Source organism: Mytilus trossulus, chromosome 10 (assembly GCF_036588685.1).
Source record: "Mytilus trossulus isolate FHL-02 chromosome 10, PNRI_Mtr1.1.1.hap1, whole genome shotgun sequence".
NCBI classification, from domain to species: domain Eukaryota; kingdom Metazoa; phylum Mollusca; class Bivalvia; order Mytilida; family Mytilidae; genus Mytilus; species Mytilus trossulus.
The window spans coordinates 36973955-37262312 of record NC_086382.1 but is presented as its reverse complement, the minus strand read 5'-3'; the positions used below and the strand labels follow the sequence as shown (position 1 = coordinate 37262312).

At 31.4% G+C, this 288358-nt stretch overlaps 5 protein-coding genes across 28 annotated transcripts; 4 read left to right on the top strand and 1 right to left on the bottom strand.

Annotated features, from left to right (window-relative positions):
* Nucleotides 1-12598: 12598 nt before the first annotated feature.
* Nucleotides 12599-63398, bottom strand: LOC134686213 (G-protein coupled receptor 22-like). Of its 3 annotated transcripts, none has more exons than XM_063545891.1 (2): nucleotides 63178-63398; nucleotides 12599-14502 (listed from the first exon to the last, which is right to left on the bottom strand). In XM_063545891.1, exon 2 carries the CDS (start codon nucleotides 14319-14321, stop codon nucleotides 13266-13268), a length of 1056 nt encoding a protein of 351 aa, XP_063401961.1. In that variant the 5' UTR covers nucleotides 14322-14502; nucleotides 63178-63398; the 3' UTR covers nucleotides 12599-13265. The 3 variants fall into 3 exon arrangements, with proteins under 3 accessions (XP_063401961.1, XP_063401962.1, XP_063401963.1); XM_063545892.1 differs by lacking the exon at nucleotides 63178-63398 and adding an exon at nucleotides 30270-30376; XM_063545893.1 differs by lacking the exon at nucleotides 63178-63398 and adding an exon at nucleotides 26010-26114.
* A 28632-nt stretch (nucleotides 63399-92030) lies between these two features.
* On the top strand, nucleotides 92031-123950 carry LOC134687302 (protein Son-like). 7 transcript variants are annotated; one of them, XM_063547475.1, is made up of 15 exons: nucleotides 92031-92182; nucleotides 98895-100032; nucleotides 101094-101367; nucleotides 101852-102064; nucleotides 103142-103357; nucleotides 104068-104165; nucleotides 106261-106427; nucleotides 108231-108548; nucleotides 110663-110776; nucleotides 112079-112201; nucleotides 115026-115127; nucleotides 116518-116665; nucleotides 117538-117612; nucleotides 120103-120218; nucleotides 121450-123950. In XM_063547475.1, the coding sequence occupies exons 2-15, from the start codon at nucleotides 98931-98933 to the stop codon at nucleotides 121567-121569; spliced, it is 3186 nt and encodes a 1061-aa protein (XP_063403545.1). In that variant the 5' UTR covers nucleotides 92031-92182; nucleotides 98895-98930; the 3' UTR covers nucleotides 121570-123950. The 7 variants fall into 7 exon arrangements, with proteins under 7 accessions (XP_063403545.1, XP_063403547.1, XP_063403551.1 ...); XM_063547476.1 differs by having other exon boundaries at nucleotides 92032-92174; XM_063547477.1 differs by lacking the exon at nucleotides 115026-115127.
* Nucleotides 123951-128982: 5032 nt separating this feature from the next.
* On the top strand, nucleotides 128983-235633 carry LOC134687300 (dynein axonemal heavy chain 1-like). 8 transcript variants are annotated; one of them, XM_063547468.1, is made up of 77 exons: nucleotides 128983-129088; nucleotides 134573-134743; nucleotides 135168-135240; nucleotides 136800-136885; nucleotides 137296-137384; nucleotides 139557-139840; nucleotides 140971-141132; nucleotides 141933-142185; nucleotides 143078-143235; nucleotides 143645-143859; nucleotides 145946-146113; nucleotides 148094-148224; nucleotides 148618-148768; nucleotides 150439-150632; nucleotides 151523-151748; nucleotides 152453-152572; nucleotides 153733-153815; nucleotides 154061-154202; nucleotides 154644-154799; nucleotides 158115-158313; nucleotides 159049-159161; nucleotides 160203-160343; nucleotides 160919-161131; nucleotides 162037-162201; nucleotides 162860-163087; nucleotides 163833-164012; nucleotides 164640-165055; nucleotides 166123-166213; nucleotides 166434-166531; nucleotides 167963-168068; nucleotides 169298-169411; nucleotides 169727-169876; nucleotides 170678-170764; nucleotides 171093-171199; nucleotides 171813-171892; nucleotides 172164-172255; nucleotides 172619-172773; nucleotides 173187-173364; nucleotides 174359-174553; nucleotides 175167-175286; nucleotides 177877-177933; nucleotides 178912-179070; nucleotides 179403-179519; nucleotides 183607-183747; nucleotides 184256-184416; nucleotides 185265-185422; nucleotides 186501-186674; nucleotides 187065-187094; nucleotides 188811-188983; nucleotides 189418-190365; nucleotides 190841-191032; nucleotides 191494-191613; nucleotides 192147-192272; nucleotides 192966-193115; nucleotides 193564-193737; nucleotides 195209-195487; nucleotides 195905-196036; nucleotides 197549-197794; nucleotides 198307-198456; nucleotides 199021-199181; nucleotides 199679-199904; nucleotides 200419-200614; nucleotides 201500-201651; nucleotides 202373-202572; nucleotides 203027-203330; nucleotides 203954-204085; nucleotides 204652-204825; nucleotides 205654-205833; nucleotides 206473-206649; nucleotides 209394-209564; nucleotides 210383-210513; nucleotides 212801-212945; nucleotides 214451-214546; nucleotides 216237-216347; nucleotides 218241-218252; nucleotides 230401-230635; nucleotides 235380-235633. In XM_063547468.1, the coding sequence occupies exons 2-77, from the start codon at nucleotides 134579-134581 to the stop codon at nucleotides 235499-235501; spliced, it is 12696 nt and encodes a 4231-aa protein (XP_063403538.1). In that variant the 5' UTR covers nucleotides 128983-129088; nucleotides 134573-134578; the 3' UTR covers nucleotides 235502-235633. The 8 variants fall into 8 exon arrangements, with proteins under 8 accessions (XP_063403538.1, XP_063403537.1, XP_063403541.1 ...); XM_063547467.1 differs by lacking the exon at nucleotides 167963-168068 and adding an exon at nucleotides 167088-167193; XM_063547471.1 differs by lacking the exons at nucleotides 167963-168068; nucleotides 177877-177933 and adding exons at nucleotides 167088-167193; nucleotides 176446-176463.
* Nucleotides 235634-244660: 9027 nt separating this feature from the next.
* On the top strand, nucleotides 244661-268429 carry LOC134687299 (cyclic AMP-responsive element-binding protein 3-like protein 2). Of its 6 annotated transcripts, none has more exons than XM_063547462.1 (8): nucleotides 244661-245065; nucleotides 256652-256823; nucleotides 258597-258923; nucleotides 261486-261676; nucleotides 262452-262595; nucleotides 263000-263215; nucleotides 264560-264755; nucleotides 265959-268429. In XM_063547462.1, exons 1-8 carry the CDS (start codon nucleotides 244967-244969, stop codon nucleotides 266294-266296), a joined length of 1683 nt encoding a protein of 560 aa, XP_063403532.1. In that variant the 5' UTR covers nucleotides 244661-244966; the 3' UTR covers nucleotides 266297-268429. The 6 variants fall into 6 exon arrangements, with proteins under 6 accessions (XP_063403532.1, XP_063403531.1, XP_063403533.1 ...); XM_063547461.1 differs by lacking the exon at nucleotides 244661-245065 and adding an exon at nucleotides 250512-250571; XM_063547463.1 differs by lacking the exon at nucleotides 244661-245065 and adding an exon at nucleotides 252705-252818.
* Nucleotides 268430-274107: 5678 nt separating this feature from the next.
* On the top strand, nucleotides 274108-283813 carry LOC134687298 (proton-transporting V-type ATPase complex assembly regulator TMEM9-like). 4 transcript variants are annotated; one of them, XM_063547456.1, is made up of 6 exons: nucleotides 274108-274249; nucleotides 275538-275662; nucleotides 276323-276417; nucleotides 277194-277321; nucleotides 279613-279651; nucleotides 282125-283813. In XM_063547456.1, exons 1-6 carry the CDS (start codon nucleotides 274175-274177, stop codon nucleotides 282284-282286), a joined length of 624 nt encoding a protein of 207 aa, XP_063403526.1. In that variant the 5' UTR covers nucleotides 274108-274174; the 3' UTR covers nucleotides 282287-283813. The 4 variants fall into 4 exon arrangements, with proteins under 4 accessions (XP_063403526.1, XP_063403527.1, XP_063403530.1 ...); XM_063547457.1 differs by having other exon boundaries at nucleotides 274118-274249; nucleotides 277194-277312; XM_063547460.1 differs by lacking the exon at nucleotides 279613-279651 and having other exon boundaries at nucleotides 274118-274249; nucleotides 277194-277312.
* The last annotated feature ends 4545 nt before the right edge of the window (nucleotides 283814-288358 follow it).

Below are 288358 nucleotides of genomic sequence, written 5' to 3'. Positions count from 1 at the left end.
ATTGTAGATTGAAAATACTATAATAGTGAGAATGATATTGAACAAAACTTACTGTTTGTCTGCTATTCTTTAGACTATTACAATTTATTTAAGCTGATTTTTTTAAATCAAAATGTATTTAAAACAAATTGTTTTTTTTATTTCTTTAATATTTTGAACGATGTTTTGACATATTTTGATTGCTAAAACTTTCAGTTTCTCCAATTTTCCATCATGTATATCAATCAAAGATCAATTGAAATTAATCTTATCTATTTTTTTTTGATGAGTTAATCCCCTTTCCACTTTAATAAACAATGTGTTCTGATGCTGTACTGTTACACCACTATTCAAAGTATTGGGAGTGTTCAACAACCTAGTTCAATCCATTCAGTATGTGCCAATCCCGAGTCACGAACTTGTTATTCAATGGTTTTCGGTTGATGGTGTAAATCAAATTTGTTTTTCAGTTTCTGGTTTAATTTTTATTTAATTTTTGGTTTTTTCATAAAACTTCTTAATTTTTAGGTTCTTTAGGGGATCTTGCGTTGAAGATGTTCTAGGAATAGTTAAATTAGTTATTCAGTACTTTTGTTCTCAGCTTGTTCTCATCTTTTTGATTGGGAGTAGATGGTGTTCTTTCCTTGACTGCATTCTTTTTAATTTCAGAATTAAGAAAAAAATATATCTGATTGTATAGACGAAGTACCTAGTTTCGTTTCTCCAAGTTTAGATGTTTGTCCTTTAAGTTGTCGTTTATCCTTTTCTTTTCATCTTTTTAAGCTTTTTTTACTTAAGCTGGCTGGTGACATTTTTCTGTTCATTGGCATATGTTGTGTTTGTTTATGTTTGTTTTTCTTCTGTTAGTTGACATTGTTCATCTCGATTATACGTTTTGTCGTTTTATGAAAGAGATTGAATTTGTTGGGTTTTTTTTATCGGCATAATGTGTAGATATAGGAAGATGTGGTATATAAAGGTACAGTAGTATACCGCTGTTCAAAACTCATAAATCCATGGACAAAAAACAAAATCGGGGTAACAAACTAAAACCGAGGGAAACGCATTAAATATAAGAGGAGAACAACGACACAACACCGAAACGCTACACACACAGAAAAGGACCAAGCATCAGACAAAACACCACGAGAATAACAAACATAACATGAAAACCAAATACATGAATTTGGGAAAGACAAGCACCGTGCCACGTCTTATCTCAATATCTCAAAAATAAGAGAAAACACAAACAACGCAACGTTAAAATGCAACACACACAGAAACGAACAATAATATAACAATGGCCATCTTCCTGACTTGGTATAGGATACTTTTAAAGGGGAATAAAACATGTAAAAGTGGTGGGTTGAACCTGATTTTGTGGCATGCCAAACCTCGCACTTTAATGGAAAAGTTAAATATAACATTGAAATGACAACATAATATTACTGGACTACAATACAAATAAATAGGAGAACATATTAGACAAAATAAAACATGATTAAAAGATAACAAAAAACATCAGGTTTAAAATTCAATGCGTCAAAAACGCGCCTTGTCCACACAAGACTCACCAGTGACGCCCAGATATAAAAGATCGAAAGTGAAAAAAGTACAAAGTTGTACAGCACTGAAGATCAAGTGTTAAAAAAGTTTCGCCAAATACGGCATTTTTTACGGTTTTTATGCCCGGGATAAGAACATTCTTATTATATAGAACACTTAATGCTATTGCAAACAGTAAATTTTAACAAATGAATATGAAAAAGATATACATAATGAAACTGAAGTATTAACTAATTACTAGTGTTGTCAAATCGTACACTTTTGCGTAACCGGTTACTCGGATAATCGTTCGACCGATTAACCGGTTAACCGGTCGTTTTTAAAAGTTGTCGTTTGAAAGCCTTATCAATAGTACCCTTCATGTACACATAGTTATAAGATGTGCTACGAGTGTCAATTTGACAACCTTTCATCCAGTTATAATATTACGATTAAAGAATTGAAGTTTGTCCTTTGGCATTATAAGGCTTGTCTGTGAGGATTTCTGGAGAAATTTGACTTTTAATAAACAAATACACCGTATCAACTATAGCATTTGTACCAACTTCAGATATAAAAAAAAAAACATCTTGATCTCGTAGAATTGAATTTGTCTGAAACTGACCATTGTTTAATTTTCTGTTTCTTTACTTTGTTTGCTTGTTTCTTTTACGCATGTTACTCATACTATCAAAACTAAACCCGCATACATAATGCTAAGTTTATCACAGAATAGACACACCCGAATCAGTCCAGGCGTCAACGTAATTAAAAAAAATGTGACGTAACATACGATGGCGAAAAGGCATAAACGTTATGCACTGGTATGAGTGCCAATGAGGCAACTCTACATCCAAATAACAATTTATAAAAATAAACCATTATATGTCATTGTACGGCCTTCAACACGAAACCCTGGCTCACACCAAACAACAAGCTATAACGTGCTCCAAAATTACTAGTGTGAAACCATTCAAACGGGAAAATTAAAGGTCTAATCTATATAAAATAACTAGAAACGAGAAACACGTATAAATTACATAAACAAGCGACAACAACTGTACATCAGATTCCTGACTGAGGACAGGTGCAAACATTTGCAGCGGGATTGAACGTTTTAATGGCACCAAACCTTCTCCCTTTTTCTGAGACAATAGTATAACATAGCACAACATGGAAAAACACACGATAAAAATATCAATTGGAAGGCTTAACTCAATCAAAATCGTAAATGTTTATAAGACATTTATTAAATTGAAAACAACCTCCTTAGTTGTACTTTAGATGTGGCCTGAATATCATTTGTTTGTAAACTGATAATTACATAAAAGAACATTAACTTTCGAATTCAAATGAAAACATGCTTTAACACCAAACGAATTTTTGCAGTTAAAACACAATTTGAAAAATCCATTTGATATGTAACTATTGAATTTAAATAAGAAGATGGTGTATGGGTGCCAATGAGACAACTCTCCAACTAAGTCACAATGTTTTAAAAATAATAGTTAATGTACAGTCTTCAACACGGAGCCGTTGCTCATACCAAACCGTAAGCTATAAAAGGGCCCAAATGACTAGTGCAAAACAATTTAAACAGGAAAATTACTGGTCTAATCTCCATAAAATACAAGAAATGAGAAACACATTTGAACCACATCAACAAACAACTACTGAACAACAGGCTCTTACCTAAGGACAGGTACATAAAAATGAGGCAAGTTTACACGTTTTTTCAAGCGCGAACCTCCCCTAACATAAGACAGTAGTTTATCAATTAGAAAAGCTTCTAAAAAAAAAAATTAAAACAAGTAAACACACACTGAACAAATAAATTTGATATATGGCACAATATAAAAATGTAGGTGCCAATATAACAAAGCCGATTCAGGAAGTAGTGCAAAAAGATGTACGAAGAGTGTTTATAAGACTTATATTTATTTTTTTCTGATAAATTTTGATTTACTTATGATATTTCTAAATATTTATGGTATAGTTTGCTGATTTTTCTTAGCCAATGGACACATTGCTTTTGTTTTTATTATCTCGTTTACGTACCAAATCTTTGTCTTTCGAGTAATAGATATTAAATTAAGAGGGTACATTTTCTTGAAATATTTGACTTCATTGGAATGATAAGAAAATCAAAACCTATCCGCTTTTTGTCTTATTATAATCAATCAAAAGATGAAATATGTGCATATACAAACATTAAAACGAACTTTCCTTTTACTATTTTTATCCGTCGCCTTTATTTATCTTGGGACTTTTCAAGACTGACGTTCGCTATGAAAATAATTGACAATAATTTCAACGTACTGTAATACAGTATTTGTCCTAAAACAAAGTTATGTAACAGATATATATATTATCCTAACGACTTTACACTTAGTACCGATAAGTATTTACATTTTTGGTAAGATGATTTGACATATACACGTATTTTATATATTCAGTGTTACAACGCAGGTTTCGTCTACATAAGACTCATCAGTGACGCTCAAATCTAAATATTTATAAAGCCAAATAACTGCCGTTAAAAAGCATTGAGGATTAAACATTCCAAAATGTTGTGCCATATACGGATAATGTAATATATGCCTGGGATAAGAAAATTCTTAGTTTTTCGAAAATTCAAAGTTTTGTAAACAGGAAATTTATAATAATGACCACATTATTGATATTCATTTCGACTACTGGGCTGGTGATAACCCATATAAAGACGTATATTTATTTATATGTATGTTGCATTGTCGTTTGTTTCATGTTGCTATTCAGTGAACTGTTGTTTCGTTGTTTTCCTCTTAAGATTGATGTGTATGCCTCGGTTCCCGTTTGTAACCTGATTTTCTTTTCTCTCAATCGATTATTGTCTTTAGAAAAATGGTATACTACTGTTGCAGTCGAAGTCCACGCTGATAAACGGTTATATATCATATAGATATAGTTTTTTCGTTACACTTTCCTCGTTGACATCTTCAATAATTGGTAACATAGTTTTACATAAATATTTTCTTACAACGTTATATCCCTTCGGTAAAAATATCAACGTTATTAAAGTACTCGCTATGTATAAGTTTAAGGAGGAGGTTATAGCAAGCTGTTATAAATCATGCGTCATGTATATAACGTGCCTTGCATTGTTTGAAGTCATAGACAAGTTGTCATATTAAATGTTTGACACTTCTACAAAGGCGTGTTATTTCTTAAACATTGTTTTATTTTGTTTTCCGTTCGTATATTTGATAGCAATATTTTATGCAGAATGTCACTCTGTTCATACAGTCTAAGACTACGTGTTTTAACAGCACGATTGGGGACGTTAAGTCCGATGCCTCGTGTAAAGAGATTGCCTCGTTCTTTGCACGTTACGAACCCTTGCAACAACTCTTTGAGGGGTCCTGTTGCAAGGCAAAATTTCTGTCCTTATCCAATATACCTTCATTTTCCAGTGGCAGTCCAAATTTCCCCGACCATCATCCCAGATGGCCTTTATTATTTCAAGACCTACCTATAGTATTTATTTTGAACTTTTTCTCGTCCTGAATATGCATGAAATATTTGCCACTGGACGGTAAGCAACCAACAATCAATCAATCAATTTAACAGCACGACGGGTATCCCATGTAGAGCAGGATCTACATACCCTTTTCCAGAGCAACTGCAATCTCTACTGATTTGCATAGGTTCGTATTTCTCTATCGCCCTTCTTGATTCTTTGGGTTTTTTTTCGGTATTGTATTGTATTTTTACATATTAAGAGTGCAAGCGATCACATCTCCCTATAGTTAACGTTGTCCTACGATATCAACTTCAAACACAACCGTAGATATTACAATTAAGGATTTCAAGATTTTATGTAAGCGAATTGAGTTTTTTAATGTAGCTTTCGATAATGTCTTTCTTGTTTGATACGAAATTTTGAATTAATGATTGAACTTGTTTAAACCTTTTGAACTTGATTTACGTTATAATTATCTACAAGACTTTTCTTTTGTGTATAAAACAGAGGAGAGAAGGGTTAATCAACCGGAATCAAAATTGATGATAAAACCATAAACAAAATGTTTGTACAAAAATGCATATTATAAGAAAGACTACGAACACGATTAAGGACGATAAAATTGAAAATGGAAAGGGGAAATATGTCAAAGAGACAACACCCCGACCAAGGAGCAGAAAACAGCCGAAGGTCACCACTGGGTATTCAATGCAGCGAGAAACTCCCGCACCCGGAGTCGTGCTTCGGATGGCCCCTAAATAAAAATATACCAGTTCAGTGATAATGTCATAATAAACTCCGAAATATACATAGGAAACTAAAGTAAAAATCATACAAGAGGCCTGAGGCTCCTGAATTGCTGCAGTATTTGATTTTTTTTGTGTTGCACAACTTTCTTAAACACTTTTATTACATATGTTTGTGTTGAGAGTAAAGAAGACTAATATGCAAATGCAAATTAGTCATTTGCTGGATATCTATATGTAATGCGTGCCACATGGGAAGCTGAAATCACTTCCGGTTTTGTTTGGGCTCTTGTTGCTCAGTTTTTTTTATTTTCTAAATTGTGTTGTGTGTCCGATTGTTTGTTTTACGCCTTAGTCTATAACCTTCCGATATAGTAGCAGACAACATAAAACGTCAATGGCTGTTTCTGTTTAATTTACCTTTGTTGAATTAATTCATAACTACTCATTCCGAGTAAGAAAAAAACCAGAGCAAAAGCTCTCGATAAAACGAATTGGTAGCAATGTCCTATTTGATATTATATAGCACAATGATAAAATTCAATGTAGGTCAAATTTGGCTAAAATCAAACCAAAATAGGTTAGCGATAATTGTCGCAAATTTATACACTATGTTATGCTATATCAAAGATGAAGTTGAATGTTGAAGTCTGCTATTTCTAGGGGAGAATGAAATTGTAATAAATAAAGACACTGAAAGATGCTGATATTGGATAATCAGGAAAACCATAAGCCTTCATAAGAAAGTGTAAACCAACTTATTTTAGCGGCTATTTAATTTCGCGATTTTCTTATTTACTTGATGAAGATCCAAGGTTTACATATTCGCGACGATTCATATTCGCGTTATTTTTCTACTCGCGAAAGTCGCGAAAATAAATCGCTCGCGAAAATAAGTTGGTTCACAGTAACTGAAACGTCGTTAAGCTATCTATCTAATTTGAAAAACATTTAATGCACGTTGACTTAACCCATTTTTGCTATCACACACCATTGCGTTGTTTCAATAAGAGATATGTGTCTTTCAGTATATGCGCTGAATTATGTGCGTGTGTTAAGAATGGCACATGAAGTGTTCCCGCTACCGCTATCTAGGAACACGACGTCATCGTTGTTGTGACGTTATCTATTCAGAGTTCCAATACAAGTATCATTGCAAGTAGACGTTCTTATTTCTAAGCCTTAATTTGTGTCCGATACAACCACTCTACGATATTGGTACCGAGACCAGGATGAATCTGAAGCTACGTTCGATACGAGCTGGACATAGAAGTGCAGTTTCCAGACTAATAAAGAAATTTGAAGACGTTCAACAGGAAGAAGATGGAACCATAGACACAGAGAATTTATCAAACATATTGGATAGTCTGAAACGGAAGCAAGAAATTACGCAAGTTAGATGAGGACATAGTACAGAAACTGGACGACGGAGATATTGAAACAGAGATCGTTGAAGCAGATGAGTATGCATTTAACTTAGAAGGTAAAATTCGTCAAGTCAACAAATTTATCTTAGTCAAAACTACATCGTTGAATACACACGCAGAAAGTTTTACTTCACGCATAGAAACTGCTCAACCCATTCATACTATAAACTCTTCACATACAGAACACCAGAACAACTCAAATTACCGTTTGTCAGATTTTCGCCCATCCTTCAGCTCAACTAGTGAATACAACAAACTACCCAAGTTGAATCTCCCTACTTTCGATGGAGATATACTTCAATGGCAGTCATTTTGGGACTCATTTAAGACAGCCGTGCATACGAACCCAACCTTAAGCAATGTCCAAAAAATCAATTATTTGAAATCGTTACTTGACGATGAAGCTCAAAAATCAGTGACAGGTTTTGCGCTCACTAATGCAAACTATGAAAAGGCAATTTCCCTATTACAAGAAAGATATGGTCAGCAACATAAAATTACACAGAGGTATATGCAGGAACTTATTGATATTACGTCGCCTAGGTACACACTTTTCAACCTCCGACAATTTTATGACAACATTGAAATTTACATAAGAGATTTAGAATCACTAGGACAAACTGATGATTCATACGGAGCGCTGTTAGTGCCAATAATATTGAACAAACTACCAGGGGAAATTCGAAAAAAACTTGCAAGAGAATTTGAGTCCACTAACATACGCTTGGCAGACCTACGAAAAGGCATATTTAATGAAATAAATATCATGGAAGCCGGTAACTCAACAGACAGTCTTGACAATCCTACCGCTACTGCAGCATTTCACACCAATGTAAAGGTACATACAAAACAAACAAACAGACAAATTCACGTAAAGTCATGTGTGTTTTGTAAACAACCACACGCATCGGTAAACTGTTCCAAAGTTACTGAATATGAAGACCGCATGTCAATAGTAAAAAGAGACCGCTTATGCTTCAACTGTTAAGGACATCACAATTTGGTTGATTGTAAGTCAATCAAATCATGCAGAAAGTGAGACAAGCGTCATCACACGAGTTTATGTAAAGAGAATACACATAATGATTATCTAGACAGTGTAAACGTAAGTACCATACAACACAACGCGAAGGAACCGGACACAATTCCACAATCACAGGCAACCACAAATGTTTTGCTCAAAACTGCAATTAACCCTGTAAGATCGGGACGACACTGTTCAGATGCCAACATTCTTTCTGATGAAGGAGCACAGAGATCGTTCATCACAGAAGACCTATCCGTTAAATTACAGTTATCAATTACTGGCACAGAAACTTTAAACCTATGCGGATTTGGGGACAGTGCAGAAAGTACAAGAATTAGACACTTAAAAACTAGTACTATTTATTTGCTAACAGTTGAAGGACAATTGCTGATCAGAGAATTGATCTTACCGGAAATCGCCGCACCGCTCAAAACGTACACCCGTACAGCTGCAAAATTGCCCTATATATCAGGAATAGAACTCGCTAATCCAGTTACCGCGAACGACAATTTTTACATCTCAGTACTTGTAGGAGCCGACTACTATTGGTCAATTGTAGAAAACCATATAATTTGAGGCAAGGGACCTACTGCCGTGAAATCCAAAATTGGTTATTTATTATCAGGACCACTTCACGGTACACCAAGCTACAATAATCAGAAAACATTTACATGAAAGTAAGAGCACCACAAAAGACAGAAGAATGCAACTCGGAGAAGCTACAGAAGACAGAATCATTTGGTATTGAACATATTGACGAGAGGACAGGAAGAAAGAAAGTATTAGATTCATATCAGAAAACATTTATAAGTAACCTTGACAACAGACATTTCGATGCTTTATCCCAGAAAGAAGATCACACACCTTCACCAGTGAACAAAGAGATTTCAAAATGGAGAAAAGAAAATGTTATTAAAAGACTTGAAAAGGAACCGCAATTATTATATCCGCTAGAACTGACCACTGAAGAATATGTAGAACCGTGATGAAATACTGCCCGCAGGACGACCGAAGGCCGATGAAAAAGCAAAGATAAAAATGTGGACCAAATGAGACTATCGTAAAATTTTATGATCGTGCTTTATTACAGACTGTAAAATAGTTTTATTTTCATTCGTGCCCATTATCAAAGACAGTGAAATATATTCAAAGTTTTATATTTATCAGAAACAGTAATTCAAAGTGAAATTTTCATAATTTATTTTCATTTTATTGTAATTAAATTCATTCGCGGGCCCCCAGAATGTTAAGAATTGCACATGAAGTGTTCCCGCTACCGCTATCTAGGTACATGACGTCACCGTTGTTGTGACGTTATCTATTCAGAGTTCCAATACAAGTATCATTGCAAGTAGACGTTCTTATTTCTAAGCCTTAATTTGTGTCCGATACAACCACTTTACGATAGCGTGTTAGTCTATCTCGTAAACATTCAACGCAAATTAGATTGAAGTTAGAAATAATGTTTTACAAAATTACACACAATTAAAGATGATACCAATTACCAATCCGCTTTAATGGAATACATTATTAATTGATGCTGCAAAGATCTATAAACAATGTCCGATTACGTTACAGTTTAACGCAACAATGACATTTGCTTAATAGCAACATTTTATCAATGCTGATACAGATTTTTCAGTCTAATACCTTAGTTTATAGAATTGAAATATCATGTTCAAATCATGGAATAAACTGTCAAATGATAACACTTTATTAGAACCAGGTTTAATCTACCATTTTCTACATTTGAAAATGCCTGTACCAAGTCAGGAATATGACAGTTCTTGTCCATTCGTTTTTGATGCGTTTTGTTATTTGATTTTGCCATGTGATTATGGACTTTCCGAAGTGATTTTCATAAGTTCAGTATTTTTTTTATTTTACTTTTTATCAAATTGATGGTAATAAGTAACCTGACGTCTGGCTGCAACTTGTGAACAATATTAGAATTACATTTACGTTCTTCTATACATTTAATAGAGTGGAGAACGATACCAATGAGATATTCAAACTCATTCGTTAAAAGCAAACTGACAATGCAATGACAAAAAACGAAAAACTATCAAAATATAAACAACAGTATACAAAACCGAAGACTTGGCAACACAAACATCACAGAAAACTAGGAATCTTTTCAATTGCTCAAAAAGGGCTGCAAATAGTGTTCAACATGTGGTACACGTAGCTAATTCACCATTCAACTTAGCATGCTAAAACCTCATTCACCATTCTTTAACTAAATACTTGCCTCTAACTTGTACCATGATTAACAACCCCTTTTTGGGGGTTGAGATCGTGTTATAAAATAGAATATGTGGTATGATTATCAATGAAACAACTCTCCACAAGAGACTAAATGACTCATAAATTAACAATTTGTTTTCAATATTTTATTGATTTGTGGTTTTTGATTGTCGTTTCTGTATCTCCTGTTTCTTCTTTAATAAATATATTGTAACTTTTTTATTTCATTTCTGTGTTGTTTCTGTTTGTTTCGTTCTAGTATATAGCTTGGTTTGAAAATATGATATTGATAAATTCTAACTTTTACCTGCAGTGAGGTTTTCGTGCAACATATTTTGAGATTTACTGTGTTTTAATAATTAAGGTTATGACATGCCAATGAATACACGAAGTGCAACACATATCGGACAGGAAGAAAAACGGGAAAACCACAGTTCATTCAATAAAACTTCAGTTCCCCCAATGGCCTTAGTTTTGCAAATATTAAAGTTATGTAAATTGTTTGAAGAATGTTGTATGACATTTAGTCTTTTTTCTTTAGATTAAGGTGTTTGTCGACTGTACACTTATTATTTATCCTACTGTCCCCATGGTTTTTTTTCTAATTTCAAATGACTTTCAAATATGTATGACATATGTAATTAAACTTTATTTATTATTATCATGCATGTCTGTTTATTTTTTTTAGTTAACTTGTGTTTTTCCATACACATCAAGTGCAAGTTATACTTTCATCTTATTACAAGGCTAATCAATTAACCAAGGAGTGAACGCTTTGGTATACTTAACCATGTTCTACATTATCATAGTTATATCACAGCAACACATAGGAATCACAAGGTTTTCAAAATGAAAGCAATACTCTATAAATTTCATGTGTTCGAAGCTGTTTAGACTATTCAAAACACAACATCAGTTAAATACTTATAGTGATCAAAAACATATTTTCCATGCAGATATCTTAAATTGCCATCTTTGCCTCAGAGGCGCTAGTGATACATATATTCTTTATGAAAAATATACAATTGAAAACAGTGATATAAATTCCAGGTCATATGATAAGGTTAAACCTATTGATCGACTACGCCTACGGGTGCGGGAGTTTCTCGCTACATTGTAGACCCATTGGTGGCCTTCGGCTCTTGTCTGTTCTATGGTCGGGTTGTTGTCACTTTCCCCATTTCCTTTCTCAATCTTACATTAACATTACTTAAATTCATAGGCCGAAAACATCTGAGAATAGACCAGTTTCATGTCACCGACCATTGAGTCAGTTTTTTTACATTTTTTCAACAGGTTTGCCCACTCTGTGGTAGGACATCCTCGTACCCGGTCAATCACGAGCAACCAATAGAAGTAAAATTTAATATATTATTGGTGCAATTTGGGAGGAAAGTTTACTGTTTACCGATGTTTTAGTTATTTAAAGAACGCATTTAACAGATAACTTTCTCTCAAAATTGATAAAAATCTTGAATTTACTTATTTAAACTGCTCTTGATTGACCGAGTACTAAGATGTTGTACGACAAACAGACAGACAGACAGACAGACAGACAGTCAGACAGACAGACAGACAGACAGACAGACGTACAGTCGTTCACAAAACAACATAGAAAACTTAACATTAAGCAACACCAACTCCACCAAAAACTTTGAATTATGTCAGGTAATATGGAAATTTTATGTAACAATATGAAGTTTGAACGTTGAACGTTTGTAAATTTCAAGCAAATGTGATCATACTTAGGATTAGTGGGAACATTTGTATTTGTAAATGATTCAATTCAAGAAATTCACATATTGACATAAGTAGATCAAGTTTCTTATAGAGTTGAGAATGGGAAACTTGGAATGTAATTTTAGAGACCAAAGAGTGGAAAACAAATCAAGGCTACCAATGAGTCTTCAACCGAGCGAGAAAATCCCGCACCTGATAAGTGTATCGGCTGGTCATGAGACTTACAAAGGTCAAAGGCTCTTGACTTTTGACAGGCGCAAATATGATGCGTGATTAAACATGTTTTCTGACAGACCCAAACTCTCCCTGTACATCTAACCAAAGAAATATAAACAAACACACTGTTATAATGTATTTTTCATTTTATTTTAAGGTAGCTGTCCCATTGACGACTACCTCACGTCTCATTTTATTCATATTTGACTTTGATATCGATTCAATAAGCACATAAATCATTCAGTATAAAACAGTATCACAAATTTCAATTTGTAATGTGTAAAACGAAAGTACTAGTACCTCAATATTAAATAAATCAAAAACAAAACTTTGTATAGTTAATTATTTCTAAATACATAAGTGCATATATAAGTATTTCATTATTTCAATATCTGTATTTATTATTTTTAGTGAGGAAACAGGAAGTCGTATTGAACTTATATTTTCTTTAATATTATTCCTGATTCAAAGTATTTACTTAGTGATTGGGAAATTGAATGTGTAGATTTTTTTCCTTCTTTTCAGTGTTTTATTTGAAAGAGTAAATTTGATACATCCCTTAGTTAAAATGAATTATTTCTCTTTAAATAGTTCACCGACCTATAAAATGTGTTTTTAAAACAAAACAACGCATCAGCTGGTAAATTCCATGATACTGTAAATAAAATCATTTACCAAAGACGGTCATAAAGCTGTAGAATTTTATAAAGAATATTACATTGAAATTATCACAGTTTAAATTATGCTGAGCTGATAAATATTGAGTCTTTTTCACCAATATTGGTTATTTGTGACCGCAATGACGGAATGTGTTCTGTTGGTACTTGCAAATTGTTTTAGATTGTTCGTGGCTTATCTGTGTGATAAGTTGTCGTCGGATTACTTATCATAGAATCAGGTTCTATAGATTCAACCATAGTCTTTTGTGTTGTAGTAGTTGGACCCACAGCATTGCTTTTAGTAAATGATAGTGAATTTTCTGTAGTATCTCCCCTCCTTTTAAACATGCGTTTGATATCTCCATGAATAAACCTATAAAGTATAGGATGAATCACGGTGGATAAAAACACAACTGTGAGTGAGACGAGGTGCGTACCATTCACTGCTGTACTGGGCGGGACAACCATCTCTACCAAACTGACTGTTACAAATAACGACCAACAGAACAAAAAACATCCAACGATGGATACGGTCACCTTGAACGCTCTTTTTTCTTGGTTCTGTTTTGAAACTGATTGCAGCTTTGAAGTCCCTCCATTGTCTTCCTTTAATTTTAAACGTTTTTTAGCAATTTTATAAATGCCAACATAGCAAAAAACAATACCTGTAAATGATAAACCGAATATACCAAGTGCATAAATTTCGTAAATGTTATATTCATTATATGATGTTATTAAGTGTTCACAGTCAATGAGACTTTTGTTTTCTTCCGCTTTTATAACTGCTGCAATATCTGTAGTTTTAAAAGCAAGATTGATCCACGGTAGAACAAATCCAACAGTGGCCACAATCCAAATGATCGTGACAAATACTTTCGGATTTTTTCCTGGTTGAAACATTAATGATGCTACCGAGCCATATCTTTCTAAACTGATAAATAGTACATTCACACACAATCCACTAGCAGAGAAAGCAATAAGTGATTCATGGAAAAAACACAATATTTCATTGACGTGAGGCGAATGCATTAATACAGCGAACGTTATCGGGATTAAAAATACACAAATTGACAAATCAAAAATATGTAGATTTCTGATTAAGTTGTTGCCGGTTGTCATGTTTTTCGACCATTTCGGAGCCGGCAGTAGAAGAACAGCTATGTTGAAAAAGACTCCTGTGAGGAACTCAATCACAAGGACCAATCCTACAATTATTTTGAATTCCATCAACATTTTATTGATAACATATTATGCCAATGAAAATTGAATTCAAAATCAGTATACATTGACTATGTTGTGGTGTTTTTAAACGTCACGTGATTTGTACTTTGGAAAAGTTCTGTGAATTATCCACTGCTTTGAATTTTCTCGGAAATGTGTATCCTAGCAGGTATGATGTTTAACAGTGGACTACCTAAAAAAAAATAAAAGAAATAGTTATTTTAATATATTTTATTTAAAAGAGGGGCGAAAAATACCAGAGGGACAGTCAAACTAACAAATAAAAAACAACCTAGCACTGCCATGGCTAAAAATCAAAAGGAAAACAATAGTACACATCACACAACATCGAAAACCAAATAAAAAAGCAATAATAATCCCACCAAAAACTGGGGGTGATCACAGGTGCTCCAGAAGGGTAAGCAGATCCTGTTTGACATGAAGCACCCGTCGTGTTACTCATGTTATAAAACATCTGATAAATAGTAAATGTAAATGATTATCTATATCAATTACTAATGGTATACAACTTTAGTGGGGTTTAACAAATAATTGTCGATGATTTCGTTATTGTGCTTGTACTACGTTTAAAGCAAAATTATATGCATGAATTCTCAAAATTATATAAAGTTGTACAATTGTAATGATATCACTTTGTCTAACAAATTACATATTTGCTGGAAATTTTTTATGTGTGACATCATAATTGTATTAGTCGCATTTCATTTTAATGTGTATGACATTGTTCAAATGAAATAACTTATTTGAATATTTTATTGCTTCTTACATTATATTGCAAGTTCATAAAGTTCAAAAAGGTTTTTTGATAATGTTTTTGATAAATTTCATTAAAAAATCAACTACAAATTGTCGCAGCGATACTCTCTAGCCTATCATTTGAACAAACTCAATATGGAAATGTCCCGAAGATCTGTGTGATTCCCAATCAGATTGCGTCTGGCAAAACTAAATGGAGCGTAGCGTAGAGATTACTGATGTTAACTTGTAAAACGAATAAGAATGCAAACTTCTATAATTGTTTATTAATTTATTGCATAATCTTCGCAATGAATGACATTCGAAACCCGTAACTAAAACATTTATGTTATAAATAATGCATATTTAAGGTTTTTCTTGTCGTAGAACACACCGAGGGGTGACAGGATTGATCAAATGAAAGACCGACCGGAGGGAGGTCTTTCTTTGAACAATCCTGACACCCCGAGGTGTGTTCTACGACAAGAAAAACCTTAAAATATGCATTATCTGACTTATATACCGTCAAAAAATATTAATTTTATAAAGATTTGTAAAATTAAGTATCCTTTTTTACCGACAACACTAAAGTGGGATTTTCCTTTCTAATGCGTTCAGGTTTAATACGCCCTGCGGCTCATTTAAAATGTGAAATAAAACTCACTAAATAATTTAGATATAAACCTTTTAAAAATTGTTATCCATACACAATAAAAATATTACTGTAACTGCATGAAGTAAGACACAAATGTATTGTTACCATCTGATAACGGTGTATGACAAATACAAGACACATTGTAAGTTATTCATTGTATCACTTAGCTTATGGAAAAGGGGGAGGGGTATGTGGTTTTTTTCTCGTTTTCTTATGTTATTTCTATCGCGGAAGAGTTGTTATTTATTTAACAATTTTACCGTAATCGAATGAAAAATTCAGAAAGATTGTCTTTCGAACAGCATACATTTTATTAAAAGATAATCAGGATAAAATAATATACCCTCCGCACCGACCCTTTCGTGTTATTCAATAGAATATAAGATTATTTTATTAGTTGATCCTTTGATAGAGTAAAAGGTATACATAAATTTTAAAAAGTTACGAACTGACACGAAGACGAATATAAATACATGTAGGTCACAGTATGATTTCCTATTCAGTGTGTATCGTTCTGAACATGCATGAAATATTTGCCACTGGACGTTAAGCAATCAACCTATTCAGTTTGACTCAATAAGAATTTCAAAATCTTACACACGAATATGTTAAATCTGGATTTATTTTATGAAAGTCTACATTAAAATTCATCTGACCTATATAATAATGTTTCTTTATAATTATTATAGCGATAAATCAACAAAACTTCACGTTATTTGTTTCTAAAACTAAATTGCGGGTCTACAATGACGGTTTCTTTTACATCTATCATCGGTTGAACTTTAGAAAATAAATATCCAAATCGGCACCAAAAATCTATTAGACTAATAAAATTTTTAAGTAAAACATAGATTGCATTTTAATCAAGGAAAATAATTACCTTACACAGGTCATTATTTTATGCCTAGGAGCATATACCATTGAAACATGGTATCGTCCGGGTTGATTCTGAAAAAGATTGACCTGACGTTCTGAAAGAAAATAACTCCATATAGGTATATAAGAAGATGTTTACTTCCAACAAATTACAAATCAAATAAATTAAAAATATCAGATCCAGGAAAATCAAATTTTGTTTTAAACTCTCTTGATTTTTATTATATTTTTTCGGTTATTCTTTTGTACATAATTCACGCCGTTTGTTTTCTCGTCTGTCATTTTTGATTCCGCCAGCTTTTATAATCTGCCATGCGGTTTGTGTTTTGCTCATTGTTTGGAAGCAATACAGCGACCTACAATTGCTAACCTTTTACGTCAATTGGTTTCCAAAGGAGGATTATCTAATAGGTAATCATATCATATCATTATGTTTTTATATTTATACAAATACCATTGCCTCTAACAAGTCTTTGAAACTTGATAGAGAAACAATGTATAAAGAACATGTATTTGTTAACATATTAAATTCCTATATAAAGTTATCAAAGGTACCAGGATTATAATTTAATACGCCAGACTCATCAGTGACGCTCATATCAAAGTAGTTAAAACAACAAACAAATATAATTATTTGACGTTGATCATGTATCAAATTGATATTTAGACACTAAGATTGAATATGATGCAGTCTTTCAAAAAAAAATTACGTATAAAGGACAATGACATTTTCGTATACAAACACCTTTTTATTAACTACAAGATAAAATAATCAGGTAGTTCATGCTATTATTGGTAAATATCACTTAAATCCTTCAAACGAAAGATTTTTGCATGAGATAAATGCATCCGTTGTGGATAAAAATGACAAAATAATGAATATTAATACGTAAACAGTAGAATAAGTACAATACGGAAACGGGAGATATTATCATTATTGTCAAGGCAAATGGTAAATCTAAGAGCAGAAGAAACCGATTAACTCGTAAATTGAATGTTCGCAGCAACATGTCTATATTGTTGATATTTGTAATAATCCTATTGTAGTTTATATTTATCAGAACGTCAACAAAATATATCAAATAATAATATAGTATATGAATTGATCAAACGGAGCTTCAAATTGTAAAATAACCAAAAATAATAACAAACTCAGAGGACACTTCAAAATTGAAAGTCTATTTTCAAATGACAAACTCTAAGGCTCAAACCAAATCGAAACCTCTCACTTGTATGACAGTTGCATAAAACTCCATTCCATGACAACAGGGTTTGAACGAAAAAAAGGACATAACAGGTATATAAAACAACAGTAGTATACCGCTGTTCAAAACTCGTAAATCTAAGGACAAAAAACAAAATTGTTGTAACAAACTAAAATGGAGGGAAACGCATTAAATATAAGAGGAGAACAACGACATAACATTAAAATGTAACACATACAGAACGGACTAAGCATTAGAAAAATTCCGATGAGAATAACACATATAACATCAAAGGTAACAGTGTCAAAAATAGGATCACAGAAGTCAGTAACCACTTTAAAAGAAATGAATATGTCAATAAAGAAAATTAAAAAGGCAGATAGACAAAGCACATCAGCCAAAAAAAAGTCAAAAATAAAATAAAATAGTTAGTGAAGTCATCAATTTGAAAAAAATATGTTTTTCAAACGGTTGTTCACGCCTTGCTGTACCATTATGCGGTATTATTATGAATGTTGATGAATGTTGTGTGTGCCTAGTATGATACATAATTCTATTTGAAGCTTGTGAATCTTCGGCATAACATTCACCAATATTCATTCAAATTACCAATTCCAATAGCATCAAATGTGGGTGCTTATTTTGTTTTGTAGAAAAATACATTTTGAAAAAACTTACATCTGATTATAATTTTCAGTATCCTCACGTAAAAGCACTCATACACACGTACACGTGTAGCATAAAATTGTAAAAGTCGTTTATAAAAAGTTAACATCTGATCAGCGGTCAGTATCCAATAAAGTTCAACATGCACAAGGAACAAGTTTTAAAAGACAAATACACTAAAATTCACCATATCAAAGGTTCATGCTGTTTGTTATAGCTCTGTACTGTTGTGATAGTGTATCGAGATTTGAAACTCTTACGAACGGAACTATACCCAATACATCATCTATCGAGCAAATACACTTTTGTTGTATTATAAAACATGTATGTGACATAGAAGCCAATGATATGACGTCATGCATCACATTTTAAAACATTTCACATATTCTTTTTCATAATAAGTGATTAAACGGGTAGGAGTGTTAAACATAATACATTTTACACATTACACACGCTCTCAAATTAAACCCGTCAACTACTGATACCGTACACAAGGTGATTATAATTATTTCGTGATACAATTACGTCCATTTGAGAACTGTTAATGACCTACATTTACGTCATTTATGTCTACATTAATCAGAGTAATTGATAGTTTCTTGCAAAGAAAAATAATTATAATCTGGTAAAATCATATCTCGGCACAGACTTTTGCAACCTACAGTTTATAAGCATCCATTATGGTGTAACATCATACACATATCCGTTTAAACATAATGAGGATATAATCAGAAAAAAAATTGTCATTTGTGGAATGGTTACCTTTCTCTCTCTTTTTTTAGCAATACGTATGAAAGTTATATAGCTCAACTCATGCTTTATAAGATTATAGCGAAACTTATAAGACGGGTATGTTGTGTTTTACATTCCTTTATTATAAAATCCTTTATTTTAAATAAATGGAATCCGACAAATCTTGGAAAATAATGAACATGATTGCTGTTATAACCTAAGCCGTATTTGGCACAACTTTTTGGAATTTTGCTCAATGCTCTTCAACTGTGTACTTGTTTGGCTATATAACTATTGTGATCTGAGCGTCAATGATGAGTGTCATGTAGACGAAACGCGCGTCTGGCGTATTAAATAATAATCCTGGTACCTTTGATAACTATAAATATTGGTAAAGATCGAATTCACTGCGATCACTCATATTAATTACTAATACGGGGTTTCAGAATCTATTCAGTATTCAATATTGACAAATAGTTATCGTGGCTGATTTAAGAGTGGCTCATATATAATTTCATATAACAACACATATTAAGTCAGAATTGTATCATTATTAGAAAACGATTTTATAAACTGGCTGTATCTGCATTTACAATGGTGTCTTGCCCTTTTAATTCTAGAGTCATCGGGCCTATAAGTCTAATATCGGATACATACCAGGACCAATACAAAAACATCTGGATAATTACAATGGAATAATTGTATTTTTTTTCTGATGTAATTCTGTATAATAAATGAACATGTTTATACTAAATCCGTTTTAAAGCTGCTGATCATGTGCAAGTACCTGTTCATTGGCTCAGGACAAACATTGACAGATACATTGATAAATCTGATCACATGTTTATTTAAGAATTTTTATGAGAATATTTTTAGCTGCTGTCTCATTCTTAAAAACATTCAGTGTTCATATTTTTTATGTTCTTTGAATTATCGTATCATATTCTGTTACATTCACCACCTAAAATCAGTAATCGTTAGAAATTTATAATTTTAGGGATTTATAACGTGCATTTAGATAAAAGTCAATCGTAACTTCGTTTTGTTTATATTCCTTAATCCTTCAACTAAACAAAACGGTTACTGCTTATCTCACCTTAATGTGACATAGCACCGTTGTTACCAGATATTATAATAAAGGAACGTTTTTGATTTATAGTTTTATAATTTACATCAAACACACCAAATATTGTTCATCAACCTATTGGCCCTCATTAAAGATACACTGAAACAAAACAATTATCGTTCATGCAGAGGGCATTGCTATTAGTGCAATGTAACGGTTTCCGATATCGTGACTTTATGATATTTAATTATCAACTTGTAATTTTAGTCACGAGTGTACCTGATGCATGTTAAAAAAAACACATGTGAACAAATATATTATATAACATGTTAAAACTACTTTGGTGGTCTTGCAGAAGTTATATTAAAAATTCTCATAAAAATAACCATCCTAGTAAAGCGAGTGTTTCAGTTTTGTCCTTGTATCCATTTTTGCCGCAAATGATTTAAATATTTTATTTCCCGTACGTGTCCGGACACGAAAGTCGTTGACACTGAACATAATATTAATCTTTATGTTGATAAAATGTATATTGTTTTCAAAACTCATTCATGAATCTAGTTTATTATTTTTCCGTACAATAACCTAAGAAAAAAACAAATAGTAGAGCTAGATTCCAGACAAACATTATATAAAGATTTCCATTATAGTTTGTCATACGTTTATTTTAACTACCTGTCTATATAAATGAATTCCTCAAAAGCTTACGTTTAAGTACTCTGTATTTGTAATCGTCATCAATTAACCTTTTCGGAGGAATCTAAATGCATTGTAAAATATTTTATTAAAGCGTTAACAAAATCGTTTTGATTAAGTAAAAGCGTCCTTAAGATAGGAAATGTATCTAATGACGTTATCCTAGTTGTAAGTTGGAGTAAATGTATGAACAATTGAATAACAATATAAATAGAAAAAATTCAAATCACAAAAATACTGAACTCCGAGGAAATTTTAATCGGAAAGTCCCTAATCACATGGCAAAATCAAATGACAAATCACATCAAACGAATGCACAACAAATCTCATATTCTTGACTTAGTACAGGCATTTTCAAATGTAGAAAATGGTAGATTGAACAACTTTTTGGAAATTTTTTATCCTAAATGCTCTTCAACTTTGTACTTGTTTGGCTTTATAAATATTTCGATTTGAGCGTCACTAATGAGTCTTATGTAGACGAAACGCGCGTCTGACGTACTAAATTATAATCCTGGTACTATTGATAACTATTTACATTAGCTGTCATTGCATACACTTTTAAAACATTACATGATTACAAATTGCTATAAGTTATTCCAAATTTACATATCTTTAACTACGGATCTTTATGTTTTTCGGTCACGACACAATCAATTTGGACAATCTTTATTATAAATTCTTAGTTTTTGTATAGGAAATGAAACCCAACAAAAAGAAAAACATCTTACAAAAAAAGATGTTGTAAAATTTGTTTTTATGGAAAATTTATTGTTTCAAATCAGATTAAATATTAAGTGTACTACTTGAAATGTTAATTGCCTTGTTGATAATTTGTCTCAATTGTCATTAAAGAAATAAATAAGCACAAATATTAAGATACTATCATCTTTTTATCTGCTTGTGATAACAGTCACGAATGCAATGTAGTTCCTTTAATAATCCAGTTAATATAAATTAGAAGTTTTACTCAATTTACGCAAACTGAAGCGATAGCGTCAATTTGATGCACCACATCTGCACAAAAAGGTTTTAAACATATTGTATATACCAGGCTATCAAGTTATATAAATCATAAAAAATCAATTATGTATAGTTTGTTTATCCTCTAAAAACCTAGAGACCTAGATTTTTTTTTATTCAAGTTGCATTTATCATGTTTGTTTATTATCTTAATTGTGAGAAGTTGACTTTACAATTACAGATAAAATGTTAGTATGTGTTGAAAAGCCGATATTGCTATACATTATGCATCTGTATGAACAAGACTATTGTAAACGAACAAATAAGATAAGGTATTTATCACGGCTTATGGAAATCAAAAGCAATAAAAGTATTACAAATCTATTTTAATAACATCGTCAAGTTTAGTCTAACGGGAATAGAAAATAATGTGTTTGAAATTGTGTCCTACTCATTAACTAAATTTTGATTTTGCATTTTAGAAACATACTAAAAAAAACAAAGAAAAGATTTGATGAGAACACCATAAATTAAAACGATATTCTTGCACAAAATAAATATATCAAAACTATTGATGTTCGTCATTATCTTAAATTTTTGCTCTGGCTCACAAAAAGTAGTCAACATTTCGGTGTTGACATGAATATCAATGATGTGGTAATTTTTACAAATTTCTTGTTAACAAAACTTTTTTTGGCATAACTCTTTGGAATTTTGAATCCTCAATGCTCTTCACCTTCATACTTGCTTGACTTTATAAATACTTTGATATGAGCGTCACTGATGAGTCTAATGTAGACGAAACGTGCGTATGGCGTACTAAATTATAATCCTGGTACCTTTGATAACTAATCACAAATAAATTGGCAAATCAAAATTACTCAAAATATTTAAAGAGAGGAAAAAAGATACCAGAGGGACATTCAAGTTTATAAATCGAAAATAAACAAACAGCGCCATGGCTAAAAAATTAAAAAAAAAGCAGACAAATAATAGTACACAAGACACAATATAGAAAACTAAAGACTCAGCAACACGAACCCTACCAAAAACATTGTGTTATGTAAGTTATATAATAAATCGTTAGTGACAATTTGAACAAGATTTCTGACCAAAAAATATCATACTATTACGTTTTACTTGTTCATACATTTGAAATATCATTTTGAATGAGTTGAATAACTAAACTAACATAACCGTTTGAAATGCTTAGGGATGACTTTCAACACATTTTCTCCATTATAGAAGAGGGGTGAAAGATACGAGAGGGATATTTCAAATCAAAGATTAGTATAAGGGTTTGAAGAAGTCTCTAAATTCAGGTAAATCTTCATTTTTATCTATTTTTACTAATTTTTGAAATTTTTATCGATTTTTTCATATTTTCTTAATTCTTTTTTTTTAGTCCCTCTTATTTAGCATCAATCATTCATTATCTATTCTGCAAACCTTATTCAATCCTGTTTTTTATTTCACAAGATAGATAGTTTTTTTGTACAATTATCACTTGCATCACTTTTACATCATCTATTCATGTTTAACGTTCCCCATGACAATTTAACTAAGTGTTTTCTATATCCGTGTCATCGATATTAAACACAGTAGTATTTCCGTTTGTTACAGATTCAAAATCCTTGCTGATACTTTACGCATAACAAGTTTGCAGAAGTGCACTAAGGTTAACAGCCTAGATTCATCTCGATGTTTTTTGTTATGTAATTCATGTTCCTTTTGTCATTATAATTTACCTAAATTTCCATTTTAATGCCCTTCATGTGTGTTTACTACCATTACACGAAACATATATATCAGGTTACATTCAATAGTATAATTCATCAAAAGTGCGTTAGCATATAAATATAAATGATATCACCAATTTTACAAATCACGGACTTTTATCAATGGTGTACTTATCCTTCTGTTTATAAACTCAAGAGACTAAAACTTATAAATTCAGTAATCACTCCATATCACCCAATCCTCTATAACATTAGTAGATATCAATAACCATTTTAAGTGTCTTATTCATGTTATGTTTTGCAAAATCACTTAACGACTTGAAATCACGATCTAGAAAAAAGAGTCGTAAGATACAAAGAGTATTTACACGCAAGACACTAACAAGCCAAATCGAAAAGCCATACAAGTTCTAAAACCAGTGAAGATAAGAAAAAAATGACCAAAACGAATTCCTTAACAAAACTGGAGTTATCTATGGAGCTGCGGACGAATGTATGTGATGAGGTTTCACTAATGCTGTAAGTGTTTCTTTTTCATCGTCCATTGCATAACGAGATCAGGATGGTAAAAAAAATATAAAGTTACAGTTAGGCAACAGTAGTTACCTTAAGCTCATATTTCTTAAATCAACTAAGATGGTACAAAATTTGAAAACAAGCTAAACTGAAGGATTCACATTAACCTCAAAATGAGCGAGATATCATGCGCCAACAAGATAAGTGTCTCAACAGCCATGAGAATCCACACTAAGTGAAAAAGACAGAGATCGGTAAAATAACTGTTTTATACGATTGCTGTTGCATCTTAACATTTAAGACAGCAAAAACAAGTGACAAATGAATTGAGACACCAAAATATGTTATAGGTCAACAATTTGTAACAATGACCTTTATATATGTACCAATTGACAATGGTGCACATTGAGCATATACATGCGTCATCTGTAAACTGTTACTCTACCTAACATTATTTTTTAACATTAAATTCATGATTATTTCTTAAAAAAAATATTCTCGCCTTTTTTTGTCGTTTTGTTGAAAGTAATCTTGATAGATAATTTCATTAATGACTCTCGATATCAGTTTTTAAAGTTATCTTGACGGCATGCAGAAGTTTTATGGTTCAAATTACTCTCCAACCCAACGTGTTGATTCATATATACATGTCTCTAGATATTGGCTATATTTATTGCATGAAACGCCTGTATTAATTTCCATCATAAATTTTTTCACGTTTTCTTATTTTATAAGAACAACGAAACCATTTGGTTTTCGAATGTATACTTTGGCCCTGTCGTTCCTTTTGAAAATTCTTAAATGAATAAAAGAATTAAGAACGTATCAATTGTATATTAGTTTGCAACCAACACATAACAATGAGATGACCGATGCGATGAATTAGGCAAACTATTTATAAACACAAGTATAAGTTGGCAAAGTCTGATCTACCATAAAAAAAGAAAAAGAAAAAGAAATATTTTAAGTAAAATGACTGTAATTAATATTTGCAAAACTCCTGATATTTTGTGGTACTTTCTGTTAAAAAAAATTCTCAAATTTAAGAATATTTATATAAGGCTGCTTTTATCCCTTTAATTGAGGAATAGTTTAGTTTTAATCAGATACACGAAACATCTTCTCGATATTTGTCATATTTTAGTGAAACTTTGTCTTATAAACTTCTCTTAAATTTTTTTTACCAAAAGATCTCTTATATGTAGTAGACAATGTCAAGATTTTTTTTTTTTTTTTTTTTTTTTTTGAGGGGGGGGGGGTTTCATTTTGCCTAGAGAGCAACCATTTAACTTCAACGGGAGTATATAGTTTTAGTCTGAGGCAGAACATATTTCAAGGTTTTCAACGCTATCAATCAAACTATTTTTTTTAAATGTAACACTATAAAAGACTCACTTTAGGATTTAGAGGGTCGTTCCCTTCGATATATTTGTACAAATGGTCATCTTCATACATAAAATCATCATAGATACCAGGATTGAAATTTATGTTTGCGTAAGATGCTCGTTTGTTTACAAAAAAACAAACATTGTGTTTTCTATATTTTTATAACATCATATTAACGTTATGATACGAACATTTCTGCTGTGATATGTCAAGATAAACAATCCTAATTACTTTTCAATAACATTTCTTATATTATCTAGTTATTTCTCCTTCAAAAGTCCTCGTTTCTCTACATAACGACTTTTGTATAAAAAAAAATTTATTCGGTAAAAACATTAAAAAAAAATAATAATGTGCGTTAAACTTACCAGATTCAACATGAAATTAAATGTTACTAAATTTGATTTTTCTATTTAAAAAAGACAAATTATAAGATATACTTACTTTAATTGGTAGAGTTTTTCCCAAATAAACAATTAAACTAGTTGAACCGAAATGTATTTGAAGTGTCGATGTAAACGGAGACAGTGGTATGATGTTAGTTCAAATTGAAGTACCAAAACATTTACTGAATGTAAAATTTGATTTATTTAAATATAATTATAAAAACTATTTTTAAATCTTTACGTCAAGATAACCTGAATAGTCATATTAATTTCAAGATTTTTCATGACTGATTTAAGCACACATTTTGAAAACACTTTTGTCAAAACAGGATCCAGGATTACTTTGCTTTTTTTATTTTTATAAAGTCACTTCATCAGGTTCTAAAATGATGTCCTCTACTCAAACACACTTGTGCTATTAATTGTCTGCGTGTTCTGTGTCATGTTTTTTTTTTTAGATATGTGAGTTTGAATGTCCCTCTTGTATCTTTCGTCCCTCTTTTGTATTACACAAGCATTAATTTCATATATTTCAAAAACAAATTCTCATTAATAATGTTTAAATCAAATACCTGATATACGACATCATCTATCTACCAATAGTTCAAAAATATCAAATATGACAAATAAATTTCCTGAGAATCACTGTAACAACTGCACAATAAACTAGATCTTTCTTCTTTTTCCGAAAGGAAAATACTTATTGATTTTTATGGGGGAGGGCTAGTATGAAAACTTTTGTCATGTTATTTTTTGAGTTGTTATCCTGCCCTTTGTTCATGTCAAGTTGCTCATCTTTCCTCTTTTTTTAAAACAATAATCCTGTTTTGGTTTTTTTTCAAAATCCCCCCCTCTAAGAATCAGATGTTAGCTCCTTTATAGTATACAATATAGTATATAATGTCATTACATAAAGCTCACCGTATCACATAAGCAACACGACGGGTGCCACATGTGGAGCCGGATCTGCTTACCCTTCCGGAGCACCTGAGATCAACCCTAGTTTTTGGTGGGGTTCGTGTTGTTTATTCTTTAGTTTTCTATTTTGTGTCATGTGTACTATTTTTTGTCTGTTTGTCTTTTACATTTTTAGCCATGGCGTTGTCGGTTTATTTTCGATTTATGAGTTTGACTGTTCCTTTGGTATTTTTCGTACCTCTTTTCTAGTACAATTGAATGTAAATATTTTTATCTACATTCAATCATCTATAAAGACATACAAATGAATAGGATAATTAAAAGTTTTAACGTTCAATAGAGTGCATCAGTTTTATTTTGCTTTGTTTCAAATGAACTTCCAGATTCGTATTTATCAATTGTTTGCTAAATCCAATTGATATTTGCTTTGTTTTATACATTATACGAATAGACGATTTCCGTCGAATTCTTTAAATGTGTTTCAAAATTGATTATCTATTAACCTATATTAAGAATTGTAAATATGACATGACAACTGAGTTCACAGATACCTACTTATCATTGTTTCATCAATGACAAGCTTTAATGAAAGTCGAGATGCATTTCTAGAAATAAAGGGATATATGCATTGATTTCCGTTTTCCAACGTCATGTACATTTAGTTAAATGTGTTTTAGAAAGTCTGACCTATAAACATGTTTATTGGTATATTAAAACTATTTAAACATTTTAGCGTTTCATATTCTTGATTGGTTCAACTCTTGAATTATGCTCTTATGATAAACAATATACCAGCATTTTCATTCTGGAAGAGAAAATCAATCACCCATTTATCGGTTCGCATACTCAACATCTTGTTATAATTGCATTTTTCACAAATGGATTCATAGTATTTGTCCAAAAAGAAATACTTTTAGATTTTAAAATACTCAGATTTTGGGAAACATTGATTTTTGGTTTACATCTTTTACTGAGCAGCTTGAATATTAATGATTTCTGCTTTTGCATCTCGTTTTTAGAAATAAGGATTATTGAAATAGTAAGTACCCACAAGCTGGTCAATTCCAAAATAAAATAATCTTATCAAACGAGTAAATGTATAATTTAGGATGGCGAGCCACTCATTTTACTCTTTTTTAAAGCTTTCATCCAATTGTTTGATGTATTTGAGCTTTTGATTTTGCCATTTAATTACGGCCTTTCCGTTTTGAATTCTCCTCGGAGTTCTGTATTTTTGTCATTATACTTTTTCTCACGGTTACAAGAAATATAATTATGGATAAGATTAGAGGGGTATCGAATGGAAAGCAATTTTTATCTATTTTGGGGGGAAATCGTGACTCCTTACTTTAATGTTTTGAATCTGATTTACAGCAATATGATTCCTATTAATAAAAAGAAATATATTTTGATTCTAGACGTAAATATTTATTTAAACGAATTCGGTTGAAAAATTAAAGTACAAAACAGTAATGAAAGCCGTACTTGGGTGACAACTCTCCAACCAAATAACAATTTAAAAAAAAGGTAAACCATTATAGGTCAATGTACGGCCTTCAACACGGAGCCTTGGCTCACACCCAACAACAAGCTATAAAGGGCCTATTCTTGATTTTCTTTCTTTTGATTTGAGACCCAAATTATACCAATGCCTTATGTAAAGTAAAAGTCCGAGTCAGCCTTTTCCCGTCATATTTTAAAATCAAATATCCCGAAGAGCAGCTCCGTGACCTATCAATATGTTTAGTTTATTTTTAAATAATGCTCTTCCAATTTATAGTATCAATTTAAAATCTTAATATATTCAATTTCAAGTGCATCCTTAAAGCGCTTCGGACGCAAGAAATTATAAAACGTGTTGTTTTCAATTTTTTAAGGAGAAACAAAGTTTTACCGATGTGTAATCTGATTATTGCATTTAAAAAGAAATAAATCAAAATAAAAAAAAAATAGGGAACTTGAATTAAAGAATGAGACCACGTTTTCAACCAAACACTGAAGTTGAACACTGTGGCCATAAATTTTACTATTGACAAGTAGAAAACCGGTTATGAAATAAAAGTGCAATCACTTAGTTATTTTACTATTTGTTGATAGCCATATGATAATTGTAAGTGTCTTGACGTATTTTTAGGACAGTTAAAATACTCGTCAGCTAAAAGAAATTAAAAGTGGATTTTTTGCTTAAACAATTTTTTTTTATAGTCAAATCATCATGTTTAGCGTATTAGTTTTGTACTATACCGAATTTTAGGTATTCATTTTAATTCTGTCGTTAACTGTCATATGAACTTTATATTATTTATTTATGAATTTCTCTGTCCTGAGTGTTCTTAGTTTGTACTGTATTCCTGTCATGTAATGTTGTAATTTTAGCGGTATATTTAACATTGTCATATGTCGCGAAGTTTGGCTAACCAAAAAACAAGACTCAACCGACATTTTTTTCTTAAAATGTAATGTATCAAGTCAGGAATATATAAAGGCGACGGTAGTATACCGCTGTTCAAAACTCATAAATCCATGGACACAAAACAAAATCGGGGCAACAAACCAAAACTGAGGGAAACGCATTAAATATAAGAGGGGAACAACGACACAACATTAAAATGTAACACACACAGAAACGGACTAAGCGTTAGACAAAATCCTATGATAATAACAAATATAACATCAAAACCAAAGACGTGAATATGGGATAGAAACGTATCGTGACACGTCTTATTGTAATGTGAATATGGCAGTTGTTATCTACTACTAGTTCGATTTATGACTTTCATAAATAAACAACAATTAATTGATACAGAGGTTAACCAAAATAATGATTTCCAAACAATAAAGATACGTCTATACGACGACCTTAATAATTTGAAAATGAATACCAAATACTTCGAATAACAAAACTGCAATGCAATTTACTATTTACGTTTATATATGACGTAAGGCAACCACTTACGACGTCGGCTACTTTTAAATTATATTACATATGGTTTTATTTTTTCTAGCTTCTCATTGGTTTATTATGTCACATGTTTTGTAGTACATATTTTGTATTTTTCACTATCCCGACATGTTGACTCGACGATACTATTTTTGAAAATAGTAACATCGAGTCAGTGACATTTCCAAAAATGGTAATATTGAGTCACTGTCATTTTGCAAAATTTACAATTACATATAAGGACTTTCATTCGGTCAATATGTCATGCATGAAACTCAGACTTCAACCTCGATCAATATAATACAAACAGGTTATATATAACGGATTGGCCTCCTCAAAAGTCCAAAATTGATAAATATATATAAATCTATATAGATATTAAAAAACAATTTTAAAATGTATGTGAAATAATTTCAAAAACCTTTCTATATTAATACGAGATAATGAAAATGTACTTACTTTATTACAGCGAACTTTTTTTCCTTGTGCAGTTAACCATTATTTTAAAATATGAGGTTGCACATAATTTATCACCTGAATTTGTATATTTAATTTTTACTTTGATCAGCTAAAAATAGCATACTTGCATCCTGTATAATTAAAACAGTATTGGACGTCATACGATTAAATATGATAATCCTGTATTAGTAATTGAATGTAAACAAAAGAGATACAATTAGCATCTACGATGAGTCTATTTTCTACTTTATGATGATGTGGTAGGTTTTTTTTAAAGATCAATTGATTTTTTTTAACTTCTTCTGTTCGATCGCAACATAAATTGTTTTGAGATAAAAAAGATAAAGCATAAATCGTTGTTAATTTGTGGACATAGTTTTAAATCAGAGGGTTGTCTTTCATACTTCAAAGAGGAAAAACTCTTAGTGAATTTTGTACATCAGACGCGGTTTTTTGGATTAAAGAGCTAATCTTAGAAACGAGTTTCAAGTAATGATATTTTTGGTCGTTTTGTTTATCAAAATATCTTCTTCTTCTTCGTTGTTATCATTGATTATGATCTTTCTATAAAAAGTATATAAAGTTTTATTTTACTTTGCTGTACTAATGAAAAGATATTGACTACGTAATTATCAGTCAGAATAGAAATCGTAACCTAATGACGATTAACATTTTTAAACATTTTTTTTTAATTTTCATTGACGGTTGCAAATCACCAAGACCGAGGCATTTATTTTGCGAGTAAGACTGTATAATTGTATATGCAGTTATATTTGATTTAATTGGTGACTTGTGTTCTCATATTTTGTGCCTTTTTTGCATGAAACAATCTTTGTTAACAATTCTGAACAGTCGTTGATGTATAAAAACATACACCCATTATACATAGGTTTGGTGTGACGTTTCTCAACAATGTACATTCACAAAGTCAGTGAAATAATACCGTAGTTTTCTTTTTGATTCCATTTGGAATATTTTTTTGTCAAAATCATTATTATTCAATACATTTTAATATTTTTTTAATAAATATCAGCAACCTTCGAATAAAGTGTTTAGTGTTAATCTATAAAATCGAAAAACTTGTCTATAAAAAATATACCCTATCTTTCAACATTTTGGCTAACATACATAACACTACTAAAGTTAAGATTTGTTCCGAACAGAAGGATTTTTTAATGTCCTTCGAAAATTAAAAATTCGATTGCATATTTCAACCTCAGAGGGTTTATGTACATTAGCCCTGACCTCACAAGCATCTTATGCATAACTGATCAACAAGCAGGAAAACAGCTTTCAGTGAAGCGGTACAAGGTATTAAACAATGTCAACGTAACCGGAAATATTAATCCACTTTTCCAATGACTTAATAAGTAGATAAAGGAAATGATGGCTTAGATCGCATTATGGTCATTATTTACGAGAAATGTTATGAATATTGGGGTTTTTTTTCTTAAATTGTTTTTCTAATTTTTCATATCTGAAGGGTTGGTGGTTTTATATCAAAAAGTGTGCCCACTTTCGACTATATCAACTTCCCAATATGAAAACAAAGATATGGTATGATTGCCAATCCGACAACTCTCCACGAGAGACCAAATGACATAGAAATTATCAACTATAGGTCACCATACGGCCTCCAACAATAAGAAAACTCCATACCGCTCTCTTGCACATTTTACCTTTAGATTCTACGATAAAGGGTAAATTTGTTATATGGGATTATTTATAACTTGCATTTTGTTAAAGGCGTACAGTTGCAGTTATTTTGAGGAAGTGAACGGGTTTGACAGGAGAGAAAGGAATGGGCAAAAAATATAAAGAACAAAGAAAATTGACCCCCACCCAAAAAAAATAGAATATTATGTGGTGCTTAAATATAAAAAGTAGTATAATTAGCAAACAGTATAAAGAAAGAAAAAAAGTGGCCAAAAAAGAAAGAATACAGAAATGACAGACCTCCATCCTTATCCTTATGTGTGGTCTTTGGTTTATAGTGGATAAATGAACAATTGAAAACAACTGCTACTTTTAGTTTCAAATATCTGTCAACATGCAAATTCATTATTATAAATGATGTATGATTTATATATATTTTTTTTTCCCTTTTCTATAAAAAAAAAAAGGTAACATGGACTACAACAGCGAAAAAACAATAAAGATTGAATTCTTAGTTCACTTATAGTGTGATGTATTTTCTATGAGATTCTGAAAGACGAGGACCAAACACATCTACTTCCGCCGTATAAGTTTATGACGCAACATAATCAATTTCTCTTTGACAGGTTACAAGGAGTAATATATATATAGGAGTACATTTTTTTCTGAATTAAAAAATGTGCAAACACGGCAAGAAAATCTTAAACAGAATGAATGTACAAATAATACTGGGAAGCAGACGATCATAAATTCAAAATATTAATGTCTTACTCTTACTAATTCAAATCACATCATAAAATAAATTAGATTATACACGATTTTATAGAACTATATTCTAAAGTATACCAGTTTCATATTTGTTCGTGAAACTGAGATATTCATGACTTTCAGAAAAAATTTGTGGTTGACACTAGGTTTTATAGCTAAATATACCTCCCGCCTGTCTGACAGGTTTTTATATTTTAAAGTGTTACTAGTTTATGACACTCTATGTCAAATATGCATCATTCTTAATATCACTTTAACTATCCACGCTATTTATACACACTCTATTCCAGAAAATGCAAAATTTAAATTTGACTTCCCAAACTTTCAAAATATGAATCTTAATATAAAAAGATTACTCGCGTAAACGTAAACGTTCCCTATCAGGTTAACTTAGTGGAATTAATCTTAAAAAAACATGTTATAACTGTATTTTATCAAGCAGCGTGTAGTACTTGAAAACCCTTTTTTAATGTAATTAAGGAGAAATGCCTTGAACTTACAATTAATCATTGGCCTTTATAAATAGATCATTTCAATGAAAATTTTGATTTTTTTTCAAATCATAGAAGACGTCATGCTGTTAATCGAATCGATACGAACGATTACTAACTTTCTTCACAGCGACTTAAAAAACAGTGTTTCATTCAAAGGTTTGGTTTATAAATAGTTAATCAAGAAGCAAATTCACATCAGATTCTTGTATATTTCTTATTTCTAGTAAGTAAAAATCGTATTGTTTTCTATCCATTCAAATTGAATTCTAAGATGCATGTCTTCACATTCATTTGACGCAAACGTGACATGGTATTGGTGAGCAAAGTATTATATTTATAACAAAGATATTTATTATAACAATAAGTGCGTCATAGATAATCGTGGATCGCAAATAAAAATATTTAAATACATAGATATTTTATCACTAATGAATTGAAAGTGCAGATGTTGATGGTTTAGTTATTAAAAATGACATTTAATAAAGAGCTTTGTTTCTTCCTTTTAGTCTAAAGGGGTATATTATCAATTTTTAATAACAATCAAGCTAAAAAATTAAATTGAAACTCAGATGATCAAGATCGTAGTAATGACAAGCTTAAATTCTTTTGTTTATTATTTGAGACTGATTAATTTTAGAATCTTGCGTATTGTCCAGAGGTAAATGTTTACTGTTGTTTCAGGATAATATCTAACACTGGAGAAAATGATCAGTATATTAAAGCGGAATGGAGTATAAGCATTTCATCAAATGAAAGAAATATACGACAATCATGATTAATTTTATGATTTGTTTTTCTTTCCTGGAGATTACTTTTTCAAAAATGATTTCAATTCAGGTAGACACTTATATTGATATAACTTCATCATTTTAAATAATCCAATCGTTTGCTATTTATAATGTAGTAGCTGTAATACAGCTTCTAATTAATGTGCAAAAAACATTTTTAATTTGAAAATGAGTGTGTCGCAAAAAGATTTGAATCTATATAACATATTATATAAAACTCTTAAATCGTGTACCTCCTAATTGTGACCCGCTGTTTTTCATTAAATATTTAGATGTACATACCTGTTCCCTTCTATTAGAAAATATTAAGAATAAATTTTAATTTTTATCCTCCTTCAATCACTGTTCAATTTGAATTTTCCACATCGTTTTTTTTTCAATGTGTACAAAAAGTCTTTTGTGTTTTTATTAAATGGTTGATATCTACAGGTGTGTCGTATCGTTTGACACTATAACATTTTCTTGAGAATTAAATTGGTAAAGATAAGTTACATGCTTATCTAAGACACATCACGATTTTTTTCTCTATATTCAATATTCAGGATTTGTGCTTGAAAATTTGCCGATAACACGTTTTTAATGAAAAACGATCTCACGCGTTAAATTGAAAATGCAATAAAACTTGCATCTGTGATGTGCAGACAGTTATGCGCAATGCATCAAGATAATTGTGCCTATTTGTTGAAATTTATTAATTTTATCTAAAACCTTTGATTAATGATATTCTAATCATTTACTCCTTATTTATTTACATATAAATAATGTCTTCAATAAAATTTAACGATTGTGCAATGTTAGTTCCTATGTTTTCGAATATTTTACGACTTATATAATTAACTTCAGATGATTTATTTAAATTGTCGAATTCTTTGAATTATTACGTCATGTTTCTCTATGAATAAAACAGAAGATGCAAAAAAAAGACAATGAAAAAAAATGAAGATCCGGCTTTACAAGTTTTACCGTCGTGGCCGATAGTTCTTAAATCTGCTATTTTTGGTACACTGGTTAAACAGATTGCAATGTTGTAAGAGTAAGAATCATGTGATATTTAAAAAAAATCTCGAAATCCTTATACCTCTATGTGTTCTCTGCATATTTTTTTTAGGATTTTTACAAAACCTTGAGAATACTATTGACAAATCATTGGGTGATATAAAAATGTACACAGAACCAAAAATGTCTTAAATTTAAACTTTCTACACGTCAAAGAAAAAGAACCCACTCAGCAATAGAAAACCCTAATATAACATAGAGGTTAAAATCAGGGCTTCAATGTGCGAAAAATCTTTAGATCAAATATTACTGAGTTTCTTAGAATTTTCATCAACTCCAATGTCACTAAAATTAAGATATAACAAAAGAAAACAGTAAAAAATAGAGTCATGAAGAATACCAGGCTTACATTTTAGTACATAAGTCGAGCATTTCGTTTACAAAGGCTTGCATAGAAGAGATTAAATAACCAAAAAAAGTACGAATTTGAAAGTATTTAGGACCTGTGCTTTGATTTTGGAAATGCTAAAATTGAGAATGGAAATGGGGAATGTGTCAAAGAGACAACAACCTGACCATAGAAAAAACAACAGCAGAAGGTCACTAACAGGTCTTCAACGTAGCGAGAAATTGCCGCACCCGGACGCGTCTTTCAGCTGGCCCCTAAACAAATATGTAGTTCAGTGCGCAAAATGCTGCGGGGTTAAACATGTTTATGAAATCACTGCCTTTTTAATGACAAAACTGTATCGTGCGTTTAAGAATGAGAGCGTGGTACTTTACGTGTTTCCTGCTTTGTTCTAATGGTGCTTTATATATGTATAATATAGTAAATAAAGCCATTATTCCCAATGTGTTAATATTACAGTAGATTAAATGTGATTATAAGTGTTAATAGAACCGATGTTTTGATTGTAATCAACGTTTATTCATTATTACAGAGCTGTAATGTCCTTAATACAAACAAATGGTTAGTATTGTCCTTTTTATCAACTTTGACCTACAAAAGGTTCGACCTTATGGAATGGTTTTAAGATATCTCTTTGTTTATCATAACGTGTAAAAGTAATAAATTCCTCGGAAAATTGTTGTATTTTATTATAAACTTGTCTTTAACATGAAAATTCAGAAATAAGGTTTTTTATTATTATTTTTTATGAGAATTTTTTATAAAATATAGGAAGCTTATAATTGTGTACGTAACATGCGTGTTTTATGCACAAAACACTCACCAATGACGATCGAAAAAAATGTTAAAACACTAAATGAAATACAAATCGGAAGAGCATTGAAAATTTGTGCCTAGAGAGTACAGGCACCGTTTTAAAAGAAAATTATGGTAGCGTTCACTTAAGAAAGATGCAATGACATTTTGCTTGTTCATATGCAGATTCAAGGGTTGTTTGTATAGGCAATAACTGACGCATGACTGAATCATACAATTCTCCATTTAGGGCAGTCAGTGACCCTTTTTGGGAAAATTTCTGGATCACCAACGGCAGTATGTATGTACTTTCACTTGTTACCGTTTTTTAATTTATCACATAACCACGTAACCAATACAACAATTATTCTCAATGTGTTAATATAACAGTAGAATAAATGTGATTATAAGTGTTCATAGAATCGATGTTTATGTGGTTATCAACATTTATTTATTATTACACAACTTTCATGACCTTAATACAAACAAAACAACATACAATCAATTATGGGATGATTCAATATGCATATATATATATATTCTTTCAGCATGCAAACAAATAGTGTCAGATAATAAGTTACTGGATTTTTCAGGTTGGTCTTTTATGAAATAGGTCTAAAATATCTCCCGTTTTATCGTAACGTGTACAAGTATTAAATTTCTCGTTGAAAACTGTTGCATTTTATTACAAACTTATCTTGAATTTAAAAGGACGATTTTTTTTTGATTTTTTTTATTATTCCTTTTGATGGGAACTATTTTTATCAAATATACTATATCATGAAAGTGTCGCTACACGTATCTTTTGTCTACAAAAATCTCATCAGTGACGCTCGAATAAATGTTAAAACGCATAAGGTACGAAACTGAAGAGCATTGAGGACCTGTGCTTGGAATTGCAGATTCCGCGTTTCTAAAGAAAAGAATAGTACTGTCCATTTTAGAAAGAGGGAATTGCATTTTTCTGTATCTATACGCTTTCTTATTATCGTTTATCACGTAGCCAATAACATAATTATTCCTAATTTGTTTTATTACAGTCAGATTAAATATGATTGTAAGTGTTAATAGAACCGATGTTATGGTTGTAATCACCATTAATTCATTATTGCATAACTTCAATATTCTTGTTGCAAACAAATGGATGGCATTGTCCTTTTCATCAACTTCTTACTACAATCAATTACATTACGTGACGACCTCAATATACAATATATTCTTAAATGTCCGTATTACAAAGAAATGGTTGATATTGTATTTTTCATCAACTTTTAACTACATTCGATTACATCGCGTTCTCCATATACATATCTATTGTTATGGGTACTTTTTTACTACTGTAGAAAAAAATAGCGTCAGATAAAACATTTCAGAAAAATGCCCAGAGTGTGGAGGTAAAGGTAAGATGTTTGTTAAGTTAGCTTGCTAGTTGAATCGTGATATCACTATTAGATTAGGGATATACTACCCTGTTTTCGAAGTATTCTAGTCCTACAGACAGATAGTTTGGATATCTGTCGGACTATGCTTAACTTATTAATGACTACACGGTTCAGCTAGCAAGAAATTTACCAACATATTACTTTTATTATCGAAGATTATCGCCCCTGTAATGGATGCGCCCATGATATTTTTATAAGAGTTAGTTTTTGAGGCATTTATACTGTTGAGAGGGGCAGAGACACATATGTATGTGTTAGATATGTTTATGTGCAGTTAATGCAGTGCGTGTAAAAACAATACAGTACAAAAAACGATATAATTTACGATTTTCAATGATATTCCCAATCGCTATGATGCCAATGTTACATGTACACTATCCATGCTATCGTGACTATTGAAAGTGTTTTTGTAATTTTTGTAATTTACGCTTGACTTTTTTGACTACTTGATATGAATTATAGAATTCACATAACTTTGAGAAACGAACCATATATATCTAGACTAAACTCCGGTGTCGTACATAGATGAACAATACTGTATACATGTAGTAGCAACTGTTTACATGTAGTTTCAAGTGTGTGAAAATATTTGAAAGTAAGCAACCTAATATAGCATCTTTTCATACAATTTAAAGAATATCCAAATTACATATTAATATTAATATGGCATCAGCTGACTTTAAAGAGCTCAAAAGCCTCATAATGGGAGTTGATAAAAAAGTAAGTGACTTTTCACAGCAACTTAAAAAAGTTGAACATAATTTAACAGGCATGATCAATGAAGTGAAAACTGACGTTAATGTACTGAAAACAAAATACGATGAATCTCAGGTAGAAATAACCACTTTGAGACGAGACTTCACAGAGTTGGAACAGGGTGTTGCAGGTATGGATCTGCAAATACAAGCAATTGAAGGTGAAAAATTACAAAAACAAAAATATGAGCTTCAAACCCAGATGAATGAGTTAAAGGATCAGGTTACAATGCTTGAAAAGCACGAAAGAAAATATAATGTTATGATTTATGGTATTGATGACAGTAATGCAGACGAGAATATCTATTCTGTTACTCGTCAGTTGTTTAGCGAAAATTTAAAAATTGAACAGAGAAAAGCAAATGCCATTCCAATTGCTAATGCTCACCGCGTACCAACAAGGGGTAGTGGACCCAAACCAATTATTGTTCGATTAATCCACTATGGAGATAAACAACTCATTATGTCCAGTGCCCACAATTTAAAAGGTAGTCAAATTCGTATTCTAGATGATCTACCCGTATCCATGAAAGAGGAAAGATTCCTTCTGTCTCACGTAGCCTACAAAATACGCAAAAAAGAAAAATTGCAAACACGTATTCGAGATGTCGGGGCACATATGACACTTGAAACCCGTAAAAATAGAGGGGAACCATGGAGCACAAGAGAATGATCAGCGATACAAAACAATATACCTTTTTCTAATAATTTACATGTCTTTATACAAAATTTTACTTGTAAAACAATAAGCCATTGCCATAGTTATTTGTTTAAATACATACATGTACATGTATAACCTTTTTCTTCATCATATTTTCACAGATACCATTAATAAATTGATACCAAATTGTAAGTATAGATCAGGGAATTTCATTCCAGCTTTATAATCTATTTATGCAAATACTTAATTTTTGGTTTGTGTTTTTTTTTTAATTTATTTTTTATTTGTTATTTGCTTTTTATTACTTTAGTTTTGCTTGTTCTCTATGCTTTCTTGCATGATTATCTGCAATATATTGGCAGACACATATCAATGTAAATGCTAATTCTGATTTATATATACATATACTCATTTTCCAATTTGCTGAGTTAAAATTTTTGCCTTTATTATTCATTTATATGTTTATTCTCTGCTGCTTATACATGCATAGTTATTTATAATTTTGCTATTGCTAGTTATTTACTTTTATTCTGAACTACTATAATGTGCTTAATGCTGTGGTTGCTATATGCTTTACTTTATTTTATCAAATACAGACTGACACAAATGAGTTGAAGTTAGAATATGTAAAGTACAGACCACTTTTAAAGTGATGTTTATTTCATATTTAAGAATGAGACGCTTGTTTAAAATTATCTTTCCTTGGTTGTGTTTATGGTACATGTACATTATAATGAAATGACTTTACTGTAGTAAGTTTTACACAATCTTTGCTGAAACTTACTCATTAATAAGATATGCATACACACACTCAGAATGTGTAGTCTGTGTTTGACTGTTAGATAGTTTTGTTAGTTTTCAAGATATATTGATCATGCGTTAATTTGATTTACACTGTGATACAAAAGTTTTGCTACATATATATAGTGACACCACATTTGAAGTCAGTCAGAGTTTTTAAGTTTTTGAAATCATCTCTCAACTACGCACTGTTCTTTTAAGCAAGAAATATTGATATTTAGATAAATCTTATATATTTACAACTGCACCTCATAATATCATAAAGAATATTGATCTTTAATGGTACAAATGTATCAGCGATATATTGAGTATAAAACATCTCTGCCTTCTTAAATAGACATAGGATTATATAAATCTGTGTATTTGACTTGGGAGTTTTAATACATAAATACAAAGGACAAACATAGAAATTCCAATATCTACATGTAGTCAATTGAACAACTCTGACAGTCTTGAAATATTGTACATAATAGGCTTATTTAGAATGCATCTAATAGTTCATTTAACTAAAACTGTTTTTCAAAATGAATGAACGCGTTATAAAGACAACATCTTATGATAAAAATATTGACAAATCTGACTGGATCAGATTTGAAGGCAGAACAATGGACATTTGTATACTTGTGCTTCTTGTGTGATCTTTTCTTTTTTGCCATAACCACATATAATGGAAAAGTATCTGTGTGTGTTCGAAAGAATGACAGTAAGAAAATTAAATGTAATATGAAATTATAGGAATGAAATAATCTTTCAAAATATGTACATAACATGAACTATACAGATATTCACTGTTGGGTGCTCAAATTAAATTTCCATCTGAATCCAATGTATTTATTGAAATTTCTTCTGAGTTATCTCCCATAGACCATTTAGAGTGACTATCCTATACAACAACAGTGAATGTCTCAGAGTGCAAATTTAGTATTTGATTTTAATGTTGGACTTTGTCTTGCTATTGTATTTTATGTTTTCTTATATATGTATTTATTGTAAATTACAAATATGTCTTAAGGTTTCACAGATCTGGAAAAACTATACAGTTTTAAAGGAAAAGAACTTTAAAAGTCCCTTGATTTCACAAATTTCATTGTATATTTATGTATACTCACTAATCATTAGAGTTATAAATATTGATAAAGCTAAACGCATGCATGAAGGGTGATATTCTTAAAATAATTTCTTATAATTGTCAAGGTCTGTATACAAAGGAGAAACGGAGAGATGTTTTGAACTATTTAAAGTCGAAGAATTTTAATGTATATTGTCTTCAGGACACACATTTTACAGAACAAGATGAACTAAATATTAAAAATCAGTGGAAGGGAGAATGCCTTTTCAATTCATTTACATCCAATCAGAGAGGGGTGGCTTTTTTAATGAAAACTTTGATCTTCAAATTCACAAAGTTAAAAAAGATGAGGGTGGAAATCTTCTTGGATTGGACATTACAATTGAAGAACAAAGAATTACTTTAGTAAATATTTATGGGCCAAATGTAGACACTCCTTGCTTTTATCAAAAGGTGGCTGACATTATTGAGGAATTTGATAACCAATCTTGTATTCTTTGTGGAGATTTTAACCTCATTCAAAGTTTTAATCTTGATACCCATAATTATGTTAATATCAACAACCCAAAGTCTAGAGAAAAAGTATTACAGCTAATGGAAGACTTTAATCTAGTTGATCCATTTAGAGAATTATACCCCAATCTGAAAAGATTTACTTGGAGGAAAAAAAAACCCTTTAAACAATCTCGTTTAGATTTTTTTCTGATTTCTGATAATATTTTTCACTTTGTTAATGATGTTAAAATTGATAATAGTTACAGGTCTGATCATTCACCTGTGGTCTTTTCTTTCAAGATTAATGAATTTATAAAAGGCAGAGGCCTTTGGAAGTTTAATAATTCTCTTCTTCATGATACTGACTATGTTAAAGAGATAAAAAAACCTCATAAATATAGTAAAAGAACAATATGCCGTCAAGATATATAGAGATGAAAATTTACAAAATATTGACAACTCTGAAATTGAATTTACTGTTGATGACCTGTTATTTTTAGAAACTTTACTCACAGAAATACGTGGCAAAACTATTTCATATGCCTCTTATAAAAAAAAGGCGGGTATAAAAATTGAAAATGAAATTATTTCAAAATTAAAACAATTAGAAGAAAATGCTCTAACAGTAGAAAATCTGGAAGAGATTGATCAGAAAAAAGCAGAACTTAAAATGTATAGACAAAAGAAGGTTCAGGGACAATATGTTAGGTCAAGAAGTCAGTGGATTGAAGAAGGAGAAAAACCTACTAATTTTTTTTTAAATCTAGAGACTAGAAATTATATTAATAAGACTATTCAAAAACTTACTTTAGAAAATGGTGTTATAGTGGAGGAACAAAAAGAAATCTTAAATCAGACAAAGGTGTTTTATGAAAAACTTTATAGTAAACAAGATTGTTTAAAAAAGGTTGATTTAACACGGGAATGTTGTTATGACGAGATACCAAAGCTTAGCGAGGATGAAAAGCAATTATTGGAGGGAAATATTAATTTTTCTGAATTAACTGCAGCATTAAAGAGGATGAAAAATAACAAAAGTCCTGGATCTGATGGTTACACTGCAGAATTTTTTAAATTTTTTTGGATTGATATTGGTAAATTTGTCCTTAGATCTATAAATTTTGGGTATGGGAAGGGCCAAATGTCTGTCACCCAGAGGCAGGGAGTGATTACATGTATTCCAAAAGATGGTAAACCAAAACAATTTCTTAAAAATTGGAGACCTATTACTTTACTTAATTCTACATATAAATTGGCATCAAGCTGTATAGCAGAGAGAATAAAATCTGTTTTGTCAAAATTAATAAGCTCGGATCAAACTGGTTTTGTTCCAGGTAGATATATAGGCGAAAATTGTCGATTGATATATGATATTCTACATTTTACTGAAGAAAATAATATTCCAGGAATTCTCCTGCTGATTGATTTTGAGAAGGCATTTGATTCCATATCTTGGTCATTTCTTTATGATACATTAAGATATTTTAATTTTGGTGAATCTGTTATATCCTGGGTTAAAACCTTCTATAACAATATAACAGCTGCGGTGACACAAAACTGCTGTCTGTCAGAATTCTTCACTATAGAGAGAGGCTGTAGACAGGGAGATCCTTTATCCCCTTATATTTTCTTGCTATGTGCAGAAATATTAGGCATTTTGGTAAGAAATAGTAGGGAGATAAAGGGTATTACTATAGATGATACAGAGTTTGTACTTTCTCAATATGCAGATGATACATCCTTGATATTAGATGGCTCGCCAGAATCGCTCGATGCATCTCTTCGTGTTCTCCAATTGTATGCTGAAATCTCGGGACTTAAGATAAATATAGAAAAAACAAGTGTTATTTGGATAGGTAGCAAAAAACATAGTCAGGATCAAATTTGTGTAAAGTGGGGATTGAAATGGGGCTCCAGTACATTTAAACTACTTGGAATTACTTTTTCAGTCGACCTAGATAGAATGATTAATTTAAATTATAGGCCAGTTTTAGATAATATAGACAACACTTTGAAAAAAATGGTCAAAACAGTATCTCACCCCCTTTGGAAAGATTACCATTTTAAAAACTTTGGTCATAGCTAAATTAAATCATCTGTTTCTATCTATCCCTAGTCCAGATGAGAATATGTTACTTAATTTAACAAATAAAATGTATGCTTTTATCTGGGATAATAAACCAGATAAGGTCAAGCGAGATCTTTTATGTCAAGATTATTATAAGGGTGGTTTAAAAATGCTAAATTTAAAAGCATTTATACAGGGACTAAAACTTACATGGGTGAGACGTTTGTATAATTCGAATTCAAAGTGGGTGAGATTAGTCTCTATTGTGGAGCAAATAAATTTTACTGAAATAAGTTATATTGGGCCTATTAAAAGGTCATCAAATAAATTTTGGCAAGAAGTTTTTGATGCTTGGAAAACCCTTAATCAAATTAGAAAACCAAGATGTATTGATGAAATTCTATCTTATTCTTTATGGGAGGTAGAAAACTTTAAAATTGGTGGTTCAAGAGTCTACTATAAAAACTGGGCAAATGCGGGAATTTGGACAGTGCAAGATTTGTTAGATGACCAGGGCAAAGTTATGTCATTTCAAAATTTCCAACAATTATATCAATTTAGGCCAAATATTTTACATTATTATGGAATAGCACACTCGCTTAATGAGTGGTTAAACACGATAAATATTGAAGTAAACGAGAGAAAAACTCATGCAATAATACCTTTTAACATAAGTATCTTTTTTAAATCAAAAAAAGGTTCAAAAGACATGTACAACATATTGAATGAAAAATATATTACATTTGCTGCAAAGGAAAAATGGGAGAACCATCTTAATATGACTGGTATTAACTGGAAAAAAATACACACTTCGTGTACAAAATATAGTAAAAGCACTAAGCTTAGCTGGTTCCAATATAGAATTATCCATAGAATTTTGGGAACTAATTCACTACTTTACAAGATGAAAATAAATAGTAACAACATGTGTACATTTTGTAAAGAAGGGCCAGAGACCATAGAACATTTATTTTGGAGCTGTCCGATGGTCGCCAGTCTCTGGCATGCACTAAACATTTGGATTTTTGAAATGACAAATATTGAACTGCCTTTGAATATTATGATTATTTTATTTGGTATCTTAGAAAATGTTAAATTGAATTTTGTTAAAAATAAGATTATTCTTTTTTCAAAATACTACATCTACCGAACAAAACTACAAGAAGTTTTGCCAAATTTAAATGCTTTAAAAAACTATTTAAAGGAACACTTGAATTTAGAAAAATACATTTCATTTAAAAACCTCTCTGTAGAGGAATATAACAAATACTGGAGTCCCTGGGCCCCTATCATAGAATAAATAATAAATGTTAAAATTTGATTGAAACACCACTTATGCATATCGCAAGAACAAGTAAGACTTCAATGTTATAAGATATTTATTTATTTTCAAGCTACTATTGCACCACCATATATATTCAATTGTTGTTTTATTATATAATACTTCTTTTGTGTTAAAATGCCATTCTGTACACCTTTGTTCATACATGTTGTGCTAGTCTATTTGTTACAATAAAGAAAATTCATTATAAAAAAAAAAAAAAAAAAAAAAAAAAAAAAAAAAAAAAAAAAAAAAAACATATTACTTTTACCTACACACTCGAGGCGTTTTGCTGTAATATCTCAAGGCAGATTTCATCGTTGAGACTAGTGTTTTTCCTGAGAACCTAATTGTTGCATTTTGTTACAAGCTTATCTTGAACATGTATTACGGAAATCATTTTTTTTTATTCTTCCATTTTGTCGGACTTTTTACCAAATATCCAAGGCTGATGATTTTGTACTGCAGACACCTTCTATTATACAGAAGCAGTACTTAAATACTTTGATAAAAGTATCAGTATTATCCGGGAGATTATATCTTTTGCTTGAACGAAGTAAGGAATATGACAGTTGTCCATTCGTTTGATGTGTTTAAGCATTTGATTTAGCCATTTTATTAAGGACTTTCCGTTTTGAATTTTCCCCGGCGTTCAATATTTTTTTTTATTTTGCCTTTTATAATATAGAATTTTATCGAGAACGAACTTGATGTATTTTTACCTGCTTATCTGAAACATATACTTATAGAAATTACTTTTTTCATATGCATGTGGGATAACATCAAATATACCAGGTTGATAATTGTGAGTACGACATATTCACCATTGACACTTGAATAAAAGGCCAAATAATATTTGAACTTACAGCCGATTACATTGAGTCTGTAGGGAGAGGTAGAATCCTTGGTTAGCTTGCTTGTTAGCTGAACCGTAAAAACATTATAAGTTAGGTAAACTACCCTCCTTTAAGAGTAGACTAGTCCGACAGATCACAAATGAATCTAATAATGACACAGTTCAGCTAGCAAGCAAGCTAAACAAAGATATTACCTTTATCTACACACTCAATGCAATGGACTGTAGTGATTTTGGGAAAGGTAATAAGAATAATATGTATACTTTACTTCCTCCGTACCAATAAGAATTGCGTCTGCGCAAAATTTTCAAGATATTTATTTCAGCATGCAAATCATTTAAAATCTTTCACCCCATATATCATGTTTGTTATATCAGGTCTAGTTAAAAATTTAAAAAAATAATCAAGTTTAAATATTTCTCATTAATTAATAAAGGCAACAGTAGTATACCGCTGTTCAAAACTCATAAATCCATGGACAAAAAACAAAATCGGGGTAACAAACTAAAACCGAGGGAAACGCATTAAATATAAGAGGAGAACAACGACACAACACCGAAACGGACCAAGCAACAGACAAAACACCACGAGAATAACAAATATAACATCAAAACCAAATATATGAATTAGGGATAGACAAGTCCCGTGACACGTCTTATCTCAAAAATAAGAGAAAACAGAAACGACTCAACGTTAAAATACAACACAAACACAGAAACGAATAATATTATAACAATGGCCATCTTCCTGACTTGGTACAGGACACTTTTAAAGGGGAATAAAAGTGGTGGGTTGAATAAGTTTATTATAGATCCAGCTCTTATTCCGTTATACGACATGATAAAAGAAATATGATACTCAGTTTGAAGCTTTATCCGGGCATATTAATCGAACATAAATCCGCTTGCTTGCTGCAAAGGTGAAAGTGTTAATAAACAAAATAGGAAGTTTTAATTAAAAATATTCAAATTTTCTCAAACATATATTTTCTCAAGACATTAATACAAGGATATTTGTAATAATGTAATTCCGATGGGAACTAAATCGATTGGAACTATATACTATATCCTTGAAATTTCATTCCTTTTTTTGCGATTACTTCTAAAATGTCATAAAGTATGTAATAATAAGATTTCTCATAAATGTATACCTGATTAAACAAAAAAGGAGTATAATATTTCCCAACCAATTGCATATCTGTTTACCGAAAAGTATGATTTACAAAATATCGTCTCTTTGAAATTTTGAAATATACGGTTTTTAATTATAATAAATGTCAGGAAATCTGCACTCGTCTGACTTATATTAAATCATTTCATTTGTGTCTGAGATGTTGTAATTATACCATAGACAAATCAATCAAAAGTCATTTAAACATGAATATGAGAATATTTTAATAATGCACTCCCACAATAGCATAAATCGATTGGGCCAATATACTAAGGCCTTGGACTTTTTTTTAATTCCGTTTCATAGCGATTGTTTTATTAAAAGTCACAAATGATGATACGATTTCCAATAAATCTTCTTAAACAAAAAATTGGTTTACGATGAACCAAGCAGTAGTGCATCTGATTACGAAAAGGATGACAAGTAAAACAAACTTGCATAATCCACTTGTTATAACAAAATGTATATCCTATATATGTTTTAGTCTTGAGCTGTTTGTCTTCTTTTTTTTAGCCATGACGTTGTCAGATTATTTAAGTTTAATGTCCCTCTAGTATGTTTCTCCCCCTCTTTTGTAGGCATATCGTTGGTTGGTTTTAAAAATAAGGTTGAAAACTATTTGTAATATTAAGTTTTTATTTGTATAACCCCGTCCCAAGCCATGAGACACTGACATTTGTTAGTCTTGTGTAAATTTTGATTTTAGTTTCTAGTGTATAATTCGGTGTGTAGTACGTTGTCCATTATCACTGAACTAGTATACATATTTGTTTTGGAGCCAGCTGAAGGACGCCTCAGTGTGCGGCGATTTCATGCTAAATTGAAGACCCATTGAAGGCCTTCGGCTGTTGTCTGCTCTATGGTCAGGCTGTTGTCGCTTTTTCACATTCCCCATTTCCATTCTCAATTTTATTTCGCTTGGGTTTTTTTTCGTTATGATTATGTAATAACTTTCTCATGAGTCTCGTTATTTTTCTTTTATATATTTATAACATAGAAGTTGCGCTGTCAAATATTTATAGAAATAACAAGTCCTTTTGAAGATGTAACTAAACTGTATGGAATTAAATTCAATTATGAAAAGAAGAGAAGAGATAGGATAGCTTATCAAAATTATCTTATACATTTAAACTTTAATAGAAGATCATATAATTTCAAAATAATTCGAGCAAACCATGGTTAACAGGACTATCAAACATTTGTAAATTGTTCCACAAACGAAACTTGTGAATCGTCATTGATTTTTAACCTATATATACACTAAGAAATATAGTTTTTTGTGTAATCTTTTTTAGATGTGAATGTCTCTTTATTGAATTATAAACCTTTCAACTTTTGGTTAGGGTCATTTCTAAAACTTGAAATCCGGATGTTTTATACAAAAATAAACCTATAAAATCGTTATGTTCCATTGGCATTCGATATTTGAATTAATAATATTATGATAAATCAATTAACGTGTAAAAGTTCACCTTAATTGGTTGATTTGAGACATAGACTAGACTAATGGCACTTCAAATTTTGTAACAGGAAAGTTTTATAGTGTCATGTTTCAATTATCTCTACATTAATTACGTACTAAACCATATCAAGGACAGCATTTTTCTGAGTTCGTATCACGAGACTTGAATTACTATCAAACGAAAACGACGAAAAACATTATTTTATTTATCGAGCAAGGTACAAGATGACATCTTATTTAAATAAAAGAGGATAGCGATTTTTAATGTGCCCAAATGAAATTAGTTATCAAAGGTACAAGGATTATAATTTAATACGTCAAACGCGCGTTTCGTCTCCAAAGACTCAACAGTGACGCTCAGTTATTAAGGGCATACGATACAGTTACAGGGGGAGGTAATGACGTTGCTAACGTAAAATATTATTTTTGCGACGTCAAACTGTGACATATCGGGAAAAGATGCATTTTTCGACTGATTTTTATCATTTAAACTGATTTAATTTGAAAACGAGTTCATGAACCCCTAATTTTCAAAACAGCAATTTCTTTCATTTTGCAGGGAGATTATGTGACCCAAATTTTATAAAACTGTAAATAGAGGATTTCTTTTAAATTTTGATAAACATGCAGCAAAAAATGACGTATTTTCCTCAATTCATGAACATTTGATAAATATGAGTTATTTCTGAATAAAAAATTCATAATTTTTTAGGATACTTATTAAATACAGAAATTACCGATTATTTAACAAAAAACATTTTGTGCTTATCTTTTATAACAAAAAAGTTATGTCTTTCTTTCGAAAAAGAAATTACGGCCACAAATCTGAATTTTGAGCAATTATACAAAATTTCGACCTTATTTTACTCAAAAAGTAGCACATGAAGGTATATTTTTTATTACATATTTGATTTAATCGGGTAAAAATTAGCCTATATACAATTTTTCACGAACTTGTAAATACAGGATCAAAACTGTATCGTATGCCCTTAAGCCAAACAAGTACAAAGTTGAAAAGCATTGAGGACAGAGCATCCTTTGAAACTAACACATTTTGTATATATGCAAACCCATCAAAGATACCCGGGAAATGATTTCGTTCGACACATGCGTTAAGTCTTCTTAGCGTTTAAATCAATTTAGATTTAAGGTCAAATAGTTTAGTAGAGGATATGCTTTGTCAAACTTTTATTCCAAAGTAAAAGTTTGTCTCGAAAAACTAAATTTTAAATACAACAGTTAAAGTAGTTACCCCATTCTATTTGTCCACGATTGTATTACTTAAAGACGAGAATTCGTTATTTTCAGAATGTTCTGGAAGCGCTCAAATCAAATTAGGCTGAAGGTCAAATAGTACGATAGAAGGTCTGATTTGTCAAAATTGTATTCCAAAGTACAAGTTTGTCACGAAATTCAAATGTTCAATACACTGAGTTCAACAGTTGAAGTAGTTACCCCATTCTATTTGATCACGAGTGTATTGCTTAAAGTCGAGAATTCATTATTTTCAGAATGGTCTGTTACATTTACGTTTTATTGCAGTTTCTTTAATAATTGAATGATACATATAATAATGTATTGATATTATGACAGTCCTGCTTTTTGAATCGAGTTTTCCTTTTTTGGTTAGCTTATATTATTCAAGTTCTTGTAAATAGACTTTGTTTTGTTTTGTTTTCCGACAAAAAAACTTATCAGGCAAAGGGGAACAGTTGTGCGCATATACAACTACTTTAATCCAACCACATCTTGTTGCTTTCTTTTTTTAGCGGATGAATCAATTTTACCATTTTTACTATTAAGTTTCAAAAAGAATTATATATATCCTAGAACGAAAAGCTGATTTCCACTACTACTATTTGTTTCAAAGGTCATATTATAGGGATGTGCGGCATATTTTCAACATCAATATACCCCAAATATTTAAGAGTTTAATTAACTATACTAAAATTCTGTAATATCCCTACCTTCATTTTGTAATCTCCCTAAGAAATCAGGCAACCGTTAGTTGTGTTTATGTAAACATTCCTACGTTATGCCTCTCTGAGTTAAAACTTATACATCATATCTGGGAATCCAGCGCGTTAACAAAAACAAATGTCTTAGTATGAATATCATATATCTCCCTAAAAGAGGCGTGGTTTGTGAAACAGTGGTACTAACAAAGTGCAACCTATTGCTATGAAAAATAAATATGTCAGTGTGTCATATTCATAGGTCAATGTATCAAAATATTGGTATCTAAGGTGATTAAAACAATTTCTCTGGATTTGAAGTACTATAACTTTTCATTATCGTGTATTATTTTTTTAAATTGCTAAATCATGATCATGCGATGGTTTAGTCTGTCAATCTTAGAATAACGTCTTCTACTTGTCCACTCTTCAAAGTTCTACTTGAAATTCATTACCCATTCATATTTTCAAAAAATCACATTTTTTTTATTTTTAAGTACTCGACTTCATTGAAAGTCACCGATCAACTTATTCTTATTATAAGCTGCATGTTTATAAAACACTTTAGATATTACAAAATATATAAATAGTTCTATACGAAACCAATATTATATAACATAAAACCAATATAACTTAAGCTTTACATAATCATCAATGAACATTTATATATAAAATACTTCAACTTATTTCTAAACACAAGGCATTAAATAACTCAAAACGCTATCTTATATAATTTTGAAAATATGCTATTTCAGTGTGAAATGATAGAGAGGTCAAACTCAAAACGAGGCATGAGAAACGAATAAGATAACAAGTTTTAGGATAAATATGAACAAAATTTGATTTCTATTTTTTTTTTTTTTGTGAAACAGTGGCATCATTTAAGTACAATCTATAGTTATAAAGAAAAATGTATTGAGTGTGTCACAATCTTCCATGTATCAAAATATTTGAACTTAATGTAGTTAAATTTTGCCTCTGGATTTGAAGTGCTAGAACTTTCTTTTTCGGGTTTTATTTTATAATAGTCAAAAAATGATAATCAAGTTGATAGCTAACTTATGTTCAAGATAGATTAAAAGTTGACAGAAATGAAAAAACCAAAAAATATCTGCTATTATATTGCTAATTTTTCATAAACTACAATGCTATTATATTACATTCGTTTAACTTTACTTTTTGTTAATTTAATTTCAGTTTGATTTTGTTTATAGGGTTTTATGGACTTCAGTCTTCTTAAATGAACCTTGGAGTTCGGTAATTTTGAAACTTTTTTTATAGAATAAAGTTATGATTGTATGCAAAGAACAATAGCAATATATATGGGACTTAAATATATTGCAGGTTCCAAATCTATAGCAGATTCCGAATGTATGGCAAATGTGACGTTATATACGCCAAACAACTCAAATCTATGGCAGATTTTTTTTCTCCAAATCTATGGCAGATCTTTAAATTGCGTCACAATAGTATAACGAAATATTACATCGTCGCCGCCGCAAACGATTGCGCAGCTCATAGATTTGAACACGTTTCCAGAAGAAGGTATTTTACTCGACTACAATTTGCGGATGGTTTAAAGAAAGATATGACCTATTATCCGAAAGAGGGATAAAATGTGTTGTACCGGCCGAAACCCGCGATGAACAATGACACCTCTTTTTTCAGTACTGAATATTCTAGAAAAGAAGTTGTAGTAAATAATTTAACACGATTTGGTTGACCATTATGAAATGTTTATTTGACAAAGCTTCATAGACATGCTCCCGTGGTACATGTCCACTTGTTTACGACAAGTCGGTGGTCGTATATGTACTGTAAATTTGGAAACAACAAAAACTGCCATAGATTAGGAAATTACAAAACTTGCTATAGATAAGGATTGTAAGAAAAATCTGCCATCGATTTGGGACATCATGACGTCACATTTACCATAGATTAGGAATCTGCCATAGATTAGGAATCTGCCATAGATTAGGAATCTGCCATAGATTAGGAATCTGTCATAGATTAGGAACCCACCATAGAATTGAGTCTTACATATTTACTCGTTTGCAATGTGAATCATAATTTATATTTCCTGGTTATCTGGATTTTGAAAGAATAGCAATCCCATCATAGGACAAGTTATTAAAGGACGACTTAAAATCATATTTGATCAGTTTGCTTTAATATTAGAATACAATACAGTTAATGGGAAAGTAATAGTTAATTCAGAAAAACAAACATACTTGAAGATTTAAACAAGGATTACAAATGTCAAAAGTTCAGCAATATATACTTTATAATCAATGATTAGTATTGCTTGTCCAGAGATATGCACTGGAAATCAAATATGTAAACAATCTATATAGATATTAAAAGATGTGGTATGAGTGCCAATGAGACAATTATCCATCAAAGTCACAATTTATAAGAGTAACTATTATAAGTAAAAGTACGGGCTTCAACACGAAGCCTATGCACACACAAACAGCAAGATGTAAAGGGCCCCCAAAAATTACTAGTCTAAATCCATTCAAACGAGAAAATCAACGGTCTATATATCAAAACGAGAAACACTTATGAACCACATCAACAAACGACAACTACTGAACATCAGATTCCTGACTTAGCACAGGTGCAAACAATTGCAGCGGGTTTAGACGTTTTAATAGGTACCAACCTTAACCTTAATCTGAAACAATAGTGTAACATAACAACATAGAAAGACACACTAAAAAATTTCATTTGAAATGGCTTAATTAACTCAATCAAAAGACACATTAACACAAATGCACATTAATACCAGTATGCTTTTTTTTCATAAAATCTGCTTGCGAACATCCGGACATTCATAAAATGTGTTTTATCAAATTGCAGCGATGCTGTAATTATAAGATGTTAGCATAACTTTAATTTCCCTATGTTAAAACTGTTGCAATACTTGCAATATCTATCATAAAACTTATTAATGTTTTCACGTTAAATAAGTTCTGGAAATTGAATTCAGTTATCTTTTTTGGGTTCGAGATTCACTGATGAGTCTTTTGTTGACGAAACGCGCGTCTGGCGTAAATACTAAATTTAGTCCTGGTATCTATGAAGAGTTTATTTACAACCAGTGGGTCGATGCCACTGCTGGTGGAGATTTATTTCCCCGAGGGTATCACAAGCCCAGTAGTCAGCATTTTTTGGGCTAACATGAATTCCATTGATATGGTTATATTTATAAATTTACTGTTAACAATCTTTTGATTTTTTTGAAATACTAATGCTTTTCTACCTCAGGCATAGATTACCTTAGCTGTATTTGGCAAAACTTTTAGGAAATTTGGTCCTCATTGCTCTTTAACTTCGTACTTTATTTGGCCTTTTTAACTTTTTTGGATTCGAGCGTCACTGATGAGTCTTTTGTAGACGAAACGCGCGTCTGGTGTAAATACTAAATTTAGTCCTGGTATCTATGATGAGTTTATTTATAAGATTAAGTGTGAGTCATTTTTTTTTTTAATTTTAAGACTGCTTCTGCTACTTATATATGCCTCTGTTCGTCATCTAAAGATGGTGGCCTTCGGCTCATGTCTGCTCTATGGTCGGGTTGCTGTCGCTTTGACACATTCCCCAATTCCTTTCTCAATTTTATCCCTTAATGCATCATTTACTATTTATCAACTCTCTATATAATAATCAGATACGTTATCAACAATACTTTATTTTAAGAGGGTTACACAGTTAGCTATATAACTAATCTTCTCTCAGGCCCTCATCATAGAAAAAGCATAAACAAAATGCAAACATTTATATGGCATACATTTATATAAATATCAAGTATCAGATGGAAAAAAAATGAACTGGCTATAGTTGCAAAGTGTTAAATTCTTCTGTCTCTGATAGAAAGTTGTCTCATTGGTAATCATACCAAATCTTTTTGTTTTTATATTGAGTATAAAAGTGCTTGGGAAGGATAAGATTACTGATAGAACTGGGAAGAAGCAGTTTTTTTTATAGTGATTAAGACTATAACACAATGTTGACTGCTGTATCGCTATTTTGACATTTTTACCTTTTATGTCTGGTTTTTTTTGTTCACACATCGTTGTCAACACAATGGAATTTTATGCCACAGTCATACAAGTGAGAAGTTTAGCTAGCTATAAAACCAGGTTTAATACATCACTTTCTACATAAGCTAACTTCTGTACAAATACCGAAACATGACAGTTGTTATCCATTCGTTTGATGTGCTTGAGCTTTTGGACTTCCCATTTGATTAAGGACTTTCCGTTTTGAATTTTCCTAGGCGTTCTGGTTTGGGTTGGGTTTTTTTTGTATCTGATTACCTTGTATTAAGCCATTGTGGCCATCTACGTAATTGTCATTCATTATTCTTTTTGTGATCATTGGAAACGCCAATCCAGAATAGCGCTTAGAACGCACGAATTTTAAAAACTTTAATTTACAATCTTTCATATTATATGTGAAATTGAAATTTAAATGACGTATTCTAATTTGAAGAGTTCTTGTAAAAAATATGATTAAGGAGGTTTGCAATAACGATTAGGACACAATCAATTTATCATCAAAAGTAAAATATATTCAATTTGCAATTTTTACAACAAACAATCAAATTGAATGCAAAACTAATAACTATATTTATTAAATATTTAGTGAGATAATAACAGGTGAATAAATGACAATACCCTTTTATTGAAGTACACAATTATAAGTCAATTTAAAGGAAAATTAAATTTAAATGACGTATTTTAAAAGGACACCTTTATAAAAATTCAAATTCAAATTTGGAATTTTTTCATAAGAATTTTAATTAAGGAAGTTTGCAATTACGGTTAAGAAACATGCAAAATCAATTCATTATCAAATAGAAAGTATATTGCAATTTGTGTCTTACAAACCAATTGAATGCAATACAAATAACTATTGGTTAATATATTTATAGCATGATCATGCGATGGTATAGTCTGTCAATCTTAGAATAACGTCTTCTACTTGTCCACTCTTCAAAGTTCTACTTGAAATTCATTACCAATTCATATTTTCAAAAAATCACATTTTTTTTTATTTTTAAGTACTCGACTTCATTGAAAGTCACCGATCAACTTATTCTTATTATTAGCTGCATGTTTATAAAACACTTTAGATATTACAAAATATATAAATAGTTCTATACGAAACCAATATTATATAACATAAAACCAATATAACTTAAGCTTTACATAATCATCAATGAACATTTATATATAAAATACTTCAACTTATTTCTAAACACAAGGCATTAAATAACTCAAAACGCTATCTTATATAATTTTGAAAATATGCTATTTCAGTGTGAAATGATAGAGAGGTCAAACTCAAAACGAGGCATGAGAAACGAATAAGATAACAAGTTTTATGATAAATATGAACAAAATTTGATTTCTATTTTTTTTTTTGTGAAACAGTGGCATCATTTAAGTACAACCTATAGTTATAAAGAAAAATGTATTGAGTGTGTCACAATCTTCCATGTATCAAAATATTTGAACTTAATGTAGTTAAATTTTGCCTCTGGATTTGAAGTGCTAGAACTTTCTTTTTCGGGTTTTATTTTATAATAGTCAAAAAATGATAATCAAGTTGATAGCTAATTTATGTTCAAGATAGATTAAAAGTTGACAGAAATGAAAAAAACAAAAAATATCTGCTTTTTATATTGCTAATTTTTCATAAACTACAATGCTATTATATTACATTCGTTTAACTTTACTTTTTGTTAATTTAATTTCAGTTTGATTTTGTTTGTAGGGTTTTATGGACTTCAGTCTTCTTGAATGAACCTTGGAGTTCGGTAATTTTGAAACTTTTTTTTATAGAATAAAGTTTTGATTGTATGCAAAGAACAATAGCAATATATATGGGACTTAAATATATTGCAGGTTCCAAATCTATAGCAGATTCCGAAAGTGTATGGCAAATGTGACGTTATATACGCCAAACAACTCAAATCTATGGCAGATTTTTTTTCTCCAAATCTATGGCAGATCTTTAAATTGCGTCCCAATAGTATAACGAAATATTACATCGTCGCCGCCGCAAACGATTGCGCAGCTCATAGATTTGAACACGTTTCCAGAAGAAGGTATTTTAACCGACTAAAATTTGCGGATGGTTTAAAGAAAGATATGACCTATTATCCGAAAGAGGGATAAAATGTGTTGTACCGGCCGAAACCCGCGATGAACAATGACACCTCTTTTTTCAGTACTGAATATTCTAGAAAAGAAGTTGTAGTAAATAATTTAACACGATTTGGTTGACCATTATGAAATGTTTATTTGACAAAGCTTCATAGACATGCTCCCGTGGTACATGTCCACTTGTTTACGACAAGTCGTTGGTCGTATATGTACTGTAAATTTGGAAACAACAAAAACTGCCATAGATTAGGAAATTTCAAAACTTGCCATAGATAAGGATTGTAAGAAAAATCTGCCATCGATTTGGGACATCATGACGTCACATTTACCATAGATTAGGAATCTGCCATAGATTAGGAATCTGCCATAGATTAGGAATCTGCCATAGATTAGGAATCTGTCATAGATTAGGAACCCACCATAGAATTGAGTCTTACATATTTACTCGTTTGCAATGTGAATCATAATTTATATTTCCTGGTTATCTGGATTTTGAAAGAATAGCAATCCCATCATAGGACAAGTTATTAAAGGACGACTTAAAATCATATTTGATCAGTTTGCTTTAATATTAGAATACAATACAGTTAATGGGAAAGTAATAGTTAATTCAGAAAAACAAACATACTTGAAGATTTAAACAAGGATTACAAATGTCAAAAGTTCAGCAATATATACTTTATAATCAATGATTAGTATTGCTTGTCCAGAGATATGCACTGGAAATCAAATATGTAAACAATCTATATAGATATTAAAAGATGTGGTATGAGTGCCAATGAGACAATTATCCATCAAAGTCACAATTTATAAGAGTAACTATTATAAGTAAAAGTACGGGCTTCAACACGAAGCCTATGCACACACAAACAGCAAGATGTAAAGGGCCCCCAAAAATTACTAGTCTAAATCCATTCAAACGAGAAAATCAACGGTCTATATATCAAAACGAGAAACACTTATGAACCACATCAACAAACGACAACTACTGAACATCAGATTCCTGACTTAGCACAGGTGCAAACAATTGCAGCGGGTTTAGACGTTTTAATAGGTACCAACCTTAACCTTAATCTGAAACAATAGTGTAACATAACAACATAGAAAGACACACTAAAAAATTTCATTTGAAATGGCTTAATTAACTCAATCAAAAGACACATTAACACAAATGCACATTAATACCAGTATGCTTTTTTTTCATAAAATCTGCTTGCGAACATCCGGACATTCATAAAATGTGTTTTATCAAATTGCAGCGATGCTGTAATTATAAGATGTTAGCATAACTTTAATTTCCCTATGTTAAAACTGTTGCAATACTTGCAATATCTATCATAAAACTTATTAATGTTTTCACGTTAAATAAGTTCTGGAAATTGAATTCAGTTATCTTTTTTGGGTTCGAGATTCACTGATGAGTCTTTTGTTGACGAAACGCGCGTCTGGCGTAAATACTAAATTTAGTCCTGGTATCTATGAAGAGTTTATTTACAACCACTGGGTCGATGCCACTGCTGGTGGAGATTTATTTCCCCGAGGGTATCACAAGCCCAGTAGTCAGCATTTTTTGGGCTAACATGAATTCCATTGATATGGTTATATTTATAAATTTACTGTTAACAATCTTTTGATTTTTTTGAAATACTAAGGCTTTTCTACCTCAGGCATAGATTACCTTAGCTGTATTTGGCAAAACTTTTAGGAAATTTGGTCCTCATTGCTCTTTAACTTCGTACTTTATTTGGCCTTTTTAACTTTTTTGGATTCGAGCGTCACTGATGAGTCTTTTGTAGACGAAACGCGCGTCTGGTGTAAATACTAAATTTAGTCCTGGTATCTATGATGAGTTTATTTATAAGATTAAGTGTGAGTCATTTTTTTTTTTAATTTTAAGACTGCTTCTGCTACTTATATATGCCTCTGTTCGTCATCTAAAGATGGTGGCCTTCGGCTCATGTCTGCTCTATGGTCGGGTTGCTGTCGCTTTGACACATTCCCCAATTCCTTTCTCAATTTTATCCCTTAATGCATCATTTACTATTTATCAACTCTCTATATAATAATCAGATACGTTATCAACAATACTTTATTTTAAGAGGGTTACACAGTTAGCTATATAACTAATCTTCTCTCAGGCCCTCATCATAGAAAAAGCATAAACAAAATGCAAACATTTATATGGCATACATTTATATAAATATCAAGTATCAGATGGAAAAAAAATGAACTGGCTATAGTTGCAAAGTGTTAAATTCTTCTGTCTCTGATAGAAAGTTGTCTCATTGGTAATCATACCAAATCTTTTTGTTTTTATATTGAGTATAAAAGTGCTTGGGAAGGATAAGATTACTGATAGAACTGGGAAGAAGCAGTTTTTTTTATAGTGATTAAGACTATAACACAATGTTGACTGCTGTATCGCTATTTTGACATTTTTACCTTTTATGTCTGGTTTTTTTTGTTCACACATCGTTGTCAACACAATGGAATTTTATGCCACAGTCATACAAGTGAGAAGTTTAGCTAGCTATAAAACCAGGTTTAATACATCACTTTCTACATAAGCTAACTTCTGTACAAATACCGAAACATGACAGTTGTTATCCATTCGTTTGATGTGCTTGAGCTTTTGGACTTCCCATTTGATTAAGGACTTTCCGTTTTGAATTTTCCTAGGCGTTCTGGTTTGGGTTGTTTTTTTTTGTATCTGATTACCTTGTATTAAGCCATTGTGGCCATCTACGTAATTGTCATTCATTATTCTTTTTGTGATCATTGGAAACGCCAATCCAGAATAGCGCTTAGAACGCACGAATTTTAAAAACTTTAATTTACAATCTTTCATATTATATGTGAAATTGAAATTTAAATGACGTATTCTAATTTGAAGAGTTCTTGTAAAAAATATGATTAAGGAGGTTTGCAATAACGATTAGGACACAATCAATTTATCATCAAAAGTAAAATATATTCAATTTGCAATTTTTACAACAAACAATCAAATTGAATGCAAAACTAATAACTATATTTATTAAATATTTAGTGAGATAATAACAGGTGAATAAATGACAATACCCTTTTATTGAAGTACACAATTATAAGTCAATTTAAAGGAAAATTAAATTTAAATGACGTATTTTAAAAGGACACCTTTATAAAAATTCAAATTCAAATTTGGAATTTTTTAATAAGAATTTTAATTAAGGAAGTTTGCAATTACGGTTAAGAAACATGCAAAATCAATTCATTATCAAATAGAAAGTATATTGCAATTTGTGTCTTACAAACCAATTGAATGCAATACAAATAACTATTGGTTAATATTTATTAAGTATTTAGTGATATAATAACAGGTGAATAAAAGACAATATCCATTTATTATAGTATAAAATTAATAGTCAATATTGCCTTCAAAACCTAGACATGTACTTCTACTGTTTCCTTTCATTTTGTATGATATATTTTCAATGCTTGACATAATTGGCTCAATATCAACTTAATGAATGTTTTACAAGAAAGAAACGGGTAAACACAACAAACTGAGTGTGATAACATTCCTGGAAGTAAACAAATATATCACAATGGTTAAAAGCGTCCAATATCTATTTAGCATTATTTTCATAGATTATCTTAAATGTGTGATAACAATTCTGTTGTTTTATTGAAACAGCATTCCACTATCTTAGTTACTTAGTATATATTTTCTAAAAAACAATTTATCTAGCTTTAAAACCAGGTTCACTCCACCATTTTCTACATAAGAAAATCCCTGTACCAAGTCAAAAATAAGACAGTAGTTATCCATTAGTTTTGATTTTTCTATTTAATTAGGGACTTTCCTTTTTTAATTTTCCTCGAAGTTCTGTACTTTTGGTATTTTACTTTTGTCTATAACTTGGGACAGATCTATCGAGTGTACTTTTATTTTTTATTATATTTTTCAATAAAAAAAAAAATATTTCCAATCAAATGAAATAGTTCACGGACATCAAGTTTCCGCTAGATTATACGGTTATTTTCCGCATGTTTTCCAATCAAGTACCTTATTGTGAATTCAATGTTCCGCAATTATTTTTTATTTTCGATCAACAGTCGGGGGAACCCCTGTTAATTCTTTTTTTCAAATCCCCTTTAATGGTATCAAGTCAGGAGGATTACAAGTATTATCCATTCGTTTGATGTGTTTGAGCTTTTGATTTTGTCATTAGATTAGAGACTTTTCGTTTTGAATTTTCCTCGGAGTTCAGTATTTCTGTGGTTTTACTTTTTTCTGTTTATAAGGAAAAGAAAAGTGTTTATGATTTTCTAGCAATATATTCGTTAAAAAAAGAAAACAACAAGCACTTAAGTTAATGCCTCCGAAGATCTTAACTGGATATACCTTCATCAGGAATGCGCAAAGCCAAATATGTGAAAAGCAATGATGTTTCCGAATCGAAACAGTTTAATATCGACATGACCAAAAGAATTAAAAATAACCTCTCCTTGAGGTAGTATGGGAGTTTGTCTTTTGTAAGGGGGTTATCAACGTAAGGTTCGTGGAACATAGATTGACCCCGCGAATTTTCTGTTTAGTTCCCTACGTTTTCTGAAGTTGAATTTTGGTATGATTGCGATTGAGACTATTCTGTGGTTCAATGACTTCGTTGTCAATTATAGATCATCGTTAGGCATTCAGCAGAACTAAACGGTCAGATATGAAAAGATGCGGTACGACAAAATGTAATACAAACTGCATTATTAATGACAAAACAATTAATGAAAATAATACAGCCGTCAACAAATAAAAAGCAAAGCATTCCAGACTTCTGACTAAGTATGTCGTGCATATTAAACATTCGGAAGGGTTCAAAATATTTGTAAGTGCTCAAATCTTCTTGAAGATGAGACATTATACAACAGAGGGGGATAACTCTGAAAAAGCACCTGAACGTTTTAATCACGTTTATCTTTTTAAAAAAAAATATATAAAGCTTTGTGGATTTTTAGTTCTTAATGCAATGTAAATTTGCAATCAAGCAAAGTTGAAATATAACGAATTTAGGTATTTCATTTGTTCTTTCATCTTCAATACTGAATGCTCGAAGCCAAACATGTGAAAAACAATGATGTTTCAAAACCGGAACAGTTTAATATCGACATGACCAAAAGAACTTAAAAATAACCTTTGCTTGATTTAGTATGGGAGACATTTGCAGTGCGCCTGGTTAGATATTCTTAATTTCTAAGTATTGTCTATTGTTTCAATGTTTAATAATGATAATAAATTGACCTTGGCAAATTTAGATATTTCATTTGTTCGTTTGGTTTCAACACTCTCTAATGTGTTTCAGGAAACGTATTCCAGTAACATTTGCAGTGCGCCTGGTTAGATATTCTTAATTTCTAAGTATTGTCTATTGTTTCAATGTTTAATAATGATAATAAATTGACCTTTGGCAAATTTAGATATTTCATTTGTTCGTTTGGTTTCAACACTCTCTAATGTGTTTCAGGAAACGTATTCCAGTAACATTTGCAATGGGCCGGGTTAAATATCCTTCATTTCTACTTATGGTCTATTATTTCAATGTTTAATAATGATAATAAATACTAGTACTTGAAGGCGTACAATTTGATTAAGATCAGTTTTTATATAGAGCGAACACTTAGAAGTGACATTGAATATGATTGAAGAAAATTTTCTAAACATGGTAAATGCATACATTTATAAAAATTTAGTTTCATCCTCAAATTAAGCTCTTTATATTTTTTTTTTTCTAGTTTTGCATTTTTAAACGTATTGGTTTAAGCGTTACTGGTGAGTTTTTAGTAAACGGAACACGCGGCTGGAGCTAAAAATTAATTTTAATCAAAGTACCTATGCTGCGTTTATATAGAAGAAACTTGCATGATTTTTAATAAAGTTAACAGCTTATAAATGAACTCGAAAGAAAAAAATCAATCGCTTATTTTCTTAAAAGGAAAGTAGTTGCAATAATTTTAAATTTAGCGATATAATAACAGGTTGATTAAGGGCAATATCCTTTTGACTTAGTATAAAATTAATAATTCATATTGCCCGCAATATGTAATCATGTTTCATTCGTTTGATTTGATATGTTTAATAGTCTGCATGATACAGCATACGTGCTAAATAATGCTTCATGAATGATATTCGAGTAACAATGCGGACAGAGACAGACGAGATATAGCCTTTAGGCATTCAAACTCAAAATCGAAAATTAACTGACAACGCCATAGCAAAAAAATAAGACAAACCAAACCTACTAAAAACTGGACTACTCCACACGAACCCGCCAAAAATCGGGGTTGATATAGTGTGCTCCGGAAGGTAAACTGACGAATGGAGAATGGAAAATGAATGGAAAATGAATGGAAAAATTAACATACTGACAATAATGATATGAAGCGTTCAATATCAAAGGCTGATAGTTTTTTTATATATCCAAACTGAATTCAAAATCTTTAACAGTTTGATTCAAAATTACATCAAATCATTGCATTATTTTTGTTATGCTAAATGAGAATTAACTCTTGTTTGGCACAGGGTCTACTTCGTTGTTGTTTGTCTTAAAATTATAATCTCATTGTGAACAGATAGTATTAAAAAAAAGAAACAATATTCAAAGAAACACCATAGTTTGTGCATGTCGTGCGATGTACTTTTTGTTTAGTACTTCTAATTAAAAAATAAATTTTTGACTTATATATTTTCATATATATCATTAAAAAATCATAAAATGTCGTAAAGTAAATTTGCCTACCTGTTAATCAGAACTATTCCCGCTAAATATTCTTGAAATCAGTTCGTAGCAGACGACATAACACCATTAATGAGATATACCTGTAAAAAATCAATAACAAACCCAGAAAGTGTCATCTCTATCATTGAATAGAGGCGTTATCAATGCAACCCATGGAATAATGTTTTTATCAAATAAACTCTCTTTATATGTATGTATATGTATATCACCAAAAAATCATGGATTTCCGAGCTGTAATATTATTGGACGTGACTATGTACATAGTTAAGCTAAGTTGTGACACTATAGCATTACCATGGACGTTATCAATTTTCAAGGATTTTAATAAATTAAGGATGTTGCCTATTAATTACTATTCATTGTTTCTGAAAATTGCTCACATTAAATTTTTATAACTTGTTTTCAACATCAAAACATTTTTTTTAATTATAAAACCCATTGCTTGAGCATAATTGCAGTTTTCAATATAGTCAAAATTCGCCGGAAAATTGATCAATGTTAAATATCTAAACTTAAAAATATCTAATTGTTTGCCATGAAAAAGTTATTTATAATATACAAAAAGAGCATTTGAATGGTTTGTATCGGGGTTCTTAGAAAACAAACTTATGTGTATTTAATGATTTTAGTGATCTTAATTAAAAAAAAAAATAACAAACCCTAAATTTGGTGAAATAGTTAAAAAAAAAAAAAAAAAAAAAAAACAACAACAAACAAACACGAAAAAACACACACACGACAAGAATACTGACCTTAGGTACAAACGCAAGATTTGACTTGTAACACAGATATTATTTAATAATCAACCGTGACTTTAATGTAGTTGAATTTGTATTTCGGTGCTCCTCTTTTCTTTTTTTTTTAGAAATATGTGTTCTTGTCCCATTACTGGTGAACTATCATTATACACACAAAACAACTGCGCAAGTGCTACATAAAATGTCTTTTGCAAAGATATGCATCGAAAGCGAAATAAACTGGATAACAGAAGAAAATTAGATAACAGAAGAAAATTGGAATAATGCATAGCATCTACGTTATCTCGTCTCTGGTGAATATTAACCTCTTTGACAATCATACCACATCTTCTTATTTTTATAAAAAGTCATTACTGAAATTTTCCTAATGATACATCATAAGATACAGAAACAAACAAAAGCACAATGAAAAGCATCAAGAAAACATTTCCTATTCATAATAATGCATAGAATCTGAATAACGATGATGACTTTATCGATATTTCTACTATCTTAGCTTCGTTTGATGTGTTCTGTATATTTTCAAGGTATTAAGGATGTACGTAAGGTTTTGGAATTTGCGTCAAATGTTCGGACTCCTTGATGTTTTTCCATACAATACAATGTAAAATATTTTGCCCCATAACACCCATTTATTTTTTCATATAAGACTTAATAGCTCATGAAAGGTCATTTACCAAAATTTTAGAAGATTCTTGATTTTCTTTCTTTTGTTTTGAGACCCAAATATTATCAATGCAAATATAAGGTAAAAGTCAGAGTCAGCCTTTCCCGCCATATTTCAAATCTCAAATATATCGAAAAGGAGGTCCATGACCTATCAATATTTTAGCTTATCTTTATCTTTAATTAATGCTCTACCAGCTTATAGTATCAATTTTAAATTCTTAATTTCTTAATTTTTACCTATCCTCACCTAAGTATATCCTTAAATACTGTATTTGTATATTATTGCAAAACAATGTTAAATCTGGAAAATTCGTCAACAATCTTTTTTTACAAGGGGTCTGAATCGTTACGAGTAACGATACATGGATAAATAGTATTTATAAAAACGCCTAAAAGTGTACAAACAACACCAATATTAAAAAGAAGGAAACAATTAATGTGATTATCTATAAATATATTGGATAACAGATAGAGTTCAGATCAGATATTATGATACATATGCGGCTGCCTTAGACAAATTGACTTAAAATCAACGTTTTAAAAGTGACAAATGATATTGTACAGGGAACGAATGATGAAAAATGAGATGAAATTGAGGGATTGATAAAGCGATAACCAATTAATTCTGGGATTGATTTCAAGTGCTCAGAAAAACAGCATACTGTTAGTCTGTAGCGGTATGTCAAGGTCGGCAATGTAGAATATTTCAATATTCCTTCGTTCATCATCTACGGACACTTTTATCTTGGTGATAGTGGTCTGTGATCTTTTTCTGAAATTTTGGTCTACAGATACAAAACATCTTGATAACCACGTACATGAATGGGTCTTTGTCAAAACTTACATCGAGTTGAATTGGATTGCGACTCTGATAACAATGTTTTACTTTAAAGCCATGACACATAGCATAAATTGTTATCCATTTTTTATAACCATAAAATAATTTATCAGCACAGCCGGCTACCAAAAATACTTCAGAACAGAGTAGAAAACACGACAGGTTTCGAATCGTAAAGAATTGATGTGAAGAAAAGAAAGAAAAACTTATTCAATTTTTTTTTCAAGCTTCAATTTTCTAACAGGTTTCAAATTATTGAGAGTTAATGGGAAGAAAACAAAGAAAAAGTTGTTAAGATTTGTTTTCAAACTTCAGATTATTAACAGTTATAACCTTACAAGTACGTTTAAGATTGAATTATCAAAATGGCATAATAATTATTGGTTCCATAGAGATATAATAGAGAATAGAGCATTGATTTTCCCATTTTCGCTGAATCCGAAACTATCAATTATTGTAATGACGTGCGATTATTTTCTAGCATATTAAACACTTTCACCGCCGGGTGGTGTTTTCACTCATTAAGTTGATGATATTTACATTATAGGTAATGTTACCGATTATATGTATTCAAATGCCCAGATAGCTCTTGTATAATTGTTTAATTTAGTCTAACTAAAGGATTATATGAAATAATTGTTCAATAAACATTTTATAATAATTATTTGCATTTCATTTTAAAGATTATTTGTATTTCAAAAACAATTAACAAGTATGTTCAACACAACCTAATTGGAAAAATATTTTTCTGTTTTACCTTACAAATTCATTAATACATTATGCAAATAAAGATGTGGTAGTCACCACTTGCCGATTGAGTCTGGAAGGTGGCAGGGTTTACCGAGAGAAGACAGAATCTGCCGTCTCTGTGACTCAAACAACATTGGGGACGAGAACCATTACATTATGAATTGCGGATCTTTTATATTTGAAAGAAATATTTTTTTACCTACATACTGCTGGTCAAACCCTAATATCTATAAATTTTATCAACTGTTTAATTCATGTAATATTGTAATATTAGAAAAAAACTATGTAAATTTATCAAAGTTATAAATATGAAAGTCAGTCCTCCAAGTTAATTTCATTGTATTGTTCACACATGCTTGTAAAAATTGTACCTTATAGTTACATTTATATATGTTCTCTATAACTATGTAAAATATTGAAAACAGCACGTTATTAATTTCTTGCGTCCGAAGCGCTTTTCTGGATTTACCTTCATCAGGAACGCTCAAAGCCAAACATTTGAAATCCGAAGATGTATAAGTACCGAAACCGTTAAAAAGAGCTGTATGTCAAAAAATACCTAAAATAAATAGCCAAATTCATCTAAAGCCAACTTTGCCTGAGGGAGTTGAAACCTTAATTGTAGTTTTATGAGTATTTTTACTTTTATAAAGTATTCGTATTCGTTATGGGCAATAGTTTGGCCAATAAAAATAGCTTTAGATTGATCTATCTGTAACTTATATATATTAAACATAGTGCTGTACAATAAGCAGTTGATATCGATTTTCAAAATTTTAATTGCATCGAAGAAGAGAGTAACCCTTTTAGTCTTGCAATAGTTTTGCATGACCGGAAAAAACATTTTCTTAAGAATTGGTATTTGAATTTTGAAAATAATAGTGGAAAAATAAGAATCTCTGACAACACGGATCTTGAGAAACATGCTTCTAGAAGATACGGGTTTTTAAATGAAGTATTTGATTTTCTATGTTGTGTTTATGTACTGTTTCTCTTTTTTTTGCAACTATGTTTTCAGTTTGTTACGACTTGTATGAGTTTAAAAATTACTTGACTATTTGTACTATCTTGCGCCTCTCTTTTACAGGCAGTGATTAATTTGATTTCTTTCAGAAAATGATTTTACTAGATAGATGACGAAAATGTGATTCATTTTCGCTTCAGATGTGTGAAATCTGTCATTACTGTGCTACCGGGTGACTATATTTATGAGTTAGATCAAACCTTTTGCAACAACAAAAAATCGTAAAGCTGTTTATTATAAGAAAAAAATGACATCTTGTATGTTTCCATTTATCTTCAAGTTGCCGACATCTTAGTATATTATGACAAAAAATACAAAAAAGCAATTTTGTGTTTTTATTTTTTATCTGCGTAGCCGTCATTCGTTTTGCAAATGCACATGGACTGATTGTACATTACTTTGATGAATTCTCACTTGGCTTAGACAAGAGACATTTGTCAGGTTGCATGAAGAACATAAGTGTTGTAGGCCGCACTGCTGAGATATCGCTTTTTTTAGGTAACCTGGCCTGGAAGTCCAAGTGAGCTTTTCTTATCACTTGCCGTCTGTTGTCCGTCGTCCATCATCGTTTGTTAACTTTTACAAAAATCGTCTCTTCTGAAACGCTGGGCCAAATTTAACAAAACTTGTAATTGTAGGAACTCAGTTTTGCAGTCTTTCATAATTATCTTATTGTAGATAATGATAAACTGTAAACAGAAATCATGTTCAACAAAATAAGATCTACAAATAAGTCATCTGGACGAAAATTGTTAACTGACCCCTAAAGGAGGTATTGCCCTTAAACGTCATTTTTTCGTAAATTTTTGTAAATCTTCTCTGAAACTTTTGAGACGAATTTAACCAAACTTGGCCACAATCATCATTAGAGTATTTAGTTTTAAAAAACAAATGCCGGATGACCCCGCCTGTCAACCCACATTGCCGACATGGATAAAAATGCAGTTTACAAAAAATATTAGGTGAGCGACACATGCACCTTGGAGCGTTTAGTTTACTTTTTTGGAGTACCAGGATTTTTTTTTACTGATAACAGAAACTGTTCTCCTTTGAGTTGTAATTGCATTTGCTTTTATGATGTTTTGTTGTTTGTTATTTTGGTTATTTTGTGTTTATGTGTGTATTTTTTTGCATCTGTAGGTTTCCGTCAACAGCAATGCAATTTTCCTTTTTTAAGTCTTCGATAAAGGAAATATTCGCTTAGAGCATTTAGAACACCTTGACAATATAGACTCGTTTGTGCCTCTTATTTAAAAACATATCTTAATTTTTCATTTTGTGACGTGATTGTATGCTTCCACTTGAGATAATGTCTCGCAAAAGTTAATTGTTAACAAGAGTGCAAATATTTATTATTCAATATTTACAATACAATGAATTTCTAAACAACATCTGTAATAATGCTTTCTTTATTTTGACAATTTTGACAATGCCTTTAATCTTCCAAAAGTATGTGTACAATTCATAATTCGCAACAAAAGTATATCGTAAGATGTCAATCTCAAAATTGATTTCAAATGAAATTACATTTTTTTTACATGTTAAGTACGAGAAATGCGTTGGTACCTACGTCACATCTTTATAAAAGACAGCTTTTATTTAATTAGAATATCTTGACTATATTGTCCGGTCTGTGTCCAAAGGAACAGTTAAGATCGATCTCCAAATATTAATGTCGATTTCGATAAACCATCTGTACTCGTCTTATAACAGTTTGAAGAGAAAATTATTCAGTTTGTAATATTGATACATGATAATTTCAATTAAATGAAATAATTAATGTTATCATATACTTAGACTAAATAACATATGATTTTTACTTTATGATAGTAACATTAAATTAAACGTTCCATATTTTTCGAATTGGTGTTTATCGGGCTGATATGAAAGTTTATCACATGCTTCGATTGTTATCACATGCCTTTCCGTAATGTTATCGCATGGCATTCCGGTGAACCTGATACTCGGCAAATTCCGGAAAACACACCTTAATGTTACGTTTTTAGTGAAAAACATTACAAAGTTACGGAAGCCGATAAGGGCCATTAAAAAAAAGAAATTTAACATCGCTATATCGTAATTTCAACAAAACATGTCGTTAAACGACATCGCTATGTCGTAATTTCAACAAAACATGTCGTTATAACGACATCGCTATGTCGTAATTTCGACTTAACATGTCGTAATGACGACATCGATTTATTTATAAAAGAATATGTACTAGGATTGCCAAGCGACTAAATGACAAAGAAATTATCAACTATAGGTCATCATAATGCCCCCAATAATTAGAAAAGCCCGACCATGGCTTTCGACTCAACTCGACCGATTCCATATCCTCAAGGAGAGTAGCGGAGTCTACCGAGGATTGCCGAATGCCGACCATGGGTAGGAAAACTAATCGTTTAAGATCGGTGTCTAAACTTACCACGTGCAAGGTTCAAAATAGCAACATCATGCTAGTAACATACTAGGTGAACTACTTACACACTTAGGAGACCAAGGCCACTATTTTAATTTATAGAGACAACGTTGTTTTTTTTTTTATTTTGTAATTAGCAAAATTTGACATGTATTGTTTGGTATAGATAAGGGAAAGGACTTATCTTCAAAATCATATTTGAAGTGAAGAACTCATTTTTATTTATAGGATATTTATGGGTTTTGTTTGGCTTTCTAATTTGATTATTTTTTTTATTTTTATTTTGCAATTTTATATTAAATCTATACTTGTATAGTCAATTTCATGGATAAGAGTGTTTTCTTATATATATAAGTGGCAATTAATCGCTAGAAGAAAAAAAAGAATAATTCTTTTGAACTTTGGTCTAGTGTGTGAATCAACTGTCCAATTGTATTTCCTAAAACAAATATAAAAAAAAACAATTATATATGAAACCATTTGTGACCTATGTTTAACAGGACAGCGTGAAGTCAAATAAGTCGGTGTAGTTTATTCTGTTTATCGATGTACAAAGATTCATACCAAAGTCAAGGAACGATATGTGTTCTAGTTTTTTTATGACTACTTTTAAGAAAGATCTTTTGAATAAAACATGTAGGTTGCAGGGGCGGATCCAGCCATTTTAAAAGGGGGATGTCCCAACCCAGGACAAAAGGGGGGTCCAACTATGTGTCCCTATTCAAATGCATCGATCGGCCAAAAAAATGGGGTTCCAACCCCGGACCCCCCCCCCCCTTTGGATCCGCAAATGGGTTGAACGTCAATCAGACAGCACACCAACAATACAACAACTACCGAACAGTTAGATTGTTGGTTGCATATTTCATGTTTGTTCAGAACGAGAACAAATTAACTATAAATACGATAGTTAGGTCCTGTTATAGAGGTCGTCCTGAATGAAAGTTGGGGAAAGGACTGCTACTGAAAAATAACGGTTTATTGGTAAGGGACAGAAATTTTGCCTTGCAACCATACACATACGGAACATAAGTTAAGGTGGTATGGGAGTCTAAAATAAAAATGATAGAATTTGTTCATACTTTGCCAAAATGTAGTATCTATTGATACATGTTCAAAAATATTATAAAAATGATAGGTCACCGTGCATTTTTTCAAGCTACGGGTCGTGACAAAATGACACATTTTGTATGGATAATAAAGGAAAAAACACCATTTTGTGAATAGAAGCTAAACGAAATGATAGAATTGTAAAAAAAATTAGGAAAATATAGCTTTCAAACAATGCTTTGATAATATCAAAAGAAAAGATAGGGTCACCGTGCGTTTTTTCCGGCTAAAGTACAAAGTAGGAAAATTCCATGAACAATCCAACAGAAAATGCACTGTTTTAGAGTTACCTCCCCTTAAAATGACAATTTCGAAATATTTAAAAACAACCAAAAATAATCTACACTTGTACATATATTTATATCTATAAGTTATATTCTTATAAATTGGATCTTTTAAATGTAAAAATACATGAAATATCTGCATTCTTGCATCAAATTTTGCTAATTTGATAGAAAATATGGACCTTAGATTCTCTGTTTTTTACAATCCAAGATGGCGAAAGACACCCATACCACCTTAAAAGGTTAATAACGTGCAGAGAGCGTGTTACTCTCATGTTCGCGTCGACATTTTGACCGGACGTGGCTGCGACCTTGTACATTCAGGAAAGTCAAACAAACGTACCATTTTGGCAATGGTTTTACTTCCGGTTAGAAAAAGACCAAGAGTACCCACATTTATTTTTATCCATTCACGCTTGGGGTGATAAAGAAGGTTATAAACTATAGAGTATTGTCAATTTAAATAATTCAACCTATAAAAAATCACTCTTGAGGGGAACGACACCTTTTTGAATGTGGACAACGGGGGTTAAAATAAATACGGTATGTGGGATATATTGCTTTAAAATAAGAAAAGCAAAAGAGGTAAGAATTGACCAAAAATACAAAAAATTGGGATTTGGCAATAAAACCACTTCCATGTCAACCTCGTCATTATTAACATGACAAAATAAAAACAGTCACACATACAATTAGCAATCCCTAAAAATCACTACACGGAATACTAAAGATTGAGAACGAAACGCGAATCCAAAGAAAAGGGTGATGTTCCTGAATGTACATTCGATTAATTTGTACTATAGACTCTAAAAGAAATCACAGCATTGCCAACTACTTATTTAATTCTACATACAGTTATGTTACGCAAAACCGATTTAGATTTAGTTGATCTTCTGAAGACCAAATTATGTTTAATCATACTGATCAGAGTAATTCTAATGATGATGGTTTTTTTTTCTTATTTGTTTTCTCTTTCATTTAATTAATTGTGCAGTTAATATTTAGTATTACTTATAAAAAAGTAATTAGGGATCCAAAATTAGTTAAATTCAAACTGAATTTACTTTGCCCATAAACGGTATTTGTTCTATAATGATTACATTTCAAAGTGGTATTAAGTCAAAACCCACCTTAAACTAACTAGCTTACGATCGTAATAGGAAATATTTTCTTTATAAATTATTTTTTAAAGATCAAGAAATTGAACATCGCACACCGACAACTGTGTTTATTAATTTGCTACTGCTATCAACAGTAACTGATAAATCATAGCAATTATATGACCGGATGTGGCCATTTCGACTGCATTTCGCGTTTTCGCGTTTTCTCCATTCACTTTCACGCGATATCGAGAAATCGGAATATCGAGAATCAGAAAATCGAGAAAGCAAGAAATCAAGAAAATCATGAAGGATCGAGAAATCGAAAGGGCAAGAAAGCTAAAACGCAAAAACGAGAAATCGGGAAATCGATAAATCGATAAAGCAAACACGCGAAAACGAGAAAAAAAATCGGAAAAATCAAGAAATCTGGAAGGCGAATCCGCGTTTTCACGTTTTGGCTTTATTGATTTCTCGATCTCTCGATTTCCCGATTTCTCGAATTTTCATTTTCGCGTTTTTGCTTTCTCGATTTTCCGATTTCTCGATTTCTCGTTTTTGCGTTTTTGCTTTCTTGTTTTATCGATTTTTCGATTTCCTGATTTCTCGATTTTCCGATGTCCCTATTTCTCGATTTCGCGATTTCGCGTTAGCAAAGTCTTCAAATATGTTTTCAATTTAGCAAGTCGACGGGTCCCTTACTTTGGCAGACACTGCATGCATATACCATTCCAAAGGAGCAGATTTCACTAAAAAGTTTTTGGCGGGGTTCAAGTTGCCCAATCATAAGCTTTTTATGTATTTTTGGAGATTGCTTGTTATTTTTATTCTTTTGTTCATTGTATTGTGTTTTCTTCGACTTTTGAGCTGTTATTCCCCCATTTGTCCATTCTTTCGAACATTGTTCTTTGATTTCTCCCAATATAAATGATAGTAAAAGTTAACTATTTAAGCCTTTTTATACTTCCTAGATGTGTTTGAAGTTGATCCTTTTTTAATATGTTTGTTTATTACATATTGATAAAACTTTAGTAGGTTTATCTATATGAATAGGATTATGAATAAATAAGCATATTCACCTCCGGTGTATAAGAACGATTCAATGTTTGACATTTAGTTGCTTTTGGTAGATCACTGTTATTTTATACATTATATGTTTCTCTGCCTGAACATGGAATAAAACAATTACTTTCTTTTGTTTCGGTAAATATGTCGTTTAGATAACTTTTGAAAAACCTAGTGACATTCACTTCGGCCGCGTTGGCCTCGGTGAATATCAGGTTTTTCAAAAGTCAATAAAACCACACATTGACCTAATTGTATGATATACCTTACCAAAAGACAGATTCATCCATCATGTACTAGTAATTGCAACATGTATGTTCAAGCAAGGCGATTACTATATCTGTAATCCCATTATAACTAACTTGGATAAGCATATTGATATGATTAAAATCGATTTACGTCCGTTTGATACATTTAAGAAACAATATACTATCTTATTCCCCAGATGCAGGTTAGCAGCTTTGTAATTAACGGATAGATTATGTATTCTTAAGCCACACAATCTTCAAAACAAATAGGTCATGTAGAATGCAATGTTTTGTTTTATTATTAAAGTCTCATCTCTCAACACTAAAGTACAATCACTATTTATACATTGTAAAATAACTCTAAATAAATTGAGTGCCACTCTACACAGAATAACAAGAAACTATTATTATAAACTGCTTAGATATAATGCATACACTTAACAATATAAAATAAAATATTATTTACAATATATAATATTGTTACACCTTTTTAAAATCAAATGCTATATTAGCTTTTCGGTAATTCGTCATATCATGATCGAGTATATATACAAAGTCTGCATTTTGTTCTGTAATATTTGTAACTGGTAAAATGTTTACTTTTCTGTGAATGTTCATTTCAAATGAATTTCATTTTTCTTATATTCCATGACTTTTACTTTCTTCTTTATATATTTCTTTACTTGAAACTGAGGTTAATGTACAGAGATATATTTTTTCTGAGACAATTTCGTGCGTGGATGATGAATAAATGACAGGAAATTCACTGACTTCACCGTAATAACTTGAACTGTTATACTGTAGACTAGTTATACGAATCAGTATATACATGATTCCAAAACAAAAATATTCTTTGAAGAGATGTATTTATATCAGACGACAAGGAATGTTATTTTGCACTCGTTTATGTGCGCGTATTTATCATGTTTATAGATCGTTTACAAACCCAAAACTAATTTACATAATGGAAATCTAGGCGATAGCAAGTACATTGAAATGACATCAAGGTCATCGCGATGTAAAAATAAGTCACATTTGTGGAGACTGATAATCGGCATCTGTTTGTTGGTCAAAGGCATAACGACGGGTGTCTGGTAATTATATTGTTCAGGAACGTTTTTTCGATGCATAACTTTTTCACTTATTTATCTGCACAGGTTTTATCCATTAATTACGAATGCATACAGTAAAAGTTAATTCTTTGACTGTGGAGCGAAAACTCTACATGCACGCTAACTTCCGGGTTTCGGTGTCAAGTTAACCAATGATACAATCAACACAGAATCGCTGAACACGTGAAGAAATAGTGAGATGATTGAGCGATTTTTTTGTTTTCTTTTATGTTTTGTGCACACTTCTCGTTGCTATTCAATGTTAATGTGACAAACTTTACTGCAATTTGACAATAAAGTATTTGAACTGAGTTGAACTCAAATGCTTTGATAACAAATCAATTAAAAAACAATTGGTTGCAAGTGATGTAAAGACATGTTGGATATACAATTGGTAATGCCGCCATTATGCTTTGATATTAGAGGTGACCCATGGTTAACTTATATGCGTCATCAATTATTGTGTTGAGGAAATCTCCAGCTAACAGCAATTGAATTTACAATTTATACATGAAAGAATGTCTGTAACATTTATAAGGACCGTGGGTTCAAGTTATTTTATAGAGAGTTTAGCAGTTATTATAAAAAGAAGGGAAAAGATCACATTGCATGGAAGCAACAACCTCCCTTGTCTGGCTTATGACTTCAGCAAATGCTTCTCATAATTGTCTGTTTGAGGGTCAAATGCAAAACACGAGTCGACGGGTTATTAATATAATGGTAAGAAAATTGTTCGGCTGGCCCACTGCATCTCATCTTTGGGTGTGTTTCCTTTTTCTCTTATCGCGGTTTCCCCTCGCACTTGTGCTGTATGGTTGTCATCTCTTTAAGAAAGATGTCATGAGTAATAAAGTCACTGCATACGAAAAAGCTGCCGGCGAAGTAGAGAACGGAAAGACAATAAAGCAATAGCCGTACATTTCTGAAGGTTTTGATAAATTACAGCTTATTTCATTGGGTGTGTTGCTAAAGGTTATATCTTTGGTTAGCTTGCTTTCTAGCTGAACTGTGTAGTCATTATTAGGTCAGGTATACAACCCTCCTTTAATAATAGACTAGTCTGACTGATAATCAATCTATCTGTCTATAGGACTAGCTTACTTCGAAAGGAGGGTAGTATACCTTACCTTATACTGACCGTGCTGACTTAATGTGTTGATACCAATTTTGCCTTTCCTACAAGAATAATTGGTTTAACATTATGGTTAAAAGTGAGGCTTCCAAAATCGGTATCATTGTTGAAAATGCCCATCAGTTTGCTTTTGAATTGGGTAAAAAAGAGTCACATGAAGTAATTTTCCTCAATAATTATGGATCTGATAGTGAAATTATTTGAAAATTGTAAAAAAAACCAGCTCAATTGAAAATTATGTTATAAACAAACGTTCAAGAATCTTTAAAAAAGAGAAAGTCCCAGAAAAAGAGACACATTTTGAAACGGTATCACCAAATGGAACGACGGTCAATCGGCAATCCTCGGGTGACTCCGCTACTCTACGGAATCGACCGAGTTATGACGAATGGAACGACGGTAAAACAACTGTTTTGTTACTGACTTGGTCCTCAATTAAAATACAACAGCACGGGGACAAAGGAAACCAAGATCAAAGAATTTGCATGATTTAAACTTTTTAAAATAGCAAATAATTTATAGGTCAAGAGATCATATATGTAAGAATTGATATCTATTATATATTGATGACGTAAATGTATGTTACCATCGGGGATGTTCACATGATTAAGTATTTGTCAACACAAAATCCAAATATTAATATTCAAAATAAAATATTTGCTTGAATTTTGTTTTAATTGAGAATTACCGGGCTATGTAAATTTTCAACAATACCACCGATATGATGGTATACTTTATTTATATTATATCAGATATAATTATACCAATTACCAATATAAATCATACTATTTTACAATAATAGATTGAAAATAATTATGTCTATGACCATTTAATTTGCTCGTGAGGATTTGATGAAATATATTAATAAACATTTGAATAGATTCATATAATTGTCCTTTTTTGGTGCCATCAGAAATTGGATTGACAGATCGATAATTTTATTGTTCTTCTCATCTTTTTTCTAAAAGTAAATATTCAACGTAAACCACGTAACATTTTACAATATACTCTTGTTTTATCAGATGTTGCTCGACATATAGGTCCCAGTTAATTACGGAAGATATATAATTGTACTTTTAAATCGGTCAATTGAATTTATAGAATTTACACTTGTGTGGTATAAATGCTATTCGCCATAGCAAGATAATGGGATTGGTGGATTTTTGTTTGATGAATGTCCAGTAGCAAATGTTCCAAGAATGTTCAATACGAGAATTTGGGATCCCGAAAATGAAATACCTATGAATTACACTGAGAACCGTCAAGGGTTATACTTCAGTAGCACCTGATATAACTTTGAAGATTTTGTGGATTTCTCGTTGCACAATCTTTAGTTTCTCTGCAGACTTTATTAAGAATTGAATGCTTCTTTTTGTAACTTCATTTTGGTGTAAAAGCGTTGACCGAAGTACGTTTTCCACGCTTCATTCTAAAAATGTGCGCACGGTCAACGCTTTTACAACCCTCCGCGTATGAAGTTACAAAAAGAAGTATTCAATACTTATAACTAATACATTTTTAGCTAGGATCATTAAAACACGATTCTTATTAAGTTTTTATTTAATTGACCGGTGCACTTTATTGTGGAACCTGTGTCATCATAAATGATAAATTTTATTGTGTAACTGCAATTGATTAAGGAATAACGCGAGATTGCAGTATAGACAATCAGAATACCGTATTATAATGAAACATACATTTAATGTAATAATTTACTGGTCACACTATTCTAGCTTATAAAAAGATAACTTGGGTCTCGTTCAAAAGATGTATAAAGGTGAGGTACATATTATTACAAAAAAACAGTTTTCGAAGCGCCAAAAAACTGCTGTTTGTTCTTTTTGTTCTGTTTACAGTTCCTATGAGGAAATTCATTAAAGTTGCTTATCATCTGTGTTTTAAATAAAATTAAGAATTGAATGCTTCTTTTTGTAAACTATTGGGATGTAAAAGCGTTGTTTGCCGAGTTCATTTTGTATGAAGCGCAAGGTCAACGCTTTTACAGACCTTTAAAATTACTAAAAGAAGCATTTAATACTTATAACTACTTTTTGTTTGCTAGGATCTTAAAAACACCATTTCTATAAAGTTTTTCATTTTTTTATCTATGCACTTTATTGTGGAAGCTCGTGTCATCATGAATGTTACATTTTGAAATTAAGGTTAATTTCAGTATTATTATGAAACATACATGTAATTTAATTATTTCAACTTGAACGAATATCATAACATATTATTATCATAACCGTTCAAAGTCTATAAATATTTGGTACTTACATATATTTTCCATTTATCAATTCAAAATACGAGCATTTCTAAAGTTAGACACTCTCGTGCTTATAGTTCAAATGTTCTAATTGCCCTTCGTCGATTAGTTGATTAAAATTATTATAATTACCATATTATCCATGTGATTAGCCAAGTACAAAAAAATGAGCAATCGAGATTTTCTATGAACATGGATTCAAGTTATTGGGTACATACATGCGTTTGCCATTTATAAATCGAACAACAGTAACTTGTTATTTCAAGCGTTCAATTAGATTCTATAATCTCTGGTATTTAAAGAATTTTCAATTATTCTGCATCTGAACTTGTAAAAGATAATAAACTAAGCATTTGAAAGGTTGGTTACAAACTTTCATCCGTCCAATCGGAAACTTTTAAACATCGTTTTCTTCTCTTAAACAACAGTATAACTAGTTAAATAAAAATGTTAAACCTCTTTCCGTAGTCAATTTATAATTACCATAATTGTTTTGTCCTTGTTGATCAGTTCAGAGAAATTATGCGCAGACGACATCTTCTGTAACTATAGAATATTCAGTGCATACATTGCATTTGACATTTATCTATCGAACAACGATATATCGTGTTATTTTAGCATTCAAGCAAAATATGTAAATCATGGTGTCTTTTGATTATTCAGCATACAGTAATAAAAAAAGATCAAACAGATTAAATATTTATCTATCGACCATATTAGACCTAGTCGCTAAATATATTTTAAGATTGCAACGTTAACTACGTCAGGTAGTTACATAAAAAAGAAGATGTGGTTTGATTGGCGATGCGTCCCTCTCCTCGAGGGACCAAATGACGTGGAACTTACCAACTACATAGCAACTAAATATAAAAATACATTTAGTTGACATTAGACGAGTTTGGATTTTTTTGTTTTAAATCACTTGGTTTTAGTGCTCTGATTTTTTTTATCATTTTTTTTTTTTTTATTTGGCATCTTGACGTTTAGTCAATTTATGAATACGAAAGTCTAATTATACGTTTTTAGGAATCTGAGTCGATACGAAAAAAGGAGGTACATTTTGTTTCTTAGTTATTCAGTGCTCGTTCGTGTAATATCAGAACTCATATGATACTCAAGTACTTTGTATATGACGTGAAGCATGACCTGCTTACCCTTTCGGAGCATCTGAGATCACTCACGGTTTTGGGAGGGTTCGTATTGCTCAGTCTTGTTTTCTATATAAGTTTATTTGTCTATTGGTAGTTTTTAGTTTTTTAAACTTGACACCCTACCAGTATACTGTTAAAAGTTAATGTGCCGATCCGAGACAGCTTATATCGTCAAAATCTATTTTTTTGAATTAATAGTATGCGCACAACACATGATAATCAGAAACGCGATTGTCTTATGGTTTGTAATGCAAACATGTGTTGTCTTCAGATCGACTTTGCCTTCACTTTATTAGTAAAATTCCAAGATTTCGTAAAAACAGACTCGATCAGTTTGAAATACTTCTAGGTAAAACTGGAACTATCTCTCTCTCTTAGAGAAATCCAAAGAAAAAAAACTAATAAATGATGATTTCCTCCAGTCCTGGTGGGTTGACTGAGGCGTAGTAATCAGAATCATTAATCTGGTAAAAACCCAAAACAAGAGAGACGATCGTTTGGTTATGTGGAATGTTTTTTTTATGTTACCATATACATGTATAATACACTTTAAAGGATGTTTGCATTTCTTGTTTCCAGGCATGCTATTCAACATAACCCCATTTTTTAAATGGCAGTCTGAATTTCCAATCCTTAATTCTTTTGACCCACGTTGCAGCATATGCCTTTTGTGTAGTTTTGTTTTTAATTTGTCTAGTCCTGAATAGGCATGAATTGTTTTCCACTGGACATTAGACCGACACCAATCAATAACTAATAAAACCAAAACATTAATTTAGATAAAAAAAAATTGTCATGAATACCACACCCAGTTACTGAAAATATTCCTAAATTCGAATATTACGTCCTTATTGTGCTTTGTAAACAAAGCCGTGTTCTAATGAGCATAAAAACTATGTTTGACACATGCGCACGAACTTACTGTGTATATTAACGTTATTTCCATCGTTATTCTCTTAAATCGATAAATTTAAGCAGCTAACATAAACTTTTATTATATGTTTTTGTAAAACAACATATCATCGTGTAATGTGTTTTCGTACTAATAACAATTTTCACTGCTTAAGGTTTTTACTGTTGAGTTTTTATTTAGGTGTTTACTCAAATTTAAAAAGCATGTCCTGTAGATTGATTTTAGGTATCTAGTTTTTTTGTCAATAATTTCTACGATTTTTTACTGTTTCCGATTACTTTGCGATTTTTGTATGTCAAAAAAACGGCGTCATATGTTTTCGTATGAAATAAAAACTGGATCAGTACACGGACAGGAAATGACTACAAAATCCGGAAATAAATTTTTTCTAAAGTCGTGGTTCAGGTGATCGGTTGAATCATAAAAAAAGTTATTAAATACTTTTCAGTACTAAAAATTACTAGTAAATAGTGTAAGGTTGGTGTTTCGTGTGATGAAATTTTTAGATTTTGATTAATTTCAGATTGGCACCTGGTTTGTACAAAATACATTAGTTTTTTCTAAAATAAAATGCAGTTTTCAAAATTTATGATTAAATATAAAAAGTTAAGACTGTTTTCATCTTCATGTATCAAGGATGTATAAAAAAAAATTGTCAATGAAATTTTGAATAGTTAGATTTTGAACAACCATTTTATATAAAAACCCTGCTAATTTTAACTCGATGGTTTGTAATTAAAACGGCCAAAAAAACACATGACAGTCATACGTCTTGTAGATTTGGTGTCTGACTTGCAAAAAACATATCTGGACTTTATTTTAACCCTTCAGAATTTTTTTCCACAACTATTCTAGTGATGCGTATTTTTGACATTAAATAAAAATGGCTAAATAGGTCAGTTTTATTTAATTTGTTCTAACGTCTTTAAAAAGCGACGTTGAATATGTTTTAAATATATCAAGTTGTAGTGGTGTTGTTGTTCTAAATATAGAAACAGAAAAACATGCCAAAATGTACGCGTATGCAGTCGAAACCGACGAAACGTGGATGATACGAAAACATATGACATACGAAAACATATGACACGACGATACATTCACCCTGCTCGTAGTTTTTAAACTTATCAAATATAAAATGTAATGCACAGACTCCACGGGGAGGAAACGTGAAAAGCCCAACAATTTTACGGTATTTTCATACGCTTCGACTTATAAAAATACTGTATTTGTCCTATTAGAATCGAAATAATTCCTTCGTGTCATGCTCTATGCTCATTTTAACATGGGTAGGCATTATATTTGACCACATTTTACACCTCGCTAACGCTCAGTGTAAAATATCGACAAATATAATGCCTATCCCATGTTAACATGAGCATAGAGCATGACACGAAGGAATTATTTCTTAAGTACTCATTTGTAATTGATTGATTGGTTGATGGTTGGTTGCTTAAATATAAAAAAAGAATATGTGGTATGATTGCCAATGAGACAACTGTCCACAAGAGACCAAAATGACAGACATTAACAACTATAGGTCACCATACGGCCTTCGACAATTAGCAAAGCCCATACCGCATAGCCAGCTATAAAAGGCCCCATTAAGACAATATAAAACAAATCAAACGAGAAAACTGACGGCCTTATCTATATAAAACAAATAAACGTAAAACAAATATGTAACACACAAACAAACGACAACCACTGAATTACAGGCTCCTGACTTGGGACATGTTCAGGACGAAAGTACTCATTTGACGTAAGTATGTGATGATAATTGTATATGGACCATGAATTGATTTAAAGGACGTAGAAAACACAAATTAACCGATTTGTATATAGAAGCCTCGTTGGGAACCCTTTTGTACTATAACTTACAGACATTGTTTTCATACTCGTTTAAGAAACTAATCTGTAAGAAGAAAAAAACATGAATTGAAAGAAAGTTTGTTGTAAATATAATTTACATTCTAATTCACCGTTGATGAAAACTAATCTTTCAAAGAAAAAAGATTAAGAATTGATTTAAAGAATATTTTTCATTCATTTTTTCCTAACCAAACTGAGATACGTGACTTTTCTAGTATAGAGATTAATTTCTAGCAAAACACTTTCGGAATAGCAGTCATTCGGTTTATCGAGTACATAATGTTTTTATCTCGTTGATATAAGGTTACATTGACATTGAGTCCGTTGAAAGTATTTGTTTTAACATATATTACGTTTGGTCTGAAAACCAAATGCGTTTATTTTGACAAAATTGCGATTATCGAAATTGCGTTGTAACGAACGTTGGTCTTTTACTGTAGAATGTATACTAAACAAAAATCATCAGCATAAGAATACCACAAATATTATCGATGGTTCAACTTCATGACTTTATAGTGATTTTGCAAAAACAAAGTACAAATACAAAGTCAAACCAGAATAGCAGAAAAAGCAAAAGTAACGGACAAAATGAAAATGTGTCGGATTAAAAGCAAAACGGACCGAAAGCACCGAAAAACTAGAGGCTATAAAAGCCGGTGTCGTTCACCTTGGTCTATGTGCATATTTACTGTGACAATGTACACAGATGGAACCTTAGTGATGGTGATGTGTTTGTAGATCTTACTTAACTGAACATTCTTGCTACTTACAAATATCTCTCTCTCTATAATGAACTTGGCCAATAAGTTACAGAGGAAAACACAATTTATGAAAATAGTTAAAAATTGGCTAATACAGTTTATCTCTATCTATAATAATATTCAAGATAATAATCAAAACCGGCAAAATTTCCATAAAAATTACCAATTCAGTGACAGCAACCCAACAACCAGATGTCTGATTCATCCGAAAAAGTTCAGGGCAGATAGATCTTGTCTTGATTAACAATTCTATCCCATGTCAGATTGCTCTGAATGCTTTGGTTTCAGAGTTTTAAGCCAAAATCTACATTTACCCCCTACGTTCTATGTTTAGCCATGGCGGCCATCTTGGTTTGTTGGCCGGATCACTAAACACATTTTTTTAAATAGATACGCCAGTGATGATTGTGGCCAAGTTGGGTTAAATTTGGCCAGAAGTTTCAGAGGAGAAGATTTACAAAAATTTACCAAAAAAATGGTAAAAAGGAGTATAAAAGGCAATAACAGGTTGTCCGATTCATCTGAAAATTTATGGACGGATAGATTTTGACTTGATAAGCAACGGACAAAGAGCAAAAGAGTAGAACAAAAAGCATTGTAAATAGAATGTGACTGTCTTGTTGTTGTTGTTGTTGTTTGTTGTTGTTGTTGTTGTTGTTGTTGTTGTTGTTGTTGTTGATGATGAGAACCAATTCGCAATAATCTCATGGGTTTTTTTTTATTTTTCTAAATGTCTTTGTGCTTTATCATGCATTTTATTATAATATTATTTTAATTAATTTCTTCATTTCGTCATACGTTGTTTGCTCTCAAAACAATAAGCTTCGTGAAAATCTTAAAAATTCTTAATTACAAATAATCGGATAAATCCGATTTGTAAACGTTTGTTAGAAATATTGATTTTAATTAAGATCCAGTTAATTGGTATAGGGAAATTATATTTTAAATACGATGAGAACTTTGAAATCTCATGGTTTTATTGTTTATATATAGCTGACAAAAACATTTTAATTAGGATCTAAAATGATATATAATTTAAGAGGGGAACCGAGTGCTTTCGATTGAAACAAGTTTGAATTTATTTAAAATGAACGAAAACTTCATTAGCAATAATAATCCCTTCCAATTTTTCATTTAAGTGTTATCCGGAAAAATACAGATTCTAGTTATTTAACAATACGTGTAATTACGTTTCTGGAGATTCAATATTGATAGACAGAATAAAATATTAAAATAATACCTTTTGTAAATTCTTTTTGTATCAAAGTGCTATTTCGGATTATCAGGAAGTTTAACAACATTCGTTTATAATTGCATTGCAATTTTTTAAATAATTTAAAGTTGTGTGCACTTGAACAAAAAAAATCAATCTTTTTTGGAAAAAAACGTCAGTTGCAACCTAGGCTTTCAATCATACAGCTTTACTCAGGACTTGGAATTCAAATTCGAGTCCGAGTATACTGTAATCTTGTTCGAAATTTGTATGACTACATGGCCAGATCTACTGCACAATTAAACAATGTCATAAACTTATTATAAGTTGGTTCAAGCCAATTAATAACTATACTGGCTTCTTAACGGGTGTTCTATGACCATCTTAAACTGATACTAGTAGGGTACAAGCTATGGTATATAATATCGTGTGGCGTGTCTAACCAGTGATTTAAAAAAAACTTATGATAGGCTTTAAATCGAGCATTATTATACACCTACTTTCTAAAGCAGATGGTATCTAATAATGAAGGAGTCCTTCGTCCCTTTGTTTGTTCGTCCGTTCTTCAGATAGTCCATCCGTCTCTCTTTTCACATAATCGTAATGAATAAGAAAATGTGGTATTTTAACCAATGAGACAACTCTTCAACAAAATGAGACCAAATGAAATAGAAACTAACAGCTATAGGTCACCGAGCGACCTTTAAAACGAACAAAACAATGGTGGCCGGTTAAGGTCATTTCGCCTTTTCGTCTTATTTATCACATAGGTCAAAAACGCGATAACGCGTTAATGACGTCTTTACACTAAATGCATTGAATGTCGGATATGTATTGATTGATCTTTTTGTCTTAGCTGCATGATTTTTTTTGGGTATTATTTGATATTGGCTTTGCACTGGTTGTCAGTAGCTGCGAGTACTCTCAGATCTGTACTTTGTTGTTGTGGTATTATATAATTACCCTGTCACGTCCACATTGTCTTTCTGTTAAATGTATTCCTGCTTTGTTTCGATCTGATGAGTTAAGCCCTTTTCATTTGATTTTTAATATTTTCATTTGATTTTTAATATTTTGTACTTATATTGTACTTTAACACCACTATCTCAGGTAAGAGGAGGGTTGGTGCGCCTTCAAACATGCTAACCCCGCCACATTCTATATTTGACTGTTTCAGGTCAAGTGCCTGGAGCGGTTGTCGTTTCTTGCTGTATATCATACTACGTGTATTTATTTTTGGTTCATTACTAGTAATTACATAAATCATTACTTTTTCTATTTGAGTCATACCACATCTTCTGATTTCTTTATTCATAGATTGTAGATACTATATTGTCTCTTAAAATGCAAGTCAGTTTAGATTATAATAATAGTAATAATTTGTGGATAAATTTATTGCTTAGTTTTCAAGAGCTTAATTGACAGCGCGCCACTCATTTTCACAGTATAAAATGAGTTGCGTAAAGGGAAGATAATTTTGACCAAGTCGATTCTTGCTGTCTCTTTCTAATAGGTTTACGAGCTCTGAAAATCGCTAAACTACTGCAGCATGTGTAATCATAATTTTCTTCCAAGTCCCCGTTGACGCGTTAACCTATTTTTAAGCCACATAATAATTAGTAAAACAGATCTTCACAAAGAGTTAAATTAAAACTATTAACGGAAGAATCTTTGGAGAATAATTAAACATGATGAATTTGCAGGAAGCAATTACGATATAGGTCATTTGAATTACCCGTAGAACAATTACCATAAATACTGCATGTTATAAATAAAACAAAAGTTTAAACACAAGTCAGATACGATACAGCATATATCAATATGAAGTTAAACTTTATGATATGTTAATTAGTTAAAGTTAATCGGTTTAAAAAAATGTTTTCTTATTATGAAATATAGTTTTCAACAAGTGTATTACGATATATCTCCACTCGAGACAGTAAAATTTTAATATTTAAAGCGCGAGGCTTGCCGAACTTTTAAAATAATTAAAATTTAACTGTTGCGAGTGGAGAATTCAATTTCTATCAACATCAATATCGTTTCAAACGCTGACGGCTTTCCAGTTTGAAAGATTATGTACTTAAGAATATTTTTTTAAAACCCATCGTTCATTTTTTTAAACCTGTAAAATGGTTACAAACATTATCACGCCCCTCAAAAATAGACAGCCAAGAGCCTATGATACACTATGCCCATATAACTAAAAATTGATGAAAATAATGATACCCACAATTGAATGGAAGTGAATAAAGGAAAACTAATTTGTTTCTTCTTATGGTTATCATTCGTGTTTTCATGAGAAGTTAACAAAAAGTTGAAATTGTTATCTGATTCTGCACACAATGGGGGAAAAGCTTCGTGATCATATCTTTGCTACATTTCGTCTTTTTTTTTATACTTTTGGTTGATATTTTTGTGGGTTTTTTTTTGGGAGGGGGGGGGATTATAATGATTGGTTTCATGATATTTGATTTTGTCTTTCAACTTGTTTGCTTTGAGTGCCATTTATAAGTCCAATGATGTAGACGTCTTGTTTACTAAATTTAATAAGCCTTTTAACAACCACTGCATGGTGGATGACGATGCCACTGCTAGTGGACGATTCCTATCGGAGGGTAATACCAGCCCAGAAGTCATCACTTTTGTTTTCCTATAAAACATCATTAAAATGTTCATTTTCTGTAACTTGACTGTTATATGTGCTGTTAAATTGTATGATGTAGACGAAGCGCTCGTATAGAATACAAACTGATCGAATCCAGGCATCAATGGTAAGTTTTTTCCTTTTCGAAATACTGTTTTTAATCTGTTTTACATGCCGGTGTTATTAGTGTTCTTCATCAACATTCTTTTTTATTACATCCGCTTGGTGTCTGCTTACTTTTTCTTAACAAAACAATAATTTATGATTAATACACATCATCTTTAAATACAACAAACTTCTGTTAACCTCGACATGCAGATCGCCACATCGCTATGGTCCTGTTCCACACCCGGAACTTCGTCCGTGGTTCTCTTGATTATGTCATTTAAGTTTTGCTATTTGAAAAATAATGCTGATGGCAGATATTGTCTAACTCTATCTTAAATCTATTTCATCTCGGTATAATAAGAGCTTGGAAGATCGTAAAGGCACAGATATATAATTGAAGACTTAATTCTTCTCTCTATATCTATTTGTGTTTTTTTTCGTGTCAAAATTGTTTTCTCATTGGCGTATTGATATTAATATCTTTTAAAACATAAAAATAAACTAGACTGAGTAATAACCTTTGTTGTCAGGAACAATTGAGATTAGTTTTATTGTCCATCTTATTCATTTTATGTTCCTTTTGTGGTGTTAACCTATTTCTTACACGTGTATTAATTAAAATAACTCAACTAGGAACAATCTGTACTGACTTTAAAGTTAACTTATCTATGTCGAGTGAACAATCTTAGGAGAATAATAAAACTATATATGAGATCAATGGCTAATGCATTGAAGTCCCTGCAGTCTTAACATGGCTTGGTTTCTATATAATCTTCAATATAAACAAGATAAACACACTTTTAAATATAGAAAATAGAATACTACGAATTATAGAAATAATGATTCAAATCATAAGCCATTATTTTATGTTTCTTAACAATATATCTGTGGTTATAAAAGGTCATCCAAATAAACACATGTTCCGTATGTCAAACAAAAGGTCCCTAGCAAGTCTGATTTTTAACACCCAAGCTTTAAAAGAAGTGTATTCTTTTACATGCTTTGGAAGCGTATATATTTATATAGTGGACAATCTTGGCGGCTCAGATAAAAGATGTAAAAATCAGAATTAATTGGCAAAGCTAATGGGATCAATTCGTAACGCAAGACCAATCACTTTAAAGACCAAAAAATGCTTGTTCACATCAATGTAAAAACCATACTCTTATATGGAGCTGAGACTTCGGAAAAAAAACCTGCTTCAAAAATGTCAAGTCTTCATCATGCGTTTCCTTAGCATCAGATTGCTTGAGAATATATCGAAACAAGATCTGTGGGGAAGAGAACATCCAATGCCCAGTTAATGAAAAATGGAAAAAGATAAAGGGGTGATGGTTTTACACTAGTAATTTTCGGGCCGTTTAGAGCTTGTTGTTCGGTGTGAGCCAAAGCTCCGTGTTGAAGGCCGTACATTGACCTATGGTTTACTTTTTTAAATTGTTATTTGGATGGAGAGTTGTCTCATTGGCACTCACACCACATCTTTCTATATCTATGGATAAGGCACAATCTGTGAGAGCCAAAGAACAGTTGTATAAGGCAAGCCTTATAGTGGAAGACTAAGATACACCTGGAGAAGGAAGTTGCAGCCGATATGGAAAGGAAGAGTACAAGTGGCATGATCTGGAGGGGCTAGCAAAAACAGAACAAGGTGGAGAAAAATCTTTTGTGGCTTATGCTCCACCAAGGGGCAACAGAATTAAACAAGTAAGACTGTGAAATAACCTTTTTTGACAGAAACATTTGAGATCAATTTATTTCCCATTTTGTTCATGTTATGGCCCTTCTGTGGTGTTAACCTATTTCTTACGTGTGTATTGATTAGAATAACACAACGATGAAATATATATCCAAAGAGTTGACTTATCTATTTCCAGTGATCAATCTAAAGAGAATAATAAAAACAAATATAGAATAATTGCATAGATGTCCCTGCAGTCTTAAAACAGCTTAATTTCTATATAATCCTCAATATAGAAAAGATAAATACCCTCTTAAATGAAGAAAGTTGCATACTACGGCTATTGTGGAAAGAATGATTCAAATCATATGTATTTTTTTTTTATGTTTCTTGATGTATATGTCTGTGGTGATAAAGGGTCATCCAAACACACTTTTCCGTATGGCTATCTGCATAAAGGTGGTGGACCACAAATCACCTACTACAAATTAGAACATACTCACCTCTTCTCGTCCAATGAAATGTCAGCTTTTTGCCCTCTAATTTTCATAGTACATGGTTTTCCATGCACTATGAAATGCTATACATGAATGACTTTTCATTGTCAGTTAATTATGAAAGTGAACTCTTAATAACTGCACTAATGAAGTGTACAACCACCTGAGGCATTTTCCCTTGGAAAACAGCCTACTGATTAAAGATGAAAGAGCAAACATTAAAACAAATTATTTTGAATTTTGCAAATTTTCACAAATTTTCTAATGGTAAACATAATAAAGAATAAACAAAAACAATTGGAGTATGGATGTAGGTAAAATATTAATCATTTGTTATAAACCGGGCATTTGAGGGATTTTTTTTCTTTCAAGAAAACAATTTCAGACTGCTGATATATAAAGCAAAGGATTTTTTTTTATGGAGAAACACAATACATATTAAGTTATCAATAAAAAAGTAAGCATTTAACGTTGAATTGTCTGAATTTAAATGCTTATACAGAGTTTATATTTATAAAAAAAAATCAAATTTTTAAAAAGGGGATTTGTATAACATTGTGTTGCTTGTTCAAAATAAAAAAAAATCTCAAACTTTATTAGTATTAAATTTTACCTGAAGCAGAAGAAAAACAAATTATCCATTCGGTCCTCACAAACTATATGTCAGTGCTATTTCATTCCATCCATTGAAATGATTACCTATGTTTTACATTTGGTTCATTATAAAATGTGAACTCTTTTAAAGGTTTGAATATCACAATGGAAAAGGCTAATTTTGTAAGGTCACTCGAAAGTGTGAATATGTTCTAAATTGGTCAGACAATACTTGGTCATGGTTTATGAAGATTTAAGCCCTCGGCTTCGCCTTGGGCTTAAATCTTCATAAAACATGACCAAGTATTGTTTAACCTATAATTAGAACATACTTAGTATGTAAAAGTAGTCCTACTTTGAAAAAACCCCAGTGCATTTGATGTCAGTGTTGTTTACGTAAACAAGCAAATGAATTCTTTATGAACCCAAATTTACTCGTACATATACATGTACTTGCAAAACGATTTTAGATAGTTTAGCGCAATGATATTCGTATGAACGTTTTTGTGTAGGGAGCCTTCTCGAACATCATGTGTCACTATAAGACTTTAAAAATTGGTCGCAAATTGGCATCCCGCTTTTTTTTATTATTAACATTGCATTTATATTGTGTCATATATCAAATTTATTCATTCGATATATGTTTACTTGTTTTGTTAATATGTGTTTTTGATTGAGTTAAGCCATTCCAAGTGATATTTCAGAGCGTGTCTTTCTATATTGTTATGTTACACCACTACATCATGTAAGAGTGAAGGTTGGTACAGAAATTAACAAATATAGGTCACCTTACGGCCTTCAGCAATGAGCCTACAAAGCCCATACCGCATATATATAACCAAATATTTGCGAAAGCAAATTTACAGATCTAACATTGTTGGGTTGATGTTTAGACGAGTTGTATATATATATAGTATAGTCAGCTATTAAAGGCTACGAAATGACAAAATGGTTGTCGTTTGTTGATGTGGTGCAAAAGTGTTTCTCGTTTTTTTTTATATAGATTAGACCTTTGGTTTTTCTGTTTGAAGTGTTTTGCTCTAGTCAGTCATTTTGTTGGGTTTCTACATAGATTGCTCTTCGTTGTGATACAAGGCTCTGTGTTTGAGACCTTACTTAATTGTTTACTTTCAAATAATTGTGACTTGGATGGAGAGTTGTCTCATTCGCTCTCATACCACATATTCTTATATCTGCCTAGAAAGGTGATACTAGTACTTGAATAATTCAGGATATACATGTATTTTATGAAGTAAAAAAAATATTTCGGTAGATGTGAAATGCTTTTGTTAGGCTTTTCCGTGTTACTTGATTATTGGTTAACTTTGTAGGTTTTTTTTAATTGTTTTTGTTAAATGTTGTTTCTCATTTCGTCATTTCTGTCGGATTTTTTTTTATATTGATTTTCTTGTACGATCTTCAGAAACAGGAGAATGAGTGAGTCTTTGTTGAGCTCGGTTTCGTATCGAGTAACGGGAAATATACTTTTTTTCCGACATTGTTCGTATACTGCTTTTCATTTTAATATTTATTGTTTTTAATGAATTGTATTATATTGATTAGCGCGGACCACGGTGGTATCATCTCAAAATGTACCGGTTCCGGAACGTGTCACCGTGAACGCATACATGTAGGGTTGTGTTCAATGTCGTAGCGGCTACGTAGTGCTACGTAGATTTATGACTATTGAACGTGTAGCGAGTAGCCTAGCTGCTATCAATATCTATGTAGCAACTAGGCTATCTATTTATTTGGAAATTTTGCATTACCTAGGCAGATTTTCATCTTACAACTTCAGTTTCAAAAGATAAATGACATTGTTTGCTGTTATCTCCCAATAGTTTGACCAATTTGAAATGATGTATTTTTCATAAACTATGAAATAAAGCAATTGTTTTGAGAAAATAATTCCTTCCTGTGACCAAGTCTGTCTTGTTACTCAAGATTCTTTCAGTGTTACCGACATTTCACACTATATTTTACGGTATATTTCTTAACCTTTTGTATTGAAAATGTTAAACTAAAAATAGACATTTGAAAAACTATTGCAGATATATACTTGCAAACCACAAATAGTTTTTTTTAAACTTATTCTTTATTCCCATTAGAAACTTTTTAGAATTGGAAAGAACTGGAATTTTTGGTAACATTTTTGATTTCATTTTTAAAATTGCCATTACCACTACATTTAACAATTGTTTTAATTACAGACAACAGTTCCTAGATCACAAGCGGATACAGAGGGGTCTGGAGGCCCAGGTCCCCTCCTCTCGTGGGGAAAATTTGGTTATATAGGGAATCACTGAAAGCGTGACTGGAGCGGGGACCCCTTAGGTCAGTCAGCCTCTTATTTTTTTTTCTATTGCAAAAAATTAGACATCCTCAGATATTGTCTCCGATGTCTTAAAATTTTTAATTCGTCACCAATATTTCAAACTGATTGTTGCTAGAAACAACTGCGTGATTTTTTTATGTGTTGTGATATGAAATCTTTTGTTAAATTTCCGAGGCGGGAAAGCGTTTTGACCTGGGACTATTATACTACAGTACTAGTGTTATAATTTCGGTTTTGACCTTTCACCGTAATATTTAAAGGTACGTTGTGTTATCTAATTAAATAGATCAAAGAGCGGTAGTAAGATATATCGCTTTTCATTATCTCCCCTTAGCATATCTGCCATGCAAAAAAACGAAAACAAAAAAACATTATATTTTCAGACTTTTTAACTGTTAAAATGATATTAAGGATAACATTGATCACATTATTCCTTAACATATAACCCAGGTAAAGATGTAAGTATCTATAAACGAATCCATGATATCTCGGCCTATAACAAAATCGGACTATAACAAACTCGGCCTCCCAAAATCGGACTATAACAAACTCGGACTATACCAAACTCGGACTACTAGAAGAATATAAGTATAATGTTGGTTGTTGTTAATGGAAATTAATTAATTGGAATGTCTAAGCACAACACAAGACGAGAACAGGCAGACGGATCCGGTATTAATGATTATGAGAATTACGATTTTTGCTTCAAGTCTTAATTACAATGAGTCTATGATTTTGCTTTGAGATCAGAATATTGTCAAAAAAAAAGCTAAAAATTAATTGTGTTTCAATGTCAGAAAGAGTCCGATAAACGAACGATTTTGCGTTATTTTTCTCAGAGCCTCTGTGGGCCTTGAGCGGCCCCCAGACCCCTCGCCAATTATTTTTCGCCTCGCTCCGCTCAGCAAATACATTTTTGCCTCACTATTACAAGAGGCTAGTTACGGCCCTGAATTTACCACTGATTTGTCTTTGTAGTATTAATTGTAAAAATCTCCCTCTCAGAATAAATTGTTATTATATGCATATCTTAATAGGGCTCTTCACGGTTAGTTCGGCCATATTGGATAGGGGGCAGATTTTCAGAATAGAGGTAAAAATGGTGTTAAAAATACGGGAAAACATCATTAAAACAGAGCAGTTGCTTGGAAACACACATAGGATTTCCCACACTTTCATACTATTTCCACCTCTTTCTAAAAAATCTGCCCCCTATCCAATATGGCCGAACTAACCGTGAAGAGCCCTATTGATTATGACATCATGCCACGTGTATAGTTGACACCTTTTTAATCACCATAGGTTAAACAAACAACTGGCACATGTACCTTTGACACCTATCTAATCACCCAAGTACCTGTTATTTCACGGAATTAAGAACTAAATATCCAATTAAATGTGTCTTGTCTTGTATTGGGTATAACTGGACTTCAGTTTTTTTGTTTTTTTTTATTATTACAAATATTGTGTTAATTATTGTAAGACAATTCAGTGAATTGTAGCATTTCTGGTTTCTGATCATATTTTGTATGGTGGTCTCTTGGTGTGATTTATCTGTACAATGTAATACTATTTTTAAGAATAAAGAAAACATAGAGTTTACAAATTTTATTTCAGTAGCAGGAATCACACTGTAAGGCATGTTGCTTTGTTGTAACTTTTCTAGAACACTCGACGCAGTGGTCGGTACCCATGTTGAAAATGATAATGGATTTTTTTTTCATGTTATTTTATAGAAGAATTTGGTAAAATCAAAGAAATCTCTGTTGTTTTTTCAATTTTATTTCAAATCTATTTTTGGATACGTGTATAATAAATGTTTGCCTCGGCTTGCCTTTCTAAAAACATTGTATCTGTTTGATGTGACCATTTGAATATAATTACTTTTCAAATGCTGAATCCATTACAGATAAGTAAAATTGTTAAGAAGCCATTCACTGTCAATCAAATTTGTCTTTGTTTATTTACTAATCATAAACACCAAGGATTAAACACAATAAAAACACGAACACACGCCAATCATTAAAATTTCTTTTGTCAATAAACATCATAAATCACAATAATATTTCAAGTATAAGTTAATTACCCTCATTTAAACATATCTAATTCAACTGATGTAACAAATATTAATCCTTTCTATATACGATCTTTTTTTTTCAAAAATATTCATTACAATCTCATAAATTCGTATATAATTTTAATATATAAGAATTTTTTTTATTACAGTATTATCGTAGTTCGAGTTGGTTCAATATATTTCTGCATATGAATAATGGTAGGCCGAGTTTGTTATAGTCCGAGTTTGTTATAGTCCGAGTTTGTTATAGTCCGAGTTTGTTTTAGTCCGAGTTATCCAGCAGCGCTATAAACATAGTGAAGCCGAAAAGCAACATTTGAGCGAAGCTTATAAACGACAAAACACGAGTGTAACCTTATTTTTCTCTAAACAAAGCTTGTTTAATACTTTTGCAACCGTATCAACAGTAATTTCGTACTTTTTGCAAGTCTTAATTCGTTCATTTTTCATTTATCTCGTCATTTATCATGTTTATGTAAGTTTCATCAAATCCATGACAAATCGCCCCAATGGCAAATTGCCCCACTTTTTCACAAACTCGCCTCACTATATAAAAAACGCCACACTCTTGTTTGCCAACTCGCCCCTAAAAAAAAAGAAGGGTGAAATCCTATTGCAAAAAGGTCGAACAACATACCCCACTTATGAAAATGGTTGAAATCCCGAGAAATAAGGTTTGCCATCAAGCCTCACTCGGGACAAATAGATGAATCACAAAGTATTTATTAGTGTCAACTAGCCCCACTTATGAAAAAAGATGCAATCCCATTGTATATCTATTTCCCTGCCCCTTTTTAATACCTATGAAAACCTTACTGAAGTGCAGGTGCTATAACATCAAATTGCTATTAATTAAAAGGCAGTGTCTGCGCGTACCCGCATGCGGGTACGAATAGTCAAATTGTCGTTCTAGGCTGCGCATACCCACATCCGGTTTTCTAATAAAATGCCATTGGATCGGGTATAAAACGTGAAATATCTACGGAAATTATCGATATTAAAATGGGGATATCGTGTAGAACGAGTGAAAAGTATGAAAAATAATATTTTCAAATTGTATTTATTAAATAATGATACATAATAATCATTGCAAAATTAAATGCACAATATGTAAGATGCTATGATGCTAGGGTTAGTACTTCGCTTTTGTAGGCAATAAAAAGACGTTGTGTTGCTTTCAATTCTATAATTCAGATCCCATCCAAGTTTGCGTTACAATAACGTTACGTCAACAATAGTAACGTTGGGTACGTTTGAACAAGGTCGTGAATCTTTGACACACAATGATGGAAAATGAACCTGTACAGTCCCTGTAAAAGAAAAACATGATAGAAATTAATACTATTATAAAATTTTAATGCAAATTTAAAGAATATTTTTTTTATAAATTAAAAATATACCCATATGATATTTTAAAATAATCTTTAAGTAAAATGTTAAACAGAAACTAAAATTTTAAAATATATAAAACTAATAAAATTAAAGCATGAGTTTATAAAAATTAAAATTTAAAGAAGCAAGTAATAATGATTAATGAAACGTGAACGGAGGCTGGCAACATTTGAAATGTGCAGCCGGGTTGAAATCCGTGCCAAAACAATCATATTTGATATGTAAAATGTGTTCCAAATCTTAATTAGTTACATGAATCTTTTGTAATTGGTTTAAATTGATATTATAACTTGCTTCTTTAATTTTTTATAAACTCCAGCTTTAATTTTAGTAGTTTTATTTTACAATAATTAAATATTATATTCCTTATTTTCAAGATTAATTTATAACAAAGTGTAAGTATGAAAAGCAGTGAAATCATTTTAATATGACAAATCTTTAGGTGAACATTAATCTTGAGTAAAAATGTTCTCATACTTTTTTTCTTTTCAGGGACTGTACAGTTTCATTTTCCATCATTGTGCATTTAATTTTAATTAATAAATACAATTTGAAAATATATTATTTTTTCATATTCTTCACTCGTTCTACACGAAATCCCTATACTATCGATAATTTTCTTACATATTTCACGTTTCATTCCCGATTCGATACTAGCCTTTTATTAGAAAACCGGATGTGGGTACGCGCAGCCTAGAACGGCAATTTGACTATTCGTACCCGCATGCGGGTACGCGCAGACACTGCCTAATTAAAATCCTTCAATTGTATGATTATGATACAATTTTAAAACAGGTCTCTTGTCAATTGTTATACAACCAAGCTTACAATTATAAAGTTATTCTCCAATGAATGATACGAAAATGTATTTGCAATTACATTTTAAGAATATTAAACATCATTCAAGTTAAAAGATAATGGTTTAATAAATTTCGTTAGTTTTCATTTAGATACATAAGTTACATAATTTTAACACTTCAATGCATTCAAGATTTCCCTTTATCCTTGACTAGTTTTTGATTAATACCTTGTGTATTAAAAAAGTAACAAGGGGTATGATGAACATATTTTTTATGGCCACCATTTATAAGATAAAGTCACAGGTAGTACTGTATGTGGGGAAGAGACATATATACATATGTATGTCTCTGAGTGGGGCTAGTTAAACTTGACCTGAAAATTATATATTGAGGTAGATTTTACCTTTTTACCATTATTGGGGCGAGATGACCGGGGAAAAATTAACGGGATTTTACCCTTTTCACAAGTGAGGCTTTTTTTTAAAAAGTGGGGCAATTTCTTTTAATAGTGGGGCAAGTTGGTGAAAAAGTGGGGCTATTTTGTGTGGGGCGTTTTGCCAGTGGGGCGATTTGTCCTGCTTCTGTTTCATCATTCTGCCACCCTTTGCAGCCTCGAGACTGACAAAATGACTGAGGTATGCCAGATTATATGCTAATTATACAGATCATTATAAATGCTTATTTCAGTATTTAACACATAGTAGCCAACCATGACAACAATCATATTGAGTGGCTGGCGCTATCCCCTTCCCCCTTATGAAGCCTAAAGGTAAGAAAAATGGTAGGTTAAATAGGGAATCACTGACCCCCCTCTTAAAAGTTCTGGATACATCACTGAGATCACACTCAGCTATTCTTATTTGCATCATAAATTAACAAGGTGTTGGACTAAGTATACACCTTGTACCTTATTCCGACTAACCCAGCCGCTTGAAATTTTGACGTCAACAACAATCACCTTTCCATAGTGGAACAGATATTTTGTTTTATGACGTCAAAATTTTACGGGAACCTGTGTGATATCCAATAATGGCGGATAAATAGTGTTAAGGTGTATTCACATTGACCAGGAACATATATATTGATGGGACTTACCACTACCTAATTTTAGCCTAATGCCCTATTTCATCATTGGTTCTTAGTTATTAAAGATAGGATTCCAAAACACACATGTGTTAAAATGTATTCACTATTATTCTTTTAATTTCTGATAGTATCAAAAATGTCATTTTAACTAAGTTTTAAAGTTATGGCAGCGTAAAAAATGATATATCAAACTTGTAATTTGCCACTCCAAAGTTTTGATATTGGAATTCATTTCATCACAGAAGATTACAGAATGTATATTGGGTAATAAAAAAACTGAACCTATGGCATTCCCTAATTCCCAAACCATTATGAAACTCCTCACATCAGATATTTTGTTTATATTACAAAATATGTCTCTGACTGTCAGTTTCAATGACAATGTACAACATGTACAAATGTACATGTATGGCAATATATCTGTACTTATACTTTTTTTCAAGGGTATTTTGAGAATTGTTTATTTCAAACATGTCTGTAGGTATTTATTTTCACGATTTTATAATTATTGCCATTCAGTTGAAATGTTTGATTTAGATTCGCGTGTATTTATTTTCGCGATTATAAACCAACCGCAAAATTCGTGAAAATAAATACACCGCAAAAATAAGTACAATTATTACAATATTCTACTTATTCTAAGAGCATCATCAGGAGTTAGCATGTATAAATGGAAGACATTTAACACAAATTTAGTGTTTGAATTTACCTTCATATATCCCCGGCCTGGCAGTGACCAAACTTTTTATCAAAAAGTTAACCTTCCCAATAACATTTGAATAAACACAATGCAATAAAACATACAAAAAAACCCACTAACTTGATTTGCTCATCCTCAAAATTTATACATTTCTAAGAAAAGACATTACTTATTTTACGACAAAATCCTGCAATCTGGTTAGTTGATTAATTACTCCATTGTTAATAACGCCAAAGCCTTGTTCACCCTGGTAGAAATGAAATTTGGCCCAAAGTTCTAAAAGATAAAATATTGCCTAAATCTAGAAAAAAATAAAGAGTGAATGAATAAATTTGACGACAATATTTTTTAGTAAATTGAAAAAATTAAAAACATTTAAAACATTTCCAAAATGTATCAAAGAACAGAAAAAAGTTTGGACTCTTTGAAAAATGATAAAATGGCCATCTTCAAAATAAGACAATTTTATATCTATGTAAAATGAAGACAAGTCTGACCATATTTTAAGACTATACCTTGATAAGGCTTACTTTGTACAGCTAGTTAGTCCAGTTCTAAATTATACAATTTTTTCATGATGTCTCAAAGCGTTTCAAATGTTTTTCGAAGAAACATGTTTAAAATTTCTTAAAAACAAGGAATTATTCAATTCTGGAAAACTGGTAAGAAAATTTATGATGGAACACATATGTCTTAGCCAATTTAGGGACAACATGAAAAGATCAATGTAGGAGAAATAATCAAAAAGTTTAGGGGGGTGGGGGTGGGAGTTTAACATTGCTGCAAGCTTTGTTAATTAAAAATTAATTTTACATATATCCATATTGGTCAATTAATTTTTCTGAGATTAGTCTGAAAAAACTAGGTGAATGAAGGATTTTTATCCTAAATTAAAATTTTGATGTCGTCTTTTAGAGAGGTTGGGGGTTAGTTATAATGTAGTTGATACTGAAATATCAAGAAAAGTATATTAGGTTAGTCTTGAGTATACATTTGTCATCAATTTTCCAAAATTCAGTTTTGATTTATGCAGTATTCAATTGACTATTTGTTCCTTTTCTGACTTTGATTTGTCTTTTGAAAATTGTAACTTAAGCTATCAATTTCATTTTCAGATTGGAATGTGCCTGTGATATATTTCAGTATAAAAAATGGACAATTTGAACTCTATTCCTTTACCACCTACTAGTAACATTCCCCTACCTTTAGATAGTGAACCAAAGCTAGTCATTACATCATCTACAAGTGGGGAGAGGTCTGTCAGTGCTGTTTCTGCTGATGTTGAAGCTGTTTCTGGTGACCATGGTGACGCAGAAGAAAATGGTGGCAAAAGTTCACACAAAGAGAAGAAAAAACACAAGAAAGAGAAGCATAAACACAAACATAAACACAAAGAAAAATCAAAAGATAGAAAGAAAAGCCATCAATTGATAACTCCTGAAGTTCTCTCCCAGCATGCATCTGCCATAAAGGCAGCCATGTTGAAAGAAGTTCAGAGTGATTCTAAAGATGGTGACTTGTCACAGACCATTGTTGATGATTTATTTAAAGATTTCTTAGCGACAAAAATGAACGAAATTGAATCTGCATATAAACAAGCAGCAGAGAAAAAAGACGGTGAAAATGAAGTTGCAAATTCAGTTGATGAAATGAATAGACTGTTAGATGATGAATTATACAGTATTAACCAAAATACTCCATCGCCTGTGAAAAAAAGTGCTCATTCTAAAAGATCTCATGATAAAAAGTCTAGCAAATCAGACAGTCTTGCTTGTGAAGTAAAGTCATCTATGACATCAGTTCAGGCAAATTTGCCTGACAAATTGCCTTATACAGAATTGAGTAAAACATTGGACCAAACAATCTCCCACCAAAAGAAATTGTCAATTTTAGAATCAAGTGAACCTTCCGATGATTCACTGTCATCTGCCATCAAACAAGTTAAATCTGTGGATGTTACTATAACCGAGATTCAAATCAAGGGAAAAGTTCAGGATCATGTTATACTACTACCTGCTAAAGATTTATCGCAGGAAAAGAATTCAGTTTTTGATCAGGTAGAATGTTCTGTTATGAAAGAGACTTCGGAAAGAAAAGAAGAGGGTCCTTCGTTGGAACCTGGTAAAGTTGTTCCAAAGCCAGGCAAATTTCAGCTTGCATTTAAAATTAGCCAAACAAGTGCTGATTTGATATCTTCAGGAGCTAAAAAAGACGAAACACAGCTGGATATACTGAAGAAAAATCTGGAGGAAGGTAAATTCAAAATATTTCTATGATAAAAATAGAATTTCCTATTTAAATAAATTTGAACAGGCTGGATTAATATTGATGAACCAAAAAATGATTAAATTGTTGTGTGTGTAGCCTTGTTTATGCTCCCATCTTGAAATTGAATATTCTTTATTCAACTATTACTAATGACTAACGTACATGTAAGGGATATTTCAAGTTATAATACCATGATAACTGTATGTATTTAATTAAGAAATAATTCTTTCATGCCATGCTCTATGCTCATTTTAACATGGGTAGGCATTATATTTGTTAATATCTTAATACCGAGCGTTAGCAAGGTATTAAATGTTTACAAATATAATGCCTACCCATGTTAAAATGAGCATAGAGCATGGCATGATAGAATTATTTCGATTCTAATAGGAATATTTTGAACTTTGTTCTTCGAAGCGGACCTATAGTAGACGCTCGAAACGTCGCAATTTTGATTGATGAACAAAAACGTTATAGAAAAATCAACAGTTTATTAATAAAAAAAGAACAGAAAAATTGTAACTTACTTTAGAATGTTTTTATTTAATTTTACATTACACCAACAAAAATGTCCATCTGTATCTCTGATGTTGTTTAAAAATTCATCTGACGTTGCAATTTCAATTGTGACGTCAATCACGTGCAGCCCATGTTCTATTCGAATTAGAACATGGCTTTGTACCCAAAGCTAAAGAAGCACGTCATATTAGAATGCTGATTAGAATACTTTTCAATGGACTATTAATCATGATATTTTAAACATGTATAATATTCTTGCTAATTAATTTAAAGGAAAAATAGGAATATGGTGTATCAATGTATGACAAGAAATTCCAAAATGAATAAAAATGTGGTATGAACTCTCCAAGTTGCAATAAACTTAATTTTTGCAAGTCCATTGGTATACATAGAAATCTTGCATTTCAACTTTTGTTTAAACTATAAAATGCAAATATATATTTATTATGTCATTAATTATGATATTGTTGCAGTGGAGGTAAAATATATTTATCAAAACATTTTTTTAATTTATGAAATTGTTACAGGGGAGGTAATATCCTCTGGTCATGGTTCTTCATCCGATTCAGACAGTGACGAAAAGGAAGATGTAGAAGATCAAGAAGATGATGATGCTGATATTTCTGAAACCGGATCGCTCAGTGATTCAGATAAAGAAACAAAAGACAAATCTAAGAAGAAGAAAAAGAAAAAAAAACACAAAAAGAAGAAGAAGAAACACAAAATTGCAAAAGAGAAAGACAAAGATCTCATTGAAAATAAAAGTAAACGGAAACATTCCTCTCAAAGATCTACATCAAGGTATGCTTTTGTTAATGAATTCAACAGAGGCCACTTATCGTACCAATAACGAAAGGCTTGATATAGTAGCTCATGAAGATTTTTTCCTGCCTAGCAAATTTTCAACCAACCCCTAATATGAATTTGTTTTGGCAAACATTTGAATAACAACAATAGAACTATAAATCTCCTGACCTTGTGGTCTTAAAACTGATTAATTCTATTATATTTCCTCAATCAGAAATTAGGCAATTAAAATACTGGATTTTTAGTTTAGCAGATAATTTTGTACTCCCTGTTCTGAGCAAACATTTATGACTGAAAGCCCTGGTCTGAAAAATATTTGTCAGAAAAGACTAGCTTGCTGCAGATTAAGAAATGACATATTTTACCCTCCCTTTCTTACAATCAACATGCATGTAGGAAGACTGATGAATATCAGTGAAAAATATTTATAATTTGCATTTAAAAATGCTTATAATTTTTTTTTCTTTTCTTTAATAAGATCAAAGTCACCAAAAAAGCACAAAAGGTCACAAAGTCCATCAAAGGACACAGGGAAAAGATCAAGAAGCAGGTCCTTCTCACCAAGACATGGAGTTTGGCGAGATAGGAGTCGATCTAAAGACAGGAAAAAGAAAGAAAGAAGCAGATCATTTTCTCCAAGTCATGGAGTATGGCGAATCAATAAACATAGACATGAAAGGGATAGATCAAGGTAAAGTTGAATCATTTTACAGAAAAAGATCAGCCTTCATGTAATGACTGAAAAAAATAAGGGGGGGGGGGAGAAAGTTTGGACTTCACATTGTATTTTTTTATGTGGATAAAAGAGACGGTAAAGGATATATAATTAAAATGATTAAAGTATATCTTGGTAAGAGATAAATATTACTCTCATAGATCTGGTTAAAAAATAAACTTTACCCTTATAGAACTTGGTAAAAGATAAACATAACACTCATAGATCTGGTTAAAAAATAAACTCTTGGTATAAGATCAAAATAACCATTATAAGTGTCGAACCACCAATAACTCCCTCCAATTTAGAATGATGTGAAAGTATGACTACTCGGACAGAAAACAGTGCTTTTGATGTCGTTGCTTACTTAAACTAACCAACAAATTGGCAGAAATGAAACTTTTGGTGAAAGAGACAGTAAGACCATTTTGAACCAAAATTTACTTGTCTATGAGTTTGCATTCAACATTTTGGATTAATGCACTCCATAGTATACTAATTTAAGATTTCCAGAAATCAGGGGTTATTTTTAGTGGTACCTCTATTCGGGAGACCACTTCTTTCTTATATGATTTTAAAGGTATGTTGAAAATTGGCATGTAGAAAACTGATACAAGTACAATTCAGAATATACCTGATGAAGTTAGATTTAAGGTAAAATATTTTGAAAGCTGTGTTTTTATTTGGTTGAACAGAGAGGGACTTTTAATTGGTGGTCTGACACCTTAATATATCTTAGGGCTATTCCAGAAAAAAATGTAGGGGGGGAGGGGGGGTTGGAAGGCACTTTGTAGTAATAATACATGGGTGATGGGTATCAGAGCAACTTTTCACACTATAATGCACTATAATTCTCAATTACAATTGTCTGGGTGGCGGGTGCTGACAAAAACTGCCTGTGAACATGAATCATTGTACATTATAGGTAAAGATAAACATCACACTCAGAGGTCTTTGAAAGATCAACATGCTCCTGATTTTTAGCCTATTGAAATATTTATTTCTTTATTGAAAATTTACAAAATTCAAATGGTTATTTTCATCGTTTTGTAGGGAACGAGAAACCGATAGAAAAAATGATCGTCATCATGACAGGGATAGAGAACGGCACAGAAGTCGAGATCGAGAAAATGAGAAACGAGATTCTGAAAGGCGATATGGAAAATGGAGATCCAGAAGTCGTTCGAAAGAAAGAAAGGGAGACAAATCCAAAAATAATGATGATCTACGGTTGAAGATTGATAAAGCCAAACTTAGGGAAATTGCAATGTAAGTCAATAAACAATGATATTGTTGTCTTTTTTTCAAAACTACCTCTACCCCGTTTTTTGGTGGGAAAAATGCATCGTTTTTTGAGGAAATTGGGAAATTTTGAGACATATTTAACTGGAAAGGAACATTTTGGGGAAGGGAAAGAAACAGATACAATGACGGTATTTAATACATTGAAAACTGCGTGTGTTACAAACACTACGATGATTCGAATCAGAATCCCTGATCTCAAAAACACTTTCATTCTATCAAAATAATAACATGAATACGAAATTTACGTATCATTACTACCGATGACATCACTGTTTGGGAAAAACGTACAACTTATTGGGAGGAATTTTAAGCCATTTTATTTTGTAATTCGGAATTTTCTGTAGGTGAAATCAAATATCGGGGGTAATTTGAGGCTAACAATATCACTGATGTAAAATCTTTGGCGATCTCATGCTATAAGTTTGTTTCAAACAATATGGATATTTAGAGCTATTTTGATATTCCATGTACTTGTAAATTATGAATAGATTTTTATGTTCTTTAAAATATATCCATAAAATTTAGAATGGAAAAGAGACAACAACCCTACCAAAGAGCTGAAGACAACCAAAGGCCACAAGTTTACTTTTATAATACAGCAAGCTGAGAGTATCAATTACGTTTTTACAAGACTGTTTATTTTTATGTGTAATTTTTTTTTTTGGCTTTTCCAGGAAAAATGCCTTAGCAATGGCTAAAGCTGGGTCAACTGTAGCTGGTGTAGATTTTGCTTCAATTAAGGCAGGTGGCAAATCTATTGATGAGCTGACAGGTTAGATTTATACCATTAGATGAGGCCCCAATTATTCTAGGTTATTTTATACTAAACTGACAAGCTAAATATTATGATATTTAATGATTAGGGTCATAATTTCTGGTTGCATATATCAAGTGGTTAAGAAATTAATGTATTATAGTGTACCCCCACTCAAGAAGTAAGGGCTATATTGTTATCCCTTTTTCTGTCAATTGTCTTTTTATTCAACAAAAAGATATTTTCATTACACGCTTCCATTAAACCAATGAATAGAAATACTGCATATTTGGTTATCAGCTATATATCAGTTTTTATGTCCCATTTATGGGCATTATGTTTTCTGGTTTGTGCATCCATTCCTTCTATTGTCCGCCTGTCCTGCTTTTGGTCGAGATAGTTTTTGATGAAGTTGAAGTCCAATTAACTTGAAACTTAGCACGAATGTTCCATTTGATATGATCTTTCTAATTTGAATGCCAAATTAGAGATTTTTCTCTATTTTCAAGGTCCATTGAACATAGAAAATGATAGTGTGGATGGGGCATCCCAGTACTAGGGACACATTCTTGTTTAAATTGCCCTAGTCATTGATTTATTTTACTATCCTAAATTGTTTTGAAAGGACAAGTTAGCAGTCTACAGAGCAGATATTTGTAAATGTAATATTGTTGACTGCAATATTAAAAGAAATAATGGGTATTCCTATTTCCAAGCTTTTGCTAAATCAATTGTTTTTATGAATTAAATAAAAATAATTTTGGTCACTTATGGAGGTTCTTAGCATTTAGGTTTTACATTCCTATGAATAGTGTAAATTACACAAATAAGAAAAGGAATTTAAGTTTCACTGTGATTTTATTTTTTTACAAAAATTAATCATCCAATATCATTAAAATTTTCTACATATTATCTTTGGTATATTCATCAAATTAAATGTGAATATTTGAGTCAATAGCATGTGTAAAAACCTCTCTTCCAGTACAGTTCAATAACACGACGTCTCATACTCGGTACAAGCCTTCAAAACTTTAGTTGAGGAAATCTTTTCCTTCATTAACAATTGCTATTATTATTTAATCGACAAGATTTTGTGAAGATGGGTGTCTATGTTGAGATATCTGCCAATGGCATCCTAGATATGTTCGATAGGGTTTATGTATAGAGACTTGGGAGGCCAAAAGAGAGTGTAAATGGCTTTTTGCTTTTTGGACTCAGTTAAAAGTCTCGCCCTGTGTGGTCTAGCGTTGTCGTCCATTTACTAAGGTCTTGACAATATTGAGGCAAGAGGATTATCAAAATAAGGAACTGAAATATTTTTAGGCACCATTTCTCTGTACAAAATGTATGTCTTTCAGTTTATGTTACCTTTCTGAATATGCATACCCAGCTTACAACTGTATAAGAAGCAACCCCGTACTGTAATATCACCAGCGCCGAATGCAGCCATTGGGCAAATGTTGTTTTGGTTATAGGCCGTTTTATTTTCCCCGTGAAATTTGTATTATGTCGTCTACTGGTAGTTACAGAAATGGACTTTAATCTGATCAATGAGTGTTTTACCTCCTTCTCATGTTCAAGCATCAATATTCATTATCACATTGAATACTGACTGTAAATTGCCTGTCTGTTAGGGTAGGTCTCTTGGCAGCAAGACTTGCTGTTCGGTTGCCTGAATGAAGTCGACTGACCAATGTTTGAACACTAACACAACAACCTGGAGAAACAGTGGATTTGTAAATGCGCAGATGCCCTTTAATAAAAAGTTGTTTGACTGGTTTATTGGAGTTCAATCTTTTCGGTCATAATGAATTTCCTTAGTGTATGTTAAGAACAATTCATAACACCAAACATAAATATTTTTTTCGCAATAGTTATGTTGGTGCTTAACATTTGGCAAACTGTATAGAATAGAATAGAATAGAATTAATTATATTAATGAGAGTTGTAAAAGTGATTCCGGATGGAATCAAATGGAATATATAGGTTGCATGTATTGTCCAACTGCAGCAATCTTCATTCAACAGCTACCAATTCTTCAAGTAATTAAATTTGTGTTCTGTATTTAATTTTGTACCATTAAAGCATTGATATGATATGTTTTTATTTACAGAGTTTTGTGCAAGAATTGCTTCTAAGGAAAAATTGAAACACCGACCAGCTGGGTTGACTAGTTCTTCATCATCTGATGAGGGAGGGAAGAAAAGTGATGATGATGAGGACTCACTGATTCATCATCCATTTAAAGTCAATGAAAAATCTATTACATTGAATATCAGGGTAACTATTAAAGTTATGAGAAAAACACATACTGTATAGTCCATGAGAAAAACACATATTGTATAGTCCATGAGAAAATCACATACTGTATAGTCCATGAGAAAAACACACACTGTATAGTCCATGAAAAACACATACTGTATAGTTCATGAGAAAAAAACATACTGTATAGTCCATGAGAAAAACACAAACTGTATGGTCAATGAGAAAAACACATACTGTTTAGCATGAGAAAAATCACAAACTGTATAGTTCATGAGATAAACACGTATTGTATAGTTCATGAGAAAAAAACACAAACTGTTTAGTCCATGAGAAAAACACAAACTATTTAGTCCATGAGAAAAATCAAAAACTGTATAGTTCATGAGATAAACACATACTGTTAAGTCCATGAGAAAAACACAAACTGTTTAGTCTATGAGAAAAACACATATTGTATAGTCCATGAGAAAAATCACAAACTGTATAGTTCATGAGATAAACACATACTGTTTAGTCCATGAGAAAAACACAAACTGTTTAGTCTATGAGAAAAACACATATTGTATAGTCCATGAGAAAAACACATATTGTATAGTTCATGAAAAACACATACTGCATAGTCCATGAGAAAAATACAAACTGTCTAGTCCATGAGAAAAACACATACTGTATAGTCCATGAAAAATAAACCATATTGTATAGTCCATGAGAAAAATCACAAACTGTATAGTTCATGAGATAAACACTTATTGTATAGTCCATGAGAAAAACACTTCCTGTATAATCCATGAGAAAAACACATACTGTATAGTTCATGAGAAAAACACAAACTGTATAGTTCATGAGAAAAACACAAACTGTATAGTCCATGAGAAAAACACAAACTGTTTAGTCTATGAGAAAAACACAAACTGTATAGTTCATGAGAAAAACACAAACTGTATAGTCCATGAGAAAAACACAAACTGTATAGTCAACTATAAAAGGCCTCAACATGCAAAATGTGAAACAATTAAAACCAGAAAACAATTCACAAAAAAACTTAAATGACAAACATAAATCAACAGTAATCACTGAATCACAGGCTCCCTAATAATAACAAGCACATAAAGAATGTTGCTGGGTTAAGCATGTGTGTGACTAGCTGCGGAACCGTAGCTCTTAGGTCTTTATGTTATTTTTGACTATTTTGGGACCATAAAGCTACAGATTTTTCCTTTTTCAAAACATTTGGAATTTGCGAACCAGGTTCAGGTCGCACTTATATCTCAAAAAAATATTGTTTATAATCCATGCAAAACTTGTCAATATATATAGTTCGTTTTGTTAGATATTTTGCTAGGATATGACGTACCTATTTATGTTTGAATATTCATTTCCTTAACACTATTATCTATTTATTTCCATTTGTATATATTCTCCACCTATTTTATTCGGCCATATTGAATCTCGTCGTGATGTCACGAGAATCAAGAAAAGATAACTCAAATATCCTTGATCTCCTATGTTGGAGGCGAGGAACGCCTATGAGAAATAAGTGCGACCTGAACATGGGTTGCAATTCCATAGCTCTATGGTCCGCAAATAGTCAAAAACTAACATAAGGACCTAAGAGCTACGGTATGGCAGCTAGTGTGTGAGCACTCATTTCTCCAATTTCACCCGGGACAGTGTTGAAACAGCACAACATCAGAGTAGCATTGTTTATAAAAAGATAATAAAAACACCACATTAAAATAAATTATCAGGATATTCCAAAACTATTTATTCATTTACTTAAAAAATGTTAACATGTATATTTTCTACGTTTCTTTCCAGAATGCTGTTCCTTTACCAATCCTTAATGCTCAAGAAAAGATAACTCAGCAAGCAACACTACGCCTGCAGTTCCCTGTTGATAGTGGTAATGTGCACAGAACAAAGGAGTTAGAGTGGGTACCAGTTCAGAAAACAGAAACAGTGAAAACCTCTGTGGTTGCTGTTACTACAAATGCTGTTGCCTTACCATCAACAACTCCTTCAGGGGGGACAACTACCACAACAGTCACGGCTGTGGTGCCAACAGTGTCAACAGAGGTCAAGTTGATGCCTGTGAAAGACGAGGATAGAGTTTTTGTTGAAACACAAATACAAGAGGTGATTTTTAACATATAGTCATGTATAGAGAAGGCGATGTGGTACGATTGCCAATTGGACAACTGTTAATTTTATGTTTGATTTTCTTTAATGCTGGTTAATCAAACTTGAATTTCTTAGGTCTGCAGAAGCAGTATAGATACTATTCACATTTTTTGGAATAATCACACCCTGTTTATCCTTTAATTTTAGTAGCAGGCAAAATTGAGCTTTGCTAGCACTTGAATTCTGTCTTTTGAGAAAAATTTCAGGACTCTTGACAAGTTAGAACTAAATTTAGTTTTGAATCAACTCAAAATTGCGTCTGAAGGTGTAACTAAAAAATTGGCCATGAATATTGTATCTATCCATTAAATTTATACAGGTAGAATTTCAGGTGTGTTCTTCTCTACACAAAATCAAGATCCATTTGAACTAAAGCATATTTTTTTGTCAACATTTACTTTATAAACCTTGGATAATCAAGATTTAATTGGTTTCTTAATTTGTTAAATTTTTATAGCTCCATTTTGATATATATTCAAACGTAAATTCAGAAATTATTGCATGCATATATTATTGCGATTTTTAAAGATTGGAAAAAATGTGTGGTTCATTATTGCGATTTCATCAAAATCTGCATACAGATATTTGTATTATATATAAAAATGTGAGTTCTAATTACAGTAGACTCCACCTAATCGGATATCGGTTAAACGAATATATTGGCTATTGTAATATAATTTCAAAACACCGAAACCATTCCCTATACATTTCAGTCAAAATACATCGGATAATCAAATATCGGTTGTTAGAATATATTGGCTAATTGGATAGGAATATTCATGAAAAATGTGTGAAGAATTTCATATTTTTCTTGACAGGAAATGAAGCCAGAAGTTGCGCCATTACGAAGTTTTCTTAAACTTCAGTACAGAAATGTTTCATTTTATTAATAAAACGATCTTTTATAGTCAAATAAAACATGTTTTTTCTTGTTGTCTTGTTTATTTTATGAATCTGATATTATATTTTGCCTAAGATGTGTTTGTTATGTGTTTATCCAAATGTGATCGTTATCATTTACTTCACAAACAAGGACACGTCAGAAATAATAAACTGTGCGTGATGTTCATCAATATTTATTAAATATGAATGAAAAGTACCTCTTTCTCAACAATTTATTAAAATATATATAAAAGTCCCGTGTAAAAATAAGGAATCGTGTGTCAATAGCATATCCCAGGTGAAATAGAATTATGTAACTTGTACACACGTATGCCATTTTCCTAATTTACATAATATTCAGCCTTTTATTTTGAACCTAAACAGATAAGATAGAAAAGCAAATTAATTTTACTCATCTTGATGTCCAATTTTATAATCATAAAAGTAGTTGTATTACTTGAAATTGGAAATGTGTTTCATAAATAAAAAACTGGAAAGCTAGATCCCAGTTCGATCAACTTCTTGAGCTATTAATAGATTTACCTGTGGCCTACTTCCGAGAATTCATAGTTATTTTTAGCTTTTACCTGTTTTAACACACAAATGAAACAAATCACACAAAAACAACAAGTCTCATTATTTAAGAGGTACATATTTTATTCAGATAATCAACAGACTGACAGATAAACAAAATACATTATAATCAACTGATCGGTCTATTACTCAATCAACCGAATTATACAAACTTGTACCTGAAAAAAACATTGAGATTAGTTACAAATTTCCATTAATAAAGCAGCTATAATAGCTATTGGTATCTAGGGTTGTGTCTGTCAATTTTGAAAAAAAAATTGGAGGAATATACGTTCATCGTCTAATTGAATATATCGGACAATCAGATATTTTTAGCTGTTTTGGGTATCTGATTGGCCGGAGTCTACTGTATTGAGATACTCGCTAAATAGCATTATTTGCATTAATAAAAACCTTGCAATAATTTTCGAAATTAACAGTAAATTGTATATAGGCATTAGCTAAAAAAAAAAAAAAAAGAGGTTAAAAATAAAATATTGTTTTATTTCAGACAACTTTGCTCTTGCTTTATCAAAATTCACATGTAATTTGTTTCTGTATGTTTCTTTACACACAATTCATGGTTATTAATTTTTTTTTCTTTTTTTTTTCAGAAACCTGTTGACATACGATCCATTATATCAGAAAGAATCAAGGCTGCCAGACAGTTAGCAGAAAATCCAAAAGATTCAGCTGCAATGTCAGCAATGCAGAAAGCACAACATAATGTATGTCATTATTTAGTCTGAAATATGGTCATTCAGAATACTGGGGATTCATTTATTTTTTGTGGGTACCAATTTTCGTGGATTATGGCAAACTTGCATATTTATGGATATTTAATTTCATGGTTTTGGCAAAGTTTGCATATATTCTTTGCAATAAATAATAATTGTTGAATATTTGAATTCGTGGTTCTTTGTACCCACAAAATCAATGAAAATTGGTATCCAACAAATTTTATTGAACCCACAGTACTTTAATAAACCTAAGACTGTGGATTCATTTATTTTCGTGAGTACCAATTTTCGTGGATTATAGCAAATATTTGGATATTTAATTTCATGGTTTTGGCAAAGTTTGCATATATTCTTTACAAATAATAATAATTGTTGAATATTTGAATTCATGGTTCCATTGTACCCAAGAAATCCATGAAATTTGGTAACCAACAAATATTATTGAATCCACAGTACTTTAATAAACCTAAGACTGTGGATTCATTATTATTCGTTCCAATGATTCATGGTTTTATTAAGACACAGGTGAACCATGATTTGAAATTTTTTAATATGTTGTATGCAAACTTTTGCAAAACTGCAAATGACATATCCATGAAAAGACAATTTTTTTCTGCAATCCACGAAATTGGTACCCATGAGAATAAATAAATCCGCAGTATAGTGCCCAGGGAGCTTTAAAATGTCTTCTTGTGATAATTTTAAAGTTTGAATAACCAAATTTTCATTCAGCATTATAATGTTTTGATTGATGGCATAGACACGATAGAAGGTGTCATACATTTTGAAGAAGGTCTAGACATATCTTTTCTTGTTTTTTTTTGCGGGGGAAACAAGAAAACATCTGAAAATATTAAGAGTTTATTGTAGTAATTCCAATGTATGATGGAGACTTGTCTCATTGGCACTCGTACAACATCTTCTTATATCTATATCTAAATGTTTACCAAATTTTGAAATTATAAAAAAGAAGATGTGGTATGATTGCCAATGAGACAACTATCCACAAAAGACCAAAATGACACAGACATTAACAACTATAGGTAACCGTACGGCTATCAACAATGAGCAAAGCCCATACCACATAGTCAGCTATAAAAGGCCCCGATAAGACAATGTAAAACAATTCAAACGAGAAAACTAAAGGCCTTTATTTGAAAGTTGATATACCAATTGCTATATTCATAATTTCTCCAAAAGAAAACAACTTCTTCATTTTATTGCATTGATGTATACAAGATCTATAAAAAGATATGGACAGTTCTTATCAGTAACATTCTTTGATTTTAGGCAAGTTTATGGGCAAGTTCAAAGAATTTACCTGGAAAATTTATCGGCAGTACTGGTGCACAGATTCTATCTCAGGAAGAATTAATGGGTCCTGATAAAAAACGTCAGGCTTGGGCCAAAAAGGTAGGTTTTATCATTAATTGTTCACAACATACAAGTGTTCAGATATGGTTGTTTTATTCTCATAAATGTCATCATAAAATTTTGAAGTAGTAATTCTGTTCAAATTTTATTGGGTAGATATGTTTAAAGTCTGGTATTTTAATGGCCTTTCCCTAGAAATCTAAAGATTTTTCCAACTTAGTAATTGCTTATTTTTTTCTTCATATTTTAATAAATTTACTCCAAAACGGTAAGTAATTTTACATGTTTCCAAGGAATTGAATAACTTCAGTATTTGATATAAAGGAATAAAAGGTGTGAAGAACACAGAAATGGTTAAAAGATAAAAATATGCAAAAGTTATAAAACGTGTAATCTTTTCTTAATTGTTATAAATTTGTCATATTTTTCATTTGTGTGAAAAAAATAAAAATAACAATCATAAATTTTGGTTGACTTGCTAGCTTTGTTTGTATAAATGTTTGCTCATGCATTGTAATCAAGATTGACATCTAAAAACAACATGGAAAGGCGGATTTAAACTTGAAAACGTTATGATTAAATTTGATTGGACATTATAAAACATTCAAATTTACACAGATTAACTATGCATACTTATATTGTTTGCAGATTTCAATCTTTTAATTACAATGCTTGAGCAAACATTTATACAAACAAAGTAAGCAAGTTGACCAAACCTTTGTCTTGCTAGCATTATGAAAAAATCTGTAAATGTAATAGTATAATTTTCTATTTATTATTAACTTTGGATAAGTTAAGGATATGATAATTCAACTTTCATGAAAACTTTGGAATTTACAGCTAAATAAAAAAAATCACATTGAAAAGTAAATTGAAATTGAGTAAATTTGCTAAAAATATATATGTTGAATGTTAAAAATCCCTTTTACATCTATGACAGATGCAGAATTGTAAACTTTTAAAGAGTAGGTAAAAGTGAGAGAAAAAAAAAGACATTTGAGAAAAACAACCATTCCTGAATTCTAATTGTTAGTCTATTTGCAGGTACTAGAAATGCAGCTATTATTGGGTATGGCCAATCTAGTGCTTTACAGCATACCAAAGCTGGTAGATCAACAACTAAGCACTTTTTTGGCCATACCTCATCAAACTAAAAAACCTTACCTTGTTATATGTTCTTTGTTTCCTTCAACAAAGTTTTCCATAATTTTGCTCAATTTTATTCCAATTTTTGAACATATCTCAAGGTTTGAAGCAATATAAGTCTAAACTGACTCAGCTGAATTTTAATACATTGATGCAATTTAGACTTAGAGCTTTTATGCAAAAAAAAAAGCAAATGAAACAGTTATACAGCTTTATATCTTGGTTTCAAGTAAATAAAATATTTGCTTAGTTTTATTGTTTTGAAATTTTATCAGCCTCATCCTAATAAGGGCTCTCGCCATACTTACTATGTCTTGCTTAAGGAAACTTGTATCAATGGTATATTCCTTGCAATATATACATTTGAAAAAGAAAGTATTCATAGCAGGAATTGGCTTTCTTTTTATTATTTTAAGGGACCAGAAATCACTAGAGTCAATCCTTCTCTTGGTTTTTAGTTAGTTGGAAGTGACAAGCTTTTTATTCAAGTTTGCACATTTTCAAAGCCGAGTTATCAGTCTTTGATAGTTACCATATGGGGTTTTTTGCTTGACAATATATAAAAACCATGATGAAAGAACTTGAAATCAAGAAAAAGCTGTGCTTCTGTTTCATTACACGTGTCACTATAGATAAATTTTACAACAGCTACTGTTTACTTGTGGTGTAACCATGGAAACCAGATTGATGACACATGAGCCTTGATCAGTTGTTGACATGTGTCAACTAAATGTTGGTGAGTATAAAAAATATGGATGCAGAATGAAGATTACAAGTGTATGGTGGTAATAAAGTGTATGACATTTTAGAATTTAATGTATAACAAAACAAAAAACAAGAACAAACAAACAAACAAATGAAACAATAGATATTTATATACTAAAGGTAATCAGTAATAATTTTCAGATTTATGTATTCTGAAAAAAACATAATACTGTGGATTCGTTAATATTCCTCAGATACCAATTTTCGTGGATTTTGTGGGTACAGGAGAACAATGAATTTAAGTATTCAATGAATTACACATTTTGAATTTCTAAAGAAAGAGTGCAGACTTTACCCACAATATTAATGAATCTACAGTAGTTTGTTTTTATTTGTATTTTCCAAATGTTGCCAAATTCATTTTGAATTTTTTTTTGTAATTATTTATAATTACAAATCAGTTCAGGTAAGAGGTTGAATTTTTTACAAGTGTTGAATAATTTAATGTAATATTACATGCTCATTGTTTTCTTCAGCCATTTTACATTGAGGTAAATACACCTCTTTAGCTCCCCTTAGCCATAGGGTCAAGTAGGCAAGTCTCATCACTTGGCATAAATAGTTATTTAAAGTTAACTTTTTACAAAAATCTTCTCCTCTGAAATTACTGGGCCAGTCAGAACCAAGTTTGACATACTTATCATTGGGGTATTGAGTTTTAAAAACAGGCCTAATGTTCTAACCAACATGGCTGATATTACTTAACATAGAACATTGTGGTAAATGCAAGTTTTTCTAAGATGTTGAAAACTACTATTATAGACAACAAACAGACATTAATACAATCAAAACGGTACAAACAGTATTTTTTTTGGATGAACACTGAAATGAAACAACATACCTTGGCAAGCAACTTTTATGTAGTAGTAACATCTTAAAAATAAAGGTGTTTTACTAAAAAGGAAGATTTGCCAGAGTTTGGCAAAAATGTCAGAAACGAGATTTATTACAGGCCATAGCAGATGTAACAAGATATAGGAGGTACCGAAAGAAATTTGCAACCCATGTTGTCAAAAAGCTGATCTTAAAGAGTTTATCTTTTATAGAGATGAAGGTATGAAGTCAAGCACAACTAAGGAATTCTAATGGCTTTCTAAAAGTTTTTTACTTATTGGAATTAGTGAAAGATTTAAACATGTTTTCTTGAAAATTTCAAGAGATTGATTTGGAGGAAAATACTGATGCCTTTACAATGACAATAAAATTTTAACCAGTTTGACTCTAAATGAGAAATATTCAAACATGATAGTTTTAGAAGAAAATATGACACTTTAACTAGTCAACAAATTTTTCACAGTGTCCTAATTTACCAGTTTTATTTTCACGTGGTGTTATTTTATTAAAAGGTTCCAATAACATTTTATAAAGAAAATGAAAAAGCCATTGTAATTCCTTCAGTGCTTGATATTCATTCCTTGAGCAATATTGTGGTTTATTTTCAGGTTCAAAGATTGCTGACTTGAGATTTTCCTTTTGATTTGTGTCTGTGAATGTCTATTACATGTATTAATAATGTATATATCAATATGTTTTCAATGCTTAAACTAGAAATACTGACTATAGATAAAACAAGTTAGACATGTTTGTAAAAGTTTATATTGAAATTGCTATTTAAAAAACTCAGAATAAAGATATAGTAGAACAAACACCTCACTCCTCCTACAAAAACAAGTCTAAAATATTCTTTCAGACCAACTCTAAAGTAAAAAAAAAAATGATGACCCAGTCAGAGTCATCATGTATTGTAAATTCAGAAATTATTGCATGCAATTATTAATGTGATTTTTGATGAATGGACAAAAATGCGAGATTAATTATTGCTATTTCATGAAAAGCTTCATACAGATATGTATATCAGATAACCAAATGCAAGTTCTCATTATTACTAAACTGACCAAGTCGCATTATTCACATTAATAAAAACCTCACAATGATTTCTGAATTGACAGTACTATAGAATAAAAAAGAAATGTGTGATGTTTTTATTATTGCAATAATTGTGGCAGGATAGGTTTTGCTAAAACAAAAAGCTGCTATATTTATTGTAATAGCAGTACACATAAGCAACATTTTCTAAAAAATGCAATTTTTTAAACTCACATTTTTGTAAATTGTTCAACATTCACACGATTATTTCTGATTTTACAGTATATAAGCAAAAATTAAATGTAATGGTTTTGAATGTAGAGTCAAAACTAAACTTTAGATTTTAAAACTGAAAAGGACACCCAACTTGTAGTTGGATGGACTTTTAGTCAAGTATCAAAGGGATTTGATGAAAAAAATATTGGAGGTTCATTGACTTTCCCAAATTAGACAATATTCTGACCTATTTTTAGGATGAATAAGTTATATATCAATATTTAGTGTTTAAGAATATTCACACCCTTGCTGTCAATACCTCTATAGTTGATATATGGTAGTAAACTGTTATGTTCTTGCAGGACCAGTTCCACAGGGCTGCTCCAGTAAAAGGAGGTATTGGCATGGCTCTACTTCAAAAGATGGGATGGCAACAAGGCACAGGACTGGGCAAAAATAATGAGGGCGGTCTGGAACCTCTAGCTCTGGATTTTAAGATGGATCGTAAAGGTAAGAAATCAACCTGTATTCAGAGAGAGCTGTGGTGTAGTGGTTAGCGCATCAGACCACTAACACAAAGATTCCTGGTTTGATCTCCGTTCGGTGAAAAAATTTAAGAGACTTAATTTTCTGCTCACCCTTGATACCATTTTCGAGTATGGTCTAGAGAAGCGATGATAGTTCGTTGGAAGGGGACAATAAATGGCTGACCTGTGTTAAGAGAGAGCAATATCTCTTGCACATATAAGACACCCTTGTAGATTTCGGAAAAAGAGCAGGCTAATGCCACTACAAGGCAGCGTCCGCTCCGGCAAAGTGGAAAGGGATTGATATGAGTTGTAATAAGTTGTTTCCCAATCGACTATAGAAATAAATATGTTTAAACTAAACTAACCTGTAGTCAAATCATTGTTTAACGGCACAAAAAGTGGGATGAAAGATACCAAAGAGACATTCAAATCATATGTCGAAAAATTAACAGACAACACCATGGCTAAAAAAGAAAATGACCATAGAAAAATAATAGTGCACAAAATTCCACATTGAAAGCTGAGTAACAAGAACCCAACCAAAAACTGGGGATGACAGCTGAAATTCAACTAACTACTGATACACATCCTTCTATAGAGAATGGTTGTTTTTTTGTAAATTGACTTATTTGATTCACATATTAGAACCCTTTCAAAAATTAGAAAAATAATTTTTTTACTTACATATCATGCATTGAAGTAATCATGACGGAAGCAGATACAATCCAGTACATAAACTTACTGCTTTAATTTGAAGGAAACTTCATTTCTAAGAAGAACAACTCCTGAATTTAATAATTTTGTAATATATTTTGTGCTTTACATCAAAACTTTATCATGTTTTTGTTTTAGGTTTGCAATCGCAAGATGAATATCGCCCAAGTAAAAAAGTTTATCTGAATGCTCCTGTCAAGAAGGACTTATCAGGTAAGTCATGGAAAAACAGAAAATAAATGATTTAATAGATTACGGTATATAGATTATCACTGTATACTACAAATTTTGTTTTGGATCTTACTGACTAATAATTTCCTTTCTCAGTACATAAGAGTGATATGAAAATTATCACTAGAAACTTAGGGTGCATTTTGCCATTGTCAATGAAATTAATGTCGTCATAGGTAAAATAGCGATAAACTGATTATCATTGATCTTTGCAACTCGATTGTTTTTCTCATTTACGCCATCCGACTCAAGGCAGAAAATCAATCTTGTTTAAATAGATGACCAATGATAATCTAAAGTTATAACACTGCATCAAGTGTGATACGAAATTTCTGTATATAATGAGTCAGTTAATATAAAAGGAAATATTGGTAAAAGATCTTGACAAATTAACGGTAACAGTAATTATGTGAGACAACTGATGAATCATATTAAGGATACCTTCACAAATCATAATAAAATTTAAACCAGTTCAGTAGCGGAAAATTACTGTTTGAAGCCTGACAGTAAAGGGCATTCCTTCCATCAATCTTATCCATGTCTTATTTGCATTTAAATGTTTTCTAGAGCTGTTTAGAAATATTGTGGCACTATGAAACTAATATTGCTCATGTGTCTTAACTTGAGATTTACTTTAATTTCTAGTTTCTGCAACTACTTTAAAAAATTGTTGCCAGAAAAAAATTAGTGTTATTTTTCTAACAATAAATTAGCATTAGTGTTGGAAATAAGCAATGATTATAACAGATAAATGCCTACAATCTGCCATGGTTAAATTGTGTAAATAAATAGTTATTTTAGATAAGGCCACACCAATTTGATTCCTTGTTTGACTTTTATATTCCCGCTTCCCGCATCAGGAAATGTAATCATGTCCATTTCCCGCACCGTTTTTTTGTAAATTTTATAAAAATACATCAACATTTGTTTTTAAAATCACAGTCTAACCTATATATAATGATTTTAAACATAAAAGCACACCACCACACTTCCTAAATATCTGTGAGAATATTTGTTTCAGCATGAAACCTATTTATCCAAAGAAGGAGTGCTCCAACATAAACTTATAAAAGCGGAAATATATACCGGTAAAGAACAAAAAATTGGTTTCTTTCCCCCTTACTTATATTCCCTATCAAATTATGTTCGTTGTTAGAATAAAGTACAAAGAACTTCTGAAGGATTTGCCTTCAATGGCAATTATATTGTATGCTGGCGAAACAAAACTATCCATAGCCGCTGCATGTTTATGCACCTGTCCTGATTGATTCAGGGGCCTGTCTTCAGCAGTTATCGTTTACTGATGTTGTTCATTGGTATTTTCCCGTTTGGATACATAATTAGATCGGTGGTTTTCCTGTTTGAATTGTGTACGCTAATAATTTTGGGGCCCTGTATAGCTTGTTGTTTGGTCTGTTTCAAAGCCCCGTGTAAAAGGTCGTACTTTTACCTGTGTTTGTTATTATCAGGTTAAGAACAACCCTCCCTCAGACAAGGGGTCATTTTACTGATGTAGAAAAGAAAATAGAAATACCAATGATTTGTATAGTTCTTCTATTCAAAACCTTTGAAAACTTAGAATTTTGTACTCAAAAAGAGGAGAGTTACATCATATTTTAAACAGCTTTTTTCTAAAAGGGGGGTCCACTTATTTTGAATAATATTAAACTGTTAAAGTAAATGTGTTAACATGGTATAAGTCCAGGAATATTACAAAATTCTTGGACATGTTTTGACCATTTAATATGAGATAGATAGATGTATTGTTCTTTGAGAAGATATGAGCCCTTTTGTACAAACAAATATATTATAACTTATATTGATCACTCATAAATCATGAAAAAAGGGATATTTATAACATTAGGGGGGACCCCCAAACTGAATATGACTAAGATGGAGAATTGTCTCATTGTCAGTCACACATACATAGACCAGATTTAATTATTTCTTGGTGAACAGGGAAAAAATACTTCAGAAATTAAAGAAATGTCAAAGTACAAGTGATAAATCAAGTTTTAATATTGTCGAAACCTACTATTTTATGTTTACAAAAATAAATTATAATTGCTCGCCTTTACTTTTCAAGCTTTGCCTCAAGAATTTGCAAAATTAATAATTTTTTATTTATATAAATTTTCAAATCGCTCGCTCGCCCCAAATTTTGGAGTCCAAAAATCCGTAGAACAAGAAATTAAATTGGTGTGGCCTAATTGTTCAATATTGGTCCTTGTTGAATACCAATTTTCGTGGTTTTTATGGGTACAGGTTAACCACAAATTCAAATGTTCAACGAATTACATATTTTCTATAGGCTTTGTATGCAGATGTTGGCAAAACCATGAAATCAAATATCCATGAAAATGCTAGTTTTCGTCAATCCACGAAAATTGCTACCCACGAAAATAAATGAATCCACAGTAGTGAAACACAATAGTTATTTCATGTAATAGTGCAATTAAATTATTATTACAGGTAAGCATCCAGTATCAGCCCTTGTAGAGTTGTGTAACAAGAGAAGATGGGGATCACCAGACTTCCAAATGGTACACGAAGGGGGACCTGATCATAAAAAGAACTTTTTATTTAAGGTAAGCCCCAGAAAGTATACCAGGCCTAAAATAAAATATTGTTTGTTTCCCCAATCCTGATCGACCCTGCAAAAATGGTGCGACTTATAATATTTAATTGTCAAAACTAATTTAAATTTTATTCAATTCAATTCCAATTTTCAGGTTTGCCAGATCGACCAATATTGAAACAGCTTTTTGAAAAAAATTAAATTATCCTTACCTTCCTACCCACACCTGGATTGGTAGTGTCCAGATTGGGGAAACAAACAATATATTAATTTAGGTCCCATTAAAAAGTTTATGTATAATCTGTATTAAACATCATCAAACGCCCTTTTTCGCCACAGGAATTCAGGGATAAAATCTATTTGTCATTCAGTTATACTTGTGAAATTTCAAGTCATATTTTATTGTTTGTGATATTTCGTGGAAAATATCTGTAAATGATTCTAGAATACTTCAATAGTGTTGCAATAAGCAAAAATGATAAAAAAAAAATTTTAAAAAACAAAAAAAAACCCTGAAAACACAGGTGAAATTTGAAATAATTCATTGTGTACATGTATTTAAGTTGGATCCAGTAAATGATAAATTTAAAAGGAAATAAAGGCACCTTGTACAATGTCAAGAAAGAACAAAGCTGAATATAAACAATTTTTTTTGAACCAAACTCAGTAAAATTGGACAGACCTGAATTTCCAGATTATGTAAAACAAAGGTTCCGGAAATTCAGGTCTGTCAAATTATACTGATTTAGGTGCAAAAATTATTCTATAACTCCTAAAAAGAAATCAGATAAATGTGTTAAAAAAAGCAGTCGACATGTTCCTGCCTCGGATGGAATTGTAACTTATTTTATTATTACTGTATGGATTAATTGGAAATATTTTGCACAAATAAACACATAAAAGGTTAAAACTTTTATATATGCAAATTTTTTTAGCCTTCTATGAAAATTTTATGGCTAAATTGGGTCTCAAAGTTGAGAGCATATTAATTCCAACAGAAAATGGTGGCTTCTGCATTATGACGTCAATGTAAGGCATCAAAGAAAAAAAATATAATAGCTTTTCAAGACGTCAAAATTATTTGGACTATACTGTGTCCAAAACTCAGTACAATTTGGACTATACTGTGTCCTCTGTTTAGCAATTTGAATTTTGAAGTGAAAAACCCAACACAGATAATGAATGGCAAAGTAACAGTACAAGTAATATCAATTTTTTATAGTCTTCATTCTTCATTTCAGGTTATTGTGAATGGAACCGAATATCAGCCGTCTGTTGCCAGTCAAAATAAAAAGTTTGCCAAAGCTGCAGCTGCTACAGCTGTTCTACAGGAAATGGGACTGGTACCCAGGGACTCATAATTCATATTTTGGTTACCAGTTCAAAGAAATACCAAGCTGCAGCTGCTACATGAAACATGACTGGTACCCAGGGACTCATAATTCATATTGGTTACCAGTTCAAAGAAATACCAAGCTGCAGCTGCTACAGGAAACATGACTGGTACCCAGGGACTCATAATTCATATTGGTTACCAGTTCAAAGAAATACCAAGCTGCAGCTGCTACAGGAAACATGACTGGTACCCAGGGACTCATAATTTATATTATTTACCAGTTCAAAGTTTGCCAAAGCTGCAGCTGCAATAGCTGTTCTACAGGAAATGGGACTGGTCCCAGGGACTCGTAATTAATATTGATTACCAGTTCAAAGAATGCCAAGCTGCAGCTGCTACAGGAAACAGGACTGGTACCAATGGACACATTATTCATATCATTCACCAGTTTATATATATACTCCATCCATTTGTTTGGATTTATATCATTATGAAATGGAAAATAGGGCATTTTGTTATTTGAATATGTACAACAATTTTCTTTAATTATGTGCTGCTTGATAATGTGAATGTAAAAAACTTGGTTAAGTTTACCACGTAAAGTAAAACAACATGTTGTAATTTTTAAAAAAAATGAGGTTTATTTTTACCATGTAAAGTAAAATAATGGTTTATTTTAACCATTTAGTTGGTAAAAAAAAACATGGTTTATTTTTTTAATGTGTAAGAAACAACTGCAGTTATTGAAAGTTCTTGACAAAGTCTTTGAATAATTCTGACCTGTTATATATAAACTGATATTACTGTTGATAGTTTTTTAACTTTTGGCCTTCGGTTTCTATGTAAATTCTCACTGGTTACTCTTTTCAATCAAGAAAATTGTACTGCTATTTGTTGGTGTAACATTCACTTTAGCATTGTTATCTGTTATGTAATTGGATACTAGTTAAAGACTACTTATTTACAAAATTCAGAGATTTTCTTTCCCAAAATAGATAATAATCAATTTTTGTTTTTAAGAAAAGTTTTGAACCCCAAAAATATCCCAACTCAATAAAAATTAATTTAGTTGGAACTTGGAATCCATCATAATTGGTAATTTATAGTTTAAAATTATTTCTGATGATTTTTTAGAAAGCAGCTGTAAATATTGCTTACAGAAATCAATTAATTTTAAACCCAATTTGACCTTTTTGAACAGTTATCAGTGAGGCAAAAGGGAAGCTATGTATGACCATCAAAATGGTGCATTAATTGATAGTGTAGTATGTTTTTATTAATTCAATTAAGATATTAAAATTCTCATGTTTTGATATGTAACAACATTTAAGTCTACATAAACCTAGTCTATTATTGAACATTTATTGAGAATTCTGTAGTTTATTTTTATGATATAGATGATTTAGGTATACTTTTGTCTGAATATCAAGGATATTTTACACTATTTAAAGTTACCTTTTCAGTTGAATATTTTTCACTTCCACCATTATTGATCTAATTCCATATTTTGTCCTAAAAAAAAGTTTCTCAAATGTTTTATACCATGTAAGGATATCATAAGTGATCGTTAGCACCATTTGACTGTTTAGTTTTCTTGTTTGTTGATTCTATTAAATGTGAAACTTTGTCTAAAAGGTAAACACTTTATGACCCCAAATTTTTTTTATGTTGTGTTCAGCGTCTGCAGTTGTGCCTGCTTCTGTAGTGGTATCAGGCTGTGCTCGGCCAAGCATTTTATTTAGATTTTTCTTCATTTTCTTGAATGTTTGTACAGTATAATGTGAATTCATTTATTTTCCTGTGTACCAATTTTTGTGGATTAAGGAAAAATTGTTTATTACTAACCACAAAATCAAATATCCATGAATAGAGTCTATTCATGGATATTTGATTTTGCGGTTTTACAAAAGTGTACATACATCAAGCCTATATAAAACGTGTACTTAGTTGGACATTTAAATTCATGGTTCACCTCGACCCATAAAAGCCACGAAAATTGGTATCCAACAAATAATAATGAATCTTGCGTATATATTCAGAAATTATCTTTCTATAAAGATTTGATAAAAAGAAGATTTTCTTGAAATGAAAATGTTTGTTTCACAGTTTTGCAGAAAAAAATGTTTCAGTCTCATGCAGTAGCTGTTTTTTTGATATTTTTTAAATTGATTTATTTTTTTACATCGTTAAATATCACTGCCATTATGTTTTTTTTATAGAAAAATACTATAATGTTAAAGATTAATTGTTTGTTTGTTTTAAGCAATCAAATAAAAATTAAGTATTAGAAATGTATGGATTGTGGAATATTTTTTTTCTACATGTGTCTTTGATGTTTGTTCATTTTTATTGAGAGCTTGTAAAGTACTTTGATAAAAACTTCAGACAATAAAAATGTTAAATATATGTATTTTTAGTGAATTTACATTGACAGGTTCTTAGATGATGTTGGTAAGATGATGTTAGTAGTTGTGTTTATGAACTGAACACTTTGGTTCTTTGACTGTCCAAGCAACCTTTGTTATATAATAGCTGCCAATGTTTGGGTAAGAAGACTGGTAGAATCTTTTGAAGGAAAACTCTTTTGTGTGGTGTTTTTTGTAGACAGTTGGTCCTTTTCTCACTTGGCGTCCATTGTCCGTCTTTGTCTGTTAACTTTTACAAAACTTTTTCCTGAACCAAATGGCCCAAAATTAGCAAAACTTGGCCACAATCACTACTAGGGTATCTAGTTTTAAAAATGTGTCCTATGACCCCATCTGCCAACCAACATGGCCGACATGGCTAAAAAAAAGAACATGGGGGTAAAATCTCTGAAACTTAAGCATTACCGGTAAGAGAAAATCTTACATGGGGTAAAAATGTTCATCAGGTTAAGATCTATTTCCGCCCTTAGATTTCAGACGAATACCGACATCCGATTGTTGGGTTGCTGCCCCCAAGTTAGTAGTTTTACTGAAATTTTGCAGTGTTTATACAACTTCACAAAAATTTTGCGGTCATATATTGGTATCATGTTGTCGTTGTCCGAAGACAGTTGGTTTCCGAACAATAACTTTAGTATCAGAAGTTAGAAATCTATGAGATTTAAACACGAGGTTTATAACCACAAAAGGTAGGTTGGGATTGATTTTTTGAGTTATGAACAGTTTAGAAATAAGGGGCGAAAAGGGGCCCAAATAAGCATTTTTGTAGTTTTCAGACAATAACTTGTGTTAAAGTGTATGAATCTCTTTGAAATCAATTGAGTATGGAAATGGTGAATTTGTCAAATAGACAACAACCTGACCAAAGAGCAGATAACAGTCTAAGGCCAGCAATGGGTCTTCAACACAGCAAGAAAATCCCACTACCAGATGTAGGCCTTGGCTGCCCCCTAAATAAAAAAATGTACATGCCTATTGAGAAGTCAGGACAAAGGACAATTCATTAATAAACAAAAGAAAATAGGTTTTGAAAAAAGATGGTCGAGTGGGATGAAGGCTTGGTAATTTGGAATAAAAAAAACCCACATAAATGAGGATATGTTGGATAAGTGGATAAGTGGATCAATATTGGCCAGCAGCAATTTAACTATGCACTTCTCATTGGTCAATGTTTCAATTATTTTTTTAATGCTGAGAAAGTGTGAGAGACTCCTTAAACTTGACATGAAGAGTGAAATGTTGCAAATACAAAAAGCAGGTATTATAATCATAAGAACATAAAACACCATAACCAAAAGAAAAAAGATGGGAAACAGTTTACCAACTACATGTATCCAACAAAAAGCTCAAAAAGATTGTTCACCAAATCAAACACCCCCAAAAAAACCTAAGGCTAGAGCAGATCCTGATATTGGGATGGTATGTAGTTTCCATTCAACTAGAGTAACCCATCTAACTCGAGGTAGTAATAAAATTAAGATCTGCTACACAATATTTTCCCCAGTAACTAAACTGCAAAAAAATGCTTTTATTCTACTGCAAAAAAAAAGTTTGCGTCATATAATGGTATCATGTTGTCTGAAGACATATTTAGTTTCCAGACAATAACTTGGGATTTTGTGAATGGATCTCTATAAATTTTTACCAGAAGGTTCAATACCATTAAAGGAAAGTTGGGGTTGATTTTGGGGGTTATGGTCCCAAAAAGGGGCCCAATATAAGCATTTTGTACTTTTCAAACAACAACTTGTGTTTAAGTGTATGAATCTCTCTGAAATTATGCCACAAGTTTCCATACCATGAATGGATGATCAGTAAGGACTTGGGGAGGGGGGTCAAAATGTTTTGGAATAAGGGGGAAAAACTAGGTTGTTCTGGTCAATGGACATTTAAGACAATTTAAAAGCAGTGTAAGGAAGGCAATTCATATGTTGGGTATGTTTGGATTTACCTCCCTTACACTAATTGTAAATTATGTATAAAGAAATGTCAGGTTTTGGACTTTTTGCATAAAAAGGGTGGTGGTAGTTTTTGTTTTTTCCCAAATTTCTCAAATTCCAAATTTTTGAAATATTGCATAATAGATTTATAAGATCTTGACATTTGTTTTGTGTCAATAACTCATATTATGTCAAGAATTTAATCACAATCCAAATTCAGAGCTGTATCAAGTTTGAATGTTGTGTCCATACTTGCCCCAACTGTTCAGGGTTCAACTTCTGCAGTCGTATAAAGCTGTGCCCTGCTGAGCACCTGGTTTCTCTTTTGTACACATTGTTTCCTGGATTTAGTGTTGCAAAATATAATCAATTGTTGTCATCCTGTATTGTGCAAAGTTTAAAATATCAGTTCTTTTCAGATCACGTTATTTAGTTCCCAATCCCCCCCCCCCCCCCCCCAAACCCTGCTTTTATGTTGGGTTAAAAGCACAAAGCAATGAGCTATTTCTTAAGATAATATAAGATCTTTTTTTTAACCATGATGGTGACCAAAATTTGAGCAATACAATCAAACGAATTTATTACACAATAAAGCACAGTAAATTATTGGAGTAGTTAAAGTCAGTGGCGGATCTAGAATTTTCATAAGTGGGGCCCACTGACTGCCTAAGAGGGGACCCACTCCCGTCATGCCTCAGTGATTCCCTTTATAAACAACCAAATTTTTTTCTCAAAAGGGATGGCCCGGTCAACCTGCACCCTCCCCCCCCCCCTAAATCAGCCTCTGAAAGTACATTAAAACAAAAACATGTTTCTCGCTACATTGAAGACCTGTTGGTGACCTACTGCTGTTGTTGTCTCTTTGACACATTCCCCATTTCCATTCTCAACTTTATTACACATAATAAAACAAAGAAAGATATAAACAATGACAATGTCATTGACAAAACATTAAAGTCTTTTGGAAGCCACTGTGACCTGGAGAAAATATGTTTTCTTGACATAAGTTGGAAATACAAATATATAACATGATTTTAACATGGTATATAACCCAAAATTTATTATTTAGGTGTAAAACACATAGCTTGTCTTAATGTTTTGTCAATGACATTGTTTATATCAATTTATCAAATTTGGCCAATGGGAGACAACTCCTGATTGATTTTTTTTTTTTTTTTTTTAAGATAACATTGACATCTTCTGGAAGTCTCTTCTGTTCTTCAAAAAGGTGTGCAAAAAATTAGCAAAGCTTGAAGTCACATGAAGGAATCCAAACAAATTTCATCTCATCAGATAACTTTGAAAAATTTGTCAATGATAGAATTCTAATTAGACACATGTGTGTTGACGGCCTCACCCCCTATGGATTTTACTAACACTCTATGGATCCGTATGGGGTCAGTAGTGAACCATATAACTTATAATATGCCTCTGGCTCAGTATATTTTAATATTGTTATGCCGTCCTGACTTTTATAAAACGGAATACAATACAATTTTAATCTCAAAGTGATTTTTTAATAAAAATTTGCAAACAAATTATTTTTCACCTAGTTAATACAAATATGAAATAAATATGTAATTTAAAAAATGCCTTCAAGTAATACTTTAGGAATAAATGGGGGCAAAATTTATATATTTATTCAAATTTTTTAATTCTTTTTTTAAACATTTCTACCCTCTTGATAGACATACCAAACTTTTTTGTTTCAAAAGGTAAATAAAAGTGAAATTTGAAAAAAAAAAAAAAAAAAAAAAAAAAAAAAAAAGCAGGACAAGAGTTTCGAGTTAAAAAAAAAGCAGGATGAGACACTTTAAAAAAAAGGCAGGGTGTCAGTAATTGAGTTTATGTAAAAAATGGTCAGGATTAACTAATAAAAAAAAGCAGGTTGCTGATTAGATAAAAAAAATAAAAAGGCAGGATAGTGATTATATACAAATAAATAAAAATGCAAGACAAATTTTTTCATCCATCAAATCAGTCGAAATATTTGTCTTTTCCCCGATATGTAGCAACCATAGGCATACGATAGGCAGCAACCATTTGATTTTCTGGGGGGGGGGGGGCCTTTTGTTTTTTTTTCTGGGCAATTTTTTTTTAGCGACAAGTCGAAAACCAATCTTTTTCTTTCAATTTTAGCATGACATTTAGTGGCAGCTGAGGGTGAAACAAATTTTTTTTTTCTCAGAATAAAAAAACAAATTATTTTTTTCTCCAAAAACTGGAGACAAACATCAAATGGTTGCTGCCTAACAATTTCACATCTTGAACGTAAATGTAAAATCATTACCTCCCCTGTTACTGTATAGCATGCCCTTTATTACAAGAACCGTTAGACTCTTTAGAAACAAATTCTTTAATAGTGTGAACTGGCAGAGCCAGATTTAGAGGGGATAGACACCCACCCCCCCTTTTTCAGGGAAAATTTTTGTTAGTTATATATAGTGTTTCACTGAATCATAAAAGGAGAGGGCCAACTTTCCCCTCTTAGGAAAGCTCTGGAACCACCACAGACTGCAATCAACTGTCATTTCAAAATAATTAATTTACAGTATTAAACTCAAATATTTTATTGACACAATTTTTGATGTGTGGATAAAAAAAACTACATTATAATTTCATCAAATAAAAGTATTCTCCAGTGGTGACAGTGGTGGATCCAGAATTTTCATAAATGGGGGCCCATTAACTGACCTAAGAGGGGGCCCGCTCTGGTCACGCTTCAGTGATTCCTTATATGAGTAACCAATTTTTTCCCAAAAAGGGGGGACCCGGGCCCCCTGTCCCCCACCCCTAAATCCGCATCTATTCTCACGTTTTGTATGGGTATTATATTTTTATAAAGTTATTGAATTTCCCGCGCTTTTGGGACTATTTTGAATTGAAAAGGCTAAAACCATGACACATAAATAGATATCCTTAAATGTTTATAGCATTTATTAAACAATATCAACACGACTTAAATTATGCTGAATAGATAGAAAATAATATGAGAACAAATGAAAACAAATTTCATATTCACATTAGTATGAAAAAGTAAGTCTGTATTAACATTTACTATCGGGGCGTTATTTTTCTTTTAGCTGTTTCTGTTGCCAAGAACAAACACGCCATTTGTAAACGAAAAAGAACCTGTCATTTCTGAAACAATATTTTTACTGGATGTATTTCTAAGAAGGTAATAATTTCAAACAGTTTTATCCCAATAAACATTTTGTTGTTTTTGGAATCCACTCTTGCGGAATTGAAGCAAACACATTTCAACGGAAATAACTTGAAACTGAATTGTTCAGTTTTGTTTTCAATAAACAAAAAAACAATAGTCAGTGTGCCCGTAAAACATTGCACATTGCAATGGACCGTGCAATAGCAATAAAAACCATTGTTTGCCATAGCCAGTTAGCTTTGTACTCCCAAATGCCGTGAGATAAGCACATGGTGACATAAGGCTCAGCGGATTAGGAATAACTGAAGTTGTTTTCAAATTTTATCTCGTCTTTTTCAAATATTGTTGTACAAGTTATATTTGTTTGAACATAAAATTTGATTTTCTAATTGCATGAAATGAATGTTTAAGAATGAGTTATACAGGTTTATCCTTATTAAAGTGTGTATATCATATGATGTCTTTGATTTATAGTATATAGATCGATTCTCACTATGATTAGATATAGTAAGATGTGGTGTGAGTGCCAATGAGACAACTCTCCATCCAAATAACAATTTAAAGAGTAAACCATTATGATTCTGACATACAGTTATAATACATGTGTAACCGGAGAGCACGTATCTACTCTACAAATTCATATCGTCACCACCGGGATTCAAACCCCGGTCGTCTGGGTGACAGTCAGTGCGTTAACCCACTGAGCCAAAGAATCGATTCCCTAGCTCAGTTGATTAAAACTGGCTTTACATGTATATGTTCTACCTATATTGAGGGGAAGCAACCCCGCTACACATGTATGTAACCGGAGAGCATGAATTTCATTACAAAATTGCTTGTCTCCACGTACGCGCACATGGAATCAAACCCAGGACCTCTGTGTTATATAAGGCAGCACATTTACTGACTGAGCTAAAGAAGTACTTCCTTAGCTCAACCGCTTCCCGCTGACAAAAATCTTCCACATGTTCAAAGGAAGCAATCTCCAAGGTCACCTTATAGCTTCAGCTAGTTGGGTCTGATTTTAATAAAAAATAATACTAATAGTTATTTGATGGTCTTTAAAAAACTATATTTCACACATAAACAATATCCAGATTAGCTTTGAATAAGTCCTGATCTACTTTTTGATCAAATGTGGGATGCACAGGAAATTAAGAGTACCGACATGAAACATTGAAAATAAATAAGGACAAACACAAGGTACACACATCGAACCAAACAAGAAAAATAATATGTCAAAACATAAAAATTAGTGAAATAAAAAAGAAAACATTGAACAAAAATAACCCTTGTATACCACCCTCTTGATTCTTTTGATGATTTCTTAACCCTTTCGGTGCCGAATTCAAATTCACGACGTTAGAAACGTCACCATAAAGGTTTCACCGAGTGACGTTCTACAGCCAAATAAAAATAAAATATCGCCGCCGTCGTTGTGAAAACGTCAAAAGTTTATACAAAAACTCGTGTTTTCAAAAGATCAAAATGAAGTCGTTCGTTGACAGAACTTTATGAAATGAGGACCAACAAACACAGATATGTTTTAAAATGTTTCTTCGCTTTGAAATAATCATAAATCGTTTTTGTTTTTCTTTTAACTTTTAGAGAACACAAAAGAATTTTCAGCGAAAAAAAAAATGGAAAAATAAATTGACTTTTTTTTAACTCATTTGTTTAAAACAACATGAAATCTTTTTAAAAGATCCTTTATTATTGCACTGTATTTTACATGAATAATATTTCAAAATTCAACTGTTTACTCTTCCTGTCCATATAAATGAAACTCTCTGAAACATCGACCAACACAAAGACCCACGCCACATACAGAACACCATGTTGCAATTGATATAAGGGATTTCCTGTACTTGTTACAACCTGAACACACAATACATTTTCGCCTCTTGTCATCAGGAATAAAATCAAGAAAATGCATCCTTATTGCATTTGCAATAGAAATATTGTCTGGTCTTCTCCCCCTCCATCTGTTGCCTCTTCTTGAATCCCCGATCAAACCACGAACTACTGCGTTTTGAAATTTCACATGGTCTAATTTCCTCTGGACAAGAAAACAGTTTCTCTAACATATATATGCATTTACTGAAAAAATATTAAGTGCAAGTTTATTAGTTTAAGTCCGTGCGAATCTATTATATTATATACATATATATAAATAAGAAGATGTGGTAAAAGTGCCAAAGAGACAACTCAATCCAAGTCACAGTGTATAAAAAGTTAACAATTATAGGTCAAAGTACGGCCTTCAACACGGAGCATTAGCTCACACCGAACAGTAAGCTATATACTTATATTTCGTTTCCCTTTGTACACATTTATCTGATGGGTATAACCTGTTCTGGATTCAGCTAAGACGAACAACTTTGCTCCCCATCTGTGTGCCTTCTTGTTTGAAATGTATTTTTTTAAAAAATTCATTAAAAAATAATATGTAAGATTTTAGAATTTCACAATGAACAACATAACTGGATTGTACAATTTTGTTTACATTGATTTTTTTTTACTCTTATCTTTCCTGAAACAAGAGGTACCAGTGTTAAATCAATGACAGTTAGTATGCAGTGGAAAAAATGATTAGGACAAAATTCGTCTCAGTTCAAGCAATGAATTTCTGTTTATTTTTAACATGGGAAAATGGCTTGTGTATATTTCTATATTTGAGTTGACATTTACCTATAATTAAGTTCGAACACTTCATTGAAGAATTCAACAACTGGATTTATCTTGTGGAGGGGGTCGTATCCTGGCTGACCTCTTTGAACTGCTGTTGTATTGTTGCTGCAATGCAGATATCTCAGTATTGCCTAAAATCTATTTCTGGACATCACATCTCTGAAATTTAGGGTTTCAGATATACCAGACGCTTCCCAATAGCTTTCAATGGAGGTTTTCTTTACGATACCCATCGCGAGAACAAGACCAATTAAGGCTCTCATCTGAGCATAGCTAACTGGTGACCATTCGTTTGATCTGGCATGTCTTGTTGGATTCTTTGTAGTTTGGCACTGGTTGTAATATGTTAACATGTTAAGGAGGCTCGCGGGTATAAGATTTTCAGAAAAAAAATAAACATTTATTTTTCAATACAAATTTTATAAATTACCTTTCGTAGTTTTTACTTTAACACTTGGTACCAAAATCATTTCAAAAAATCGATTCGTGTTGGCCCTAGGTGACTTTTAAAATGTAGATATCATTGAAAAAGCTCCAAATTATCTCCCTTTGGTGTAAAAATGCCGTTTTTTGGCATTAAAATTGAAATTACTTTTTTAACTCATCGGTGACCTATACTTTTTATTGTCGTTTTCGAATAAGCTGTACAAAAACTAAATAATTGTACAATTTAAGCGATTTCTGTAATTTAATTCTTTTTTAATTTCGATATTACTGCTTTTTCTCCTATTAGTTCAACAGAAAAAAAGGACATTAACAAAAATGTATGTTTCTTTCAAAGGCACATTGTGAGCGTAAATGAACGGTGACCCCATTTTTTTATTTCATTTTTCTACTAAGCATAAGATAAAGTTAATTTATAGAAAAATATAGCAAAATCTTATATTAAATAAAAAAAAATATTTAGACCCGGGAGCCCCCTTAAGTGCTTTTAAAGCTGCTGTCAATTGTTGTTTTATTTAAGAATGTATTTACTGTTAACAGTTATTGACTAGGTAGCTGTTATTTGTTATCTCAAAATGGACATAACTAATATTGTGAAAAAATGTCTCTGCTATTTATTGGAGCGTTATTTACATCTGAATTACTTTTGAGCACCAAAACAGTAATGTTAGTCATCAATAGAAAATACAGTTTACTAATTATTAGAATACTTTAGAAATCGATATTCAAAGAAAATTAAGAACGTTGTAATTTAAAACCATATAAAACCAATAATGTACCTATTTGTTTCATCTACAATGCGATCAATCAAGTCATCATCATCTTCTGTTTTCAAAAATTTTATCAAAGTAATCCACCGGTGAAAAAATGGCTTCAAATCCACACGGCCCAATCCGTTCCTCGAAATCACGATTAACTTCAAGCTCAAACGTTTCTTTGTCTACCACAGAAAACCAAGGGTTAGGCAGTCTTGCAGCATTGTCTGGCAATTCACCATCAGCATCGTCAGAATCTTCGTCGCCCGAAGTTACTATGTCTGTTATGTCACCGTCACTGTCTTCCATAGCTATATCGGGAAAAGTACAGACGATCTTTTGACATTTATGACGTCATATATACTTAACGTATTACGTCATAATGAATTCAAAACAACAATGTATATATTATATAAGAATATCAAAAGCATAAAAGACAAAAAGAAATAAAATATGATTGTTTTATTAAAACCAATTAAACGACATATATGTCGCATCGGCAGTCAACCCCCAAACGACATATTTGTCGCTTCGGCAGTCAACCCCCAAACGACAGATATGTCCCTTTGGCACCGAAAGGGTTAAAATAAACATTGCTTGCATCCCTATTTTTTTTATTTCATCTCACAAGAACAAAAACTACTGATTGAAAACAAGTTACTAAAATTTTAACAACTGGTATATGAAAATCATCATTTTTTGGGCCTGAGGACACTAACAGACCGTTTTGTTTAGTCAAAATAACAAAAAAGAGTAGGGAAATGACAAAAGTTAAGATTATTTTTAAACTTTTAGGATAAAATGTTTTTGTGCTCAGTTGAGCCAACATTTAACATTTTGCATTCTTGATGCATCTTTGGAATCATCAGTTTTGAAAATGAGTGCATGTGGCAGATTTCATGGGTGACCACCTGTGCAATGATAATCAATGAATTTCTCACTTCAGCTTTCAAAAATTTCAATGTTGATTCTAAAAAAAAAATAATGCACAACTACATGTATGTCTAAGGTAATTTGTCATGTTTGTAAAGAACTAAATTTAAAATAGTTTTTGTTTTTCATATTTTTCCCTTTTAATGTTGCGATATAATCATACCAAACAATAGAAATATTTGTTATTCTATTTTAATCTAGCTGTGGAAAAAGTACATGCACATAATTGCAGTCAAGATCTATAGGTGTTTTTGTATGACTTCCAACTTGTTTCAGGATATATAATTTCATGACAGTGTTCTTCATTTCTTTGTAAAATCCTTCATTCATAAATCCAATGTCAAATAAACACATTTTTTTTATTTATCAAATTATTTTGTAAAATGTACAAAGTAAAATGTATTTTGTAACCAGTAAAATGTATTTTGTAACCATTGCTTAAAATAAAATATATATATACATGTATATCCATTTAATTAATAATCCCAATTCTGATGAAAATTTGGCAAGATTTGATATCCGCAGTGTGTTTGACACATGCATTGTTTATCTGAAATTGTGCCAACTAAAGATCAAAAGGCTGAGGTGATTGTTAAAAAAACAAATATTGAAGGATAGTCGATAGATTTATGTTTCAAACAAACTAACTTTTAGTAATTTCATGTAATTACAGGACATAATGTCATCCAGAGCGAGTAGAAGTGGTGGAAAGCCATTTTCTGCAAATCGTACACGTGTTGATAGCGCTAATAAAACATCTGGTGGACAGGCTTACCCAGAAATCAAACAGAGAGGATATTACTCTGATATTATAGGAACTGACGGGAGTGATGGACAATTAGATGTAAGTTACATTTATTTTTTAAATGTATTTGTTGGTTTATCTTAAAAAATCTTGGAAAAGTAAATGCAGTACTGGTATAAATGTGGAATCATTTATTTTCGTGGGTACCCATTTTCGTGGAATGAGGAAATCTTGCATATTTATGGATATTTAAATTTGTGGTTTTGGCAAAGTCTGCATACATTTCTCTAGATATATGTATTTCATATAACAGTTAAATTTGTGATTCCCTTTGCAACAACGAAATCCAGGAAAATTGGTATCAAATGAATATTAATGAATCCACAGTATATACCATATCTTTCGTTTAAAATTGTTAGACATATTTGATTATTTTATAACAAAAAAGCAAATGTTTTTTTTACAATATTTAATTTTCTTTGGCACCAAAACAAATAAGATTATAAAATGTTTTAATTTGCAGTATGTATTAAATGGACCAACAACTGCACAAGACACACTGTGGAATGTTGCCAAAGAAAAACACACACCAAAAGGTAATTAAATTATTATATTGATTATTGACACGTTTCAATGTATAAGGGGGTTCCCCTTATCTTTCTAAATAGGGATTCGAAACTATTATTTCATATGTTCTTACTGTTATAAGCTTTATTTTGGATTTATTTATTTCTTGTTTTCAGATTTGGCATTCGTGCAAATCGCATTACAAAATACATGTACCCAAAAATGTTGATTCTAGTATTCAAACGTGTGAGGAGTTTATTAAATAAAATAGAAAATCATTAAAAATTATATTTTTCTCATTGTAATTACAAACTAATAATTACATTAGATGTATGTTTCATTATAATACGTTATTCTGATTGGCTACACTGCAATCTCGCGTTATTCCTTAAACAATTGCATTACACAATAAAATTTATCATTCAGGATGATACGAGGTCCCACAATTAAGTGCACAGGTAAATTAAATAAAAACTTGATAAAAATCATGTTTTCATGATCATAGCTAAAAAATGTAATTATAAGTATTAAATGCTTCTATTTGTAACTTCATAGGTTTGTAAAAGCGTTGACCGTGCACACACTTCCGCGCTTCATACAAAATGTACTTAGATCAATGCTTTCACATCCCAATAACGTAACAAAAAGAAGCATTACATTCTTAAATGTTACTTCTGAGAAGATATAAGTTAAGTAAAGTGGAATCATGGTAGTAGAATTGCAAATTGTATTCTTTGTATTCTATATCTATATACATGTATGTTTAGGGTAATTAATGAAAGCGGTTTGTTTATGGCAATTTTCTTTCCATCAGTTTCATCAGAGACAGATAATACAATATATGTCTCTGGTTTCTTCCATTAATCTGCAAATTAAGTTACCTTGACCAAACTGTTTGTAATAGGAAATTATTTTAGAACCATTTAAGCCAATTCAACCTTGACTTATTTTATATGATTGTCATTCCCTAGTTAGACCACACTTGAAAATATTTTAATTTGCCCAAACCCTACCCAAAGGTTGAGACAGTGGGTAGGTCATTGTAGGTAGGTAGGCATTTTATTTTATTTTTCCACAAAAAAGAAATTTAAGTATCAGATATTTATTAGTCTTCATGCCTATCTGAATAAAATAAACCTTCAAATTAGGACAATAAAAGATTTTGAGTAGGCCGCTTTTTTCTGGGTAGGTAGGGTTGGGGCAAACAACCCTATTATTTTTTTTATGGCCTTATGCTTCTGGATTATTTTGGGAAATGTCAAATTTGAGGTTTCTATTTTCACAAATTCATTTGAAAATCAGAAATTTTAATATGTCATATAGAGTTTATCACACATATCCTTCTTACATTGGATATAACCTCTTGATGACAAAGGCAGAAAAGGAGTGTCTACATATGAGCCATATTTTTTTCATTAAAAGTTTTTTTTTACTGAACCTAGTTATCTATTTGGAGGCCAATGCATCTGTATCACAAAGAGACATTTTTCTTTTATCACATGGGTAATCTTTCATCACTCTTTTAAATGTTAAAATATTGTATTTATTTATACTATTGTATAATAATATCCTGAAATTTTAATTACAGTCACAGCATTTGAAGAAAAAGGAAATGTTATTGAACAGATCAAAGGCCAGTCACATGGACCCTCAACAGAAATTACAGCAATATCAGTATGTTATCAAGTTATCATAGGATTTTTATGACAAATATTCTTGTTGGTTTTTTTTCAATGGAACATCTTTTTTTTTTAATTTGACCCAAAGTGGAGTGTATCAATGTCTTTAATGATAATTTTTACAAAAATATAAGGCCTGTACATTATAAGTTTAATGATTTTGATAGCATATGTACTGGACCCTTTAATATTCATGGAATATCCTTTGTCATGTCCATAGATTTCATTGGAAGGGTGTATACTTTGATGGGAGTAAAGGGAAGACCCATAAAACAGGAATATGTTCTCCAACTCAAACATAAATATCTGCTTAAACTTGGAGTATCTTAATTAACTTTTTGTCTGTTCTCACTATAGTAAAACTTTCAGATATTTTGAAGTTACATCTTTTTATATTTCTTTTAGGATTTTTCAAAAAGTTCAAGTGAACCAAAGGTCCAGTTGCCATTTTACACAAAACCTGGAGATTGTCCAAGGAAAATTGAAGTAGAAAGGTTTGTTAGTTTGTGTCCATTTCAAAACACTGGAACTCTTATGACTCTGATGCTTAATATTATGATTTAAAGCTTGGATTAAGCATTTTGAAAAAATGAGCAGGTGCAAAGAGAAACTAAAATATTGTGTAACCTGAGCCCTAGAATAAGTTTTTCCAACTTTATATATATCTTCTGTTAAAATTTTAATAATACTATTTTTTTTAAATATATGTTATGGGGTTAAGAATAATCTTAACTATTATCAGTCATTTTCCTATTAGAATACTATTTGCTTTAATTTTACATTGATATTTAAACATTTATTTCTCTTTTGAAGGAGTTTTTTTTTCTTGAATGAATATCATCATTTTTATACGACCGCAAAATTTTGAAAAAATTTTCGTCGTATATTGCTATCACGTTGGCGTCGTCGTCGTCCGAATACTTTTAGTTTTCGCACTCTAACTTTAGTAAAAGTGAATAGAAATCTATGAAATTTTAACACAAGGTTTATGACCATAAAAGGAAGGCTGGTATTGATTTTGGGAGTTTTGGTCCCAACATTTTAGGAATTAGGGGCCAAAAAGGGCCCAAATAAGCATTTTCTTGGTTTTCGCACTATAACTTTAGTTTAAGTTAATAGAAATCTATGAAAATTTGACACAAGGTTTATAACCACAAAATAAAGGTTGGGATTGATTTTGGGAGTTTCGGTCCCAACAGTTTAGGAATAAGGGGCCAAAAAGGGACCCAAATAAGCATTTTTCTTGGTTTTCGCACCATAGCGTTAGTATAAGTAAATAGAAATCTATGAAATTTAAACACAAGGTTTATGACAATAAAAGGAAGGTTGGTATTGATTTTGGAAGTTTTGGTCCCAACAGTTAAGGAAAAAGGGGCCCCATAGGGTCCAAAATTAAACTTTGTTTGATTTCATCAAAATTGAATAATTGGGGTTCTTTAATATGCCGAATCTAACTGTGTATGTAGATTCTTAATTTTTGGTCCCGTTTTCAAATTGGTCTACATTAAGGTCCAAAGGGTCCAAAATTAAACTTGGTTTGATTTTAACAAAAATTGAAACCTTGGGGTTCTTTGATATGCTGAATCTAAAAATGTACTTAGATTTTTGATTATTGGCCCAGTTTTCAAGTTGGCCCAAATCGGGGTCCAAAATTAAACATTGTTTGATTTCATCAAAAATTGAATAATTGGGGTTCTTTGATATGCCAAATCTAACTGTGTATGTAGATTCTTAATTTTTGGTCCAGTTTTAAAATTGGTCTAAATTAAAGTGCAAAGGGTCCAAAATTAAACTAAGTTTGATTTTAACAAAAATTAAATTCTTGGGCCTCTTTGATATGCTGAATCTAAACATGTACTTAGATTTTTGATTATGGGCCCAGTTTTCAAGTTGGTCCAAATCAGGATCTAAAATTATTATATTAAGTATTGTGCAATAGCAAGTCTTTTCAATTGCACAGTATTGTGCAATGGCAAGAAATATCTAATTTCACAATATTGTGAAATAGCAAATTTTTTTTTAATTAAGAGTTATCTTTCTTTGTCCAGTATAGTAAGCAAGAAATATCTGCAAGATTTTTTTTTAATTGGAGTTATCTTTCTTTGTCCAGAATCAACTTAAATCTTTGTTATATACAATATACAATGTATATTCACTTTTTACTACCAACTGATAAATTTAAATAATCTTTACCATTCAGTGATAACAAGCAGTTTTTTTACATCATGTATTTAAATGAGTAGTAATTGTTGCAAACTCCATTAGAATATTTTAATTGAAATTAGTTTTGGAATAAGGGAAAGGGGGATGTGAATAAAAAATTGGGTTAAATTTTTCTCATTTGAAATTTCATAAATAAAAAGAAAATTTCTTCAAACATTTTTTTGAGAGGATTAATATTCAACAGCATAGTGAATTGCTCTAAGAGAAAACAAAAATTTTAAGTTCATTTGAATACATTCATTCTGTGTCAGAAACCTATGCTGTGTCAACTATTTAATCACAATCCAAATTTAGAGCGGAATCCAGCTTGAATGTTGTGTCCATACTTGCCCCAACCGTTCAGGGTTCAACCTCTGCGGTCGTATAAAGCTACGCCCTGCGGAGCATCTGGTTTTCTTTATTATTATTTTGAATTTTAAACAATTATGTATTTCTTTTTGTAGGAGAAGAAGATTATATTCTACACTTGAATTGAAGAATCTCTTGAAAGATCAGGGAATAAAAACTGATCAGTTGATGCCAAAACAGACCAGTATGCCAGTCCAAATCAACATGGATCCCAATGATCCCGCCCCATTCCCTGCATACCTGCCTTTACATTTATTTGACAATGAGGAACATGACTGTCGTCTGCCAACTGAGTGGCTTAAGATGGGACAAGATAATGGAACCAGGAAACCAGTTCCTGCTCTTGCTCTGTTACCCAGTAAAGATACTGACAAAGAATGTAAATATTCGTTAGATCTCTGTCCAAAACATTGAGAAGCTTAATATATATTTCCTTTAAAATACAATGCATTTAAAATGTTCAGCTGATTTTACAGAGTTATCTCCCAATAGTGTTATGTACCACCTTAAAATATATGTAGACGTAATTATATTGTTTAATTAGTAGTTTGATAACACAAATATTTGCTAGGTTTTGATTAAAAACAAAAGCTTTTTAAAAGTTTAAAATGAAAAGATCTAAAATTTAGATCAAGAAGTTGTGTGGATTCATTCTACCATAAATTTTCATGATATTATCTTGGGGAATTCTTTAGAAGAATTCAGTAGTTGTTTTGATTACTGTGGATTCAGTAATATTCGTTGGATACCAATTTCGTGGATTTCGTTGGTTCAGTGGAATACTTGTAAACGGTCCAGATCCCCACCCCTAAATCATATATATTCTTGAATTGGACGATAAAACAAATCAGTTAAAATTAAAGGGAAGTCCCTGGTGGTCACCCCAACCCTTTCAATTTGAGAATGTGCTATTTGAACGAAATACAAATGTTCTAAAGAAATGTAAGCAGACTTTGCCAAAACCATGAATTGAAATATCAATGAATATGCAAGATCTCCTGAATCCATGAAAATACACCTTATCGTTTTAGCCTTATCAGCCTGCTGACCCGGCCTCTTGAACTTTTGACGCATACAACAATCACTTTTCCATAATGGCGTCAGATATTTTGTTTTATGACGTCAAAATTTTACGGGAACCTGTGTGATATCCAGTAATGGCGGACAAATATCGATAAGGTGTATTGGTACCCACGAAAATAAATGAATCCACAGTAACAAGAAAGTATCCCTTTCCTCCATAATGACGCCTTTTGACGCCACCCCCTTTACTCCATGATACGCCTTTTGACGCCTGTGTAGTGCCTCAGTTGAAACGTATTGCCTACGAAAAAACTTTATCATACTAAAAAAAATTGTATCTAATATAAAAAGGATATTCATGAGAATATGTGACTGGAATGTCATTGATGAAATATTTGTTTTTGCAATGCATTAATACTTTTTTTTTTATTGAAAATAAGATCAGAATGTAAACATAGTTCATTTTATATTTATTTTCATTTACAGTGGATCGAACTGACCCAAAGATCAAATATGAATGGACTGATGTAGGTATCCTAGATTATGACCCTAAACAGCAGTTATTCTTTGTACAGAAGTGTAATTCCTCAGGCAGGATTGTAGATGAGTCTGGTAAAGCTGTAGTAAATGGAGGATTCCAATCAGATGGTTAGTTAATATTGAACTACAGTGAAACCTGGCTTAATCAAATCCTTTTTAAACCGAAAACCTGTATATAGCACCGTCATATCAATTTTAATGCGCTGTGAACTTGATAAAACTGAACATAGCCAATACTGAACAAAATATTTAGTCCCGAAGAGGTTTGGTTTAAACAGGTTTCACAGTATAATAGAGCAAACATAATATATATAGCAAAACTTTTATCTACTGTGGATTCATTTATTTTCATGGGTACCAATTTTTCGTGGAAATTTAATTTCATGGTATTGATAAAGTCTGCATACATTCCTTTAGAAAACTTGTAATTCATTGAGCATTTACATTCCTGGCTCCCCTGTACTCATGAAATTCATGAATATTGGTATCCAACAAATATTAATAAATCCAGGGTATTCACACTTCAAATGATTAGTTGAAATGTTTTTTTTTCAATTCAATTTCATCAATAATGTGTATTTATTCATGAAGATTAACACTTTTTGACTCAACTGAAAATACCAGTGTATATTTGTTGTTAACAACATTTCATGGTTAAAAAGAATTGACTTACCCACAAGAACTGGTACCTGAGATCAATAACACTTTCAAAGCAAATCAGTAATGAGCAGGGGCGAATCCAGCCATTTAAAAAAAAAAAGAGGGGGGAGGGGGTGTCCCAACCCAGGAAAAAGGGGGGTTCCAACTATATGTCCCCATTCAAATGCATTGATCGGCCAAAAAAAAAGGGGGGTTCCAACCCCTGGATCCGCCACTGATAAGTAATAGAATAAAAATTGTTTTTATAGGCTCTAGAATGGACTTAAAGAACCAGTTTTGGGTACACAGAGTTAGATTAATGTTAAAAGCTGAAGATCCAAGGATCTTTGCCCAGCGAGTAGCCGAGGCATTTAGACTACGTAAAGAAACGGAAGCTATTCTGAGATATAACCTGTATGTTGACTGTATGCCTATGGATGGTGTTGGAGAATTAGATCAAGCTTCACTCAGACGGATGGTTGAATGTGCTAAAAATAGTCCTGGATTAGGAAGAGATAAAAAGTAAGAGTTCCTCGAAACATTTTTTAAAACAGTGATAAAATGCCAAATAAGAAATTTTTAGAGCGTTCTGAAATTTATAATATGCTCAATAATAATTAAAAAAAAAAGATCTGTAGAATGTGCTAAAAATAGTCCTGGAATAGGAAGAGACAAAAAGTAAGAGTTCTTCTAACATTTTTAAAACAATGATAAAACTAAATTGACAAAATTAGTCCTGGCATAGGTAGCGACAAAAAGTAAGAGTTCTTCTTACAGTTTTTAAACTATGTCAAATAAGAAAATGTATAGAGTGTTGGACCAATTAATCAATTATCATAGAAAGAAAAAAAGGGTATTTCTAACCGTTTTTTAAACTATGTCAAATGATAAATAAGAAAATTAATAGAGTGTTCTGAAATTAATAACATATATATCATAAAATGAAGACCTGTGAAATAGAAAATTTTGAGAAACTATTGCCATGTTTTTATATAAAGTGCAAAAAAATGAGAAAAGACAGTTATTGACTAACATTTTGATTTACAATCATAGTAGTGCTCAATTACATCATTGTGATTTATTTCATTGATTAATCTTACCTTTTAGGATGTTCTTTAAGTAAAATAATGTTTGTTTATGATATGCCCAATAAAAAAATAAATCTTTAGAATTTAGATCAGAAAATTTGTTTGTCTAGAATTTTAAAATTTTCAAGCCAGTGAAAAAGTTATTCATGATACTGAAAATTTGTTTCTGGAATTGCTATAGTGTTGTGGTGTTGTCATATTGGCATTTACCTCTTATTTTCTCCTTTACTGGCATAGTAATCTCTAATGTTACCATAAACCTTCAAGTTTAGAAATAATTCAAAATGATGTATTAACAATTTCCATCTTTTATTATTATTTTACAGTTTGGAAGATTATATTCAAGTTTTGGAGAAGGAAGTGAATATTGACTTTTGTTGGTCTATGAACAGAATTATATTTGACAAAACAGTGGATGAAGATCCTGTCACTTTTGCCTTTGTCACCAAACCTGAAAAGAAGGAAGAACTTGTACCCGTTAAAGGTAAAAAAAATAAATTAAATCTGGTTCCTTTCATCCCTTCCAAAAAAAAACCAATAAAAAACATTCATGTTTGAATATGCAGAAATTACTTATTTGTTTATAACAATTACATATGGATTGACAATTTTACATTTTTCTTTCCTATTTTTACATATAGCACCATGAGATTGAAGATAAAACTGTTTGCCTGAATATATACAACATGAAATGATACAAGTTAAAAATTGCATTGAAAAGTATTCATCTTATTTAGCAAAACATTTGTGTTTTTTTTGTGTTTTTTTTTTGGGGGGGGGGGGATAGGTTTGTTAATGCCACACACAAAAAAAAAACAACATGCAAATAAAGCTCCTTTTAAGTGAAAAGAATCAAACCCAACATTGATAATCCAATACAACTTTTATTCCAGGCTGTGTTCTTGATGTACCAGAATACCCTTATGATCAGAACTATGATCAGTTTGCCTTCCATTCTCTGTTAACACGTAAAGAGAGTATTGAGGCTACTGGGAAAGTCAGAACAGAGTGTAACAAAGTCTGTGGAATGTCACTCTTTCACATCCCCACCACTAAACCAATGAGATTAGAAGAATTTGAACAGACACAATCACAAGCTACCTCACAAGTGAGAATATTATATTTCATTACAGCTCTTTTCATAATGCTAGCAAGTTAAAGGTTTGGATTGCTTGTTTGTTTTGTTTGCTCAATCATTGTAATTAAGATTGACATCCGCAAACAATATAAGAAGGCGGAGTTAAACCTGATAATGTCCAAACAAATTTAAATATAATGTATAAGATGCAGGGATCTCCATGGCCTGTTTAATGATGGCACCACGCCATCTTTAAAATATCTTGCGCCATCGTCAAATGACCCGCGCCATCATTAAATTGTCTTCCGCCATCGTTCAAAACTGCTATCGTTTTTTCATAGCCCGACGCCATTTTTTTTAGCAATCATAATCAAAAGTATGTAATTGCATAACCCTTAGGCTTTTTATATTATAATCCAATACAGTTCTAACGCCTGAGGGTTATCCGGATTAAGATCATTAATCACTTGTACCTGAGCTTGTACAGAAAGATCAACAAAACAGACAGGAGAATACTATCTGACGATTCATTTATTGAATTATTCAACGAAGTTTCAGCAAATGTTTATGATAATTTAGATAAAATAAATAAATTAATAATCCAGTTACAAAGAAAACAGTTTAACAAGTCGAACACGTGCTTTTATTTTGACTTACGCAATCAGCATCCCCCTTTTTTAAGAAGTACAAAATAAGACTTAAAACATTATTATAATTTCATCGCAAATAACTCGAGTACTGCTGTAACGATAATATAGAATTACTTTAAAATTTAAAAAGTAAAGACTTTAATATTTACTGTGATGACAATCGTATCGTAATTCGGTCCGAAATTCATTTCGTAGTTTACAATCAAATTGCTACATCCGTGTTTCCGGTTTATATTCAGACTTGAATGATGCATGTTGCATAGCATCAAATTGCTAGATAAAGTCATTAAAAACCTTTTCATTTGTCAACGTTTGAATTACAAATTTCTTCAACCTTATACCTAACCCGTATGAATCGTTTTGTTGTTGCTGCAAATTAGCCATACTGGTAATGGGTTCATGACTTCTGCATTTGACAGTGTCCGTGAAAAATAAGTTCCACCTGAGTTTAACCCCCATAACAATTACCAAAAATAGCAAGAAAAGTACATAGGGACCTTCATGACACCTTTTGTCATTCTCGACTAAGGGGGGAGCATGAAGGCTTAATTGGCATTTGAATGGTTACAAACGGCAATCAATGAAAATATTGATACTTCTATAATGAAAATTCAAAAAAATATAATTTAAATAAGCAATGAATTTGCTTTTTCACTATTCCTTACATGGAGGGATGAAATACTTTTGATCACACTACACTGTACGGTGTAGACACGGTTTGTGATGGTGAAAGTTCCTCCATCGTTCAATTTTCATCCATGGAAAACCCTGAGATGTCAATCTTAATTACAAACAATCAATACAAACAAAGCAAGCAAGCAAACCAAGCATTTACCTTGCTAGCATTAAAATGCATGTTATACCATATAGCAGGTTATTTTTTCGCGGGTGTAAATTTTTCACTTACTTTCATGGATAGAACAAAACAGCCACAATTAATTCCTCCAATTTAAAATTTTACATGCAAAGGTATTGATAAAAGTTTTGAATCGGCCAAAATAATACCAGCTAAAATATTTCAAATACCTAAATCAATGAAAATTGTGAAATTTTACTCCCGCGAAAATAACCCCGCTATACACGGTTTTTACCTATTTATCTATGTTAATTTACTGCGAGACAGAATTGAAATAAATGGGAATTATTTTTGTGAATTTTCAGCTGCATATTCAGACATTAAAATTGAGAATGGAATGGGGAATGTGTCAAAGAGACAACAACCCGACCATAGAACAGACAACAGCAGACGGTCACCAACAGGTCTTGTTGGTGACCTTCTGCTGTTTCAGTTTTCAGTTAACTTTAAGTGAAACAGAAATATTTATTTGCAGATTTGCTTAATAGCAATTTAAAAGCAAAGTCATCCTGGTTTGTAAAAAACTAGAAGAAATTTCTTAAGATGTTTTCATGTGGATTGTCTGTTCTATATAAAAATAAATCATTATCCTAGTTGTTCTGAATTTCAGGTATCCCTCTTCCTCAAAGACAGCTGGATAACAGTATTGAGGACTCATATCCGTACTTCACTTAGAGATGTAGGCAAAGGATGGTTCAACATACATGAGACAAATTGGGAGGTGTACCAAATCTCTAAACTCAAAGCATTCATGGAAATGGTTAAATTTATTATGCAGGTAGGTAGAAGCAATCTTTATACCATGCCTTAGGGTGGATCCTTTTAATCTTAAATATCTATTTTTTTTACCATTGTTCTGTATTCATTATTTTTTATTTCAATTCTCTATTTTTTATTTTTAACATCTCATTATTCTCTATTATATCTTTTTTGCTTTTTTTTAGCTCACCTGGCCCAAAGGGCCAAGTGAGCTTTTCTCATCACTTGGCGTCCGGCGTCCGTCGTCCGTCGTCCGTCGTCGTCCGGCGTTAGCTTTTACAAAAATCTTCTCCTCTGAAACTACTGGGCCAAATCAAACCAAACTTGGCCACAATCATCATTGGGGTATCTAGTTTAAAAAATGTGTGGCGTGACCCGGTCATCCAACCAAGATGGCCGCCACGGCTAAAAATAGAACATAGGGGTAAAATGCATTTTTTGGCTTATAACTCAAAAACCAAAGCATTTAGAGGAAATCTGACATGGGGTATAAATGTTTAACAGGTCAAGATCTATCTGCCCTGAAATTTTCAGATGAATCGTTTAACCTGTTGTTGGGTTGCTGCCCCTGAATTGGTAATTTTGAGGAAATTTTGCTGTTTTTGGTTATTATCTTGAATATTATTATAGATAGAGATAAACTGTAAACAGTAATAATGTTCAGCAAAGTTAGATTTACAAATAAGTCAACATGACCGAAATGGTCAGTTGACCCCTTTAGGAGTTATTGCCCTTTATAGTAGATTTTTTTCCATTTTTCATAAATCTAAGTAATCTTTTACAAAAATCTTCTCCTCTGAAACTACTGAGCCAAATTAATCCAAACTTGGCCACAATCATCTTTGGGGTATTTAGTTTAAAAAATGTGTGGCGTGACCCGGTCAACCAACCAAGATGGCCGCCACGGCTAAAAATAGAACATAGGGGTAAAATGCAGTTTTTGGCTTATAACTCAAAAACCAAAGCATTTTGAGGAACTTTGACATGGGATAAAAATGTTTTTTAGGTCAATATCTATCTGCCCTGAAATTTTCAGATGAATTGGACAATCGGTTGTTGGCTTGCTGCCCTCCAATTGGTAATTTTTAAAGAAATTTTGCCGTTTTTGGTTATTATCTTGAATACTATTATAGATAGAGATAAACTGTAAACAGCAATAATGTTCAGCAAAGTAAGATCTACAAATAAGTCAACATGACCTAAATGGTCAATTGACCCCTTAAGGAGTTATTGCCCTTTATAGTCAATTTTTAACAATTTTCATGAATTCGGTAATTTTATGTAAATTTTTACCAAATATTTTTCTCTGTTACTAATGGGCAAGGTTCATTATAGATATAATTGTAAGAAGCAAGAATGTTCAGTAAAGTAAGAACTTCAAACACATCACCATCACCAAAATACAATTTTGTCATGAATCCATTTGTGTCCTTTGTTTAATATGCACATAGACCAAGGTGAGCGACACAGGCTCTTTAGAGCCTCTAGTTGTGGTTTGGGGGGGGGGGGGGGGGGAGGGGTCCTTTATTTTGCACATTTTGCTCAATATTTTCTATCATGTTAACCCCATCCAGATCCCTATATATCAATTTATCCTTTTGATAGACACAGTTATAAAATTTAAGTGAATTGTAATTGGAAATCATGACTCAAACCATCCTTATAAGAGGGGGGGCAGGACCTTTTTTCGAACGTCAGGGCTTGGTGGTTTTAAGCTCGGGATTTCTGAATTCATCCATTCGCGATCCGGGAATACTTTTTCAAATTTCAGGATGTTGGGATTTATTTAAATTCGGGACCTCTGGATTTCATGTTCTTAAGCCCGGGATTTCTGGATCAGGACACCTCCGCGCCCCCCCTTTTCATATAATAATTTTGATAGCAATCAACTTTATGTGAGGGAATATATTTAGAAATTTTTATCTTAACTGAAATTAGAAAATATGAACCCCTTATGAGTGATTTCCCTCTTAATAATTGAAAACATCTTGCATTATAGGACTCCATGAGATATTTGATTCAAGAATCACTACTGAGCTTCACACAGATGGTTATTGATGCTTGCCACTCAGCTCTCACTCTTGAGGAGGAATTTGTTTGGGGAGGTGACTTCATCATGAGCCCTTTTAAGTAAGTAGAATATATATAGTTATTAGAATGAAAAAACACCGGCCATTCATTTGTTCCTACTTCAATTGCTCATGTGTAAACCCATTTTCTAAAATTTAGTCATGTTTATCGAGAGTTGTTTTAAAATAGTTCGCTTTCTTGTTATCCATTCGTTTGAGGGGTTTGAGATTTTAATTTGGCCATTTGATTAAAGACTTTCTGTTTTGAATTCTCCTCGGAGTTGAGTATTTTTGTAACTTAACTTTTAAAAGAATTATGGTTTGAAATCACAATTTTTTATCAGGATGGGCTTGCATGAATAAAATCTTAAAAGCAATATGTGTGATTCGTATTGGATTTTGTTTTTTTGAAAGATCTGGACTATATATTTTTATTATTGTTTTGTCATTGCAGACCAAAGAGAAATGCCTTGTTTCTTGTTGATCTGATGTTAGATAACCTGGGTGCTCACTATAGTACCAATCTGAACAGCTTCGAGAGCATGTTGGTTGGTCTGTTTGATAAAGGGATACAATCAACACAGCAGATCCCTCAGTTGGAAAAGGTAATTAATCTTATTAAAATAAGTTCTCATCACTTGCTCCTCGATTTTTTATATGTCGCAGTGACACGGCGACATATAAAAAATAGAGAAGCAAGTGATGAGAACTTATTTTAATAAGATTGGGTAATCTATGGATTAAGTTTATTATTGAAAAAAAATATTGTTGCTGTTTGGTATTGACGAAGAAAATAAAAGAAATCTTTTAAAAGGTCAAAATATATATCTGAATCACAGATAGTCATTTAGCAAACTAGCACAGCATATCTTTTAGTGGATAAATGAAAATAAGCAGATCTGGTGTGATCACCAATGAAACATATATCTACTAGATTCAAAATGATGTAGATGTAAGCAGCAATAGGTCATTCTACAACCGTCAACAATGAGCTAAACCCATATTATATAGTCAGCTATAAAAGATCGTAACATGAAAAAGTTGATTTTAAAAATATTGTTTCTGTTTGGCAATGAAAAAGTGTAAAAACAAAGTTTGGAAGTATGCTGTAAATTCAGAAATTCAAGTATTTCACATCCAATTTTTTATGGAAATATTCTTTATAAAGCACAAAAATGACAGTATTCACCTCAGAAACTAACAAAACCTTTAAATAGAATTATTAAGAAAGGATATAGTTACGATACTGTTGTCAGGTCATTAAAGATTGCATATTTTGGCGTTAATATTGATTCACTTGTAGGGTCTTTGCATCGGAACTAAACACATTTATTCAAAAACCAGTTGTTGGCATGACACGGTTTATGTTCTTCTCATATATGTTATGATGGTATAATACTAAACCCCTAACGGGAAGCATTGTGCCTGATATTCATATGATGAAATCATAATCTTTCAATCAGTTTAATTGAAGTCTGGAGCTGGCATGTCAGTTAACTGCTAGTAGTCTGTTGTTATTTATGTATTATTGTCATTTTGTTTATTTTCTTTGGTTACATCTTCTGACATCAGACTCGGACTTCTCTTGAACTGAATTTTAAATGTGCATATTGTTATGCGTTTACTTTTCTACATTGGCTAGAGGTAGAGGCGGAGGGTTGAGATCTCAGAAATATGTTTAACCCTGCCGCATTTTTGTGCCTGTCCCAAGTCAGGAGCCTCTGGCCTTTGTTAGTCTTGTATTATTTTAATTTTAGTTTCTTGTGTACAATTTGGAAATTAGTATGGCGTTCAATATCACTGAACTAGTATATATTTGTTAAGGGGCCAGCTGAAGGATGCCTCCGTGTGCGGGAATTTCTCGCTACATTGAAGACCTGTTGGTGACCTTCTGCTGTTGTTTTTTCTATGGTCGGGTTGTTGTCTCTTTGACACATTCCCCATTTCCATTCTCAATTTTATGCATTTATTATTGCGATTTTGTCATTTTAGACTATTAAAGATACCATTTTAATATTTGCGATATTGAGAAAAACCCTGTTTAATTCACATAAACAATTTCAAAATTGGAGTTAAAATTATTGTGATTGTGGCATTTTTCGCAATAATAAAAACATCGCAATAATTTATGAATTTACAGTATATGAATCATGTATAAAGTCATTTAGGAAAATTACTATGATGAAAGTTAACTAGGAGAAATATTGGCAGGTCTGAAATTTTAAACATTAACAATATAACATTTGTTTAATAGAATTTTTCCATTGTTTTGTAGTACATTCTTGAGGATATCACCTGGTCAGGCACACCTCTTCTGGAATCTGTAGGAGAACATGAGCCATTTGTGGAAGAATTAAGAGACAATATTTGTAACTCGATAAGAAAGGCTGTGATTCCAATGAAAGCATATGCCAAAGAGTATGAGAAACATTTAGAGCTGATGAATACAGATATCAACAAATATGTAGAGTAAGAAATTTGTGTGATTTTATTACTTTTTAGGAAGGATTATTTATTAATTGCAGGGTTCTAATTTTTGTGGGTAAAGTTGAATAATGAATTTTAGTATCCAACAAATATAGGTTTCCTGTAAGCTTGCATGCAGAGTTTTCTGAATCCATGAAAATCCATTGTTTTTCTCAATCAACAAAATATTGTCTTTAACAGCATTTAGAAATATTTTTTTTGCTTTTACCAATTTTTAGACACTAACAGAAAACCAAGATTAACTACAAGTAGAACAAATACAATAATTATTCAAAAAGTTTGCCTGAATTTTTTTTGACTTAAAAATAAAATACATAGCACACTGTAATGTACATGTTTAAGATGACAGCAACCTAGCAGAACTTAAATGATATTTGGGTCAATATCTTTAATTGTTTTTACAAAGGCGGTAATGGTAAAGTTTTTTCCTGTAGCTCAGTCCATATCGTAAACTTGGATATGTATGATAGCTTGTTTCAAGCTGTGACATTTTCACATATGTGGTTAAATTTTCAGGGTACGAAGTGAGATTACTTTTTCCATAAATAAGCATATCCCGAACATCCTTTCGTGCTACGGCTCCTTGTGGTAAAAAAAATCCCTTTTTAACACAATAAATTCTTTGAAAATTTAATACTTTGAACACATTTAATAGCTCCATAGTTTTTACACATTTATTCTATGTTCCTCTACTTTCCTAATCACCACAAATGGTTAAGCTCAGTCATTTTAAAAAAATAGAAAAATGTCCAATATCACTACACTGAGATTTTTTGTTTACACATGACTTTTGAGTTCCTCATTTCGAGGCACATTATGGATATTGTCCCATTTCACTCCAGGATAATTATATATGATTTCCTGCATTACAGGGAATATGATGCTCAAGAACACACAGCACAGGAGGTCAAGGATGAAGTAGAACTGCATTTAAAAGAACGAGAAATTTTAGAGAATGCCTTACCCACCAATGTAGTGATCGGACCATTCTGGGTCAACACTGACCAGGTCAAGCAGAAACTGTGTAAGAAGAGGAAAGAACTCAGTCTGGCTGTACTGGAACTACTAGCCAAGAAACTTAGAAAACAGGCTGATGATGTAAGCATTCACTTATCATGTTATTCACTATGTCTTATTTTTACGCCCCACCTAGGGGCATTATATTTTTCGTTCTGTGTACTGTGGATCTATTCTTGTTTGAAATGTTATGATGGTCTCATGTTTCTAGTGGTGACTGAAGAGACTTATTTTTGATTGATTGTCATCAATAATTGATAATATAACAGAAGGTCAGGTTTTTTGGTCATAAAACTTTACTCAGCACTTGGTGTACAGAAATGCCAAATCTAGTACTTTAATATATTGATTTCTGAGTCAAAGCGCAATAATCATACTCAAAAGTTTTATGACTATTAGCCCTGAATTACAGCAGATTTTCACTTTTGTATTATGATTAAAAACTGAAGTCTGGATGTAATTCCAAGCAAATTCAAATCTGACTTTACAGAGTAGTTTGTATTTAGTACAAAATAACTACATGCATAATTTAGAGCTAGAAAAGATAAGCAGTATTTCAGAAAATGGATTTGTAAGTCACAACATTTTATTGCATGTTTTTTATGATTTTGTTAGCATTATGCATATGCTCAATAATTTTGAAAGTGTTGAATCAGTTTAATGGTTATACATGTTTTTAAAGATTTTGCAAGAGCTGAATTTGTGTAATGGTTATACATGTGTTTAATGATTCTGCAAGAGCTGAATTTGTGTAATGGTTATACATGTATATATTAATTTTGTAGGCATGTGAATCGTTTAAAGATATAAGCAGGAAGTTGTATGACAAATGTAATTGTATTGAAGAGCTTTCAGACATGAGGGAATGGATGAAAGGAATTCCAGAGAAAATCAAGGAACATCAGGTAGGAATAGTTAAATAATGTGATAAAAAAACTAACATGCAAATATCCCCAACAAGAAAAAAGATCAAAGTATACTGAATAAAAAATGTTTAGCAGCATATGGTTTAATCATAAACAAATAAAAATTTACATAGTTGTTGATATATATTTTTTAATGATTAAGAATAGCATTTCTATTTTTATGGCCCCTCAACGAGGTTGTCAGTGCCATATAGTTTTACCCTTGTCAAAAATTCCGTAATTCCGAAATGCCGTAATTCCATCATTCCGAAACAAACCATTATTCCTAGTTTTTTCTAAACGCCTCCAGATATTGGGCTGATTTTTGGTATGTGAGTTAACCATGATGTGTTACAGATAAAGTTTTATAGCCCCGCAACAAAATTGTCGGTGCCATATAGTTTTACCCTTTTCTGAAATTCCGTAATTCCGTCATTCCGTCATTCCGTCATTCCGAAACAAACCATTATACAGAGTTTTTTTCTAAACGCCTTCAGATATTGGGCTGATTTTTGGTATGTAAGTTGACCATGATGGGTTACAGATCAAGTTTATGTTTTGTACCGCTCCAGTAATTTTTGCCGAAATTACAGGCTTTGGACTTTGGTAAATTGATGAAAATCACAGTTATGCAAACTTTTTTTCTAAACTCTTTCAGAGATTGGGCTGATTTTTGGTATGTGAGTTAACCATGATGAGTTACAGATCAAGTTTATGTTTGGTTCCGCACCGCTAATTTTTGAAGAAATTATGGGCTTTGGACTTTGATAAATTGTTGAAAATCACAGTTATACAGATTTATTTTCTAAACACTTTCAGATATTGGGCTGATTTTTGGTATGTGAGTTACTCATGATGAGTTACAGATCAAGTTTAAGTTTCGTTCCGCTTCCCTATTTTTTGCCAACATTAAACCACATTTTACAGACTTTTTTTTCTATACGCCTCCAGATTTTGAGCTGATTTTTAATATGTGAGACTACCATCATGTTTGTGTCCACATGTGTTATTGAAATTATAGATTTTTCTACTTTTTGAGACGGGGCCATTCGTGTTGCTTTGACACATCTAGTTATTTTTATGTTTTAATGTATAATCAATTTTTATATATATTGTTTGTCAGACTTTGAAATTATAAAAGAAATTTTTTTATTTTTTAGGAACAAATTGACAAAGCTATGGAAGATTATGAATTGATAGAAGAATTTTACTACAATCTGTCACAAGATGATTTCAATGCAAAGTGAGTAGATGATTCTAGTTCATGTGCATTGATAAATGTCAATGAAAGAAGTAGGGCTTGGAAGGCTAATATTTGGCCTAAAAATTGGACTTACTGTTGCAATTGATAACAAAACTACTAAATGTAAAAAAAAAAATATAAATACGTTATTGTTGTACAAATATTTATGTAAAGTACAGGTTGTTTCTTTTTGATATCAATAATTGATCATAATTTTTGTTCATTTTATTTCTTCAAAAATTTAGGTGGACTGCTATTGCATGGCCCCATAAGATAGAGAGACAAATGGAGGCAACCTATACACAGTTAGAGGAGGATGAAGAGAGGTTCCGTAAACTACAGACATCTGACCAGGCTAACTTCAATGACCGTTTGGACACACTACAAGTAAGTTCCAATGTCTCTCATATCTGTTTTTGTTTATCGTTTGGTCAAGTATCAGGTCCTGGGTTTTGTTGTTTGAATTGTTTCACATTTTGCAATGACAGGACTTTTTAAAACTGAATATACTATAACGGTTTTTACCTATTTTTGCTTACATCCCTGTCGTTTAACATTCGTGGATAGTTGTCTCATCGGAAATCATACTATTTCCCTCTTTTTATTCTTTTAAAGACAAGCAAGTAAATAAAATGTGATTTTGTATGCTCTCCATGTATGTGTACTCATAATTTTGAAATATGGCATTTTTTTTTTACCAATTGCAATAACAGTTTGTGGAAAGATTTTTCAGCTGTTATCTCTAGAATGACACTGTGGAACCATTCATTAAGTATCAAATTTCATGGTTTGAGGAAACAAAATTTCATTTTTTTGGTCTATTTTTAGATGGTAGTAGCTGGTATGGCTGCTCACACAGACATTAGTAGAGCACAAGAAATAGCAAATGAGGTTAGGAGGATCAACAAACAACTGAAAGAGGCACAAACTTTGGCCCAGACATACAACAACAGAGAAAGGTTGTTTGGTCAACCAGTAACAAATGTAAGTAGGGCAACAGTAAAGGTATATTATCATTTGTCGACTGGTACTCTGTTTACTGGTATTCTATTTACAATGCAGTAAAGGTTGTTTGGTCAACCAGTAAAGGTATATTATCATTTGTCGACTGGTACTCTGTTTACTGGTATTCTATTTACAATGCAGTAAAGGTTGTCAAGTCAATGTTCAGGGAAGAATATAGACAAAGGTAAATTGCAAGACACAATATAGATACAGCTGATTGTATTGACATTATTTTTAACCGGATACCAGTTCAAAATTTTGACCAGTTTGTTAACATATATAAATCCATGATAAGTCATTACTGTCTTTTCCAAAATCTCTGAATAACAAAAATATCTTTGAAAAATTCTCTGAATAACAACTATGTCTTTGAAAAACTCTGAATAACAACAATGTCTTTGAAAAACTCTGAATAACAACAATTTAAAACACTCTGAATAACAACAATGTCTGAAAAATTCTCTGAATAACAACAATGTCTTTGAAAAACTCTGAAATAACAACATTTTTTAAATACTTATTTAAATCTTAAATCCTTTTCCTTGTTAGCATCTTTTAAGGCAAAAAACATGCTGTAAATAGTTAGACCCCTTTCTTCCTAATTCCAATACTTAAAATAGATTTTATTCTATGGACTTTTCCTACATATATTATGCCTTTGATATAATCAAGTTTTCTTCCTTATCTAACCTTGTGGGAAGTTTTATATTTTTCAGATTTTTCCTCGCCATGTCCTTAATACGTTTCCCTGATTTATTTCTGCTGTAAAAACAGACCAGGAAAAACTAGCGCTTTAGAGCAATGCATAAGATTATTGTGTTGTGAAAATGAGAAGGAAAAAAATCTGTATTTGACAAAAATTTTGATTTATCATGTTGTTGAGTTGCTGAACTTTCAATTTAATTCAGTGATTTGAAAAAAAAGAAAAAATTTAAATAAAAATAAAATGAACTTTTTAGAGCATGACTAAATAAAAAAAATTGAAAGTGCTCCCCATTGCTATATTGAGATTTCTTAGATTATTTTTTTTTTTAAATTGATTTCAAAGCCTTTCCCCAGAAACTGTTTTTGTTAACTGGCTATTAAATTTTTGCAAACTGAACTCTACCATTGAATAAATATACTAGCTTTTGTTCTGTGTGAGTTCTTTCAATGGGAACTTTGAATATCTCCTTACAATCATTCATTCGTTGATTTTCCTGTACAAAAAGATAAACTCAAAGGGATGAAAATACATGAAAGAAACTTGTATGACAAAAAATGAATGCAATTCATTTCCCGACCAGAACATCAACAACATGATTTACAAAAGGTTTAGTCTTATCCAGAAGGCATTCAGTCATATTTACAGCACAATAATTTTTCCTTTTAGCTTTTACCTGATTGTGAACACAGCTTTCCATATACAATTTATTTCTTAGCTTTTTCTTAGTTCTCTTATCAATTATAGCTTTCATAATTTACTTACCCATAATGCACTTGTTTTCCTGTTATTATATATTTTTAACTCTGACAGTAATCGTTCAAACTTATTTAGATAGCATAGCTTTTCTGTAACAAGCAAATATACATGTAGTAATTCTTTGACCATGAAGATGGGTAAAACATGAGATGGCAACACAACACAAATAAGACATCAAGAGATATCTTCATCTGAAAGTTTATATAATTATTAGAAACCTTTTATCTTAAGGGGGAGGAGCATTTCTCTTGTAGTGAACCATTTAAAACGTCCATTTCTTTATTCTTCTAATTTATTTTAACTACTAGAGAAATAGGGCCAGACTATCTTCCAAATTTGAAAATAAGGATACTGTGAATTCATTATTATTTGTTAGATACCAATTTTTGTTTGTTTTGTTGGTACTGGTGAACCATGAATTTAAATGTTCAACCAAAAATGTATTTCTATAAAGTTTTGTCCAGACTTTGGCAGAACCACGAAATCACATATCCACGAAAATGCATGGTTTCCTCGATCCATGAAAATTGGTACACATGAAAATGAATGAATCTGCAATATCTTTCATCATGCAAGAAATTCTACATCTCTGACCTTGAAGTTCAACTTTGCTCACTGAAGAAAGCTGAATTTCTTACACCCCAGGAAAATATTGAAGATATTTAATATGGATTTGTGTGAGAGCCAATCTTTCTCTAAGTAAATGAAACAATAGACTTCTTTCACATAATGCAATGTTGTATTTTAAATAGATGTTTTATTTTTGAAGTTGAATACACATAGCTTTTTATTTTATTATCATGTGACAATTTTTCAATAGATAAGTAGTTGTCTGTTGCTTTATTTGTATTTTGAGTTTTTTTCAAAGTGTATGTCTATGTGAAAATTTTGTAGATATTCAGGGATCATAATTCACTCAATATTTATTAACCATAGACATCCACTTGATATATATGCCTGTATTTTGTATAATATATGTCAAGTAGAAAAAGAGATATTATTTATTTATTTTTGTGTGACACTATGATTATTATTTATTTATTTTAATGTCAGGCCTTAATAATAAAGATAGATCTATGAAGTAAAAATTGAAAATTTGATGATTTTAACGAAAATTTATGAGCGTTTTTCATTGATTTCATGTGCTTCCTATACAGATGAAAAATTTAATCTGTAATATATCAGAAAATAAAACTGATAAAGGAATTTTTTTTCGATTTTCAGATATAATGTAGCAATCCAAAGTTATTTGCAAATTTTTACCAAAATCTGTGACACAGCCCATTAACTGTTCCTTGACCTTAATCAACCTCTTTACTGAAGATCTTGAAATTGGAATAACTTTATTTTCTATTAATTGATGGGGAAAAAGCTTTTGAGTTCAGGTCAAATTGGTAGAAATCGGGTCATCAGTGCAGATAAAAAAAAAATATTTTCCATACATATGCAAAACTGAATTATCCTCCTTTGCTGGGGATCTTAAAAGGGGGAAAACTTTATTTCCTGTTTGATATAAGGGGGGGGAATTAGTAAAAGAACATAGGTTTATAGCGATTTGGTCATTATTGCAGGTTAAACAATTATTTCAATTCATGGGCAAAATTTAATCAACCTCCTTTGCTTGAGATCTGAAAAGGGTGGTAACTTTATATTTCCTATTCATTGATGGGGGAAAAAGCTTTTGAGAGATCTTTAAGCATGGATAAATGTAAAATTCTTAACTATTAAGGCCTTTTGTATTTATTTTTCATAGATGTGATTGTATAGACTGTATATTTGTTGTAAGCTTAATGTGCATGTGACCTGAGTTAGTTATGTGTTTGTTATTATAGTACGACAAATTAGGCAAGCTTGTTAAGGATTTTGAACCGTTCCGTAACTTGTGGCTGACCGCTTCTGATTGGTTAAGATGGCATGAGAGCTGGATGAACGACCCATTGGAGACCATTAATGCTGAAGAAGTCGAGAAAAACGTCAATGATTCTTACAAAACAATGCACAAATCTAATAAGGTGTTTGCAGAGATGCCAGGTTTGTTGAAATATTTAATAATAATTTGTATAGTTGGGAATTCTTTATTATGATTGGTTTCATTCTCTTCAGATAATGATTTTTGTTGCACATATATTTTTGATAGACCATGTTTAAAAAACTATTTTTTACCATAAGTATGAAATGCTATGGTCGTAATTTAATTGTTACACATACAAAACACGTAAACATTAGGTACTAAAATTATTAAAAAATGAGACATTTAAAATTATATAAGAATAAAACCCTTTTCATTTATGATTGAATTGGTACAGTTTAAACATAAATAAAACTGCCCATAAAATGAGTTTTATCCTGAAGTTGTTATGATTGGTACACAATTTTATTGAAATGAGATTATTTCAGTTGCATATCTTGTTGTGCAAAAACAGGAATCATTAAAATGTACTTACAGCTAACTTAAATAGAAAACAAGCTAAATGAAATACATTTTCATTGCTGCAATTGACATTTAGTTTCTTAGAAAAATGATACTAAAATATAATATGAAAGTGATGAACTAGTTTAAATATTTAGCACAATGTACTGTAAATTCAGAAATTAATGTGGTGTTTCTATTGTTGCAACGGGATATGTTGAGCAGTACGAAAATTTGCATTTCAGATTTAGACCACATGATATTATTTCTAAGTTACGTCTTTAGTCATTGTTCGACAATGGCTTTACTTAGTCTGTGGGTTTAAACTGTTTTACCATATAAATTATTGTCGATAGGTGTACAACAAGTAGCTGCTGAGATCAAAGCTAACATTGAGGACTTCAAACCATTTATTCCACTGATCCAAGGTCTACGTAATCCTGGTATGAGGAACAGACATTGGGAACAGGTAAACATTGAGCAGACGCTTATGTTGAGTGAGATATCGACAAAATTCCTCATAAATTGTTGCGTCTTCTCAAAGTTGTATTGCACTCCAGCTTCCTCCACCATTAAAAACTGGCTGTCACGAAATAGCCCAAAAGCAGGGCTTAAAATTGGCCAAAAAAACACCAAAAATCTAATCAAATCAAATCAAATTTGTATAATTTGTTGAAAAATGTTTGAACTTCTTCATAGCAGACTTAAATTACTTTAAACATTGATTGATTGATTGTTGGTTGCTTAACGTCCAGTGGCAAATATTTAATGCATATTCAGGAAGAGAACAAGTTCACAATAAATACAATAGGTAGGTTGATACGATAGAGGCTATCTGGGATGATGGTCGGGGAAATTTGGACTGCCACTGGAAAATGAGGGTATCTTGGATAGGGACAGAAATTTTGCCTTTCAACAGGCCACCTACGGACCCCTCAAAAGAGTTGTTGCAAGGGTTTTTAACGTGCAAAGAGCGTGGCACTCTCTGTACACAAGGCATCGGATTTAACGTCCCCTTCTGACCGGACGTGACTGCGAACTTGATACATCCCGCACAGCCAAACGGACGCCCCACTTCGGCAAGCGTTTTACTGCCGGTCGGGAGAAGACCAAGTGACCATATTTCTATACCCCAGTCACCCTTGGGGGTACTTTAAACAAGTGATGATTATAAATTGAGATCATTTTTCAAGTTTAAGAGACATTCTTTGGACCGAAAAACTTTTCTTTTGCAAGATGGCAGCAATTGTCTTGAACTATTTTTTCTATACAGGTTTATTTATCTACCTAGAAATTTAGAAATATGAGGGAATTATTAGAACTTTAAACAATAGAAATTTATTGGGGTAAAAAAAATTGTTGGTCTTTAGAAAAGTGAAATGCAAGACAAATTCCTTCAACAATAATGGTTACTTAGGGGGAAAGGATTAATTGCACCAAGATAGAAATTAAAACCTTTATAACTTTTTTATAATTGATATCATATTAACATATATTTATATATTTGTAGTTGTCAGAAGACATTGGCATGGCAGTTCGTCCTAAGAAGAATTTGACATTCTCCAAGTGTTTGGAGATGGGACTAGATAAACACATGGCTACAATCACCAAGGTAGCTGAAGTAGCTGGAAAAGAATACTCCATTGAACAGGTAAAGTTACCACTGACAATTTGCAATAGAAATATAAGACCATAGTCAGATCCAGGGGAGGGGCCTGGGGGCCCAGGCCCCCTTTCGTGGGGAAAATTTGGTTGATTATATAGGGAATCACTGAAGCATGACTGGAGCGGCCCCCATCTTAGGTCAGTCAGCGGGCCACCCCTTATGAAAAGTTCTGGATCGGCCACTGAAGACTGCCTTTAAATTTGGCGTTAAAAATAATCAATTTGGCATGATAAATTAATCACAATTTCAAAGTATTGAAAAAGATTGAAGCTACTAATGGGATATTAAAATTCATAAGTCATTGACAAACTCACCTTGCCATGTGACAAAATAAAAAAAACGGACAAATTTCAAACACCATTATACAAAATACTCCATAGAAAGGTAAAGACTGAGCAACACATACTTCACTGAAAACTTAAGATGAAATCAACCCATAAAATATTCTATTGAACAGTTTTATTATATCAAAAGTCATAACAAGTGTGCTAAAAAAGTTATTTTGACAAATTGATTTTATGTCTACATGCAAACTTTTCATTTTTTACTTGAATTTACAGGCCTTAGATAAGATGGAGAAGGAATGGGATCCTGTCTATTTTGAGATTAAAGACTATAAGAATACAGGAACATACATCCTAAAGGCATCTGAAGAAACATCACAGTTGTTGGACGATCATATCGTCATGACTCAGAGTATGTCATTCTCACCATACAAGAAGCCTTTCGAGGATCGTATCAGCAACTGGGAAAATAAGCTCAAAACAACACAGGTTTGTACAAATAATGATTTTTTTTTAAAAGATGATATTTATAGGCCCCGCAACAAAGTTGTCAGTACCATATAGTTTTACCCTTGTCCGTAATTCCATAATTCTGTCATTCCGTCATTCCCCAACAAACCATTATACAGAGTTTTTTCTAAACACCTTCAGATATTGGGCTGGTTTTTAGTATGTGAGTTAACCATGATAAGTTACAGATCAAAATTAAGTAAAGTTCTGCTCCTCTTATTTTTACTGAAATTTCGGGCTTTGGACTTTGATAAATTTTTGAAAAAAACAGTTATACAGACTTTTTTTCTAAATGCTTTCAGATATATTGGGCTGATTTTTAGTATGTGAGCTAGAGTTACAAATCAAGTTTAAGTTTCGTTTTGCTCCGCTAATTTTTGCCAAAATAAAGGGTTTACAACTTTGAAAATTGTTGAAAATCACAGTTATACAGACTTTTTTTCTATTCGCCTCCACATTTTGATCTGATTTTTGATATGTGAGACTACCATCATGATTGTGTCCACCTGTTCTATTGAAATCGCAGATTTTTGAACTTTTTGAGATGGGGCCATTCGTGTCGCTTTGACACATCTTTTATTTTTTTAATTTATATATTTGTGTTTTTTATTAGACATTTCAGCTGTGTTTTCCATTGTAAACTTCTGGGTATTACCAAAGCATACATCTGATCATAACAGCCTAAAAAATTAAAGAATTTTCTGTTAGGTTTAAAAAAAAAAAAAAAAAAAAAAGTCTAAAAATAACACAAAGTCATGCTGTTGATTATCAAACAGCCAATTAACTAATTTTGTTGTTTTATTATGGTAAAACTTTCACCAATTTGTTTTTATTTTACTTCAAATTTTTCTTTTTTTGTAATTTTTTAATATTTATGATATCAGGATGTGTTAGATGAATGGTTAGCTTGTCAGAGATCGTGGCTGTACTTGGAACCTATTTTTAGCTCTGATGACATTCAAAGACAGCTTCCTGTAGAGAGTAAGAGGTACCAAACCATGGACAGAATCTGGAGAAAAATCATGAAAACTGCCAGAGATAACCCACAGGTAAGTGAATCTTGAAGGAAATACTCTGGTAAATATTGGAGTGACAAATTTTGCATGGACATTTTGATGAACAAAATAATCTAGGAAGCAGTCAGATAAATACTTCATACATTTAAAAAAGTTTCAATACCAAAATTTTAAGAAAAAATATCCTCATTCTACTAAATGAACGAAGACAGGTGACATGCATTTGCCATGGGTAGTACAGAAAATTATTTTCAATGTCATATAAAATTGCTGATTTAAACAACATCTAAAACAAAAAGCAAGTTTCGACTAAATGAACGAAGACAGGGTTGTGTTCAATATTGTAGTGGCTACTTAGGGCTACATAGATTTATGACTAGTAAACGTGTAGCTAGCCTAGCTGCTACATAGATATTGATAGCAGCTAGGCTAGCTACTCATTCAGTAGACAAAAATCTACTTAGCACTATGTAGATCTATGTAGCTGCTACGATATTGAACACAACTCTGGTGACATGCCATTGCAGTGGACAGCCTCCTCTTCAAAACTTATAGTCATGAAGTAGGATTTGATTGATTTGTTTATAACTGAGCCTTTTCCTCAAAAATCAACTAGTTATCATTGTAGGTTATTTTATTGTGTCCAGATAAATTTTTCTTCATTTGAAGTTAATTATTTGTTATTTTTCAGGTCATTTCACTTTGTCCAGATAATCGTCTCTTGGACAATCTCCGTGAAAGCAACAAACTTTTGGAACAGGTACAGAAAGGTCTGAGTGAGTATCTGGAGACAAAGAGAAATGCTTTCCCCAGATTCTACTTCCTGTCTGATGATGAATTGTTGGAAATTCTCTCCCAGACTAAAGATCCTAAAGCTGTACAGCCTCATCTCAAGAAATGTTTTGAGAATATTGCTAAGGTGAGTAAAACACCTGTATAAACTTAATATAGTTGATACAATCGATTATCAGGTTTTTGAATTTACCACAGAGTTTGGTAATATTGTAAAAAAAAAATTGTACTTTAACAATCAATTGCAATGTCCTTGAGCAATGTCAATAAGAAATTTTATACAAACCAATGTCAGATCAGAAAAGTTTATGATATTTTTATTTTCATATTTTAAGTCTGCTCATGAAAATGCACCACCCCACAAAATGAACTAAGACATGCATTTGACATGAAGTTAATAAATATGTTATCTCAGCTGTAAATTAACACACTTTATTAGATGCTCATTGAACCTTTCCCAAACTATTTTTATAATTAGAGAAATGCTTCATCCCTGGTCAATTTATATAACTATATATCAAAAGATATTTGTTTGTCATACACAGAGATTACGTTCATCTTTACATTTGATCATTCTAATGATTCATATCTTCATTAAAAAAAAAAAGTTTTTATGATGATTTTGATATTTGAATTTAATTTTGATGAATTTTATTACAGTATACTGAAGTAGAGTTACAGCCCTTGTTTCACTGAAAAATTGTCTTTGTGTTAAGAAGTGTATGGTTGATTAGCTGTGAAAATTTAAATCACAAAAATACTGAACTATGAGGAAAATTTAAAAAGGAAAGTCCCTAATCAAATGGGAAAATCAAAAGTTCAAATACATCAAACAAATGGATAACAACTGTCATATTTTGATTTGATTTCAGTTGCAATTCGAGGATGATTTGAAGATAACAAAGATGTTCTCAGGAGAAGGAGAAGAAGTAGAATTTATTAGGACTATGTACCCCACTGGAAATGTGGAAGAATGGATGTTAGAAATTGAAAATTGTATGAAGGAGAGTATGAGACTCATTATCAAAGCTGCTCTTGAAGATTATAAAGTTGTAAGTGTTTAACTAGGTTTAGAAATATTCTGTTAATTCAGAAACTATTGTATAGATGTAAGAAGATGTGGTATGAGTGCCAATGAGACAACTCTCCATCCAAGTGACAATTTGTAAAAGAAAAACCATAATAGGTCGAAGTACGGTCTCCAACACAGAGCCTTAGCTCACATCAAACAGCAAGCTACATTTATTATTGCTGTTTTTGAAGAAAAAATGCAAGAATAATTATCACGATTTTAGAAAACATTTTCATTAAAGAATTGAATGTTTCTTTTTGTAAATTTATTGTGGTGTAAAAGAGTTGACCAAAGTACATTTTGTATGAAGAGTGTGACATCATAAATATTACGTTTCATTTTGAAACGACAGTTAATTTTAGAATTTCTGAACCAGGATAAAGAGGGTTCCAACTATATGTCCCCATTCAATTGCATTGATCGTCCCCCCCCTCCCCAAAAAAAAAGGGGGGGGGGGTTCCAACCCTGGAACACCCCTCTGGATCCACCACTGCTTTTAGAAATATGAGTAATTAATGGGTTGTACATACCATTGATTTATAGATATAATAGATAACCAACAAATTTTGCCAATGCAACATTGTAGTTTTCAATTTTCTATTTTTAGAAAGCCAGAACTCAATGGGTATTGGACTGGCCAGGACAAGTGGTCATCTGTGGTTGTCAGACATACTGGACAGAAGAAGTGTCCGGAGCCTTGGCCGAGGGAAATCTGAAGGAATTATTTGATGTTCTTCTGTCACAATTAGACGATTTACGAAATTTAGTGAGAACTGATTTATCTAGGATTGGACGTATGACCATGTCTGCTTTGATTGTAGTAGAAGTGCATGCTAGAGATGTTATTATTAAGATGTTAGAGGAAGGCGTGGCCAATCAGAATGACTTTGAATGGGTCAGCCAAATCCGATATTATTGGCATGACGAGAACATGTGGTTAAGAGCTGTCAATGCAGAATTTGCATATGGTTATGAATATCTTGGTAACACATTACGTCTTGTCATCACTCCTTTAACTGACAGGTGAGTTCAATACAGATTCATTAAAGGATGTTCGCTTGTCATGTTTTGAAATTTTGTCATATTTTCCGAATCCTCTGGCTTTATCCATTTAGATGCCTTCAAAAAATTTGCCCATTGACCCCCACTTTTCTTTTTATAAATCTTTTACGTGTATAGTGATAAGCCATCTGAAAAAGTCTAATAAATTTTAGATTATTTTTTAATAGTTTATGAGAACTTAAACTTGTCAATGATAGAGCTATGAAAAATCAAGAGAAAACATTTTTTCCGCCATAATTTCAATGGCTAATATCTCGAAAACAAGCACATTTACCTATATATATATATTTGTTTTGCTCTTTTGATTCCTTTATTAATCCCCTTACGATATATACTAGTTTTATGAAAAGCTTATTATTTTGAAACAGAAGCAAACTCCCTTAAGGTGGTACATAACACTACAGGGAGATAACTCTGTAAAAATTAGCTGAATGTTTTAATCACGTTCCTAATATTGATAAGGAACTAATAAGCATCACAATGATAAAAATAAGTGTTTGTTTATATATCCAAGGAAATTTTTCCAATAAATTGTGTGGTTCAAGTTTTTTGAAAATTTTGCTCAGGTCTAATTTTCTTGGTAAACATTTAAAAGTGAAATTAACCAAACACATACATTTTACTGTTTTATGAATGCAATGGACAAGGTCATGAAATAGGAATAATAAACACAGCAATGATTTTAAAAACTGTGCTATTTAAATCAAAAACAGCTAACAAGACCTGACCAGAAAAATTACTCTAGATAAAGCAAAAAATATATGTCTTGCCTCCAGGGATAAAAAAAAGTAGGGTTTATAGCTAAGAAAAAATATTTTTTAAATATTTTTATATTCTATATTTGGAATTGTTCTTGACTTTGACAGTGCTTAACAAAGAATAACTGGACTTGGACAGTGCTTTACCCAAATCATCCCTAACATGCGTTAAGGTAGGCATGAAAAATAGGAGAGGTCGGGTGCAGGAAACATAAATATGCTTTATTTTGCCCTAAAGTATAAAATTTTAAACATAACTTGATGTTGTAGATGTTATCTGACTTTAACTGGAGCTCTTCATCTGAAGTTTGGTGGTGCTCCTGCAGGACCAGCTGGCACAGGAAAAACAGAAACCACAAAGGTAAATAACTTTTAATCATGTAATTTTTTGTCTCCCTTTAATGGAATCAAAAAGTGACACTTATGTTTGCTGTTTCTATTTAATTATTATTATTTATTTATTATTTTTTATACTTTTCTTAATGAAAATAAGTGCAATAGAAAGAAATACATACTAACTAATTCAAAGATTATTATTTATTTTATTCTAACTGTATAATCAAATCTTTCTGTCGTTTTAGGATCTTGCCAAAGCTATGGCCAATCAATGTGTTGTATTTAACTGCTCTGACCAGCTGGATTACATGGCTATGGGTAAATTCTTCAAAGGATTAGCAAGGTAAAAAACTCGTTTATTTCTAGAATGAATTTGGAAATATATAAATCTTGTGCATTAAAATTGAGAATTCATGAAAACTCATGAGGCGACATTGTGAAATTTAAATTACTGAAAATCAAGGGGACATGAACTTAGCCTTGAAGCTTCTTTAGAATGAAGTCAGAAATCCTAAGTCTTTAATATATCTCACTTTGCAGGGTGTGGTAACTCATTCTGTTTAGGATTAACTAGGATAAATTTCGGTATGTCCATAAATAATTACAATTTTTTTTTAGAAGTATTAATGTATTGTGCCTTAGAACAGGTCTTAAATTTACACCATATACACATACTTTTTCAAGTTATCTTGCAAGTTGCAACCAGTCTATTCTACTTCAATTTTATTCAAAGTTATAGGAAGTTATGTTAAGCTATGTTTGTGTTGACCATTTGAAAAAATGTATATGCTTTTCAATTCTGCTCAACAAGAAGCGTTGGTTACCCTACCTATTTACAAACGCATTACTGATTATAAGAGTTATATCCCTTACTCTAACCATAAACTGACATATTTCAGTGCTGGAGCATGGGCTTGTTTTGATGAGTTCAATCGTATAGACATTGAAGTATTATCTGTTGTGGCTCAACAGATTACAACTATACAGAAAGCCCAGGCACAAAGGGTAGGAAGGACTTGTGTGATTTTCTATCGCTTTTAGTGTGACTGTCAATCTCTTTCATTGCACACCTCTTTCCGTCTATAGAATATTGTAGCTCTCTAACATCATGAAAAAATGTCTGTTTAGTGGTAACCTTAAAATTTATCATAATTATATAGAAATTTTAACACAATAGAAATTTAAATAGAATTAGATTTTGATTCGCAATGACATGCATTTCAAAGTTTGGATAATAGTCATTTAATATGGGGATTGCACTTTTTCCTGACCATTCTGAACTTTTTTAACAGTGTTTGTCAAAGAATATTTTCATTGATTTATTTATGATATTCATGTTGACAGACCATTCAAATTATTTTTCCTAGCATCATAGAACCCTAAACAGACAAATACTATTTCTTAACCTTAACTCTTCTCCATACACTCAATTAAATATGTCACCATCTTCAGAGATTTTTTACAGCTAATTTCCTAATGCATGTAGGGTAAGATTTAGGTTAGCTTGCTTGCTTTGTTTGTATACTGTACAACTGTAATTGGGATAACATCCAATCAAATTTGAAAATAATATATATAAAGGTTTAACAATGCCTATATATATTGTTTAAAGGTCTCAATCTTAATAACAAATCTTGAGGAAACCTTTATACAAACAAAGCAAGCAGGCCAATCAAAGTTTTACTTTACAAGCATTAGGAAATCAACTCTAACAGCTTTGAAGTCATTAGTACTTATAATCCTCCTGCACTTAATATTATATTTATTACATAAGCACTGGAGCCTGGGCATGCTTTGATGAGTTTAATCGTATAAACGTAGAAGTATTGTCAGTAGTTGCCATGCAAATTATGGTCATTCATCATGCTATGTGTGAGAAGGTATTATACATTAACACTGGACCTCAGAATAGTATTACATAACAAGGTTTCAAAAATAAAGTATTATGGCTATATATTAGTAGCTTCCTAAACAGCTGATTTTAATAATGAAGCAATTAAAACTTTCTGTGTCATTTTGGTCTCTTGTGGAGAGTTGTCTCATTGGCAATCATACCACATCTTCTGTTTTATATTTATTTAAGATAATTTTAATGGATATATACACCTTTGTGTTGACCCTGATGCAAGATCAGCCACCCTTTTCAAAAAATAATCATATGATTAAAATTGATTGAAAGTTACAATGAAGTGTGTATGACTAACAAGCATTTTTACTCTTAAGATATTTTGTGAAAAGATTAGCTGGTCTTTACTAAGTTCTGGAAAAAAAAATATAAAAAAAAATAGGGATTTTTCAACAATAAAAGTGAACTCCTGAAGTCCAGTGTTATAAATTTTGTTACAATTGTTTAACCAGTGTAGTGTATGAATTTGTCATTTCAAAATCTAAAGCAATCTGAGTTAATTTTGTTTAAAATATACTAAAACTTTTTGATTGGTTATCAAATAAATTTCAGCCAATGATGTGATGTTATTTCCTTTTGGAAACAAGCAATGAAATAACTGATAGTGTGTTAGATTCTAAAATGACAAGATTTTTGCAGGAACTTTTGTTATGTTACAAAAATATATTATTTCACTTTGTTGATTTAAGTACTTTCTTTTGTTATGTTTTGACATACGATACTGTTTCTATGACTTTTTAGGCATGATTTTCAATTTTAAGTTGTTGGTTTATTTTAAACTATTCACTTTGAATACTTCAATGTTCTTAATTAAGAAAGGTTCTAGGAAAAATATTCCTGTTTTAGTGTTTATTAAATATTTTTGTTCTTGCCAGCAATTGATTTTCATGAAATGAATTATTGTTCAATATTTAATGTTACAGTTAAAATCAGTTTAAATAATGAAGACGGACAAATCTGTTACCTATCTAATGTTGAAGTCTCTTTTTTACAGGGGTAAACATTAAATTGACAAATATCTTTAAAAAGTTTCTTTTTGATTTGTACTGAATACTATTATGTCTTAACACTAAATTATACATTATTTAGAGTACATTTAAATGCATAACACTATATCAGAGGAAAAGATTAGGTAACAGGTGCCTAGTAACTCTGTCTACTTTTATATAAATGTTCTGACATATTTAATTTTATAATTTGTAGGTAGACAGATTTATATTTGAGGGTGTAGAGTTGTCATTGAAAGCATCATGTGCTGTTTTTATCACCATGAACCCTGGATATGCTGGGAGAACAGAACTGCCAGACAATTTGAAAGTAAGGGAGATAACTTTTATAAATTTTCCTGTTTTAATTATCCCCCTTGGAAATACATGGTTATCTATGGATCTATACTGAGTATAAAAGTTAAGTTGCATATATTTTGATTAAAAAAACAGATTTAAAAAAGTTGTTAAAATAATAATGTATATTTTTTAAAGATAAATATGGCACCTTGAAGTTTATTTCATGATATTGGCAACCAACAATATTACATGAGAGCTTATAATAATTTTTTATTGACCTTACAGCTGTTTTCATCATTTTGACAGCTTGCAGAATATGTTGATACATGTATTCTGTATTTTACAGGCTTTGTTTAGACCAGTGGCTATGATGGTACCAGATTACGCTCTGATTGCTGAAATCAGTTTATTCTCATTTGGTTTCTCAGATGCAAAACAACTGGCCAAGAAAATCGTCACCACTTTCAAATTGTCATCAGAACAGCTTAGTTCTCAGGTAAGAACTTTGTTATACGGTCTAAATTATCCTCCTTCCCTTCACCTATTTCACCCAGCTTAGTTGCTCAGTAATTATTGTATTACAGCTTTGAGATAAAAGCAGGCATTATCAGCAATGTCACAAAGTTTGAGGAGAAGTTATCCTGACTTCATATTGTGAGGGGAGACGTTATCAAGTTTCCTTTTGTCAAGCATTGTCCTAGGGAGGGGGAAAAGACCATCTAATAGAACCATAAACAGATATCTCCGTATATATTTGGTAAAACATCAGCCGCTCAACACGTGTGAAGCTTTCAAAGTTCTCATTGTGGCTTGTGACTGATATCAATCTGTAGAAAACCTGATAATCTGTACATCTATTTCCTTGAAAGTATTCAGTTTTATTGAGAATGTTACAAAAGCTATATAAAAAGAATGCTGTTAAGATCCTCAATCATCAGGGTCCATGCTGAACCATGAAATTAAAGATTATTATGAATCATTTTATTTTTGCAGTGTTGAAAATATCTTTCCATAAATTAGTAAATTATCTTTAATATTATCACTTAATTGATAATTGATAATTTTTCATCTCATGCTACAGAAATGAGATATATTTTTCTAAATAGTGTAGAAGGGAAATGTGATGACATCATGAACCATACAGAATTGATTATGTCTAGGAAAATCGATAATCGTATAATTTTAGAAAAAAACTTAATGTTTGAGGACCATTATGACTTTGGTACTGAGTGCTGTGATTACATGTATAACTACTTTTTCAATTTTATCAATGATGTATATGTTATTTGTGTTTTAGGACCATTATGACTTCGGTATGAGAGCTGTGAAATCTGTAATATCTGCTGCTGGTAACCTAAAGAGACAGTACCAAGACATGAATGAGGTATTTATGATATTATTGTCAAGTTCGAATGTATTCTGATTATCCATAAGAATGCTGGTAAAGTGATCAGATTCTCACATATTTATAACATGGAGATGGGCAGATACCTAGGTTTCAGCCATTTGTTAAAATTCATGACCAGGTTTACTTTCACAATTTGAATTTAAAATATTGCAGATATTCTAAAAATTGTTCATATAAATCAATATATTAAAAACACTAATATAATATTTTTAATCCCCAAATTTCAAACAACAGTGATTATCTGTATAAAACAAGAATATTTATTTAGATCATTTATTTAACATCACTGTTTTTTTTTCAACAGGAATTGATCTGTTTGAGAGCTATTAGAGATGTCAATGTGCCAAAATTCTTGGTAGAAGATTTGAAATTGTTTGGTGGTATTGTGTCTGACTTGTTCCCTAACATCAAGTAAGTTGTCTTTCTTTGAATATTCTTGCATAAGATTTATAAAATTAGATTTAAGAGAACAAAATTCAAATTTATTGAAGCCAATTTCTTAACAAACTAAAGTGCCATTGAAAGAAAAAAGATTTTGTAATTTTTTTACACCATTGCGAGACAGCAGTATTTTTCATCCTGAAACTGAGATTTGCTGAATGTACAATTAAAAATAAATCCTAAGTCTCAATGGAAAAATTTGAAATTGGTCCCATTATTTTATTTAAAAAAAAGACATGATTAATAATTTTTTGTAAGATATAAATTTTTATACATATTATTGCTATTTTACGAAACTTTCCTTTTATCTTGCTGACTAATTATCTCCTTTCTCAGTACATTAGAGTGATATGAAAAATTATTGCTAGGAACTAAACTAAGGGTGCACATGCCATTGTCAATGAAATTAACAACTTCGTGGGAGGTAAAATAATGATAAGCAGATTATCTATCATTTGTTATCTCTTCTGGTTGCTTTTCTCACTTTCACAGTACCAATGATAATCATAATTATAGATAACTTTCTGTAAAAGATCTTTTAAAGAGCACACAGTTGAATAACTTTACATTATTTTTATTTCAGAGAAGAACCAATTGATTATGGATCTCTTGAAACATCCCTGAGGAAGAATTGTACCAAGAGTGGAATTAAAGATGTTGATGGTCAGTATTAGTTTTATAAATATAATAACTTTTCTCAAATTTTTCATGAACAGTCATCCCTATAGCATCTTCTGGACACCATTTGTATTGACATCAATTTTTGTTGCAATGAAAAAGAAGACTTACAGTTTTGCCATATTTACACTTCTGTAATAATATTCCAATTATGAATGTATCCATCATTTTTTATTGACCATTTTGTGCAAACAAAATTATCTTTATTTGAAGTTGAGAACTTGTTACATTGGTGCTATATTGTATTTGTTTCCAGGGTTTATCAACAAGTGTATTCAGTTGTTTGAGACAACAGTGGTTAGACACGGTCTTATGTTGGTAGGACCTACAGGATCTGGCAAAACTAAGGTATGTTAAAAGTTGGAGGCTAAATTTGAAAAATATTTTTAATGGAAGATTTTTACTCTAAATTTAAGACTTGCCATCTATACTTAATCAAGATCATTACTATTGAAAAATTAAAGAAAACTTGTTTCTGTGGTTTGAAATAGCCATATTCATTATCTATAAGCATTAACTACAGTAAATAATATGATCAATATTCAAATTACTTTTCACTTCCCAAACTATGCCCTCTCTCCCCTTCCCCCCAACACACACAAATTTTGTCATAATTTAGACAATTTTACTGAAAAATATCTGGTTGTCGTGGTTGAAGAATTATGTACAATTTTTATCACTATAATTTTTTTTATTTTCTTCATCTTCTAGTGTTATGAAGTCTTAAAGAATGCCTGCACAGCTTTGCAAGGAGAAATGTCACCAGCTGGATTTATATTTGATCCAGTTATGACCTATATATTGAACCCCAAATCCATCACTATGGGACAGCTTTATGGTGAATTTGATGCCATGACCCATGAATGGTAAGGTTTTGCAGAAGTCACTTTTTAAGAGACCTTACAAGTGTTTATATGTTGCATACATGTTTAGAATGTATGGATATCTTCAAAGTTGCTTCTATGGGTAGTTACTGTGGATTCATTTGATTGGTGGGTACCAATTTTCGTGAATTATGGAAAACTTGCATGTTTGTGGATATTTAAATTTTTGGTTTTGTCCAAGTATTCATACATTTGAAAGCCTATAGAAAATTTCTTATTTATTGAACATTTAATAATTTCGGGGTTCACCAGTAAACTTGAAATCCACGAAAATTGGTGTCCAATGAATAATACTGAATGTTAAGTCATGTAAAGGATTAAAGCAAAAATATATCATTCATAAAGTATACCAAAAGTTAATTTATTAAAAACTGATTCATGATGTTTTTCTCCAGGACTGATGGTATCTTATCAACTTTAATCAGAGTTGGTAGTTCTTCAATCGACACACTAAAACGTTGGTATGTTTTTGATGGTCCAGTAGATGCTGTATGGATTGAGAGTATGAACACAGTATTGGATGATAACAAGAAACTTTGTCTCAGCAGTGGTGAAATTATCAAGTTAACAGATGTATGTATTGTATACTGTAAATTCAGAAATTATTGCGATGTTTTTATTATTGCGAATAATGCGACAGAGTTGTAAACGCAATAATTTAAACTTGCATTTTGTAATATTTTAACTGAATTAAGCATGAGTTTTCTAAAAATCGTAAAAATTAAAATCGCGATCTAGTTTAAAATGACAAAATCGCAATAATAAATGCACGCAATAATTTCTGAATTTACAGTAAGTTTCTATAATTCTGCGTTCATTTGAGGAGGTAGACCTAGTTTAAGGGAAATGACTCTTAAAATCATCAGTACCTTTGTGTCAACTATTTTCATAAATATTTTCAAAGCTTCTAGGCAACTTGGATTATTTTTAATCTTTTTAGGTAAATGCTTGAAATAGTTTGATCAAACTTGGATTTTAAAAGCGAATAACTGATTTAAAGAGTTATCTCCCTGAACCAAGGTCTATCCCCTTAAGTGCACACTTATATTCTCCTTGTTAGATTCAGCAAAGGCAGGTATTTTTTAACAAGAAAGTCTGAATTTTTATTAATTTTGATTTACTATGTAGTAGAACTTCTTTCTTGGGAAAGGAAAAACATGCATAGCATTTTTGATAAACCAATCAATTTAAGTCTTCATATGTCTTTGGGCCAATTTTTAACCTGGTTTAACCCTTCTAAAGGTGTCTTTTCATATTTTAGAATATTGTAATTGTTTTGCAGAAGATTCACCTTGTGGTGGGGTCTAAAGGACATTTTATGATGAACAAAAAAATTAAAAATATCCTCTGCATTGGGATTTTACCATGCAAAACAAAAATTGCAACAATTACTTGACCACCAACAAACATGTTGTTATCCAAATGTTTCAATTGTTCAATGTTGATTTTGTGAAAGCAATTTTTAATCAGCTTGGTTGACTTATTATCTGAACAAGTTCAAATTTACTGATTGGTCCTTTCGTTTTATATAATGAAATATTAACCAATAGAATTGCTTTATTTGCAGCACATGACTATGATGTTTGAAGTATCAGATTTAGCTGTGGCCTCCCCAGCAACAGTCAGTAGATGTGGTATGGTCTACTTAGAGCCTAGTTACATTGGACTACCACCATTTGTAGAATGTTGGCTGAGAAAATTACCAGAACCAATAGAACCATATCATGATCAACTGAAAGAACTCTTTGATGGTTTTCTACAGGTATGTAAATATGGAGACAAAAAATATTTAAAAAAAATTAAACCATTGTCACAACATCATTCTCTGGACTCGTGGTTTCCTTTAAGAATTGATGCTTATCCATTGTATGTATAATAACTAATTGAATGAGCAATTAAATTACGAATTAGATTGGGTTTGTAAGAGAGAAAAGTTTAATGGACTTAATTCTGACATATTTCAGGTCTATTATAAGTAGAAACTTGTATGGTCCATTTCAAAGGTAAATACGAAACTTGCATGGTCTATATTTATAGTAGATTGAAAAGTTCAAGGTCGATATCAATTTGAGGGCTATCATAAATTCAGAATGAAAATGGGGAATGTGTCAAAGAGACAGCAACAGGCAATAGACCAGAACAGTCTCAGGACACCAATGGCACTTGGAGATATTTCATGTAGGCCTATTTATCTGATATAGAAATGGTCCATATTACCAGTAAAAGTAAATAGACACTGCATAGTCAATATCAATATTGGGGCTATGGTAATTGCTTTTATATAGGCCTATGTAGCTGATAGAGAAAACTATTGTTTAAATTCATTACAAGTACTGTAATTTGATAGTATTGTAATGAAAGATTTATTTTTGTAGCCTGTAGTGAAATTTGTCAGAAAGAACATACGAGAGGTTGTTGACACTGTGGACTGTAACCTTGTGTTCAGTTGGCTGAAGTTATTGGAGTGTTTCTTTACACCATTTGTCCCTCAGGAGGTAAGAAATATTTTGTGTATTCTGATAAAAAAAAAAGAAGAAAAGAATGGACTTACACTTGAAAGGTTATCACCAGGAAATGTCTGCAATTTTAAAAAACTTTTTTTAATTTTTTTGATAATAATCAAAAATTATTTTTGGCTTCTTACATGGAGCTGCTTTAATGTCATTCTAAGAAAATAAAAACTAATTTTCTGATTTAAGAAGCGGTTGCAGATGTTAATTTAAGGTCTGGTTGACAACCATCTCTGATGATTTTTTTTTTAATAAATATTGACATGACTGTTGATTTATTTTTGTTGGTACCAATTTTCGCGAAATGGATAAAATTTATTATTGTAGATATGTGATGTTTGTGGGATTGCCAAAATCTGCATTCAAACCTTTCAAAAATTGATACCTCATTTGAACATATAATTTTGGCTTTCCTTTATCAATAAAAACTGGTACCTTACTAATTATAATGAATCAACAGTGCCTCCATACTTAACATATATATATATAACATTCCTTTGGTCTGTTTTTATGATATTTTGCATATGCTTAAATTATAAGAATTTCATCTTTTGTTTTGCTTTGTGTTCCTTTTTAAAAATTATTTTTACTACATTTTAAGATCATTTGCTTTTTACAGTCCAAATGCTTATTTTTAAAAGTAACATTGTAACTTTAATTTCCTTTTCTGAATTTATGGAATTTTGGATAATTTCTATCTTTATTCACCAAAATAAAATTGACATAATACTGTTGACAAAATTATCCTTGCTTACCGGTATATTGCTGTTTACCAACCATTATATTTTAGTGAGTGAGGTTTGAAATATTACCCATAATTCTTATTGATTCATAAATGGGAAATTGCATCATTAAATTACATTGCTTTCTGAGCTTATGTAGGACATACACAATTTAAAAATGTAAATTTTTGATAAATAAAAAGAATTACTGACATTTGAAAATTATAATGTACCAAGCTTCTACAAGGTTCCTTTAGTTTTATCAAATTGTTTAGAATGAATAAGAAAAATGATATGTTCTTTTATTTACATAATAATCTACTAAAGATATATATATTATTTTTGTTGTGTGAACCCAATATATATGTATATATTTTCAATTTGTGTGATTTAATTTAACCTAAAACTGTATACAAACACAGGCCAGTCGGCTACGTGTGGTAAGGTTTTAGAACAGTACACAATAATATGCATGAAACACATATATAATATATTTAGCTAAATTATGTGTATTTGTATATATGGCTTTAACTATATATCTAAGCTAGAAATAGAGAATATTTAAGCATGATGAATATGTGATATGTTTTGCTGTATAGCTGATATCGCATGATGGATATGCCATATCTTTGGCGGGTTGGCTTTTGGTCATTTGCCAGATTGTAATTTTTACAACCTTTTACATTTATATACATGTACTAGCAAGCTAACTATTCATATTCGTATTTCTTATACTATATGGTTGCCAATTAGATAGTTAAACGGCAAGAATTCTAATATACATGTCTTTTTCCGTATTTTGGGTTAGTTTTTTTAGAACAATGTTTAGGTAGTTGAACCTATACATAAAATTGAAAATTAATGTAACCTCCATGCATAAAAACAAGCAACAAAGAGTGCTTAAAGTGGCATTCAACACTAACAATCAATCAATCAGTATTCTAAATTGTTATTTTGTACATAGAGAGTAAAATTCCCAGGTGTAAGTATCAAATCAGTCCAGATATTTTGGGTGTAATGATGAAGCATTGAAAATGCACATGGTCTAGTTGGTTATAATTTTTTATATAACTATACACATAGTATGATACAATGTACTGTAAAAGTATCAGTTTTAATGGTTTTATTTTTTCAGAAATTTATTTTCATTTATTGGTTTAACTTCATGTGAACACTATGTTTCAAGATGACTATATGAGGGGCTTTTGGATTTATTAAAAAAACAAACAGATATAATACTTTTACAGTACATATAGGTCATTGTAGATTGATTACTGTATAATAAAATGTATATTAGATATTTATTATGGTGATGGAAGAAGTAGTTTTTGTAAAGTTAAAATACTGGGGATTATTTACAAATAATATTGTTACTTCAGCAAAAACTATTTTTGTGAAGCTTTAAAAAAATGACAATGTTGAAGTCAATATCAGTTCAAATGATTTACATGACTGTTATTTTGGATTTCCATCTAATCAATATGGGTTTTGGGCCTCAGGTTTTGGGCCTTTCCGAAGAAAACTGGTTTCACATGTAAAAAATATTTATAACTTTGTGCAAAAGAAATATGGATGCTATATCTAATTATTATTATGTTGGGTTTCAAGTGTTGGTGTTCAAATTCACAGGGTTCTAGACGAAACAAAGGGTCTGTTTATGAAAAATAGTAAGAAGTCCAGTGAAAAACAAGTTTTTCATGATCAGTAAAATATTATGCATATCTCATATTTATAGTAAACTAATTTAAAACAATTGAGCATTATTTAAAAAAAAAGATGTGTACAGGTAGAAAAAAATCCTATATATGAATGAGTTTTCCTAGTCATATTAAATTTTTTGAGTAAACTCCTAGGAATTATTTCTAAGTGCCCCTAAAGAAGGAGAGGGAGAGGAACATCAAGAGGAAGTTGTAAGTCTGTATCCTGGCTCAATCTGAGCAACCAGCAATGGTTACCAGTTTGTGTTTTTTTCTGTTGGTTATCTGTTGATGTTATGTTTTTTAGTCTGTGTGTTTCGTTCGCCCCACTGTCTTTCCTGATTAAAGATTAAAGTTTTTGGTCAAGGTAGTTTTTGATGAAATTGAACTTGTAACTTAGTCACATGTTCCACATGATTTGATCTTTCTAATTTTAATGACAAATTAGAGCTTTGACTCCAATGTCAAGGTCTACTGAACATTGAAAATTATAGTATGAGTGGGGCATCTGTGATCTATGGACATATTCTTGTTTTGGATTATAAAATTGAGAATGGAAATGGGGAATGTGTCAAAGAGACAACAACCCGAAAAGAGCAGAAAATAGCAGGAGGACACTTTTGTTTGATAGTCATAAGCCTTTAATACATTTTATAATAAGTGCATGTGCATTTTTCAAATTATTTTATTCGTTACGTTGGATTTGAAATATTCCTGTCAGAAGGCAAGATTATTGAATGTGTCAATTCTTCGATTTAATTTTTATCATTTTTGCATTATTATTTTTATTGATGTTATCTTCATACAATCATGAATAAAGTCCCTACTTTTATTTTCTCTCTTTGCTTGCTTCAAAACATTTTTCACTATTACTTAAAAAGAAAGCTTGTCATATTTAATGTTAGTGTTGAAATAAGTGAAACAATGCATAAGAGATGCCACAAACATACATGAAAATATATTATTTCAAAGTATGATTAATTATGTATGATCTTTATAAACCACCTGCTATTGTCTCATCATGTTTTTTTTTCTTTTATCATTGACATATTCCCTGAAATATTTTATTAATATCAAAAACCATTTAACACACTTTATATTAGCTTTTAAAATTTGGATAGCTACATTTTTCATAAAGTGTACATGCAGCAATGAAAGATTTATTAATGGTTATTGTTATAATTTTTAAAGGGAGACAAACCAATACCTCAGGAACGATTGGAAAGAGTAAAAGAGCTGATTGAGCCATGGTTTATCTTTTCCATGATCTGGTCTGTAGGCTGTACAGGAGATAATGACAGCTGGACTAAATTCTCTAATTGGGTCCGAGAAAAAATGACTGAAATGAAGGTAGGTAACTATTTAGTGTAATGATGCAATACAAAGTCAAAGATCTACTTAAACCTTGAATAGATATATGGTACCTTTTTGCGGCCAATTCAGATTAAAGTTGAAGAGCTATAACTATGAAATCTCCTTTTTTCCAATTTTATTATTATGATGGTAGGAATAAACCTATTGTCAGGTGAATTTTTAGTTCAGCTAAAAAAAAAAGCATGCTTTTAATATTTTTAGTCAGGTTTGTGAATTGCAAAATTGTCAGATGCACAATCAGGTCAATTTTTTAAATGGTGGAGGACCCTAATATATATATACACAATCATGTCAATTTTTTGTTTTAGTTTCAACTATTATTCCCTGGAGAAGGACTAATCTATGACTATAGACTTGATGATGCTGGAATTAGTAGCAGTAAGTCAGATGAGTTGTTGGAAGAGGAGGTTCCTGAGAAAAAAGAGGTATGACTAGTGCCGCACATAAAAAAGAGGTATGACTAGTGCCACACATAAAAAAGAGGTATGACTAGTGCCACACATAAAAAAGAGGTATGACTAGTGCCACACATAAAAAAACAGGTATGACTAGAGCCACACATAAAAAGAGGTACAACAAGAGCTACACATTAAAAAGAGGTATGACTACAGCCACACATAAAAAAGAGGTATGACTAGAGCTACACTTAAAAAAGAGGTATGACTACAGCCACACATAAAAAAGAGGTATGACTACAGCCACACATAAAAAAGAGGTATGACTACAGCCACACATAAAAAAGAGGTATAACTAGAGCTACACATTAAAAAGAGGTATGACTAGAGCCACACATAAAAAGAGGTATGACTAGAGCCACACATAAAAAAGAGGTATGACTAGTGCCACACATAAAAAAGAGGTATGACTAGAGCTACACATAAAAAAGAGGTATGACTACAGCCACACATAAAAAAGAGGTATGACAAGAGCTACACATTTAAAAGAGGTATGACTAGAGCTACACATAAAAAGAGGTATGACTAGAGCCACACATAAAAAAGAGGTATGACTACAGCCACACATAAAAAAGAGGTATGACAAGAGCTACACATTAAAAAGAGGTATGACTAGAGCTACACATAAAAAGAGGTATGACTAGAGCCACACATAAAAAAGAGGTATGACTACAGCCACACATAAAAAAGAGATATGACTAGAGCCACACATAAAAAAGAGGTATGACTACAGCCACACATAAAAAAGAGGTATGACAAGAGCTACACATTAAAAAGAGGTATGACTAGAGCTACACATAAAAAGAGGTATGACTAGTGCCGCACATAAAAAAGAGTTATGACTTGAGTCACACATAATAAAGAGGTATGACTAGAGTCACACATAAAAAAGAGTTATGACTAGAACCACACATAAAAAAGAGGTATGACTACAGCCACACATAAAAAAGAGGTATGACTACAGCCACACATAAAAAAGAGGTATGACTAGAACCACACATAAAAAAGAGGTATGACTACAGCCACACATAAAAAAGAGGTATGACAAGAGCTACACATTAAAAAGAGGTATGACTAGAGCTACACATAAAAAGAGGTATGACTAGAGCCACACATAAAAAAGAGGTATGACTACAGCCACACATAAAAAAGAGGTATGACAAGAGCTACACATTAAAAAGAGGTATGACTAGAGCTACACATAAAAAGAGGTATGACTAGAGCCACACATAAAAAAGAGGTATGACTACAGCCACACATAAAAAAGAGATATGACTAGAGCCACACATAAAAAAGAGGTATGACTTCAACCACACATAAAAAAGAGGTATGACAAGAGCTACACATTAAAAAGAGGTATGACTAGAGCTACACATAAAAAGAGGTATGACTAGTGCCGCACATAAAAAAGAGTTATGACTTGAGTCGCACATAATAAAGAGGTATGACTAGAGTCACACATAAAAAAGAGTTATGACTAGAACCACACATAAAAAAGAGGTATGACTAGAGCCACACATAAAAAAGAGGTATGACTAGAGTCACACATAAAAAAGAGGTATGACTAGAACCACACATAAAAAAGAGGTATGACTACAGCCACACATAAAAAAGAGGTATGACTACAGCCACACATAAAAAAGAGGTATGACTACAACCACACATAAAAAAGGGTATGACTACAGCCACACATAAAAAAGAGGTATGACTAGAGCCACACATAAAAAAGAGGTATGACTAGAGCCACACATAAAAAAGAGGTATGACTAGAGCCACACATAAAAAAGAGGTATGACTAGAGTCACACATAAAAAAGAGGTATGACTACAGCCACACATAAAAAAGAGGTATGACTACAGCCACACATAAAAAAGAGGTATGACTACAGCCACACATAAAAAAGAGGTATGACTACAGCCACACATAAAAAAGAGGTATGACTACAGCCACACATAAAAAAGAGGTATGACTACAACCACACATAAAAAAGGGTATGACTACAGCCACACATAAAAAAAAGGTATGACTACAGCCACACATAAAAAAGAGGTATGACTACAGCCACACATAAAAAAGAGGTATGACTACAGCCACACATAAAAAAGAGGTATGACTTCAACCACACATAAAAAAGGGTATGACTACAGCCACACATAAAAAAGAGGTATGACTACAGCCACACATAAAAAAGAGGTATGACTACAACCACACATAAAAAAGGGTATGACTACAGCCACACATAAAAAAAAAGGGTATGACTACAGCCACACATAAAAAAGAGGTATGACTACAACCACACATAAAAAAGGGTATGACTACAGCCACACATAAAAAAGAGGTATGACTAGAGCCACACATAAAAAAGAGGTATGACTAGAGCCACACATAAAAAAGAGTTATGACTAGAGTCACACATAAAAAAGAGGTATGACTACAGCCACACATAAAAAAGAGGTATGACTACAGCCACACATAAAAAAGAGGTATGACAAGAGCTACACATTTAAAAGAGGTATGACTAGAGCATCAGTGACGGTGACACATAAAAAATTAAGTCTTGTTAAGTATATCGTAATACATATTTATCTTAGATTTGGAACAAAGAAAAAAAAATTATGTTGAGAGTACTGTTATTCATAAATTTTTGTGATGCTTTGATTATTGTGAAAATTTACCAGAAATGAAAAAAATATAGTTTGATAGCATCATTTCCTGTAATCTTGAAAATTAATCCTGCATTTGTGCCTATTGTTCACCAATCTCAATTATAAAAATGCACACACAAATCTAGTCTACTCTTAAATGTTGTTATCTTCATTATTATGAAATTGTTTGCTTAATGTTGGCTGCCAGCTGTTGAAAAGTCACCATGCATTTTTAAAACATTATTCTGAAAGGGAAGTAACTCTTGTATGTTGCCTTTTGTATTGCCTCAATCAATATTATTCTCAGCTAAAATATTTGGCAGTAGGTTTTTTTCTCTATCAGTTGAAAGTCTTGTAAAATTATAATCCATTTGTTTGTTTTATTTGATAATCTTAATTATATTTAGATTTTCTCAAAGGGAAGTAATTCTCATTAGTTGTTTTTTGGATCGCAATTTTGGGATGTTTGTTTCTATAAGTTGAGAGTCTTGTGAAATGACAATGAAATTAGTTGTGTTATTTGAAATGATAAGTGATATTTTGATTTTCTTGTTCACAGGCAGCAAAGGTAAAGTGTGCAGGTGTTAATATTATGAAAAAGAATGTAAAGTCAACTTTAATGTAAAAGAAAGTATTTGTGAAAATAAGTTGGTTTTGGGTTAATTTTTTTTGGAATTGAGGAGATACACTATGTAATAAAAAACCTTATCCTTAAATTGCTGAATTAATTCAGTTTTAACAAAATGAATTTGCTTTTTAATATCATATTTAAAAAAAAATGCCTTTCTAACAGGTTTTTGCACATCTATATGTGTAATTTGGTTTGTGTGCATCTATAAGTGTAATTTGGTTTGTGCACATCTATATGTGTAATTTGGTTTGTGCACATCTATATGTGTAATTTGATTTGTGTGCATCTAAACGTGTAATTTGGTTTGGGCACATCTATATGTGTAATTTGGTTTGTGCACATCTATATGTGTAATTTGGTTTGTGCACATCTATATGTGTAATTTAATTTTTGTTGCAATAAATGTAAGAAGTTTGAATAACATTTGTAAACTTTTCAAAAGGATATATTTTCATCATTTTAACCATTATTCATTTGGTGGTTACTTGTTTTTTTAGCCTTTGGGTACATGTTGCTGATAGTAAAGGATGTAACTAGACAGCTCTTGTGGTTTTTTTTTATTACTTTTGTACCTTAGTATTTTACATGGTGGAGGACCCTAATATGTATTTACAAGATACATAATGTGAGCAAAATATCCCGATAAAAATGGGAAAATGTAAAAAGGTTTTTGTCTGATGTAACAGCAAGAACTTATGTCAGGGAAGATGTTGACTCTCTAGAATTTTAGGTATATTTGTATGAAACTGCATATGTATGAATATTTTGTGTTTTTTTCCAGGTCTGTTGGAAGAACTGGTTAATCGGTTGTCCAGATTTTACCATCACTCCAGACACCAAGTTTTCAGACATCATCGTACCAACTATTGACAATATCAGAAGTTCTTGCATTCTTGAAATGTTGCTGACCAACAAAAAATCTGTAAGTTTCAAAATATTTTATTCTATTTTTAGGCATCTAGTAGACAACTCAAAATCTGTAATTATCTGAGTAAATTTTTTTAAAAGAAATGAATCCTCTGCAATCTACAAATTTCTTCTTGTATGCTTATATTCATTACATGTGAAATTATTCACAACTGTAGTCACTCTTACTGAAAGCCACAACTCCATTTTCACTGTTCTAATGTATGTACTAAAAGATGGAAAATTTTACACTGAAGAATTCTTAAAGGGTCAAAACATCAGAATTTACAGTTTGGTATATTTCTTTTTTGAGTAATGCCATTTATAGAATTCATGAAAAGGGATGGTCCAAAGGATTCAACAACTATAATTTGCCAAGCACAAACACAGTTTGGAAATTTTGCAATTGAAATTATAGTAAGGACCATAGGATTTCTTTAAGGACCTTCAAGGGAAAAAAATAGTGAGAAAGTCTGATTTTACATTTCTTGCTTGAGGTAATAACGGCTACATTTTTGTTTTAGGTCATGTCTGTGGGTCCAACAGGTACTGGGAAAACACTGACTATTGCTGACAAACTTGGTACAAAAATGCCAAAAGAATACATTCCAGAATTCATGGTCTTCTCTGCTAAAACTAGTGCCAATCAGACACAAGATCTCATTGATGGAAAACTCGACAAGAGGTGCGTATGATGGTGTAGAAATTCAATAAGACAATATAAGTTTGAATACTGTAATTTCAGAAATTATTGTGATGTTAATTATTATGTGAAGGGTTATAATTGCAATAATTTAAACTGCATTTTGAAATTTTATATATGACTGGAAGAGGATTTTTCTCAATATTGCAAAAATAAATCGTATTTTAGTCTAAAATGACAAAATCGCAATAATTAATGCATGCAACAATTTCTAAATTTGCTGTGCTTTTATGAGAAGATTATAGTCTCATTAGTGCTCTTCTAGAGCCAGTAGAACCAAAAGCCAAATATAACTTAAAGAAAGAAATTTTAAATTAAGCTTTCACTCAATTTGATTAGTTGAGGCTGCAGAAATGTTGTATTTTATCAGGATGCAGTCATATAATTTGTCTCTTTCAAGTTCTTTTGATGATTAAATAATCATTTATTTTATGTTTTTTTTTTTGGATAAAAAATGTGGCATCTTCAGGCATTAGCATCTTTATCATGATTTTATGGCAAACTAATAAAATCAGTTTTCATACTTGAATATTGATGGGTAAAACTGAAAACAAGAAAACCCCATATTGATCATAAACACAATCTGTTTGCTAGATTGTAAATCAGTTAAGATTTCGAGAACTATATATTGCTATAATGCATCAGTCTTTCTACTTGTATATAGATATAGGAAGATGTGGTGTGAGTGCCAATGAGACAACTCTCCATCCAAATAACAATTTAAAAAAAAAAGTTAACCATTATAGGTCAATGTATACCGGTACATGATTGTAAACTGTTGTCACATTTAAACCCTAAATGCAATCAAATTTGTCTTTTTTATATTACAGACGTAAAGGAGTATTTGGACCACCACTTGGGAAATATTTTATCTTCTTCATTGATGATTTGAACATGCCAGCATTAGAGGAATATGGTGCCCAGCCTCCAATAGAGTTAATCAGACAATGGATGGATTTCAAAGGATGGTACGATAGAAAACAGATTGGTAAGTTTCACCAAAATATTTTTTTTGGTAAGTTTCACCAAAATTATTTTTTTCTAAATGGAGACCTTGGTGACCGAGAAGTCTAAGTAGTTACTTCTGTTATCACTAGCCAGTCAACACTGAGGTTGTGAGTTCAAACGCCCCACTCTTGCGGGGGCACTCAACTCTTAATTGACTAGGATTTTCAGTTTTCATATCGAAGATTGGTGGGTTTTTTCCTAGTACTCTAGCTTCCTCCACCGATAAAAACTGGCCACCAAGAAATAGCCAAAAAGCGGTTCCTAAAAGTGGCATTAAAACACAAAAAAATCAAATTAAAATCCTAAAAAAGATACTGCTTTTGTGAATAATACACCTTTAAGAGTTAGGGAGGAAATGGTTCATTAACTTTTGCACATTTAAACAAAAGCTAATAGTTTACCTGCTTACAATATTAAGCATGTATTTAAAATTTGAAAAGTAAATATTAATTTTTTGGTGCAGAATGGATTATGTTTACATGTAAACTTTCATATGATAAAATTATATATAAATGATACAGCAGCCCAAAAATATAAGGTAACCTTGAGATGTCTAGAGGTCATCATATGATCTTCAACAAATCATAGTTGTTTATACAATATTTCATGTTCTAAACTCCCAAGTCTTAAAAAGGAGGGTTTAAGTTGTGTTGCTGTCAGAATGACATTAACTTCAAATCTCTTTTTATTCCTTACTTTTTTGTCATTTTTAAGTATAAGAAGTATCTTATGTTCCCTGAAGTCTTTTAACTTTGATTTTAAAGTCAAAATAGCCCATTATCCAAGAATGTATGTGAAAGATGAGGGGCAATCTATGAGGAAGCCAGGAGGCTTCAAGGGTTAAATTCCCTCCCAAGATATGTTGTGCAGATGACTATTTTGGTATAGGTTTAACTTGGTAGAAGTTTCATTTTGAATTTTGGATAACCCTCCCGTAATTGGACCAATAAATTGAGTTTCTGGACTAATGAATTTACCATGGATTTGACTTGTTGCTTTAAAATGAGTCTTTGGAGAAGGTTACACTGGCATTAAATTGTTTTATGATTTATTTACAGGTGACTTCCGTAACTTAGTAGATGTCAACTTCTGTTGCGCCATGGGGCCACCTGGTGGAGGCAGGAATCCAATCTCCGCAAGATTGTTACGCCATTTTAACTTTATTGCCTTCACTGAAATGGAAGATTCTAGTAAACGCAAGATTTTTGGTAGCATATTCAAGTCTTGGGTCGGTAAGTTGAGTAAAAAGTTGGGGGAAACAATTTTGAGAATTTAAATGATGCTATATATAGCTTCAAATTGTAATCATCAAAAAAAAGAAGATAGGTATTTGTGTTTTCCGTATATGCAATAATGAAATTTTGAAAATCTATTTAGAAAATTTATTTTAGTTTATGATTATGATTTTTTTGTATAAAAATGGTTTAATTGTAAAGAAAATATTGTGAAATTTGCTATTTGATTCCTGTATGTTAAAAACTGAAGAATATGCTCTCAGGAAAGTTGGTTTGAAGGGGAAAATGAAGATAAAACATAAGATATTTGTATGTAACTGACTGATAATATGTATGTTATATAAAGAACTAGCTTTGGGTAAGAGGTTGTTGTTGATTTTGTTTTAGATACCGAGTTAATGGGTTTGGTAAATGAAGGTTCGTTGAAAGTAAAACTACAGTAGATTGTAGCAATGTAAAAGTCTATCTCTTATAAAGTAGTTTATCAGCTCTTTGTCTTTATATTCTATGCATTAAAATACTATCAAACTGAAAATTACTTATATTCTACTATTTTATTTTACTTGTTAGAACTTAAAGGAGCTCTTGTAGTATTGATAGCTTGTCATTCTAATACCATTTCAGAAAGAAAAAAAAAAATTAATGAAACTAAGTGCATCAGGCAAGGTGATGATTTTTTCTCATTTCGTAATTAAGATAAATAAGAGAAAATAAGAGAAAAAATCATTCCATAATTGAACATAGGCAGAATATCTTTCTATTGATCTTTATTTATTTATTACAATTCTTTTGATATATATAACTGAAATTGATAAAGTTCTGAAATGGTATTAAAACTTTCTTTGTAGATCTGAGACCTTTAGATATCAAACTTTTCTTGTTCTTGTTTTTTTTGTTGATTATTTTTCCTTAGATTTTATAGTCTACTCTCAAACTTTTGAACTTTATAGTACATCTTAGACTTTATATAATAACAATAAGTTTATTTAGAGAAGCGAAAAGCCTTCTAGGAAAAAAATAAATGCAATATGTAAATTATTTTGTGAATATTTTGATTCAACCATCAGCTTATTGAAAATGCTTAGTTTTGGTAGATATGAATATTTATTATAGCTTTTTATATTAGAATCCTACATACTGTAAAAGCAGATTTTTTTTCGTGGAGGATTTAATTTTGTTTATTTTGTGGTTTGAATATATATCCACGAAATTTTAAAAAAAACATGAAAATTTAACAAACATATAACATCATTTCCTTTTACTTGAAACCACAAAATTAAATCCCCATGAAATCTTATATATAGACAAAACCACGAAATTTTAACCCCACAAAAAATTAATGGTTCTACAGTATACAGTCTTCAGTTCTATTCTTGCATTTCATAATTTTCATTTTCTTGTAAATGTACAATGATTTTAATCTAGCTCAGTGCAGGATTTGTCTGCACATTCTCATTGCACAGAACTGTTCCATCATATTTTCTGACTTGCATCTTCTGTTCATGGTATCTCTATCATTTCAACATACTTTTTGAAAAAATTGAAAAGGTGTATATCAGTAGGAAAAAATTACAAAGAATTTATGAGTAAAAATTATAATAGATATAAAAGGATTTTATTCTTTAGATATTATTTACCAGTATATAGTATTAAACTAAGACAGTACATGTCCTAGATTAATTTTACAGACAGTATTTGTATTCGTAGAAAACATCATGATTAGCTTAATATGTAGGGGTATTGTGGAAAAGTCCTTAGTAATAGGAAATTAGGATATGATATTTGATTACATTTTAATGTTAAGAGTTACTATTTGTGGTTTTTAAGTAGATTGTGAATTATATACACATTGATTAATTGTATGTTATCCAACTTAGACAGTGCGGGCTTTTTGAAGAAGAAAAAAATGTTCATTGGACAACAATTTGTTTTCTTTTACCCCTATCGTGCACCCATAAATTTTATTTATTTTTCATTTGAAATAGAATCAAATTTGCTTTCACCCCTATTGTCTACAGAAAAAAATTGAACAAAAATGATGTTAAAATCTCTCTTATATTTTTTCCAGTTATAGCCACGATTGCATACAACAATATATTTACTATCATAATTTATGATTTTTTTCATTCACAGTTCCTGCTATGCAGCAACATGTAGACCAAATGGTAACAACATGTATTTCTGTTTACAACACCATCACCACACAGCTCCTGCCCACGCCCACCAAATCTCATTATACCTTCAACTTGAGAGATTTGTCGAAAGTTTTCCAGGGAATGTTGATGGTTGATCCTACCAAAATTGATGTAAGTTATCTTCCCTTAAAGCTAGTTATCTGCCCATTGTTTGAATTCTTTGATCTCTGTCATTCAAACCTTGACAAATGAATCTACCTCGAGATAAAATGACATTTCGTCTGGATAAGAACATTTTTGTTTCATAAATAGAGGATTTGTCACTCTTTTGAGTTAAAATAGTCATTAGTAAATCCAATGGAAATGCTAAGAATATTTTTTTTAGACACTGGGTCTAGAAAATTCTAATATACCAGAGTTTAGAAATCCTTTCAATTCAAAAGTTAATGGAGAGAACAGCTCTGATAAATGGATTAGAATTTTAGTTGAAAAAAAAATCTTTATTTACTTTAGGTTTGGCCACACCCTTTAAAATCATATTGATTGAATAAAATCTCATAAGTATTAGTTTATTGAAATTAATAATAATTGTTTTGTTTTTTAAGGGATTGCCAAGCTTATTGAGACTCTGGTATCATGAAAGTTGTCGGGTTTTCCAAGACCGTCTCGTCAATGATGAAGATCGTAACTGGTTTGGTAGCTTGATAAAAGAAAAAATGAAAACTGACTTCAAGATGGAGTTTGAGGAAGTTGTTCCAAAGGAGCCAGTTATTTATGGAGACTTTATGTCAAGTGTAGGAGAAAACAAGCCATACATTGAGATAGAAGATCACGTCAAAATGGTCAAGGTTTTAGACGAGTCATTAGATGATTACAATCAAATCAACACAGCTCAGATGAAACTTGTATTGTTTATGGATGCAGTCAAGCATATCAGTCGAATCAGTCGTGTCATTAGACAGCCGTTAGGAAATGCTCTGTTGCTTGGTATGGGGGGTAGTGGTAGACAAAGTTTAACAAGGTTATCAGCACATATTGCTGAATTTGATTGTTTCCAGATTGAATTGGCTAAAAACTATGGTATTAATGAATGGAAAGAGGATTTGAAAAAAGTTATGATGAAAGCAGGTTTAGAAAGCAAACCTGTGGTGTTTTTGTTCAGTGACACACAAATTAAGAGTGAATCATTCCTTGAAGACATTAATAACATTTTGAATGCTGGTGATGTACCCAATATTTACGCTTTTGATGACCAAGAACAGATTTTTACAGCTATGAAGCCATATGTTCAAGATTTAGGTCTTCCACCAACCAAAACTAACTTGTTTTCTGCCTATACAAAGAGAGTTAAAAGTAACCTTCACACTGTTATCACTATGAGCCCTCTTGGTGAGATCTTCAGAGCCAGACTTAGACAGTTCCCAGCTTTGGTCAACTGTTGTACAATTGATTGGTTCAGTGAATGGCCAGCGGATGCCCTGAGATCTGTTGCAATGAGGTTCCTTAATGACATCCCAGAATTAGATTGTACTGATCAAGTTATGGAAGGCTTAGTAAGTACTTGAACTTTTTAAGAAAATTTTTATTATATTGTAAATAAATCAGATTTGTTCAATAGCAGGTGGTCATCAATTAATGTTTTCTGGGACTCTTACAACAAAATGGATTGTAAGAATTACCGAAATGCACAAGACTTACAAGTATTCGTTTTCATAGGATTGTTTTAGTGAAATGAGACAGGGCTTTTGCAAAGGTTGATTTGTATAGTGATATTGAGTTGATCTATATTTCAGAAAATTCCCTAGAAATATTTTGGTGTTAGGGGGGACCAAAATGAGGATTATGATTACTGTCAGGGCTTGTGAAGATTTTATGGTAAAAAGTTTACCACAAATTTAAGACATTAACCTTAAGAAAATGTTTTTTTTAGGTTTTTGCATTGATAAAAAAGTATAGTCTTCCTGTTTCTTTGAAGAAAAACTTATATAAATCAGCTTAATTTCATCATATTTTTATTTGTTTATTTAGGTTACGATGTGTCAAGAAATCCAGGTGTCCGTATTTAATTATACAGAAAAGTTCTTAGCAGAGTTAAATCGTCACAACTATGTCACACCTACCAGTTACCTAGAATTGTTGGGAATATTCTCTCGTCTTGTTGGATTGAAGAAAACTGAACTGAATAGATCTAGAAACAGACTGAAAACTGGTTTAGATAAGGTATAGTTTTACACCTACACTCATACAACAGTTGTCTGTTGTTTTTTTGCAATTGGTTGGTTTAATTTTTTTAATTTTACCAAGAGCCATTTATGTACAGCTTTTTTCTAAAAACATGGCAGGGCTATTACGATGATAATGCATTGTGATAATATAACAAATTTTATTTTCATTTCATTTCCTTACTGGTACAACTGAAAAAAATCTTTACTGGTACACCTGAAAAAAATAAAATTAATTTTTGTAAATCTTTTTTGTCTTGGAAAATATTTGCATTAAAATTATAGATAAATTCAAGAGTTATCTCCCTTTTACATAATGCATTCTTATAATCTATATTTGATATCCCCTTTTACCTATTGAATAGTCTAAAGAGCAATGTATTATTTGAAAATATCTAATTGTATATATAAACATGTATTGAATTAAAATTTTAACAAAAGATTTTGTATTTAATATAGTTGTTGAAAACAGCAGAGGAGGTAGACAAGTTACAAGATGAGTTGGCTTCCATGAAACCTTTACTTGAAGAGGCTGTCAAAGAGTCAGTATCTACTATGGAACAAATCTCTAAAGATACAGTAAGTTATATTAGTTAATAAACTTGAGAGGGTGGAAGGAACTTTTTAGGACATCACAATCTGGACTTTTATTTTTGCAGAAAATATCCAATATACACTTCTCAGGACTGGGAAATAATTGATAAATCACTCAAGTTCCAGGATAGAATGCTTTACTTTTTACGGAATTCAGGTTTCATGATTTGTTTTTCCAATTATGGTATATTAAAAACAATGAAGTTTAGGACAAATATGCAACAAAAGAATGAATTAAATGAAAATTCGTCTTTCTAATCTCTATGCATATAGTCATTGGCAGATCCAGGAGGAGGGATGGAACCCCCCTTTTTATTGGCCAATCAATGCATTTGAATGGGGACATATATTTGGAACCCCCCCCCCTTATTAAAATGGCTAGATCCGCCCCTGATATATTTATACATTTATTTCAGATTTGTACAATAACTGTAATGGCCTGGGGAGTTTTATTATCACATTTTTTGTGGAATAAGAAAAATACTTTATTTACACCTTTTCATTGACTTGGTTTTCAGATTGTTGCCAATGAAACAAAAGAAGTGGTACAAAAAGAGGAGGCGTCTGCTACAATCAAGGCTAAAGAAACACAGGCCATTGCTGATGATGCTCAACGTGATCTAAATGAAGCTTTGCCTGCATTGGTAAGTTTTAGCAGTTATAATCTTTATTCTCATTAACCATTCGATAATACATATATAGCAATGAAAACAAACTTATTTATAATAACATCTTACACACAAACATACACACAGGCATAAAAAATAGCTGTAATGTGATCGATTTAAGGCACTTAAACACCAACAATCAATCACTTGAGTTTCAAATGCAATGGAACTACTATTTGGGGCAAAAAGTTTTTCCCTTAATAGCAGTGACCTTTTTTAGCCAGTATGACTGTATATCTTCACTTACTTGATTTTAAAATAATAACTTACAATCAATGATCCCTATACATTTTACTTCACATAGCTCAAATATGAAACTATTTAAGGAATGACTGTAATATTTTTCTGTCTATGAAGAAATAACATAAAAAATGTTGTGCACACTAAATAACCCATGTAGCAGTTTATATAACAGTGTGCACCACATTTTTTATGTTATTTCGTATAGACAGAAAAAATATAACAGTCATTTCTTATATTTAATTCTAACTTCCATTTTAAACCGGAGTAAACCATGAAAAAACGTTGATGACGTCATGGTCACATGACAAAATTTTGTCTATGAGCTGATAACCAAAACATTGTCAGCCAATCGGAAGACAGATTACATCCAAAATTAAACTTTTACCCTTACACTTGAATATTCAGTCAAATGTTTATATTTTATAGGATGCAGCTGTAGCCAGTTTGAAGTCATTGACTAAGACTGATGTTGTGGAAGTCAAGTCCCTTAACAACCCACCACAGGGAGTAAGAATGGTCATAGAGGCTGTTTGTATCATGAAGGGTATTAAACCAAAGAGAGTTGCTGGAGATAAGGTAGTTATCACACTGGGGCTCCCCACAGGGAGTCAGAATGATATGAAATACTGTATGCAGAGAAAGATAAGAGACTATGAGAAAGAGAGTTAATGTTACTATACTAAAAAATACTATATGTTAAATGTTATTTCAGTACACCAGAGAATGAATTGTTACTAATGTTATTTCAGTACACCAGAGAATGAATTGTTACTAAACTTTAAAAAAAAAAAAAATCAACCTGCCCAATTAAAAGAAACAAAATATTCAAAATATAAGCTTAAAAGAATATTTTTTATTCAGCTGCACTAAATTTGGTAATATCTTGGAAACAATTTTAATCAGACATATTCAAACAACAATCAATTATAAAACTAGTGATTATCAATCCCAGAACAAGGTGATAACAAAAATCCTCAAATTTGATTGGTCCAAAAAATTAAGTCTTTTAAATGTTTTATTTCAGCCAGGACAAAAGATAGATGATTACTGGGATGTAGGTAAAGCACAGCTGAGTGACCCCGGTAAATTCCTTGAAAGTTTATTCAAGTATGACAAAGATAACATCCCTGATGATAATATTAAAAGAATCCAGCCATACATTGATGATGAAGCCTTCACACCTGCTGCTATTGCCAAGGTATTTAGTTATTCCCTGTTTCTCATGTGCAAGGAACTGTAAATTTAAAAATTATTGCATGCATTTATTATTGCTATTTTCGAATTTTAGAAATTTTCTACAGTATTGAGAAAAATCTTGTTTAATTCATATTAAAAAAAATCAAAATGCGAGTTTGAATTATTGCGATTATAAATCTTTCAGCATCTTTCGCAATAGTAAAAACATCCCAATAATTTCTGAATTTACAGTATTGAAATGTGTTCCTTTTCATCCTTTCACCGGTAACATGTAGAGTGGGGCGCTCACTTTCGCCGTGGACACAATTTCGCCGTTTTATGATTTTGAGGTGTAAAAAATTCAAAGGATGGTTGAAATAGAAGAAACATGCTGTTAAATTATATTTTTATAACAAATATGATTATTTTTTAAAATGAGACTAAATTTTGGCACTTATGGCAAAGGACCGAAAAATGGACAACGAATTTCAGCCAATTTCCTGAATGACAAAAACGATTTCAAAGAAGCATTCCGTAGTAATTCTTTGACTGATTGCCCTAAATTTCAGTTTTTTACACCTTTCAAATGTCTGCTATTCTTTTAAAATGAAATCTCTTTGATGAATATTGTTTAAAGCTGCAGTAATTTGGTTTTAAATAGATATGTAAAAACGGCGAATATGTGTCCCAGGTTGACAAAAAATTAGGAAATTTCAAACACCCTTTAATCCAACTTTTTCAGATGATTTTACTCAAAACAAACACGTTTTTAAGCTAAGAATATATTGCATTTTGAAGTTATCTTCATATAGAAATATCAGTATACTTCAAAAACATAAAGACCTGAACATAAACTGAAAAAACATGGAAAGATATGGCAAAAATGAGCACCCCACTCTAACTGATAACTTTTGGTAGTAAGTTTTTGAATGATAACTTTTGGTACTAAGTTTTTGACTGATAACTTTTGGTACCAAGTTTTTGACTGACAACTTTTGGTACTAAGTTTTTAACTGATAAATTTTGGTACTAAGTATTTGACTGATAACTTTTGGTACTAAGGATTTGACTGATAACTTTTGGTACTAAGTTTTTGACTAACAACTTTTGGTACTAAGTATTTGACTGATAACTTTTGGTACTAAGTATTTGACTGATAATTTTTGGTACTAAGTATTTGACTGATAACTTTTGGTACTAAGTTTTTGACTGATAACTTTTGGTACTAAGTATTTGACTGATAACTTTTGGTACTAAGTATTTGACTGATAACTCTTGGTACTTATTATTTGACTGATAACTCTTGGTACTAAGTATTTGACTGATAACTTTTGGTACTAAGTATTTGACTGATAACTTTTGGTACTAACTTTTTGACTGATAAATTTTGGTACTAAGTATTTGACTGATAACTTTTGGTACTAAGTTTTTGACTGATAAATTTTGGTACTAAGTTTTTGACTTAATATTCACCCATTCAATGTGTATTGTAGGTATCTAAGGCCTGTACATCAATCTGCATGTGGGCAAGAGCTATGCACAAATATCACTTTGTTGCAAGAGGTGTAGCCCCAAAGAGAGAAAAGCTTCGTCAAGCTTCAGAAGAATTAGCTGAAACACAGCGTATACTGGATGCTGCTAGACAGAGGCTTAATGAAGTAACAGAAGGTATTGCTACACTTCAGGAGAAATATGAAGATGTCGTCCGAAAGAAGGACGAATTGGAACACAAGTGCAAGGAATGTGAGGATAGACTCATCAGAGCAGATAAGGTATATATGGGTTTCTTAAGCTATACAATTGTTTGTGTGCTGTATCATTGGTGTTTATTCTGAATAAAGGTCACATTTACAATATGCATATAAAAATGAAATTAGAATTTGTAAAATGTTGATTTTTAATATTCTGAGTAACAATGTTTTAGTTATGTATATTATTTTGTAAACTTTTTGGGGGTTCTTTTTTTTGGGGGGGGCTGGGGGGGGGGGTGTAGCCCTGTTATTCAATTAAGAATGAGATAGGTCCCCAGAGTTTTGTATATTTTGAAAGTTATTTGCTCATTGATAGTTTAAATATATAATGGTAGAAATTAATACAAATAATTTTGTACCCTAAAAGTAGCTAATTTCTAAATTTTTTCATCAATAATTGTATATCTAATATTACATGTACCTTGTTTTCTTGTACAGCTGATTGGTGGTTTAGCAGATGAAAAGGAAAGATGGAAGGAATCAGTAGAAACATTGGAGAAAGTCATTGATAACTATGTAGGAGATGTGTTAATATCGTCTGCTTACATAGCCTATCTTGGTCCATTCACTGTAAGTTTTTACATAAAAGACAGGACAATTGGCTTTTCAGAATCTAATGCTTGGCAATATTTTCAAATGTGTACACCAAAGCTTTGTGATTGGTTAAAAACATCATACACAATTGGTATTCAACCAATGATGTGATGGTATTTTCATATTGGTGTACGAACAATAAAATTACCCATAATCTGCCAATTCATAGCTTAAACTCTATAGACCAATGTCTACAGTGGTGAATCCAGAAATTTTCATAAGTTTGGGCCCACTCACTGGCTAAGAGGGGACAAGCTATCGTCAGGCTTCAGTGATTCTCTATATACTCTATATAACTAACCAATATTTTCCCACAAACAGGGGGGTGGGGGAGGGTGACTTAATGAGCCTCTGGTCTTTTGTTGAAGAAGGTATGTTGCCCTCTGGATGATTTTTTTTTTAAATCCTTTTCTCATTGATATGTGATCAATATCTCTATTAGTTTATATTCCAAACAAAGGTTGATGGTTTCTTGAGTAAGAGAACAAGTGAGGAATATATGATATCTATATAAATAGGGTGCACATATAGATTCTTACATTGATACCAGTGGATTATCCGATTTATCCAATCGAGATAGTTAAATCATCAATTTTAAAGTCCGAGCCGCCTCGGCGAGGACTTTAAAATTTATAATTTAACTATTGAGATTGGATAAATCCGATAATCCACTAGTAACTATGTAAGAATCTGTTTCTCTAATGATTAAAAAGACATTTTCTTTTTTTTTGTTAACCGAAAATCCCCTTAGAGTGCCTTTCACATTGCACGAAGTTGTCAATTTCATTAACACCTGTTATCATTTTTTGATTCATCCAGTTAGCTAAAAAGGTCATGACCCTAAAAATCATCCAATCATCTTTTGAGATCACTGTCAACCACACGTTGGTTAAATTTTTTTATACAATGGGTTCAAAAAGGGATAAATTTCCATAGAATTAGAGAAACATTCTGATGAAGGTCACCAGGCCATGTTAATTATGTGTATTGGCATATACTATATGAATATATGATATTTGTTTTAAATGATATATTTTCATTACAAAAATTATGAAAATATGAAAGATCATTTTTCTCCAAGAGAAAGAAACAAAAACAAAACCTTTTCTTATAAAATTACTGACTATGAAAATATTTGACATCTTTATTATATCTTTGGTCAGGATGACCTTAAAATATCAACTTTTAAAGATTTGTAGTACTGTCAGGATTCATTATTATTTGTTGGATACCAATTTTCGGGGATTATTAAAGTGAACCACTATATTAAATATTCAACGAATAACAATTTTTCTAAAGGCTTGTATAAAGACTTTTACAAAACCACGAAATGCAAGTTTTCCCCCATCCAGGAAAATTGATGCCCACGAAAATAAATGAATCCCCAGTAGTTAAGACCAGAGAATTGTGAAGTTTGATAATGTTGAGATGAAGAACTAAAGTTTTGCAGAAGATTTTAAGAATACTAATGTCAACTCAATTTTTCAGGGAGATTTCAGACAAAGGATGTTTGACGATTGGGTAAAAGAACTAGACAAATTAAAAGTCCCCAGAACAGATGATCCATCCTTGATCTCTACCATGAGTGACCCAGTCAAAGTTCGTAGCTGGCAGATTGCAGGTCTACCTAAGGATAATTTGTCTGTAGAGAATGGTGTCATTGTACAGTATTCCAGGAGATGGCCCCTGTTTATTGACCCTCAAGGTCAAGCTAATAAATGGGTTAAAAATCTGGTATGTAACATTGTAATATTATGTGAGTTAAAATAAAAAAGGAAGAGAAAAATAGTTATCGTCTTCTTGAAGTTTATTGAAAGTGCTATTTTCTAAAAAAAAAATAAAAAAAATACATATTATGGTTTAAAACTACTAGTTCATGGAGTATTATTGTTTTCTGTGTTAAATCAGCAATTTATAGCCATTTTGTCTTAAAGCTTGAATCAAGTAACAGTCATTTCATCACATGTCAAAGCAATACCTTGTCATTGAAAATTTCAACAGATATATAGTTACAAATTTGAGCACACTTGTTCCTAAAAGTCTGTAGAAGTACAACAGAAACTTCTGATTTGAGAAAAATGGCAAAAATAAATTTTGCTCCTAATTCAATTTCATCCAACTTTTTTTATTTAATCAGTGATCACAGTTTATTCCCCAAATATTTTAGATATTTTGAAAATTACATCTATGCATAGGAACAAAATGATGAAAAATGTTTTCTTTCTTAATTTTCTCTAATTTTGCAGGAAAGAGATGCAGGCCTAGATGTGATAAAGTTGTCTGATAAAGATTTCCTCAGGTCGTTGGAGAATGCTGTAAGGTTTGGTAAACCATGTCTGCTAGAGAATATTGGCGTTGAACTTGATCCTGCCTTGGAACCTATACTTTTAAAACAGGTATGTGATAAAATTGAGAATGGAAATGGTTAATGTGTCAAAGTGACAACAACCCGACCATAGAGCAGACAACAGCTGAAGGCCACCAATGGGTCTTCAATGTAGCCAGAAACTCCCTCACCCGCAGGCGTCCTTCAGCTGGACCCTTAACAAATATGCATGCTAGTTCAGTGAGTCTTTTTAAGAAGAATTCTTTGACAACACAAAACAGCATGAATTATTAGACAGTAGAGATCTTGTTGCACCAGAATTATTGTTCAAGTCCAAATAGTTTTCCATTATATCAATGTTGGTATAGACAATTTGGATAATACTAAAGTTATGATAAAAAATTCAAGAACTTAATTTTAATTTGATGCTTTTAGACACACATTGGTGTCGATGGCCTTTAAAGGAATGAATAATTCCAAAACTGAAATGGTGGCATTTCTATTTCAAAATGAAAAATATTAAATGATCATGAATACATGCAGAAGTCACTTTTAATTTTTTAAAGTGAGCTATAGCTTAAACTTATTTTTTGCCTTCTTTTGTAATTATGTATTGTTGTATCTTGTTTTCCAGACATTCAAGCAACAAGGAAGCTTGGTTATCAAACTGGGAGATGCTATTATCCCTTATCATCATGACTTCAAATTCTACATCACCACAAAACTCCCTAATCCACATTATACACCAGAAGTGTCAACTAAAGTAACTTTAGTCAATTTTACACTGTCACCAAGGTGAGTGACTGTTCCAATTCTATATGCATTATGCCCAATACCTTGAAAACATTTTTATTTCTTTCAATACTGTACTGCAAAAGCCAACAAATTCATGAAAATTGTGAAAAAAAATCTTGAATATTTATATTTTAAAATTGGAATATTTCCCTTTTGCAATTGAGTGTCTTATTCAGAGCTTTTTGTGTACTCTTTAAAAAGTATGTAAAAAGTAGTTTATTTCTGCCTTTGAATAAAACACTAAGGTACTGACCTTAAAATAGGTCTTTGGAATATTCCCAAGGAAGGTGATTTGTTTGTAAATTATACCAATTTTAATGTTTTTAAATCAAAATTAATTCATTGTTTCTACATTTAGTTCCTTTGAAACCATCCATATATTTGACCAATGTTATTGAGAAAACCTGAAAAAAATGGATTTTTTTTGTGTCCAAAAAATGGGAGCCTTGTTATCAGTCAATGAAAATTTCAAAATCTTTGATTTCTCTATATTCCAGTGGATTGGAAGATCAGATGTTGGGTATTGTAGTAGCAGAGGAACGTCCAGATCTAGAGGAAGCTAAGAATCAACTGATTGTAAGCAATGCTAAGATGAAACAGGAATTAAAGGAAATTGAAGACAGAATTTTAGAGAGACTGAGTTCTTCAGAAGGAAGCCCTGTAGATGATATAGATCTCATCAATACTTTAGATGCTTCTAAAGTCAAATCTATGGAAATTCAGGTATAATGGATTCATACTTTATCATACTGTTTATCATTGAAATTTTCATGCAAGATTTCAGGCCTGTAGCCAGGAATTTCCAAGGAGACTCACAAACTCGACTTTAACAGTCACAATTCGAACAGAGCATTGACTTTAACAGTGCTTATTTGTTTTCAAGGGGGGGGGGTGTGTTCAAACCCCCCTGGCTATGGGTATGGGGGTTAGTTTCTCTTATATTAAGATAAAATTAAGTATGTCAAATTAACCTTGTACAAATCAATGATATTGATGTATATGCCTCAGGTATCAGTCTTGTGCAAAATTATAACCATCTCACGCAAAATGTATGCATTGATATTGTGAAAACATATGATCCACTTTTCCACTAGCTCATCCAAATACAAAAAACTCTGTTAAAAACATCCGTATGCCATAGGTACTTTATCTTTTTGAGGACACACCTTCTTAAACTCTTTATCAACAGGACTTAGAAATGCTATGATAGAAAAAAAACTTTTGGGTTCTTTTGTAGGCTAAAGTGTTGGTAGCTGAACAGACAGAGAAAGATATTGACCAGACCAGGAGTCAGTACATTCCTGTGGCAGTAAATACTCAGATCCTGTTCTTCTGTGTGTCAGATATGGGCAACATTGATCCTATGTACCAGTATTCTCTCGAATGGTTTGTTACCATATTCCTTGGTGGAATATCACAGGCAGAACGAGCAGGTGAATTATTCCCCTTGTTTAATCTTCAATTTAAAGGTCATGAATACATTTGTAGCACATTCTGCTGTTTCTTATGTGGATTAAAAAACATACTGTGGACTGATTTATCTTTAACAATTTTCATGAATTGGCGTTGATATTTGATTTTTCATGGTTTTGCCAAAATCAGCATACAAGCCTTAATAAAATAAGTACTTAATTTATTGATTGTTGGTGTTTAAGCACCACTTTAGTAGATATAGGAAGATGTGGTGTGAGTGCCAATGAGAAAACTCTCCATCCAAATAACAATTTAGAAAAAGGTGTAAACCATTATAGGTCAATGTACGGCCTTCAACACAGAGCCTTGGCTCACACTGAACAACAAGCTATAGAGGGCCCCAAAATTACTAGTGTAAAACCATTCAAACGGGAGGGTTATTTTGTGGTGGCCAGTTTTTATTTGTGGAGGAAGCCTTAGTGCCTGAAGAAAACCACCCAATTTTGATAGGAAAACTGACAATCCTAGTCCTATAGGGAATTTGTAATTTGTTTAACATTTGAATTCATGTAACTTTGTTTCACCTGTACCCATGAAACCCATTAAAATTAGTTTCCGATGAAAAAACAATGAATCCACACTAGATTGAGGGTTTAACTCTATCCACAAAGTAAATTATAAATAATAAAGTATCCATGATAGTAGTAGGCTTACAGTACAGTGATTTTTGTCATTATCTTGTATTTCAAAAATAATCTCTGACAGAAGCTAGAGGTTTAAGTTTGTTGAATAATTACTTGATAGCGAAAAATAAAGGGGGTTAGACAAATATTTATTTATTTATTTCACCCATTAATTTTTTTGATGCAAGTTGCATTTTACATATGTTATTTTCTCTTTTTCAGACAACCTTCAACAGCGTGTGTTGAACATCAACAACTATTTCACATTCAGTCTGTATTCCAATGTCTGCAGATCTTTGTTTGAGAAGGATAAACTTCTCTTTGCTTTCTTGTTATGTACCAGAATGAAAATGTATCGAGGAGAAATAAATATGGTAAGAATTTATAATTATCAATTTATAAAAAAAAAAACTAACAAAAAGACAAATTAACAATATCAGAGTACTGTACTCATAGTTACTTTCAGGTACTGAGCTAGTTGAAATCCAATAACAAATAAATATAATGCTCTCATACTAAAAAAACACTAGTTCTGATTGATATTTATGTACTTTTACTAACATAAAAACCTTTTTATAACTTATAAAATAGTCCACATACAATGAATAGTTGATGAAACCATTTGCTTCTAGCTTGAAAGAAACATTCTGCTTTGATGATGTGCACATTAAATTTCTGATGTTATTGGTAGGTTTTAATAATTAACTTGTTATTGTTGAACATGAAAATTACCAGTTAAGATATTAGGAGAAGTGGTATGATTGCCAATGAGATAACTATCCAACAAAGTTCTAATAAAGTGGATATAAGCAATTATATGGAACAATACGGCCTTTACCAATGAGAAAACTTATACTGAAATTGAGAATGGAAATGGGGAATGTATCAAAGAGACAACAACCCAACTATAGAACAGACAACAGCAGAAGGTCACCAATAGATCTTCAATGCAGCGAGAAACTCCCTCACCCAACGGCGTCCTTCAGCTATAGTTTGTATAGTTGGACCAAATATGAAAAATATAAAACAATTGAATAGAAAAAACTAACAGCCTTCGGTCACCTGTTGATAAAACTTGACTTTTTTTCATTACAGGATGAGTGGCGTTTCATGTTAGCTGGAGGCACACATGTTATGAAAGAAACACCTAATCCTGCTCCAGAGTGGATATCAGGAAGATCATGGCTAGATATTACCACCACACAGGTCCTCGACAAATTTGCCAAGTTTTCTGAAGATTTTAAAAACAATTTGGATGGATACAAGAGAATCTTTGACAGTATAATTCCACACAAGTAATTGTTTTGTAGTATATTTATTTTAGGACACACCAAATTTATCGATTATTAGTTTTTTACTTCATTTTTATGGCCAAAAAAACCCTGGAATTTTTTCTTGAAGAAAACTTTTTTAAAAGTCCTTTCTTGTAGTATAGTTAATATTGAAATGTATACTGCTTGATTACTATTTTTCTAAATTTGCATGAATATAGAGGGATAGAAAGAACAAAAACTGATTCATACTTTCATTTAAAAATTAAATTTTAATATAAAAAAAAATGTAAGAATAATTTTTTTAAAAGTTGAAATAACTCAATATATATAAACAATTATTTTGGATAATTGATGTTTATATAAAGGATTATCTAAGTTTCAGTCATAAGATAGGGTTTCCCCATTTTGTACCTCTAAATCATGTTAGTTTCATTTTCAACTTAGTTTTAACTAAATCCCATGTTACCTTTTTCAGGGAAGAGCTGCCAGGTACTTGGAAAGATGACTTCGATGATTTCCAGAAAATGATAGTTCTGAAGTGTTTGAGACCTGACAAAATAACTGATGCTATGCAGGACTATGTCACCAAATACCTTGGGCAAAGATTTATTGAACCTCAAACAGCTGATTTAGACCTTGTCTTCAAAGATTCTGCTCCCACAATTCCTCTGATTTTTGTCTTGTCTGCTGGAACTGATCCTGCGGCAGATCTTTATAAATTTGCTGACAAGTTGAGATTCTCTAAGAAATTGAATGCCATTTCCCTAGGTCAAGGTCAGGTGAGTAATCAGTTTCAACTAGAGAAATTACAGCATTTTCAGTATAATTTCAATAAAAACATTCAAACTGGATTCATATTTTGACCGGATATCAATTTTCGTCAATTGAGGAAACTAAGTTTTCGTTGATATTTGATTTTGTGGTTTTGCCCAAGGCTGTATAAATCCTTAAAGAAAATTCTTATTAGATGAACTTATGAATATGTGATTCACCTGGACCCACAAAATCCACGAAAAATTATTAATGAATCCACAGTAGTAAGATGTAGAATGGTTTAAATTCACCATTGAGCTTGATATAGTATAATCACATTTGACTATTGTTGAACATTGTATGCCGATCTCTAGATAAAGTCTGGTTTTAGGTGTAGTCGTCATCAGTTTGATTGGCATATACCAAATTTTTTTTGTTAAGTAAAAAAAAATTGAAATTTTCAAAAAAGTTATATAAATTAAATTTATGTTCTGGATTTGATAAGATAAATTTTCAAAAAAACTACCACCAGCCTCTAAATTTTAACTAAGACACCTTCTTTATCCCCTCTTTTTCACAATAATATGTTTGCAAGCTGTTATACATTACACTAAAGTTTAAAATTTGCATACATGGTGTTAAATTTCAGGGTCCCAGAGCAGAAGCCATGATGAGAAGTGCCATGGAGAGAGGAAAGTGGGTATTTTTCCAGAATTGTCATTTGGCGCCAAGCTTTATGCCAACAATGGAAAGACTGGTTGAACAGATCGATCCTGATAAGGTTAGATAAGTCTGAAATATATTTTTATGCCCCATTTATGGGCATAATGTTTTCTGGTCTGTTGGTTAGTTTGTTGTACCGTCCGTTCGTCTGTCCCGCTTTAGGTAAAAGTTTTTGTTTGAGGTAGTTTTTGATGAAGTTGAAGTCCAATCAACTTAAAAAACTTAGTACACATGTTCCCTATGATATGATCTTTCTAATTTTAATGCCAAATATGAGATTTTCTCCCATTTTCACGGTCCACTTAAAATTGAAAATGATAGTGCTGATGGGGCATCCTTGTACTTGAGACACATTCTTGTTTTCCCTAATCTTGCTATCTTCACAAAAAGAATCAAAGAAAAAATTAAGTGTCTTTTAAAGAATAGATTACCGGTAGGCCAGCATGCATGCATGCTTTTCAGGATTCAATTATTCTTGTAAATATTCATGTAATTTAGGATTTTATAAATTAAATATATTTCCATTATTTTGAATTACATTGAATTTTCAAACTCAATATAGTTTTCCTATTTTAGTCTAACGTGTGATCTATGACTTCAAATAAATTTTGCTGTCAATTTTAGGTACACAGAGATTTCCGTTTATGGTTGACCAGTATGCCTAGCAAGGTATTCCCTGTCTTCATCCTTCAAAATGGATCTAAGATGACAGTAGAGCCACCGAGAGGAATCAAAGCCAACTTGCTGAAATCTTATACAAGCTTCACTGATGATTTCCTCAACTCATGTGAAAACAGGGTAAACAAATCTTCTTTTTTTTTAAACACTAAGATTTTTGAAATACAAAGACTTCTTTTAAGCTCATATTAACAAGTGAATTTCTACACTTAGCTGTAATAATGACTCATAGATCTGAAAATATAAATTCAACAAAGTCCAGTTAAAAATGAAAGATTTGAATAATTTTGACAATTTTTAGGATTATAAATTTAGAAATGTTTGCATGCATTTATTATGGTTACTTTTGAAAAATGTGAGATCACTTATTCTTGTTAAAATTTCTGGATATGCTGCATTATGTTCAAACAATATTTTTGCAAAAATAAAAATTATCACAAATGTTTCTGAATTTACAGTACTCTGTTTATTTATGTAGAATTCAAATACATCTATCTGCCTGAGGAACATTTAACAAATAAAATTGGTGTAAGGAAGTTTGCTGCTCAGTTTCAAAATAAATAGCTTTTCGTAAAACTAGTATATATTGATAGGGGATTTATTAAGGAATCAAAAAAGCAAAAAATATATAGAGGTCAATGTGCATGTTTGAGATATTAGCCATTGAAATTTTGGTGGGAAATTTGAATTTTCCTAGCTTTATCATTGTTAAAGTTCTCAAAAACTATTGAAAAATAAAAAAGATTTTATAAGACTTTTACAAATTTGGCTTATAATTATACATGCAAAAGATTTATAAAAATGGGGGTCAATGGGCAAAATATTTTAAGGCATTCAAATGGAAAAAAACAGAGGATTCCGAAAATCTACCAAAAATTCCAAAACATGACAAGTGATTATCTTTAAATACATGCTTCACTCTAAAACAAAAATAAATGTTATTTTCAGCATGCTGAATTTAAAACCCTGTTGTTGTCCCTCTGTTTATTCCATGGAGTACTGATAGAAAGAAGAAAGTTTGGAGCCTTGGGATTCAACATTCCGTATGAGTTTACTGATGGTGATCTACGTATTTGTATCAGTCAATTGAAAATGTTCTTACAAGAATACAAGGACATACCACTTAAGGTAGGTGTCTCTCTGTGTTGAAAACCTATTGGTAGCTTCTGCGCTTTGGTCGGGTAGATATCACTGTGACACATTTCTTATTTCCATTTTCAATTTTGTTCATAAAATGTAACAAATTTCTTGTACATAAATGTGTCAGTTATCACTGTTGTGTAATGTTATATTTAGCATACATTGACTTTTATGGTTTGGATGCCTTCAAAATTCTACTGAAATCAGAAGGAAAAGGTAATAAAATAAAATAATCAAGTTCAGTGATTGTTGTTTTTTCATGTTTGTCATATTTTAGTTTTTTTTAAATTGTTTTGTTATAAATTATGCTGTTAGTTTTCTCAAATGAATTTATTCGTATTTTTCATGTCAGGGCAATTGATACCCGACCATAGAGTATGGATTTTCTCATTTTTGACGGCTGTAAGATTGACCATAATTGCTAACATCCACTCCATTTGAACTTTGGTGGATAGTTGTCTCATTGGCAATCATACGAAATAAAAGAAGATGTAGTATGAGAACAAAAAAGACAACGCTACATCCAAGTCATAATTTGTAAAAGTAAACCATTAAAGGTAAAAGTACTGTCTTCATATTTTTACATTGAAGCAAACTTTATCTGAGGTCATTATTTTATTTCACCAGGTATTGAGTTATACTGGAGGTCACATCAACTATGGAGGCAGAGTAACTGACGACTGGGACAGACGATGCATGATGAGTGTCTTAGCCGATTTCTACTGCATAGAAGTGATCGACGAGGACCATAAGTATTCTGAGTCCGGAGTTTATCACCAGATCCCCACGACCAATGACCATAATGTAATTATGTGATGCATGAAATGTACACAGTAGATGTATCAAACTTGGGTACACTGTACCGGAGTTGTACATTAGTAGCTGTACTCATTCTTACTTCTTAGTAGCCATGTATCACGATTATCTTATGGACATGGGTGTGAGAGAGATCAACCATTGGGTTGATGTTGTGTGTAATTGTGTGTTGTGTTGCTATATATGTATTGCTAAGCTAAAATTCCGTTAATGGAGATTCCAGCTTTTAATAGAAGAAACTTATTTCTTGTCAATATTTCGAAAGTTTGAATTAGGCTTTAATGAGTAAAGTTTACGTTCCTGTTCTGCTTTAATGTTAACTGAATTTATTTACAAGTTTTAAATTTTACATCAAACTTATCAGCAGAAACTTAAGAATTCAAATTAAAAGAAACTGCATAGTGTATCTATAAAATATGCAGCAAATCTTGCTTGATTATATTTATTTTTTTAACATTTAAAAAATGAAATAATTGAAATTTATACTTTGTTTTGATTTAAGTAAAGAATTTGTTTAGAAATTAAAAAATAACTATCAGTTAAGGGAATGTATGTATGTAGATGTGTGTCTGCTGTTTATATGTGTGCTCTGCTTTTAACTTCTTGATGTTGGTCAGTTTCAACAGAAAAATATATTTCATATTTGAAGGGAGATAACTCTGTATGGCTGAATCAATGAAGAATTTCTTATCATTTTTTTTTGGGGGGGGGGAGGGGGAGACTTGTGGTAATTAAGCTGTGAAGTTTTTATATTTATAATTGAAATTATAAAAAATTTAATGAAAGAAAACATAGATTGTTTTCATGTTTTTACTTGTTAACTATTTTAGAAAAAGTTATCATCTACAAAATTTACCAACATCATTATTGCTATTGTGCTATTGCTGTCTGTTGTATACTAACATTTTCAGATTTCATTTACTTTTAGACTGTCTTCAGACTTTTAGCATAAGAAATTATATAGAATACTGTACTATACACTAAAGCCTTCTGGTAAATAACGCTTATTAGATATCTATATTCACTCTATATTATACAGACATAAAGATTGTAAAAAAGTTTTTAAAATGCATGTCACTGTCATTTACTTTAGAATGTATCCATATCTATGGAAATCACTAGGTGTTTTCTTCAAGATAGAATATTGTTTCTATACAATATTGGTTTTGATAAGTTGTTAGATTGGCATATTTAATTATCAGCTAGTGTAGTTATAGTGGTAGTTTGCTTAACACTACTGAGTATGAAAGCATTTCGGTGGCCGAGTGGTATAAGTAGTTACTACTGTAATCACTAGCCAGCCAAAACTGTGTTTTTTTCAAATCCTGCTCATGGGGGTGCACTTGACACCAATCTTATTTGACTAGGAACGTCAGTTTACCTATGGAAGGTCAGTAGTTTTCTCCAGGCACTCCGTCTTTCTCCAACAAGAAAAATCCCAAAAGCAGTGCTTCAAAAGTGTCGCTAAAACACTAAAAAATCAAAAATCAAGTTAATTAGAATTTTTGATGAATTATTGATTAGTTTTCTTATTACTACTGAGTATGAAAGTACTTTTGAATAAGGCTGTTAAGGAAAGGGGAGACAACTTTATTTTCAAAATAAAATGCTGAAGGAATCAAGTTGAATGCAGTATTGTATGAAGTTTCTATGTCCAAAAGTCTTTGAAATTTTGCACAGTTTATCAGTAAATGATTTCAATTTGTTTCGTAAGTTTCTTAAAAAATTATCTCATGCTTTTTAATTTTGTTTCTTGTTATATTTACATGTATTATGTGTTACACTTTTTATTTCACCTGTTGCAGTAAAATGACATTATCTAGGGATCAATAAGCCCTTTAAGTACAACCGTTTACATAAAGGATATCTTGTATTCTATTCTTCTGGTTCTTTTATACTTGATTTTAGCTACATTTGTATTAGGGAAATGTTCTTTATATAGCCATATGGTACTTTATAACTTTTTCCAATAAATAAAAATGAACTATGAAATTTAACTTTTAAAGCATCTGTTTTATTAATCACATTTGAAGCAGTATGGTAAAAGTATGTCAAAAGAAAGATTGAGAAAGTTAGAGTTCCTATATTCTGTGGATTTATTTATTTTCGTGGATATCAATTTTCGTTGATTGCTGAAAACTTGCAAGTTCATGGATATTGAATTTCGTGGGTTGCCAATTTCTGTATATAAAGCCTAATGAAAATGTGTTATTCGTTGAACATTTGAATTTGTGGTTCACCTTAACCCACGAAAACCATGAAAATTGGTATCCAACGAATAATAATTAATCCACAGTATATGTCTGTGAAAAGATTTTTTGTATTTATTTTAATTTAGGTCCAATTGTTACAGCTTCAAAAATTTCATGACTTTAATCAATTTAAATGATACATAATGATATTCAATTAAATTCTGGACAAAAAAAAATTTTTTAAAAAGAAAGTTAGATTAATATTAAATTTCAAAAGTAAATTGTTTGTACATGCTCTTTTAGAATATATTGTTTGTATTTCAATTTGTAGCATTGATTGCACTGTATTATGGGAAGTACATGTATTGCAATTTTCTTATGAAACGAAAGATTTGAGATTTTAAATGGAAAATTTTGAAAAATGTGAAACTTCTATTCAAACTCTGGAAAAAAAGGCAGGAAATATTTGGGAATCATATATAAAGATAATGTATTTATAATATTTTTACATACATGTACTAATTCTAAATTGGTTAACAGGGATATATGGCATACATTCGTTCCTTGCCTATTAATGACACACCAGAAGTGTTTGGTCTCCATGAAAACGCCAACATCACATTTGCTCAGAATGAGACATATTCCTTGTTGAAATCTTTACTGAAATTGCAACCCAAATCAGCAGCTGGCGCAGGAAAATCTAGAGAGGAGGTGAGTACATTGTTAAACGTGATATCTATTAAAGTATACAGTGAAACCTGTCAAAACCAAACTTCAGTTCAGATTAATCCAGTTTACAAAACAAGAAAATATGACTATACTTAATACATTCTGCTGTAAGACATCAGTTTCATATATGATTTTACCAAAAACCTTTAGATAAACGATAAGTTTGTGTCAATTTTAGAAATATTTCAAAAGGTTGATTATGTGACGGAGACATCACAACTTTGGAACTCTTTTAAGTAAAACAGTAGGTTTCTACATGTACAAACCAGAGGTCAGTAATGCCCTTTTTCATCAGGCATCAAATGGTAATTTTCGGCTATCGTTAGCATAAAAATTAGTTAAAATTTTCCTGTGATTCTTCATAGGTCATTTTTGGAGAAAAAAAATAACCTGATTCCTCAACATCAGTAAACGTTTATTCATCCAAAAAGTGTACATTTTATTGTCATGCACCAAAAATTACTATCTACATTATTTGGCATGAAGTTTTACCTTTATTTGTTCATGAAGGGACACCAATTACCAACCTCATACCAGGCCTTGCAGTCATAAAGTTTTAAGTACAATTTTAGCAATCAGATTCAGAAACTCACCTATCAAAATACTGGATTTCATGCACCAGCACAAATTTAATCAAGTTTAATAACTTATTTGTACTTATTATAAAAAAAATTCATGCTGATGATCCTCCACCATATACTCATAAATACACTAAAGCATACTTGAGTCATACAGTAGATTTGTGAAAGGTCATCCTGATTCTGATGTTGTCCATTGATGAATTGTGATTTTCTGTTTAGGTTATGGAAGATAGTGCTAAAGACATCTTAGGAAGAGTTCCAAAACCAATTGACATCAATGATGTTGTGGAAAAATATCCAGTTTTGTATGAACAGTCCATGAATACAGTATTAACACAAGAAGTCATTAGGTAAGTTTGTGTCTTAGTCTGACAGTTAGAAAGGACTGGTTAGTTTCTTGACCTATACAGAAGTCATAAGGTAAGTTTGTGTCTTAGTCTGACAGTTAGAAAGGACTGGTTAGTTTCTTGACCTATACAGAAGTTATCAGGTAAGTTTTTGCTGAAAAGACTACCGGTAGTTGGAAAATGACAATGATTGTTTTGTTTACAAGAATTTAATATGGTTTGTTTTTTTACCTGCACTGCCAAATGGCGAAAGTAGGTCTAGTAATCCCTCTACCTTGTTTGTCTAAAAAGACTTTGGGTAAAAAACGTTCATCCAGTTTTCTTGACTTCTGTGAGAGGGAATGATTTGAAATTTGCTCTGCAGCTTGGTAATGTTGACTTGCAACCAAAAACCTAATTTTCTAAACCCTTAGAGTTACAAGGAAGATTCCGATACATTAAGAGTTGTGGTCTGGGCTTGGTTTAACATAACTGTTCCTGTCTATACTTACAAAAACTGTTTCAGCTCCTTACTTAAACTTAGTGGAGCATCTGAAAATTTCTGCCTTCCATGGATTTAAGCTATTTCCAAGTTGAATATCATTCATGATCTTATATTAATTCAGTTGCATTCTTTAAAGGGGTATATTTGTCTATCATAAGTATGCTGGTGATATTATTTCATGTTATGAATATAAAAATAATGATGTGTTTATCTAAATTGCTAATGTGTGTATTTTAATTTTGTGTATTTTTCATCGTGTCAAGATCATTTTCCACACGATTGCTCTTTTCAATGACATTCATTATACATGTAGTAAATAAGATGATATCAGCTTAAGTTGGTGATTTCAATATAGATATAAATTGAAAGTTGAAGGTAAAGGGTCATAGAAAACTGGAGAAACCTAATATATTCATGTTATAAAACAAATATGTTTGAAGTTTCAAATCGTACTTTATATGTAATCTGTCTTCATTTTACTACATCTTTATAAATTCATGTAGCTAATGAGATTTTTATCATGTATACTAGAAATTAAAAAAAAATCTCATATATATTTTTTCTAACAGGTTCATTAACTTCATAGGAAATTTGTTTTAATATTTTTTTATTTATTAGTTGTCTTCATTTTAACTATGTACTCATTAATTTCAACCCCAAAAAATGACAAAAGATTCATAGATAGAGTTAACACTAATGTAGATAGCTTTTTGATTTATAACATAATTGTACAATTATTATTTCCTGTTTAACATTTCAAAAGAAATACATCTTAATTAGTACATGGAAGTCACTTAAGGTGACAATGGGACTAGATGTCACACTTAGTAGACAGTTGTTGTAACATCACATTTTTAACAACTTACAAAAAAAAAAATGATGTTACACTCAGTGATTCAGAGATGATTTTTTATGCAAATTGGTATGACCTTTCAGTGTGATGAAAGTAGTATTTTTCACCTACATCTTTTTGCTATATATTTCATAACAGTTAAATTATGTAAAACAGAACCTGCTACTGAAAGAAGCAGAATTGCCTCAAGTTTATTTTGTGAAATATCCTCATTTCCTGATTACCGGTATATAAATTTTGTGTCATATAATGGTATCATGTCGTCGTCGTCTGCTGCGCTGTCTTTAGATGCATTTAGTTTCCAGACAATGACTTTAGATTTAGTGAATGGATCTCGATAAATTTTTACCAGAAGGTTTAATACCACTAAACGAAGTTGAGATTGAATTTTGGGTTAATGGTTGCAATAGTTTAGGAATTATGGGCCAAAATGGGGGCTTAAAGTAAGCATGTTTGTAGTTTTCAATCAATTACTTGTGTTTAAGTGGATGAATCTCTCTGAAATTATACCACAAGTTTCCATACCATTAAGGGATGGCTAGTAATGTAATGACTTTGGGGGGTTATGGCTAAAAAAAAAAATGGAATTAGGGACAAAATACAGATAAAAGCCTAAGGCCCACAATGAATCTGCAACAGCGCGAGAAACCCCACACCCATTGGTGGGCCTCAGCCCATATATACATGTTCCCTTCAGGAGAAATAAAAAACAAATGGAAATAGAATTATAGCCTAACTTAACTTATACAGTTCATACAAATCTGTGTCTTTAAACACATGGTTTTAAAAAAATCACAGATGCCAAAACATATATTTTATTGTGAATTATATAGAAAAATAATAATGTAGGTGATAAATACTAATTGTATAATATTGTTTGATCATAGCTTAAGGTATTTTGATACGAATAAACAAGAAAATTTGCTATATCTTGCTTATTTCTCTTTTTACAGATACAACAGGCTTTTAGAAGCTATACACGGCAGTTTACAGAATCTACTTAAAGCCCTGAAAGGATTGGTGGTCTTGTCTCAGGAATTAGAAATGATGGCTAATAGCCTTTATGACAACAGTGTGCCTAATATGTGGGCTAAAAAGGTAGGAATATTTCCCAGTGGCGAATCCAGGGGGAGAGTTCAGTGGCTTGGACCCCCCCCCCCTGCTTTTTTTTTGGCTGCTCAATGCATTTGAATGGGGACATATAGATGGAAGATGGACCCCCCCCCTCTTTTGTCATTGGGTTGGGAAACCCCTTTTTAAATCCGCCCCTGTTTCAAGTGCCGTGATTCTTGGGTAAAAAAGTAATCAGTCTTAATATATTTTAAGCTAAAGCTGTATGGTGATCTATACTTGCTTACATCTGCTTAAAGAAAAAAAGTGGTCTAGATAAAAGTACCAGTACAGTAATATTTTTATGCCCCATTAATGGGCATTATGTTTTTTAGTCTGTGCCTCCGTTCATCTGTCTGTTCGTCCGTTTGTTTGTCTGTCTGTTTCTCCATAGTGCTTCAGGTTAAAGTTTTTGGGCAAGGTAGTTTTTGAAGAAGTTGATGTCCAATCAACTTGAAACTTAGTACATATCTTGCCTTTGATATGATCTTTCTAATTTTAATGCCAAATAAGAGTTTTGATCCCAATTCCACTGAACGTAGAAAATGATAGTGTATTCTTGTTTGAATGACACTGATTGGTCAAGGTGTCAAATGTTAGAGCTGAAGGTTTCCTTTTTTTTCTCTGAATCAGTCATTCTTTTTAAACTATCTAGCTAAAAATGACTATATATTTGAGGAAAAAAGTGCGGACGATACATGACCAAATACGGTAAAATAATAAAAATGGAGGTAACACACTACAATTTCATGTCAAAGCATTAAGATTTAATAGAATAATGTAGTATGCACCCCTTGTACAAACTATATATTTGAGGGGGAAAGTGTGGACTATACATGACCAAATACGGTAAAATAATAAAAATGGAGGTAACACACTACAATTTCATGTCAAAGCATTAAGATTTAATAGAATAATGTAGTATGCACCCCTTGTACAAACTATATATTTGAGGAAAAAAGGGCAGACTATACATGACCAAATAGGTAAAATAATAACAATGGAGGTAACACACTACAATTTCATGTCAAAGCATAAAGATTTCATAGAATAATGTAGTATGCACCCCTTGTACAAACTATATATTTGAGGGGGAAAGTGTGGACTATACATGACCAAATACGGTAAAATAATGACAATGGATGACACACTATAATTTCATGTCAAAAAAAGTAGTTTAAAAAAAAAATTGATATAAGAAGATGTGGTAAGTGTGCCAATGAGACTTCTCTCCATCCCAGTCACAATTTGTAAAAGTAAACCATAATTGGTCGAAGAACAGCCTCCCACACAGAGCATTGGCTCACACAGAAGACTTTTTTTCTTGCATTTTAATTTTTATTGGTCAAAGTAAGGCCATCCACACAGAGCCTTGGCTCACACAGAAAACCTTTTTATTGCATTTTATGTCTTTATTGGTCAAAGTATGGCCTTCCACATGGCGCCTAGGCTCACACCAAGATTGTTTTATTGCATTTTATGTGTTTTTTCAGGCCTATCCTTCACTGAAACCATTGGCACAGTGGGTAACAGATCTGGAAATGAGGATGGTTTTTATTCAGAGTTGGATCGATAATGGAAATCCAACAGTAAGTTTAAGTCTCTTTTGAGACATATCAACTTTGTATGGTATTTTTACCGAAAAAAGGAAAATTTTACATTCTTACTTTTATCCCATTCTTGTGCGATTTGTTTAACCCAATTCAAGTAAAATAAAAATATATGCAAGGTATCTGCTGCAGAAGAAAAAGTGACTATAAACTTCGTAACTTGCAGTGTTTTAAATATGTATGAAATATTTGCTACTGGACTTTTAAAAGACAATTAATTGATCATTTCCAAATGTTTAAATTCCTTCCCTGTTTCTTGTGGGTTTTTAGCTCACCTGGTATAGCCATGTGAGCTAATGCCATCACTTGGCGTCCGTCGTCGTCGTCTGTCGTCGTCGTAAACTATTTCAAGAATCTTCTCCTCTGAAACTACTAGGCCAAATACTTCCAAACTTTAACTGAATGTTCCTTAGGGTATCTAGTTTATAAATTGTATCCGAAGTTTTGATCCATCAACAAACATGGTGGCCATGGCTAAAAATAGAACATAGGGGTCAAATGCAGTTTTTGGCTTATATCTCAAAAACGAAAGCATTTAGAGCAAATCTGACATGGTGTAAAAATATTCATTAGGTCAAGATCTATAAGCCCTGAAATTTTCAGATGAATCAAACAATCCATTGTTGGGTTGCTGCCACTTAATTGGTAATTTTAAGGAAATTTTGCAGTTTTGGTTTATTATCTTGAATATTATTGAAGATAAAGATAAACTGTAAACAGCAAAAATGTTCAGCAAAGAAAGATCTACAAAAAAGTTAACATGACCAATATTGTCAATTGACCGCTTAAGGAGTTATTGCCCTTTAAAGACAAATTTGCTCTATTTGTTCATCAAACTTGCTTGAATTAAAAAATCTTCTCCTGAAACAACTGGGCCAAATACTCTCAAACTTTAACTGAATGTTCATTGGGGTATCTACTTTCTAAATTGTATCCGAAGTTTTGATTCATCAACAAACATGGCCGCTACGGCTAAAAATAGAACATAGGGGTCAAATGCAGTTTTTGGCTTATATCTCAAAAACTAAAGCATTAAAAGCAAATTTGTCATGGTTAAAAATGTTCAATAGGTCATGATCTATCAGCCCTGAAATTTTCAGACGAATCTAACAATCCATTGTTGGGTTGCTTCCACTAAATTGGTAATTTTAAGGAAATTTTGCAGTTTTTGGTTATTATCTTCAATATTATTGAATATAAAGATAAACTGTAAACAGCAGAAATGTTTGGCAAAGTAAGATCATCAAATAAACAATATGATCAACATTTAAATGGCATTTTAAAGCAAAAATAATAATTGTGAAAGGTTTAAGCAAAACGTTTCAGGTGAGCGAATCAGGCTCTTGAGAGCCTCTTGTTTTTCATAATTTTACATTTGAAGTCATGAAGTTTTCTGCAGTTTTAAGACACAATTTGTTCTTATACTTGTACTTGTAACATGATTGAATTTAACAGATAAAAAGTATGCAAATCTATAGTTGGTATCCACATTAGGTAAATGTTCTAGACAGACTTTATAAGAAATATTATTATTGACTGATAAATATTACATTTTATGGTGCATGCTTACCAAATTTATTGTTTTGTTTTTGAACTAACTACTTATATGGTAGATTAACACAACTAATTATTATAAAAATTCATTTTATGTCAACCATTTTGTTTTCAGTGTTACTGGATATCTGGTTTCTTTTTCCCACAAGCCTTCCTTACTGGTACCCTACAGAATTATGCTAGAAGGAAGATTATCTCCATTGATACTATCTCTTTTGGATTCAAGGTAAATAATTTTATAAAAGTGTAATTTGTATGCAAAAAACTTGGATTATGGATAATTTATAAAGACTTTGAATTTATTTTCATGAATTTTTTATTTGCTTCTTCCAAAGGGTGCAATTTTTGAAATAGACGTGAAATTTGCATTTGTGTTCTTTTTGCATTTTTTATTTTGATAGTGAAGTTCTGGGAATTGGTTTGTAGAAATAATTCATTTCAGAAAACATTATTAAAGATATCCTTCATTCTTCAAAATTTTCTTGACTCTATTCAAAATCAAATTTTTAGCAAAGGGGATTAGGGAATGAGATTGTCATTAAATTTCATTTCCAAATTTTTGTTTTGTTCCATGTAAAGTAGTGTACCATGACGTATAAGATCCACTATCCATCACACTATGTATCATGAGCAGTAATTACTCAAACCTTCCCTTCATTCCTTGATCTATGAATCAAAAACCAATCAAATTTGAACATAATAATACACTTATGTATTTCATGATTTTCATATTTTGTTTCCTTAAATTCAAATACTCAAATAAGGGCAGTTAAGTGATTCTCATGAGGTATTGAATTTCGAATACCAAATAAAAGGCTTTTGGTGGATTTATAAGAGATCCTGAATTTTCAATATGCAAATAAGGGCTCTTACAGTTTTCGCAGGAGTTCCTGAATTCACAATTTCAAATAAAAGGCTATTGCAAGATTTACAAGAGGTTGTTAATTTACAATACCCAATTAAGGCTATTGTATGTTTCTCAGAAGTTCCTGACTTACTTATTTAAGAAATAAGGGCTATTGCAGGATTTACAGGAGGTCTTGAATTTCCAATATCAAAATGAGGACCATTAAATTTTTCACTGGAGGTTTTGTATTTCCAATATCTAATTGCAAGTTTCATAGGATATCTGGAACTTCCAATATCTATTTAAAGTTTCATAAGAGGCATACACGTCTTTGTTTCGATCTTCATTTGCTGCTCTGGATTCTGTTAGATCCCACTGTAATACTGGTAATCAATTTCCAGTTCTGGGACTTTACTGTAACTTTCCTTAATTTTACAATAGTGTTACCTTATGTCATTTGCTAGCAGTTACTTTCTTCTGTCACATCAATTAATGTTTGTTATGGGGAAAATCGTTTACTTCCTACTATGGGACCTGTGACCTTGAGGGTTTGGCAGACGACCTTGCACTTGACGTGTTATTTAAGAGGACTGGAAACTCTTTTTAAAATATGTCTAAAAGCAGGAATTGAATTATTTTAGAACTATGTTGTTTGCTAAAAAGTGACCAGGGGCAATTTGTAAATGTGACCTTGTAACCTAAGGGGGATAACCTACAGGAGCCCAATATGTCTAATCCGGCAACATTTACATATTTTATCTGTACTTCCTAATTAATTTTTCATTTGTCATTTGTGACACTTACGTGTGCCATTCAGTGAATAGTAACGGCTGTCGACACACATCTCCATAGCAGAATCACAACTGTTTGTAAACAATAGATCAAGGTCGTGTATATGTATGGTCATGGTACACACAAAACATGTCAGACCTACAGCAGTTAATAAAAAACTATCAAATAGATTTATTTAGAACCCTCCTTCCTGACTTTTAGCTTCAATTTTACCAATGGGTCAATGGTCCTATAAATGTTGTGATATTCTGATCATTAGTTGATTTTTTTTTTATTTGATTTTTTTTTATGATGGTACATAATCATATATAATTATTAAACAAAAAGATTTATCAAGTTCTCGTAATAAGATTGATGTAGCTGTTTTCTTGTACACTCTCAGATAAACAATACTCTAGTTGTAATAACTATTCAATTAATTTAAAGATTATTCTATTAATTAATTATTACAATTTGCTTATTATTAAATGTCAATTTTAGATTTTACCAAAGGTAAAAACTAGCATGATAGAACAATATATGACATTAAGTTGTCAAAATACTATTTATAGCAAAACTCTGTGCTTGGGATTTTCTTGGTCATATATACATATATAATCAGACTTTCACTCTGCTAAGTGGATTATATAATCAGACTTTCACTCTGTCAAGTGAATTATATAATCAGAATTTCACTCTGCTGAGTGGATTATAGTATTTATATTATCTTTAGAACACTTTGCATGAAAGGAGTTTGTTTTCTATTTTATATTCAGTTAGCATTTATTTATTAGTTTTTAGATGTAGATTTTTATATTTTGCATATTCAGTAGAATTTAATTTAGCATAAAATGATGATAAAACATTTAAACATAGCAGTATATTATAAAATTATTACAATTTGAATTTGAATTAAAAATGGTTATACAATATTAGTACAATAGAGTAATTTATAATATTTTTACTATTTGACATTTGACTGTAAATCGAAAATATTTGATCAGAGTTTAAATTAGAACATGCAATCATTTTCTCTGACTCTGGAATGTTCAATAAATGTGAAGTTTAAAAAAGAAAGAAAAAAGAAAATATTTTGGTTTATTTTACAAAATGTGAAGGCAGAAAGTTATGTTTCAATAGGTCTTAGTACATCTGTCAATAAACTCAGAGTTACAAAGTCTTCAAGCAATATTTGACTATTTTATCTTTATTAACATTTGAACCAATTGAAATTGTGCATAGCATGTTATTTGTACCTTGTGCAATACGCTTATTTCACTGATCAGAAATACCACTGGAAATTATTTTTTTAGCAAATATTATGTCATACACTCAATTTGATGTTAGAAATTTTTAATTAAACATCATTTAAATATAGTCTCATTTAGATGATAAGTATTAAAAGTATTCTGAGAAAAATATTTCTAATAATACCATGTATTGTATGTGAGGTGAGGTGGAAATCAGATACAGTTAGGGAGCTACCATTTGATTTTTATGGGGGGGCTAGGAGGAAAAATTTGGTCCTGCCTTTTTTTTTAGTTGTAATCTCTGTCCTGCCTTTTTATTTTTCACTCTATCCGGTCCTGCTTTTTTTTTTTTAGTTTATCCTGACTTTTTTTTACATAAATTGTCATCCTGACTTTTTTTTTTTGCAAGTGTCTCATCCTGCCTTTTTTTTTTACTGAAAACTCCTGTCCTGCCTATTTTTTTCAAATTTCATCCTAGCCCCCCCATAAAAATCAAATGGTAGCTCCCTTAATAAGATTGATTATAAGTGGAAAAAAATTCCGGAAGGTATCATGCTATAGTTATTTCCCCTTGGTTCATACTCAGGAAGTTAACAATTCCTTGTTTCCTGCTTGTATTGATACAAACTTTTCAGTCAGTTTTAACTATTTCCTGAAACTGTATGCTTCTGGAGTGCTTATCTTTTTGCTGTTTTAAAGCTTAAATGGCTGTTGACGAAGTAGTTTATAATACTGTCTGACAGGAGCTTGTTTTAGAGATTTTAGTTATTACAGCTAGGAAATGACTTTGACTTTTTATAATAATTAGATAAGGCGCAATTTTCACATTTTTCTTTGAATCTTTTGCAAGATGGAAAAAGAGAAAATTTAAAAAATATTTTAGAGGGTACCACTTTTCATGGATTAAGGGGGGGGGGGGGAATCATTTTCATCAATATTTTTGATTTCATGGTTTTTCCCAGGTCTGCATTGAAGCCTATTTGAATAAGTTGAAAATTTATATTTGTGATTCACCTTCACTTTTGAAATGCATGTACAAATGGTATCCCAAAACAAAAATGAATTCACAGTATTCCAAAAATAATACAGGCAAGCAGTCACAGATAATGCAATACTTCCAGACTATTGTCAAACAGTGTTGTACACCTGAGGCCACCAGCGGCCATATTATTTGTAATTGTAAATTGATCCCTATCTTCCCTACAATTAAAACATTTAATAGCTTATTCATGTTGAATCAAAGGATAATGATAAATAAAATACATGCATGTTTGTGACTTTTGCAGAACATCTGTGGGGAGGTCAGGTGCAAATTCAATCACATCTGGGAAAATTCCCTTCTTTTTTTTTTTGGTCGTCTGGAACAAGCTGATCTTAACATGATTTTATTTTTGGAGGGACAAATTCAAAGATGCAGATCTAGTTAAATTCAAATTGTATAGTTTCACCATAGTACTATAAAACCAAAAAAATAATGTGCCCACAGAAAAATGCCTATGGAATTAGTATCATTTCATAGTTATTACATGTGTATTATAAATACATGTTGACATGATTACTTACTGAAGGAATCAAGATAAACTTTCACATGAAATTATGCAACTAAAATTTTATGCATTTTACATAATAAATAATAAATCACACATTATTACTCTTACAAATTTCAAACGAAGTTTTTGACATGAAATTATTAGATAACATCTTGTAGGTCAAAATTTTCACTTATCATTAATAATACTTTGACTTCAGGTTTACATTTTGTTTGGTAATGTGCATATTTCTTTTTCAAGTATAATGCTATATACTAAATCTATATACTTTTTATGCCTAATTTATGAACATTGTGTTTTCTGGTCTGTTTGTCTGTCTGTCTGTTCGTTCGTTCGTCTGTCTGTCCTGCTTCAGGTTAAAGTTTTTGATTGAGGTAGTTTTTGATGAAGTTGAAGTTCAATTAACTTTAAACTTAGTACAAATGTTCCCTATGATATGATCTTTTAGCTTCATTTTCACAGTCCACTGAACATAGAAAATGATAGTGAGGATGGGGTTTCTGTGTACTAAGAACACATTCTTGTTAATAGACATTAATTTTCCCATTATAAGGCCACAATTCTGTTTTACCTTAGTCTTTATCATGGTTTTATTGCTGACCAAGAGTGTCCTCTCTGGTACTTCTCAGATAGTACAACTTTAATTTGGTCCATAATATTGTGCAAAATATCATGCAATTACAGTTTACTTATGACATTTAGATATTCACTAAGAATTTCCTACATCCTAAGGTCAAATTTAAGTAACAAGGAAATCTTGGGTTTGTGTGTAGTTTTAAACAAGGTCAAGGTTAGCAATTCATCAGGACATGTTCTAAGAAGTTGTACAGGATCTCCAATTGATTTCATTACCTGTCTTCATGGTCTTATTTCATTTTATTATGCACCATTCATGGGCATTATGTTTTCTGGTCTGTGCGTCCGTCTGACATTCATCCATTCATTTGTTCTTTTGTCTGTTCATCCGTCCATCTGTCCCGCTTCAGGTTCAAGTTTTTGGTCGAGGTCAGGTAAATTTTTTTGGTCAATGTAGTTTTTGATGAAATTGAAGTCCAATCAACTTGAAACTTAGTACACATTTTCTCTATGATATGATCTTTCTAATTTTAATTCAAAATTAGAGTTTTTACCCCATTTTCAATGTCCACTGAACATAGAACATGATAGTGCTGATTGGGCATCCGTGTACTGGGTACACATTCTTGTTTATTTTGAGTTTAGCTACACTGGTTTTACGTCATTCAAAGTACTAGAGATTTTAATAAAGTAAATACAGTTTTAAAAAAACAGTTGATAAAGAGTTTGCAATGCCTCATTAATTATTTCTAGATTAATTTTTTAAATGTGTGCATGGTCTGAATCATTATTATTCTTTAAGAAATAATATGTCTGGGAATCTATTTATCTATTTTTTCTCATCACTTTATGTTTTGCACCACTCTCAACATTCCCAAATTGTTATGATTTACAATAAAAAGAAAATGCTTATCCTCCACACACATGCTTATGAAAAACACTGAGAGATAAATTTTAATTCAGTTGAAATCTCGTTTGAATTATTAATTAACAAAAAAAAAGTTCTAAGCCTAAGGTTGACGTATTGACTTTTTTTTTAAAAGCAACTTGTTTCAGTTATTATCATAAAAACATGTCAACATGATAACTGAAGGAATCAAGATAAACTTTCACATGAAATTATGCAACTAAAATTTTATACAGAAAGTGCATTTTACATAATAAATAATAAATCACACATTATAACTTATACATATTCCAAAGGAAGATTGTGACATGAAATAATTAGATATAATCTTGTTTGTCAAACTGTTATTTTCACTTATACATACCCTATACCAACAGTATTTGTCTATACCTACTGTCAATGGTTAACATATAATACAGTCCTCCTATAACCATATATTTAATAACACTTTGACTTCATGTTTACATTTTGAGGATTTTTTTGGTATTAAATGTGCATATTTCTTGTACACCTATAATGCTATATACTAAAACTAAGAATTTTTAATAGACATTTAAACTTCCCCATTATAAGGTCACCATTCTGTTTGCCCTTAGTCTTTGTTATACAGTGGTGGATCCAGGGGGTTACAGGGGTTGGAATCCCCCCTTTTTTTGGAGGATCAATGCATTTGAATGGAAGCATATAGTTAGAACCACCACCCACCCCCCACCCCCCACCCCCCTTTTTTTTTTAGATGGCTGAAACCGCCCCTGTTATAGTTGACCAAGAGTGTATTCTCTGGTTCTTCTCTGATAATAACACTTACTTAGGTACTGAAAATGTATCAAACATCATACAGTTTACTTATGACATTTAGATATACACTAAGAATTTACTACAGAACAACATATAATGGTCATGTAATATTAACAAGGAAATCTGAGGTTTTTGTGTAGATTTTTACAAGGTCAAGGTTAGCAAGTTATCCACCATGTTTCAGGACATGTTCTAAGAAGTTGTACAGGATCTTCCCATAATTATATTACAAGTCTTTATAGTCTTATTTTTTTATTTTTTTTACTTTTGACTACAGTATTTTAACATCAATCAATGCACAGCTAGGTCAAGGGATTTTAATCAGGTAAAAACAGTTAAAAAACAAACCATATAAATAAGTTGATAGTTCTATGGAAGTATCACAGCAAAGACTATAGTACTTCTATTGTAGCATTTTTATTTATCAAATTTCAAAACTACTGTACTTAACATTTCATTGCAAATTTGGAGCACCAAGCATTAAATTTACAACAATAGAAAAACAATATCTACAAATGACACAAAATAAGCAAAAAACACACAAAAATCAAAGGAACAGTGCTTTTATTGTTGTTCTTCATCTTAAAGTCAAAGTGAGACTTTTAATGGAACAAATTTATGTCCAAGTTCAAGTATAGTATACACTTAAAATTTACTATATCCATAGAAGAGTTGATACATTTATGCTACAATGTATCTTATTTAACCTTAGGACATATTACATGAAAAGCTGAGGTGTTATCCTATTTGATATAACAAGGTCAAGGTTAAAAATGTAACAGAACATGTTCTAAGAAGTTATGTTCAGGATTTTCCCCATCTTTTTATTACAAGTGTCTTAAAAAATCATTGTATACTTTTGTCTGCATAGATGGTTTTGTATCATCAAAAAAGCATAAAAACAAAAAAATCATATTTAATTCATATCTTAAGAATAAAGAAAATAAAGCCATAAGATTTAATTATATTTATAAAGTAAACAACAGCCCCAACGCCTTTGAGACCTGTGGGAGACATGTTTAATCTGAAATTGAATCTTTTTAATAAAATTTGTCACGATTGATCTTGTTGATTTAATATATTGGGCAAATGACGTTGTTTAAAATGAATTAATACTATTAATGGAATAGTCTTTTGTTACATTAATTCAATAAGATGTTTATAAATTTGTCATGAAGTTTATGTAAGAAGAGCTTGTAGATGATCATGATATGGATAATTTTGTTATAGTAAATGTGCAGTATTGATGATTTTGTAAACTTTGTTATTTTGTGTCCAAGACACGCACTCCACCACAGACAGTTCTAAGTTAGAAAGTTGACCTTTAAAAAATACTCTGAGTAAAATTAATAGTATATTTGATTACCTGTTTTTATACAGAAATGACCTTTAAACTTTTAAAAGAAAATAATGAGAAAATAACAAAGCTTTATAGGTTCATAAGATTTTGATCACCAAATGTGTACTTGGCAGTGCATAGACCTTTCCATTCATTTTTGTTCAAGTTTTCATCAAATTTATGATTTTATCCAGTTTACGTCAGTTTTATGAAATAATGACGTTTTTTCTGTTGTCATCAACATATATTATCTATACTATATTACTTTTCTACTTATATTCAAATTTCTTTGTATTTGATTTTACCAGCAAATGTATTTTTTTCTCTTTTTCGCTAAAGTAATAAAAATTTATCTACTTTAAATGCATTTATATCTAGATACATTCATTTTATTATCTTTTCTTCATTTTGAATATATTACCATAAAAGTGCATCTAGCACTTAAACCTAAATCCTATTAGCTGAGAGGGACAAAACTATTAAACAGCAAGCTCTCTGTAAAATTTACTAATCAGTGAAAATACTTAAGAAAGTTATCTTTCTTATTATGTTGGTTCTCGTTATGCAGAAGGTTACAAGAGCGCAATTATTCGTAATGCATTTTCCATAGGATACCACTAGTGTTCCGTATTTTTTTTCTCGAAGACTACACAAACTAGGGAAAAACGGGTGGCAGTTCCTGTTACTAGAAATGCCAGTTTTGCATTACAACCAAAAAAATATATAGGGTCATGCGGCTCAAATTGACCTAAAATGCAGTTGAAAAAAATCGTCTACTTTTTTCGCTTAATGAAAAAGGCATATTTTTAATGGCTCCGACGTGCAGAAATTGAAGATATTTTCTATACTTCGTAAAATGTGAATATGATTTTCGGCAATTTTTAAACCTAATTGAATAAGCTTTCGATTAAATGTAATTCCAATCCTGTATCAACCAATCAGAAGCCGTATAGGATTCTATTCTGAGTACTATCTTGGGGTAAAAAACTTACCGGTAAAACGTAAATAAATAATTGCGCTCTTGTAACCTATACGGTAGTGAAAAAAATTTCCGAAAATTAAGCGCCCGCGCCAAAAGTTGCGCTGGCGTCTATCTAGATGATATCACGTCTTCAAAATATTATCTGATCACTCTCTGAATTTGGAGAATTAGTTTTTGCCCGCCGATCAGGCATAAAATTGGAACTGATTTTTTCACCAAATACGGTACTGGTCAAAGAGACATGAAGATAATGTTAATTTATTGGCCTAATTTTTCTAAGGTCATCCAGCACTGATCATATTGTCGACAAAACCGTTCTGATATGGAAAAGCTACATCGAATTTTGAAGAATGGCTATATATGAAACCATTTCTCGAAAAAACACGTTTTTGAAACAGACTATAGTTTTTCCAAATGTTGAAAATATGATAATATTTCTACTTTGGCCAGATAAACTATTCTTAGACTACGATATTCAATGCCAAGATTAATTTTTCTACTTTGCAATTTAACTAAATCATTGGTATTTGCTTAGGGACCCTTTTGGCCAATTTTCACGAAATTAGCTTTTTTCTAGAACAGCAACTGAGACACGGTCGTTAAGGTTAAAAACCAAAATTTACCTTCAAATTCAAGATAAATACATGCTCTTTCCGATAAAAACAGTAGATACGACAAAAAAGTTGCATTCTTTTCATACTTTGTCGACATTCGAGCCCACCCTAGATTTAGATATAGAAATAAATACAAATAGGAAACAGACTATAGCATGAATTCCCGTCGATGGAAAGTCCATTTGACCCCGTTTCTCACTGTTTCACATTTTTCCCGAGCAAAATGACAATTTTTGATATTTTTCAAAGCCTTATTAAAAAAAAGTGTCATTTCTCTATAGGTTACAAGAGCGCAATTATTCGTAATGCATTTTCCATAGGATACCACTAGTGTTCCGTATTTTTTTTCTCGAAGACTACACAAACTAGGGAAAAACGGGTGGCAGTTCCTGTTACTAGAAATGCCAGTTTTGCATTACAACCCAAAAAAAATATAGGGTCATGCGGCTCAAATTGACCTAAAATGCAGTTGAAAAAAATCGTCTACTTTTTTCGCTTAATGAAAAAGGCATATTTTTAATGGCTCCGACGTGCAGAAATTGAAGATATTTTCTATACTTCGTAAAATGTGAATATGATTTTCGGCAATTTTTAAACCTAATTGAATTAGCTTTCGATTAAATGTAATTCCAATCCTGTATCAACCAATCAGAAGCCGTTTAGGATTCTATTCTGAGTACTATCTTGGGGTAAAAAACTTACCGGTAAAACGTAAACAAATAATTGCGCTCTTGTAACCAGAAAACTTATTCTATGTTTTGTCTGGCTATACAATGTATAAAAAAAATCAGTTTCACAGATCACTTGCACATGCAGGTTGAATTGCATTGACTAATTTTAAACTTTTTTCTTGTAAAAATAAAAATCATAAATAATTTACATATACACATGTATTGGCTTCGCAGTGTAAAGCGAATACCAATCAATCAATCAATCGATGTATTGCATTTGATCCTCCCCAAATGTTGAGCCCAAATGCAAACCTGCATTGTTAAATTACATTAATGATAAAAATATTTGCTAGAAGGGTTAACCATGGTTGAAATTTGTAGTGCAAAGTTGCCAGTTACAATTTTATAGCAGTGGCAGATTAAGGAGGAGAGGCCCCCACTTTTCTGGGAAAAAATTGTTTGATTATACATGTATAGGGAATAACTGAAACATGACCAAAGCGGGCCCCCTCTTAGGCAGTCAGTGGGCCCCCACTTATGAAAATATCTGGATCCGCCACTGTATAGTTAAAATGTGGATATACAGAAATCTTGATCCTAAAATTGAAAGTCTCTGAAAATTGTCAGATGTGTGTTGTTAGGCATATTCTAAGATAATCTAAAAAGTATTATGATAATCTTTCATCTTTGTAGTAGAAAGAATATCTTAAAATTTATAATGGAAGATGCATGCAGTTGTTGCTTTTCTATTGGCACTGAGTATATTATTATTTAATTCATATTAAGTACAAAAAATCTCCATTTGAGTGTTAGTATTGCATAATACACAACAATATTGACATCCTATTAAGTTTTATACAATTAATGGGAATTTCAGTCAACAGTTTTGCATCAACAAAAATGGATTCCAATTTTTTTTTAATTTGTTATTACATGTATTATATATTTATTAAAAAATACTAGTTATCTGATATTTTCGAGGACATATGTATCATTATAAGCAAGGTCATGTTTGTTAAAAAAGGGAGGTAATATGATACAAAATGAGATTTGAAACTTAATAAATATCCATAATACAATATACTTTTGAAACTTATGTATTTTCAAAATAATGAGTCTTCAATCTTAAAAAATATTTCAATACAGGTCTGTTACCAGCTTCTGACACTAGAGGGGGTAAATTTTTGACCCATTTTAGGGTGTCAGATTGAGCCTTTAATGCTTACTAAGTTACTTTACAGGAATTCAGGATTTACACTTCAGGGGATTTGCGAATTTATTTAGTGATAAACTTTTCAGGATCACTTAAAAAATGCATTATTTGTTAAGAGTTTGATAATCAGGGTTTTTTTTCTGGGAATTTGGGACGACATCGCCTCTACCCTCTTGAGGAGACTAATAAGACTCCTGTAATAAGAAATCATTTAAAAGAAATTCAAATTTAGGGAAATAGCTTTAGGATTCACTTCTAATACATGAAATAATGGTTATTAGACACTTACACATAAGGAGATTGTCTTACAATAGCTTGGACTAAGTGATTTTTCTCAGAAGCAAGTTCACTAACTTAAAGTGTTACTTAGGAGACTTGTTACTCTAGTACATGTAATTAATGTTCTTCTGTTACAAATTATATGTTTTACAGTGACTTGACTGTTAGTGTTGCTATCCACCAATTGCAACTCATTCAAAATTTTGACCCAATTGCAATTTGTTTTATTAAATCAAATTGTTCAACTGGTCAGAATATTGAACAAATTGTTCAGTCAAAATGTGAAAGTGCAAGGTGATAAAATAAAACATACTTACAATCCTATAAGACTTTAACTCCACTTTAATGATGTTGTGAAAATTTGAGTCTATCAGTTTGTATAGGTATATTATAGTCATTACCATGCTTAAGGTGAAATTGTTTATTTTGAATAGCTATAAAAATGTCCTTTCTTTTACAATAAAAGATGCAGTTTTGATTTTTAAACCTGCTTTATATATGGCTCATTATTTTTACAAGTAGAACTAAGAATAAGGATAAGTAGATATAGGAAGATGTGGTGTGAGTGCCAATGAGACAACTCTCCATCCAAATAACAAATAAGTCCTAGTCCTTCCCTATAGTGAATTCCATGTATTCTTCAGCATTTTATTTGGTGATTTTTTTTCCTTATTAATTAAAGTTTGAGATTTATTTTCATTAAATCAATGATTCAACATAAATTTTATTTATTAACTTCTCTGCCTATGGTGTCACAGCTGATAGACCGATTTATATCTTATAGATGCAGTAATCAATTTATTCATTGCTCATAAAAAAGAAAAAAGATCTGTCTTTGTAATTGGATGAAATCTATGAATTTTTATCTCAAATGTCCTATGGTGGGATATTTGTTGACAAAATTGATTAAATAACAAATTTACGATGAAATCAACCTTTAACAATCCTCCTTACTTATAAAGCTGTTACCATAGTTATTGATCAGTACTTTTGTATATATCTTGTACTATCGATAAATCATCAAGATTTATGTCCAATGTAGAGAGGAAAATGATTTCATCACTTTTTTTTTACTGTTATGTTATTACAATGATATTTTAATTTATTTACACATTCACTTTTGTTTATCAAGATTAACCAAATAGTTGAATATTTCAAAATAAATTATTAAATATGTTGACTGTTGTACCCCTATTTTTGACATTTTTACTCTTTGAGTATGTTTGTTTTGTTCACCCTCCGTTGACAATGGGATAGAATTTAATGTGACTGTCATACAAGTGAGAGGTTTTGCTAGCTATAAAACCAGGTTCAATCCACCTTTTTCTACATTAGAAAATGCCTGTACCAAGTCAGGAATATGACATTTGTTATCCATTCGTTTGATGTGTTTGGACTTTCCTTTTTGAATTTTCCTCGGAGTTCAGTATTTTGTGTTTTTACTTTTTTCCAGTATTGTCTTAATTTTAAACTTCTTCTATGTATAGGATTTGATACTTGAACTTAGTCTTCAGTGTATTTTAAAAGCAAATTTAACAAAAAAATACTAATTTTAACATTTTCATAAAATTACATTAAAACATTCATTCATTAGATAAAGAAGTAAAAGATCCTTTTATTTTTTGGTCCTTTATTTGTTCATCTCTGTCTAACATCCCACTTCAAACAACTTAACATTAAAAAAAGACTTTTTGCTTTCAATAAAATCAAAGCCACAATTCTTTAGTTTTATAAACTAGGATCTTAATGTGATTTTATTGTTAACATAACAGAAAAAAAGTGGAATTTACCATATTTTTCCCCTCTTTATTTGAAAAGCATGTTAATTACATTCTTCAACAGTTTAAAACTATTGATTTAATAATTATCAGGGGTTTCACTTCATTTTGTTTGAAGGGGCCAATTAGAGATTTAAGCAGGCCCAAACCTAACAAAACACAATTTTTTTAAAATTAGATGCAAAATCCTGCATTCTGGCGCATTCTGGGCATTAAATTATAGTTCTGAAAATGTCACTTTTACCACTAGCCCACCTCAAAATTTTAACAAAAAGGCTTAAAAACCTGCATACCTGGCATAAAACTATAGTTCTGAAAATGTCATTTCTACCACTTTCCCCACCATCAAAGATTAAAAAAAAAAAATAGACACAAAATCCTGAATTCTGGGCATGGCAGAAAATTATAATTGTTCTAAAAATGTCACTTTTACAGTACAGTACCACTGTTAATGTAGGCAACCTTAAGTTTTTCTAAGTAAAAAAATTGAATTTAAATATCTAACATCACTAAGTCAGAAAGTATTATTATTATAATTATATATATATATATATATATATATATTTAAGTTTAAGTTTAAGTTAGATATACCAGAATGAACAATTTTTACAACACCAATATCAAATCCACCATCTTAAATGCGCATTTGATAAATAGCCTCAATATGACTTAGTCTTCATTAGTTCTTACTTCTGATTCTATAGGTACAGAGAGAAGCCAGGGAAGAATTGAAAGAAAGTCCAGCAGATGGATGCTATATCTATGGAATGTATGCTGAGGGATGTCGCTGGGATTTTGCTCGCCATATGTTGGGAGAGTCCCGTCCAAAGGAGCTTTACACTGAAATGCCAGTACTTTGGCTTCAACCTGAATCCAATAGGAAAACTCCACTTGAAGGAGTCTACGACTGTCCTGCATATAAAACACTTACAAGAGCTGGTATGTATTTACAGAGGGAAGGGACAGTTATCCAGATTTATAAAAATCATTAAAAACCCTGCATCTGACCCCATAATACGTGTATATACAATTTTAAGGGCAAAAATTTATTGATGATGAAAAACAAAAGGATGGAGGGTAGATGGATGGGATAGACAAAGGTTTTTTGTATGCCTACTCAGTTCTCTCCTTTCTATACTCATATGAATATAATTGATAATGAAAATAGGGGATGTGTCAAAGAGAACAACCCGTCCAAAGAGCACATAACAGCCATAGGTCACAAAGGGTCTTTAACACAGCGAGAGAATCCCACACACAGAGGTGGGATTCAGCTGGCTCCACATAAAAAATGAGTACTAGTTCAGCAAATAAGGCCATCACATTAAACTCTAAAATATATAAGTGAACCAAATATAAGATAATACATGACTAACAAAGACCAGAGGCTCCTGATTGTGGACTGGTGCATAAACATGGCAGGGTTAAACATGTTTTGTAAGATCTCTACCCTCCATCTATACCTCTAGTCAATGTAGATTAAACAAACACACATCACTCTCTATAAAAAACTCAAAATAAAAAAAAAAATCACAGCATACCTGCCAACTTTTCAAAACCCCCATGATGGTTTTGTGTGCAAGATGGCTGCCATAGACCTAAACAAAAACTTCAAGGGGGCCTTTAAATACATTTTAATGTTGTTTTTTGGCTTCTTCATATTTTTATAAGCCTTTAGTCATTGTAAAATTAATGGTTTTGATTAAAATTGTGTACAAAGTTGCTCTTTCAAAATTTCCATATGGAAGTCTCCCGCAAATAGTGACAGTTGGCAGGTATGATCACACTAACAGCAATTAACTAAACAATAAGATAATAAAGACACCTGCTGCAAAAAGCCTTTTTGTGCTGATACAGCATAAAGCAATCTTCAATCAATAAGGACACCTTTACAACATTTATTTTAGTTTTGCATGTGATAAATTTAAATAATGTTAATCCAGATATAGACAGAAAAGAATATTGTACTTCAATGAAAAATCTTAAAATGGTTATCCCGAAATAGACAGTAGCAAATTAAAGAATATTGTACAGTGAAATCTGGATAAACAGAATCCTGCATAAAGCGAAAACCTCTATAAACCAAACATGTTCTTAAGCACTGTCATATCAAATTGTTTGCGTTGTGAACTTGATAAAACCGAATATCAGCCAAAATCGAACACAAGTCCTGAAGAGGTTCGATTAAAACAGGTTTCACTGTAGTAAGATCAGCTGTTTGATATGGAATCAGATGTGAGATGTATCTGATTACCATTTTACTTGTCACTTTATATTCACCGGCATGTGAGTTTGTAGTTTGACGATCCAATTATAATTGTGACGAACTGAGTTATATATAAATATGAAAAACTAAGAAGATGTGGTATGGATGTCTAATGAGACAGCTATCCACCAGAGACCTAAAGGATGGGGATGTTAACAACTATATGTCATTGTCCAGCCTACCCATTGTCACTTGGTGCAAGGTTTCATGTACTGTAAATTCAGAAATAATGGCAAATAATGCGACAGAGTTATAAACACAATCATTTAAACTTGCATTTTGAAATTTTTTTTTCTCAAAATCGTAAAAAAAAAAATTGCATTTAAGTCTAAAATGACAAAATCACAATAATTTCTGAAACTACAGTACTTTAAATAACTGTCTGCAATTAAGGTGCTGCATGAACATAAAGTTTTGTTACACCTCGACAAACAAGCTACTATGGGGGTTATTATCATTATAGTCTGAAACTAGAGGCTTAACATAGTTGTTCATGTTTAGGGAATAGTTCTTTGAGAAGTTTTGAAAATCATTTAGCCTCTTTTAAGGTGAAGAACTGCAATAAAAGTACATTGCAATATTTTGTTGTTTTAACTTTTTCATTAACAGTTTCCATCTTTAAACTTCTTCTATCCATCAGTTTAAAAGTAGATGTCTCAAAAAATGCATTAAAAAGTTGGTTCTTTTTTTTTAAGAAAACTTCATAATTTTCAGGCTAAGGACCATTTAATTCCAAACAAAATGTCCTAACAAAGTTGAGGCATAAAAGTTTTCCATAATCTAAATCTATTACAACAGTGTTTTTCTTAGTGCCATCAAAATATGCTATTCCCTGATGTGCATCAAAATTTACTACTGTCATTTATTGTTGAAATGGATAAGATTAAAAGTATGATTTCATACATTTCACAGAAAGCCATAACAAACTTTTCCTGAGATGAGAACCTCACTAAATACATAGAATTACATATTGATTTGTATGTTTACTAGGATCTATATTTTTACCCTGCTGTCGCGCTGTATTATTGACATGAAGATGAGACATATAATTTATGGTTACCAATTTGTAATGATTATAATCCATAATGTATAAATAAAAACTTGAGAATTGTAAAAAAAAAGTTGATATGCTAATGATTTATATTTATATCCCATCATGATTTGCACATGATCATAAATTGATAAACTTTTGTGGAGGGGGTTTGAAACTCCTGTATGAGGGGTGATGATTTTTTCATGGACTCAAAATGGTCATCTTTGTTCAATTTTTATTTGGTATAAATTCCAACACAAAGAAATTATAAACAAGCAAACTATTACCGTAGAAAGTACATACTGTAACATACATTTTGGTGGAGGATTTAATTTCCTTTGTTTCGTGGATAGAATAAATCCAAGAAATTTTAACACTCACGAAAATACTTCATATAATATCACTTTCATTTAATCAAAACCATGAAATTAAGTCTCCATGAAATCTTATATAGAGACAAAACGATGAAATTTTAACCCCCATGAATATATAACCTTGATATAATATGACTTCCATTTAATCAAAACCACGAAATTAAGTCTCCATGAAATCTTATAGAGACAAAACAACGAAATTTTAACCCCCATGAAAATATAACCTTCAAATAATATCACTTCCATTTAATCAAAACCATGAAATTAAGTCTCCATGAAATCTTAAATAGAGACAAAATGTTAAAATCTTAACCCCACAAGCATTAATGTTTCTACAGTATGTGGTTTTGTTCACAAGTAGAGCAGAAGGTTGTGTGCTCATTCTCAATTCAAGTCAAATCCAAAGACTTGTAAAAAGTTATTTACATCTTATCTGCATAGCATTTAGCTTCAAATATTTATTGTCATGTAAACCCTGAATAATAAGTTTGTGACAAAGAATATAAACATACACAAAATACATTTCAAAAAACAAAACCAAATGAAAACATTAGTCATAAAACATAAAAAGTGAAAAAGCAAAGCAATATATTTATATGATATACAACTATATTAATATGAATAAATCAAGAGTCCCCAGAGTGCCCTCAGTTCTAATACCTGTTTAAAAAAGGACCCTAAGCTTTCTACTTCTTTTGATGTTGATGGACAAAGAAGATATTTAATTTTCTCATTTTCTTGACAATACATAAAATCTGGCATATGTTTAACTTTATTTCATCACAAGTATAAGCAAAGACTGTTTGGCTTGGAGTCAGAATAATGTGTCTGGGTATAATGATATGCCTTCCTGCAAACTGATACCATTTTATCAAGGTGTAAAAATTTGCACCGTTATTCATATGACATTGATATTTTCTAAACATGATACACATAATATTAAATTTGCCACTGGACATCTTTAAACCACATTTAGATGTCATTGTCATTTACTAGTATATAAAAATCGAATAGAAATTTTAATTCTTGCTTGTACCCATGAAAATAACAGATTTTTCATTTAAAAAGACAGAATATGTGATTATATATGATTATATATGCAGAAAAATTATTTGAAGCTATCAATATTACGGAATGACCAACTGTGCATGGTCCTCATGGGTAGACAATGTCGTTAACCCCCCCCCCCCCCCCCCCCCTCATTATCAGAAAATCAGAAAGATCTTAGATATAAGAAAAAAGACTTAATTAAGAGGTGGTATGATTACCAATGAAATAACTACCCATCAGAGTTCAAATGAAGTGGATGTAAAGGTCATTTAAATACATTTGTTATCCCCAATTTTTCACCCAGGAAAAAAATCATGATATAAGTTTAATTTAAAACCCCACTGAGTTAAGTACACATAAACTTCACACGTTATAGACCTTTACTGTTAGATATTACAATAAAAACTTGTCAGCTCTTCAAATAATGACCATTCTATTTTATCGCTTTTATTCCTCGATTAAACATTTTCTATTATGATTATATATATTTGGAACTATTTAATTACGACCCACTGCATTTTAAAGGTTCTACCCTGGGGTAAAATTTGTTCATTCTATTTTCAATTATATTGGTGGAGAAAATTTTAAACTCCAAATTTTTTACTAGTGGTCAATTCTTTTTATATTGTAATACAAGCTTCTTTTTTTATTATTATTTTAGTTGATATAGAATCCAAATTACTGGAATTCGAGCAATTCAATTTCCATGGATAATATTTTTCCTAAATTATCTATACAATTTGAATAGCTGACCTATAATAATGTAAAACTAATGGTAAAATGGACCTCCATAATAGAACAGTTTACAGTACTGTATATTGCTGAATTCAGTTGCTGGAATGCTTAAATCATTGGATAAATTTGAACAGCAATATATGGTGCACAGCACTGCTGTAATGCTGTATTATTGAAATCATCAATAAGAAACAAATTAATAAATTTATTCCTGCTTTTTTTCAGGAACTCTGTCAACCACTGGTCACTCTACAAACTTCGTATTTTCCGTTGAACTTCCAACAGATAAAGAACAGAAGCACTGGATAAAACGTGGAGTTGCAATGTTATGTGCACTCAACTACTAAACTTTACAAAACATTTAAATCGGAAAAATTATTGTCTTTAAACTTGATCGAATTCATATGTATTGAACCAGTGTAATTAGTTTCAAAGTACATAGATCAGCTTGAACTTTAATTAGCAAAAGACTTACAAAACTGAAAAGTTAATTGAAATAATTGAATTTTTACTAATGAAAAATCCTGGTAAAAGTCTTTGCATGATATATGATAAGAATGGAGGATTTAAAAAGGTTTATTTTTTTTTAATAATAAATAGTGACAATATGGGAAAGTTAAGTCATGCATATTGAGTACAAGATAAGAACATTGTTGTGCCTTGTACATGTTGTTTCTTTCTGCTGTGATATTTTACAATCTAACTATGAAGTTTTATTTTCTTGTTTTATTTTATTTTATTTATTTATTTATGTACGTAAGCATTACCATTTTAGATGGTATAGAAAATTTGATATATCTGGATCTGAATGAAATTTACTTTTGGTTTATCAAAAACTTGAGAACTTTAATTGATAGAATTTAATTGATGCTTTATGAAACATATAAACATTAAATATTTTCAAAGTAAATGTTCTTTCTTTTAAAATATTTTCTTTGTTTATTTGAATGTCATGTTTTGAAAAGTTTCTACACAATACATATTTGTTACTTTAAAGACTGAAAAGTTTATTTTTCATTTAGCAAATGTGTTTTCTGTACAATTGAAAAATATTTGATGTATTTATATTTTTATTTAAACTGCTGAATTATCAATTTAATTTAAATCCGTCCATGCATTGCATTATATTAATACTTATTTATACACTTGTTATTGTTGATGTCAATTTCAAATATCAATTTCAATAATCAATTATATATTTCTACAAAGATTTGAAATCTTGTAAGATTTTTACTTGTTGAAAATAAAATTTTGGCTACCTTACTGCTGTTTTGTTTGATTAACTTGATATAATTGTTAGAGAAACCCAAAGATGAAAAAAAGACAAAAATGACAAAAAAATGACAAAAATGACAAAAAAAGAAATATTTGTGTGTAAGAATTCCAATATGGAACACTATGAACATTTAAATGATAGAAGAATAAGTATGAGGACAAGAATGCCCCTGCTCAAGCCTTGCAATTGTCCAAGTTAGATAGAAGCCTTATTCACTCACAACCTGAATTCAAACTCTGTCTGTGTGATGTGGTTCTAAGCATTGTGCATAAGTTATCAAATTTGAATGTCAGAGGCAAACTAAAGCAAGAGTGCAGAAACTTAAATGGGATGGATAGAAGAACTGATGGAAAGAAAGGCAGAAGGAAAGAAGGAAGGACAGTCAAGTATAACACTTAATGCACCCATGCCTACGGCAGCTGCATAAAAAGGAATACAAAACACACAAAAATAATAAAAATGAAACATCTAGGCTTTATAAAAGTAAGGAGAGGTGGTATGATTGCCTATGAGACAACTATCCACCAGAGTTCAAATGTAGAGAATGTAAGTGTGTCAACCCTATGGCTTTCAACAATGAAAAAAACATATACTGTATAGTTGACTATAAAAAGCCCCAACATAAAACATGTGAAACAATGTTTAGAAATGAGAAAACAAGACCACTGAACTACAGGCTTCTGACTTGGACAGGCTTGGTCTATCAATTTTCTAAACTGATGCCCATGATGAAATGCATTGCCAATTCTCTAAAAGTTGTTGGGAAAAAATCCCACAGCCTCATTTTAACCTACTTTATTGTCAATACTCGAAATTCTGGTATACAAAGTGTCCAACTTCTTAATAGGCTATATTAAATATGATTGAGCTTTGTTGAACAGCTGTTAAATGCAGGGCATTCGGTAAATAATGATATTGATTCAAATTATATTGAAGTTATAATAATTTATTTTGGATTATTTATACTAGAGACAATAACCAATTGTAAGCAAAAATCTGTAAGACTTTTATCCTTATGGTTTATATCTATGTAAAAAATTCAGGATAACATGGACAAAATATTGTGGTGTTATTCCGGAAAATTTTTAGGAGATTCTATGCCGGCAATTATATTCTTCCTCTAACCCCTTCCCCAAGTCTGACATTGTAATTGAAAAATTGCCATCTTCATTTCTGTCCTCACATTATTTTGCTACTTCGGTCTTTGATTACAGATTTTGCCTAATTATCATAGACAAGGGTCAATCTTAGTGCAGATATTGATTATGACATTTAAAACAGTTCATATTTGTTGTCTGATATTGAACTAATATGTGAAACCTGTATAAAAAGGTCACCCTCAGTACCAGATGAATCTGAAGATGAGTAACATTTTTATTGTGGCTCAAAATTAATAGGTTCTACAGATGAACAAGTGGAGGGTAACTGGCCTTGTGGTCTTATAGCAAGGCTTTGTATAGACACAAATCCTTGTTTATAGCAAGTTAAACCATAGGCGGATCCAGGGGGCCCAGGACACCCCCTCCTTTTCATGGGAAAAATTTAGTTGATTATATAGGGAATCACTGGAGTGGGCCCCCCCTTGGGTCAGTTAGCCCCCCCTTTCCCCTCTTAGGGACGACATCAAAAGTTCAATGAAGGATAAAAAACTTAATTCACATAGTTTTTTCACTGACCCCCCCCTCTTGAACTTAATAGGGATATATGTAAAATCGATTTTAGATTAACAAAACTTACAGCAATGTTGACCCCCACCCCCAGTCCCTTAGGAAAAGTTCTGGATCTGCCACTGTAAATAGTACAATGAATCCCACCATGGACTGCAGTACCAGTATAAGCATACAAGGCTCGGTAATTGGAGTTAGGAATAGTTTTATAAGGTATGCAAAAAGGCAGAGTACACTATTTATGACTAGAAATGATCAATAATTACAGAGTGTGTCTTAAGAAAATGATTGAGTTCTTTGCAAATAAATATAAAAAGCACAGGAATTGTCAGGAAATAAAAATACATAATGATTGTGACCAAAAGAAACTGTCTTCTTAGATGCATTGTTTAAGCTTTACTTTTTATACTGCCAAAAAAACATAATGTTGCAAACAGTACACGGTTATCTATAGTTGTTTGAAATTTCTGTGTCATTTTGGGCTTTTGTGGAGAGTTGTCTCATTGGCATTTTAACTACACCTTCTTTTTCATATTTGTCAGATAGTAATAACACTGTGGTATCATAAAACCATGGATATTCATAGAGATAAAACAGACCTTATAGTCAACATAGATAATCACCAATCGAACAGACCTAAAAATAAACCGTTAATCACCAATCAAACAGACTTACAAAGAATAAACATAAGGAGGCTCACATAAGTGGTCAACAATCAATCAAACCTATAAATAATTAACAGATAGTAAACAGTCAAACAGACCTATCATATAAAGAAGATCAACCAAGGACAAAAATTGTTGATGTCAATCTGAAGTCAAGTTAATTAAACAATGTAGACTAGTAGTTATTTGCTCAACGTTCAGATGCAAATGCGTCATACATATAAAGCTTGAACAAGTTCTCAATGAATCCCTGGCCTTTATTTGTTCGATATGACCTTTGATAAGTTAGGGCTTTTCGGCCTTGCAATATATGTGTAATTACTCAGCAAAGTTGGGGAGACGAAATTTTATGCTTCATTTGATAGGTAAATATCACGCCTTCTGTACGTTGGAAACGATTTAAAGAACCCTTGTTGGGGGAGATTTCAGCAACGTTATAATTACTTAGAAACAATTGAAAACAACCCTCTAATAGGTTGTGAAAACATTACAGCAAGCCTATAAAAGATTGAGAACCACTCTAAACACATTGCAATAACACTATAAGAAGTTGAGGAAACATTACAAGAACAATATAAAAGATTAAAACGGTAAAACAATACAACACTGAATTTTGTAAAGAGGTTGGAAACCATTAAAAACAATCCACCAAGAGGCTGGTGAAACATAGCAACAACACTAAAAGAAATTGAGGAAACATAGCAACACTATAAGAGGTTGAGGAAATTTTGCAACAACACTATAATAGATTGGGAACCATTGAAAACAACCCTCCAAGAGGCTGGTGAAACATAGCAACAACACTATAAGAACTTGAGGAAAAATTGCAACAACACTATGAGAACTTGAGGAAACATTGCAACAACACTATAATAGATTGGGAACCATTGAAAACAACCCTCCAAGAGGCTGGTGAAACATAGCAACAACACTATAAGAACTTGAGCAAAAATTGCAACAACACTATGAGAACTTGAGGAAACATTGCAACAACACTATAATAGATTGGGAACCATTGAAAACAACCCTCCAAGAGGCTGGTGAAACATAGCAAAAACACTATAAGAACTTGAGGAAAAATTGAAAACAACCCTCCAAGAGGCTGGTGAAACATAGCAACAACACTATAAGAACTTGAGCAAAAATTGCAACAACACTATGAGAACTTGAGGAAACATTGCAACAACACTATAATAGATTGGGAACCATTGAAAACAACCCTCCAAGAGGCTGGTGAAACATAGCAACAACACTATAAGAACTTGAGGAAAAATTGCAACAACACTATAATAGATTGGGAACCATTGAAAACAACCCTCCAAGAGGCTGGTGAAACATAGCAACAACACTATAAGAACTTGAGCAAAAATTGCAACAACACTATGAGAACTTGAGGAAACATTGCAACAACACTATTATAGATTGGGAACCATTGAAAACAACCCTCCAAGAGGCTGGTGAAACATAGCAACAACACTATAAGAACTTGAGGAAAAATTGCAACAACACTATGAGAACTTGAGGAAACATTGTAACAACACTATAATAGATTGGGAACCATTGAAAACAACCCTCCAAGAGGCTGGTGAAACATAGCAACAACACTATAAGAACTTGAGGAAAAATTGCAACAACACTATGAGAACTTGAGGAAACATTGCAACAACACTATAATAGATTGGGAACCATTGAAAACAACCCTCCAAGAGGCTGGTGAAACATAGCAACAACACTATAAGAACTTGAGCAAAAATTGCAACAACACTATGAGGACTTGAGGAAACATTGCAACAACACTATAATAGATTGGGAACCATTGAAAACAACCCTCCAAGAGGCCGGTGAAACATAGCAACAACACTATAAGAACTTGAGGAAAAATTGCAACATCACTATGAGAACTTGAGGAAACATTGCAACAACACTATAATAGATTGGAAACTATTGAAAACAACTTTGGGAAACCATATAAGAGATTGTGAACTATTGAAACAACCTTCTAAGCGGACAGTTGGTGGGCTGTTGGTTGGAAACCATTGAAAACAACACTACAAGAGGTCGAGATTGATAATCGTTTAATGAAAAAATCCATTGTTGCATTTAGATATGCATATCTCATGATTTCAACTAAGATCGGGATGCTATAAATGCATATCCACCGCACAAATCAGCGATCTGTATATTAATTGTACAACGCTTCATATATAAAAGGATCAACAAAATCTCTGTTTTCTAAGTAAATGTATGTAATTCTTACACCCTCAATGTTTATTTAAAGATTTTATTAGTACTTATCGTTGGAATTAAAAGGTGCTAGACAATACACATGTATAATTCAATTAATCTTTTATCTAACGTTTTGAATGGGGTTTACCGGACTTAAGCCCCCGGCCCGATGTCCACCATTGACGTTTATTATATCAGTGAACCAGTGTACATATATATAACGTTACAGTAACAAATCTAGTTAAATTAACTAGGATTTCCTAAAGGAGGATTATGGAAAAGAATGTGCTTGCCTAGTTATAGTACAAGGATTTATATAAAAAAAAATATAATATACGAACATCGTTACATGAACATTTTTCGTCCGCATTTCACTAATTAATATTCCTGAAACATAACCAACACCCTAAAGGAATCAATTTGGTTGTCCCCTAAATAAAATCCAGATGCCATTTTAGATGAATACAGCGGCGTTACTTCTACCATGCTATGTATTTCTTTTCATTTGCGATCTAACATTTGGCAGTAGAAACTGTTACATTGCAAGACCATGTTTCTGGAAAAACTAACGTATCTGTATCAAGAGGCGGGTGGGAGGGGTCCTGAACCCGAAACCCTGCTCCCCTCTATCAATGAACCGTTGTCCCTTTCGAGGTCTAGAAAGGTGAACCAAAAGAATGATTACGAGTATACACAATCCTGCATGGAGTACTATTTTTCTTGATATGAAAAGCCTGCAATTTTCAAAAAACTAATCTGACTTATTTATAGATCCTGTGTCCATACTTACAACCTTTTTTCAATCAGATTGATAAGAAATGTATCTCCTATTTAGAACAAAACAAAGGTAAGAATTCAAATGTGACATTTGTTTCCTTCAATTCCCTTAACCGACATGAATAAAACCTTCAAAGACCATGCTGTTTTTATGATATTTATGTGTCGAGATTTAAGAAGTCCAAACTCTGAATCCGGATACATCAAACTGGATTGTCTTTATTGTTTACATGTGGTATATGTATTTTATCGTCTCAAAAACTAAGAAATGTTGCAACAACATCCGCTTAAAAATAATGATTAATAATAGATATTAATTATTCCCAGCAACCGGATTGTACTTAAATTTTATGTCTTTTCTATGGCAATAAAAAATCCAAAGATTGAAAAACAGGTTATGTCCGCTGATATATCTCCTAAAGGAGATCTGAAATTGTCATATGATTGTGAATTTCTACATCTGAAACCCAAAAAAAATATATTTAAAGATGCAGTACGAGTATTCATAATCCAGATTCAGATTGCAGAGCAATTTTGGTCAAGGATTTTAATATATTTTAAATATAATAGTTACATTAAATGTATGTTTCATTATAATCCGTTATTCTGATTAGCCACACTGCAGTCTCGCGTTATTCCTTTATCATCTCCAAAACACAATATAATTTATCATTCATAATCAGACACGAGGTCCAACAAAACAAAAATTATGTACCGGTGCATTTTTTCATCATAAAATGCACCGGTACATAATTAAAAATTTGATAACAATCATCCTAGCAAAAAAAAAAGATGTGAATTATAAGTATTGAATGCTTCTTTTTGTAACTTCATTTGGGTTGTAAAAGCGTTGACCGTGCGCACATTTTTCGAATGATGAAGCGCTTCCGCGCTATATACATACGAAATGTACTTCGGTCAACGCTTTTACACCCCAATGACTCGTCTCTGAAATACTTATATGCGATATGAATGATCGGATATGCCTTTCGTTATGTTTATTGCCATTTTCCTGTATTGAAAAAGCATGAAACTGTCCCGTTTTAAGCTGTTATTCAAAACTGCTGGAAGTAGTAATTTAAAAAAAAATCTCGAGTCTATAAGTAGAAAATTATATTTATACTAACCTTTTGTACAAACAGGCAAATCAAAAGAAACTCATAAAAACAAATGGCTAGATTGATTCTCGTTATCAATTTAAGGAACTTTTAAATTTTAATTATTTATTAAGTCAAGTGACAGAATATAGGCATGGTACTTCTCGTAAGGAAATAATCCAGTGTTTCCTATGCCGTAACAGAAATCTTGCAGAACCAGGTCATGTGCAAAGAACAATACAGTGTAGTCTATTAACACCCCTTTATATTGGAAAAAGAAATCACATTGAATAGAAAATTTATTACTAAAAAGGAGGCTGACAATCTTCTATGCATGTGTTTGTATTTTTAAGCTCTCCTGTCAATGTATGCACACTGGCCCCTTTCCCCCGCTTTGAGTCTTCTTATATACCGCCCATTGTATATCTTCTTATGCAGTAACCCGCGTCAGTGCTCTTCTGTGTGCAGAAAAAAACGTTACCGACACCTAGCGGTGGTGCCAGTACCAGTAGCAGTTGAGTCGCATGTTCAACGGCTGTTTTGGGGCCCTTCTGCATGTTCAAGAATCTTTGGCTGTCCCGGCAATGAAGAACAGCAATGAAATTGCTTTTCATTTGGGTTGAGTTTTGTCAAATTTGACGTGACTAGGAAATTTCGTATCATGAATTGGTAGTGGCAGATCCAGAAATGTTTCTATTTAAAGGGTAATTAATAGATCGTTATAGCACCGACTACATAAGACGGGAGCTAGTTCCAGTCATGCTTCAGTGATTCCTTATATAAGCAATCAAAAGTTTCCCACAAGAGGGTTTTTGGGAGCGTGCAACCTGGGAAGTCCCAAAATCCGTCCCTGAGTACAAAACATCATTTTTTTCAAACGAAAAAAGACAGTCAAATAGACAGTCGTCACAGTGCTGGAGATGCAGTTCCAGTAAAATGTTTCATTTCATCAGGCTATAAAAGTTAGCAAGACGCATTGCCACATTTAACAGTACATTGTTGTGTTTGTTTTATGCAAAGGGTAAACATATCTGAATGTACGAAAACACATATATAAAGTCAGTGGAATTTGAATATTTAACTTTGGGTCTTGTTTTAAGGGGGCAATAGGGGGTCCGTTAACAGATTAACCGCAACACCTCGATGTTGGCAAAAACAGTTAACAAAAAATCCAAAAATTCTGATAACAGTTATAAAAGTGGATTGAAATAATTTAACAGCTTAAATCGATCTCAGATAACAGTTAGCAACACCTTGCAAAGGGCCATAACAGGTTAACACAAAAAGGTATTGCCCCCTTTTAAAATACGACTTTGCATCCGACTTCCCCTTGACAAAATAAAACTGTCATCAAGGGCTAAAGCATCGCATTTTAATTCTAATTGATACAATATATTATATCTAAATGCATACATTTTTTGTTAAACTTCAATAAGAACACGTTAAATAAGGAAGAACTAACTGAAATATGTTGGGTTGTTGTCTCCGCTTTGACATATTCCCCATTTCCATTCTCCAAAAATCTTTGAAAAGGGGGGATCCCCCTTCTTTTTGTAATATGCTTCAGATTTTTGATACAACATTCTAATCCGAGATCAGACCCCTGTTTGTTCACCATGTTGCTTTTATTTAAGAATTACTTATATCAAAACTTGACTAATAAACCCATTTATATGTTCTTTCGTTAGCCGTCAAAACAGGTGGTTGTCCCCTCATTATATTTAAAACTAATTTGATTGGTCGAGCCAAAGATGACGTCTTATTTATCAAGATGACCCCGAAGTAAAATTCATTCGCAGTTGCATGTTGTTTGTTAAATATACACACACACAGAAAATCAATAAAAAGTATATACATAAATGTTCGTCATATATTCCAGTATATGGATTTTAAAGATTCGTAACAGCTTGAATGCTTCTGTTTAAATTGAATACAAAACTAATTTTATTGGTGGAAGGTTTCACGTGGTTTGCAATAAGGTTGTTTAGCTCAGACAGCTCGATCTGGATAGAGAAAAGGAGAGGACACATTTAACAGGCGGCTGACCCACGGAAAACGACCCATCCCTCGAGGTATTCTAGGACACCTCCCGGGACTTACGACCATGGACTTGCTATACGAAAGTGATCAAAAACTCGGCGATTTGGAAGAAGACATGTGCGATATATTGGACAACGACGCTTTTCACTCCCCCTCCTCAATGGTAAGGATGCTATTTTGTTGTTCCATATGTGATACATTTTAAACTAATTTAATTAATTAATAGTGTCTAAAAATGTCTCAATAATTTTTAAAAAGGGTATGGATAAATTTATTCAAGAAGACCTAAGTGAAAAATATGTTTTAAACAAAACATGCCGGTAATTCGTGATTTAATTTCCATATGGTTTTGAAATTTGTAGTAACACGCCCATCTTATGGACCACGGATGGATGATTTTATCTGTCAAAAAGTATGACAGTGAAATATAAAGTAATTATGTGTTATTTGATGTGTATTTATTGGGGACAATGGCCTCAAGTTGTTATAAAGTATTATAATATGGGATTTTCGAACCGGTTCTAGTGGTAAATAAAACAAACAGCTGTTCCTATGAAATAACATGTTTTGCCCCAAGAAATTATCTTGAAAATGTATATGGCAATACCTGAATATTTAAGGTTCCTGTTTGAATCTGTTTGTTTTCATATGTTAGTACATTGTAAATAGGCATGCCTTGTAAATACCCCATGTACCCAATCTAAGGACTTCCTTGTCCCCTGAATTTTGGTAGAGTTCTTGGGAAACAATACATTCTATACATGCAGTTCAAATTACAAAATTAAACCATTTGCCAATGATTTGGGATTATTTAAAGTACAAAAATAAATGTAGGAAGTTGAAGTAAATTTTTAGAAAAGAAATGCATTTTGTTTTGGTTTCTGTTGGAAATTATACAAATTTTATTCTGAAAATGATATTAAAATAATATAATATAATATAAGAATTTTGGCTTTTGAAACTTCATTTAAAATAATAGGAAACAATCTTGATTGTTATCCCTGCTTCTCTAAAATTATACAAAAACTAGCAGAACCCCTGCTGGCTAAATCCAGATAATATACGAATTACAGTTAATGTGCCATTTCAGAAGTAAATTGACCTTAACTGGCTCAAGTATTTATCTATTATTAGTACATTGACCATTAGTACATGTGTGTTACAAGTACCATACATAATTAGTTACAATTTGACAGGTGGTTACAACATATTACATGTTGATCCTTATTGAGGACAATTCTCAGTGGCTTTTTGTTTTGAACCACAGTTATAATGTACTGTGGGAATATCGCAATATGTAGAACCACTTGAAAACTTAACTTTCCACGAGATGGGACCACATGTTGTTTATTATACTGATAAATGATTTAAACCTGGAATAAATTATTATGCATGAAGCACTTGTGTAGTCACATTTTAACCTGTGTTTTTTTTATTGAAGGATAAATTAATAAAATTTGCTTTAAATTTGACTGTTTTAATATCCTAATTATTGTCAGTATTGACTTTCTCAGAATATACTTAAAAGTGTATAATACTATATTACTAGTATGTATTATGTACAAATGCAAGACATAGTTTGAGGGTTAGGGACAAATATATTTTTAGATACTAGTACATAAGATTCACCACACTGTCTTATAATTGAAAATAACTAGACCAAACCAATTGTATCAAAAGAAATATAAGAAATCTGATCTAACCAAAAAATAAGCAAAGGTATAGAAATTCAATGAAAAAGAATAGTAGCTATATATATAAGGGAAATTCAACTTTGAAATGATGTTCTAAAGTTTGAGCTGCAACTGTCAAGATAATATAGAGCTTTTCATGGTACATGTATATACAGTGTCTGTTCTAATCAAGTTCTTATATATACAATTAACCAAATACAGTACACAAAATTTGATTCAGTTAGTAATCACTCTTGTTGTAAATGCTCTTGTGAATTCTAGTGATTGTAACCTGTAAGCGATTCACTCTGAAATCTCTCTGAATAAACTACTGGATGGTACTTATATCAAATCAAATAGTCATCACTTCTTGCATATTCATGTTTTTTTTTTTTTAAATTCACTCCAAATTAAACACCAGCAAGAGAGATTTTTTTTAAAGTCATCTTATATGTAGTGTAATATGATAGGAAACTATGTTTTTTATTATTTGGTATGGCATTCAAAAGATTTACGATCATGAGTTTTAAAAAAGAGGAGGAAAATGGCTCCTGCGAAGTGCGTGACTAACAACGCTTGATTTATGTCATCATAATTTTAAGAAGTAGTTGTTATATAATGCATACTAAACATGTGTTTTAATCATCATATATGTAAATTAAATCCAGAAACAATGGATTTTATTGAAGATAAATCTGTTCCATGTCTCCATGTGTGGGAAAGTTGTATCTGTTAAGCAATTTGTCTTCTAGAAACTTGCTGAGCTAGCAAATTTGATTTCAAAGTTTGATAATGATTCTTGTGGAAATGATTTTTTACTGGGTTGATTTAAAAATGGATATTTAAAGGTATTGTCACAATTTATTACCCAGAAAGCTAATAAAATTTATAGGGTATGTATTATGATAGAAAAAAAATAAGGAAATCCTTAACATAAGTGGTTTTCATTTTGAGACCGGATCAGATGCATTGTAGAAAAAGTAGACAAATTGCAAACCTGTTCATATCAAGCTTTATTACAATACTAAATTCTATTCTAACTAAGCCCTTGAAATGTATAAGATAAACATTCAAAAATTTATGTAACTAAGAATGGATTTTGTAATTCAATTTATCTCAATCTGTTACGTAATTGCTTCAATTCATGTTGTCAACCAAAATAATGAAAATCCCCAATTATGTTTGGCATATTATTTGCAGATGACATATCAAAGCAGCTGGCACTTATAAATCCATTCTTCATGATAATTCTAATGAACATAGGCAAATATTAGCTTTCTGTCAATGCTAGCAGCATTGTGGTAGCATTGACCATTACACATGTATCTTCAACATGTTACAAAATGCAGATGTTCTTTTTATCTATTTTTAAAGTTCAAACAATACCTATAACCTTTAACCTGTATTGACCCTCAAGCAATTGACCACTCACCCTTTCAACAGAGGCATCAGCTGTTAAAATGTAAACAAAGAATTTTATCATCAGACTGAGTGCATTAAAGTGGAGTTTTCCTCTTTATACCCATAACTATGTTTTAATCATATAGGAGTTAGACATTGCAAGATGATGATGTGGATGTGATTCAGACCATTGTTTGTTATTCTTAGTAGCCTTAGTGTTAATTGAATTAGGGGCTCCTGAAGGGGAAATATTAAATGTACTAAGCACTGTACCTGTAGACTACAGTCTGGATCTCTAGTCTTTAATCTAGGACCTTTTTGTCTGGCATAGGGGCATGTTTCAGCCCTAGCATGTCTAAGAATGGGTCTCTCGATCAGACAGACCTATATATGCAAAGAATTAAATACATTTTTGTACTCAAATTTTGAAGATTTTGTTACACTTAAACACATGTACATGTAGATAACATAAAATGTGTAAGATAGGTAAAACTTGATAGTAAGTAGGAATAATAGGTACATGTTTCTGTTAACTTTATCTGGTTTGAGGAGACAACGTTTGGGGTTAGAAATAGTTTTAGAAAAGACTGGGAAAATCCCTCTGGTGTTTTTGTCTGAAAGCTCAGAACCTTTGGCATAATTCCACATCTTATCTTTTCTTTATATGCATTAACTGCATTATAATTACATGCAGGTACGTGAAGATGGCTGGATGATCAGGATATTAAAGGGTGTATCCCAAAACTTTGTGTTTAATTCAAGCGCTACAGTTGATTTATCCAAAGAAATATTAAGAAGTCCGTAGTTTTCCCACCCGTCTATGAATAAATTTATGATAACAAATTTCTACATTTACTTACTTATCAAGACTGGAGAGTTAATTTTGAAAAGGTTTCTTTTGTCAGTTTGGTGTAAAAGTACATAAATAGACTTTTGAACTAATCATTCATTTTAATATACAACATAAAAACTTATATGAAGTGTAATTTATTATGGTAACAAAACAGTTTTGTGATTGGAGCATTTAAATCCTGTTTCCTGTTTCTGCATTAGGAAACAGTTGAATGAAATGCCAGGCACTCATAAAAGCAAGACTTCCGAAATAAACCCAGTGTATTGGTGATACAGACATGTAATAAGAAAAGTTGTAATTTATCGCCAATGTAACTTGCCAACTAAGTATTTCTTTCTCATCCCTCATGTTCAGTTATAATATTAATGGTGTACATATGCAGTATGCCAGTAACTGATGGTGACAAGGTCATGAAAAAAATTAAATTTAAACATCCTGTTTCGGCTAAATGAAAAAAAGCACATGGTAGATTGATTTCACAGTCCTTTCTTTCTTATAGTTTGTTTACTTTTACTATTTTATACCACTACCTGTTTACTTATATCATTATATACAACTGCCTTTTGGGGGACACTCACGGACAATTTTAAGGAGCATGAGCAATTCTTCTCAGCTCTGTAGAGCTCTACCAGTAATACGTTTTTTTGGGTACTATACTCTATTTCTATAATAACAACTGTATTGAAGGGAAAATGTGTATATATAAAAGGACTTGAGCACAAGTTGAGTGAGTCTAATAGGCAAAGGCGATGAGTGATGATTTTCAAGAAGGTATTGATGAGAACTGTTTTTCACAAAATTTGATTTTCCATTTTAATGATTCAAAAGTTCTTGATAGAAATCTGTATTAAAAGTTTGTCCATTCGCATTTCCAAAGATTTGATCTTCGTACTGTTTATTTTTCTTTTCATATGACCATACGGTTGCTATTTCACCCTTTAAACTCTGTACCAAGTAAATATAAACAAAAATGTACCTTTGAATATTTATATCAACCACAAAAACTTTCCAGTTGCAATTCAACTATATATAATACTATCATAAATAATTTATTTTCGGGGTCATAGTATCAACGATATTGATTAGATATATGGTAAGGTTCAACAGTTGTTCTTTGGCTTAGTACTTACATACAGTCTCAATTGATTAGCTGGTACACAGGTGTTAGAGCTATAGAATTCATCATGTGATCATTACTAAGACAAGAAAACCTACATGCCCCCCTATTTTTTTTGCAAATTCAATTTATGACAATAATCTGAGAGTGAGATTTTTTTTCGTATTTGGAGGATAAGAATAAGTATTTCAAAATTCTTTTTAATAGGTTAATTTGTAGAACTTAATGAATTATATACAAATTCTATGTTTAAATTGAAATTTGATATCCAAATCTTATTGCTTGGGTCAGTGGTTTCTGAATGTAGAACTATATAGTACTTAAAAACAAGCCAAGGGAAGACTTGAAAGTTTTTAAAGAAAAAACTGAAATGTGTTCTTGTTGGAAATGGGGGGATGATTAAAGGGTTGGCTTATTTTTGAAAGACAGATTTCAGAATATTTATCATGTTTATAGCGTGAAGTAGTAATGTTTTTATCAATAGGAAAATGTAAACTATAAGGGTCATATTTGTGACATGATGATATATGTATCTTATCTAGTTCACACACCTTCTATGGGATATGTCACCTGGTGTACAATGTCGCTTAAAAGATGGAAATATCAAATACGCACAAATTTGGCCGTAAGTTTTTATCAGCTGTGGCACACTGAGATAAACTGAACATTTATTAGTTACAGTCGTACTTTTCCATAAATTGTGCATTAGTTTCTTTTATTGAATATGATGCAATACTGGCTTACATACATGTACATGTATATTTTGTACAGTACATTTTAGTAATGGACTACATTGTAGGTTCATTTGAACTACGGATATTGTTGTGAAATAAATTCTATTAAGTGTGCATTAGTTTCTTTATTTTTATGATGCAATACTGGCTAACATACATGTACATGTATATTTTGTACAGTACAATACTTTAATGGACAAGGTTCATTTGAACTATGGATATTGTGAAATTAATTTGTTTTCCTTGAGGCACTTTAAAGCTTGCTGTCGAAGACTGTACTTTGGCCTATATTGGTTTACTTTTACAAATTAGAACTTTGATGGAAAGCTGGCACTCATACCTCATCTTTTTATATCTATTTACATACATGTACATGTAGATTTTGTACACTAGCAATGAACTAGGTTCATTTTAATTATTTATGGACAAGTTTGATATTGATGTGAAATGAATTTGGACTACTTTTGACATGTGACGATTGCATGTTCATTTTTAATCGTCTCTTACAGAAAGAGACATTTGTTCTTGATAAAATATATTAATAATAACTTCAACACTACAAATATGCTGAATTCTTTTACCCCTTTTGAAACCCTTAACCACATCAAACATCATTGTACAAGTCATGCAACTTAACAATGATGAATGTTTCAGTAATTTGGTTTAATTTGATTTCCCATAGAAAGTGGTGCATGCTGTAGTGTTTGTGATGATCTACATATATATAAACCAGACATTTACAAAGGAGGTTAACGGTCTGATTATGATCTCTGTAATATAAGTCTACCGAAACTTGATTTGACTCAGCTTTTCTTACCATGATCTAGTTAAAAAGAGATTCTGAGAATGATGTTGTTGAAGTTCATTTGTTTTACTTGACCACTATTAAAGTAGCCCTCCATGGATGGTTAAAGTCTCCTTTATACATTTGTAATTGTTGATTATTTCTGAATATGAAGGTTTTCATAACTATTGAAAATTTGGATTGTTTGGGTAAAATCAATTTTATTTTGCAGGTTGCATTTAATATTTGATCTATTTTCTAGATTTCATTTTGGTATGTTTTGTCCCACGACAAACTCTCTTAACTCTTTAATCCCTCTTAGGTACCTTTGGTATAAAAATGATCTGATTCATAGGGCATTAGTAGACAAATCATATCTTTCTCTCCATGTTTTTTATGGTGGACATTATGGTAGATCTTAGCTTCGATACATAAAATGATTTGTATTTATTTTAACTAGATCTAGATGACTACTGACAAATCAATTGATCTTTTAATAACCTCCCTCCCCTGAAGTCTGAACTTTTTAGTACATGTATATATGTTTTACAAATGTAGGTCATATGTTATTTTGATTTAAATGTACTTGAAGATACCCGTTATCTTCTTTAGATAGGGGTTTTCTTGCCAGTAGAAAAGTTATAAACTCAGGTGGATTCATTGCGAAGTTGGAGTCAGCGCTTAGTTGATTAATCTCCTGCTTGAATTTCAAAAAGAAAACTGGAAATATCAACTAAGTTGGATAGACCAGGGCTAGAAACAAAGTACAGTATCTGAAAATAAGTCAGTTAACAGTATAAGAGGCTAAAACTTCAAAAGTTTGGGGTGTTGACAACTTCTGATAGATAAAAAAAGTTAATCTTCAATACTGTTAAATTAAAGTTGTGATAAACAGTAATTGATGACCGACTTTTTTAGCTTATTTTATATTTTAAATATAAATAAAACTGTAAATCTTGCATTTTGTTTTAATTTGCATAACAACAGATGTCTCAAATATTATAGAAAATGTGTTGGTCCAACTCACATTATAGCAATCTGTCGCCATCTTCAATCTGCTAAAAAAGAAATTTTCTTAAAATTGTCCTTGCCCATCTTACATCTTTGTGGTTGTTGGGATAATCTTTGGTCAATGAATAAGGGGATTAATTGACTTTTTTTATTGAATATAGATGGAGATCGGTTTGCAAGATGTGAGTTGGCAAATCCATGTTGGCAAGCTGACGCAACATTGATAAGTTTTCTATTAATCGATATGGCTAACAATGTACCGATATACTATCCATTCAAATTTGTGAGGAGTAACCGTGCAGCCATGTTTGAACTGATGGAGGATATTGTGGATTATTTTATGGTTGATATTTATTTGTTTTCATAGTTTATTAACTTAGAAATGTGAAATGAAGATTTAAAGTCTATTTTTGTATTCACTTTTGTCTCATCTTGTTGTTTAAGGATTTGAATAGTGCTTTTAAAATGGCGATTATTGGATTAGATTTTGTTTGTTACAATTACAACAAAATATAAATATTGGTACTTATTGTTTATTTTGTGGCTTTGTATTCATATTCAATTATATTTTCACTCTGACCTGTTTAAAACTGCTAATTACACAATGGAATGTGCTTTACTATAACTTCATCAAGGGGAGGTAATTACTTATTACAGAGCTGTGTAAGGGGAGACAATTACAGTAATATGGATTATTTGTTTGTTAGTGGTTAACTGAACCAGCTATGCTAATAAGTTTATAAATAAAGTATTCCAGAGAAAATGGAAGATTATATTGCATATGAATACTTTGTTTTGTCCAGAAAGATAGTATCATCATTGCTTTTAAAGTATTTGTAGAATTTTTTTTTTTATTAATTTTACAAATCAAAGCAACAAGTGGAGATAATTTTATGAGAAATAAATTGCCCTAATTATTGTTTACAGTTAAATTATTTATCCAATAATATAAAAATATAGCATGCACTTTAGTTGTTTACATATTTAGTTGACTGTCATAGGAGATTAAATATTATCAATATTTGTTAGTAATACTTGAAATCTTGATTTGATCTTTAACCCCCAAGTCATATTAATTGAGAATAATTATTAATAAGACAATATTCTAAGTACAAAAAGAATGAGGAGATAAAATGTTGACAGACAGATTGTGTTACCTGTCAATTGAACTGTGGCCTAAGGGGATGTAATTATTGGTGGCTAAATTGTCTCAAGTTCTAAGTTTAGGGGTATAAATGTAAAGTTATCATTTTATTAATGACAACTGAAGAAGAATGGAGGTTGAAGAGGATATGTTGATAGATATAATTGTTAGTTTTCATACTTTATTAATTGTTGGATAAAAAAAGTGATAGTTAGATTATTACTGTCTTCATTTAGATTAATGTTTAGACAGTTTATTTTGTGCTCTGGATTTGTTCCCCCCTTTTAAGATATTATATTATGGGAAAGTGGAATTTTAGGAGACTTTGTGCAGCAGGTGTGTTATTTGTGAGAGAAAAAAAACAGAATTTGTTAATACAAGCTTTTTAATTGACAGTTCTAAGAATTAGGTCATAGAGTTAAGGTTTTTATTGCAAGATGTTGGTAAATATTCATAATGCCGCAGCAAAGAGCTAAAGTGTTTGAAAATAGCTTAACAAATATTTTTGTATTTTACCTGAAACTTGCATTTTTATATGTTATTAAATAACTTTAAATGGTAATGCAGGTTCATTTTGGACTTTTTCATGTTTTTGGCATAAAATGCATTTTACATAGTCTTGATAGAGTGCATCATGCTATTATTTAACCTTTTATAATTTATGTCATTTCATTAACAATAAGCTTCTTTTGTGCCTTTTCTATATTTACATTAGCTCGTGTACTTTATTTAAACTTAAGTTACAAGACTTACTAATATGAAGAAATAGTCAACATTTTTGACCTTAGCTTATTTAAATAGTTCAGTTCTAAATTTAGCCATGTGTGACAATGAAGGGTAGACCAAGTCATGATATTTTTTGTCCAAACTTGCGTCACTTATATGGTGTGACGTCTCTATAAACATTAGCGTAAACATCGTGAAACTATATTTTGTTAAAGGCTAATAATCAGAGCATATTTTAACATGTTTAAAATCAAAAGATTTGATTTTTATTGGAGATGGTTACATTAGAATTTAAATCTAGCTGGTTAAAGGTAAAAAAATTCTTTCAAGGATGTTTAAATTGAGAAATGTCAATGTGGGAATATAATCAACTGTGTATAAAAATTTGCATAAATTTGTTATTAAAATTTTCTTTTTTGTTCAATTTGTAATTTCTCTCCTTTTTCGAGTGGGGGCGGGATATTGGAGAAAAGTACAGTGCATTTGTAATTCACAAGGGTCATTATTTTCCACTGTTATGAATTATACTTGTTAACATATCTAAAATATAGGAATTTTTATTGATAAAAGTTAGTCAAGTGAAACCACTGAATGCACTCATTTCAAAACAAAAATGAATATTTTCATAATAATCTCTTATATACTGTCATTTATTGACTAACACTGAAACCAAAACAGAAATAATCATTATATATATATGGCAATATGTGTATTTAACTTAGTTGTACTTTTAGTATTATTTGTAAGTTGATGTAGAATTTCAAAAGTGAAATATGAGACTACATGTTTTGAGGCCACTGATCTGAGTGAGGAGGCCATTGACCTCTGTGTCAGTAAACCTCTATGAATGATGGATATGTTACAAGGGTGTAGTAACGGTTTACATTATCACTCAGCCAAGAAGTCATTAAGGAAGCCTTTAGATTTTGGACGTCTGTGTTAGATTTGTTCAGAGCAATATTGCCACTCAAGGTTGTTTGTAGTCTGTAATAGATTTGTTCAGAGCCAGAGCTGTATTGTATGTCAAGGTCGTTTGTGAAACTTGTCTAGAAAAGCTTGATATGTACCGAGTACAAATGTTTGCAAGACATGTTTAAATAAAAAATCTTGATATTAAAATTATTGAAGTCAACTTTAGGAAATTCTGAATCGAATAAAAAAATCACCTTTTGGTTACCTTCTTCAATTCATTTATTTTCTAGGATTAAAGAAAATATATTTTGATTTCATGCATTGTTTGTGTTATCTGATGAATTAAGATAAAAATAGGAGTTTTGGTGTGTTTTTTTAAGAGGTGATAATATATATACATGTAATGCTCCTATTTAACCTTGGATTTTAAATCTTTTAAAAGCTATTCTTGTTATTGTATGTCTGGCTGTGTAAATAAAAAATCTTTCAAACAATTAAAAATATAAATTGGAAGTGGCGATTTTGTTTCTAATCCATAGATGTTTGTTGCATTAACAGATAAACTTTGTTGTCTTCCTGTTCTGTATCCTTGAGATTACATATAGTAAGCGTCTGCTGTGGGTCAGTTGGCTTACATTTATTTTTCGGTCCAAGATGACCACATGTATCGTGTGTCCTTGTAATATGGAAGTTGGTCATTATTATGTATGTGTTTTTCTTTAGATGATTTAATGGATGTTAATATACTTACGAAATATGTTGTTTAGCTGTGCACCTAAATTCACCTTCAAGGTTCAAGGTCATCGAAAACATGTTATGATTAAGAATTAATGTTTTTATTGGTAAAACTGAACTGGATATATTTGTTCATATTTTTGACCTGTAAATCAAGTGTCAACTATCAAGAGTATATTTGATGTTCAAATTTTGGTATAAATTTTTCTAATGTGGTTAAATTATTATAAAATTTTGCTGGAAGATAAGATTAAAATGGACACTTACATGTACACTGTGACACTAAGCTAGCATGACATGTAGTAGAATGCTTCAACAATTATAGATCTATCTATTACTTATTGCTCAGAGCAAAAAAAGTCTAGATTTAATATTGCAAAGTAGAACACTTGTACAATAAGTCGAGCCATTTCTTTCTATAATCAGTAGAAATAGGTCTAGCTATTCGTCATTGCTGCTACAATTATTTAGCAAGACATTCAGTTCAAACAAGTTGCTGGTAGGTGTGAGCAAAGGCTCTGTGTGGAAGACCTTACTTTGACCTATAATGGTTTACTTTTACAAATGATGACTTGGACGGAGAGTTGTCTCATTGGCACTCATACCACTTCTTCCTATATCTATGGTTGTATAATACAATTGTATTTTTTGCTTTTCAGAGCTCAGATGACTACATGGACAATGACTGGCTCAACAGTTTTTTCGAGGACCCTGTCCTCAATGACAAGATGATTACAGATGCTGTCCCCACACCAAGGATTCGATCAGAACACAGCTATTCTACAATCAACAATGATCCAACATCCCCCTTCGGACTTACAAAAATTGAAGGTAAATAAAATGTACACCGATGATTTGTCTAGAAATCTTTGAATTTGTATCTTACGAACATGGTCAAATCTTGGACTTACAAAATTATTGAACGTAATTAAAACATACACCAATTATATGTGTCTTGAAATCTTTGATTTAGTATCTTACAGACGTGGCAAACTCTTGTTGATTTTTGTTTGATATTTGTATCAAAACATGATCTCTCGCAAGCAATTTTACAAATTTAATAATGTTTCTTTGTTATATTGTAAGGTAAACTTCATTCAGCAATTGCAAATAAGAATTGAACTGTATGTATTTGTTAGTAAACAATTTGTTTGGATTAGGCTCAAGTTATATAGGTCTTTAATATAGATAAACTGGCTATCTTCTGTACTGGCAGATGCAATCCAATATCTGTAGACAAAAATCTGCTGTACATTAGATATCAAAAACAATTTTAATAGCATTAGGGAAAACTGATGCCATTGTTTATGTCGAAATGATAGGGGTAGTATGGTAGTCACTGCTATTGCCTATGGCCCCCAATATCTGACGAAGAAATTTAAAGTAGACAGGGAATGATTTTAATTAACTCTACAGGTACATGCATTTCAATATTGACAGAGGGGGTGTTCTGATGGACTGTTTACTGGTAGTTCTTTTGTAGGGTTAAAGATAACATTATCTACTTTTATTTATCTACGGAATTAAGTATTACATATCTATAGTGTATGTGATTAGATCATAAATAACTAGATTATATGTAATCAATGAAAATGGCCGAAATAGTTGTTTGACCTAATCATGTGACTGCACTGCAGACTACTCTAAGTTTTAAAAGTTGTCAAATTATGATTTGAATTATTTTAATTTGTCATGACTTGAAAGGGTTTATTTGACACTAAAAACACATGTGAAATATAAAATGCATTTGTAACTATTACAATGTTATACTAATGAATAATTTAGTACATTTAAACTAGGCCTAAAATTATGGTATTGATATTATTTTAAATAAATATTGCCAACAACACACACAATTAAATGTATAGTACCTAATGCATTGTGTCGAGAATTTTGGTCTCTTTAAACCTTAAATTGTACATTTTGTTTGAGTTTAATTAGTATTAACAGTGGTGTTAAGTATATTTTGGCTCTAGGGAAATATATATATATTATTTCCCTAATTTGCTATAGATTTAAAGGGAGATAACTTAACCTAATTTTATTCTGGGATATGAATGCATATTATCAGAAAAGGCTTGCTTACATGTAACCAATAATGGACAAGGTTACTATATTGTTAGAGTTCAGTAGTCTGAGAGATGGAAACCATTCCCAAAACTGGCCATCAGTTATTTGTGTAATAGATAGAAAACGTTATAAAAATTTAAAACCATGTGCTTGTTCTATCAAGATTGTTTTCTGGTTTTATAAACATTAAAAGTGTCCAGTTTTGGGGGTGAATTCAATCCCATTCTTTGAATTTTTCAAATAAGTGCTTGATGTGACATTAATTAACCTTTCTCAATCATCAATGTAATAAATTATTTCAAGATATGTATACATGTTTTAGAGCTATTTTGTCATTTTCCAAATGCATGTAGGTTAAATGTTTGGTTGCTTTCTTTATTTGTTTGAATGATTGCTGAAGCATCCAATTACATTAGACAAGCTGAAACCCCACCTATCTATTGATTGTAATTGTAAAACAAATGTAAATCTTAACTACAATGCTTGAGCAAACAGTTATACAAATAAATATATATTTATTATCTTTCATTTTAGAACTTGACTTCTTTGGGAACAATCAGGCTCTGGACTTGTCCGGTACCACTGGAACACCTCACAAATCAATCCCTGAAATGAGCATCAATCTGACACAGTCATTACTGAACGTGACGCCAAAAAATGAACCCGATCCAACATCACTGCCAACAATAACTACAACAACTACACGATCATCGGTATTGACAAAGCATCAACCGACCATAATACTTGCCACATCAACTCATAGTCAACCGACACAAGTTGAACATGTCATATCTCATACGGCACCGATCGTTACCATCAAAACAGAACCACAAGATTTCATTGATTATTCCGATAATTCAGGTAATATATCTACATGGTGAATTTCTGTGAAAAGTATATGTATATGTATTTTTCATATGATTTTGACATTTACATAGCAACTTGGTAACACCTGTTACAAAATCGATGTAAAGATGTTGTTGGATAGCTACACAGAAATTGTACACAGAACACAGAATTCTGTTGATTTTAAAAACAGTATCTACCCAATATTAAGTTTCAATATGTTAGGTTTGGTGGTTGGATTTATATTCAAAACAAATTATTAATCAGGGATAGGATATTTATGCTTCAAAATTTTGTTCACCTTCCAAAGAGGCCTATAGATATGGGGCAAGAGAAGCCAGCCAACATTCAAATTATACTATAGGTAGAAGATCCTTTGTAATGATATTAAATGTTTATTTTTTAGAAAATATTCTCTCAAAATTATAAGTACAGGTTTTATAGACCATAGAGTGTGTTTAGTTCATTGTTTTATAATAAGAATATTGAAAGGACAATAGACATTTTTTACGATAAGGCATTTATGGAAATTATTGTAATTGCTGTATAATTAGTAATTATCATTTATGATAATTGTTTAAGTATTCCATTATAATTGACCAGAAGTAATTTGAAGGTGTAATTATGCAAGTTTATCGGACCACAGATGAATTGTCACGTTGTGATTGGTTAAACGCCGTCACGTGGTGACCCCCTATGAGACCGTATGGGGTTAGTAAGTTTCATATGGGGTTCGTGACGCGTTAATGGCGACGTCATCTATTAATGTTGTTGTGTTTCATTGTTTATTTTTCAACAAAACGGCGCAGAAAAAGTGCAGGTCCGATAAATTCGTTATACGGTTAACTACTGACCCCCTACGGATCCATAGAGGGTGAATAAAATTCATAGGGGACTCGGCCTCCGGCCTCACCCCCTATGGATTTTACTAACCCTCTATGGATCCGTATGGGGTCAGTAGCGAACCATATAACTTATAATATGATGTGTAACAACACTAAAAATGTTGTCTGTCAATGAAAGTGACAGCAGCAAATAATTAGGGGACCTTTACACCTAAAAATTTCTACTAGTCTCAAAAAGGGAGGAGTACATAGTTATTTATAAACTATTCTATACTTTTTCGTGGTGGGGAAGGAATCAGATGAAATCCTTGAGTTTTTGATATGTCCATTTCTTTTGTTTATAATGTTTTATTAAGTGGGAACTTGTCATTTGCTTGTCAAGAAAACGATGATATCAGTTTTAAACCTGTTGTTGACAATCAGCCTGAGGGAAAACACAGCAAGTTTTAAATAGAAGATAAATCTGCCGTTTTGTCTATAATATTGTGTTAAGAGTAGCTATGATCTTGATTAATTGTTCTTTAATCTTGATCACTTTCTTTTAATTCTATTATGATAAATTACATTTCAATATATGCCTACAGGCAAAAGTATACATAACATGTCTTAACCCATTGATCATGCATGATAAATGTAGTACATGTACACCAGGCTTTTAGGTAATGTTTTAAAGTGCTTTTCTTTGTGATTACAATTTGAAAAGAATCACAGTTAACAAAAAACAGATTAGATTTAAATGAAAGTTTGAAAGACTTGTGTTTATTTTTGCTTTTTAACTTTTTAGCTTACTTGTTCAATTTTGCTTTGGTTAACATAATGACCATAAATTACTACAAAAATTGGATATTTGAAAATAACAACATGTTTTGTTCTTCAAATAAAAAAGGGCATACAATACTTTAATTAATGTTTTTAGCTTGTCAATAAATGTCTTCAAGTACACATGATATCATTAAGTATATATGTGTTAGTGGTCATGTCGTACCAAGAACAATATTGCGCTCAAACTGTGTCAAAGTGCATACTTTGGCAATTACGTAATCTTTCTGAAAAATGTACCCTTTGGCTGTTGTCTGCTTTGTTTAGGTTGTTGTCGCTTTGGCATATTCCCCATTTCCATTTTCAATTTTATCAACTTTATTAAGAAAAATTCACTGATTGTGATAAAAAAAAATCAAATATATACCAGTCACCATAATATGTGTTTGCAAGGAAAGGCTGTGATTTTTAAACACCAGTGAAGTGAACTCTTTTAAATCTACTTCTAGATGAAATATTTTCAATCTGCTCTTTTAAATCTGCTTCTAGATGAAATATTTTCAATCTGCTCTTTTAAATCTGCTTCTAGATGAAATATTTTCAATCTGCTCTTTTAAATCTGCTTCTAGATGAAATATTTTCAATCTGCTCTTTTAAATCTGCTTCTAGATGAAATATTTTCAATCTGCTCTTTTAAATCTGCTTCTAGTGGTAATTTTTTTTCATAGAATTTAAAAAAAAAAAGTTAAAATCACAAAAATACTGAACTCCAAGGAAATTCACTCTGGAAGTCCCTCATCACATGGCAAAATCAAATGACAAAACACGTCAAAAATGAATAGACAACAACTGTTATATATACCTGACTTGATACATGCATTTTCAAATGTAGAAAATGCTAGATTGAACCTGGTTTTATAGCACTAAACCTCTCACTTGTACAACAGTCTCATCAAATTCTTTTGTATTTCAGTAAACATTGACTCATTACCATTGCCACCAACTCCTCCTAGTAGTTCCTGTAGCGACAGCGACGGAGGATTGAGTCCACAACGATCAGCACCATCTAGTCCTATTCGTCACATGCCTATGAAAGCATCACATTGTTCATCTCTATCACCATCATCATCTAAACCATACTCTCAGCCATTCTTCACTAACCCTGTAAGTATCAGACATGATGATTTAGTTACTTTGAGATTTTACAATTACAACCCCTGAATGTACAGCACATGATGATTTAGTTAATTTGAGATTTTGCAATTACAACCCCTGAATGTATGGCACATGATGATTTAGTTAATTTGAGATTTTACAATTACAACCCCTGAATGTATGGCACATGATGATTTAGTTAATTTGAGATTTTACAATTACAACCCCTGAATGTATGGCACATGATGATTTAGTTAATTTGAGATTTTAAATTACAACCCCTTAACGTGTACGTCACATGATGATTTAGTTAATTTGGGATTTTACAGTTACAACCCCTGAATGTAAGGCACATAACGATTTAGCTAATTTGGGATTTTACAACACCAGAATGTATGGCACATTATGATTTAATTTATTTGAGATTTTAAAACCCCTGAATGTATGGGACCTGAAAATTTTCATTATTCGAATGGCGACATTGTCTTCAGTGTCTCTTGTTAATTTAAAAAGGGTTTCCTGATGATAACAAAGAGAGGTAGAATTGGATATTGTAGGCAAGAAGTAAGAAGATGGCAAATTTATGAAAAAATAGAATGAAGATAAAATTTAAATAAAAATTAAATTGACTTGCTTGAAAAGTTTTTTGTTTACAAACTAACAACTATATTATTGAGCTTATGATTATCACGTTTTTTGGAGAGCAAAAGTCCAATTTTGTCTTTAATTTAAAAGCTTAATTATTTATTAACATTGAAATAAAATTTGTGCATGTATTTTACAGATACCACAATCAGGAGTGCTAATATTATCAGAAGAAGAAAAGAGAACATTAATATCAGAAGGGTACCCAGTACCCAATAAACTTCCATTAACAAAACAAGAAGAGAAAAATTTAAAGAAAATCAGAAGAAAAATAAAAAATAAGGTAGGTATTAAGTGTAGATGTGTGTATATTATGTATACTCTTAGTTTTAGTTGTAGTCTGTAATGTCCTTGATATAGTTGGATTACCTGCTTTGCTTGAAAGAAAGCAAACACATTTTGGTATTGATGATGACTTAAGAAATGGAAGAGTACATGAATTCTAAAAATATTCAAAATTAGTTTAAATCCATTCATTAAAAATTTATTGCGTTATTAAAAAAATATATTCACCATTTTCATAACATTTTAGGAAAATTTATAAATTGACATCTAAATATATAACATAACTCATAAGTATGCCATTTTTAGGCATTCACTAAATTTTCATTTTGTTCCATATCAAATTTGAAAGGAGAATAAGATCCCCAACAAGATTCCCATTGTTAATTTGTAAGAATATTGCAGATCTCAGCACAAGAAAGTAGACGGAAGAAAAAAGAATATGTGGAGGCTTTGGAAAAACGAGTGGAATCCTTTTCACAAGAAAATAATGATCTGAAGAAAAAAATGGAGATGTTAGAAACAAACAATAGGTCTCTGATAGGACAGTTACATAAACTACAGAATATTGTGGGCAAAGTTACACGGACAACAAGCAACGGAACGGGAACTGTGCTAATGGTTAGAAAATAATCTGTTATTATCAGGGATTAAAACTTTGAGAGGGATCAATTTATTATCTCCCTTTGTTACATGTGTGATATTAAAACAAAGATTTATATCCAGGAGGATATTGGACTTATAAAATGAGGATGTGAAACGAGGAAATGGACCTGAATTAATTTATTTTAGAAATGTGTTTATTTTATCTTGATTGTATTTGTAAAATTTTGATCCCTCTCAAAGTTTATGGTTAATAGGAAAGCTGTGTTGGTAAAAGTGCTATGTAAAATAAACTGTTGAAAATCAGGACCTGAATAAGTGAATATTGGGAAAAAATTGAAGAGAAAATCAGGACTAGACAACACAAGACAAAATCAAGACAAGACAATACAATACAAAATCAGGACTAGAAAAGACAAATCAAAATCAGGACAAGACAAGACAACATGAGACATTGCAGATGTGAAGAGAAATTTAATAATTTGTCCCAACCGTGATATATAAAACAATTTCAGCTGTTGTAAAATAATGAACTACATTTGAAATTTAAAAATCACAGATTATGATTTTCAACAATTAGTACATGTATGTGTCTAGTTTGTATCCATAAAAACACAGAACCATTGATATATTGAATATATTATATATGTCTTGACTGGAGTAATATTGTCTTAATATGCTGAAATATTCAAATGTTCAAAATACAGTAAAAACTGAACCTTTTGAATAAAAAAGTTCTGTGTAAATCAGTGTCAAAGTTGTAAAATTTGTAAAAAAAAAAAAAGTTGACAAATTGGGAAAAGTACAAGTATTTATTTGTAATGACAAAAGACAAAAAAAGAAAAAATAGAGTGATTAATAGTATGTACTGTTGCTGACACATGTTATTTATTTCTCAGATAAATATCATGTAAAACCATTGTTTTTTTTCATGAATATCAAATTTTTATGTAAATTTATAAATTTATTATAAAACAGATTTCCTAATTACCTTTATTTTATTACAAATACAATGTAACATTAGAAAAAAATCAGCATATTAAAAACAGGACAATGGATAATAGGGAAAAATACATGTTCAGGAATGCATTATTACTTCAGTCAAGACATGCAATTTAGGTTTAAAGAAAATAGAAAAAAGAAATGAAAAATTTACATGTAAACAATTCTATTATAATCCATGGCCACACTTTGGTAAAATTTGAGAATAAAATAGAATAAGAGTTTCAAAGCAATTTTGTAGAAAACTCTAATTTCATATGTCATATTTAATATTACAAGAAACAAAATAAAGGCAAAGTTTTGTTTACATGTAAATACTTCAAAATCAATAAGCTAAATTGTTTGCATGTTCTAATGCAGGTTTTGGTTTTGTGTTTTGCTGTCTTTTTGGGAAATTGGACACCATCCTCGTTGAATATTGGTTATTCTACGAGTTCTAGCATGTCGATGAATGGTGGGGCTTCTTTATTTTCCAATCCACGCCTGCTTCAACCATCTCCCAGGATGGGACCCTCGGTGCAGAATCCCAAGGTGGATGCTTACTCTACTCCCAACAGTAAGTATGGGGTCAAGGGTTACTTGTATAATTTCTTGACTTGCTTATTTATACTTTTCAGTCAGCTGCATATATATGATCAACAAAATAAAGTGTGTTTACATAAAAAAAAAAAGGGGGGGATGTGTCTTTAACAAAAGAGGAGGTGATCATTTCACTACCAACCATCAATAGACAGGAGTTAAACTATAAATGTTTAGTTCACAAATTAAATTTTTAATCATCAATAATTGAATTTAGTTTCAATATTTAAACAAATACAATTACATGTTAAAGATTGCCCTTATTTACAATCTACTGTTTGAAGTATGCACGACACACAGTTCAAGTTTCAGTATAGAATACCATATAGCGGGTAAATTTTTCGCTTACTTTCGCGGATAGAACAAAATCGCAAAAATAAATTTTGACAATTTAAGATTTTACATGTTTTGAATCTGCCAAAATAATACCCGCCAAAATATATTTCATATTCCTCAATCAATTAAAATCACAAAATTTAACACCCTTGAAAATAACTCTCTATACGGTATTACCATGCTACTGAAGTGAAAAGAAAGAAAAAATTCAAACTTTTAATTGGTTCAATAATATGTTCTTCAGATATGACAATTGTTTCAAAATTATTTGGTACAGTCTGGTATTATTGCATTGATAAGATTTTATAATTGTCTTGATAGTGATATACACCTGAGGAACAGAAAAATAGTCTGGTTAATTAACATAATATTGCATTAAATTAAACCACAAACATTCTTTATTGTGTAACAAAATCATACCTGCCAACTTTTCAAAATGTCCATGGGGGTTTTGCGTGCAAGATGGTTGTCATACTCCTAAAAAACCTTCAAGGGGGCCTTCAATTACATTTCAATGTTGTTTTTTGGCTTCTTCATACATTTATAAGCTGTAAGTAATTGTAAAATGGACTGATTTGTTTAAATTTATGGACAAAATTGCTCTTTCAAAATTTCAATTTGGGAGCCCCCATGGGGGAAATCCCCCGCAAATAGTGACAGTTGGCAGGTATGACAAAATTATCTTTTGTTTCATATTGTGTCAATGAAATATATGTTTAGAGATGAACAAAAACTTACTCAATAAAATAAAATAAAATTGTAAACAAATATATAAATTCATCCTTATTTTTAAAAAAATAGATGAAATAAATGATTTAAATGAGATTGTTTTTTTGTTTTTTAGTGAAATCTAGAGTGCTATTATCCTTGTTTGAAGAACTAGAAGATTCGACAAGGTATTATCCATATGGCCCCATAACTCCAGGTGGCACTGGAAAAGAATCTCTGTCACATGACCTCGTCAAAACTTGCGAGAAGGGTCCTGAGATATCACCACCAACTTCTGACGACAAAACTGCTAAAAAAATTGAAGTAGTAACAGTCGACGCCAGAATTGGTAATGGTAATGCCACCATCAATGAAAAAGATGCAGCACAAGCCATCATGCATCCAGACATATCAGCCTCAGCAGATTTCTTACAGCAAAGTGGTTCAAAAGCTGTTGATGTAGAAACAGCATAAAAAACAATTCAAAAAGTGCTCTAGCAGTGGTTATGGACGTGGTATTCCGTAGAAAAGTGCATTTCACAAGTTTGTTTTAGTCATTTTTAGGAGGGTTTATGTAAAGGTACACTGTTAATATTTGTTTTTGTTGATTACAACTGTTATGTGAGAAGAAATTGTTGTTTTTGTGAATTTTGCAAATGTTTATTGATGACCTTTTAATTATGTGGACCAATTTCCGTTTTTAGTGAGGTCTGTGTGAAACTTTCCACGTTTGTTACGAGCGTGGAAGTTATCTCTGTCTCTTTTATAATCACCTTTTTTTGCTATCTGTTTTACAATTTTTTACTGCAGTTTTATTTTTTATTTTTATGGAAACAGAAAAAAAAGTAAAAAGAGAGGAAAATGAATTATAATCTTTTTTTTTATTCTGGATTTTTTTTTGTTTTCTGTATGACATCACGGCCATGAGTTTGAATTAAGGATCATTGAAAACCAAAAGAACTGAAGAAAAAAAATCTAGTTGAGAAATTTTCGTGTGTTACCATAAAGAAAGGTCCACATAATTGTATTTATTATTTTGTTAATTGTTCTCTGCTAAATGTATGTATTGATTTGGTGGTGCTTTGGCCAGAAGTAAATTAAAATGTTCACTGTTAATAAGAGAAATATCTGAAGTTGCGATAACAAGTATTCAGCATTTCCAGGTCAAAATTGTAGCAATGTGTTTGTTTTAAAATGCCGGCTCGGAGGACTTTAAAAGAATAAGATACAATTTTAATTCCTCGTGGAATACCATCACCTGCGAACAGTGGACAATCTTAATTTTGCTTTTATAGGCCTGACATGTATGTTAGCATCTCAGGTGGAACGTTGATCGTAAAATTACTTTGAGATTGAAGTATTTATTTATTTGTAAATTAAAGAAAATTATTTATCAAATGTTAAATTGTTAAAAATTTATTTTGAAATTTTAATTATTTTCAATGATATATTAAACAATATTTTTGCGTCTCTGTGATAAAAAAAAAACTATCATGACTTAAATTATTTATTTTTATTTTATTTTTTTGTTGTTTTGCAATAGAAAGATAGACAACTCTTTGGCATTTTATTTTTGACAAAAAGTACTTATGGTATTTTTCAGTCAACTTCTGATGACCGACTATTAAGTTTCAATGAATTATTTGTTTATTTTTTTTCAATGTCTAAAAGATAATAATAAGAGTACAATAGTGCGTATTCATATGTGTGAATGATCATTTGTGAGTATGAAGTGAATGTACTGTATGTGTTTGTCTCAGTTGTAAAAAAAGATATATATTTTATTCATGGATGGACGAGCTTTCATTTATCATTTTATTGAGTTGCAATATTTTATTTTCATGCCAGTACGTGCATGAAAATTGGCTATTGTCGGCAAGAGTGCATTTTGAACATTTAGTTATTTAATGAAATTGTATTTATAAAATTTTAAAACATGAGTCCAAAATAAATTAATTGTAGTTTTATTGAATGGAATTTTAAATTTCCATATTCGTACAGCATTTCCAAAATAATCACAACTTCTATGCAAATGGTGTTGTAAACAAAACTGTCATCAAAATTCATATTTATTTATTTGTATTTATCAAACATTAATTTATTTTGGTTTCATATTCAATTTATTTTTGACACTAGTCACATGTAAATAGATTATAGATGGAAGGGAGCTTCCATAAAAATATGAAATGGTTGTGGGTTTCAAACCATTATTTCATTATATCATTATGTCGTCTGCAGCAGTACAGCTGGTTGTATTAGAATTGATGTACATCATACATGATAAACATTTGATGATGTACAACATACAAGGTTTAAAAATCAATGTACAAAATAATTATATTTCATTAAATTAAATCAAGACAGCTAAAAAAAAAACATTTTTTTTTTTAGATTTCATTTATTTCATGTGCAACAGAAAATATTTATTTGAATCAGAAAAAGATAAAATTTGTGTGTGTACAATAGAAATTGAAGTATAGAAATTAATCAGAAAGTGCTGCTTTGCATCATTTATCATTGTAAAATTTCGGGATTACAATGGGCATGATTGTACATACAACATGTTAAATATATATATTAATATATCAAATAAAAAAATCAGATACAGTAATGTGTTGACTCCTCATAGTTTACTGCCTTTTTGGAGGGAAATGGTTTGTTTACTTTCCCTTTATGCTTCTATTGGTGTGATCACTGTTGAATAAAAAGACATTTGGCTTATTTGTAACTAGAAATGTTTAATGATCTTGACTGGCTGGTAAGCCCTCACACTGTCAGTACTTTTTATGCCACATTTATGGGCATTATGTTTTCTGGTCTTTGCTTTTGTCCATTCGTCCTGCTTCATGTTAAAGATTTTGGTCGAGGTAGTGTTTGATGAAGTTGGAATTCCAATCAACTTGAAACTTAATATACATGTTCCTTATAATATGATCTTTCCAATTTCAATGCCAAATTAGATATTCTCCTCCTCTCACTCTGAGTGTAGCATTTATACTCAAATTGGTGGTATTTCAGTATTCCAAGATCTGGATGTGGTTTTGACGATTTTCTATCAACTTAAAAATTCTTCTTTCCAAAGATAATTAAAAAAGGAAAAGAAGACATGGCATATACGTCAATGAGACAACAGTCGCAAAACCTTGGAAAAAAAAGCACTAAAAAGTACAAAGGTCAACACAGTCTTCAACAATAAATAGGCGTCTATACAAAAAATCTTCAAAGTTCAGCTAATTATTAAAGAAATCAAACACAATGTGAGTTCCTGGTCTAGTGGTTAAGACCAATGGCTACAGTGCTGAAGGTCCCGAGTTTGATTCTGACTCTGGATACTAAAAATATCAGTACATCAGAATGGTGATTTTAACCCTCTCAAACACATCTCTGGTACCCAGACCGGAGTTTAAACTAGAATGGGTACCTTGGGGGCCTCGGTTGGTCAAAGTTGTCCCCTGCTATGACCTGGAGATCAATCAGCTACTGATATCTTTTCTGTTGTCTATTTCCGCCGAGTGTCCCTGTGGTTCTCTCTGAATACTTCGTCTTCCTCCACCATAATAACAGATATCCCACTGTCCTAGCACTCCCTTTATGTTGGGGTGGGGATTGTCCTTGTAAATGTAGCACATTAAAAATATGTTAGTAACACATCTCCATTAATCCCGAAAGTGAGTTACACGGTTCCACTTTACCCTCGCAGCTCTCCGCTCTCCTGGGGTGCTCCGAATAACGGAGGAATCTACCAGTACATACATACAAGGTGGCCCACATCTATCCATCTAATCTCCAAACATTTTAAAAATAAACAAGGAAAAACAATGGAGTGTAAAAGCTGTTAAATAACATAACAAAAGCTACCAGATTAACTTCAACACCACATTATCAAAATTAATAAGGATATGACAAAAAAATGACTGAAAACTGTCACATACATTTATAAAGATGTTAGAAATACTTTCATTTAGATCTAAGTGGGTATCAGTTTTTGTAGAATGAGGAAAACTTCCATTTTCATGGATATTTAATTTCATGGTTCTGTTAAAGTGTGGATACTTTCCATTAGAAATTTTTATTTCATTGAAGACTTAAACTAATGGTTCCCCTGTTTCATGAAATCCATTAAAATTGGTATCAAACGAGTAATAATGAATTCACAGTATTGCATTTGGTCAGGATAACACATGAGAGGTGCAACTCCAAAAAGATGGTCATTTGTTAATTACTACAGTCCTCTATGAAAGAATGTTAGTTTTAAGGTTTTCGATTTAGATCCTCTAATATGTAAATTGATGACTTTATATTAAAAGACAGTTATTGATAGTAATATTTAAGCCTCTGTATCTAAAGAAAGAAATAAGGGACCATAATGGCTAAGCACTCTAAGTGTTTCACAGAATGATGCCACTATAAGCCTCTACATCTAAAGAAAGAAACAAGGGACCGTAATGGCTAATCACTCCTAAGTGTTTCACAGAATGATGCCACTATAAGCCTCTACATCTTAAGAAAGAAACAAGGGACCGTTATGGCTAAGCACTGAATGTTTCACAGAATGATGCCACTATAAGTCTCTACATCTTAAGAAACAAGAGACTGTAATGGCTAAGCACTGAATGTTTCACAGAATGATGCCACTTTTAGTCTCTACATCTTAAGAAAGAAATAAGGGACCGTAATGGCTAAGCACTCCTAAGTGTTTCACAGAATGATGCCACTATAAGTCTCTACATCTTAAGAAACAAGAGACTGTAATGGCTAAGCACTGAATGTTTAACAGAATGATGCCACTATAAACCTCTACTTCTAAAGAAAGAAATAAGGGACCTTAATGGCTAAGCACTGAATGTTTAACAGAATGATGCCACTATAAACCTCTACTTCTAAAGAAAGAAATAAGGGACCTTAATGGCTAAGCACTGAATGTTTCACAGAAAGATGCCACTATACGCCTCTACATCTTAAGAAAGAAATAAGGGACCGTTATGGCTAAGCACTGAATGTTTCACAGAAAGATGCCACTATGCGCCTCTACATCTTAAGAAAGAAATAAGGGACCGTAATGGCTAAGCACTGAATGTTTCACAGAATGATGCCACTATAAACCTCTACATCTTAAGAAAGAAATAATGGACCATAATGGCTAAGCACTGAATGTTTCACAGAATGATGCCACTATAAGCCTCTACTTCTAAAGAAAGAAACAAGGGACCGTAATGGCTAAGCACTGAATGTTTCACAGAATGATGCCACTATAAACCTCTACTTCTAAAGAAAGAAATAAGGGGCTGTAATGGCTAAGCACTCTAAGTGTTTCACAGAATGATGCCACTTTTAGTCTCTACATCTTAAGAAAGAAATAAGGGACCGTAATGGCTAAGCACTCCTAAGTGTTTCACAGAATGATGCCACTATAAGCCTCTACATCTAAAGAAAGAAATAAGGGGCCGTAATGGCTAACCACTCCTAAGTGTTTCACAGAATGATGCCACTATAAGCCTCTACATCTTAAGAAAGAAATAAGGGGCCGTAATGGCTAAGCACTCCTAAGTGTTTCACAGAATGATGCCACTATAAGCCTCTCCATCTAAAGAAAGAAATGAGGGACCGTAATGGCTAAGCACTCCTAAGTGTTTCACAGAATGATGCCACTATAAGCCTCTACATCTATAAAAGAAAGAAATAAGGGACCATAATGACTAGGCACTCTAAGTGTTTCATAGAATGCATTTAAACTGAGACTACTATAACACAGTTATAGTAGTCTCAGATTTAAATGGGGACATAAAGTTGGCCCCCCGCCCCTTGTTTTGTCCTGGATTTGGACCTGGATCCGCCACTGATTAAAATTCGATAACAATATAAATGTATCAAGAGAATGAATTTCCTACTTCATTAGTAAATTAAATGTTTATTAAAAAATGTATTGTGTCTTAATATTATATACTAGAACACACCCGTGATATCGCGGATCCGTGACTGAATTAAAGTATATAACTATGCGCAAGCCTCATTTCAGTATTACATGTAGTATTGTCATCTGATAAAGTCATGCCGATTATAAGATACACAGTTTTCTCTGCATTCAAATCTTCCTGTTTTAACCCGTCGAATCAATTATTGGTAATATTAATTATTTGGAAAACAAAAGGTCCTGTCATGGAGTATTTTTTAATCAACAGCATTGTCCTAGTATTAGTTATAAATAAATTTGAATTCTTTGCTTCGTTGTTTTACGTCATGCCCACTAACAAATTGAAAACTGTACCTATACGCTTTATTTTTAGTCCAGATTTTTAGTATTCGTATTGTTATCTTAGAAAGTCTTAATGATTAAAATACTACAATAGGTTACAATTTGACAATTTAGAAGTGTCAACCCCGTGATTATGACTCGTGTATATAGCATATTAATAATTAATACACCGTTTGGTGGTGTGCCTGTCAGATGCGGAACGTACAGATAAGGTAATAGGTAACAGGTGAATATACTATTGGTATCGGTATCGGACTCGACCCGGAACTTCTTAATTATTGGCAATATTAATTACGTGGAAAACAAAAGGGCCTGGAGTGGTGTAATTTTTGATCTACACCTTTGTACTATATTAGTAATATATAAAGTTGAATTCTTTGATTCGTCGTTTTTACGTGATGACGGCTGACAAATTGGACCTCGTAATTTTAGTATTATAGATATTCAGGCATATATAAGTATACTTTAATTTTTTTTTAATTCATACTCGTTCCTAGATCTGCAAGTGTTGATCGGGAATAAACATGTGTTACATTATGATCCAATCGCAGCTTACGGCCCAAAATAGATGACTTAGACAAGTTGAATGATTTTCTTCTAGATTTGCTGCTTATTTGGACGTGTATAAATTACATGAACATTTTTTGTTTATAGGATCAATCGTGCATTGGTGAGTTGATAGGGATTTTATCTTTTGATAAGGTTTGAATTTTATTTACTCATTTTCTGTCTTATTTTTATTGAAATATACACGTCAGTATCATCATTTCTTTACTTTCAGCATTGTCCAAAATACTATTCATATCCATATATTGATAAAACATTTATTGACCGAATATTTTGCTTCATTTAAAAGGGGGTTTTATGTTCTTTTTTGAGTGTATTAACTATTTACTTTTCAAAGCCATCACCCAACTTTTTTGTTTAAATTAGCACTATTTACGGTATTCGGAAAATCAGGAATCATACAAAACATTTATTTGTCATCGGCCATAATAATTATTTTTTCATAAAATTTGGAATCAAAATATCTTTTTAAGAAGAAAACCATACCCACCCCCCTTTTTTTAAGTTAAATGTCCCTTTGTTTATATAATATGAATAGTATTTCACTGGAAATGTTTGAAAAAAGATATTGATGCTAACGTAAATATTTTGTTCGATAAAAAGACAGGAAATAAGTCGGTGAACCAAAAAATTCAAATCTAATTGAAAGTTAAAGTCCCCATGAACTCACTGATCATGCACGAGTGATTCTATTCATAAAAAGTGTCTGTGTAACAACTAAAAAGAGTCTGTGTATCATCTAAAAAGAGTCCGTGTAACACCCGTTAATGTACTGTTTTTCTATAGCTCTGCGGGGGCAAAGTCGTACAAATGGCATTATGGACACATGAATACAAAATCAATAAAAGTAAATGGAAATTAGGAATATATAGGGACAGAAGAATTCAGTGTTATAAAAATATAAAATGTTATTTACATGTAACTGGGAACAGTACATCTAATATATATATGCATATACATATTATATTTTTGTTCTTTTTGTATTATATAATAATTTTTTGATAAAACACTCATATTTAAATTCATTATAAATATTTAAAAAATACACCAACCTTATATCTTCATATATTCTTGTTCACAAAACTGAGACATAACTACACCTGTTGATCAGTTTTATATCAGTATTAAAAAAAATACAATGTAGTGAATAGTTTTTACCTTTACACTAATCACTAGAATTAAGTGAATAATATTATGAAATACCTTGGAATAATATTTATGCAAAATTATAAATCAAACTGACTCAGAAATACAATTTGATAAAATATATAAATGCTATTATAAAAATGATCTTTTCTTTCTTTTAAATTTTATTTAATTTCCCAATTACACTTTTTTTACTTTTTACTGAATCGATACAAAGAGAGATAAAAAAAAAAAGACTAATGGAAATTTTGTCATGTTATATGAGGACCGTTTCGGTGTATGAAAGTTTTTTCCATTTGGTATTTAGTTAGAACTTGATAAGAGTTATTTCCCTTATAATGCAAAATTTTATTTCCTGAAAAAATTATAATACACAATATTTAGTGATGACAAATTATTTATTTAAAATGAGACTAGATATATGCTTGCTCTATCTCCTGACATTATTTTCATTCTTACAGGTAAAGTTATCCGTTATACCACTAACCTGTGAAAGTAGTACCTTCTTCTTCTGTATGTAAATTTATCCTTCCATTTAGGAACACCAATAATTTCTTGTAGCACTTTAAACATATATACACTATATACACAAGTTCTCCATAGGTCCTCTCAGGGAAATATGTTTAAAAATAATGTAAACAATATAAATGTCACCAATACAAGGTTTTTCACTTTTTCAGTTTTTGTCAAGATAAAAATATCTTTGCAATATTGCCTCAGATCAATTGAGAATATCCGAATGTGGCAATCACAGTATTGGTACATCAGTTAACTTCTTCTATACATATTGCAACGTATATGGGTTTTCATGTGTAAACATATTTTTCTTTCATCATTTGTCTCATGACGTTATACCCCGCTAGCTCAGCCATTTACGTTACTGGTAGAGAGGGTTCGGCCTGTGCTTTCGCTCCAGGACTTCTGACAACATACTGACAATACAATGAACCAGTAAATTCAATAAATGAAGGGTATAAGAAACCTAAAAATGACCAGTGATAACGATTTGCCAAGCCAGGTATTTGCTCATATAAAAAATTACCAAAATTCGTAAAACATTTTCATATTTATTAGACAGGACAATATAAATACATAAATATTGCGTTATCTCTATGTGAAAATATCAATTTATAATTTCACTACATTTTCAAACTTCCCCTTTGCTGACAAACGATGCCGTGAAAAATACACATTACAAGTTAACCAATTCAATGAAGCATTTGGCCTTGGTGATAGCTAATTGAATAAAATAATATGATACTTAAATTTAAGTTTTTTTCCCCAATCTCAAGAAACACGGCCCTGGCCTGGCAAGGTTTAAATATCCAAGTCTGGACATTGAGTTCCAAGCACGAGAAAAAGATCCCCTTTTAGACCTTTTTTTGTCAACATCATGATTGAATTTACCTTGATTTTGACATTTTAACAAAATTTCAGTTGAAAGGAATTGAAATTCATGTGTTCTTATTTTACTGCAGGATGTTGAAAAAACCTTTCTGGGTTTGATGCAATACATACATATACATAAAATTGAGAAAGGAAATGGTGAATATGTCAAAGCGACAACCACCCGACCATAGAGCAAACAACAGCCGAAGGCAACCAATGGGTCTTTAATGTATGTTTCAATTTGAATCATTAAAAGTCAGTCTTTGCCATAGAACAAATATTTTTGAAATATAAGTAAACTGTGTATTAAAGTTTTTTGTGAATGACATAATGCTACATCTTCTATGCATTTATTTACAGGCAGCATCACAAGACACAAGTTTTGAAGATGTAAGATGTAAATGTGTTTGTCCTCCGCTAAATGAAGTAAACTCTACACAAGATAGAACAGTGTACATTAGTGCTAATGTTAACCCAAACATGTGGTGAGTTGTTAAATCAGTGTTGAATGAGTGTTGTGTATTTGTTGTTCTACAGATTGGTTCTAACTTGTTTCTGAAAATAAAGAGATGTGGAATGATTGCCAATCATGAATGAGACAACTATTCACCAGAGTCACAGTTACATGTTTGTCTACAATTATTAGTTGCTGTACAGCCTTCAACAATGAGAAAAAAACCATATTGTATTGTTAGCTTTCAAAGGCAAGACAAAATGTGACATAATTTAAACGAGAAAACTAACAACTTGATTTATGACACAACACTAAATAAAAAAACAATATGATATGACAATATGATATACAGCAATCAATGATATCCACTGAATTAACTGCCGTGAGTTACAAGAAGTTTCATGAATATTTATTTATAATATTGTAGCCTCTATGTTATATTATTATATGTAGTACATTTGTACATGTAGATAATGCATGCTTGACCCTGAATCGACAGTTACACCATTTCATTTATGTATGATTAATAGTGTTGTAGTATTCTATGAATGAAGGTTTAAATACATATAAAAAAGAAAATTTACAAGACATCTAGAATATTCATCCGTAATTACACAGATATTTATAACAATGTACTTATTTTAATTTTTTTTAACAATAACATATATATTTGTTCTATTTCTATTTTCAGTACTTGTGTAGAGGTGGTAAAAAATGCATCACCAAAATTATGCGCACAGTGTGAATGTAAATATGAAAGTAGAAATACGACTACAATAAAGGTAGGTGAGATAAGTCATAGTGTGAATGTAAATATGAAAGTAGAAATACGACTACAATAAAGGTAGGTGAGATAATTCACAGTGTGAATGTTAATATGAAAGTAGAAATACGACTACAATAAAGGTAGGTGAGATAAGTCATAGTGTGAATGTAAATATGAAAGTAGAAATACGACTACAATAAAGGTAGGGGAGATAAGTCACAGTGTGAATGTAAATATGAAAGTAGAAATACGACTACAATAAAGGTAGGGGAGGAAAGAAAAAGTTGTAATTCTGTTAATACATTATTATTTGTTTCAATTTAGTTTAGATTTATTTTTATATTTTACACTATTATCAAATTATAATTAAGTTTGTAAGACATAGTATAAAAACATACTTTATGAAAGTAATGAAATCCTAACACAAAGAAGAAAGGATAATTAATTTTGAAATTTCTATATCAATGAATAATATTAATGCATGTTAAAAGGAATCACCAAAACTATTTTGAACAGTATACCAGTATTACTAAAATGGAACATAGGGGTAAAATGCTTTTTTTTGCTTTTGTAGAAAAAATGTCAGATACAAATAACATTTCAATGGCATTTTAAGCTACTCATTAATATATTTTCAAGTAAAAATAATCATTGAGCAAATAATTACAAGTGAGTGATTTAGGCTGAGAGCCTCTTGTTTATTTTTTTCTCTTTCTTTCTATGAATGATACTGTATAAGTTCAATCTCTTCAAGGTGACTGCTGTCTATCACTATTCTCACTTTATTTACAGGTAGTAGTCATCTTCACCATATGTGTGGTGTCACTGCTGTTTGTTTACATGGTATTCCTGTTCCTGTTGGATCATCTAGTGTCATGGAGACCATCGTCATATCAACAACACGTCAGTGAGGAGGTGAATTTGGTAACCATTTGGGCTTGGGGAAAGCCTGTTTTATATAACATAGTATTTTGATACATTAATATAAACAAGTTGGTGGTTAATATTTAATGAGATGTTTTCAGTGCTTTATTCTTGCAAAATTATAAGAAAACTTTTGAAATAAGAACAGAATATCTGAATTTTAAAGAACTTCATTTTTTGACCTGTTAAATATTAATTATGATTTATATGTAATTATTTTTTCTACAATTGGAACATTAACATGTTGGGTTTTTTACCACAAAAGACACCTAGGAATTTTATCTTTTCAATTTTATTATACATTTGAAAATGATAAGATGAATTATTATTGCCATTGAGACAACTTTCTAAAACAGACCTTTTGTAAAGAAGATTCAAGTTCATCCCTGTTCTGTTGTTTTATAAGAACAGACATCAGAATACATGAAAATCCAGGTTTTGGATTGTTTAATTATTGTAAAATGATACAACTACAAAATTACAAATACCCTAAACTTTTTTTTCACAATTTGACTTAATATATTTTCAAGTTATTGGAATTAATTATAAACTCTAAGGGATGTTACTGATATCTATATTTATATATTTTTAAAAGTAAAAACTTGTTTATATTATTGTACATGTTGTAGTGCTTTGCTCTATATAAATTTTAATATATGCATACATACATACATGTAAACTTCAACTGTAGGGATAAATTTATTTCGGCCCTGTTAACTAAGTAGAGTGAAAACTTGAAAGATTTTTAGCATCTCAGCCAACTTCATCAGAAATGCAGTGTTTGCTTGCTTTGTTTAATAGGTACATGTACTATCAGTATAAATGAGAACTTTACATGTGCATTTTTAAAGCTTGTCAATATCCCAGAATAAGTTGAATATTTTTGAAAATACTATAACCATATCAGAACTACATCATATCATAGAATAACAATAGTTTGAAACCCAGTACACATGGCAATGTATAAAACCCTATAAAGCAGTTGTAATGGAAAGATGCATCTTTTAGTGCTTTAAAATTTGTGTGTCAGGTTTTAAAAAGCAACTGCCAATTCATTGAAGATGAAGAAATGTTCCATTAGGGGCCAAGATAAAAAATAGTGGAGAAATTTAAAAAAAAAGTAACTTTTTTATTGTCTATAGTTTGAAGTCCATTTATGGTTCTTAGGTGAAGAGTTACATGTAAACCTTTGAATACTTCTAATATGTATTTAATATGCATGATAAGCCTTTTTATGCACATGGTAATCGTGTTTGAAACCTGCATAAGAAACCAGTATATGCCTATCTCCCTTTTATTACAAAGACAACATTGTTTATTTTCCTCACAATGCATTTTACATTTGATCTTCTTCACAAATTGTAATCATCAAACCATTGACGTCCACTTGCTTGCATTGGTTTTTACATAAACATTATTTCTTAGCATGTACAATGTACTTGTTTGTAAATATATAATACATTAAGGGGATCCTTTTTCAGGACGCATGGATCAGGTGTTTTTAAGCTTGGGATTTTGGGATTGACCCTTTCGGGATCTGGGATTTCTTTTTTTTAAATTTTGGTATGTCAGGATTTTTTTTTTAAATTTGGGACCTCAGGATTTAATGTTTTTAAGCCAGGGATTTCTGGATTAGGCCCCCTTATTAATTTCAATGAATGAATGCATAACTTGGCTTGCATTCAATGCACTTTAATTCTAAAGTTTCAAAACGCCAAAGGATGGTTTTAGGTGATAAAAATTTTGTTGTAGTGAAAATGAGTTACAATTTATCATACTAATCTACAATCTATTATAAAGTCTATTTGAGCATGGGAGGCTCACAAAGTTGTAAAAACTGATCAGGTCAATCTTATTGAAATCTGATGTTGTGATATAAAGAAATATTGTTAGGCAACATTAGAATTTGTAGATTCACATCATCCTGATACTGATTTTGGAGTGGAAGAAAGGTCAAAGAGGTGCTGTACATTGTACAAACTTATATCTCATAATGATTCATTTATTAATCAAAGAGGTTTAATACTGTGAATTCATTTATTTTCATGGGTACCAATTTTCGTGGATTAAAGAAAACTTGCATGTTCATGGATATTTAATTTTGTGGTAATGCCGAAGTCTGCATACAAGCCTATATAGAAAATGTGTTATTCGTTGATGATTAAATTTCGTGCTTTAAATCTACCCACGAAATCCATGAAAATTGGTATCCAACGAATAAAAATGAAGCCACAGTAGGTACAGTGTAAAATCATGTAAAATCATGTAATTGATAATGATTCTATTATTAGAATAATGAGATTCCCTATATAAGACATCAAGAGGAGGAGGTATGTGAATAGAGTAGACCTTTATAGTGATTTATTAATAGAAATACTGAATAAACTGACATATTGGATATAATTTTTTAAGGTCAATTTTCAAGACTTGTTGATATTTTGGAATCAAATAATCTTGTTACAATCTTGTAATTGAAAGCATTTACTAATTTGATGATTTATTTTTCTGATTTTTGGAGAATAAAAAAAGCTAAATACAGATGTATGTATTTGATATAAGAATGTGAGGTTTAATTATTGTGATACTGAAGTAGTCACATTATTTGTACATTTATAAATAAAAATATCTCAATAATTTCTGAATTAACACTTATTATGTTGTATAAAATTATGAATTTAAAAAAAATATTCGGATTATTTAGATTTAGGATACAAAGTTTTAATCATTTCAAGGTTCAAAGTTTAAATATCCTAAAAAAAAAAAAAAAAAATTTATCCGATATTTGTCAGAATAATCAGTAATTCTATGGTACATTGAGTGAACATATATATCCAGATTTCCTCACTATTTTTACACAATCTTTCAGACTAATGAACTCTATATTACATTAGTATTACATGTATTACTTACTACAGGGGTAAAATATTGTACTAATATTACATATTGAACTTAATTTATGACATTTATCTTTTTTGTACGTTTATACTACATTTTGTGTTATAATATAGTTTCTTTGTATCAATAGTCAGTCTATCAGTTCCTTTGTTAGTCCCGCTTCAGGTTAAATTTGTTTTGCTTTGATATGATCTTTCTAATTTTAATGTTAAAATAAAGTTTTGACCTCAATTTCATGGTCCATTGAACAAGGAAATGATACTGTCCTGCTTCAGGTTAAGGTTTCATCAAGGTAGGTTTTGATGAAGGTGAAATATAATCAACTTGAAACTTAGTGTACATGTTCGCTTTAATATGATCTTTCTAATTTTAATGCCAAATTATATTTTTTACCCTAGTTTTACAGTCTACTGAACATAGAAAATGATAGTAACGAGTGGGGAATCTGTGTACTGTGGACAATTCTTATTTTGAGATTTAATTTTAATAAGTAAAAATGACAAATCACACTCTTGTCACATAACACACTCAATACTCTCCCCCCCCCCCTAAATGAAATAGCAAAAATAATGTACAGTACCAACATATATCATCAGAGGTGAACCTATTCTCTTGAATTTCTAAAATTTTATTTAGATGTCAGAACGTATTTAGATAGAATTTAAAGATTAGGAGATGTGATATGATTGTCAATCATCATCGGCCAAAGGACCTTATAAATCGCACTTTGCACAAGAGGAATGCACAAGAAGGGCCTGGTTTTACTAATATCTAGTTATATATTATATAATATAGGTCATGCATGTATACTTAATATGATGTAATGGGTTAATTCTATAACCAACATACAGTTACATTGTTATTGTTACATTAGAGAAAAAACACATACAACATTCATTGTAGTAGTCTGTTGTTATTTATGTATTATTGTCATTTTGTTTATTTTCTTTGGTTACATCTTCTGACATCAGACTCGGACTTCTCTTGAACTGACTTTTAATGTGCGTATTGTTATGCTTTTACTTTTCTACACTGGTTAGAGGTATAGGGGGAGGGTTGAGATCTCACAAACATGTTTAACCCCGCCGCATTTTTGCGCCTGTCCCAAGTCAGGAGCCTCTGGCCTTTGTTAGTCTTGTATTATTTAAATTTTAGTTTCTTGTGTACAATTTGGAAATTAGTATGGCGTTCATTATCACTGAACTAGTATATATTTGTTTAGGGGCCAGCTGAAGGACGCCTCCAGGTGCGGGAATTTCTCGCTACATTGAAGACCTGTTGGTGACCTTCTGCTGTTGTGTTTTTTTATTTTGGTCGGGTTGTTGTCTCTTTGACACATTCCCCATTTCCATTCTCAATTTTATTGATTATAGGTTGAAATTGACATTATAACTTTACTTGTTATTTGTATATTTATGTAAAATATTCCATGCTAAAATGACAATTGAGTCACAATGACCCACAAAGTATGTATGTTTTATGCTTGCTGCAGTTAATTATGGTGTCCAGAACTTTTGCTAGATTTCTGTTAACTCTTAATCAAACTTAATGACTTTATATTTTAACAACTTTTCTGTAATACATATCTTGCAATAGCACAAAAAAAGAATTTCTTGTCTCTCATCTTTTCTTGTTTCCCCAAGCAGACTCAAAACCCTTGCTGCATAACTTACGCTCATGGTAAATTATTACTTATATATAACACTGTCTTTGTTTATAACAATGCCACAATATTAGAGAAGATGCCATTGTATATTGTATTTCAATTTTCAGAATTCTGTAAAGATCTGTCTCAGTAAATTCAGAAAGTCATTTTCAGGTGTAATTCATAGTTTTCATCAATTTATAAATTTATCCACCAATGAAAACTCTGCAAATGCTTTGATTCATTTTACTTTCTATTTTTAGGATGAGCACTCTGTGACGTCTGCAACACCAGTGGTGTCGAGGGCAGAGTTGACAAGACAAAGGTCAATCATTAACCGTATGACTGATGAACAGAAAAGATGGAAGGGAACTGTGAAGGAACAGAGAAGAAATATTTACGATAAACATTCCATGTTAAATTAATGATCTCGAGACCAAGATAGATTGAAATGAATGGAATTTCAAGAAGACAATTTTGGTTAGATTGCTAGCGATCATGCATAATATATACATCATTATCTGGATGAAATAAATACATCGATTATAAGTATTCCACCATTAAAGGAAATTTTTAAATGTAAAAAGTACATTTCATGTCCCACACCAATACCAAGTGTTTTGAAAACTCCATTAAAGATCCAAATTTGTGCTCAATTAATGTCTATGATAAATATCTACGTATAGTCCCCTGAACTTGAATTTCAACTATTACTATGATGTATTTAAGAAATGTGTGTAAAATAACAGATTTGATGTGCTCATATTAACTGTAGAATGAATATTTATTGTTTTTGATGTAAATATAACAACTTACGAAGCATTGTTAGAGATATGTTATGTTGATTAATAGAACTTAATAATCTATCATGTTAATACATGTACTCATATAAAAAACAAGCCTACCATGCACAATGTTAAATACAGCATGCCTTTATACCAGTTCTGAAAAAAATGGAAAAAAGGAAGTTTTTTTTGACACTGGAATTTAAACGTTTTGTAGTACAGTCAAACCTTTTTTAAGAGACCAATTGAGGGAGAGAGAAAAAGTGGTCTCCTTAAGACAGGTGGTCTTTTAATACAGGTTCAATTTATAAGAAATGTACTTCAGAGGGATCTAAAACTGGTGGTCTTTTAACACAGGTTTTTGCTTTGTACAGGTGGTCTCTTAAGCAGGTTTGACTGTAGTTTGATGGATATAGGTGTCTAAATACTATGGAAGAACTTAAAAGGTCTTGCGCATCTCATACAAACATTAAAAAAATATTATGGTTGACTGTATGATCATAAGAAGCCAATACCAACAGAAAAAGTCAAACAATTTTATGAATATTTTCAAGGGAAAAACAGTAATAAAAAAATTAAAGTCCAATATGAATATAATATAAATAATAAATAAGATGTGGTATAAGTGCAAATGAGACAACTCTCCATCCAAGTTAACAATTATAGGTCATTTCAATATGAACAGATTAAGATTATATCAAGTTATGTAGAACATTCCATATATTGTGTCAAATGTTTATATTAATTTATTTTAGTATGTAAATAATTGTTATTTTGAATGATATGAAATGTATATTTGGTAAAGTAAAGAAATGGAACATTTATGATAATTCAAAAAATTTTGTTGACACACAGCTCAACAAACAAATTATGATATGCCAGTAAATATCAGAATTGTAGCATAGAATTTTTTACAGAAATTATTACGTACAAAACTAATTATAAAAAATAACTCATTTTAGATAGATAGGAACAGTGTTATTAGACTGCAAGAAAATGTTTTATAAATATTTCTGTGATATTATAACTTCTGTTTTATGATGTGTTTTTTGTATTTCTGTTTAAGTTTGTGCAATATAAATAAAACGTCTCTTGTTTGCTAGAGACAATTAGTGTGATGAAAAAATATGTTGTCTTAGATTTTAAATAAAATGGAATGTTTTCCGATGATGTATTTTTTCAGCCACTTAATTCATGGAGCCTAAGTTTTTGTCTCACCTGCAACAAAACTTTCTGAATGTTTGACATAGGAATTATTATCCAGCAGCTGCAACAGATTGTTTGAAGATTTGTATGTTAGAAGCCTTAGATACTTCATACCTTGTATGCAGATGCTTTATGTAACAAAGTTTCTGTATGGCATAATTATGAATATTGTCCTTGGCGACCTTTTTTTCATGGTTCAGTGACTGCTTGATGAAAGAAATGTCATTTTTAATTTCTTATTTTTTATGTGTTATAAAATACCTGTATTTTGTATATAGGTCTCTAGGTTAGTCAGAGAGGATCCGCTCTGACCATAACTTCATTTCATCAATTAGTGATCAAGGTTAGGTTTATGTGGTCATGAAAGTATCTCGTATACTCTAAGCAACAGGTTAATTCAGTGAATGGAATAATTATAATGTGTATATGTCTGACTAGCAGGTTTCATCTGACCTTGACCTCATTTTCAGGGTACATTAATTAGTCAATGTTAATTTTTGTCAAGCCTGCTTCTTCTGTTGCATAAAGATCAACATAGGGATAGTGATCTGGCGGTTAACTAACTTCTTAAAAGCTTAATATTTCAGAAGGTAGAATACATGGATCCTTCATACATTATATATAGATGCTTTATGTTATGAAGTTTCCATCTGTCATGTGATCATTATCCTTGACCAAAGTTTCATGGTTCAGCGACTATTTGGAAAAAAAAGTTGAAAGATTTTTAGTATTTTTAATTTATCTCTTGTAATGAGTAAAAGGATAACTATATTTGGTATATGTGTACATTGCAAGGTACTCATGCCCTCAGATAGTTTTCACTCGATTACAACCTCCTTTCAACAATCAGTGATCAAGGTTAAGTTTTCATGGTCAAGTCAATATCTCTTATACATGTACTATAAGCATTAAGTCATCTATATTTGGTGTATGGAATGATTGTTAGGTGTACATGTCCAACATGGTTCAGTGGTTAAAGTTAAGTTTTTGAGTTTTGGTCTGTTTTTCTAATACTGATTGTCATTATATTTAATGTATGAAAATATTTTATAATGCACATGTCGGGGTATACATCTGTCTGCCAATTATCATCTGACCATGACCTCATTTTCTAAAGTTCCTAGTGAAGTTTGTCTCTTAATATGGTATATGCAAAAGTCAAACTTTTATCGGTAGGAGCATTGTAAAAAAGTTACAATGTGTTTGGCAAACACAAACTTTATTTCAACACATGAAAAATTGTCCATTTATTAGCAATTTAAAGTTTCATAGCTGTGGAAAGACATACCTATAACATTGTGTAATAATTTGAAGAGGAGTTTATATGCCCCACCTACGATAGTAGAGGGGCATTATGTTTTCTGGTCTGTGCATCTGTTTGTCTGTCTGTAAGTCTGTCCAGTTTCAGGTTTAAGGTTTTGGTCGAGGTAGTTTTTGATGAAGTTGAAGTCCAATCAACCTGAAACTTACCGTAGTATATATGTTCCTTATGATATGATCTTTCGAATTTTAATGTCAAATTAGAGTTCTAACCCCAATTTCACGGTCCACTGAACATAGAAAATGATAGTGCGAGTGGGGCATCTGTGTACTGGGGACACATTCTTGTTAATGCATACTTCGGATGTGAGGTGAGGTTAAGCAAAAGCATGGATGAACTGTATCATTATATGTACAGCTTGGACAAGCACCATGAAGGTTAAAAAGTGACTAGATAGATAAAGTTACAAAAGACTAGTTCACTTATCAATCCACTATAAAATTCAATAAAAGCAATACACACTGCCATTGAAAGTAGAATGAACACCATTAAGAGATTAACATTATTTCTGAAATTTGTAGTCCATGTATAAGAAATGTGTTCCATATATGATCCCTGAATAAAGACAAAAGTTGTAAATGCAAAATTAATATCATGGTTTTTGGTGACTCAGTCAGACTGGGTCATATTACAACATACAAAATAAAACAAATTAGATCTTTGTACTTTTAATTTATGAATTCATGTAACTGAAACACAACTATCTTAATGTTAATGTTTTATGATACATTGTTTTCTGAAAATTCTTAAATGAGATAATAATGTTAAATAAATACAATTTATTGTAGGTCTACTAAAAGGAATTTTCAATGAAATATTGAACTTCTTAAGGAATCTCATTAAATATTTTTGAATGCTTCAGCAAAATTCTGGTGAATAAATTTTACTTAATGAAGGTCTCTTAACATACTCAGTTATATTCTACATTCCTTTAGATCCTTGCCCTCTTCTTTAGATAAGGAAAATGGTGCAAACAGGTTTTAAATGTGTAGTACAGTTAATGCTATAAAATTTTTCATAAATTAGTGTTGATTTCAAATAGGCCATTCAAAATATGTTTGGCTTCGCAGCTTAAGCAATGAATAATATATTTTCTGTTTGACACACCAAGTTGTGATTAGAAAAATATTGAGAGGACTTAAAGTCTTATGTAAATTTTGAAAGAAAATATTTATATTAAGATAATATGGCTAGTCATTTCCTTCATTTGAAAATTCCTCGGCAATATACAGAAACAAAATAGTAAATGACTTAAAAAGTAGATTTAAAGGATTCAATTACACTTTTACCTTCTAAAGTATCTTTTAAAAATAAAGGATACATTAAAGCTTGGCACTCTTAAATTTCTCTGCACTCATAACATTTAACAGAAAATGCATAGCATTAACAATATAACTTGTTCAATCATAAACAAGGCCTAAGCAGCCAACTATTTGAAAAATGGTTTATATCTTCTGTACAACCCAGATTCTTTACCTATCTACACTTAATGTAGGGTATGGTAATGATTGAAATTGGAATGATCCATTTGGTCAGCCATCTGAAGTTACATATAATAAAACCGGCTTTTCAGTAAATCTTAAGGCTTCTGATCAAATTATTGAACAAATAATTAAAACTTATAACAATTCTGTAGTTTAAGCAATAGTAATAAAACAATACTTTGATTTCCGATTGAGTTACCGCAAATTAAGCACCAACAAGCAAAAAAGTAACAAGTATTAAAAAACAAAACAATGGAAATAACTTTTAACTAAAATAAATAACATTGCTTTACAAATAGTATCTATCAAGAGGCTCTGTTCATTCTATCATATTAAAAAAAGGAGATGTGGTATGATTGCCAGTAAGACAACTCTTCACAAGAGACCAAATGACACAGAAATTAATAACTGTAGATCACTGTATGGATTTCAACAATAAGCAAAGCCCATACAGCATAGTTAGTTATAATAGGCTGAAATGGCAAATGCAAAACAATTCAAACTAGAAAACTAATGGCCAAATCTGAAGAATCATCACTCTACTGAGACTGTTTGTTCACTATTTGGTGGGTACTCATTTTCATTGATTTTGTAGGATAGGTGACCATGAATTTTAACATTCAACAAAACTAATTTTTATATACTTGTATACAGAATTTGTCAAGTCGACAAAATCAAGTATCTATAAAAAGAGATTTCCCCCTCAACTTAATAAAATGGATGAATACACAGTACCCGTTTTGAACCTGAGACAACAACCCGACCAAAGAGCAGAATACAGGTTAAAGCCACTGATGCGTCTTCAACACCGCAAGAAAATTCTGCACCTGGAGACAGGCTTTAACTGACCCCTAAACAATAATGAATATAGTTTATATTAATTCTTGTACTGAAATTTCTTTATATAAACTAAACATCTACCTATCTGATAACAAAATTAAGTCTCATGAAGCCATTCAATGGAACAATGCGCTTTAATATCATGATTGTAACAATATTTATGAGTTAATTAATGAGTTAACTGAACACATTACTATCATCTCACATTCAAAATATTACTTAAACAAAGAAGTTACTAAATACCAATTTTAAGTACTGGATCATAACAATAAAGTACTCTACAAATTCTATGTTTCAAATTACAATTTAAAACAAATAAATCTTTAAAATTTATAGACATCTGGAAAGCTGATGTGAGGAATCATACCATTAAATCACAATTCAGGGACCTACTGTAGATAAATTTATTTTTTCTTGGATTTAGGTAATTTCGTAATATTTTATTTAATGGTTTTGCCAAAGTCTGCAAAGAAGCCTTCGTTGAACTTATAAATTCACCTATACCCATGAAATCTACAAAGATTGATATCAACGAAAACTAATCAAGCCACAGTAAATTAATAAGACAACAGGTATATCCATTCTTTAAACATGCAAAACAAACAAGCAGTAAATTTATCACAGTTGAAGAAAGGTTTAAATTATAAAATTAAAACCCAAACAGATAATTTAACTTTGAATTAAAAAAAAAGTAACAAAAAACAAACATGGTTGTGGCTACTATAAATAGCCAATTTATCACAGATAAAATATAATAAGAAAACAGTAATATAAAAATTTAAGATGGTTTTAAAATAACTAATTTTATAAAGAAATCACTAACATTCTTGTAACATAAATGACATCTGTAACAAGTTAAGC

Bases quoted from the DNA above. Each gene is read 5' to 3' on its own strand.
- LOC134686213 (XM_063545891.1), bottom strand. From the start codon at position 14,321: ATGTTGATGGAATTCAAAATAATTGTAGGATTGGTCCTTGTGATTGAG.
- LOC134687300 (XM_063547468.1), top strand. From the start codon at position 134,579: ATGTCATCCAGAGCGAGTAGAAGTGGTGGAAAGCCATTTTCTGCAAAT. The intron at 134,744-135,167 runs GTAAGTTACATT...TTTAATTTGCAG, and splicing joins GGAGTGATGGACAATTAGAT to TATGTATTAAATGGACCAAC. The intron at 169,412-169,726 runs GTAAGGGAGATA...TGTATTTTACAG, and splicing joins AACTGCCAGACAATTTGAAA to GCTTTGTTTAGACCAGTGGC.
- LOC134687298 (XM_063547456.1), top strand. From the start codon at position 274,175: ATGACAAATTATTTATTTAAAATGAGACTAGATATATGCTTGCTCTAT. The intron at 276,418-277,193 runs GTGAGATAAGTC...ATTTACAGGTAG, and splicing joins TACGACTACAATAAAGGTAG to TAGTCATCTTCACCATATGT. The intron at 277,322-279,612 runs GTAACCATTTGG...TTCTATTATTAG, and splicing joins TCAGTGAGGAGGTGAATTTG to AATAATGAGATTCCCTATAT.
- LOC134687302 (XM_063547475.1), top strand. From the start codon at position 98,931: ATGGACAATTTGAACTCTATTCCTTTACCACCTACTAGTAACATTCCC. The intron at 104,166-106,260 runs GTTAGATTTATA...TTTTATTTACAG, and splicing joins ATCTATTGATGAGCTGACAG to AGTTTTGTGCAAGAATTGCT. The intron at 108,549-110,662 runs GTGATTTTTAAC...TTTTTTTTTCAG, and splicing joins TTGAAACACAAATACAAGAG to AAACCTGTTGACATACGATC.
- LOC134687299 (XM_063547462.1), top strand. From the start codon at position 244,967: ATGGACTTGCTATACGAAAGTGATCAAAAACTCGGCGATTTGGAAGAA. The intron at 256,824-258,596 runs GTAAATAAAATG...CTTTCATTTTAG, and splicing joins CGGACTTACAAAAATTGAAG to AACTTGACTTCTTTGGGAAC. The intron at 263,216-264,559 runs GTTAGAAAATAA...GTTCTAATGCAG, and splicing joins GAACGGGAACTGTGCTAATG to GTTTTGGTTTTGTGTTTTGC.